The sequence below is a fragment of the Sebastes umbrosus genome, chromosome 9, assembly GCF_015220745.1.
Source record: "Sebastes umbrosus isolate fSebUmb1 chromosome 9, fSebUmb1.pri, whole genome shotgun sequence".
NCBI classification, from domain to species: domain Eukaryota; kingdom Metazoa; phylum Chordata; class Actinopteri; order Perciformes; family Sebastidae; genus Sebastes; species Sebastes umbrosus.
In genome coordinates, this window is record NC_051277.1 from 21059755 (window position 1) to 21318096 (window position 258342).

Genomic DNA, 258342 nt, shown 5'->3' on the forward strand with positions numbered 1-258342 from the left:
AACAGGAGGATTAAATGCCGTCAAGCACGGTAAATGCATAAGGGGTTATTTTCTCAGACATGATGAAGCCCCTCCAGAAGATACTATGCAACTGTTTTCACAGGCTGAGCTGTGCTCCCTGTGACGATTAAATTAACTTTGCCTTTCTAAAGTGCCCCTGTGAAGTGCCCCTTTAAATGAAACCTTCAGGTCTGCCTGCACTTAACCTTTCCAAAGGGACCAGATGTGTTGATGTGACACCTTTCAGCCAGTCATGTGTGCAGGGAAATGTGAAAACAGCTATTTAGTTTATAGTCACTGTGGGTCCTATTGCATCCATAGAATCAGATAATAAGTCTGTGAGACAAATACCTGCTTTGGGCCTGTTATAGTATATGCGGGCATTATGCAGACAGGTTCCAGACACTAAGTTTCTGCCTTTGCCTGCTTCTCATTTACTCAAAGCCAATATGACTATTTATGTGGGGTGCTGGGAAATGATAAATGATGGTATGCTGCCTAATAAATATGAAATCCCTGGATCATTAGCTGGATTAGATTGGAGGGAAAAGTGCATAATCAGCCCGTGGATGCACTGTAGTCAGGGAGCCATCGATATCATTGCATCAGCTCACCCTCAGAGAGACAGAGATAGTTAGAGAGACAGAGGGAGAGACAGTTAGAGGCAGGGGCAATAAGAGAGAGAAAGAGAGAAATGATTAATTCAGTAATGGACAGCGAGCAGGCCGAAGCAATTACAGAATATGACTGTCTACTTAGTATTCAAATGGGGCCACTATTGCCAAGGATAGTGAGGTTGTTTAGTCTAGGAGCTTGGAGAAGGCTGCAGGATGTGAAGCCGGAGGGGAAAAAAACAGATGAAAGTTTCCTGTCAGTAGAACTGTACAAAGGCCAGGAGAGGGAAAACAGAGGAGATGAAGACACGCTTTCTCGTGTTGTCAAATTTATCGTGCTGACATCATCCAGCGTTGCCTTCGACCTTTTAGCCTGCAGCTAAAGCTCAGAGATGGTGGAGGAGCGTTGCCACGGAGTGCTGCAGTGGGCCATCCCTCCAGCTCCGCTGACAGACCAGTCGATGTGTTTAATCAACCAAAGACGCGCTATAGGGAAACGGGCTCTGCATCAAAGAAGTGCTGATACATTGATTCGCCTCACCTCCAGCCGTAACAGCCTATCTGCTCCGCCTGAACCGGGGGCGGCCGCGAGCACACATACAGTCGTCATGACAGAGAGAGAGAGAGAGATAACCTGAGAGAGGATGCTAGAAGATCAATATGGTGTTCAAGCATTGCTGTGTTCTAACATCGAAACAGCATAGAATTGATCTGGACTCATTTCAAAGGCCAATTGTGTCCTGTCACTGTCATCATGAAATACACATTAATATAAAAAGTGACATTAAAAACTTTCACAGCCAGCAACGCTGACAGTAAATCTCCCCTCATCTGCTAATGCCCATCTAGATTTGGAAGCTGTTCACCAAATCATAAAAATGGGGTATTATTTCTTCAGTACTAGGGCTCTGTCACTCTTCCACTGTGTCCTTGTGGGACCTTAAAAATGAGCAACAGAAGACGTCATTGTCTTTCATGGGACACTAACTTTTCCCAAGCAGCTTTCTCAGAGCAATAAAGTATTGAAATCTCTAAAGTATGAGGATACACGAGGGCTTACGGGGACGAGATGAAACAATCCAACTACACAATGCCATTGTCCCACACACACATTCACATGTCCATCATATCAACATCATGCTTTCACGATACGCCATCGAGCTAATGGTCTCTGAAGAGGTTTATTTCTGGTGCAGATTACAGTGCCAGTGTGGGAAACGGGTTTTCTGTAATTTATTCTCTTATCCTCTGACATGAGCCTTTCTTTTTATATGAATACTCCATAGGAGATAAACCCCTACTAATTTTTCCTCTCATATACTCAAAGAGAATAACAGCAGAAAAATAGATTTCTTTGAGGATATGGCTTGTAAGATTACATTTCCTTTTACATCATCCTTTCCCATCTGCTCTGAGTCCTCCCACCCCCAGAAAAAGGGGCTGATGGAGGCACTGCTGCAACCCTCTAGGTTTCCTTATTCGTCCCACTGCCCCTCGCCCCAGCCCGGCATCGTTAGCTCACCGCAGGCCTAATTGGGCTGTGTCTAATAACCGCGGTCCCCAGGGTGTGCTCTAATGAATAGAGAATATAATTAATGCCACGGTGACGGATATTGGCTCACAGCCCTTAGGCAGGAGCTGCTCAGCATTCGGCTTCTCCACCAACTTATCTCCCTCTGTCTCTACATCCACTCCGCTGAGCGACCACAACATTATTGGTATTATCTATTCCAACACATTCTCATACCAACTCATCACATAATGACGCTAGATTTGTCGGAACCCTTTGGCATCACTTTCTAATGCACTGGGTAGCCCAGTGAGTCAAACTATGATGCTTAGGTTAAGCCAGTGTTTCTCAACCAGGGGTCCGGGTACCCCCAGGGGTTCTTGAGGGAGTTCCAGCTGGTTTATTTTCACTATTTAATTCACTACAGAAGTGAGCCCTATGTGAGTAAGAGTGACTATTCCGATCATGGGTTTCACTTCCTCCATGGTTATCTCCTCAACTGTAGTTGACAACTATAATTCTGGTCATAATCATATCTAACAAGCATGATCTTTTCAGATGGAAATCCCTGAAGCGAAATCTATCAATTCAGGGGTCCTCAGACCTGGAATCCATCAGTTATCGGTCCGACGACAGAAATGATTCTGGGGGTAAGGGGCTATATTTATAGAGTTCCGGTGTAGCGGATATCCGGACCAAGACTTCCTCTTTTGTGCGCTGCTCATTGTTTACAGTCCGATTAGCAACTTAACAAATGACACTGGAGTTGAGAGACGACGTGTATGACCGGATTGTTTCACAAGCAGCCATTTACTGGCTAATTTAAAACCAATAAAAAGCTAAATCATCGTCAGACAATAGCTGGTGAGTTCCGAGACTACATGTGGGCCAATGCCTTCCGCCTCTTTCGCGCTCCACACGGACTGTTCACCTACATTCCACCAAAGCCTGATCGAATGAGTACAGGTACACTTCTGGTACCAAAATCTTGTGCCGTTGCCTACATATTCTACATGTGAATTAGTTTATAGAGATAAAGGGATCATTCACACAAAAAAAGGTTGGGAATCACTAAGTTAGGCAGCAAAACCACTTCGGTAGGTTTAGGAAAAAAACATCATGGTTTGGCTTCAAATTACTACGTTTGTAGTTAAGTGAAACTTAACTTTGTGAACACGGGACACAAACAGCTGTTTGTAAAGATAAGATAATCCTTTATTAATCCCACAGCGGGGACATTTATGTGAAAGTGAAACTTAACTTTGTGAACGCAAAGACAAACACGTTGTCAGTTTCACACGTAACACAAACAGCTGTCTTCATGATGAAATCCTTGTGTTTGTTGGACTCCACCACCTCCCCTCCAACCCACCCTGTGTGTGTTTTTTCGCCTTTAAAACTACGTCAACACACGCCCCAACCACTTCCTCTGAGCTTTAAATACTGGCACGGCTGTATTTACATTGTAGTTACTTGAAAGCCCGGGGCTTTTTCATACAGGTGCTAAAGGGTGCCTTGTGCGTTCGTATCACACGCTGAGGGGCGTGACAAACCATCAGTATTTGACGCCCTGGGAATGATAAAGAGCTGTCAATTCACCCAAGTTTCACAATTGGGCTGTTCTCCAGAGTGATTGCTGTTCTGATGAAGCTACAGATGCGTAAACTTCCATTTGAGAAAGCTGATCGAGTGAAGCTCTGAAATTGCCTGCCATTATATTGATATTAATCCTATTGTAAACAATGCTGTGGCTGTCTGCCCCACAGCTCTGTGCTCTCGCCTTCTTTTTCTATTTGGAGGACTTGCTGTGAATTTTAAGCATGTTTGTGTGTGCGTGACCGGCTGTGGGTGGATGCGTGAGTGTGTGGTACCAGTGCTGTGTCAGCATATGTGTCAATGGGGCATCCAGGTGAATCCAACAAAAGACGGAGGAGTGAATAGCCAGCTGCTCTGCCCCTCACTGAGCACACCTACAGGCATCCATCTAGCTGTCCGGCGCTCTGTCACGCCTCACAGGAAGACGCTGATGGATTCACCCTCGATCCTGCCCTTTCTCCTCTCTCTCTCTCTACGTCTCTCCTCTCTGCCCTCCCGCCTCCATCTGTCTGCCATCTGCTCCATCCTTCTAACTTCCTCGCTCCCATGCTACCTCAAGTACAGTTTGATTTCACTCCTCTCCCGCTGCCTCTTAACTGTTAGGATCTGCGAGACAGCACAGGAAAATATGCTTTTCAGGAAAGGCGATTCTTACTTATTAATTCAGTCAGTCCATCTGCTGCTGAAACATGAGGGTTCAACTTATTTTGTGGACACTTCATTTTTGTGGAGAGCTTAATAGGTTTGGATGGACAAATACTTTGTGGCACACTATCGACCCCCGGTGGTAGCTCGCGGCCACTACACCTCACAGGTAAAGATTTCTTCCAGTTTGACTGGCAGGGTCTCTGGACCAGGCATGAGTCCAGGGTAAGCTCTTAATGAGCATCCAGTAGGGAGAGAGGAGAGGAGTAGAGGATAAGAAGAGCCGGAGAGGAGAGAGAAACAAAGTTGGCAAGATAGAGCAGCAGTAAGTGGAGGTTAAAAAAAAAGAAGATGTTATAACGAGGTGTTGCTCCGTTGCCTCAGTTGGCTAGATGTTAAGCAAGGCTGGTACGTAAAGCTTTGGCAGGATTAGGGAGTGAAATCTGCACAACGAGATGTACGCTAATGACCATGCTAGAAATGGACGGACAAATGACTGTACAGATGCCCTTGTTTGCCTTTGTGTCTGCATGTATGAGTGTCTCTGCGTGGGTGTTTGCAGGCCCTTGCATGTGTGTGTTTAGGCCATGTTCATGCATGAGCGTAAAGGCCCGTGGTTGCTGCCGTGCCACGTCTCCTTGACTAACAGGTTATATTAATGAACATGGAATCCTACATATTTATCAGGCTGGCAGAGGGAGGCCAAACCATTATGATAAAACCATTAGCAGGAGGCTGAATTCATGACATGCATGGCTTCCATGCCAGTTGACTGAAATAGCTATAAAAGGATTAAATTAAGTATGCAAGCATCCTGACTGACATAAAAAGAAATGCTGCATTACATTTGTAATTTCACGGAAGGTTTTGGCTCCTGCAGTATATAATTCTGTAGGGTGAAAATAAGGTCTTTGTTTGAATAAAATGAAGACTTCCTTTCACTTTTGTGTGCATTGTGTGTGTGTGTGTGTGTGTGTATGCACGACAGAACAGTGATGCCATAAGAGCTTCTATTCAACATCTTAACATTACAACAGACTACACTCCACTGCACTGACCTTGGCTGTAATTGCAGCAGGACCTTTTCTTTTATGCATTGGTCACCGGGATTGAGAAATTAAATGTCAACCGAGCCTGAGGGGGAAGAAGAAGCAAAGGTATTGCACTATATCGGATTGGAAGCTATCCAAAATGTCCGACATTCAGTCCCACTGCTCCCTCTGCTCCTCATGAGAGAGCCACGGTCTCACCATCTACACACACACACACACACACACACACACCAACAAGTACTTGGAAAGATGTCAGAATCAGTAAAACCCTCCACTGAAATAGATACTAATATAACTCTGTGGGTGTCTATTTAATTGCAGAGGAAAATAGAGAAAACAGTGACTACACACACACATTCATTCATGCAGCCAGGAGCAGTATACACATACTGTATGCACACGCACACACAAACACTTGTCACTAAGCGGTACAGAAGACAGAGGGATTGAGAGTATTCACATTTGGAGGGGAAATAGAGCATGTGGTGACAGCGGAGTGGTGGGAGCGTCCAGAGGGAGTCGGTGATGTGCAGCAGAGAGGAACAGCTTTGAGTCAAGGTTTCACAAGAGTCAAAGGGTAAAGGAAAACAACAGCAGGCTTTCTAAAAGGGTTTCCTCATTCAAAAAGTGTCTCAGATATTTGTTTTTGGCTGTGCACGACGATCACACCGATACATTCGAGTGTTGAATGTTCAGGCACTTGAAATTGATTCTAGATTCAAATTTGGTTGTTTCTATGGAGCAAAGTACATTTTTATTCTGCCAGGGCTTGTGTCACTGGTGGTGACATGAAATACCAAGTGATACATTACATTTATATTAAATAAAAAATGTGTTTTTCTTATTTTTATGTCCCCTAAAATGTCTGATCTTGACTATACTGACTATGTAAGGTTTGTCACTAGAGACGTGTTTTCACATTCCTCTACTGAAGGGGGGGAGATTTCTGTGCACTTCCCTAAAATCTGATAATCAAACAAACCCCGGGCAAACTAGATTTGGTACGCCACAAATTCAAAAGCCAATCGCTGTCAAATACGCAAATGCTGACACATATCGACACAACACCGTCAAAAAGACCTGAAACCTGCAGTGCAGAGCGGACTTGTGAGAACAGAGAGCGAGAGTTTGCATTAGTACTGTGAAAGTTTTGACAGCAAACATGGTAGAGTGTGCAGTTTATGGATGTAAACTGTACCCCGGAGCTTCCTTACACTATCTACCAAAAATTCCAACTTGACATTATTGGTTTGAAAACCACTAATGATGTGTCAGTTACAAGCTAACAAACAACATAAAAGATGCTTACTACTCTTATCATTCTGATACGTCTGCAAGTTGCAGATTTTGGCGCTAAACAGACTCCTCATCTGAGTCAAACATGTACGGCTTAATCTCTCTGATGTTTCCTCTAACGGAGAAAATAAAACAGAGGCCGAAACTATCGCTGCAGATCGCGAGCTGGTCGCTGATCTTGATGCGCACTGCTCAACCTAGTGTGAGCAGCGGCGGCGGACTGGACGAGGCCAGATCCAGGATTTCTGTGTCCTAGGTGATCCAATCATAAGTGGACAGCTCTAAGTAAAGGTGTGAATGCACCAAAGAAGCATTGAGATCCGATCGCTCAGACCACATTTGAAGATTGCCGCAAATTGCCATATCCTTTTAGCAGTATGAATTTGAATGTGTCCTGGGCCACATTGAAGGACCGCCTACTCAACTGACGTGTGTGTGTGTGTGTGTGTGTGTGTGTGTGTGTGCGTGTGTGTGTGTGTGTGTGTGTGAGTCACTCACTGAGAAAGGTGATTCACAACAGCTTGTGTAGCCATGGGTTAGATACCGCATATACTTTATGAAGGTAATAAAATAACGGTACTTTATTACTCCCAGATTGTCAACAGCAGCGCATAACAGCTTCGCTTCTTCCGTTCCGACCTTTCACAATAAGAGCCCAAGACATATACAATGCATCAAGAGGCAACTCAACAAAATAACTTAATATGTAGTTATAATAGCTTAATAGCTTGTCTGAGATGTGTTAGTGTTTTTGTTCCAATACTCTGTCCTGATCTGCCCGCTCGCTCACTCTCATCCCCGGCTCTCTGAAGCTTTGTGCGACGGTGTTGGCGGTACGGAGGGTCCTTCCGTTAGACAATAACCTTATATTTTTCTGTTCGAAAATGTACCCAAATTCACAAATATGTAGGTCATTACTACTGCTGTCTCCCGCCGGTTAAAAACAACTTATTTGGTCTTTGCAAACGGAAATGATACGTGTTTATTTGCATATAGAGCGGGGAAGTGAGATCCGATCACAAGCGATCACTCAAGACGCGTGGAGACACATTTTAATGCAAGGCGTGAACTGGCGGTTTTTAGAGCTGTCCTCTTGTGATCGGATCAGATGCATGTTAATGCCAGGTCCGACCAAGGCCTCGATGAGGGAGAGGGAGAAAGAGAAGAGGTCCAGCCCATTTTCAGATTTTTTTTTTTTACTTTTTATGCAGGTAAACCATGTTAAACAAAACATTAATCATAGCGGTGTATTTTTACATATTTCAAAATGAAGGGGAACTTTAAAGTTTACCTTTCATACAGGCTGATCAGGAGAGACTTTTACATTACCAGTTGTCAGGTTCACAGCACAAAACAGACATTTGATATTACCATCCTGTCTGTTGCTATTCGCCATGTGACACACAGGAATAGTGTTGCTCTTTCATGTGGTTAATATGTCGTGGCAGATTTTTATGCTTTCCTTCATTTTTTCATCATCAGTGGAGCAGCAAGACTAAAAAGCCTCAGCAACTTTCTTAAAAAAAACAACCTTTTCCCCATGGATTTTGGTATCTTTGAAAATTGCAGCGTTGAAGTCTCAGATCAACTAAACTGATCTCAGTCAAGCTTCAAAGAGCAAGGCAACTTTTAATCATATACTGTGCTTACTGTGATGTATGATCTTGTTTGTCCATCAGTGACCACTGTAGTTTCTCAACCCTAAGACACTAAAACCAAAAAGGACTTATCACCTACAAGTATTTGGCCTTGTCATCTCTGTAATTTATTTTCTGCAGGTCTCACCACTAACTTAACCTGTCTCAACGGCATTTAGTGGATTCATTGCCAGTATTTTCTTCTTCAGTCGGGGCTTTCCCTTGCAAGGTGGATTTAAGGAAACCTCCTGCTAAGTTTTTTATTTCTTCCAGGACTAGTGATCGTTTAGAATCCAGCAGCTGTATTGAAGAAATCATTGGTTTCTCAAAGACATCCCCAGGAGGTCTGAGATGAATTTGCCTCTAATCATGAGCGCATTAAGCCCACCATTTTCATACATCTCACACAGGGGAAGAAAAATACAAAGTCTTTGGAGCAAATTCCTTCAACCTTGTGGAGAGCTCACCTAATACTTCTAATACATCACGGCAGTCAGCAGCACACATTAGAAGTGAGAGGGCAATTTTCTCTACTACTTTTCCAGAGTGTCTGCAAAGCTGGACATAATGAGATGGTCCTCTGCACCGGGACAAAGATCTCAGAAAATAATGTTCTTTTACTTCATCCAGCTAGAGATGATTTATAAATGGGGTTCTCTGGTTAGGGAGGCAAATCTCAGTATTACATGATGAGCCATCTTCCAAATCTGATGTTGGAAACTGAATTTGGAGTTATTTTCCCACAAGACTTAAGCAGAAACTGAAATATATTTAGACTTTAACTGAAATTGATTCAGTTGAAAACAGATAGTATCGCATACTATTCTACATTTCCAACATGCAAAAGGTTTCAGAAGGGACACACACAAAAGATATCAGTCTATCAAACAGTGTGTAAACTTGTAATTATGGATATGAAAGCTTCAAAGGGATTTCTTTTAATAATGGGTGAATGCAAGCACCCTTTTAGTCCCCTTCAATCACCAGCCCAGCCCTCCAACTCCTCGAAATTAAACAAATAAAAACAGTATTTTGTGATTCATCTTGAACAGAAGCTGGCAGTTACACTGTGAACAAGCTGTACTTATCACACTTTGAGTGACACCTTGTTCTGTTGGTGAGCCGGTTATGCTTTTTTATGAGCTGCCATTACTGCGCTGTGTGAACATTCCTGGGGACAGACTGTAGTATTGCAGTATTTTCTGTGTGTGTGTGTGTGTATATATGTGTGTTCTTCTTCTAAGCTGAAGTTTCTTCCAGAAATCCAATCACAGAGAAACTCAGCTGAGTTTGTCACACCTCGATGACCCCTACCTGTAATCACATCATATTCTGGAAATGTTTTAAACGTCCAAAGGTGTATACGGGCAGGAAATATTATTCAACAAAAACTGTATATATAACCTTTAGCAGGAGACACTCTGTGTTTTACTACTCTGGAAAGAAAATTAAAGTTGTATGCACAAATACTTAAATACAGTGTGTCTAAGCTTCAGCTGAGAATGGTTTGCAATATGTTTTTTAAAGACATCTGTGCAGCCGTAATCCATTTCTTTCATGTGACTGATCAAATGTTTTCCAAAATAATATCAGATCTGGCTCCCAATTCTGTTCTTGTATAGTCTCTAAAGGGATGAGCAAAGGCTTTGAAGCTACTTTAAAAACAATTTCATTTCAGAGTAAATTTTGCCTTTGGTTTTGATTCATTTTTTTTGTCTTTGAAAACAGATTCAAAAGTATGATTGTCCCATGGTTCATTGAGGAAAGCTATGTTTAATCTTCTGAATAAAGAATTTTAATTGTTAAATATCTCTAGATTGCTGTCGGATCATTCTCAGTTAAATACACATATACATACATAGACACATACATACTGAATACAACTCTATGCCTTGTGCATAATATATGGACTGCCTTTCCATTTTATGAAACATTCATATTTGCATATCAAAAGCATTCATATCATATGTGTTGCTGTTCAAGATCAATGAAATTCCATGTAGGTGTAATAATAAAAGTGTAGATGGTTGGAGTTTATCTGTGAGCTTTTGGTGTTTGCAGTTTTCAGCACTCTCTGTAATATCATATTAACATAAAAAAATCTGTTTAACATGACCACAGCTCAAGATAAGTGAGGTGAACATGTCCTAACATCAATTACAAATTGGGGGTATAATATATATAATGTGTCCTGGTGCCAATGTTACAGTCAACAATATAAATATCGATCAATATTTTTGCTATTAACACTGAATCAAATGAAACCCTGTAATGTGAAATGGTTATTAGTAGGGCTGTCAATCAATTAAAATATTTAATCACTATTAATCCCCTGATTGTCCATAGTTAATTGCGATTAATTGAAAATGTATTTTGTATCTATTCAAAATGTTCCTTAAAGGGAGTTTTGTCAACTATTTAATCCTCTTATAAACATGGGAGTGAGCAAATATGCTTGCTTTATGCAAATGTATTTATATATTTATTATTGGAAATCAGTTAACAACACAAAACAATGACAAACATTGTCCAGAAACCCTCACAACCCTGCATTTAGCATAAAACAATATGCTCCAATCATAACATGGCAAACTGCAGCCAAACAGGCAACAATAGCTGTCAGTGTGTCAGTGTGCTGACTTGACTATGACCTGCCCCAAACTGCATGTGATTATCATAAAGTGGGCATGTCTGTAAAGAGGAGACTCGTGGGTACCCATAGAACCCATTTTCATTCACATATCTTGAGGTCAGAGGTCAAGGGAACCCTTTGAAAATGGCCATGCCAGTTTTTCCGCCAAAATTTTGCCTCCTTCCCAAACTAGTATGACATGGTTGGTACTAATGGATTCCTTAAGTTTTTAGTTTCATATGATGCCAGAATATTCACTCTAGCTTCAAAACTGAGCCCGCTACAACCTCCGAAATCACAAGTTGCGTTAATGCGTTAAATAAATTTGTTCAGTTAAAACGTGTTATTAACTTTGACAGCCCTATTTATTGGTACTGCCAAACTCACTGAGAATCAACACTCTACAGCTCTGTACAACTTCCTGCTCTTTTTAGCTCATTGTTTTGGATCACCAATTCGTGTGGTTAAGTCCTAATGGCTCTCACCAACAAATAGATGAGATTGTAGTTTTAAACTGTCAAGGACACATAAAACCACAGGGTAGAAGACACATTGGCATCATATCATAAAGGCATATTAATGGACATTTTATACTTTTAGAAATAGCACAGCATGCTGGAAAACAATTTTTCAAGGACATTCATCCATATACTATTGTGTCATATTTTTATGACAAGCCACATGCTGACAACAAATCACATTATCTGAGCCAAAGGCTAGGTGGCACAAATTAGTAGCACACATGAAATTCTGCCATTTGCCAGCAAAACACCAGATACAGAATGACAGCGGACACGTGGTGTCTAATTTAATGAATGCGATACAATACGTCATAATGAAAAAACTCATTCCTGCAATTGAATAAGGCAAAGCTTCACTCATATGGAACTGTGTCAATACAGGATTTAATATGTAAAATTATTAATCAGCTGCAGGGGAACACAAAAATAGACTCTGAGCACAAGTGTGAATCACAAACTACCTTACATCTGTTTGTGATAATGTTCTCTCTGAAAAAACCCCCCCACAATAAAGTGATGTATTTTCTATGCAAAACCACCAGTCTATCACCACGATCAACCCTGATATACGAGCCATCACCAAATTGCACACTGACATTTAAGTTTAAGTAGCCCAACAAACACTTGAATTTGTATTGATCAGCAAAGCCCCGATCATAAAGCCTGACAAACTATTGCACTTCACATTAAACCAGCCATAAACATGCTGTGTTTACGGCTGGTTTAATGTTATTAAGCCAGTTTGGGGGCTTAATGACACAGCAGATTACTTCAGATATATTCTATACTCTCAGCTGAGAGGGAAGTTTGCCTCTTGGGATACTGAACATTTTCCAACCATCATATTGGTGGCGCTTGTATACCATTTCAAAATAATATATGCAAAAATGTAATTTAATTTACATAAAATTGAATAAAACACTGGCATGGTCTTTTAATTATGCTGTGAAAAGATGACACTTGTGTTTTTCGAGGTGAAAAGGAGCTGACCGTGAATGCAACAACACACTAACTGAACACATGATTATATTCAGCAGCATTTGCATACTGCTAGATTTGATTTTGTCTCCTGCAACACTGACAACTAATCATACTGTATGTAACGGCCAACTGTGGATTATAAATAATAAGCGGTTCCTTTACAGATGTGCGTGGAGCTCATGGGAACAAAACAACTTTTCATAAATCTCAATAACCTCTGAAAAAAAATGGCAGAAAAATGTGTTGCTTTAATGTAAATAAAATTAGTATTCCACATGTTTCTGCCGCTGTGCAGATTTTGATCGCGAGTATAATTACACTGATTTCATCAGACTGCAGAGGTTACTCTGCTTGACTTCAAATTTTGCCCTTAAATTGCATCATAACAACATTCAGGAAAACATATATAGATTGTGAGGGTGAGGGTCGATCAACCTCATAGATATTTATATCAACACAATGAGGCTAGCATCATAACACAATAACTATACCTTCTGGAGTTTGCATTGAACGCGAGGCTCTGCGATACCAGAGGAAGTGACAGACAGGTGAGCGGAGACACAGGTGAAAGAGGAGGATTTTTGGAAGGAAGTGGGAGAGTGGTGAGGAGATACCACCGACCGAGGGAGATACGGCTGCACAAATCAGCTCTGAGTCGATGCCGTGACTCTGAAGAACTAGACTTCAGAATGAGAATTAACACATAATTTGCACATATTATCATAATCTTTTCCTTTCTTCAATTCCTTATGATGTCTGTCTGTCTGCGGCCTCTCTCGTTTCTCATTTAGTCTCCTTATTACTCCAATCCGGTGTCATTGGGAGTCTTTGCTTCCACAGTGAACTATAGCTAAAAAGGCAACAACTCCAAATCCTCTCAATTGGTTTTTGCTGCGCAGCCCGATAACAGCTATATGGCATTAGTGATCTGAGAGATAAAAAACTGTATGTAATATATATACACAAAAGAGAGGAGAGGAGTTGGGGGATTATAGAAGTTGTTGCTCTGCTCTGCGGTGAGTCTCAGGCACTTATTGAGTAACTGACAGTCCCAATACAGTTATAAATTGCACTGATAAATACTGAATACCTGAAACAAGATTGGATTACTGATGAGGAGAGGGGGGTCGTGTAAGGCCATGTGTATCCTGCAATATTGTCTATATATTTAGGCTGGGTATACCTTTAACATTTTCAATAATACCTTTAAACAACGCTTGTGGCATGCTCTAAGGATGTTCATGTTGGTCAGTCGGTTGGTCGCTCCAACACTTTGGTCCTGATTGCAATAACTCAAGGACTGTCAGGGGAATGGCCATGAAATTTTATACAAAAATGTATGGTTCCCAGAGGATGAATCTTACTCACTTTGATGATTCCCTGACTCGTCCCCTAGCACCACTGTGAGGTTGACATTTGTGATTTTGAGGGAAATGCGTTTACAACTATTGGAGACATTGCCATAAAATTTGGTACAGACATTCATGTCCACCTCAGGATGAATTGTAATAACTCTGGTGATCCCTTAGCTTTTCCTCTAGTGCCATAATCATGTCAAACTTGAATTAAATGTCTGCAAAACTAGTAACATTCTCATTAGTTGCAGCTTTGTCTTTATTATTAATTAGCATAATGATAGCATGTTAACATGCTAAACTAAGATGATGAATAATGTATGATAAACAATGTGACGCTCAAAGTACTGAGCTATGTTAGTAGCTTAACATGGTGTGTAGACTCTTGATTCAACACACAAGCACATAAGCAGTTGGACAAGAACTTAAAACTGGCAAACTTTGGATAGAAATAAAGAATTAACCGATTAAAGAATGATATCACAAATATTCAATGCCAGCTTTTGGGATGTGACAGTCGACAAAAACTTGGTGCAACAGACAGAAAAGTAGCCGGGAGATACTGAGGTCAAATATAAATATTGATGAATAATTAAATAAATAAATAGATAAAATAAAATGAAAATATTTAAAATAATTAAACAAATAATTAAAAATTATATAAAAATAAATAAATATACATAAAAAAGGTCCAATAGATAGATAGATAGATAGATGTTTATTTTTGTTTCTTTGTTTTTCTACATGATGGTCTAATTGACGGGCCGCTATGAATGATAAATACCCATTTCAAAACTTTTTGCAGACTGCCTAGAATAATCAGAAAATACATTTTCTATATTCGGATATGTTAATTCTGAAATCAGCTCCTGCTATGCATTTCTAAAATCCCCAAATTTCCACACAAAACAGAGATGACATGACCTCAGTGTCCTCAATAGGAGCAACTTCCCTGGCTACGGACACATTTAATTTATTACGAAAAAAGTATTAGATCTCCTTACCCAGCCCTACATTTAAGAATAATACTACCTTATATTCAATATGTCCTTAAATAAGAGTAGTGCATTACTTGCTGTGTCTCTCCACTACTCTCTCACTTACTCTCTCCACCCTGAAATCGATATCCATTTCTAGAAATGGAATGCAGGGGGGATTGAAGTGCTCATTAAAAGCAATGATGTCAGACTCTGGGGCAGATTTGCAGAGAGATCCTCCGTCTAAGCCTCAACATTTAGAAATAAAGGCACACACTCGCACAGGCAGAGACATAAAGACTTATATATGTGTTTCGAGGTCCTTCATTAGGTCCTGCTGTCCTCTGGCAAAGACCAAAAGACCTATTCTCTATCTATCACACCTTCTCCCTCCATCCCGCCCCTCCCAGCTACTGCTGGCGGGTACCGACGTCATGCTCCTGCTGCCTGGCAACGCCTCTTCACTGGAGGATGAAAAGTGCTTCATTGTTTTTCTGCCATTCAGAGCAGCTGTCTCAAGGTCCCTGCCTCTATAAGGGAGAAGAGGACACCTTTCTTTTTTTCTTTTTTCTTTCTGTGTGTTTGTGCGAACCTGTGTGTGCATGTGCCACAAGGCGGCATGTACTGACTGAAACAAATGGTGGACCCTTGGGCGCAGGAGGGAGGCAGCGTACCCAAGGTCTCCAATAAAGCACACAATGGTTCCCCGGCTCACTTTTGTCTCTTAAACTGTGATTTTGAGACATTTCTTTAAATCACTGCGAAAGAGTAAGACAGGAAAGAGAAAGCCAGACAGATACATTGAGGAGGAGATGAAGACCCAGTGGGAAAAATCCAATCACTGTCACAATTTAAGTGTCCAATCACGTAATGATACCTCGCTCATGTCCTGCTTAGCTCCAACTTGGCTGCGGATCAATAAAATGTCACCTATCACCAGAAGCATGGTCTCTCATACTAACCCTGAAGACAGGGCTAGCTCAACCGCCAGACGTATTTATCACACCCGCACTCTCTCAACTTTCCTTCCCCCGGAGGTATTAGCGGTTTCAAAGCAATGTTCTCATCCTCCTTCTACTCTTTACACTTCAGTGCCTTCGCCGAGGAAAGACTCCCAGTTGACCCGGTATTCTTACAGTAATGACTGCCCTATCAAATTAGAGGAAGGGCTATTCCGCCTTATAAACAACACACAAACAGCTTAGTAATTCATATGCTCTTATTGCGCGCACACACACACTCACACACACACACACACAATCTGACAAAAGCAAAGCAGTGGAGTGAGGGCAGAGACACTTTTGTACTTGGAAGCAATTGCACCGTCGGGATCAGAGCAGATAAAACGAGGTCCAGGGAAGAGAAATAAAAAACGCCACTCCATTTTTAAACCTTTAATATAAGAGCCACAGCCTCCCTTTGATTCTCAAGGCCTGCAAATTGGAGAGATGGTGAGAATGCACCTTATCTTTTCTCGGCACCCTGTCACTCTTTTGTGCTCCTTTTAGTTGGCAACAGAAAGAAACTGGTGTCTCTGATAATGGTGCCCAGTGTCTGACACTTCACCTGCATTTAAAGGAGCATTAAATACTCATTCATATGGGTTGGAAGGACAGAGAGCAGCGCATGTGTTGCATAGAGTTACCACACTGTGTCGTATTTAAGGCAATGTTTGATCGAAATACTGCAAAAACATAGATTAACATGTTCATGATGAATTTGGGGTCAATAAAGCAATTGTGCAAAGTCTGGAAGACATCTTTTATAAACTAGTTGTAAAAATATCTTCTTAAAGGAATACTTAATTCACAAAATGACCATTTGTTTGTATTTCAATTACTCACCCCGTGTTACCTTGAATTCTTGAAGAAAACGTTGTTTTTCTCGTATGTTTCCACGGTGAACGAAGAGTCTAAAAGCGGAGAAAAGGCTAGATGGATTGAAGATTCAAATTTCATTCATCCAGTCGTATGCCTAATACTTCCCAAACACATGCATTTCCGCTAAAACCTTACTATTTAAAACACTTCTGCATAAAGTTTCACACTAGCGTGAGTGTTTTAAATAGTAAAGCTTTAGTGTAAATGCAAGTTTTTGGGAAGTAGTGAGCATACGACTGGATAAATGAGACTTGGATTATACTGCAAGAGTTGTGTTAGTTTGTAAACTGATGTTTTGATATAATTTAGCTGTTGTTAAACCCGGCCTCCATTTACTTCAATTTATCAAGACTTTTCCCTGTTTTTTGATTTTTTCCGTTCGCCATGGAGGCATACGAGAAAAACAAAGTTTTCCTCAAGAATTCAAAGTAACACAGGGTGAGTAATTACAGATGGTCATTTTAGGGGTGAAGTATTTCTTTAAAGGTGCTAAATTCGAAATTGACTCAGTTGGGCGCTATACTTAAGCCAGTCTGTCTTTATACTCGACCCAGTTGGTCGCTTTACTCAAGCCAATTGGCCTTTAGACTACTTGACCCAGTATCAATCTCAAAGTCCCAGGATGAATTTCACTCCCACTCTGTCCATGTTGCAAATAGAGGGACGACATAATTGTTTTTCACCTACAGCGGCAGAAGTGCATGCTACGGGCCTGCTTCCACTTATACATGCATGTCAACCTCCTCATCAATGAATGTGATGTATGAGAGGAATCGACTGCTGTAAAAAACCTTGAGAACTGCCTGTGGATTAAAGTGACGTCCATATCACCAGATATCCAAAGAAATTGTGACCGATGGGAGATGCCAGTTTTCACATTAAGTGAGTACTAAGCCTGTTGTTATTGTATTTAATTTGTATTATAAAATTGTAAAAAAAAAAAAAAAAATGAGAACATTCTTTTCTTTTATTTTGTAGGCAATAAAGAGGAAGTGACACTGGGGGTAGTTGTTGCTGCCATGACGGAGATCTATTTCAGCATTCAGCATTTGATTGAGGGGCCCGACAGGCTCCATTGTTTCCTCAGAGTTGTTTTGTAGCATGTCACCGGAGAAAAAACTAAATTGATGATATGAACATATGCTTGAATACAAAAAGCACCATCACCTGTCAAAAATGCCATGTTTGAAGCTCATTTTGTAAACACTTGGCTGATTTATGGTGGTGTGTTACCAGAGTACGAGAGGAAAACCAAAGAGAAGTGCAGCCATGTGTAAAAATCATGGAAAATTTATGTTTTCATGCCTTCTGTTATGGTGTACATAAGATGTTTTGACTGTTAGCAGACTTGCTCGAGCATCTCAAATTTGCTCTTTATGGGAAATAATTAATTACGACAACCCTACTCTGATAAAATGGCAGGATTTTTACTAAACCATGCAAACAAAAACAGCAACCTTAAACACCAAAACAGACTTTCTGTATTACAAACATAACCGCAGGACCTTTAGATAGTTACGCCACATTGTGCAATGATTAGAGGTCATTGTTTTCACTCTTACAATCGGGAGTTAATTGACTGAAGCTTTCCACCAGAATAGTTTAATTTGTGCTCAGAGAGCTAATTACAAAACTGAAAAAAGAAAAACAAAAGCTTTAGCCCTAAAAGTGATTAATACGATTTATAATAGCTTTTTCTACCAAAAAATCTGATACTGTTTTGTGTAAAATTAAAGCCCTATAGTGACTATTTGCTTCATTTCACTAAACTATAAGGCAGAACTAAAGCATGCTGTAAGGGATTGCTAGATCTACAATATCAGTGAAGTTGAGGAGTAATTTTAGCATTAATGGACTGGTGGGCTTGGATGATTAAGGGTTTAAGCAAATGATTGATGGTGCGTTCCACTGCCTTTGATATCTGAGAAAAGAGGCACTTTTACAGGAAACTCTCCGTGGAAGAACTGGATGGTGAACACACTGTTTTGTACCCAGGGAGATAAAGATCAAAGCAAAATGAAAAGCCTGACAGAGAGTCAGAGGGCACCATTAAAACCTCCAGTAAAGTTCAAGCTCTTATAATGAACTAAACATTTGTTTTGGACTGTTTTACAGGCCGGATTTTATATTTGGGCTCAAGGCAGAAATTAGTGAGTGAAGCTAAACCCTAAAGGACTGATTTAGAAGAGATCTGACCACAGTGGGATGTCTGTTACAGTGATATAATACTATATACAGAGAGGGAATTATTGGTCTTCTGTTCTCACTAAGTGACTGTAGCAGCTTGTTTGCTTGTAGGCAGGCGGGGTGAACTTAAATGAACCCCATACAAAAATGCAATAAATGTTTGAACTCCAGAAAACATACTGACCAAACGCAAAGGAATTATTTAAAAGTTCAATATTTTCATTAGCCCCACTTAACATTAAAGCACTTTGCTCGCTTTAATAAAAGACCATTTAAATATTCCTTTTTTAGGTGTACAGAGACCAGACAACAAACCTGAACTCAGTGAAAAGACGGATAATGCCTCCATCCCATAATGAAACGTAAAAGCTTTTCGTTGATTTATGGCAGCAGTTAGAGGCAAAAGCTACTTTTTAGGCCGCCATCAGAAAGTAATGTTCTGAATAATGATATGTGATGCTGACGTTAAGCATACGTTCTGCTACGTCCGAATCAGATAAATTGAGAATGAAATTACACAAATCAAGGCAATCAAAGAGCTGACTTGTGCCTCGGGTCTGTAAGTGAATTACCCCGACAGTTTATCAAACACCATGTTGTTGTGAGGGTCACTAGTGCAGCCAAAAGTCATACTGTACGTTAGGTGGGTTCACAGAAAATAAGCCTGTTCAAAACTTGTGCTTGAATGATTAGTCAATTAATCAAGTAGTTGATCATCAGAAATTAACCATCAACAATTTTAATAATCTCATAATTAATTGTGTGAGAGAGAGAGACGGGTTCATCCAGAATCAAACCAGGGATGTTACAGTTATTTGGTCTTGTTTGTTTGATTTTTAAGGAAAAACTTTCACATTTTCTGCCTCTCAAATGTAATGATTATCTATTTGTCTTTGTTTTCTATTATTGTAAATTGAATATCTGTTGGTTTGGGACTGTTGTTTGGACAAAACAAGACATTTCAAATCATCAACTTGATCTGCGGAAACATTTTGATGGGTGGTTTTCACTTTTTAACATTTTTTTTTACATTTTATATGTTGAATTACATATTTTTTTTTATAAATAATTGACTAAGAGTATAGTTGCTGTAAAAATAAACAACAGATTGATCAGTAATGAAAATAACACATGGTTGTAGCCCTGTCGTCCAATAGCTTCTGAATGCTATCTCAGCCAAAATTAGGGCATTATTAGTAAAGCCTGACAAGCATGCACGCACACATGCACACACGCACGCAAGCACGCACGCACGCACGCACGCAAGCATGCACGCACACACACTGCTACAAGACACAAAAGCAACAGCATTAAATCCTAATTAAAGATAGGCAAGAACCAAAGGACAAGCAGTTAAAACTAAATCAATGGGTCTACTAGACCCAAAAGCCTGGCACAGCGTCAAAACACACACACACACACACACACACACACACACACACACACACACCTGGCAGACACAGAAACATCTATCCTTCCATGTTTATACCTGCCTATCCTTTCAGGGTCACAGAAATAGCGTCATAAAATCCCATGGCACCCATTAAGTCTCCATTAAAAAATATGCCCAATAAACAATAATGGGCAATAAGGGGATAAAGAATGAAAACAGCTTTCCTTTGATGATTACAGAATACTGACGTTATTTCTTTATAGTCCAATGGATCGATGTCAACTAAATACGAACAGTGTTCAGCGTCTGTGTCTCTGTGCTGACGGCCTGATGAGTAAGTGGTAAGTTTATATACGACTGTCAGCTGAGAAGAGTCGTTCCACGGCACAGCTTGTCACAGGTGGGGTGATGAGGGCCTAAGGTGACCATTCATCTTGGCAACTATCTCATCGGGGCAAGTGTCGAGTGATTTAACAAGTGTGATGGAAAGTCCCTCCTCTTTGTGACCTTTCTCTTAAACGGCTGTACAAACACTGTTCATTATGTCCTCCACAGTGATGTCAAAGTGTGCTGGCGGGCGATGTTGGTGCTAAATTAGCAGCTGAGGGGGAAACAGTGCAGAAGCATGCTGGCCGAACTTCAACTCTCTCTCTCTCACATTGTTGTTTTGTGACAAACGTATGCAATGTGCTTTATTTCTTCATTAGATAACCTAAAGCTTCTTTATATTACTGCAAAAAAACAATGTGCCTTCATTAAAAATATGGTAATTCATTTTGGTTGATATCTTGATATGTATATATATTGATATCTTGATAAGTTGATTGATCACAGAGCTGTTAAACACTGACAATATAATTTTGGAGGCTGAAGCTGCCGTTATTGTTGTTACATTGGAGTATACTGTAAGGTTTTCCTGCCATTGTGTCAGAGACTGAGCACAAAGAATGGACTTTTCATCATACCGACAATTTTACAGTTGCAAAAATGCTTTAAAACTCAATATGTTTTTGCTTTATAATTGATTTAAAAATATAAATCTAAGTGGTTGTGTTCACACTCACAAATAGTCATTTTGATACTGAACAGCCACTAAGCTGCTTTGATACTAGAGAAACGACAAACAAGGTTGAACATCTACATTACTGCATCAAGACTTCCATCAATTTTGTTGTGCAGCATTATAATGCTGTATGTTCTTTCCACACCTACCGAATAGTCCGTTTCTTAAAAGCCACTTATCACTGGATGTAGTTGCAGTATTAAATTTGAAAAGTACAGTTAGGGGTGAATGTGAGTGTGTGTGTGTGTGTGTGTGTGTGTGTGTGTGTGTGTGTGTGTGTGTGTGCATATATTGTACCCTGTCCTCCAGGAAACGTTCGGGGCTCCGGGCAAAAAGATGACAGATGCTAAGAGTGGGGGTGTGGAGACTATCTCTGGGTGTCTCCAGTGTTGAAATAAGACAAGAGTTTGAATGTCTTCTTTTTTCTGTCACTGACTCACTACCCGTGTGGGAGATTTGGTCCCTGTGTTGGAGCTGTCTGAAAAAACTTTGCCCGACCAAAGACACCAGACAGAAGTGTGACAGAAGTGCAGTTCTCCTGCATGGATTCTCTTATGGTACTCCCCTTACATGGTAATGCAGTTTGACTTCCACTCATCAGCTGGCTGGTTCACCACGTAGCACAAACAGCCTAAAGCCGTGTTCAGACTGACATCAGCTCGGTGTCAAAAAAAATCCTCATTCATTTCGATGAGGCCACTGCTTCGGCACAGCAAGGGATTAAGAGTTGAGCGAAGCCAACTTTTACCATTGGCTCAACTTGATGCTACATCATCTGACAAAGCACTACGTTTGCAAATCATACATGAGAAAAATCAATATCAAATACAAGCTCCCTCTCACATTTCTGGTAGATTATTTAGACTGATTCTAGACTACCTACATTTTCATTTCATTCAGTGATTCAAACAGGCCTGGTGAAAGGGCTGTTTTACCCAAGTTGGGAGAAACAATTGACCAATCAGAGCATAGTAGGTGTTATTAAGAATAGGGACGTCATCCTGCTTCATAGCTAGCTAGCTACATAGATACATTCAAGAAAAGTAGTGACAAAAACAGCATGGATGAGATTGACGCAGCTGTACAAGTTGTTGTCAGTCAACTTACAGAAATATCTTAACTTATAGAAACTCTTCAGTTGATATATTTCTTTGATTAATGTGAAAAATGTTAAATCGGCTACAATCGATATTTTCAAAAAAACAATGAATCAAATGGCAATGTGAAAACAATGTGGTTGTTTGTAGTGATAAATCTACGGAGAATCATCACCTGAATCAGTCGCTCCCCTTCAACTTTATGGAGTTTCAGCTCATTGTTCAGCTGTCTGACCCGCAACTTTACTGGTTTGGTTCACTCTCATCGCTCTCATAGTGCCATTTTGCCACAGCAGGCAGCTGTTTTGAATGGAAAAGCTCTAAAAACCTACGGGACACCACTAGCTGGTCAAAATAGTGAATAATTAGCAGCTAAAGAGCCAAATATTTCCCTCAGGAGTTGGTAGAGACCAAACACAGAGCTAAAAGATAGTGCATATTGGACTTACATTCTCCAGGTGGCCAGAAACACGACTCCAAATGAGTGATAACGTAGCTCTGAAAAAAAGAAGAAATAAAAAGAAATCAGTTACAACAGATTTAACCGCTAACACAGTTTACATGTCAACTCAAAATACGTCACTGATTGAACAGGGCAAAACGAAACAAAATAACCCCCGACATGGCAATTCAGTCTGATTATCAGGAAATTAAATGATGTGCTTAGAATAGTACATAAAACAGCTGCTACTCTGCAGAGTTATACAATCCTGCATCAGATAAGCCTGTAAACTCATGGATGTATGATTCAAACTGGACCTCCTGGATCGTGTATTTGTTTTCTTGACACAATGCTATTTTCGCTGTGAACACAGCCCAAAGGTAGGTGAACTAAAGTCACAGCTAGGTAAGACTTTGGAGTTCATGCATTATTATTATTGGTTGAACAGTGTGCTTCTAGTTTTTATGCTTGTGTGTGTCTTGACAGCCTGACCTGCCGGTCCTCAGTATCACTTCTAAATTATTGATTTGATCATAACAAATCCTGACCCAATCCATGGAACCCATGGCTTATTTCTAGTCGGTTACATAGAGCTAGAGAGCTTCTGGCTTCCTCTTTCCTCTATCAATTAAGTCTATCAGCCATTTTTCCGTCCTTCAGTCCTACGTGACCGATAATAAGGCTAATTCCTCTGCGGCCCCGTTCATCTGTGAGGATCGTATATTCGTCTGGTGTTTAATTAAATACTGTGGCCCTGATGCCATGGCTGCAGGGCTGTCAATCATCATACTGCATTGCATAAGGCATGACCAGACTATTAACGTTCTGGTTAAGTGGGAACACACCACGTGCCTCGGTGTGTTCCGGACTCAATCAGCTCAAGCAGGTACATCTCTGTGGCCCCACTATGCCTGTTTACATCCATCTGAGATTGGTTCTGCCCAATCTGAAATCTGTTACCTCCCTGCCCCTCCACACATACGGCTCCTGCATATAAACACGGACGTCTGGGAGCCATGTCTGCATTCAGAATGAGGTGGAACACAAGAGAGCATGGTTTTTGGTCACAGTTTGTCTTATTGATTTATCGTCTCTTTCTCTCTGTGCGTCCGTGTCATCTGTCTGACTCCCTCTCCTCTGTCTCTGTGAGCCTCTGCCTCCTCATTCTCTGCCAACTCCAGCTGTAATGAAACATTGTATTTCATGTGATTTCACTCTCTGTACTGGTGCTTTGCACTCAGTGTCAGTCTGTTCTTTTTTTCGCTCCACATTCTGTATCACTGGAGGAAACTGCTTAAATAAGCTCCATTTAATAGGCATATCATGTGTAGACTTCGGGCTTACATGCACAAAATGTAACTGGAGAACAAAGGAAATATTCCTGATGGATACAGAAACTGTCTTCTTCAAAGGCGACCGACAATTTCTTGCCGAGAACTAAATATGCAAAATGTTTATCCACCCACAGAGCTCATTTCACTGTAACCTGACGTGCAGCAAGTGGTCTGTGGCATTTTCCTGCTGACTCGGAAAGACAGGGGGGCAAGTTGAAGTGCACTATTAAAGCTTCTGGGAGAAATGTCCAACATTTGGAATGAAAATGAATTGCATTAAAATGTCAGCGAGAGAGAAAGAGGTTGTTTAGCACTTCCCACTCACTGGCTGAGAGAAAAAAACATAAATTCTCTCCATCCAATTAAGAAGGACTTTAAATCCATCAGCACACTTGAATCTGCCAGGGTGCTTCTGAACACTGAACATGCCACACACACATTTACACATAATTGTTCCATTTAGGCGCCAGAGGAAATCCAATCATAGAGAAGTACACATAAGGTTACAGCATATGCACATAGACTGTATATGAAGTGGACATAGTCATCGTGACATCACCCATTGGTTTGTGGACTACCGTTTTAAAGTCTTGAGTTTGGCATTTTTTGCCATTTTGGTATTTGGCCGTCGCCATCATGGATGTATAAATAGAACAGGATACAGCGGTGTAGGCGGGCTCCTGTTCATTCCTATGACAGTTGCTCAGTGCCACATGATGCCAAAATGGCTTGACTGCCGAGAGATAAAGTACCCGCATTATGAGATAAAGTCGTTTTGGGCCCAATGGCATCACGTGACCGACGTAACCAGTAGAGTTGCCCCCTGTTGGCTATTAGAAAGAATGCAGGTTTAAGGCACTTCCACATTGGCTTCACTTCTCAGACCCGGAGGTTGCCCACTGCATATGCTCAATGTACAACTATCACATGATCAATGCACTGCAATCTAAGCTCCTCTATGTTGCAAACACAAAACACGTACCACTGTGACGGCGTCTGTATTCTGCAAAGCTTCCTCAACGACATTTTACAAGAGATCCACTTTTATGGAGTTTATCTAGGCGTACCAAATACCAAGAGTCAGCATGTTTGCATAATGAATTACTCTGCATTTCAAATTCCATTTTGTAAAGTAAATATTTCATTTAGACAAGACACCCTGAGGCTATTGATCATAAAATATTACAGAAGCAAATCGTGCATATTACAATATGTCTGTCTCCTGATTTCAAGGTCTTTTAACACAGCACAACGTTGCAAAACAATAATAAAAAAAGCAGTACCGTTTTGCTACAACTATCACCAGCTGTGAACATACAATATTAATCCACAGTGCTTCAACTATATGAAAGTTTTTTTTGTTTTTTTTTACAATATTGTGCTGGGAGTTTGGCCTGAGCTACGCTAAGTGGAGAGTTCCCTTTGTTGCCCCCGATTATTCAAAAGGCACGTCTGGGCACATACACTATTTCCTCCATGAGTGCTGTCAAAGGAATATGGTGTAAATTACACCTCTGCATGGTAATGTAATGCAGTTAGTCTGCCAGAGTGCCTGACCACCCTTGGGAGCGATAAACCAGGACACGCTGCTTTGTCTGCCCGCCTGCTTGGTTAAATATTGATGCCCACAGTGCTGTCTCAGACCATTGTTTTGGCTGACTGTAGCGTTGCTATAGTCAGGTTACACTGCTGCTTTGTAAACAGGCTGTCCCTTGTGTGCCGGCTAACCTATGTTGCGCTGTCAGTCAGTCTAATCAGATACCGCAGCCTTTTTTGTTCTCCATCCTGCTGAGCCAACAGCTGATGGAGTCTGTTGTTTGATTGCTGAGGGTTTAATGCACTTGCCAGTCACACAGCCTGTAGGTGCGCTCAAGTGAAAGTCAAGCTGTCTAGTTTACTCTGTTGAAATTCATCAGCCTTTAACCTGTGTATAGAGAGATATTTGTCATATTTCCTGGCACTTCACAATTCCCTGGATACCACAACTAAGGTTAGAATCCACTCTATCATGTGATTGATCGTGCCATTGGTTCACGGAGACCAATTGCCTCAAAAGAGCCGTCTATCCGGTAAACTATCCAGGGAACTGTCTGCAGTCAGTCAGGATGTCATTCGTTGGAAATGCCACAAATGGAGGCTTACACAAAGGTTGCCATTTATAAATCCTAATTTCCCAGTTTGATTTTTCCCATCAACACTTTTTTTTTGTCTGGAGGGAGTTTTTCCCAAAGTGGTCATTTTCTTAAATTTCCTTAAACATCTTTTCTACTCCATCATTCCAGCTGAGGCAGTCTGAAAAGAAACAGATTGTATAACTGCGTAGTGAACTTCTTCAACTCCCCCACTCAATAGCACTCGAGAAGTAGCAGCGAGTGGTCGATGATTTCCTGTGGGTCGTCGTAAAAAACATGCTCAGCCCCCTCCCCACGCCCCCAGTCTGGCCTTTTGTTCCGTGAATCTGGAGGGGAGTGAATAAAGCTTGTTCTCTTTGAATGATGAGGTCATTAGCAGAGATAATAGGACTTTGCTGTAACGATCTTCAAACTGGGATAACACATCACATTTTAAAAAGCTGATCTGTACAACCATAAGTCACAGGCCTCATTTTCCTGGTCAGATCTCCCCACATCACCGCTGTAATTTTAATACAGGGACTAAATTTAACACTTGGATCGCAACACCCATCTGAGCTCCACAGTCTGTGACAGGGTGAATAATCTCTGCTCCCTGACGAAACATCTGACACTCAAATTATTCCTGAGTTTGAGATAATGGCAAGGTTGGTCATGCATTCTGCAAGTAGTGTCAATGGGAATGAGGTTCTACTCTCTCTCTCTTCATTGTGTGTGTGTGTGTGTTGGGCGTTGGAAAAAGTCCTTTTGTGTGCAAATGCGAAAGGTGTGATCATCATGAAATGAGACATGTAAAAGCAACAAGGTCACTCTGAGAGAGACACGACTTAACTGAATAAATAAATAGCAAGGAGAGCTGTGCTGTTCAGTCTTATGTAAAGGTGTGTAGACAAGCTGTGTATCTTCATACTGTAGGTGTGCACACATGTAGCAAAGATCAGGAAACTGTGGCTCACGTATGTTATACGGTTCCTCACTTCTTAATGTTACTTAAAAGTGTTTTTTCATACACAGCTTATGTATGTCATAGATAGTCATGTAGATTTATTTGCCCAAGTTTTGATATATGTGGAATTTTGTTTGTGGTGCTCACAGCATCACTGCTGGTTGCCTGGTAACCTCACTGTGATGACAAGGCTCCAGTGGCATAAAACGCCTTAGAAAACAATCTGATTTGCATAAAATCACCATAAGGATTTCCTTAGGATGTTGTAAGGGAAAACATTTGATCTCTCAGTGTTTGCTCTTATTAAGTATTCCCTTATGTGTTGCTAGAAAGTTCTTTGTAACCAGTTTCCTCAGTATTTTTTAAGGGAGCCATACCAGTCTCTTAAAAGTGAACTCATTTGTGGAATATAAAACAATGACTGAATTTATGGTGATTGATGAGTTGGAGGAGATACCAAGATGCATTTTCCCACTGGACACTATGAGCAATGCACAACTTGATTTAAATATTATACATATGGTAATGTTTGAGAACAACATTCTCAACTTCTGTCCAGTTCAGCTTTTTTTTTCTTTTTGTATTGTCTCTGTTGTCCTGTAACTGTACGTGCACATGTACTGTATTATGACAGTAACTACCGTGAAAGCCTTAGTCTAAACACTTGGACAAGGAGACAACTTAAGAGGTTTTATGCAACGCTTTTAAATGAACCACTGAGCTAAGGGAAATAGTTTGCATAAGGGACAAACTTAAGCACAGGAGGTCACTGTACCTGGCTGTTGTTACAGCACATAGCTCCCCTTAAAACCACACATTTTTATACATGTTTATGTAGAGATTAAACAAAATAGATACAACATGTTACTTAGTGAGCTTTAGAGATGATTGTGGTAGGGTTTTTTTTTTTTACCTTTGGAAAGAGCGAGACAAACTGATTCCAGTCTTATTCTAAACTAAGCTAATTACTTCCCGGCTACAGCTCCTAACAATGCACAGTCATGACAGTTATTGATCTTATCATCTAACTCTCAGAAAGTAAACAAATACATCACAAAAATTTACAAAATGCTGAGTCATATAATAAGATGTGTAACTAATTGGGGGCTGTAAAATTTAGTTTGAGTGTGTTTTTAAAAAGATTTACTCATATGGTACACTACTTTATATACAGTTTAATACATTGTACAGTGGGGTAGCAGTCACAGGCACTGTTGTTAACACCCACTATTGTCAAGCAAAAAATTTCAAAGGTGCATTTGAAAAAAGAGAGAAAAATAAAAACGTTTTCGGATCCGACATCACTATGGTTATGGTTTGGTTTAGGTATAAAAATGACTTGGGTAGGATTAGGGAAATATTGTGGTTTGGGTTAGAATAACTACTTAGTTGAAGTTAGGGAAACATCATGGTTTGGGTTAAAATAACTATTTGGTTATGGTACGGTAATGACTGGGATCATGGTTAAAAAAAAACAACTCGTCCCCCATGTCAAAGTCAAATGTTTCATTGATCCATTCATTTACCCAAACCTCCTCCAGAGTTTGTGGCAAATATGTCACACTATTTGCCCCCGCTAGAGGTCTTTATCACGTAAATGTAAACATGTGTCATTATTGGGCATTGGTTCTAATGAGGGTAATGTCAGTTGGTCAGTCCGCCGGTCCAGAGTGAAATATCTCAATAACTGTAGGATAGATCATCATTCAATTTGGTACCAACATTCATGATACGCAGAGGATAAATCCTTATGACATCTTAGTCGCCTTACTTTTCACTTTTCAAACACTTAAATTCATGCCAGTAAATCTCTAAACTTAATTCCTGTCAACCTCAGCTGCACAGTAGGATTAATGCTAACACAGTATGCTAACATGTAATGGACATGTTAAGTGTTTGCAAAATACAGGACTGTTGAGAAAAGGTATTGTCATTTTATGATTTATTTTTTATTCTTCTTTTTTCCATAAAAGCTACAAGAATACTGGTAAACTAGTGGTAAAGTAGTGAAATATTCATAATATGAAAAATGATAATGACTGAATGTTCACACTTTTGTTCCTATGGGTCACCTCAGGTCATCTCCCACAACAGTTCAAAAGGGAGTAATACATGAAGTCAAGTTCCTCACACATGCACATGAATCTCCAGAGGTGAGGGCAATGAAAAACTCACTATGATTATCTTTTTAATGCTTCGATCGATCCCCATGAGTAGAGAAATATATGAGACAGTGAACACACCTCCACCCCTCACTCTCTCTTTCTTTGCCTGGCAAAGCTCAATGACACCAAGGGCTGGTGCTCTGAAGTGTAAATGGAGGAGATGTTATTTTTATGCTGAGCCCAGACCCATGCTATCGTAGATGAGAGGTGAGATTTCAGACTGCCAATTACTTCAGACTGTCGGGAGGTCAAGCATGGCGGCCAGGATCTGCCAGCTCAGACAGCTCTGCGAAGATGACCCCTGGGAGCATCAGCGGACTTAGCTGAACCTCAAACCCAAGTAGAGCTGCTCTGAATAGCTGGACTATGGCCTTGTTTACACTGGACCACAATCACGGGGGCATCATGTGAATGCTGAATCTGGACCTGAAATTCTTTCACAGCTTTTATTAATAATTTTCACTGTAGCCTTCATTTTTTTGATGATCTCTGTTTGGTGAAATACATTCAATGGATTTTTTACTTTTGCCGTTTTTAAAGTCAGCAGGTTCACGCATGGTTAAGATCACCAATTATCAAAAATCACACAGGGACTCCAGGTAATACTAGCCCAGTGCAAAAGACTATGTGAAGGCATTTCTCTAAGCAGTGGGATAACGATGATGATCAATGCACCTCTGAACAGGGAATTCTTCCACACATAATATAACATACAGGCCTCTTCTATACAGATAACGATCGTGTGATTTATGAGACATAAAGGTAAGGTTCATCATGCAGTGCATTGCTCATGAATGTGATAGGAGATCAGTTAGAGGTGACTGACTTTTCACCCTACAATCAAAGAAAGGGTGTGACTCTGCTCTATTGACTAGCGAGAAGGTCAGCCCACCACTGGAGACCCGGAGGGAGAAGAGTCCTGGTGATGACCAGTCTGGACCTCTGAAGGTGAGAGCCAAGTGCCCCGTTGGGGCAAAAAAAGCAAAGCACAGCCTCTCAGAAAGGGCAGGACATGCCCTTGAGGTATATGGACTCAGTTCCAGATGTAATGTGTTGGCTCTCTGATTACACTGTGCTTCCTTGTAGTGCCCTGAGGGCGTATTCACACCGGCCACGTCTGCAGCAGTTGAGGCGCACACTGTAGAGAATTTATTTCTCTAGTTCATGTTGACAGGTGAGAACAATGCCATTTGAACTTGGGCACAGAACAAATAACCACCGCCTGAAAATATGACACTTGATCTTCGTTCAAGCAAAGGAGTGAAAACTGAACAGGATGTTTTGTTTTTGTTTTCAGTATTAATGGATAGAAGTTGACCTCGGCTCATCCATTTCTTTGTTCTTAGAAGACATGACAAAATACACTATGAATGCACCCGATTCAACTGTTATGAGGCCATTAAATAGGCATTGCCAGTCGCTATAAGCATCATAGATGTGGGTGTTTAGGGGCCTACTTTGCCTACTACGTTGTGAAAGTGAAAGCGAAACTTAAAAGCAACACGTTTTAACACATATAACTGAAAGAAACGTTACGTTTTGAACACAAACAAAAAGGCTTCTTTAGGTTTAGTCAACAAAACTACAACTTCTTTGGGTTTAGGCAACAAAAACCCTTCTTAGGTTTAGAGAAAAACATAATGTTTTGTTTGAAAAGTGAAACAGATAGGCAACAAAATTACAACTTCTTTGGGTTTGGCAACAAAAACACTTGGTTAGGTTTAGGGAAAAACATTGTGTTTAGTTTGAAAAGTTAGACTTAACACTTGTGAACACAAAGATAACTACATGCTGTTGGTTTCACACAGGATGCGAACCCCAGTCTACTGGGTGAAAGCCCTGTGTTTGGTCGCTAGAATTCGCTGTCATGTTCTTTTACACCTTCTTTCGGTGATCTACCATGTGAATTGCTGATAACACCTAATATTGTGTGTAGTAGGACCCTAATGACCCACATCTATGGTGCTTAGTGGCAGATAACGCCTATTGAATGGCCTGATAACAGTCTAATCGGCTGATGGATAGCACAACAAATGATTTCTTTGAGCTACAGTGACAGGAGTCAGGGTCCACAAAACAGGACCCATTCTTTGGGTTATGGAGCCACGTGTTGATTTGTAGCTACAGTTGTGCAGTAATCAGCGTCCAGCCGGAGAGGTGTAACTAATAACAAAAAGGTCAACAGTGCTAGCTAGCTCAGTAACAGTCCAGCCAACCCGGTTTATCAGGCCCATTCATCTTGTCACTGCTAGTGGTCAACCTGGGCTGTATGATAGATGATGTGACAGACACACAACAGGACTTACATCCTACCATTAATCACCAGGCTGGTATTTACACACCAGGAGAGCTGGTAACAGAGAGAAGGGAGGGGGAGGCTGGGTTAAGTAACAAAAGCATTTCGGAGCACTACAGTATTCTGCTTCAAAATGTGGCTTTCATATGTACAATATGTTAATATGTAATTATTGAATATTGCAGAGGGTACGGAGAGGCACACCTGCTCTATTCTGCTTTAAACATGTAACCATGCTCTCACACACATATACACACACACCATCTGGCTCTGACACTTGTGAAATCCCACAAACAGACCACAGGGCCATAGGGGGAATAGATCTGAAAGACTGAAAAGTCTTGCTATCTGCTCTAAACAGAGCATCAACATGAACCGCTATGAACTCATAAAGATGTCACGTCACTGTCAAGCACATCTCTCAATAACTAAGATTTCCTTTGCCACAGATGGCATGTCAATTACTGGACATCTGTTATGGTTTATTATGTTTTGTAGAACGTGGCAGAAATATAAGCTACATGAATCTCCTTCATATTGTCAGAGCTGTTTGACAATTTTACTTTTGTAAGTAAATGACAGCTGCCATTTGGGGTTTTCTGTATGGATCCAGATATTCCCAGAGACCCCGAGGCCAAATTTATTTAAATGTCACTGAATAAATGTCATTGTGTGTGCGCCTCTGTCTGTCTGAGTGTGTGTGCCTGAAAGTTTGGGGATAATATAGGCATATGTTTAACTTTGCACAACACGCAGCGCATGCATGTGCAGTATTTACTGTGCACACTATGTCATCTAGATTGTATGTGTGTTTCGTCCTTGAGGGGTTAAAAGCTTGTAGCGTGGGTGGGGATGCTTCTAAACACAGTCAGTGAAAACATCTTAATGTCTGGTTTAAATTAATCAAACCTTACAAACAAATGTTGTGTTTACATTCAGTGTTCTTGTGCGTATTCTCTGTTTGCTACCAAACAGCCTTTTTCTTTTTCACTGCCTCTGTGGGCGTATAGTGCTACGTTTGGCAGTGGCAGATGTGTGTATCGCATCACCCACATGTGCATCATCATGCACAATAGAAACAAAATGGGGACCCATTTAGAAAAACATACCACCACAGCGCTTATAGCGGTCAAAAACTGCACAGGATACTTAAGGATTAAGCTACTTGTGGCTACTTTAGTATACAACAGATGAAGTGAGGATTAAGGAGAATCTATATTTGAAGGATTGTTAGGTCCTTTGTATCCACGATGGTAGCCTGCTGTCTCAAAGGCCAATCAGTGTGATTGACTGATCAATCGTCACCCAGTGTGACTGGCTGATGACCAATTATACTGTTAGTATAATCAAATGACTTCTCATCACTCTTTGTTCAGCCAGCATGGAGGTGGAAGAAGCGATCAACATGGCTGATGTGCAGTTATGAGGCTTTAAAGTGGCAATCCTTAAGATTTAAGTCATGGTTGATTTCAAATTTCTATTTGAGTGTGAAAATAATGGACTTGTGCTCAGAGTTTAGTCTGGAGTCTTTCTGTTGATACATGCATAGTTCCATTATTTGTGTGTATACAAGGGAGAAAAACTGCGGCTTCGTCCGAAATCGCATACTACGCACTACATCCCCAAGATGTGTACTATCGTTCAACATACTTTTGTGTGAGTAAACAATAGTATGTATCTTTTCAGACGTACTGAGCAGTAATTTACGTCATCACTTCCTGAGAGCCTCCTTGCCAGTTGGAGACATGTAACCATGGTAACCCATGCCAACTTCAAAAGACGGTTTGTGAGAATCAAAGTCTGAATTAACTTAAAACATATATTAGGCCAAGCAAAGTGAAATCTTATACTTACACTTAAATTGAAGCGTTATTGATGTTACAGAGCTGTCCCTCAACGTATGTTATGAACGCTGTCATCACTATCGCATTGCATTGTGGGACATTTATGTGTCGCCGTAGTGTCCAGTGTTGCATACTGTAATATTTCACTGGAATTAGTGTGCAATTTGCGCACTATGGGTTTCATACTGAGTTCTCGGACAAAAATCTCACATACTGTTTTAGCATAATAAATAGCATGTTAGTATGGAACGGACACAACTACATTTTTTTCCCGGGAATATCACCACAGACACCCAGTTCGTAATAATGCAAATATATAAATATTGCAATATTTTTTTTATCAGTGGTCTCAATCACCATTATTTGACCTCCTTTGGCAATAAATAGTGACTTAAGAGACATTTACTTAAATTAAAATCTTCAAGATTGCCACTTTAACTACATTAAATGTTTGCAGTAATCTAACAGTTGTTTTTTTATATGCCTCTGTTCAGTTATAGTACAACCAGCTATCTTAGCAAAGCATGCAGCCAGCTCTGGCATCTTGGTAAAATAAAATATAACAATGAAAACTTAGAGGGCTCTCCATCTGTAGTCTCACGATCCAGTCAAGTCTCTTGAGTTAATCACACTGTGAAAAACATCTGGTCTCCCTCCTGGACAGCAGGATAGAAGGCAAGTCTGGCCACAGAATAGATTGCTGATTCCCAACCTGGGGGCTAATTAAAGGAGGTGACATTCAACCAACAATAGAGGGGATGGAGTGTGGCAGCCGTGTTGATGACTATCGTCTCTTAATCAAAGGTGTTAATGCCTTGAGTTAGGAACTCATAATAGCCGCACTGAGGATAAAATACATCCAATACAGAAAAAAAAGGGAATCCAAAATGACACCATTATATCTCCATTAGTTGCTCTCTTGGTGAACAGGGTGAACAGCTGAAAGTTAATTGTGACAGTTATTCTGTTGCACAGTTTCAATGTTTTCATAGTTTCATTACATTTAGGAGAACTCTGAATACACATGTTGGGAAGTCTCCAACCATCTGCCACCTGGCTGTCCTTGACTGAATGATAAATATCACCATCACTCTCTGCTGTAAAGCACCATTTGGCACCCTTAAAAGTATGCCGAATTAGCAATTAGCAGTCCCTGTTTCTAATATACCCACGGATGTAGAAACAACTATCACTGGATCACTTTGATACTGAAGAGAACTTAAAAACGTGATGAAGTTCTGGAGTTATAAAGAGTGTGTTTTTTCTATGATTTCTAAGTGGCTTTATGGATGTTTATTTGCATCCATCACAAATGTGAGTCACACTGAATCTAAAAATATGTGTCATCAGAGTTGACTGAGTTATAACTCCAAGAATGAGTGCTATTACTAAAAATTGCAGCAATTGTGCGTTACTTGCCACCATGAGCTGCGCGACACAGCCTCTGCTGCCTGCAACTGCAGACCATGTTAGTCAGTGGGCCAAATCACCTTGTCAAAGGGTTTGTTTCACAGAACCATCTGAAAAGCCATCAGTGGAAACTGTTTGGAAAATGGAAGGCCCTTTCAAAAAGTACTTGGCAGGTGATTGGATGAACCAAAAACTAACAAAAGCGAAACCAACTGAAGGCTCTTTCAGTGAAAAAATACTCTCCAGTTCTGATGTAATGGATGCTATTGCAACATCTACACAAAACTTTTCAAGAGCCGCCATTGTTGTTTCGAAAGAACAGTCGCCTCTCGCTATGGTCTCAGGTCTCACACACCTAAACCAAGCCCGTAGCTGCAGTAGCTCCTCACAGGTCGCTGATTGGTCCGTGTTCTGGCTTGCCGGACACAAACGCATTACTTGAAGCCTGACAAGATGGATTTTCGTGTGACAATTGATCCCGCGATTCATGCGTGATCTCGTGACATTGTGAGAATCCAGCTGCCGTGCAAGGTTACAAATCAGTGGGCCAAACTATAATAACCAACTTCCTGATGTTTTTAGAACAACATGCACCGGTCTGTTTTGCCTCACGATGTATCTTTGCCTCAAGTCTCTCTCTCTCTCTCTCTCACCTGCTTATTAAGACAACCTGAATGGTATTGATGTGGATGATGTCAGGTCATACAACTTACTGTCATGTTAATCTCATCAGCACACTTGACTGTGTTGCAATTTACAGTCAGATTTCAGTCTCTAAACTGTCATTCAAGGAATTTCTTATATATATCCCTGGGATATGAAATCAGATCTCTATATCTGTATATTTAATAGCTATGGCTTTAAATCAATACATGACATCATGTTATGTTGGAAATTGAGTTCCAGATCACCACTAAAAAGAATCAATTGTTCCTTGGCCCGAGGCCTACCTGTCTACAATATTTTATAAAAATCCTTTTATAATTTAATAGGGGTAAAAACATAACCTTTTTGGCAGAGTTGATGAAATGATTTCCACCAAACATTTTAAAAAGTCTTCTGGGAGATGGTGGGAATAACCCCCCCCCCCCCCCCACACACACACACACACCTCTACCCGCTACTCCTGCAGTATATCTTATTTTAGGTTAAATTCCTCTCTCTGACAGAGTGGATTCTGTACATGGTGTGACTTCGATCCCTATGATTCAAGAGGAGACGTGTCAATCTTTGAGCACTCTGAATCCTGACCCATTCTTCTGTTGTTGAGTTCACTGAATGGCTTTGCCTTGAAAGCGGCTTTCCCCACTCCGCTCTTGTCTTCTTCACACATCCGTCACTGCCACAGCAGACAGGACAGTCGACATCAAAGATAAAGGGTCACATCGGAGACGGTGCTCTCCCGAGGCCAAGACTCGCTGCATGAACTGCACTGCATTCCTCAAACTTCTGCCACTGCATTTAAGAACAGTTCTGAAAAAAGTTTGGCGTGTTTGTTCGCATCAAATTTTGCAATTACCGATGAGAGACGACGACTTTATTGTTGCTGTCTGTTTCTGTCCCTTTTTCTCTTCATCTTCCACCATCTCTCTACCTTTCTCTCTCTCCCTCTCCGTCTTTCTCTCTCTTTTACTCAGTCTTTCCTTCAAAAATCAATAATTTCGAATAGATTCAGGACATGATTGAGTACAGGCGTCAGATTTCCACAGGCTGGAAGAGAAGCGTATTAATCACTGAAAATGTCTTTTTATTATTTCGCACCACAGAGCCCTGTAGTGCGCCTCCGGCACATGCTAACTGAAGCAAGTGTGTGTTTGTGGGTATGTTGATGAGTCTTAATACAAAATCATGTCATGAGCTCCATCACTGAATTATCAAAGACATTATCATAGTAAATGCACATTTTTATTTGTGCAACTACAACTGCACTTCAGTCTGAACATTTTTTTTTTTTTGTATGACAGATCGATACTATATACAGTAAGAAAGTCTTGTATTTTAAACACTGCTTCAAGCTTACTGTGGACTGTGGCTTTTTTCACTAAGAGGACAATTTGTCTGGCGGTTCTTTGACTCCATGTGTCGCCTGTGCCACCTCTGTCTCACTCAGGCCGACACTTTGTAGTAAACATGGACCTGAAATCCGATAGCTTTCTGGCTTACATTTAACCTCAACAGTGTGATGTCTGTGCAGGGTATTCACTGGGGAATCTTTGTGCTCTCAGTCTCTCTGATATTTTCCTATAAGCCATGTTTACCAGAGCACAGCCAGCTCATATTTCTGTTGAATCCATGAAGGTATTGTATTATAGGGATGGCCAGTTTGGCAATCAAAACAATGTTCAATGCAATAAACTCTGTTCCACTGTTACATTCAATATCACATTTTATTAGCATAAAATGATTAACTTGGACAGCTGAATGTTGTAAAACAACAAGAATTGGGAATTGCTGCTGTTTTTGCTCATTCTGTATTTTCAAATGTTTCTTTGAACGTTATCCTCAGTGTTATTTCACATACTGTAGAAATGCAGGACTCTTAATGTAAAGATCATATATGGCCTTTGCACACAAAGTCCGTATTTTTCGTCTAAAATTGTCGCATGTTTAAAAATAAATCCAACGTCACGTCATGTCAATCATGTTTGCACGCCAATTCCGAAACTTTCGTCCGTCATTAAAGTTTTCACAACAGGTTTGATGTTTTGTGTTTTTTCACATTCTTCAAAAGGCAAAAGAGGGCTGTTTGACCACTCAGAGCCACCGCCTGTGCAAACGTCATCATCCATAATGGCATGGATAATCATTCACTTGGAATCGGGGATGGTTGCAAAACAAAGGATGTACGACAGATTAGACAGTAGTGATTGTGCTCCAGGCAGCTAAACAATAGCTTCTTGCTAATGTCATTCATTCATAGCGTTATCCATTTCACCCACGTAATTAATTCAGTTTTGTCTTGTATTGCATATTTTCTCAATGATTAGAATAATAAAATGCATTGGACTCAGTGTGCAAGGTGTCTGTGCCTAACGTTTTTTATCAGATGATGGATTGAAAAAAATGCATACAAAAAATACTTGGTGTGCAAAGACCTTTAGACAATTAGTCGACTAATCGGTCGATTTGGTTGTAGTCTGCTAAGATTTCTTCTGTCAATTTGTTTTTTTTAATGCTTTTTCAAGCTGAATTATTTAATTTCCAAGAAACTTGTAAGTGTTACGACCCCGAGGTCGTACGAACATTTATTGTATTCTGTGTTCTATGTATTTTATGTATTCTGTGTATGTGTTGTAATGTGCTCTGTGCTGGATCCTTTTGATCTCTCTCTCTGTGATGTGTGTGTGTGTGATGAGCTGCAGGTACAGCACATCTTTGGTAAACACAAGATTTAAAGTGGTGCTTTTGTGTGCATCTTTGCTGAAAAACTCGGTTTCACAGATCTGTTGATTAAATCAACTAATTAATTAGTCGACAAAATTGTATGAGTGTTAGTCGATTAAGAATTTCTCTGGTCGAGGACAACCCTATCAATTTCAACTTTGTTTCTGAGAAACCTTAAACCTAAATATTACAATACTCATGAGTGTCGACCGGCATTGCTACGAAGAAGAAGCCAGTCAGAGGTGCAAAGCAGAGGTTCATTGTTGAATTTGTGAACAAAACACAGCGCCATAGTTGAACAACAGATTGTGTTGTCAGTCAACACCGTAATTCTTAGCTTTCACCCGCCGTTAGTGGAGATGCATGTCACAGAATTTTAAGCTCAATGACTGAATGTTTTTTTGCTGAAATGCAATGTGGAAGTCATAGTTAACTTTATCCAGAACAGCGTTCTTCATCTGTTGTATTAATGATTTAACCAGGAGAGTTTCTTGCTGATCCAAGCAGTAGACGTGCTCAAACTGTGGGTCATAACATTGTCTGTGGGACAACTGAACAGGGCCGAAATAGCTCTGCCTACTTTGCAACTCTATAATCACTATGAAACCTGAAACCCTAATATTGAGTTATTGGCGAGCCTTATTATATTGTTATGTTATATAAATCCCCCCCATGCTTCTACTGTGCCTCCCTCAGCCAGACTTTAATGCACAAGACATTTCACTCTCAAGACAGATGTTCCTGCCCTTTAAGTAACCCACAGCACACAACAAGAGCAGAAGTTGTCATTTCGAAGGGAGATTTTGTCAACAGGGATCTCATTTTCAAACCAGTCAGCTTGAGAAGCCAAAAATTCTGCCAGAGACATTCCCCTCGGGGATTAGGGATTCAGTGTCTCACTCAAGGAACCGACAGCAGCTTGAGTCTGGGCCCTTTGATTAAACAACAGTGTCTCGCTGCTCCTGCTGCCACCCTGCTGCTTCTCTGAAAGGTACAATGTGATCCTGTAAAAACTGAAACTGAGGTAAAGCAACCCAGATCGAGCGAACACATGCATGTCGACTTGCAATGTGTTAAAATAAGAAATGTAGAAGTGTGAAATAAATCAGAAGTCTGAAGGCGCATCAGCCCGCCTCTTCAGAAATTGGCATCACGCTTGGCCAGACCACATGGCAGATGCGAAGTCAGAGGATACTAACTGGCTCCTGCCAACAGTGCCCATTATCTGCTGGGCATGCACGCAGGGCACAAGGTTAAACTAACAGGCCTGCTTGTCCCAGATCAAGCCTAGCTGACTAAACACACACACAAACACATGGCACAACACAGCTGACATACTGTTTATGTACATGTTCATGCAGAAAGCTTGATTTTGATTCATTTCGGCGTGCGGGGAGGTTGCACTGGTGACAATCTGCATCACAGTCAAGACGGAGAAGCATGCAAATGGTATGCGTGTATGCTGTAAAGAAAGAGGGAGGGAGGTGCTGCCTGCATGCAAACAACTCTATTAGCGAGCTGTCATCGGGTGATCGAGATACCGAGCCACGGCCTCGGTGTCTTTCTCCGGTATCCTGTCTAACCACATTCCCCTTTTCTTCCACTCCTTATTCAGGTGGCACACGATGGCACATAATGGAATACTTAACAGACTGTGAGCACATTTATTGTTTTCCCTGTCACCTCTCATGCATCCACAACCAGTCACCGCACAGTGCCAGGCAAGACTTCTAGCTCTGATTAAGTGCTGCTTGCCTTCTGTTCACATGTCCATTTGACATTTCGCATTTCCCTTCCGTTATTACAATATTCAATCCCCCGGACCCCCACCTCATAATCCCATTACTGTCAAAAGCCCTGCTTTGTGGCCCTCACTGTCTCATGTTCTCATTTTTCTTCTTTGACAATGAGCCGGCACAGAAATGAGACTCATTCAGAGCTCAGGAGGGAAGGGCGAAGATGAAGAGTAGCAGGGAGACGAGAAGAGGGACATCGGACAAAAGAAGAAAGAGGAGTGGGGCAGAGCAGTAGAAGAAAGGAGAACTGAAAGATGGTTTTGAAAGGAAGGGTGAGGAAAATAGAAGCAACTTGAGAGATACAATTTAGAGGAAAATAGACGAACAAGAAGAGAGAGAGGCAGAAGAGGTTCAGGTATTTCCAGATAAATATGTGTCTGTGCTCGTTCATTATCTGCTTTTCTCATTTATCTTCAGCAAAGTGCAAAGGTTTATACAGCCTCTTTTGTGCCAGAGCTGCACAGCGCTCAAAGCAGATCGTCGGCTCCGAGCTCCACCTTCAGGCACTCTGCAGTCTATTAGTTCACGTAAGACCTCTTCTAATCTCTTACTACCCTGCAGCTTGCACATGTTCAGCGCTACTTCATCAGCATCCGAAGGACTGCACAGAAGAAAGGCCAATAGCGTTGGAAATCTTCTCCCCTCATCAGCATACTGTAACTGTGGTGGGGAATGCGTTTAACCTTGGAGCTGTCTTTGTTACCATATTGCACCATTAGTGTACGTCCTCACACTGCAGCACAATAAAAAGACAGATGCTAGGACGTAGTGTGTGCGTGAATATTTACATGTTATGTGTGATAAGGATTTTTAAACCCTTCATACCTCAGACTGTAATGCCTCTATCTGCTATCAGCTTGTTTGCAGCGGGTAAAAAAACATTTAACGGAGGAAATCTCTTACGCATACACCAGCTGAAATGGTATTATCTTTAGCATCTTCGCCCCTGAGACGTCGCCTATTACCGTACATCCAACCAACATAAAGAGAGCGCGTCCATATACACACACACACACAGCTGTTCAAATGCACAGCCTATGGCAGAGGCAGGGAAACAGACAGAAGCATGCTCTCCTGAGAAACGAGCTATGTTATCCCTGTTATCTTCCTCCCCAGCTGGGCCCGGCAAGACACAATAACGTTGTCGCAACGATCGATGCATTTCCACAATTCACAGAGCTGATGGAGTGGGTGTCAGACTCTGTAACTTACTTTCTTTTTTTTACATCCCTCTCCCCAATGCACGCACACATACACCTACCTACACATTCCCAGGGCTATTCAATCAAAAGCCATTGTCTGAGTTATGGGGAAGGTCAAAAACATCAAAGGTCAAAGAAGCTAGTGGATGTGTTGGGAGGAAACTTTATTATGTCATTATGCCGCTTGGCAGCTTTTATTTGCCATTGATGAAGCTTGTGTTGTGTCAGAGGAACACAGCTCACCCAGGGAGGAAGAGTGATGGCTTTAAAGAGGTGTGTATTGCATACTAAGTGTCTCATAAACTTTACTCCAGATTTCTAAAAGTCTCTGTGTGGAGCTGAGTGAATGGTTGATTAGTTGATTGACAGAAAGCTGTTTCAATAATCAATTAAGAGTCATTCTTCAAGCAAAAATACAAAACATGCTTGAATTTCAGCTTTTCAGTTGTGCAGATTTGCTGCTTTTCTTTGTTTTATATGAGATTAAATTGGATATCTATGTATTTTTGATTGTTGGTCAGACAAAACGAGCTACTTGATGACATTACCTGCAAACCACATACTATAAAACATTTTTGCAATGAAAAACAATAGAATAGAAACACAATATAGATTTTGCCTACATTTGGCATATTGTGGAATAGATAGATAGATTATCAATTCAAGAATTAATGTGGCTTACCAGTAGCAGCATATGGACTTTTTTTTTTTTTCAATGAATCCTCATACAGTGGTTTGTGATATCTTACGAAAAAGTTATTCCTAATTTTTTGTGCATTTTCCTACGAATGTCCATCAACATGGAGGAACGTCCAGCAAAATTTCCGCTTTTTACATGCTGAAGTCTTTTCAAAATAAACTTAAAAGAATTGTGTGGGAAAAGCAAGGAAATGGCACTATGCCATTAAACAAAACAAACTAAATGAAGCATTTAGGCATCAGATTTGAGTCAGCATCATTGCTTTTGTGTTGATTCTCTGATGTATAAAGTGTTTATTTGCTGAACATTCAGAAATGTGAATCAAGGCTGCATTTAGGCGCAACTGTGTTTTAGCAGAAGAGGAGAAAGTGCTCTAATGAGCTCCTATATCAACGTATCCTCATACAACGGTTCGTATGAAAACTACTTAGTTAGGTTTAGAAAAATATTGTGTTTTGGGTGAAATTAACTACGGAAGTGGCGTTACTTAAGTACGGAAGTTACTTGACAAATAAATCAATGTTGACTTCTGGTTTCACACGGGGTACGAACACCGGTCTCCTGGGTGAAAGTCTGGTAGACCAACCCATCCACCCTGACCTCCACTCTATACGCGCCGTTTGTCACTGTTTATATTTCCTGGTTCATGATTATGTGAATTACATACTAATTGATTTTGTGGTATATCTACGAATTATAGTGCATTACTTTTCGTTGGTATGGCTACGAATGGTGCATGAGAACGACTTGTTTTTTTTCTCTCCAGACTGTTTCCTGTGTGATTTTACCTGTTACACCTCAGCAAAGACAAACAGGGTCTTGTAATGAAAAAGAGAAAAACCTCAGGGATTCTCTTTGACAGGTGATGTCAGGTTTGGTTTGCAGGTTTCACTGTGCACAGTCTGCACATGCCTGTGTGTGTGTGTGTGTGTGTGTGTGTGTGTGTGTGGTCTTTTATGCCATCACCATGTGTCTGTGTTTGTAGATGTGTGCTTTGGATCCTAACAGAATGGTGGAGAACGATGGGACTTTGCTGTTTCCTGCTCCTTATGAGTTTTGTGATTAAAGGCCCGTGGCAGTGAAGACTCTTTTAATCTCTGTCTCTGTCTGTTTGTCTCTGAGTGGTTTTCTCTAGAGCTTCCTCTCTCCCTCGTCCAACATGGGTCTGAACAAAAGCCTCTTTCAACCAGCCAAACACGCGATCCTGCTCCATCCCAACAGACAGCCATCCCATTTTCAAGACAAACACTATGGGAAATATAATATTATGAAATAGTGAAATCATATTTATATAGTACAATATAAGGATTTAACCCTCGAACACAGACAGTGGAAAATGCCTTAGTGCAGAGGGGCGAGAAATAAATTGAATCCCGGCCAGGCACATGTGTAGTTAAAGAACGGTATCTTCCACTTAGATAATTGAATTTCCCAGAAACTCTCTCAATCCCAAGTGGAGAATAAAAGAGAAACCTGTGATTAAGTTGAAGGTGAGTGTGGAGGAATGGAAAATAAACTCCGTAATTAGCCAGCGCATTAGATTTAATTTGAATGGTGTTGAGCAGTATTCCCATGTTTCCTACCGCGGAGCTCTGGGTTAATTGAGACAAACACCTGTAATCATTGCCATCGAAGCATCTGGCTTCTCTTAAAATAAAGGACGCAACCTATAATGAGTAACATCTTGTATCTTTTCATCAATTCAATAACACCGTAAATGGTAAATACAAATAAAGAACGCACTATTGAAAAGAATGTAGAGTCTTGGCGCTGCAGGCAAAATGCTCTGAAACAATAGCGAGAGTGATCTATTAGCTGATGCTTTATAGGTTTTACACTGCCTTAAAGAAAACATCTGACAGAAAGCCCATTTTAATCTGCTGTTCAGAGCACTGACAGTTGTTTGGGAAAAAAGTATTAATCAATTGAAGATGAAGAGATATAAATAACATTATCCTGTGGTAAACTGTGATACTAAATAGCATGGCTGTGCCATATCAACAGGATGACGTCAATTGTCAGTGCTGTTGCAAATGACCATTACAAAAAAATTGCAAGATATAGCCGCAATCCCGAGGTTCAAGCCAACACAGACATTTTTTGTGTTTTTTTTTCATTAATTTATGACCAAATCTGTTGCATTTGTAGCGCCCACTAGTGGTCGGATTGCATGAAACTTTCATGGTATGTTCCAGGTAGTTATGTGCACATGTCCTGCAAGTTTTGTGATGATTGGTCCAACGGTTGGGGAGTTAGGTCTATTGATGTGCTGAGTCTCTTCAAAACACAACGACATATCAACAAGCTTTTGGTAACTTTCGTTAAACTTAGTCTAATAATGATCCACAGAAAATTTGGTACAAATTTGTTTGTTTTTTTTAATTCAAAATGGCAGAAAATCTATTCTGCAGGCCTTAATGGTCCAAGAGGCTTTTTTGTAGAGTGAACGGAGATGGATGTCTGCAGTTAGTTTTGTGTAAATCGGACCTACGGCGTGGGAGTTATGACTTTTTAAAGTTCAAAATTTTGACCTTTAGTTAAAGTGCCCTCATTACGCCTTCTAATCATTGGTGGAAATTTTCTTAAGTCTACGTCCGCGATGTACTATCTCACAAGAATTTGCACATGAACATCCTGTTGCAATATTTCTGAAGAAAAAAGAAAATCTGAAAAAAAAAAACAGAGTTTCGTTCCCCTTCAGGACTTCAACCCCTAATAACAACTTTCTGATCCGAGCAACTAAAAGTACTTGTTCACCAACCAGAGTTTCCTGTAGCATTTTATAGTGGAGGCGCCTCGCCTTGAGAGAGAAATAAAGAGCCCCCAAATAATTACATTTTTAGGAAAACAAGCAGAAGTAATACATCACACAGCAAATGCTACACATTTAATGAGTGAGGCAAAACACTCATCTAGTAGCTATACCGATGATCTGTCAGAATGATCTCATCATACATTCGCTTTACAGCAATCAACCCCAGGTACAACCAGTAGAACTTGCATTAAGTTAAAGTTAGTTGTTTTTCCGATATGGACCAAGTCCTTGATAGTTGAGTAAATATGGAAGTAGATTGTTTTTTATTTGAGTCAGAAAGTTCCGTGTTATTTGTCTTTCTTCAAGTCAGAGACAACAGGTAAGGAGCTGCCTGCTCTGTCTGTTCCCGCCTGCACATTTCTAAACCCTCTATGGACTTTTCTGTCTTTGATTAAGCTGCCAAGACGTTGAAAGCAAAGCTATTGGGTATACTGCCTGCAGGGAGGACAGAACAGAGATACGGTGATAGCTCTTGGTCTCTGTTTTTTTATTCTGAATTCTATGTCTCAGAAATGCATAAAAGTATTTCTCTCGTCACTTCATTACCATATGGCAGCTTTTTGGATCCCAGCCTGCTGCTAGGGATGGTAAACCAGACATAAGCTTGTGTTTTTATATATCTAGCAGAATTTTGTTGGATATATGTCACGTATTTGTATACACTGCTAATGAGCAAAGTGTGATCCAATTATCGGCGCAGCGATGTAAACAGCTCTGTTGGCAGGAAGAAAACAGCACTCACAAAGCCTCGCTCTGTCTATAACACACACACACAAACACACACGCTGAGGCAGGCAGACGCACGACACACACACAAACAAACACCATACAGCATGGAAGCATTGCAATGCTACAAGAATCTGTATCTTATTTACCCCTGTATTAAATCTTAGTGAGTTTTGACACCTGCTGTTTGTGTACTTTGTTCCAAATTAGCAGCTTTACTGTATCGCTACAGTGCTGAACCTTCCCCTCGGTTAACTGTCTGTGCACACTGCCGTTTCTCTAAGCAAAATGCATTTTGTACACATTCGCCTTGTACAATTAAGTTCTCAGTTGTCAGAATTTGCAGGACTTGATGATTTACCATAATAAAGGAATTATGTCAGAAAACCAAGGAAATGGTACTGTGGCATTAAACAAAACAAACTAAATGAAGCATATAGGCGTCAGATTTGAGTCTGCATCATTGCTTTTGTGTTGATTCTCTGATTTATAAACCAGTGTTTATTTGCTGAACATTCAGAAATGTGAATCAAACCAGCATCTAGGTTCAATTGTGTTTTAGCAGAAGAGGAGAAGATGTGCTCTAATGAGCGCCTACAGCAAAGCAGTGACATATGAAGTGTGGGACCAAAACAATAAGCTGAAAATCTCAGTGGGATAAGAGTTACCCTCACACATAACTGACAGTATTTAATTCAATACTCATATTAAAAAAAATCACACACTGAGGTTTAAGTCAGAGTTGATCCGATTACATTCCCACCTGTTTGCTTGAAAGTGTGCCAACATCATTATCAGAATCCTTTTTGGCTGGACCGCAGAGGGCCAGCCCTACAAACGCAAAAGTCTGTCACTGAGTGACTGAGTGAGTGAGTGAGTGAGTGAGTGATGAAGTTAAATGAGTGGTCGGCCGAGTGTTGGAGTTTCCTCATTGGCCGTTGCTCTTTCAAAATGAAAAGGCGTGGAACAGTCCTTTATGCAAATGAGCCCGTCCAGCGTGATGTGTCCGGCTCACGAAACTTGGACCAAGCTGTCAAACTAGGTGATCTAGTTATAAAATGAAACAAGATTCAGCAGTAGCATGGCCTGTTTCTCGATTACAATGTTTTCTGAAGTAGATTTTGATGGATTGTTGGAATAATAGAATAAAAAAAAAAGATATACTCGGTTTTGACTGAGTCTTGTTTTCCATCATCAGCGTCCTTTTAAAACAAAATTTCTAGGGCTGCAACGTTTATTTTCATTGATGATACTCTGATGAATACTATCTTGATTAAATGTTTGGTCCACTCCAAACCCTTATATATATTTAGTTTGCTATCATATATGACAAAGAAAAACAGCAAATCCTCACACTGAAGAAGCTGCAACCAGAGAAGGTTTGGTATTCTTGCTTAAGAACTGACTGAAACAATTACCTGATGGATCAATCGACTAATCGTTGCAGCTCTACTGATTTCCAAATCTCCTTTCAGTATTACATGCATTGATCACATATTTTGTGTTGATAATTTTACATCGACAAATGGATTCTATGCTGTATAATAGTGTTTTAAGCAGAGAATAAAAATGATTAGCAAGTGTGAATCTGTTAATATGGCTGAATTGCTCCGCTTTCCATGTGCACAAGTGGTCTGAACACCATTTCTCCCACAGCTCAAGGGTTGGGTGAGGCGCTTAGACATAGCAGACCTGTTTTTGTTTTTTTATCTTACTGTAATGTCATTCATTAATGTCAATAATGTTCAGGCATACCCAAGCTACTAACAAGTATTGAAGTGTGTTTAATTCAAACTAAAAGTACCCACTGCCATTAGACGTTCTTTGGATAGTGGGCACCAAACTCGTCTCTAGAGGAAAGGAAATTGACACTGAAATGTAGATGGTTTAAATTGATATTACAGCTGGGCAGTTGTGGGCAGGAAATGGGCAGCTTGGCTTGTTTCTTTAAAAACTGATAAACTCTAAAACTGCATTGTTGGCATAAAAAATGCTTCCTGGCAGCCAGAAAATGTTTCTCTAATTTGACAGAAGCCATTTAAACAAGGATAGACAGATGACTATTTTCACAGATGAACCAATTCATCGTCATTTTGTTTTTTCTCTGCTCCGTTCACATAAGTGAGCTGTCAGCTGGCAGCTCTGCAGGCTGCCGGGGATGCGTATATAGGTATTTGCTGGATTACAATTCTTTGTCTGAATCGAGTATATTGCTTTACAACAGTGCTGACTCTGCAAACTAAAGTATATTGCCACCACACATGCCCGGCATAATCTAATACCCTTTATCCCCATTCAACACACCAGTTATTTCCTATTATAAGCATTTTTTTCTTTTTTACTTCCTGAGAGCCAAACTGCCGGGAGTATGAATCACTCCAACGGAAAAATTGGATTAACAACAGCTAGTGAAATATTAAAGTGAAACACTGGCCAAAAAAGCGACATCAACCAACTGTGAGTTATCCAGCACAATGAGACTCCTATTTGTATTGTTTAAAGCACATTGGTATCATATAAAAGTGATGGCTTTTCTAGAAAACGTTGGTTTAATGAAGAAATGGGGAGTGATAAGGTAAGAGAGATGTCTGGTTCGAAGTAGAAAAATGAAGATATATAATATGGAATCAAAAAACATATGTAGAGAACAATGCCCGCTTTATAATTTGCATGCACTCAGACCAAAGCATTTGTTGCGGTGCCACGGAGGGATGCTGCTGAGGAGCATCAGTGAGGAAAGATTCATAAATGAATAAATACAACACTTTGACACTTTTCACTTATTCATGCTGAGCTTTCAGTCGCTGAAATATACTCTGGGTTTTCACATGCCACTGAGAATCCTTGAAAGCCAAATGTACAAATCAAATATCTCCATGAAAAATGAATCCCTGTCTCCTTCACCCTCTCTAAGAATAACACTGAGTGCAAGTCTGTTGTGTGATCAAAGAACATACACATTACACCCAACCTTCAAAATTACCGTCTTCTTTCATTTCTCTTTCAAAGTGAGAGTAGGTCATTGAACTACGTTTTTGGCAAACCTCAAACGTATTTCATTTAAACGATAATTATGTATTCTAATGTTCCAAGACCTATTTTAGACTTAATATGCTCCTGCTACACGCACAGGCAATGTTTAAAGCATTATGTGTTCCACGTGGGTGATTCCTATCAAATAAAGACAGGCCCATTACGGTTAGTCTGCATGGGGAAAAGCATCATGCTTAATCACAGTTGCACACGCAAAGATAAGAATAAGAACAAGGAGATGTTCCCACGGAAATCTTGTTCGGGAAAAAAGGCAAAAATTGGCTCAGTTGTTGACTGACAGTTGCCATTTGTTTTGTGTATTTTCTTCTTCTAACAATAGCTGTATTGGATCAGATTGAGACAATATTCCTTGTTGGTTTGTGCTTCTTTTTCTAAGCAAAGTAACCGGCTTTCTGCTAAAGCAATGATCTCTTTTTACCACGTAGTCTCAACAGTCTTAAACTGTAGCTTGGTTTCAGTCAGTTAGGAGGTCAGTCGTGAAATTCAAGGCGAGGGGAAACAAAATTTGACAACATAAAAACACATTAACAGCTGCTGTTTCACCAGAGGCAAGAAGGGAGGAAGAGTGAAAGCCACAAAGGATGATGGTGCTATGAAATATAAAAGGAGTTGGAGAAGCAACCTGAGCTGTTGCTCCCACTCAAAACAAACAGACAAGCAGAATCATGAAAGAAACATAAACTGGGAGAACTCAACATGAACTAAATTCCCATCTAAAAAAAGCCCCAAAGAAAAAATGTCCATTACACACAACAGGGAGTTCACGCCAAAGGAAATGAGTGTTTAAAGAAAAACTTCTGCTTCCAATGGTTTCATTTTTAACTGCTGGGTCGTTTAAATAGTTAGACTCTTGCAATCAGAGGGAGATGATGAATAGGATGTCATGTTTCATTAGGGAGAAGCACCTTTAGGTCCCATCTGGCGGGAATGAGAAGATTTTGTCTGCAGCAATTTGTAAGCACAGGATTACTTGTTTTTAAGTAAAACAGTGAACATTACAATCATGTTTCAGCAGTGCAAATGCATGTACTAATGTTTTCACTGCCACTGTTGATACAGAGATTGAATTATAGCAACATGATGATGGTAACTTGCAGCTTTGGCTATATGTTTAATATGAAACTCAATATTATCATCAAAATTATCCAAGGAATTTAGGAATTGGGGGAAGCTATTTGATTTAAAGACGGACTGACTGATGGTCATAGATAGATAGATAGATAGATAGATAGATAGATAGATAGATAGATAAATGAATAAACTACTTTAAACTAGATAAAAGAAATACAAAATACAATAAAATTGAATTAAAGATATGTCTCTTCTGTGCAAATTGAAGTAGATCGTACCTTGTGCATTGCCTCTTTACAAAGAGTAAAGTTTAGTGTACGGAAGCCATAAATCCTGTAAAATGCACAGAAACTGGCTGTATATGAACATTCATACCTACTGTAAGTAATCAGAAGTTATATTGTTGTACAGAAAAGAATTTGACTTTTCTAAAAAAAAGTACGTACTGTGATGATGGAAGAAATCTTCATATATCAGGCACGTCAACTGCATGGCTGTCCCCTAAACGTCGGTTTCTGTAACATAGCTATAACTCTTGCAACTATTTTGGCAAGAGGAGAGATTAATAAATGCTGTTTATAGTTGTGAAGGACTAAGACCATGTCCCCCGGGGAGTCCTATGGGTATACTGAGGGAATATGGGGTGCAGGGGTCATTGCTATGACATAGCCAGTCGTTGTATAACCAAAGTGAGAGCTGTGTCCGTATACTCAGCACAAAGTCAAACACATTTCCGGTGAGTGTTGGCCTCCGTCAGGGTTGTCCCTTGTTGCCATTTCTTCGTTAGAGATAGGATGAGGAGCTCAGACATCCAGAGGGATCTCCGAGTATCGTTCTGGGCACGTCCAACTGTTAAGAGGCCCCGAGGTAGACCCAGAACACACTGGAGAGATTATATATCTCGTCTGGCCTGGGAACGCCTCGGGGTCCCCAAGGAAGAGCTGGAGAACGTTGCTGGGGAGAGGGACGTCTGCTGCCCCCATGACCTGGCCCCGGGTAAGCGGAAGAGAATGAAATGATGGATGGATGCAGGACTTGGATGGTTCTGTATTAGTATTCTGATCTCATCTCTAAAAAGTTTACTAAAAATGTTGGAGTGCCAATATGAGACAGCAGTGAGACCACAGCTCCTCTTCCCATGCAAAAGCTCTGTAGAGCACATGAAAAAAGAAAACCATTGCAAACAACTGGCCCTTCAATTTGCCATCAGCAAGAACTCAAACTACAGCATGAGTCCCAAGAGTCCCTGCCACAGTCAACAGATATTCTGTACACCTCAAGGACCCTCATAATGCAGACTGAAGAAGAAAGCACCCCATTTTGCCAACACAGAGCACTAGTTAAAGAAAGCACATCATAAAAAAAGTCCAGCAGTCAGCGTATTCTGATGATCAGAGGGGTGCGTTGCAACTAATGTGAATGTTAAAAGAAAGCCTCACAAAGCTTCCGCATGCGTGCGGAACAGTAGGAGTTTAAGTTGGTCGAGGGAAGGATAATTAATAGGAGAGCAAACAGGAGCAGCTCAGTGCTGGCCCTCTCGTTCTGCTCCATTAGAGGGAGAGAGCATCATTGGCCTAATGTGCCCAGAACCAGCTGTAGAAGAAGAAAGAGCTGTCTGGAGTCCAAGTGGAAACACTAATGAGCTGCTTTTAAAGACACAACCCTGCAACTGGCCAACAGGCTGAGGCTCGAGGGACTAACACACACGTAAACAGATATACACACACACAAATATGAGCACATACACACAAAATGGTCAACTTGTTATCCTAAACTAAGGCTGTCTCCTCGGCTAATGAGAGGAGAAGTGGGAACAGGATGTGAGGAGACTGGAGGATAATTGCGTGAGTGGAGTGAAAATACTTTGAGATACAAAAGGCAGGGGAAGTAAAAGGAGAGTATGGCTGCTGGATTGGAACAGATGACATACACTTCCTCCCTCCTACCTCAACCCCCCCTCAGAAAAATATAACAACATAATGGCACAGCAGACATCATGCACATTTGTCTCACCCTCCACTGAGACTTACATTATACTGCCGAGAGCTGATGATGATGATGACGATGATGGGAGAATGAGACCATTCAAAAATCAAGGACACTCACACATAAACAAACACTCAAATATGCACTGGCATACATATACACACACACACACACACTCAAGGGCAAAGTGATCCATTGCAAATGACATTGCTTTATAAGCCAAGACCTCCGCGGTCTCGACAATCCCTTTAAGCTGCTCTCTCAGTGGAAAACACAAATTTTTGACAGAGTTACAGCAGGGTCATTTGCCATTTGTGCTCCTCTCCAACAAACTTTTCTGTATTGCTTCAAAACCAATACACATTTTAGACATAACTGTTCATCCATCAGTTGTGCTAGTGATATTATACAAATTAACTGGCTAAGATTTTGTCATAGAGAAGCAAAGTCCCTCTCCTTCCTCTGGACTCCATGGGACCTTATTTTGGGAAAAAATATGAACGGTAGTCAACGGCTGGAGACAAATATTTTTTTGATCCCGTTTGAATTGCACCATGAATCACACATATGTTTGTCAATTTAAAACATAATTTTGCAAGTCAGGAAAGTCACAGTTTGTCGTAGTATACTTGAACCGCTCATTGAACTACATCTCTCGTCTCACACAATATTTGTCACCAACTCTAGCTAGCTAGCTAAATTAACTATGTTTCACGCACAAATGAGACGTTTTTTATCCAGCGAGTCCTGGTCTTTTTATCAGCCGGGAAGCGAAAGAACGAGTGAGACCCTTTGCTGGTTTGAGTACGTCCCAGTACGAAACACACAGGCATCGTAGCTTCAGCAAGAGAGACATCACTACGCGACTTTTGAGTGTGTAGTCTTTCTAATTACGTATTTTCACAGTCTTATACTTAAGCCGTTTTACAACAAACTGTGACTTTATTGACTTGCAACATTATATAATAAATTGACAAACATCATATGTGTGATTCATGGCGCAATTCAAATGGGATCAAAAAGTTATTTGTCTCTCGCCGTTGACTTCCGTTCATATTTTTTCCGAAATAGGGTCCCATGGTGGTCCCCCGGAAACGGCGGGACTTTGCCTCTCTATACTGTTTATACCATGGCAGCTATTACTTTAATATTACTGCGTGTATTAGGCCATTGTGGGCACGGTTACAAATCAATGATCAGGAGTGTTTTATGGCAATATTTGATTATTATATCATTTTGCATTAATGTAATGGAGTATTTTGATTTATCAGCTATTCAATTCACCAGATTACCAAAAACAGTCTGATTATTTCATAAACACTTTCTTCAATGATTTTACAATATATTTACTAAATCACTTGAATTAAATATTAATACCATGATATAAATTGACATATACAGTATATCATGTGATTATATCCCACCCATAATACTGTGAGGTCTTTAATTTCCTTTTATTTGCAGCTAACAAAAACAATATGGTAACGTTACAATGCTGCATTTTATATATATATTCATATATATATATAAAAACAAAGCTTCGCTCATAAGCACCTGTATGTTTCACTACAGGATAAGATCAATAAAATGAAATCAGCCTGCAGGGGGAACATCAAAGGAGACAACTTGCTATATTGATCCCAGCCAATCACACACCATACATCTGCTATTGACTTATATGATGAGCAAAGCATTGATCATGCAACCCAACAATCTGTTGTTGCACCAGAACATCTTTGCCTGGGGCAAAACCAATGTTTAAATCCTGTATTTCCACAAACTGTGCCCAGCCTTTCCGAAAAAGAACTACAAACATGAGCCCACTGTTCCCTTCTTCGCTGTACAAGCTGTCCACTGCCTATTGGAAGCGCCCAAAACACCAGTACTTTTCCTACTATGACAAGTCCAAATGTCCGCTGTGAAAAAGGCCTATAAAGCAAAGAAAAATAAGTAACGTGCCCTTTGTGCTTTTTCTTTTCTGCCAATATTGATGTTTTTGTAAATTAAAGACTGTAAAAACCATTAAACACTTCAAATAAAATTGATTGATTGATCTATTTAATTTTGTTATCTATTTAGGTGTCTTACATCCATATCCCAAAAGAGTTTACAGTACAAGGCACCAGACAACAACAAACACTAACCATGAGTTACAGATACTCTAATCATGATGTCATCAGATTAAAAAATAAATAAATAAAAATCCAATTTACATGACACAAATGTCCTGTTATAAAGGATAGAAGAAGCGACCATGCTCTTTACTGTCAAAGCAAAACTATTCTCATTAAAAAGCTACCTCGGGCGCCTGGGTTAGCTCAGTTGGTAGAGCGGGCGTCCATGTATTAAGGCTTGGTCCTGACCGCGGCGGCCCGGGTTCGAATCCGGCCCCTTTCCGCATCCACTCTCTCTCTCCCCCCTTTCAAGACTCTATCCACTGTCCTGTCAATAAAAATGGAAAATGCTCCCAAAAAAATAACTTTAAAAAAAAAAAAAAAGCTACCTCAACATTACACCTTCAGACAACCAAAACAAATTAGGAGACTATAACAGATAACAGACTCCCTAGGTTGCTGCACAGGAGCAAAGAGATATAAAATGAAATGGTTCCTCAACAACAAGATCGCAAAAACACATAAACACTGCTACCTTCATATCTGCCTCAGTTGACAGTGATGGTAGTTCTTAACTGTGCACACGAGAACTCTTGTCCTCTCTGTACATAATATGAATAACTTCAGCTTCTTCGCATTCATCCTCTACTGAGAGTCACTTTGATTACTGTAGGGATGGATGGAAGCTCATGCTGATGTTTTCTTTTGTTACATTTTGAATAATAGAATCCAAAACATTTTCACATCTACCACTTGAAAAAAGTACATTTCTTCTTGAGAACCAGCAAGGGTACGTTAAATTTTTCCAATTGAAAAACCCAGCCCAGTGTTGCCATCTGTTTTCCAATGAAAGTAGCTGGCAGCACTAGCTCCAAATGTCACTAACTATGCATTCCAATACCCATTATTTAGTATGCCAGAAAAATATTTAGTATCTCCTAGTACATAGTATGTCAAATGCAGTATACCAAATATACCAAGATGTCCTATTTCATCAGATTGCATTTTGCAGTATGCAAGCCAGAATGCTTTTCAGCCTATTCTGACCCACAATCCTCCGTGCAGCAGATATATGAGCTAGAGGGTCAAAGTTCAAGGTGCAATATTATAACGAAGTACTATGTCCCAATTGTATGCATACTGCATGCAACAGGGCAGCTGCAGTATGTACTAAAAGTAAAAAGAAAAAGTATGTGATTTGGAACACAGCCTAAATTTAGCAGTCCGTTCTGGCCTCCCTCCAAAGCCACACCGCCAAAATTATCATAATCAATATAAATATATCATAATAAACATAAACAATGAACATTGCTATTGTTTTTGAAGATGATTACCAACCCTACTTTAAGTCTCAGCTGTAGCAAATCCACTTCTCAGTCATTTCACAGCACTTCTACGCTACTTTCACATTAACTTGTTTCTAACTATTGTTGTGTCAGGCTGCCCTTAGTCTTGTCACAGCAATTTATTCTAGATGACTAGGTTCGTACCTCCGGGACGGTTCAATGACCTCGGATTTATGTTGTCATAGCTAGTGCAACATTGGCCTGAGGGGAAATTCCACAAGAGCACTAACTAATTCAAGGATTGAAACAGAGTAATAAAGGTCGAGTGACATCACTGTCTTGATGTGAGAGGAACAAAGAGCAGAGCCCTGAGGTAAACAGTGATGGTCCCAGTAGCTGGCCCAGACAGATGGCTCCAGTCAGAGGGGTTTAGATCGACTGAGGGTGTTGGAGGCGGACAGACTGGAACAGGGCCGCGAGTCTGCCTGTTGGTGTTGTACCACAACAGTTTAGGTCGTTATTCAAACTTGAATACCGCTGACAAACATGAACATATGGAATTTAGTGGAAACTGTGGTAATGGGAACAATGGGACCACAGTGCCAGAGATAACAGACGACTTGATGGCACAGGAGAAATCTCTCAGAGAAGTTTACACAACATTTAAAGACTGCGTTTTATAGCACTAAAAGTATTCAGCAGCCAATAGGCTCAAAGGAAACAGACCTTGGCGATCTGCTAGTTGACTCAGTGTCTCCCACTCTTTGCTTTGTGTGCTGATTATTTGGTAATTTACCCTCGGCCCTTCAAATAATATCTAATTACAGAATAGATAAACACTGATCAGCGCATTATTTACAACAGAAAATATAAGCATTGACCAGTTACAATAGCAGGCTGCAAAGTAATGACAGTTTTATAAAATTGCTGTCTTTTGAGATAAAGTCGGCTGTGCACTAAGAAAAATATTACTCACAAACAAAACAATGATTCAACAAGCCATAAAACTCTCTAAGAGTCTCTTGTGCACCTCTTATAATATTCTGTTAGACAGAAGGACGCCAACTGCTGTCTTTGTTTATTTTACCCCTGTTATCTTGACATCGCAACTTAAAGGCACCCTGTGGAGTCTCCATTTGTTTCTCATAATTGCAAACTACATTGTGTGTATCCTTGGCTTGAGACCAAACAAAGGTGTTGAAAATATTTCCTATCTCTGCTGCTATTTGAAATGTTTGGAAACATGCATTTCTTTCCTTGGCTTGTGGTATTCTTATTCTCCTCTTTTAATGGCTCATTAAAAGTATGTATGCATTACTACCCTCTGCAGTCAATTAGAAATTGTATCACAGTACTTGTGTGTTTATGGAGCAGAACATTGCTCTACAGCAACAGTAGTGGTCAAAATTCACAAGTGACCCTTCAGTATTTTGAAAGATCAAATGTGTATTCTGGTAGTCACAATTGAAAACCTTGTTACCTTAACAATGTACTAAAATGTCTTTCTTGAGATCATGACTTAATTGGTAACTAATTGCAGTTGCAATATCAGTGTCAAATGTTGATTAATGTAAAATCTAATGTGGCGATCAGTCGTGATCTCTCTGTTCTACTTTAATCTGTCTACAGTGTGAGTCCACTATGAGGTCTGCTGCAATTGCCTTTCATGAAGGTAACGGCAAATTAGACTGAAGTTGTGACCTTGGAAAACCATTAATTTTGTATCTTGAGATAACAAGATAATTAAGTCAGGATCTTGAGATTAGAGGAGTTAAAAAGCACGTGGAACAATGGCGGCGCACAGGACTGCTGAGGTCACAGATATCTGGCTGAAACGAGACTCGACTGTCAGCTAACTGCGAGTTTAACCACCAACTTTTCACAATTTGTGATATCACCAAAGATCATTTACATAAGTTAAGCCACGGTCTGGAGAAAATCTATTTATTATCTTCTCATAATGACATACCGAAATTGTGATGTGTAAATAAAGTTTTGCAATAAATCTTGATTAACAAGATCATATTTTGATGATAATACATAGTAGAGTTTAACTAGAATTACCACCATGTGGTTGTATGTTTCCCCAACCAGTCAAGTTGCAGTTTACATCCATGTCTGTCCAAAATGTCATCACTTCATCATTTTATCCTATTAGGCATTTGTGTTAAATTGTCATATTTAGCATATTAATTCTTATAGTTATGGTCAAAAACGTGTTTTATGAGGTCACAGTGACAATAGCCTTTGACCACTAAATTATCAGTTTATCCTTGAGTTTAAGTGGACGCTTGTGCCAAATTTGAAGAAATTCCTTCCAGGCGTTCCTGAGATATCGCTTTCAAGAGAATGGGACAGCGGTCGCTGGCGCAGAGACATTAAAAAAAAAAGTTGAGCAACCATGGCTGCTTTGAGCTCAAAGAGAAATATAGGAAACATAAAAAATATTAGAAGGTATTGTAAATCCTCAACCTGTCAGTTTGGGACCTATTCCCTATGTAGTATCTCAGGCTGTGCTGTTACACAGGCCTCTGTAGGGATTTTACACTCCTAAAGCTGATTCATCTTCTGACAGGAAGTTTAGCCAGCATTTGTCAGGCTACAGTGTGCCGAGCGTGAATTCAGCTCTGCTAGACTGCCAATTGTAATCAGTAATAACCAGACCTCCTGTTGTTCTCACAAAAGGGAGGGGGTGCAAGATTGTTTAGTGTAGGTTCAAACGGACCCTAAAATTGATCCAGGACACAGGAGCCCAGGAGCCCAGGAGCCCAGGAGCCCAGGAGCCCAGCGTTCTGTACTAACATGCCTGCTTTGTGTCAGTCTGTCTAATGTGCTGCTCTTTGACTGGTTGGAGTCCCAACAGCTATTTTTAGACTCATTTCCATGATAATGACAGCTAAGTCCTTGATATGTCTGGGCAGAGAAGACTTATGGGAAGAGATATCTTTTATTGTCTGTTAATGTGGACAGTATGGATCGACTCTTTTTTTTTTCTAAGGACAGAGCCCTCAGCCATATGCTTTTATCGCTTTAGTGCAGCACAATTGGTTTAACCTAAAGCACACACACACACGCACGCACACAACACTGCATGATTGTTCTTTCTGACTTGCTGGGATTTGGTGGAGAACATAGAGGACGCGGACAAAACCCAGCAGGAAATACCGTGCTTCTGCACAACACAAATTACGATTTTCTTTTTCTTTGTGCCCTCACTATAAACAACCGAGGCTGCCTGGGGAGCCTGGTAGAAATACCCTGTGAGATTACAGGTGTTGCACAGATGAAATCTCATAGATGCATGTGACGACAAAGGCCAATAACATTTACAGCCTTCCAGCTTGGCCCCTGCGGCTGTCGAATTAAACTGTACAGATAACATATGTCCGAAAGGCCGGCTGTATGTTGTGGTAAAGACTAGTGTTACATGTTTTGTTATCATTTTAATGTGTGTTGTTGTTATTGTAAATTCTGCCCGCAAACCCAATTTCACTCTTACAGAATAATGAGCCAATTTGAATTTAACTGAACAGGAGTGATTTGAACCTGACTCATTTGAATTTCATTTGATTGACTAATTGACTAATTAATTAAATTCTGAATTGATTTGAACACAGCTGCTCTGGAAAAAAACAGACAACAAATGAGGCAGCGCTATTGTCAGAAAATGAAATAGAAACACATGACCATGGTTAATGAGAGGAGAACTATATACATACTGTTGAGAAATAATGTGCACACGTGTCAGTCAGACATCTATATAAAACACTCATACGTGCATCAAAACCTGGATATTTTGTCATCATGACCACCTGGTTATTAAGTTGCTGTCTTTTTTAGCATTAAAGTGATAGTTTGGGTGTTTTAAAGTGGGATTGTGTGAGGTTCTTATCCATAGTAGGTGCTCATAGTAGGTAGCGCATACAACCATACTTCAAAACATCCAAACTATCACTTTAAGGACATTAACCAAATATCTATGCACATTTGATCCACGAGAGAATTAAATTGATCAATTAATCAAAATCAAATTGAATATGCCACTTTAATGTATTGGACCTTTTGCAGCAAAAATGCCAACATCACAGTAATTAATAATGAACAGGGCTGTTATTACAGGTGCTAACAACTCCTGATGGCAGTGTCCATCACATATTTAGCAACATAAAAGTCCTGGAGTACGAGAGCTCCAGTTTGCCATTTAATAATGTAAGTGCAAAATTTCCTTCGGAAATGAGAGGAAAATAAATGAGCTTTTTGAAGCGCGGAATCACATTATATGAAAAGAGCTAGAAATCAGCAAGCCCTTCATGCTTAGAATTCCTTTCGCAGATGCCGTCCTTTCCATCTAGAGTGGAAAAAGAGATGAATGTGTTGTTTTTTCTTTGTCTTTCCTTTGTGGTATGTTTTCAATTCAGGCTTTGTCTTCGCATAATCATAACAGCCAGTCAATATGCCATTAGGCAGTACGGCCGGGTGTCATGTCAGTTCAGCCAAGGGTCAATGTGGATATTAACTCTCTTATTTCTCAATTATGTTTTCATTGCTCAGCCACTCATGAAATCCAATAGACGCACTGAACCGCCGACGCCAGACTGCGTAACACCTGACCCCTGAAAATGAGAAGGAGGACGAAGAAGATCGACATGTGTGAACATAAATCTGCAGCGCAAATTTGACCAATGAAAGAGATGATGGAGCCATTATCTTTCAGTGGGGCGTCTGTGTGTGTGCAGTTTGTACTGTAGGCTGTATACGGGGCTATACAGCGTTGTGGGATCAGACAAGATCAAAGGGTTAATTGACTGTTAAGCCGCCATGCTGTAGAGATCAAACACTTTCAAGTCTTACGATCACAATCAGCACCTTCTCCATGCGAGCCGCGGCTAGATCCTCTCTGTCAAGGTCACCGCTGACACAACTTTGGATTTGGTGAGGATTTCTTGTGTTCATCTGTGTGGACCTGCGTGTCTCAGATCAGAGTTAGTGTGTGTGAAACATCCCTTGAGTGTGATGCAATGAATCCTCAGTTGTCATGGTGAAGCCTTGTGCAAATTTCAGTTTGATTTATTGGATGAAAATTAAACATTCAAAATGTTTGTGTTCATCATTTGCATGCTTGCTTATGTGCTGCTGCTCTGTAAGTGTAAGGCAGGCTGATGCTGTAGATTACAGCCCACACATTACAGTGTAAATACACTGTGCTATCTGCTGTATGAATGAAATACTATAAATATTACTGTTGGGTAACCTGGTAGATACAAGGGAAGAAATACAGTATATACTGTGAGCAGGAAACACGTTTATGAAGGACCTAGAAATAAATTAGACTGCAAGTACTTTTTTAAATAATGCATACATATTAAAGGGGCTATATGTAAGAATTAGTAATTGCTTGTTAACAGTGACACCTGTGGCTGTTAAGTCAACTACTCGCACTCGTGCTCACACTACGTAGATGCGAGCGAGCATCGGTCAAACAGCTCGGGGTCCGTTTTGATACCCAAAACCAAACGAAGGTCCCTCCATGAATTGAATTGCAATTCTGTTTTTTTGTACTTCCGTGGAGTTTGTGTTGGAGTGTGAGTTGTGGTGGGGACTGTTCGTTTGTTGCCGTTTGCGGACTCCATTTCAAACCGAACATTAGCTATGGTTGCACACTGTTAGCTCTGTTGCGGAGCTGAAGAGAGTAAAGGCATGTCATCACACCTGTTGAATTTTCCCGGAAAAACATCTCGCATTCTTCATGTTAAAAGTAGTCTACAGGCTGGTAGAGGAAACCCAGAATGTCTCAGGATAGGATACAACTTGTTCACAAATTGGCAATAAAAAAACGATTAAAAAATGTTTATACAAAAACATACAAAATACAGTCCCTTTAAATAATTAAGTACGCACAGGGCACCAGGCTTAAGGCCTTTACACACCGACGGCGTGTTTTGTGAGTGATTAATTCGCACATCAACATATTTTTTCACACTGTTGTTTTTGTCATGAGTACTTTTACACAGAACGTGAATATTAAAGGTGAAAAAGCAACGTAATTTTGTTTCCGGAGCGAGGTCGATTTTTCTGAGGTTTCGCACCGCAAATAAATGCAACAACTAACACATTGTGCGCAATGAGCAAAAAAAAAATACTTTATTATATTATCGTAAAATATGAAATATTGACTTTCACTGTGCTAACAGCTGAAAGGAGTAAAACTGGCAGAAGTACTCTATTAAGCTCCTCTCCGTTCTTCTCTGACATCAACGTTGATCGTCAGATGGATCTTGTACCACAAAACTACATTCATGTTCCCAAGTATTTCATTATAATTTTAAAACCATACTATTTTATAGCTATAAAGGTCCACCTTTCTCCCAGGCTTAGTCTAGTGTTTTGTTCCCCTGCTACAATAACAATGTGCACTACTGTATATCAACATTTAATACTACGCCATAATTAAAAACATTTGACACTGTCATTTACCAGTCATTTTAATATCATAATTTTAAAAATAAATGACACCATAGGTAATGTTATTGCAATACCAATACTGTTAACATAATTTCCCCCATTTTCCTGTCCAGCTAGTAAAAATATTACTCTACCCTGCATTTATTAAAAAGCCTAGAGTGTAATTTATTTTAATGTGCCTATTAAACACCATTTTGTTATCCCTTTATTCCTTAAACTCTTCTTCTTCTTCTTCCATTGTACCTGCATATTTGTCTCAGTATGTTTTTCTTTATGCCACATATGACTTTAAAATGATGCTGGACTTTGCAGGCTGTCACAGATCCGAAATATCTCTTCCTTTTTTCCATCAGGTTTGTTTGTATGACTGTTCCAACACACTTAACTGCACAAGCTTATTTCAATTTGATGAATGCCACCTGTACATGTGCAGGTGTGCGTTTGTGTGACATTCGATTATTAGCATGATCAAGCCCTCAAATTGCTATATACGGCCGCCCGTCGTGCTCCATTTGTGAGCCAGTTTCATTTAGAAAAATGAAGAAAAGTCTAGAGTAAAAAGAATAACTTCACAGTGGGAAGCTTGTCCTGCTGTTGGAAATCTGCAGATGAAAACAGAACACATTGAGCAGTGTCAGTACCCAGTAGTGGTATTAGTGGACATGAAAATATTACTACAGCTGTCAACACCTTGTCATCACAGACACATACTGTGACAGAAAAAAAGGATAGATTTGACAGGAAGTAAAAAAATAAAAATAAGCAACAAAAAAAGGTCTCTCTGAAGCAGAGCGGTCCATGACTAAAATGGATGGCGGTCAAATCGATCCGATGTCGCAGAGATGGACGACAGAATGCAATCTATTACAGGTGATGTCACACCTGCACAAAGAGCATGTGTCAACATTTACAACAAGTGCTTAACTGTACAGATTACCATGTCAATATACTCCTGACGATATATCATTTTACATTAAGTTTTATTTTATTCTTTTTACTTTTGAATGCAACAAGACGAAGCCCCGGTCCATTTACCAAATGTATACAGTAAACGTATACTCTGTACTCAAACTATCTGTCCTCACACCCAAAATGTATTACAAAACAGCCTTTATCTCATGTCATATAAGACCCTCACCCATACTACCAATATTTCCTCAGCGCCAACTACAACTGTATCTTGGCCTGAAATATTTTAACATTTCTCACCACATAATAAAGGCAGTTACTGGCAAAAATTACTGAAAACATAGGTTTGTCAAATGGCTGGCATGCTTTTGTGGTATGACCCCCACCCACCTCTAGTCTCCATCCCCCAAAAAGTTGAGAACCCACATCTATCTGCTTTGTTCCACTGCAACGTACCCTAATACAACGTTTGTATGATATCTTACAAAAAGTTATTCCTCATTTTTTGCACGTTTTCCTACGAATGTCCAGCAACATGTGTCAATTTACGCTCATTACGTGCATACAGTCTTTTCAAAATAAACTTCACAGGAAAAAACTTGGTTAGGTTTATGCAACAAAACTACCTGGTTAGGTTTATGAAAAGATTGTGTTTTGGGTTAAAATAACTACGGAAGGGTGTTACTTAAATTTATTAGACAGCTGTGTTGAATACTGGATTCTGATTGGTTAATCACAGCGTTCTGCGGTCTGTAATTTCTTTATAACAGACCGTTGCTATGTATAGCAGACCGTTGCTATGACCGCAGCTCTGATGTCGGACTCTGGCAGACCATTTTTGTGTCAAAATATTGATTTCTTTAGTAAGTAGCCGTGTAATAAGCAGGATAATGTACAGCTAGCGTGTCATTGTTGTGCAAGAAACCCCTTCAGGGCGATAGCGTCAGGGTTTCTTTCACAACAATGACCGGCTTCCTGTATGTACGTTATGTGACAAATAAATCAACGTTGACTTCTGGTTTCACACACGGTACGCAAACCGGTCTCCTGGACCAAAGTTTGATGTTTTTTGTCCCACCCATCCAACCCGACCTCCTCCATACACGCCGTTTCTCGCTCTTTATACTTCCTGGTTCACGATTACATGAATTAAATACGAATTGATTTCGTGGGATATATATACGAATTACAGTGCATTACTTTTCGTAGATATAGCTACGAACGGTGTGCGAGAACAGCCTGTCCACTGTTACAGAGACCTTCACTGGCAGTATCTTTAATGTTAATGAATGGAAGCCTGTTAGTGAAAGTGTGTGTGAAGGTGTGTATCTGTGTGTTATCAGGATCAGAGAACGACAGCTTTACTTTGTTCCAATCTGATTTTCTCGAGTTCCTCCTTCACAGTGGGTCGAACAGGTAGTGACCATGCTGAGTATTCACCTTTATAAAACCCTATTCTCCATAATCCAGACTGCATGGGTCCCTTCCTGTGGATGGACTCTGCTAACCCACCCAGTGCCCAGCATGTCTCCAACCTCTACATCCAAGCGATGGGTCCCTGATTGAAAGCCCTCAGAGACCAAGACACAGAAGTAATCTTTAATCATCTCTGGGTTTTCAGGAAGCTGTCATCGCTCCCCACATCTCACACTGCTCAGATGTTCAAACATGATGAGATGTAGACTGGCGGTGTTTGGATCCAGAATCACAGGAGGCCATCTTCTTCATCTTGTCCCAGAGAGTGGCTCTGGATCATCCTGCAGGGGGCGCTGCTGGACTCTTTCCACTGCAGCCTTGTAGATGTGCAGGAATGAGATGTGATCAGCTCCTCCTCTGTGGCTCTGACCATGTCTAGAAGAGTCTCAATCTTCTCCTTCTGACACTTCTGCTCCTCTTCCTCCCTCAGGGCAGCCATCCTGACCTCCTCTTTGTCTTCTGAAAACTGGTGGTGAAGCTTCATGAACTGCTCATGAATCAGCCTCTCTGTGTGTCGGGCCTGGACCTTAATGTGTTCTGCTGTTTGATTGAACATCAACCAACTTTATTAACAAGCTCCAGTTTGTCCTGTAAGAGCTTCAGGGATCTCTGGAGCTCCTCTCTGTGATCCAGTGCAGTTTCATCAATGGGTCGGTATGTGTCTTTTGGATCTCTGCAGATGTGACACGCTGGCTGCTGACGGTCCAGACAGAAGAGTCATCGCTGTCCGGTAAGAACGCCTCCCACAGATTCTTTAATGTCAAGTTTAAAGGTGGGTCGTCCTTTGAAAATCGTCTCTTACAAAGTGGACACTCGCGTCACATGTTATTTCTCCCTCCACCAGCTCTCCAGACAGTCTTTACAGAAGCTGTGGCTATGACAGAAGAACGGGACACTCAACGATTTCACAGCAGACAAGACTGCAGAGATTCTCCTCTGACAGGGAAGCCATTTTCTCTCTGTGTGAAGCTGAAAACACCGCAGACACAAAGTACAGTCAATCATGGCACCACTCCCTCTTCTTGGAATATCACTGCAATGTACTTCACTTTCAGTGTGTGGTAGGTCAGCAGGTTGAAGTAGCAGGGTTTTCTGGTTTTCTCTCCCGTCACTCTGAGGACGTTGTGAATTTGGTGTGAAGGTGAATCTTTTTTTGTCTGTGTCTCTCTTTACCGTGGAAAAATAACTAACTGTTTCATAGTTTGTCTTGAGAGCTATGGGACACATGAGCGGACACGTGTAACTGGATCCGCGATGTTGGAGGTTACAGCAGACGGCACTAGAAATAAAGGGATGGTGTCCACTCAGGTGCTCTTTAGGCCTGATAGAACTTTTACAGTTTCGAATGGCTGGCAGCCGATATACATATCTTTATTTGTCGTATAAAATATATTCCGATCCAAGGCGCGACTGCAGACGCCTCAGTGAAATGAATCAAACTTCCCCATGTTCTAAGATCGTGCGGCAGCTATTGAGCCTTTAAAGTGAGGTGGAGCTTTGTCAGACCTGTAACTTAGGTGTATTTCAATCTAAAGTATTTATCTGTTATTGATCACAGGGAAATGTCAATTGATAGTGCACAAAGCTATTAAACTCACCCTTTATTTTTTGCTTATTTATATATACACACACACATATTTACATACAACATATTTCAAATGAAGTATTCCTTGTTTCCTTAAATTACCAAATATTTAAATATCTGTATTCTCCCATGCGTCTAATGGTTAAACTTTTCAAAATTAAACTTGTCTGTAGTTGGGTTAACAAATGCAGAACCCACATTCTGTAACATCACTTTATAGTCGCGAGGGGACTGAAGGTTTCTGTATTTTAAACAACTCCAACAGAGTGATACGTCTTCTCTCTAGTGGAACGTGCCACATCAGTTTCAGGGGTCACATTCTCCCAGTTAAACTTAATTCATCACATATCAATAAGTTAAGCTAATAAACTTAACTAAAAGATGTTTTTAACCAGGACCTCCTGTATTTGGATCAAGTAGCTTGTGAAAAATAAGGTGTTTCAGATTTAGTAGTCTACAGCTGTTATTTCAATGTTCTTGGAGACGCCAACGGCAAAGTGACCAGTAGCAGTCATTTAAGAGCCTCATTTAGGAGAATTATTTAGCTAGTTTAGTTGCTTAATGAAATGTTCATAACTTTATGAAAATTGGTAACTGCAGAACTGATGCTTTATAAGAAAGTTAAGCACATTACCATTATAAAAAAAATGACTTACTGACATTTTTAACTGCAAACTTGCCGTATTTTAGAAAGTGAGAATCCAATGGGGATTTCTCAAAACCTTATTAATGAATTGGCCATTTAAGTTGGCCTAATTAAATTGGCCAACTTATATCCAAAGCGTTAGTAAATGGCCTTATTATAAAATTTAAAAAAGAGCAATTTTGAGAGCTTAAACGAGTCTCTATCTGGCATGATGCTGCTTGCTGGATTTTCCAGTTCTTCTTCCAGTTGGAGCAGCACTGTAGCATTAGCCCAAAATGCGCATTGCAACTGGAATTCTGACTACTGTGGCACATCTGTATGTGTGAGAGGAGGAGATATGCGTTTGTGAATGTAGGTACCAGTATATTTGTAATCCAGAGGTCTGCCAGAAGTGCAGGAGCGAGAGGGAATTACCATCTGCTAGTCCTCTGCCAACATCCAAGGCAGCACTAACCGTCTTCCTCATGCATAATTACCCCCACACACACTCCACGAGATTGCCTCAGTCGCTGCCTCGGCTCACTCCTAAAGCCTGATTTAGCAGCAGATTACAGAGTTAGATTAACACAGCCGAGCGTCAGGAATTGCTTTCAAAAGCAGACCCCAGGTCAGCGCAGAGCCCTGTTTCCCCTAAAGGATCAGGTCACAGTAAGGCTACTCTGAGCTCTGCTGTGCGATGAATTATAATGGGCACAATGTGACTGAATTTTAAACTGGTGTTAATCAGTTGTTTCACATCCATGACTTCCTTTACATGTTTTAGGTCCTTTCCATAATTTGGATTTGCTATAGCAGGTAAAAAATCACTCTTTTTGGTTGTGATTGGTCATGCACTCATATCTGGGAGAATCAGTGTTTCTGGAACGCAGGAGGCTGTTGGTTATCAGGTAAGGATGTTCCTTAAGTTGGTGCTATGTAGCAGAGTTAAAAAACTCTTCTGACTGTCCTGTCAGCTGCAGGCATGAATGTCTGCAGGCTTGAACATCCTGCAAGTAAAAAGACTTTTGGCTGTTTAAAACAAGTATGTGTATCGGTCTAGACATTCTCAGTCTGCAGATATGCTGACAGATTGTCGATAGCCCTCTCCGTCAGGTTGACATGGGTAACCGCTGCTGTTTCAACATGAATCCTGGTTTCAAGCTGAATGGATTCTTCTGAAGACAAAGACTTAACTAAATAGGATGCAAAGACGAGGAAAGACTTATCTAAGAAAGAAAAAAAGAAAAAAATGATGAAGAGGTTGTTTAGTATGCTCCTCTTGTGCTTTGTAAATGTCCCTGGTCTTTTATCAGATTCAAAAATGTCTTATTGCATGCATTTCTCTCTCTCTCTCTCTCTCTCTGTGTATTTCTTTCTCTGTCAATTTCAAAGCCTTTCTTCCTATCTTCAGATCTTCATTCTCCTCCAATCTGTCCCTCTCTACCCTGTCTCTTTAATTCTCAAGGCAGTCAAAGCAGAACAGACAGCATGCTCAGAGAACAAAACACAGCGCACTGTCAGTGAAACTGAGCCTCCACATTTCACCTCTTGTCTTTCTCATTTTCTTTCCTTCCCCTTCCTGTTTCTCGCTCTAATCAAATTGCCCACCTGCCTTTTGGGTTTGTTTTGGAGGAGTGTCTCTCCTCTCCTCTCCTCTCCTCTCCTCTCCTCTCCTCTCCTCTCCTCTCCTCTCCAGTGTCAAGGTGTGATATATCATTCCCCTGGGCATTGAGGGAGGCAGGTATCTTGTTCAGGCTATAGGTGCTCAGGGGTGTTGATACACTGATAGCCTGAGGACATCCGAGGTGTTTCTCTCTTCTGTGTGTTTGGCTGTGTGTGCATTGAAGCTGTGTGCACATGATGTGTGTGTACACAGCAGGCTATACATTTCTCAGCCAGCATTTTAAAAACATGCTCATTAGCATTCAAATGGCTTACAAGACTGTATTTGCACACAGTACACGTGCAAGCTATGCAAAGCACAAATAGGTAACATGCACACTCTGCTCATTTACATCTTTGCTGCTCTCTTTTTGCATGTCACACACTTAGAGAAATGCGTATAGGTATGGATGACTCATTAACTCAGCCATGGTCATGCATTCCTCATTGAATTGATACCGATAGATGGAGCAGGAGGGAAAACAACCTTTCCCTTGCCATTCTTCCTCCCCCGCTCCCACACACCTCTCTCTCTCTCTCTCTCTCTCTCTCTCTCTCTCTCTCTCTCTCTCCCTGTCCCTTCCTTCCTCTCTCACACTGCCTCAGCATCTCGGAGCCACCGGCAGCATTAACAGTTAGGGGAAGAGACTCTGTTTTCACACACAGAGTGGAGCCAGCAAACACACACACACACACACACACACTCACACACATGCACAAACGGGAGGTGGACAGAGGCTCCAGCTGTAGCATGTCCACCGGCTGCAGTCAGACATGTAGGAGGAGGAGGAGGAGGTGCTCTGCTCGCCGTTCCATGTCCGCTTCAGTCCTCTAAGCACCTCCCATCCCCCCCACCACCACCACCACCCCCCCCGAACGCTCGCTCCCTGGCTCTGCGGTTGCTGAGGGGCTGGCTGGAATGACCCGGGAGAGCGGGAGACACAAGGAGATGCGCTAGACGAGTCTGCCGGCTGGGAGGACTCTCTGATCCTTGATCCCCTCCTCTTCACCGGGCTGACAGATAACAAGGTAGACCTCTGATCTGCCCCACAGATGCATGCCCATATAGGAGGGCATGGCTGTGTAGACCGAGGGTCTTCATCAAGCACAGCCACAGAGAGGACGACCACCACAGAGACACGCAGGTAAGAGGCAGTACAGCTGGGGCTTTTTCTGACGGATTTCCATCTGAATTGATCTGCGCAGATGTGTCGTCTGATATATAGATTACTTCTCTCCTTTGATTCCAATGGTTTGATTATTCTCAAAGGTTTTGCCGTGTGTGTCTGGTGTGTTCATGCCTGCTGTGCTGCATGCTCATTGATTAGAAGGGAGATGGGTCTGTGAGAGGAGCGCTGTGGCAGCATGATAATGGAATATGTCTCCTGGAGGACATGGTCCGATATCCATCAGACGTCTGGGGAATGTCAGCGGGAATGAAGAGGGTACAACAGGGAGGTGGCAGGAGAGAGGAAACAAGAAAAATTGAGACAGACAGACAGAGAGAAAGAGAGAGAGAGAGAGAGAGAGAGGGTGAAAGTCCATGGCATTTCAGATAATTTATGTGAGTGCCATATCCTGTGGGCTTCTGCTGTTTTGGGGGTCGACCATTTGGCTTTGCTTTTCCTCAGTTGTGATTCATATATTCATATCACATTCCACATTTTGACAGTTTTTCAATTAAAGTCTTAAGGCTGTATTTCTTGGGGTGTCAGTGTAGCTGAGGGTGCTCATGTTGAAAAAAGGATGCTTACTGTAGCCAGAGAGCACGGAGACCCCATGAGTGTGGTGTTAACACCAAGCAGGGTGGAAGTTGGGGTAAAAGCCTGCAGACAGAAAAGGGAACTGTGCTTTGCTGCATAATTAGTTGCATGCTGAGAAAACACATGTTGGCGCTACTAGAGGTTCATGGAAATGAACATTAAGAATCATATTACTAAATGTTGCTGTTGCAGCCTTGAGACTTTCCTGTGTGGCTTCCCCTGCAGAAAAGGGAAAAGGTCAGTTCACGACCTCTTCCAACAGGAGATTTCTCCCCTCAAACTCCCACTAATACTCTCAAGCCTCATTAGATGACTCTGAAATGGTTATAGAGCTTTTCTTCTTCGGATGTCAATGACAGCAGCCCCAAAGTGCATTTCAGAGATTGGCCCAGGGTGGATGTGCTTATTCAGAGCTGCTGTGGCCCAGAGAGATGAGCTGTCCAGTGGCGTTGCATGGAGCATACATCACTGGACGCAGGGGCCGCGGACCCAGGAGGAATAAACAGAAGGAAAGCCATTACTTAGATGACCAGGCTTCTCTGATCTCATCATGTGACTGGGCAAGTTATGGAGACACTGGACGGGGGCAAATGGAGGGAATGAGACTGGTGGAGCGCCGAGGCAGGCCGGCGGTCAGACGAAGAGAAAGCACTCTCTTCAATGCCATGATTAATTCTAGAGGCGGCACATTCAGCATATGCCAAAAAATATCAATATTTTCCATTATACGGTGCGTTTCAGAGTGGATGGTGGCTGATTTAGAGGTTGATTTTAAAAGCCATTCTGCGACATCTATCTAGATGCCACTCAGCCCGACACTGGTTAGGCCGGCGTCTGATGGAGTGGACGTCTGAGGTTGATTGGGTGTTCTTTTGCAGAAAATGTGGAGGTTGATTGTGGGAGTAAATATACACACTGGCACTATTAGACTACAGAGGAAAAGTTATCAAATAACTTTTGCTTCAGTAATTACATTTAATTATTGATATTCAGAGTTTTCTAAATGTATTAAATATGATCAAATCACATTACAGCCCCGAAATCATTTCTGTGATCTCGCTGTACATTGTTCTCTCACACGCAGCTGCTATTTTATCTTCTCTGTCAACTTCTGCTTAGTCATTAGAGAGAGCAGAACAGCCCCAAGGTTGTATGGGTAGAACAAATGAATACGACTCGTGGTGCAGCCTTTGCCCAAGTGCACAAACAGATAGCAAACTCTTGTAATGTGGCTCATTGAAACATCCTGAATAACAGGACTATACCACAGAGAAATACCAAGGCTGGACATGCTTTCAGAATCCAATCAGTATCAAAGTAGTGAGGTCTGATGCACATGTTAGGAGAGGCAGTTGGCACATGCAGGCTGGCAGCTCTGCAGAGGCACACAGAAGCACATTATGAAAACAGACATGGCACTCGATAAAACCTACAGATCACACCGACTACAGTGGAGGGCAATTAAATGAGTGGAAACAACACGCATTATTTCAGTCTCGCAAACACTTTACACTGGTAATTAAGTACAAGTGGATGGCTCTGTTGCAAGACACGTGAACACTCTCAGAGATGTGCATGAATGCACACACTCACACCAACTGCTTTACCCTGCTGGAGTTGATTTTAAATCTGAGCACTGCTCTTCATCTTCAGTCTTGTTTGGCTAAATAATGTCTGTCCAACTATTAAAGCTCTGCAGGATCTAAAACATTTGATGTAGAGTTTAAGTATGAGGCTTTTTTTTCAGATTTTATATTTTAATTATTATCTACACATCTCATGAAAAGACCAAAACCACCAATGGATCGATCCTGCAAACGAGTACTCTCTGTGCAACCCATAGACTGAATATATAGATGGATGATGTGTCACCTCTTCCTCCATCTGTACAAAAATGAAGCCAAAATATCCCAGATACGGGAGCTGCCGTCTTGAGATTTTGACGTCATTTGGAGCCAGAGTCTGCTCAGTAGTGATCGGGCGGCTGCAGCCACGATATCGAGCTGTTTAGCTATAAAGACACAATAACTAACCATAATATCTCTATAACTATATTTATGATCATATTGACACATGTTCTATTACGCAGACTCCTGATGGTTATGGAAAGTTAAAGTTACATCTCCTCTCTCGTACAATTCTTGAGCCTGCGGCTCCACGACTACTTCAGTCAAACCAATTGTTAATCACAGCTTTCAATCAAGACGTCTCACCCCCTTTTATGGCATCAAATAACTAATTTATGCCAAACATTTCAGAAAAATTAACACTTGTACAAACATCAGCGTGATAAGAACTACCTAAACTCTGGGAAAAATTACTTTGGCGTGTATTTTGACTTTTTAGTTTGGCACATGTCCCATCTGCTAACACAGAGGGGGCGGGATTTATGACCTTTACTGCAGCAGCCACCAGGGGAGCGATTGAGATGTTTTGGCTTCACATTTAGGGGAGCTGTCATGTCGTCCATCTTTATATACAGTTTATGGTGCAACCACAGTCTGATTTATGCCTCTCTACCATTGATCTCCATTGTTGCATTTGGGTGACACGTCTACGAGCATATAGGCACTGTTGTTTATTTCTTTCAGCAGTGTGAAATGGACCAACATCCCTGTGCAGGCTAAATGACGTCTGCCCAGAGAGCTGTGCTTCAGAGATAAAAACAAAAGCCGTGGAGTCATGTCAGGATAAACTACACTGCCTATGTTCATCCTAATGAAGGATTGTGTCAATCAATGCTAGTATCCATCTCTCTTGATGGAGCTCAGTGGCATGCAGATACAGGCTGAGGCTACACAGACAATACCTGCAAGTAGAATTTACTTCTTAGTAAATAAAAAGTATCAGTTTGGTCTCTTCTGGGTATTTGTTGATGATACTGAAAAGACATCCTTTATTTATAAGGTTTCCTTCTAAAACAATATGAGAGATTTTTGTATACTGTTTGTTCCCTAATGTTCTAGTTATCCTTTTAATATCTCTGGTCGTATTGTATTAAGCCAGCCTCTAGTAAAACCCTGGTAGTATAATATTTTCAAAATGTTGTACAGTTGAATAGGACTAAGAATGGTCTGAATCATTTTCAAAATATGTTGCTGAAATGTGATAACAGAGATGACCACTTTCTGTCAACTCTGACATCCAAAGACTGAATCCTAACACTGATCCGACAATTTAGTTCCCATGGAAACCATTTGTATTTCTAAAGAAAGGACAAAAGCAAATCAGTCATTAGCTATAAAGATAGAGAGGCCTGCACATACCATGAGCAAAAGAGTAGCCACTCAACAAATCTCTCTTTCTCTCCAACTTGCTCGCTCGCTCTTGTGGTCACCCCTGACAACCAGCTGTTTCTGCTGCTGTAGCCGAGGACCAATCAGGCCAAGCTGGAGGCCTGGCCTCACACGCACATGAGAAACAGAAAACAAAAACACAACCACAGTAATAAACTGGCAGTGTTACTGGGGCGGTAAATATCTGAGTAACAACATGCATATTAATTGGTCTTTTGTGCCAGTGCCTATCTGAGAATCACGCTAGTGCTCCGCAGAGGAGCAATGCAGTGTGAAGTCATTACTTAACTTGGCCAGGATCCCAAACTATCAACTGGGGGAAGGAAAAAACACTTGCAGCAAATGCAGAAATATAACCACGCTTTGAAGACTGGATTGTAAGATAGGAATATGTGGGTGCTATGGACCAGCTTTCTGCCTTAATGAGAGAGAGAGAAAAAAAGAGAGAGAGAGAGTGAGTATCCAGAATCTGTTCCAGACATGAGTGAACACGTTTTAGCCATACTATTCGGATGGTAATGTTGGTCAGTTTGTAGGTCAGTCCAACAACTAATGGACAGATTGCCATGAACATTTGGCACACACATTCATGTCCTCCTTAAGATGAATTGTAATAACTTGATCATCTAGCGCATTGGTTTACAAAGTGGGGTCCGGGGACCTCCAGGGGTCCTTGAGGGTGTTCCAGGGGATCCCAAGCAAAAAGAGGAATAATTTATTTTCACTATAATTCCATCCATAAGTAACACAATGACAGAATGAATGACTATTTTGGTCATGGGTTTCATACACTTTCTGTAATCTAAAAGCAAAAAGCCTATCAGATGGGGGACCCTGGGACAAAATCTTATCAAATGGGGGTCAGTGGTCTAACATGCGTCAGTTTAGGGGTCCTTGACATGACAGAGTTTGGGAACCACTTTAGCGCCATCTTGAGTTCAAAATGTTTATTTTGTCTAATACTTTGGTTTATGAACTCATACCTGCAAACTATAGTGAGCCTCAGCTGTACTTTGTGTTTAGTGCTAATAGGCTAATGTTAGCATTGCTGACACGCTAAATTAAGATGGCAAACACGGTTGCCTCAACATGATACCTGCTAAATATTAGTATGTTAGCATTGTCATTGTGAGCAAAGCAATGCTGTGCCTAAGTACAGCCTCACACAGCTTCTAGCATGGCTGCAGACTCCTCATAGACTTCTACACAATTTGACTTATTTTTGCAACCAGAGGAGTCGCCCCCTGCTGGCTGTTAGAAAGAATGCAAGTTTATGGCACTTCCGCATTGGCTTCACTTTTCAGAATCGGAGGTTGTCGCCTGCTCAAAATGAATGAGGGAGCTTTAGTTCTTCACCAACGCCTAAAGTTGAACTGAACACCGCCTGAATCTTGTTCCACACCGTGTACCTTTCCCTGATGTTGTGTTCATTTTGAGCTTTACATATTGCAGCATTCTGCATTAACTCACAGAGAGGGAAATGGTTGAATGAATTAACATAAACACCCATGGAACAAAATCTCTCTCCAACTTTAAAAAAGCTCCCAGGCCAAAAATGGATACTTCAAGTCCATAGTTGAAAATGCTCGGGGTCATGCAGCATTTGGGAGATGTGTGCAGTTTTTGGGGAGAATATTTGCATACTCTCACACATAATTATAATTTTGCACATTTGCATATAAATATGTATGCTTCACACACAAAGACACACATGCTCAAAGTAAAAGCACAAGCATCACTGCTAAGTTCATGTTTGCTGACTTTTTTTTTGTTTCACACGGTACAAACAAAGCCAAGGGCCGTGAAGATAATTACATTATTAACTGTGGTTCCATGTTCCCCTTTCTGTCGCGGTAGCACTACAAAAGGCTGCTTCAAAATATAGCATTTCATGGTTGGGCATCACAAAACTCCCACCTAGTCCACCTGAGAGTGTGTGTATCTGTACAAGTCCTTCTGCAGCCAAGTAGAAAACAGATGACTGCAGTGCTTTCTGCAGGTTCAGCCAGCACCCCTACACTCTTTCTTCTGAGAATATTATCCTATTAGGTTTGCTTTTCAGCACTTTTCATTTGTCAACAGCAAAAAACAAGGATTTTAAATGTGCTATAGATTTGTGTGTCGTACCATAAAACTCCATTTTGCAGGTGAGGACAGTTTTAGAAAAATAGCCAGGGGGGGAAGCTGTACACAGAGGGAGGAGTGGTGGGCAGAGATGGTGCTACTGCAGGAGATCAGTGAGGTAGACTAAACTGAAGAGCCATCAGGAGTCTCTCTCGTAGTCCACACGTGTGGAAATCAAGAATGAACTAAATCTTTCAGTACAGTAGGTCTTTCACCAGAGGAAGGGGATTTGAAAACAGATAGAAATATTTACTTAATATTTCAAAAGAATTTAATGGATTTCTCTTACTCTCTCTCTCTTTCACTCTCCATCACCCCGATCCCCCACCTCTCTCCATCTCTCGTCCTGTTGAGTTGTCCTCTTGAAATCTGGTTCACATCACGTTCATACAATGTTGAAATATAAATATAGCTCATAGCACAGCAATATTAAACCTAGCAGCTTAAATGGTTACACTGTTTTATTTTTTTATTAAATGGAGCTAATCTACACAAGTCAAGTGTTGGGCTTTCAGTGTAAAATGTTTGTTTGTTTATATCACTGACCATGTTTGCATGCACACTCATATTCCAGTATTATTCCCAATATGACAATATTTCAAATTTGAAACGGGTCATGTAAAGAGCCTATTCCGCTTGGATATTGTGAATTAGGCCTTACTCCGAATGCAGCATTTTTTTCGATTAAGACATGTGGGATATATACGTCTCAACTGGGGTTTAGAAGAAGGAGAACCACACCTACTTTTAAACACTATGAAGGACTTGAATATCAACAGGATTTTGGATATGAGCAAATATTGCAACGCCGACCTTTTCAAGAATGTGGTTGAAGGAATGAAGGAGGGAGGCTGTGTTTGCACGATACAACAAGTCCGCCACCGGTGGAAAACTTGGAAAAAAAAACCCAACATATTTTTGACGCATGGAAGCAAAATGGCACAAGCAGCTCTTCCATTCCCCATTTCTATATTATGACATTTCATATCATGGGGACGTTTTATGTTAATCGGAATATGCACGGCTGCATGTAAATGGCACAGCCGAGAACTTATCTAAGCCTCAAGGCTAACTACAAAAAGTGTAATCTTTTCCCACTTCTATCTTTGCTACCTTCAACATCTTCTCCATTATCCAATGTCCATTACATATCCAGTACCAATTTGGACAAAGAAGCAAAACCATCTGTCCTCAGATAATATGCAGAAAATGAAAAAGAGTCTGATCAAGATAAAAAAAGGAAGCAATATATTCCTCGAGTCTGATGCAAGAAGCAGACGGAGACAAGAAAAGAGATGCACATAAGGATGTGGAGTTGATTGAATGCAGGAATAGCTTTTCACTGTCGTGCATAAGACACACAGACAACAACAATCTTGCCTCACATGGCTCAAGATTTAAGAAGCGTCTTCTGATGATATTTTAATCATCTCACACAGGTGGCAGCTCTGAGGACACAATCGCTAATAATGATCAGCAGTGAATGTGGGGCATTTGCTAACAAGCTGTCAGAAGCTGAATTGCTTCGCTCTTAAACCAGATATAGCTCCGTGAAGTGGAACCACCACATCAGCAGCAGCAGCAGAGAGTGCAGCTCTTTCAGCTTTCTCTACATCACAGCCTTTCAGTGGCCCCTCGGTTGACTCACTACGCATCACTTTTAATACATTTTTATAAAGTCTGGAATAAAACAAACGATTTTCTGTCTGGTTTTGTTGCTCAAGACTGCACGTCTCCCATAAGATAGAGATATGTGCTGCTCAGAAGATCAAACAGATACAGCGTCTGTTATATAAACAGCAACAAGCAGGAAGACGAGCAGACGAGTTTCATCAGATAGTTTTCTAAATTTAAGAAGACAACCCGTTGCTTATACACTAAATTGAACCATTTATGTAGAGAAAGACCTGATATTGTATACAACAACAACAGCTCAATCTTATTTTTCACACAATTTTTCATCGTATAATAACATTTCATTGATTTTAGTGCAGAATAATTGTATCACGCCCGGCTATTCTCCAAACTATAACCAATAACAAACTCAATATAACTGTGGTGTCACAAAATGGATGGCACAGTAACCATGTAGACTTGTGAACAGAGGACCTGCACTGCTTACAGTTTCCTCTGCTATGCAGAAATGATTAAAGCCATATCTTTTACACAGTGATGCACATTTTCCATCATGACTACCATACAAATGTGTGGCAATCAGTCAAGTCAAGAGGCAGAGAGAAAAGCAAGAGAAGGAAACAAAACCTTCCCACTCATGCGTTCAGTATTCAAGTGCCAACAGGGGGAAATGAAAAAAAATAAATGAATTAAATGAGCAAAAATCAATTTTCTAAATAGCTTAAACGGAAGTTGGGACATGATTTTGCATTATATTGCAAAGCCACGCTTGATTAATGGGAGTTTAAGCTGACTGCATTACTGTTCCAAGAATGATTATTATTCAACAACACAGTTTTACAGTAATTGTTCAGCTGATTAAATAGATGTTATCGGTCGCTATAAGCACCATAGATGTGGGTCAATAGGGGCCTTCTACACCCAATATTATTCATCATCTATTCGCATGGTAGATCACCGAAAGAAGGCATAAAAGAACACAACAGCGACCTTTGGAAGTCACGTGCTGTAGTATAGACAGCGTGAAACTCCATATGGGGTGGTAAGGGGGAATTGATGGGACTCAAAACACGTGAAACCAACAATGTGTGGTTGTCTTTGTGTTCACAAGCATTAAGTTTCACTTTTGAAATGTAGTTATTTTAAGCTAAAACATGATGATTTTCTCTAAACTTAAGTGTTTTTGTTGCCTAAACCTTAAGAAGCCGTTTTGTTTGTGTTCAAAATGTAACGTTCATTCAGTTTTACGTGTTCGAATATGTTGCTTTTAAGTTTTGCTTTCACCCCTACAATGTAGTAGGCGTAGTAGGCCCCCACTGACCCACATCTATGGTGCTTATAGTGACCGATAACTCCTATTCAATGGCCTGATAACAGTCGAATCGGATGCATTGTTTTACACTGAAAACCACTAAATGTTTGATCCCAACAACACCTCCAGTGAAGCCACTTCTCTATTTTGTGCTCTTATAACACAAACTAGACTAGGTTTCTCTGCCTGTTCGTTGTACAGAAATGAACTGATAAGCAACATTATGGTGTGCATTACAGCAAGCCTGGATTTAACAACAGGTGGGTGATGTAATAGAAAAACGGCAACATTGAGATCCTGATCTAGATTACATGCTGAAATGTTTCACTCAACTGTACCCACTTTGACTTTGCCACTTTGATAAATGTCATCGAAAATACAAACAAATTACAGCAGCATCTAGAATAATTAGATTTACTCTATCTCTGTAATTAGTTTAGAGTGAAATAATTAAAATCGGATTAATTCAATACCTGGCTCACTGTGTTGTGTTCTGTCTACATTTGTGTTAACCGACGAAACAATTATACTCATTGTAAGAGCCATACAATGAGACGAGCAAGAACCATTTAAATGTGTGACTACAGTATTTTTAGTGCATTACTGACTAAATATTAATTCTAAACTTGAATAAATAAAACATAAAACCAAAAATGATCAGAGTAAACTGAACACTACTCCGAAAAATTCTGTCTGCTACTGAGAGAGAACTTTGTTGTCTCAAAAGAAAGCAGCTAATGAGAGGGAAAACTGAGGAAATCTCTCCTGGTACATGTGATTTGTTGAAATAAATAAGTCTGCGGATTCATCTCAATCGTTTGTCTTTCTGTGGAGATTTGGGACGGGATCTGATGTTCTTTGATGTGCGTGCTGCTCCCTCCCTGAAGCGGTGCAAACCAAAGATAAAACCTTCCTTTATAAGGCAGGGCTTCACTTCAAAGGTGTAAGAAGAATCGAACACTTTGACATTTTGTCAGTGTTTACAGGCGTGTGTGTGTTTGGAATATTTTTGACTTTGCCTTTAACCAGTTATTTAAAAATGTTACTTAAGAAAACGACACACAAATTGGGGTAAAGCTGTGAAAATGGTGTGAGGTTCGGTCTTAACCATAGCACCAGAGAACTGGCAAAGTTCTGGTCGTAAAGCTATTACAGCATCACAAAGCAAATGGACATGTAAGAGCAAAAAAGTATATAAAGTACACTGTACAGATGATCCCCATTACCACCTAATATTATACATCATTTACAGTTTTAAAGTTAGCGATCCTGTGTTGGGTCATACAAATCACATCCACACATATGCACACATGTGTGTTTGTGCTAAAAGTCATATACTGTATGTCCCTATGTGTGCTATGCCAAAATCATATTTTTATGAGAAAGGGTGTATATAGGTGATGTATATGCCCCACCAAATGCTCCACCTGCCCCACCAATGCCAACTATCCTCCCTTCACGCCAAATAAAAAAAAAAAAAAGTATTGGTTACACTTTTTACAGGTCCGCATGGACATCTTCATTAAAAGGGCTACTTCGGAAAACACCGGTGGCAGCAACTTGACGACTGCACAGTAAGCTGCATTAAAAAGTCAGCTCAAAGCGCTTCATTTTCCATTTACACCACACAAACGTTTATAGGCTCAATAAATGAACAAATGAATCAATTCTATTTATTTACATTGTGCATCTAACAGCAGAGCCACCTCTGAGACGCATTGCAAACACACTAAAACAGGCAATGTTGTCAAAGTAACAGGCCTATGTCATATGAAGAAAATGAAGTCGCTATGCCTCACACTGTCATTTTACAGTTTAAAATGCCCCAGAACACTTTTCTTTTGCCATTGATTAATTATGCAAACTAATATCAGATGCCCCAAATCATGTTTTAAGCATTTCCTGTAGTAATATATATGATTAAGTATATATGTTTTTCCACATCATAGATTTTATCCATGGTTTACATTTTTTTGTAATCCTATCATTGAATCGGTTTCTCCTGCTTTGTGTGTAACAAAATGTTTATTCTTAACTCATACCCACCCACTGCCAATAGGTATGGAGTATATCAATATAGAAGAAAGGGAGTGAAGGTGTCAATAAATAAATAATAAATAATGTCTGAATGATTCTTAATTATAAAAGTTCTGGTTGTGGTTTTACATATGAAAAGCTATTTACAGACTATTTGGGCTAAAACACACAATAACATAATTCTCCTTTACAATAATTCACTACATGTTTACAGTCAGGCAGGAAACTCATTAAATAACGCAATAATTAAAGAGGAACTACACCCATTATCAAAATTAATACATGTTATTCCTATGGTTTAAGACAGTCCAAAATGTTTTAGTAAACATGAACAACTCTCTCCCAAATCCAAAAACTAGAGCGCTAAACTCAAATTTGTGATGTCATAGGGTATAAAGCGTGGAGCTGCTCCATAGACAATGAATGGGGAGAGATGTTCTAGATGACCGTGAGAGCACCTAGAGGAATGATCTGAGTATATGGGAACATTTTCTGTTTCACAAATGAGAACTCTACAATAGAGTAAAGTTCATTTGGGTATATATATAAAAAAAAATTCTGTGGGTCCATAAAATCCATCTCTTATTCATCGTCTATGGAGCAGCTCCAGACTTTATACCCTATGACATCACAAGTTTGAGACTTACTTCTCTGGTTTCTGGCTTTGACAAAGAGCAGCTCATGTTCATTAATGTTGATTGAACTTTACTAGGCCATGGAAAAAAAACATATTGTAATTCTTCATTTAGGTGTTGTTCCCCTTTAAGATCAGTGCATATGATGGAATAGCGTCATTGGAAAGTGCCAGAGGAACCAAATTTGGTCTTTTACGACAACATTTTTCTCTGGGGGTGCATGCCACCGGACCCCCCTATCTGGCTACTTTTCTTCCATAACCTTGTGGATACAGCCTGCCTGTACTCATTGGGAAATAGCTTTAGATAAAAACATAAAACAGTGCACATTATAGCTTACAGCCCAAAATAACACATATTAACATTAGTTGTTGGTGACCAACCAACATCTCTTACTGAGGAGGAGAAATAGATCTGCAGAACAACTGAGGCACTGAGTCAGTTTAAAGGCCCTGAACAGTTTTGGTTCTTTCACAGGATATATTTCTGTATTTGGGCATAATCTTGTTATTCTATTGTCAATATATTTTCACAACTGGCAAGTAATGCACAGCATATACAGTCATTTAACAGCTTATAGTATATCCTGTGAGCCCAGCAGTCTAAAAGACATTTCATGTTATTGCAAAGTCCCCTATTTGTTTCCGTCAGGTAATTTTATCACGTCATTGTCAGCTCTTTCCATATTTTTTTGTATTTGTGTCTGTCAGCTGTTGAATAAGAAATGCAAAATGCAATTCGCTTCCAAATGTTATTATCTGGCTACTTTGCCAAATGCATCCAGCTCTGTCCATTCATATACAGTAATAGGTTAACAGATGAGAATGTGGATTCAATAGTCAAGACAGACGGTGTGATTCCCCTGCAGATGAAGATGTTTTCTTTCATAACACCCTGCTAGATTCTGCTGTCAACACAACATATCTATGTACAAACACGAGCTAAGACTTCGACAAAAAGCTCAGATTTGCAGCTGAACGCAACGACTCACATTCTGTTGGAATCAGACTGATTGCTTGTGTAACTGAATTGTTTTGAAAACCACACAGACAGGGTTTATATCCATCCGCAGGCTTGTTCGAGGGGTTGTAGCTTTCAGCCCACGGGTCTGTTGGCATGCACGCTACATGCTGTGCGTGTGTGCGAGTGTGTGCACTCATGCATGAGTATGCACAGCTAGAGCAGCCGACGAGGAGTTATTACTGTAAGACAGAGACATACACGTACACACGCAGACCTCCACACAAATTGATTGTGTGACGGTACGTTCATTCTCTTCAGAGAAGCCTAATTTAAATTTTTAATGGATTCAGACTCTTTGAGGAAAATAGAGAAGTGGCTTCACTGAGTGCTTATAACCCTCCACCCCTCCCACCTCTAAGTTTCAACCCTGAGGGAAGGATGCAGCCCAATATGAACATTTAATGTAATTGGACACACGCTAAATGTGGTATTATGCAGAACATGGCCTCACGTAAATGGCACTCTGCCATGCATGAATGACTGATTTAGATTTAAACCCCAGTGTTCGCTTCATTTCTTCTCTCAAAACTTTGAGCACGCCATCATTTACAGTAGCAGATAATGTAACATAAGTGTGTGCATCTATAACATAATAATACTCAGTTGATGTGTGCAGAAAAGATTTTGATTTGATGTCAACTAATGATTTTATTACACAAAATCACTACTTATTGTATCGGCATACGCCATTGATCGCTGTAGGCTCCCTCAGGTACTTTATAAAAAACAATCTGATACAGCTAGATTCCCATAAACAGATTAATCACTGCTCACTTATTGGTTTGATTATAGGGATTACTACATTTCAGTGGGAAGCTGGAGAAAAAATCAATATGAATCAGAACCAAGAGAACAAATTCAACAATTTCATTTTTGTGTGCGATGCAACATTAATGCAGAGTGATATAACCTGGCGGGAGAAGCTTAATGTCAAGAGTAGTATCTATATAGAGTCACGGGGATTTACTGTGTATGGGGAACAACTCGATTAACAATGAAAATCACTGTTTTTGTTCAATTTGAAATGTAATACTTTAGGAGGGTGAAAAAAACGTCTCCAATATGTGAGCATACCGCATGAATGAACAACCAATGCAGTTCCCCGAAATCTAATTTCACATAGGCCAATAAGGTTTCTGAGTATTTTACTGAAAAACTTATAGTTGCCCTTTTTTTTCTTCCATATTTATGAGGACTGAAAAATGTATTTCAAATACAGTTTCCCTCATTTCCCTTTTGAATAATGTTAACACCTTCATTGTTAAAGGATAAGTTCATATTCTGTCAAGTCTTACAACAGCAGTCAGGTGCCTATATGAGTGTTGAAACAGTTTTTCTTGATAGAATATGAATTTATCCTTCCTAGATCCCTTCCTAACATGCTTAACTTAAGTTGCTCTTTAACAGATAAACTTTGGTAGATATGTTTGCACAGTATGAGGACTGTCGATTTTGTTCCCCATCACTTATATTGGAAGCACATTAGGAAAGGATCTCTTAACGGGTGGCTATTGTTTCAACACAGACTTGAACAATTTTGAGCTTATCCTTTAAAGGTGCAGTGTGTAGGATCTGGCGGCATCTAGCAGTGAAGTTGCAGATTGCAACCAACTGAAGCGTCTCCCGTGTGCCAAGAGTGTACTATGGTGGCCGACGCAAAATCGTGAAAACGCGAATGGCCCTATCTAGAGCCAGTGTTTGGTTTGTCGGTTCTTGGCTACAGTGGAAACATGACGGCCGGCTGCGTGACGAGGACCCGCTCCCTATGTAGATATAAACGGCTCATTCTAAGGTAACAAAAACACAATGATTCTTATTTTCAGGTGATTATACACTAAAGAAAACATACTTATTAATAGACTCTCACCCTTGCCCTTTCTGGCGCACTGCTCCATAGCGCTACTAGTGGTCAAATACTTTTAATCTAATGTTACCTAGTGTTAATACTACACATAATTTATGGTAATGTGTAACCCCATCTGTAATCCCAGCCCTAGACCTAACCACAAGCCCAGAAATAACCTACCTGAGTGAAGGCGTTTAACAAAACTATCCTCACTTTGTAGCTTTTTCATTATTTTACAATTGCTGAGAGAGCATTTGGCCTCATACACTACAGTAAATGGACCTGCAACACACACACATTTTGAGACACACAGAATGAGTCATGCAGGAATTAGGGCCATCCTCCTTTGATATCTTCTCCCTCCTGACATTAGCTGATGGTAACTGCCTAGCTGGATATCTTTTAGGTTGATATATAAAAACAGAATCACCATTGATCTTGTCCAGAATTTTTACGGCCTCTAACTGATCGCAGTTTGCAGAGCGGAGGGCCACTGCTGAGACGGAGCTCTTGTCTGGTTAATTAATGGTCTGCAGGTAATGTGGGCGACCCGGTCTCAAGCAGCAGTGGAGCACATCCTCTGGAGAAGGATCGGCCCGTAATGAAGGGCACTCAGACCACCTGCCAGGAGACCGCAGCCATGATTAAAAGTCACCGCGAGTTTCCTCCGACTGAAAACGGACTGCATCACAAATGTGCTGCTGTGAACCCAATAGGTCTGAATCTGTATTCAAACGGAGCGCAAACAGAAGAAACGGCAGAAATGTTTGCTTACCATCTCGGTCTTGATGATGAAGTATCTTTCTGTGAGGAGCAACAGTGATAAATTGTGCTTTGCCCAGCATATTCTCATTCAGCGACTGTCTCTGAGGTGAAAAGTTTGGATTCAGACAAATCCTTTGTTAATGGCCTGTCATTCCTCTTGGGAACACAGTAAACACTGGCTCTGTAAATTATATTTCAGAGACAAATATGCTGACAACACATAGCACAACAAATATAGCACATGAATAATGCACTTACTAATGAAAGGGAAAAGTCAAAACAAGACAATATTCATGCAAAAAGCCTGTTGGGATATGTGCATATGAGGCCTTGATTTGAATGAGTAAACTGTAATCAGTTTTCAAAGTTTGCTGCTGCAGCAACACGGAGCATCCGTCTAATTTTGGCTAAAGCGATTTCATCCAGCAGTGGTGTACTATCACAGCTGCTGATCTGCAGGTTTTTTGTCTGTTTTCCAGGAAACACAATGGGATTAATTATAAATTATGCCAGGGAATGAAGCCAAAAAAAGTCTATGTGAACGTCAGAAGCATACTTTGTTGCTATAGAGCCCTTTTTTAAAAGGATAACAAATGGAAATTATTCATGAATGCGCCTTCAATCCAGACTACTGAAGGTGAAAAAAGGCCTTTGTAACTGTAAGCTTCTACACGCTGAACATGCTGCAGTCTGATATAGTAAAGCTTGCTGACATATAAAGTGTTAGCTTTAGTTTGTCATCTTTGTCACAGTTCAGTTAACATCTGATTATATTGTTTATATATGCTCGGAAGGAGAATATGTTAAGTGAGATGTTTTAACCATTGATGACTGGGCTTTTGCTGTAATTGATTTGATTTTTACATAGTTTTATGTAGGGATGCATTGATTTTTTCAGTCCTCATACCGATAGCGATACCTGGGCTTTGGGTATCGGCCAATACCAAGTACCGATCCGATACCAGTGTTTAATTAATAAGCTGTATGCCTCACTGTGTGGAAGTGACTAGGATCATCCTGTTATGTGTAAGGAACATCAGGCTTGACTTAAACATTGCTTTTCTAACTTTGTTAAACAAAATGTAACAAATAAATACATAGATATAAATTTACTGAATTATTTATTATCAAAATAATAAATCGTATAAAATGGTCAAAATTAACAGGAATTACAATTCAAGTGTAAACCTTTTTAGTAACAAATTGGTCAAAACTCAAACAGGAATTCAAATTCCAGTATGTAATGTATATAGTATATAAACATAGAATTGAATTGAATAGATTGGACCCATTGTCACGATACCTGATCCAGCTATTTGAGTCAGTATCGGCCCGATATCCAATCCAGTATTGGTATCGGTACACCCCTAGTTTTATGTTCAAGCCTGTGTATGTTATTTCTTTTGGCTACATATAAAATTTCTACTTAGGGACAATAAGGTTAAAGTTGAAGATGATTCACGGTTCAACGTATCCTCATACAACAGTTCATATGATATCTTACGAAAAGTTATTCCTCATCTTTCCTGTGTTTTCCTAAGAATGTCTAAAAACATCATTATCCGCTCCGGGTCTTTTCAAAATAAACTTCTGTCTTCACAGGACACAACTTGGTTAGGTTTAGGCAAAAAAACTACTTAGTTAGGTTTAGGAAAAGATCATGGTTTGGGTTAAAATAACACCGAAAGTGGCGTTACTTAAGTACGGAATTTACATGAAAAATACATCAATGTTGACTTGTGGTTTCACACGGGGTACGAACAACGGTCTCCTGGGGGAAAGTTCGGTGTTCATAGACCCACACGTCCACGCCGACCTCCTCCTTACGCGTCGTTTGTCGCACTTTATACTCCCTCGTTCACAATTATGTGGATTACATACAAACTGATTTCGTGGGATATATATATATATATTTTGTAGGTATAGCTACGAACGGTGTAGGAGAACAGCCTGCACTGGTTGGTCAGTGGTGTTCGGGGAGAATTGGAATCGGAAACATAATTTCTAATTTAGAGAAAAACATCCTCACAATTCTCTCAAAACTTGGTGTAATGTTGAGAGGGTAGCTCTTTAAATGGAAACAGGCTAAATATAGCTCTGATTGCCCATCTGCTGTTGTGATATTATGCATAGTTATTTAAAATAGCTTGGACTTAAACAGGCACATTTCATCATGTCTCAGTTGAGAAGCAGTCATGAAATAAATGAACATGTGAAACAAGCTGATAATGATGAAGCGCGACAGAATATATTCATTTCTGCAATCTCCAACATGTGGATGTGGCTTAATTGCATTATGTTGGCAGTTTTTGTATGCAATCTACTGAATGCCAGCCATTATGCTGCATTTCTATCATTCACTACATGTATTCACATTATGCTTTCAGAATACGATGTAAAAACACGCCTCTCTATCCAGACTGGCTGGCGGCGGCTGATGACTTCATATATCTTCCTGGCAATTTGAGGCTCCAACAGAACATGTGGCCAGTCTCTCTTTTTTGCCAAACGTCTCACTGGGCAAAGGTGCTGCTCCCAGCTAAGGGCTGTAATCTCTCTCGCACCTGGCTGGTGCGGCCGAGGCCAATAACAGCCTGCCTCTCAGGCTCATCAGTCTGGCAGACAGACAGTAAATCAGCCCGAGCCCCTGCAGGAGCCCTGGAGCTGAGCTGCACGTCACAGACAGCACTCTACACCCGATACCTTCCTGCAGGCTCGCCCCTCTGTCGCAGATTAGCTTGCTTTGTGAACACAAGTATGCGGATGAAGACTTGGGTATATTCTGAAAAATACTTTTTTTTTTTTTTTTCCACTGCTGCTTGCAAAAAAGTCCAAAACGTCATTTTGATCATTTATGATGCAGGAGCAGATAACAAGCGCACCTTCCATCCAGAGGGAACGCTTTGAGCTTTTCTGAAAAGGCTGCGTGATTACTTTGAATGCAGCTCCTCTGGTAGTCTTTTGTCAGAGCATCAGGGAGAAACTGACATACATTCCTTGTGTTTCTGCTGTGTGTGTGTGTTTGTTAAGTGCTTTCTGAGCCGGATGCAGGAGCCTGGCATGACAAAAGCATACGGCTTCAGACAGACAGATGTTCCTCTTCAGATATCGATCTCAGCACAGAACATGGCTGCGAGAACAAAGCCGTCTCCTGTGATTATGCTCCCTCTACAGCCCGAACCTGGGGAATACTTTGTGCGCGGTACAGTCGGGACCCAGCTGATTGGAGTCACACAGAGATAAATGATTAATGCATTTATGACAGTTTCTATTTTTATATCTACCACAGTGGCGGTTTGAAGTTGGTGAGAGAAAAAAGAAAATCCGAGCCGACTAACCAAGTTATTTGCCTTGTTTTTGCTGCTGTGAGTTCCAAAGCCCGCCGAGATAAGAGAGCGGGGGATATGGCAGCTGGCAGAGTAAAGGCTGTTTTTGAAAAGCAGAAACTTCAGAGCCACCTTCTTACCTAAATCATCCCAAACAGCTGGGAGAGGAGGACCTGAGCAGGTGATTACCAAAAGGCTAGGGCAAGGATGTGACTGCATCCCACTAAAGAGACGAGGCCCAGTCGTCCTAAAATCTACCTGAAATGACACCAGCTTCAAAAGAGTAAACACATTTACACACACACACACACACACACACACACACACACACACACACAGCATTCAGCCTCCATTGACTGACAGCTTCAGGGCTTCTGTGAGTGAGAGCTCCTTCTCTGATAACTTGAGGGCGAAAAGGTGAGGCTTCAACATTTTGCTCAGGCTCCAGCTGACGAGCCGGCTGCCATGAACACGGTGATGAATGGAGGAGTTGGCCTTAATGTGACTGAGCGCCCAAGGATTTGGCTCTCGGAGGAGGCCGCGAGGCTAAACTGTGATGGAAATGCAGCGAGAACATAAAATCTCATTGTGGGGAGAAAACCTAATTACTTGAAAATGTACTGTATACCCCAAAACTAATCCATTCTCCCAAAGAAAATACACTGTACAATGCAGTGCTCTATGTCATACAGTAATGCTGGGCAAGATTTAAAAAAAATAAATGGAAATGTTAATATCTGAAGACAAATTAAAAATGGAGATTAGTTTACAAGCTAATACTCACATCTTTAAATGCAGAATGTAAAAATGCAAGTGCTGAACTGTATCATATGAGACGGTGTTTTTTTTTTATGGAAATTAAAACAATTCTGGAAATTTAATTTACCATACGCAGCCCTGTCTGGGAAACATAGATAAGAGATTGCACTATCAAGAGTTAGTTTTTTTTGGCAAAAAGACAATACTGCACTTCCAAAATTTGAGCTGTCAGTACTGCTGTTTGTTAGGAGAACAGGAAGAGATCCATTTTTTTTAATGTTTATTTTTGTATATGATACATTTTGTATTTTTTTATGTAGTTTTTTTAGTTTCTTATTTACTGAAGTACTGCAGTTAAGAGGAATTTTTAAGTACTTGTACTCTACTTCAGTCATTTTCTGCGACTTTATACTTCTACTATTTCAGAGGTTTTCATATTGTACAATTTGTATTTATTTATCTATATCTATCTATCTATATTTATATATAAATATCTGTGTGTGTGTGTGTGTGTGAACTTCACCGATGGTTTCATTTCAATTAGTGTTCAAAGATTAGAGAAAACCCTAAAAAAATGAAAACATCTCTTTCTTCTTTCCTCTCTCATTAATCATCTCACGACCCCTCAGATTTATTTTGTGACCTTATGGTAGGGGCCCAACCCCCCCTTTGGAAACTCTGGACTAATCTAGCTAACTAACTGGCTACTTAAAGGTAGCTCCCCTTGGCCAGCAACAGTAAAATGCTGCTTATACACTGATGCATAGTGTGTTGTAGTACATCAGTCACAGTGAATGAGCACTTAGTTTAATACTTTATTTACATTTTGCTGACAATACTGTACTTTTACATGAAGTTTCAGTAGGCAACAGTTTTTTGGCATCATTGGGCAAAAGTTCCATAATAACCTTTCAGCATATTGTATTCAAGTGTTCTAAGAGAAAACTAGACTCCTGCACCTCCTCATGGCTCTGTTTTCAGGCTTTAAAAAATCTAGACGGTGATGGGAGACTTTGACCAATCACAGGTCATTTCAGAGAGAGAGAGCGTTCCTATTGGCTATGCTCTGGTTGGTGGGCGGTGCTTGGTATTTCCTCAACTGATCTCAACATGGCTGCCGGGTCACAAACTTTCTCATTTTACAGCTAAACAGTACACTACAAGATGTTTCTGAAAACATTTGAGACTAGAAATAGGCATTACAGTAACAGAATATTGATTAATATCTGATCAGCGCTGCCTAGTTTGACCGTTTGATCTGTTTTCTTCCGGTCTGTGAAATCTTGCAGATGTCATTAGGAGCACCGGAGGACACTGAGGCACATCATTTTTTTCAGATTACCTGTCTGATGGACTACTGTGAGGATATAGTGACCGTTTTATAAAGATAACTTTTTTAATCATATTTGCTCCAATTCTACCCACTGCAGCTTTAAGTAAAATGCAGGACTTTTACTCTTAAAGGTACACTGTGTAGGATTTTGTGGCATCTAGTGGTGTGGGTGCAGATTGCAACCAACTGAGTACCCCTCCACTCACTCCTCCCTTTCCAAGACTGCGGTAACGTGACCCGCTGAGTAAAACACGTGGTAATGCTGTTTAGCCTCGCTCAGACGCCATCCTTACCATAATAACACTACTTTAGGAGCAACGGAAGTCAGACGGCAGCTGGCGGTACCACGGTTTTACACTCTGTGGCTCACATCACTGCAGTTTCACAAGCGTGTCGAAAACATGAAAGTCTCTCTCTAGAGCCAGTGCATGGTTTGTCCGTTCTGGGCTACTGTAGAAACATGGTGGAGCAACATGACGGACTCCATAAAGAGGACCCGCTCCATGTGTAGATATGAAGGGCTCATTCTAAGCTCACGAAAACACAACAATAACTATACACTATTCTATGACCACATAGGACAACACAGTAATTGCTGCATGTTTACATTATTTCATGTCTGATTTTAGTAATCCTGTTGTGTATGTTTCACAGTAGCATGATGCAACATCACATAATTATGTGACACATCACACAATCTAGTTTTCCCATACATGAAAGGCATGTACATCAGGAGACTTGATGGTGTCTATATTTGAGCTAGGGGTCCCATATACATGTATATAAAGTCAGGACATCATACAGCTTTGACAGCCAGGGATCTCACAACTGGGACTGTACAGAGGAAAAGGGCAACTTTGACGTTTTGATGCAGAGTGGGGGCATGACCTGTTCTGCTGTCACTAATCAATGTTCACCTCAACCTTCAACATTTCCTGCAGAGAGGAATCCCTTGTGTGCCAGTGCAATATGACTGCTTTTCCACTCTCACCGTTGGAAATTTGTGACTGAGCTCCCTTCTGTTCAAACAAGAGGTGAGCTTTAGTGGGCCAATGCAGGGGCTTTTTAATGATCTTGGTTTTATGGTGCAACGTAAAGCATGACGTTCGAGATGTGTGACAAGAATGCTGAGGAGGCGAAAGGATATGGTGCACAGCCACCTCATCCCCTAATCGCAACCCTTACGAGCTCCTCCCAGTTCCTCACTGCAAAATTTATGATCTCTGCTGAATGCAGGCTGAGCTGTTTTGCATATTACCCATCAACCCCTGGGGACAGCGCCATAGATCATAGATATGTTCAATGGTTTGTAACTGGATGAACTATACAGGTAAAAACAAGAGAAGGCAGAGCAGATCCAAGCTTTATTTTATCGGGAAACTAATAGAGAAGTGTATATAGATTTCAAATTAAACTTCACATATTATAAAGGATTAAATTTGGGGTTCCTTAATATTACAAAACCTGAGCTAAATATATTTTTTACCATATTTATGACTAGTATATAAGTGTTCCTCCACTGATCTGCTGTTCACTTATGAATACTAAATCCAGCGTTTCAACTTAATATTTTCTGTATTCAAGGGCATACAGACATTGTGCATCACCACCTGATGAGGACAAACTTGTGCCTCATTAAACAAAAACAAACAGAGTCTAATCTTCTAATTAAACCGCCGTTACATTGCCTGACTCTTAACCTACGCCGCTGCCACCGCCGCAGACAAAGATAGCCACAGCAAAGCGAGGATTAAAAGTTATCCTATAGCTTTAGTGAGGTGCTTTCTTTCTTCACTCATCCTAATTGTGAGGCTCTCTCAGTGCAGACCGATTCATTTCAGATGGAGAGCAGCACTCTTTGAGTCATTAAGTCCTCTCAGTGCGTCAGCATGTGAAGATCTCTTCAGAGTTATCAGCGAGGATACATCATCTCGTTGAATTGAGAACAATTTCCTGAAATGGAAAGCGAAGGCTTCTCATTCTCATTACAGTGTGGTCCTTGTATCATACCTCATTTACATAACTCTCTACATCTACTTACTGTACTCCATTTCATTTTATGTGCCTCAAAATAAAGATGACCAGGAATTTGTCAATGTTATAGAGAGACAGTGACACCGCCATGTTACCTTTTTGCAGGGATTTTTTACTCCCACTCTGCTTCCAAGTCTGCTCATCGAGGCCTGATGCTGTTTTGTGGCATATTATCTACGTTAGGAAAGAAAAATATGATGGTAAAAAACTGCCTTTATTCTCAGCAGATTTAAGTGACTAAAGAGATCATATTTTAATAGATGAAAATATATTTTGTGATAACTTTTGGTTAAAAGATAAAAGAACAAAAAGGTTAGCTGATTCTGGGGGCATTAGGGACTGTATCAAACGCATAGGGGTTGAGAACGTGGCTGCATCTTATATTTCATATATCCTCTGCATATGGCAAAGCACAACTTTATGACCCACTGCCAAAAATAAAGCCATTAAAACCATCACAACAATTAATCTCTGCGGTGAGAAAAAAATAAAAGATCCTCCACTGCAAACCTCCATTTAGCAAAAAGAAAACATACAAATCCTTCCCAATTTTATGACGCTCCTCTCCCCCCCTGAATCATTTTTGTACAATCCCTTATGATAATGACATCAAGAATAGTGCACTCTTACACAGTGCCTCAGTGAATCATGTTAGAAAGAATACATGTAGATTGACCAAGTATTTGCTCCCTTGTAAACAATACACTGTATGTGCAGACAGCAGCACACAGACAGTGTTTCAATTGATATGCTCAATAAAAAGACATGTCTCTTAAAAAAACCCGGTTGTTACAAACTCAGAACAAGGGCTGCGACTAATGAATATTTTCATTGTCGATTAATCTGTTTTCTCGGTGTAATGGAAAATTACATTGTATGTAATGATGTCTCTTTATGCAAAGTTACTATCTGTGTGCTCTTCGTCTAATGTAGTGGGAAAGTACTGAGTGTTGACTTTTACTGGGACACTGTCTGAGTGAAACAACTCCTTATCTGTGCAAAACAACTCCTTTTCTCACAGTCCCTGTTGTAGATTTCTATATAGTCACATTGTAATAATCTCCTGCAGAGCACTCTTCTGCAGACTTTGTGCGACTCTGTATAACCAGTGCCTCTTCTTGCAAGAATAAAATACAACAAAGACATTTCATCTGTTTGGGATCTTGATTTCAACGTTCATTAGGACTCATCTTGGAATACTGAAAGAATTTCCATTACATCGGTTAATCAAATAGTCTGTTTGGTCTATAAAATGTCAGAAAATGGTGAAAAAATGTTGATCAGTGTTTCCCAAAGCCCGAGATGACGTCCTCAAATGTCTTGTTTTGTCCACAACTCAAAGATATTTAGTTTACTGTCAAGAAACCAGCAAATATCCACATTTAAGAAGCTGAAGCTCGACTTTTTAAAAAAATATTCAAACCGATTAATTGATTATCAAAATAGTCGCCGATTAATTTAATAGTTGACAACTAACCGATTAATCGCTGCAGCTCTACTCAGAACAGGCTCCAGCTCAGCACCGTTTCTAAATGTTGTTCCTTGGTTTATAATATAAACTCTATTCAACTAGAATTCCTTCCTTTCTGTAGATGTTCAGTGCGCTCACCATTTAAAAAGGTCATGAGACTGTGTTTCTGTGACCCTCTCTGCGTAATAGCTTTCTCTGGATGACTAGTAGGCTAGATGGCCTCGAGCTCTTCATCGGGCCAAACCTGTTATGATGCAATGCTTTTACCACTTTCCCTTGAGACTTGACTTTTAAAGAGTTCACGGCAGTGCCCTTTGAAGTATAAAGTATTAAGTTCTAGTTTATGTTACAGAACTGCTCAAGTTTACACCGTAGTGCTGTACAGTATGTCAGTGGACTCATGTTCCCTCAGTGGGCCGAGGGCCACCTGAAGGTTTCTAGATTTCAAATACATAATTCATGAATAGACGGGAGTGCATTCAGGTACAGTAGATGGTTAGACTTACATGGGTTGGTTAACCATCAAAGGAGAATTCAGAAGGACAATGAACGGCCTCTACCTGATCCATGACAGAGAATAATAAGAATAAGACACAGAGCTCTCACTCCTGTTTTTATTAGAGATGATCCGATACTATTTTTTCCATCCAGTTACCTGAACTTGTGGTATCAGACAATATCGAGTACCGATCCGATACCAGCATGATAAAAAAACAAAATAGTTATTATTATTATTATTATTATTAAACAGCTGTTTACTACTCACCATGTAAGGATGTGATATGATTACTATCTTTGTTGTGTGGCCTGGCTCAGGTTAAACTCTTAGTAAAACATGAATAAATGCATACCGAGAATGAAGGCAATAGAACTTTCTTTTATTATTTAGTATAGGCTAGGAATAAATAAAAATTCTGTATTCTCTTAGCTGTCTCCTCAGTGGACAGCCTGTGTGCTAATTTGTCCTGCAGGGTGCAATATTCACACAAACTACTGCCACCCCTACAAACAGAAGCCTTATATACTACATATTGCCGTTTTACTTGTTGGATTTTCCACTGTGAAATATTGCCAAATGGCTGATATTGTTCTCGTTCTGACTACCGTTACCGTTACACTCTCCACTAGCACAGCACTGTTGTTTGCTATCGTCATGTGACAAACTATAAATATCAGTTCTTCTTCACTGCTCTAAAACAGTAGTTGTCAGTGATACATCCAGGGTGACAGCACAGTGAAACTAACTACTGTTTTGGAGCGGCGAAGAAGAATTGATTTCAGATTAAACAAGTTTTTTTTTTCTAGGTTAATAAATGATGGTATCGGATCGGTGCACAGACTGGCGTACTCGCCGATACCGAATTTTGTCAGTATCGGTCACATTTCCGATGCTGGTATCGGAACAACTGTTGTTTTAATGTTGCTGGCCTATTTTGCAATTGACTTTTCGGCACCCATGTAGCATCAGGACATCAAATCTTTAACATACTTACTTGGATATGTGTGGGTGAAAAGTGAAGCTTACCAAACTCACGATGAGCTCTTGCTTATTCAGCCAACCTGTTGTGGATGCAGGACTCATCATGTTTCCACTATGTTTTACAAGTATTACATATTCTACTGCAAAGACATTATTTGAAAGGGCTGCTGGAGCATTTACAAGCAAAATGTTCTATTTCCATGAGGTAAATGTAAGGAAAAGACGTTATTTCTAACATATGTCTTGTTAAATCTATATACCAATTAGAAAGGACAGTAAAGAGAAGCAAAAGAGTTACTAAGGATGTTTAAGTTGTGTGATAACTGATATGTGTGCTAATAGTCTGCAGCTCAATATCAGTCAAACTAAACTTTGTTGTTGGCAACATTAAATGTAAGCAAATGAGTGAGTAACTCTGTTTTGAAAATCATGCAAAGGTTAAGCCGATTATTTGTAATCAAAAGAGTTTTTTTCATCTCTCCAAATTATGATTGCAAATCACCAGCAGCCGTTTCTGTCTTCTACACTGCGGTGCTTTGTTGTAGGCCACAGCAAAGTACGGCATGAATAATAGTCATTTTTCCAGCACAGAGTATCCATGTGGTGGTGCGGGGGTGTATTTTGGGCACTGTTTGACATTATAAGAGAAAAAGGGGAGAGTGCAGTGAAAGACATGATTAGTCACAGGTGTTCTGGCTGCTGACGTGAACTCCTCATGCTGGTCACGGGGTACGTTCATGTAATAACGGACAAATTCCAGAGCTGAGATGAGTGGGCTGTAAAAGATACTATGATGTATGCACTTTACAAAACATTACCAGTTATATTCAGATTGAATATTTCATAGAGAGTGCCTTTGAACTTTTCATTGGTGTTCATAAACATGGAGAATGACTCTCTCTCTCCTTTATACTATTGAAGTGTGTGCTCTCTGTGTGAAACATCATTACAGATTAATGTAACAGAACTCTGCCAGCTGGACATAAACACCAAAACAAAGCCAGAGTCTCTTGTTTCTAAAAAATCAATAAAAGCAATACCCTCACAATTGTTTTTATTGGACCATGATTGATAATACACTACTCTAAAAATAAAACTATTTGATAATGTTGGCTTTCCTAAATGCACTGAACAATTAAGTATAACACTCTCTCACTGTGAAGAAGTAATGAGAAACAATACAGCACACAGTGTATATTAATATTCTGCAAGCCATAATGTTTTAGAAAAGGGATTCATTTGTTCACAGTTTTGCTTTGTCAAGAGAGTGGGTAGCATTGTCGTAGTTTACTGTAATTATGTGTCTGATTTATTGGTTTAATGGTTTCTTTGTTGGATCATCTTGTAAAATGGCAATTTAAGTGTGCTCTATTTGATGTCGTTATAAGCTTAGAGATTTCCATTTTGTCGAGTATTTCCCCGATGAACGTTAAAAGACCAAAAGCTTGGCTTTCTCATTAAATAAATGCATGGACCTTAGCATGCAGAGTCTTTCTTTTGTCAAGATTTAAAGGGGTACTCAAGCAATCTAGTATATCCCTTCAATAAAAGGTGGAGGACTCACAAGAGACAGATTAAAAAAGAATGGTCACAATCGAAGCAGCTGAGGCTGAGATGTCCTGACTTTTAGCGCCTAGTATGGGTCAAGCTCCAAATACACTTGATCCTACAATTCTCAAGTCTCAAGCCTGAGCTGAGATAACCCTAAAGACATCAGGGTTGTTTTTTCAGACTTTAGAAAGCTCCTCCAGAGCCACAAAAGGCATTACACAGGCTACAGGCTGAGTAGTACTCCTCATGATGCTTAAACTGAACTCTTCTGTTCTGGTCTTCTCACACCTTAACATTGTGGTCTAAATAGATGGTGATCGTTCACAGTGGTAGGAAGAAGGTACTGTATCATATAGAGTGATGATATGGTATAAATGATATAACAAACATCAGGTGGTTTAACATTTATTTCAGATGGATTATGCCCCTGTGTACATGGTGGAAGAACTATTCAGAGCCTTTACGCCCGTTTAAGGAACAGTGTGTAACACAAGCACACACTCAAAGCACTCTACTCTTTCAACAACTGGCTCTAGATATGACCATTCGCCGTTTTGCATCGGCCATCGTAGCTCTCCAACACGCTTGGCACACGGGAGAGGCTTCAGTTGGTTGCAATCTGCAACCGCACCACTAGATACTACCAGATCCTACACACTGCACCTTTAAGTAACTGTTATGCTGTTATACTACTACATATTATATCAATGGATTATTATTGATGCATCAGTGTGTAAGAAGCACTTTATTGTTGTAGTCGAGATGGAGCCAATTTCAACTACTTTATATACTGTACCATTTAATCTATAATGTATCATATTTCAGAAGCTGCTCTTATTTTTTGCATGTAAAATCTTAATTTGTAAAGTAGAAAGTAACTGTATCTGTCAAACAAATGAAAATACTCAAAGAGTATAAAATATGTACTTAAGTACAGTGCTTGAGTAAATGTACTCTGCACACTGGTTATTTGTTTTGGATTAAAATCCAAAGAGGTTGAAATGGATTAAGACTACAGTCTCACACACTTGTTTTGTTTGCAATTTAAAATATCTCCCAGGATACTAAAAGTGAGTCTGATATTTTCTTCTCGATCTACATCGTGAATAGCGAGAGCTCAAACCTTAAGCTTGTTTTTGCTGTTTTATGTTGAGACACAAGCAAGCAGAAGAACAGCTCTGAATCCCAAGGCCTGCAGGGGACATCACCAAATAAATTATTAATTCATCCTCACATCCTTACTCAAGCCTTACTTGTAATTCTTAAAAGTCAAATAAACAGGCTGCTGTTGGCCGTTTGATTTTATGTGTACGGAGAACATCCTGCTGATTAGCCAGTAGAACAACAAGCAGATTTATAGCACACCTTCCTGTGCAAACAGGTTTATTTGGATCCCCATACATTGTTAGCTTGACAACAACAACTGACTTCATGTTATTATGAAGGTAGGTACACTGACGGCTCAGCCCGAGCTAAAAATTATCTCAGTAATTTGGATGATTCCAAAGACAAGAAACATCAGGTGTCCCGAGACTGCAGCCAATTTTACCTTATCTCTGAGATGTGCAAGGAATTAGAAATTGGTAATCATCCAACAACCCCCCATCAGCACCAGCACAGACTCTCTCTCACACACAAGACTGGATCCTTATTCTGAGAAAAGACTACATTAATTAGCTGCACACCTTTCTATTCATTGTCCTCCTTTAGGCCCTCCTTTCCCTCAGTATTCATTAGGTAATCATGTATGATTGTCCTGAGGCGTAAACATCAAGATGCAAGTAAATCATCATAATGAGTCGAATAAGGTCGGTGCAACATCTGGCCCTCAAGGGTAAAGAACCCGTATAGCTTCTGTAGGTTACCGGTGAGGGTTATTTTAAGTTATTCTTAAGTATGAGGTATTTAAAAGGCTAACGGAGCACATGGTATGAGGAGATAATTCTTATGTTGCTGTAATTGTCAGCTTATAAAAGAAGGTGCTGTGAGCATCATCTGATTTGTGCTGGTGGAGAAAAAAGTACATAAAATACTGTCATACCAACTTTGGCAGCTGAGGGGATTTCTGACATTTCCTTTCCACCAGTAAATGGGATTTACGTCCAGAGAAAGTGGGCGTCGCTTTAACCGTTTCTGACGTTGTTTTGACATTGTGAGGCTTGTGTGTAGAGCACTGGTGGTCCCCAAGGAGTAACACAAGCACCGCATGTAGCCGCGGGAGGGAGGAGGACGCCAAGGACATCATGTTTGCGACCTTATCTTGCTTGTCAGTTAGTTAGCAGGATATCCAAAAAACACTTTAACATATTGCAATGAAGGAACAAGTGCATAACAATAGCAGTAGCGCCACCATTTATCTATTTATAAACCTCTTTATGTTTTTGCTCATAACTCCTGAAGTGTAAGGCATATAATCCTGGATTAGACAAATCTATCAATATTTCCAAAGACACTAATATAGAGATATTTTTGCAGAACAGTTTCATGGCCAAGCTTCCTACAAATATTGTTGAATTTTAAAAATTAGGTCAATAATTTAGATGAGACTGCGAAAAAAAACCTATTCACTTGTTTTTTGATACGGCAGACCATTTTACTACAAGTAGTTGCCAAATGTGTGTATATGTGGCCTGTTTTACATAAATACATAAACAGGATGGGCAACTACAACCCAAATTTAGATGACATGTACACATGTCAACTGTAAGTAATCCTGCACAATTTAATGGCATTCTTCCTATAGGTGGTGCAAAATGATACATTTGAACTGCCATGACCACTCGGGTAATGAGCATAGACTGTATATAGGAAGTGGACATAGTCAGCGTGACGTCACCCATTGGTTTGTGGACTGCCGTTTTGAATCCTCGAGTTCGGCATTTTGGTCGTCGCCATGTTGTTTTTTTGCAACCAGAAGTGACACAAGAGGGTGAATGCTGAACATGAAATTTTTAGCCGACCAAAATGTTACAATTAACATTCTTGAACTGAAAACACACTGTGAAAGGGTTAAAGTTGTAAGACAAAAACTCTGACAACTCCCAGACCGGACAACGCCGTGGTAGCAACCTGTCAATCACAAGGTAGCCACGCGCTAAAGCATACCCTGCGTTATGGTCTATGTGACTCGAAATGGGACCATAATTTACTAAATGAACATCATGCTGTATTGAAGAAGACTTGAAACTAGCGATTGAGACTATAATATAAACTCATGTTTACAATGTTTACTGAGGTAATAAATCAAGTGAGAAGTAGGGTCATTTTCTCATAAACTTCTAGGAGTCGCCCCCTGCTGGTTATTAGAAAGAATGCAAGTTTAAGGCACTTCCACATTGGCTTCACTTTTCAGAACCAGAGGTTGCCCCCACTGGTCATAAGTCAGTCTCATTAAAGCAGTATTTTTTTTCAGCAAACAGTTGCTTATTTACACATCCAGCACATCCAGAGCAACATTCATTTGTAGCCAGTCAGATGCTTCACTGTTTTCAGCACCTGGTTGCTAACTTTGTCTGTTTGTGGTTTGGTGCTGGGCGCGTAGTGTAGAGCGGGTTTATCAGAGCTTGTTTGCTAAAAAAAAAAAAAGCTCCTTGCTGCTGGAAATGATTTGATGAGAATGGTGAGAGTGAATTAAAAGTTGCGAATCATAAAACCCAAACAGTGAGCTTAAAGATGCTGAAATGTTCTGTAAAACTGAGACGGATTGCAAAGTCACATAATAATTCTCTGCAGTTGATAACATAAAAATAAATGATTCAGTGAAGCTGTAAGTTTTATACAATTTGTAAATGTACAAATCCCTAATATTCTTTGAAAAAAAACTTTGATATTCTTTCAAAACTCATGCCCACCATCTACAAATCAGCATATTTGTCTAACACAGTGCATAATGTGATGCAAATTTAAATCAAGAAGCAGATTAAACCTTTCAAAATATTATGTATTACTGAAATAACAGATTTAGAGGATTGTAGGATTGAAGCATGCGCTCCTTGAGTTCTAATTTGTTTGAAAGTTTTGTATGCACGACCATGTCTTTGTTAAAATGTGCTTGATGGTAATTAGCAAATGTAATTGGCATCACATGCCACTGATATAAAGATGCTTTATAATATAAAAAATTTGAAACAACTAAATCTTTTTTATGCAATGCAGTGCAGACTCAAATAATAGAGTGCTGTATTTTCTCAGGAGCAGCAACAACACTGTCACGTTGAAATAACAAAATAAATTTCAGTGATATGAGCTGCTTTATGTTCTCCTCATTATTTTACAGCATATTTCACACTCCCAACGCAGTTTCCACTGGCTCCTCTGTAGAGTGCTGCATGCAAATTCACAAATGAAGTCCACTCTCTCTCTCTCGCATCCTTCAATTTCCATAGACACTTGTGGTGTCTGCAGACCCGTCAACCTCTCATTCCCACAGTGAGCGGAAACTGGCTGCAGAGAGCAACCCCTGGGGACTAACTATCTTAATTAGCAAGTATTCCTTTTTCCAAAGTGAAGCATGCCACAGCAGAGGGCACAGTGAGAAAAGGCCAACCCGCGGCTTTCCATTAAAAAGCTTAAGCGGGTTAGGAGCTAGCAGGAACATCTAACAGCGGGGTGATCAAAGACATTACACACAAATCAATGTGTACTGTACATGTATAAGCACACACACACACATCCTGTACAAATGTGTGTCCGCACAGCACAAACTCACAGGCTAGTATTAAATTGAAACCATTTACGCTTGAAAAGCAGCTGGACCACTGAGATATCACTGTGTCTGGACACTTCAGCAGGTTTTATTATGGATATCCAAATTCAAATGCTTTCACTTTTTTTCCGTTCACATGCATCCAACAGTTCCATCGGCCAGAGCCATGTGTTATCTAAAAAAAAAAAAGCACCTGCTCTTATAAGCACATAGCCTTTGAAGGCATTAGGATGCATATTGACAATACAGGACCCTGGGCAATTACAGGCCTTATCTCCCTGCCTGACAAACAGTCCGCTTCATTATGAGCTTTTAGCTGACACCTTACCGCAGCCTTCCCCCCCATTGAATCATCACTGCTAATGTAGAAAATGAAATGGCTAAAAGGTTTGTTAAATATATCTGAATTGTTTAACCATAATTTTCCTCCTTGATAGTCCTTTTAAAGCTTCCATTAGTGAGTGGATGCAGTGAATGACAATTGAAGAAAGGACATTGGGGGATGCGGAGGAGGAGGAGGAATATGTAATGCACTGAACTTCTGGAGGAAAGCAGAGGATGGTGGTTTGAAATTATTTCATAAATATGACAATTACTAGGAATAAAGTGGACTCTCTTTCCAGCCTGACTGTGTGAAAAGAATTCAATAATGAAGATGCAAGTTTTGGTTATTCGTTGATTGATTGATTGATTGATTGATTTATCCCTTTGTTCCCATATTTTGAAACTTGCATGTAGAGGGCTTGTTCCTGTAGCACGGAGCCCTCCCATCTGGGATTTCTTAAAGATAAACGTATAGTATAACTCTCCGGATGGCTTCCATTGAAATATATTCAGTGGTGAGGTGCAGACATGGTTCAGACATACCCATGACAGTTGCTGTCCATGGTGCTGAAACATCTCCACCAGTCTGTTGCTGTCCATGGTGCTGAAACATCTCCACCAGGCTGTTGCTGTCCATGGTGCTGAAACATCTCCACAAGGCTGTTGCTGTCCATGGTGCTGAAACATCTCCACCAGGCTGTTGCTGTCCATGGTGCTGAAACATCTGAACCAGACAGTTTGCTGTCCATGGTGCTGAAACAACTCGGGCGGCTGTGGCTCAGAGCAGGTCGTGTACCAATCGGAGGGTCGGTGGTTCAATCCCCGGCTCCTCCGGTCACATGTCGATGTGTCCTTGAGCAAGACACTTAACCCCAAACTGCTCCCGAAGCCATCGGTGTGTGAACGAGTATTTAGATTAGATCCTGATAGGCAAAGTTGGCACCTTGTATGGCAGCCTCTGCCATCAACGTATGAATGTTCGTGTGAATGAGTGAATGCTGAAATGTAGTGTAAAGCGCTTTGAGTGGTCGGAAGACTATAAAAGCGCTATATAAACGCAAGTCCATTTACCATTTAACCCCACCAGACAGTATGCTGTCCATGGTGCTGAAACATCTGAACCAGACAGTTTGCTGCCCATGGTGCTGAAACATCTGAAACAGACAGTTTGCTGTCCATGGTGCTGAAACATCTGAACCGGACAGTTTGCTGTCCATGGTGCTGAAATATCTGAACCAGACAGTTTACTGTCCATGGTGCTGAAACATCTGAAGCAGACAGTTTGCTGTCCACGTTGCTGAAACATCTGAAGCAGACAGTTTGCTGTCCATGGTGCTGAAACATCTGAAGCAGACAGTTTGCTGTCAATGGGGCTGAAAAGTCTCCCCAGTGGGGCAATTGGTTGTGCAGCAGTGGGATGCACACATTTAGCACACATAAAACATAAATACAACACTAATGCCAAAAAGAATAAAGAAAAAAAACAACCTTTTCCTCCTAGAGTTTAGGAGGGAGATGATGGAGGCTATAAAGGAGGGTTTGGATTTATTGGTTTTAGTTGGTGGAAGTCTGAGGAGGATTCCAGGTGGCAGAAACTGAAACTGTTGATGTAAAGAATGGGAACAATCAGACGGGATGGATTTTGCTTTCCTATATAACTGTAAGGGTCGTGCAGAGTTTTCTGTGCAGTGCTGGTTATTTTTCTGCAGACATTCACCACCTTATTGAGAACATTTTTGTGTTTGACCTTGAGAGATTGATACCAGCAGGTTCATGGTGCTGAAAACATCTCAAGGATCCAATATCCTGAAATGATAAACTAGGGACTGCTGACTACGATGTCCAGCTTCTCACTGCCTTTGGTGCGGCTGTCATAATGTGCATCGTCTGACAGTGACATGTTGGGTTTTGTTTGTATGCGCCTCCACTGCATCCACTGTGTCTGTCTAATGACATCCAATGAAAAAACATTCTGGTCTGGTCCTAACAATCCATCTAAGCACAATGTTTTTTCTTTATTTTCCTCTTTTTGGTGAAAAATTGAGGTTCAGGTCCTTGAGCTAATGAGCTCTAATTACTGATGATGGCTAATTCTATCTGCCGTGAGACATCTCATGATGTTACCATAGTAACACAGCGGGTACCAACCTTGTGGGTGTAGTGTTGATATATGGATGTTGTGTACAATATGCTACCCATTAATTATGACAAATGACAATGACAAAGCTGCAAATGCTCAAAGGTAACAGTATAGTAGTATGTCTTTGGGTTTTTTCCATTTTGCCCACACCCTTGTTGACCTTGTTTGAGTGTAAAGGTGAAAATGGACAGCAGTGTATTTCTGTAGATAAGGTAAGCATCAGGTGTGTATGATACGATCAGACTTCTAAGAGAGAACAGAGAAAAGGCTGCGTTTGCTTCGACCACAGAAATAACCTCAGTGGAGAGGTGTGAAGGAGAAGGAGGCAGAGAAAAGAAGGTGCAGACAGACGCTGTATGCACAGGACAAATAAGAAGCGTTACAATGTGTGTCCAGGGAGAGGGGGGAGCTGAGAGGGTAAAGAATGCAGAGAGGGTGCTGCAAGAGAATAGTCTGGATGAAATGGACAAAGAGTCAGGCTCTGTTTACTGAATATACAAGTCAGATGGTGGCTGGATGGCAGAAGGAGATGAGGTTTAAAATAAGAGGGAGATGAGCGAGTTGAAATAAAAGAGGGGAAATAAGCATCATTTACTTGAGAGGAAGAGGGATGGGATGAAGGGGTAGAAAGGTGGGCAGCCTTCTAAACATTAGGATATTGATTAATTCATGGAACCAGGCAGTGAAAGGGTCGGACTATCTGACATTTCCAGAATTTACCAGAGCAAAGCACCAGCTAGCTAAACCTGGCAAGACATTCAACGATCAGTTAGCTGAACCTGAAAGTAATTGCGGTTCACTTCACCAAAGCAGATGACTTCTCAGAAGACAGAAACATCGCATCAATTAAGAGATCTGCCAGGGCCCCTGAAGGACCAAAACAATAGAAATTAAACATCTGCTTCATCAGCTTCTTCAAGCTGAATTCTTACAATGTGATACAGTCAGATGGTGCCACTCCCTTCATAGCTTTACACACATCTGGCTTTGCAATTGCTTTAAAAAAAAAAAAAGGATTTCTTCCAAGAACAAACAAACATATTGGGTAGAAAAGTCACGACTGTCTATGCAGGAGATCAACTTCCTAATCCTCACTGAGACCTGGTAGGAAAAGAGTTTCTTACTAAGACATTTTATTGGACTAATAAAATCTATGCACTGACTTCCCTCCAGTCAGATAGATACATGTGTTATCATGGATCACACTGTAGCTGTCAGCAGAGACAGATATCTGTTCCAGATGTTTACCCAAAATGTATAAGTTGCCCAAAACCATTTCTACTGATATGGTTAAACGTCTTGTTGACACATGTACTGTATATTTGCACATATGCCGCAACCCACAGCAAACAGGATTCTTTTAGTAATTACTTGTCAATAAAAGTCGGTAGCTTTATGCTTGAGCGATGGAGGGGTAGTCTGTATTTCAATAATGAACATGTGTTCTATTCAACTATAGCCTTCGGCAAATACAGTTTTATAGACTTTTCTAGACAACAACAGTGATGTTTTTATGATGCAATTGGAATGACTCATGTGCGTGAGACAGGAGGTAAAAAAACCCCACAACAATGATATTATAATGAGGATTGACAACCTAACATAAAGAAACTAACAAAAAGAAATGGACAGTCGTCTGTACTGAACCCTAAAATATGTCAGAATTTCCATATGATGCAATCAATCCTCACACATTCCAGCTCAGTGTTGCAGCTTTGAAAGTTACACTTCAGTAGTCAGAAATGTTCAGTGTATCAGAATTTCTGACTTTTTCCTTTCCAATTATGGTGCCATAAAAATAAATAAATAAAAATGCAACCTTCTTTACCTATCCCATACTTTTTAAGACTTTAAAACTATTTTAAAATGCAAATTGAAATAATTGTTTCATATTATTACATAATAATAAATATACTTTTACTTTTGATATTTTTCTCTATCTGCCATTCTTCTGCTTGAATCAGTATTTGTGGATTATGTGACTCCGTGGAAAAACATGAACATTTTCCACAAATCAATAAATTGTTACCCCCCTTGTGTACAGCCTTTCCACACACCCTTTCTTTTGTCTAGCTCTGCGTTGTGTAAGTGCTCTTTTGACACATGCAGCTAAAAAAAGCCTCAGTGTCTCTGGACAAACAGATCCACTTTGGTGTCCATAGCGGTTACAGAGTCTAATTTATTACTATGGTCCCTGCTATGTGCAAGCTAATGAAACATTTACCCCTACTATTACAAGAAGCACCACCGGGCCTTGTTGGTGCTAATTAATATCCTCCTACTTTTAAGTCAGATCTGATTCTTATCTTGGATTCCATGTTCGACGTGTAAAACAATCCTCCTGGGTCACTTGTAAGAAGCAGTGGGAGACGGTTACGTACGTGTTCTCCAGGTTCTAGCGAGTCAACATCTCGCTCTGCCTCCTGCTATCAAAGCTGCGGGCAGTCTCTGTTTGAAACGTACCATTTGTGCAATTATAGAATGAATGTGGATGTTTTCCAGCCCATTATAACTGGAACATTGTGCTCGACAGGAGCGGAGTATTTCAGTCTGCCTGTGTTTAGAAAGTGTGATGAGATATTAAATGAGGGCATGTTTCAATGATTAGAGTGTCATTAGTTTGCTCAATATCATATAATGAGACCTACACTTTATATCAGTTCATTGAGTATGAAATAATATAAATAATAAAAGACATCATAGAGAGGGAAAATACAGACATACAGTATACACAATGAAATATCTGGATCTGGACAGATATTTATCAGTCGTCTCCAACATGTTCATCATTACTGTCATAGCAGGATTACTACCAGTGCAGGGACATAATGGTTCAGTCACTATGGACGCCCAGCTATCACCTTAGGCATAAAGAAACAACAAGTTTCAACCTCTGTTACTGCCCAGCTGAGAGGAGATAGGAAAAAGGCCCACACACTGCAGACTAACTTATTAGCTTACTCCTACTCGCACAATCAGACATGCAGCAACATGAATGAACAGGGTCACACAGACCACAAAAACAGGATACCAAAACTAAAATTGCATTGGCAAGAACCTAAGCCTGTGAAATAATGATAACACAGGAGTTAAACATTACTATATGAACAGAATGAGTCACTACCAGTAACTGAACAAAGCTTAAAGGAAGGCTAGTAGCAGTTTGCAGCAATGTTTTCATGAGTGGGCTGCGGTTCTGTTGCTCTTTTGCACGCACAGGTCACAAGCGCACAGTTGACACGACACACATTCCTGCAAGTGCTTTTATATTATTCAAATAAGATCCAAAATACTCTCAAAATCTGCTTTGCAAATGTTTTTTGAGGGAGGAAATGTATTACACATATTTGTTAAGGTTACACACAATATTATATGCAGCACAGTATGGCAATATTTTGCATGGCAATATTGTATCAATACATGGACGTCAAGTATCAATCTTTTATTATATAAACTATTAACCTCTTAATAACCCGCTAGTCTGTCTTTCGGAGGTTGTAACGGGCTCAGTCTTAAAGCTAGAGTGAAGATAATGGTATCATATGAAACTAAAAAACATAAGGAATCCATTGGTACCATGTCATGTTATCTTGTCAGGATGAACAATAAATAATAGTTTAGTTAGTTACACTAAATTTTGGTGAGGAAAAACTGGCATGGCCATTTTCAAAAGGGGTCCCTTGACCTCTGACCTCCAGATATGTGAATGAAAACTCTGAGATGAACAGAGTGAAAACTGTATCTTATTAGATAAAACACACGTTGTTGAAAAAAGGTAATAAATCACAATAAATCTTATCGCAATACTCAGCATATCTCAAAATGTTTAAAATCACGATAAGATTGTATCGTGTGGCCTCTGGTGATTCCCACCCCTAGTGAGTAACGTAATCTTAATGTAAACAGAAACTTTGTTTTTTTACAAGAAAACTCGTCAGGGCACCTTTAAGGTTGTCCAAATAATTGTAAATGTTTTAACCCTAGCGTTTTGCTACCTTTTACAGTGCATTCCACCACCAATTGTTGATGTGCTTTACCTGTACGTGGAAAAGTGCGTCACCCCATGGACAATAAAGTGATCAAGTGTTAATGCAACAAATGTGTGCGTTAACATTGGATTGCTGGAATGAATGCACAATGTTTGACAGCAGATACAAGTTGGGCCAGTGTTTTGCTTTTAATAGGCTGCCTTCAAGATGGGTTATTGAGGTTGTTAATTCAGTTGACTGGGTATATTCTGTTGAGTCAAAGTCATCTGTGCAAGAGTGTAAATAGGTGACAGATTTTAAAGAAAGGTGGCATGCTTCAGTTGATGAGGTCAAAGAGTGTAGTTTCAGTTGTATTAAAAATGTTATGGTGGACAGATCACTCTGTGCAACAGTGAATGGAACATCGATAATGTTATGCATTGATGTCCTGACACCAATCTGTGCCCCGAGTGTAAAAATCTTTGTGAACATTTAATGTGTCAAGCACCCCAGGTTTATGTTTTTTCATGTCCTGTTGTAATAACGTAAAAGAGTGTTTGAGAAAATTACTTTGCAATCATTTTTTAATGGAGCAATTTTATATGTTAAAAAACATAGTCATTATTAGAGAGGGTAGAGCCATCATTAAAGACGACTCACAGTGCACATATATAATTTGTTTATTAGTTTATTATCACTCTATGCAAAATAGACTTCATGCCTAGTCATTTGCAATCTAGTTTTAATAAACAATAAACTACAGCACTGGCTGTTTTATGTTATTAGCAATCAAATTAAAAGAGTGTGAAACAAGGTGGTATTTAAAATGCTGATATTACATTATCAAGGGCACCGCAGTATGAACAGAAGCAGCACGAACACCAACCTGTGAATCTGAATTTAAACAACAAGGAATAGGTAACAATAAGGCATTAAATAAAATAGGGGGGAAAAAAGAAGTTATGACCGAAAAGGTGTAGGCTGAAGCTTAAGCTTATTATACCTACCCTTTTTACCTAGCATATTCTAATATGCAACTCATTTACTACTTAGTTTAGGCTATACAAAAACAAACCAAAACAATAACAGTATCATGTTCAGCTCTAAAGTACGTGGATGCAATGAATAATGATACCAATGAAAACTGAACTTCTGTAGCTGACGGATTAAAACATTTGTCTTATGAATTAATGAATATCTAAGCCAAATAACACCTATGTGCCCATTTCACTCACCCACACACTACTATTGTTAACAGTATTTAAATATGTCTTATGGTATTTAAATCTATTATTCATCTATTATTACATTTTTTTATTGGTCACACAGGCCATTTTATGTACCAACACTGAGGCTGAGCATCAGTGGGTTATTCAGCTTCTATACTGTGAACAGCATTCAAATCGTTTGTGCTTTTGTGCCTCTCAACAGGGCTCTCAACCCCTGCTTAAGAAAAGGCCCTCCTGTCCACCAGTCAGCGTTCAGAGATCGTAAGTACACATTTCACCTTCCCCTTTCTCCAAGGTTTTTATGAGCCAAAGCTGCGGTCCCTGAAGGATCCCTGTGTTAATATCACGCTGTGAGATCATTTATATAGTAGAAACCCAATTCAAAGAACATGAATCATGCAGAAAGATTTCAAACTCCTTCCGTTTCCGTTTGATCAAACAAAAGGCTATAAAACGTAATCTTACAAAGGATTAAATGCTAAATCCTTTATCAATGTGAGCCTATAAGCAAAAGCTATAGAGTTAAATTGAGCTTAAATGTATAGCCTCTTTTCCGTCTCGCTGACTGATCATTCTGTTTTAATAGACCATTCAAAATAAGTCACGCATAATTATTCCCAGTGCTTTACCCTCTAACCCTCTCTGTCTTTCTCACGAAACATAAGTTACATCCTGTTGGAGGTTAGGAACTCTGTCTTGGTGGGAAGCCTCTGTTGTCATGATATTGCAGTGAAGGTGTGATCACACACACACGGCGGCGATTTGAGCGTGTGTGTGTGTGTGTCCTCTGCAGCTTTTGCTCACATCTGCAATTCTGCATTGATTCGATGCCAGTGAGCAGAAAGCTGATGCAGAGTTGTGGGTTCGCTCTTATAGCTAGGTACATCAGCCAATGACTACGGCCATTACAGGATGTGTGTGAGGGAGTTTAATAATGCAGCAGAGTAAATGACTGCAGTCAATACAGTAATCAAATTTGCTGCAGTCATGAGTAATTGCGTGGAAATGTACTTTTATATACAATAAATATGCTATCATAATTATCACAACAAGGTTTTTCAATTTTAGAATTAGATATGTTTGTTTCTTCATTATTATTATTATTAATGCAGCACAGTGTACTAAACGCTGTATTTTGCGAAAAGGAAACACTCGTCAACATTTGGAAGCTGTCCTTAATTAGCATATGAAAGACAATGATCACAAACATCAAAAACATGTTGTTTATCCCTAAAGCACTTTGGGATTATAATCAATCACAGGCGCACTTATTGTCTCAGAGAGGTGGCCACTTATACTTGTTAGGACCCCCTCTATGCTGAATCACTGACGTGTACTTCATCACCTTGCGTTTCAACAAATGAATGTGTGTCAGTATCAAGGAAAACTGAAATGAAAAAAAGCCTGCTGTGCATCTTCTATTTCAGCTTAGAGTGGGCAGCATGCTGAGCAACAACATTTTTGGGGAGATGTTAAGATTGCCAACTTCCCATCAGGACCTGTCACAAAAAAAATAACATTCACACTCACAGTGTAACATGGCTGGATATATGTGTAAAGATGTCATTTTATCTCTGCAGCAGAATAATTTATACTCCCCACATAGACTGTAGTTTTCAAAAGCATGCTCTATATATCATGTGGAGCTAGCACAGCAAGCTAACGTCTGCAATTATCCCAAAACAAGACTACGGGCCCAATCTTACACCCGGCGCAAAGCAGGCAATGCAGCGCACAGTGCACAATGCAATGCAACTGTAAATGCTAGATTCAGACCAACACAGTTCTCATTTTCACGCCCACGTTGTGTATGTAGCAAATGTACTTGCACCCATCTGTGTGCCCATGGTGTGGTCAGGCGCATTGCTATCTTGAGGCAGCAGAAAGTGATTGCGCCATTGACCAGCAAAAACCTGGTCATCCTGATGACCTGCTCTACCTCTGAGCCACAGCCACCCTTGAGAGCCCCCCTTCTAACAAAATGTGTCACGATGAATCCACGATAGGTAGGCAGAGAGTGCAGACGTAGGCTACTTCAAAGTTTTGTAGGCCCTCTCTCCCTAAACGGCGGCGATTTGAGGCTGATGTCTCCGCATATTAGTTGGAAGCTTCAAAGCTTCATTCATAACGTTAACATTCAAATTCTAAATCAACATTTGAATGCTGCATGTCTATTCGTTCTGTTTAAGCCCGGTATTTCTGCACAGTTGCAGATAAAGGTCAGGCTACACTAATATTATTAGTGTTGTACCATTTGTAGGATTAGATTCCAGTGGTGGCGGCATAGGATTATTTCCGAATTGTATGATCCAAACATTTCCAATAACTCCAGAGCGTTGTAAAGTCCAAAAGTCAAAATGTATGAAAAAAAGATAGATGTTGTCATTTCCAAAATTCACAACATGTTTTTATCTAACGAAATAATCTGCTTCAATCCACATTTGTTGGTGTTTAGCCTTTCAAAAACAACATTTTCACTGCAGAAAACAGCTCATTTAAATAGCAAAGCACCAGGTGCAGGTGCACCTGGCTTGGGAATGGGAATGGGAGATGACACTATGATTGGTTTGATTCCTGTTTCATCCAAAACACACCTATGGTTAATTAAGAGACTAAATATAACCCCTTTGCTCCTTGCGCATTACTTTGCACCCAGATTATGCACCGTTTAACTAACAACAGTTAGTTAAATTGGACGTCCCAAAATGCACTAGTGCCATGCACTTTAGACCATGCACTACAGATCGTTTGAATCAATCAATAGTGAGTCTACAGAATATGCAGCTCTGTGAGGCTGTACTTAGGCACAGCAGTGCTTTAAACTAAATGCTAACTTTGGCATGTTTGCATGCCCACATGACAATGCTAAGATGATGATGTTTAGCAGATATGATGTTTTGTATGTTCACCATCCAAGTTTAACTTGCTAATTTGCACTAAACCCAAAAAACAGCTGAGGCTGATGGGAATTAATTCTGCAGGTAAACCAAATCATTGGACAAAAAGAAAGGGCAAGTCCTAAATATCTCAGTGCCGCTGGAGGAGAGAGGGCAGCGCTCTTCACCATTTCACAGAGATCTAAGCAAACTGTGCTGAGTGGAGGAGGCCACAGAGGACATGGTGTACCGGTGATAGACAACATAGATACAGCAAAAAAAAAAAAAAAAAAACTCTGTGATCCGTCAGGGGGAATATAAACAGCTACTCAAGCATATAGATGGTGTTGCTATCGCAGGCAGGGAGAGGGCTGTTTGTTTTTCACCCGCGCCTCTGTGTGTGTGGTATGCATATGATGCGTATGCTGGAAGATTCCTATGTGATCTGTTGCCCGGGCTTTAATGATCTCTGAATGCATGTCAACGCATGTTGAATAGCTCAGACTTACAGAGCTACCGTTACATCATCAGAGACACTTCACAGACACCTAATAATATGCAAATGTGGTTAAGCTGGAATTTATCGGACTTTTACCTTACATTTTCTTATTATTTGCCTAAATGATGCATAAGCTGATACTGATTCTGGGATAAATGTGGGATTTACCTGCAGAAAAGACTTGATGAGCAACATGAGCAGCTAACAGCCACTAACCAGGACCCCATTGAACCATGTGAACCAGCCAGAGGCAGGTTCAAATAGTTTTCATCTAAGATAGATGTAATTTAATACAGTGAAGCTGCCGTTTAACATTGAGTCACCATCTCAAACCGCAATCTTCTCTGGCTAAGAGGTTTCTTTTACTCTTTTGCGCCGGTACTGATGTGGGAGCTGACCCGATTCAACGGTTGTATTGATCAAATTGATTGAATAATAGTCTGCCGTTCGACTTTATACTGAGGAGACTTCTCTATCAGACGAGCTGAGCTCTGTTTCAGGACCACGATGATTCCCTGTTGTAGCAAATACAGACACCCTGTTCAAAGCCGACATCAGTCAGACAAACCCATCAAAGGCCAGGCTGGATATCCTAGTGGGGAGCATTTACCAGTTAAAAACCAGCAGATTGATCCTCAACCTCTGATAGATTCCTCTTATCTAGACACCATGACCCTCGTCTCGCTTCATCCCTGACCTCTCTGTGCAATCTCCCACACTCGACATTTACTCAGGCTTTCTTCGACTACTCCACCTCTACTTCTCCCTCCCTCCTGTACACAGTGGATACAACTTGTTTTCTTCTACCTGCTCCTTGTAGTTAAATGCTCTGTGATGGTGAGCTCACAGCAGCCATCAAACGTGGTGAATTGTTTTTTATCTCTGGCCCCTTGAGCGGAGAGGCTCTGAGGTCTTTCTTCGCCTGTTCAGATAGAGAGATGCCAGCTTGTTTGGGGGTGCTTACACAGCTGGGCTCGTGCCAACATGTTGACATCAAGAGCTGTGGTAAATATTGAAGCTGTTGCTAATCACCACTGGCAAAACAGTCAATCACAGGTAGATTGTCCCTTTTTTTAGAAAAAGCTGACTGATTTTAGGCCAGGTCTAATTCTGAAATCCCTTTCTGGGCTCTCCATGCTTGGTGATGCTGCTTACTAATATGTGTGTGTGTCTTACAAGTGTACATCAGTGTGTGTGATCATCTCCAGACTCATCAACATGGCGCTCCTCTCCTGTCACAACACTGTCTGGCGATGAGCGGCTCTGTCACACTGGGTGACACAGCACTCCAATTAATCACAGAGAAGGACCACTAATGAAGTCATTATGTATTCTGAGAGTTTCATCTTGACAACCACTTTTTCCCACTAAAGAAATGACCGATACAGAAATACACGGAAAAAGCTTAAAGGCAATCGTGGTAATGGATTAGCAGAAATGGAGTTTGACAAGTGAAATATAACTCTGAACAGGACGTGGCTGATGCAAAGTGTTGCTCCGTCTCTGCAAGTGTTTAATTCCACTCCTTTTGCTTGTTAATTTTGGTCTCACCTCTAAAAAGTAAATTGAGATTTGCCTGCCTTTTATTTTAATGGGTCCAAGAAGTGCTGGAGCAAACTAGGTCAGAGTAGTTGGATTTGTATCCAACTTTCCTCTTTCCTTGCTCCTCAGACTACTGATGCAATATATATCCACATCAGATAGTCTGTAGTTTCAATAGTCTGTTCACATCAATAATGCAACTCATGAAACTCTACACCTACAATATCGTCAGATATTAATGTTGAATTAAGTTTTGGCAGTAGAAAAAGTCTTCTAACTCCTAACCGGTCCCCTAACCTTAAAGTGGGAGTAGGCAGAATGTTTTTGGCATCATTGAGCAAAAAGTCCGTAATAACCTTTCAGCATATTGTAATTCAAATGTTCTGAGAGAAAACTAGACTTCTGCACCTCCTCATGGCTCTGTTTCAGGCTTTAAAAAATCTGGCCAGTCACAGGTCATTTCAGAGAGCGAGCGTTACTATTGGCTGTTCATTCAACGGAGGCAGCTGTCAATCACTCGCTAACGCCAATCAAACGATCAAACTAGGCAGCGCTGATCAAAAAGAGAGTTTGCTCCAGCTGGGTATTTCCTCAAATGATCTGGTCACAAACGTTCTCATTTTACAGCTTAAAAGTACACTGCAGGATGTTTCTGAAAACATTTGAGGTGAGAAAAAGACATTACAGTAACCGAATATTGATTCATATTTGATCAGCGCTGCCTAGTTTGACCGCTTGATCAGAGTTTGTGAGTGATTGACAGCTGCTCAGAGACAACAGGCTCCAGCTCGGCTCTGATTGGTTGTTCTCCTCCGGTCTGTGAAATCTTGCAGATGCCATTAGGAGCACCGGAGGACACGGAGGCACATGATTTTTTTTTTAATTTTTATAAAAATAACTTCTTTTAATCTTATTTGCTCCTTTTCTACCCACTACAGCTTTAATCTCTGATTTAATTAGAGATTGGACTGGACTTAACTGATCCTTAAAGGAGGGATTACATATAATTTGATGATACAGTATATGAAAAACTGAATGCATATTATACAGTGGTACTGAGATTAAGACGCAACAGAAATATCTGTGTATACAAAATGGAGAAATAGTATTCCCAACTGAAGACCAGTGATACAATTATATTTAATCGCTATAAATGATCTCTGTGGTGTGATAATAGTCAGAGATTTTTGTTTGTTTGTTTTCCGTCTGATGTTTATGAGCTAAAAATATCGTATTCCCAATGCAGGCACTTCTTAAGTTGGTCCAATTGGATGCTGGTTTCCAAGACTTAAATGAACAGAAGATGCTCTAATGCAGAGCACAGAGTAATGCATGAACACTACAAAATGAAATGCAGTTCTGTTTTTACAAACTTCTCTAAGACCGTTGATCCAATAATCTCTGAATTTGGCATGTAGCCTCTTTGGAAACTCAAAGACTTAAAGTTATTAAAAGACTGTTGGCACTCCTAATCGTTTAGCTGCCCTGGGCGAAACAAAATGAGCCTGAACTTGTGGAAGCAAAGTTCAATCATCAAACTAGAATTGTATTCCTCCGCCAACCAGTCAAGTTACAGTTTACAACCACGTCTGTCTGAAATGTCATAATTTCGTCACAGTCACAGTGTCACAGTGACTTTGACCACCAAATTCTAATCAGCTCATCCTTGAGTCTAAGTGGACGCTTGTGCCAAATTTGAAGAAATTCCCTCAAAGCGTTCCTGAGATATCACATTCTCAAGAATGCGACAGAAATGAGGTCACCGTGAACTTGACCTTTAACCTTTAACCACCAATATTGAAGCAGCTCATCCTTGAGTCCAAGTGGTAGTTTGTACCAAATTTGAAGACATTCAAAGAGAAATTGTCGCCAGCGTGGAGACATAAATACTTGACACGACAGGTCATTTTGCCACTTTGCTAATCAAATACTCTTCGCTCTATAATACTTAATTCAATTTCATTTTTCAGCTTAGTACAAATCAAAATGCAGCAACACTCGGCAAATATAAAGCACTACACCGCTGAGTTGATCCACAGTTCCCACGGCGCTCGGACCTGCCAAATGCTATTTGCAGATACCTTTTTTTCTGAAATCAGCAGCTTGACAGCAGGCAGGGACGCCCACACAAACATAAACACATGCATATGCATGTTCGTGCACATTAACACAGAGACGGCAAGAGAAAAAGAGAGAGAGAGAGAGAGAAAAAGAGAGAGAGAGAGAGAGACAGAGAGAGAGAGAGAGAGAGAGAGAGAAAGTGGAGAGGAGAAACAAACAAAAAATGAATCCCAGACAGACGTTTGTAGTAAAATACAAATATGATAAGAATTAAGGATGGAGCTGCATGCATGCTGAGATGCCAAACTGACTGAAACACACACACACACACACACACACACACACACACACAGTGATATCTCCTTTCTTCTAAATCAATCCTATTATTTCTTAAGTGATACCATGTGACATGTTCTTTGATAAGACAAGTAGAGCAATATGTGCACGCTATGTGCATCATGCCGTTTTATACATCACTATGCATACATGTTCACACAAGTATGTTCGTATACGTGTGCTGACAACAGCTGAATAAATAAACCAAGCTTTGTACAAATTACATTAGCATTTCTATGTTAAACAGTATGGCTATGGCATGTGCAGTTAGAGAGAGAGAGAGAGAGAGAGAGAGAGAGAGAGAGAGAGAGAGAGAGAGAGAGAGGCTTTGTTACAGACCAGCAAGAGTAAGAAATGCTGTTGGTGTAGAGCAACATGTAGATGTAGTCTCGGGGGTTCGTACAGTGCATCGTCTTACTCATAACCTCTCTTCGCTCCTCAGCCCTCAGGCTTACAGCCGCTACACCGTAGAGACGCTACTTTGCTCCTTGCTCCACAGGTTGCTATGGTGATCACTGACCTGTGAAATATATGTAAATCATAACCTACCACAGAGTCCACAGGTATTTTATTATGTTTTGTGAAATAATGATGGAATGGATCAGATAAACTTTTTACATAATTGGAAGAGTTTAAATGATTAGTCAATTAATTGATTAAGAAACATGAATTTTGAGAGATGACATTAAGAAAATGCATCGGCAACAATTCTAATGAGTGATAAGTGATTGTCATTTTTTAAACCAAAAAACAATACAAAAAAATCACTGTTTGCAGCTTCCCAAATAATATTTGCTATTTTTATCGTAATAAGGGCTGAACAATCTTGAAAAAAATATCTAATTGTGATTATTTTGACTGATATTACAATTGCGTTATGATTTTAATATTAGAGGATCAATGATCATTTTTACATCATTATTTTCATTTTCATTGAAAAACATATTAAAATGATTATACTGTGGTTTTTGTGGGGATCTGTATCAAACAAAGATGTTTTCTTAAGTCTTAAGTTTCTTAAGTGCCTTTTACAAATATTTCTCCTCCTGCGATTTGAATATGACACTAGGACATATTGAGATTTTGGTCAAATTTAATTTAATTGTGCAGCCCTAATATTAATCTATGACCTGAACTAAGGCTGCAACTAGTGACTATGTTCATTGTCGATTAATCTGTTGATTATTTTCTTGATTAACCGATTAATTGTTTGGTCTATAAAATGTCAGAAAATGTTGAAAGATGACGATCAGTGTTTCCTAAAGCCCAAGATGACGTCCTCAAATGTCTTGTTTTGTCCACAACTCAAAGATATTCAGTTTACTGTCATAGAGGAGTAAAGAAACCAGGAAATATTCACATTTAAGAAGCTGGGACCAGAGACTTTTGACTTTTTTGTTTTTAAAAAATTACTCAAAGCGATTAATTGACTATCAAAATATACTGGAAAAACAAAGTTCGGAAACTTGTGTTTGGTGGATTATTTCTCTGTTGTTACAATGCTAATTGGCATTGTATTTTACATCGTTGGAAAGCCTGTTTATTTACCTTTGCAATGATGTCCAACTTGTAAGGATCATGCATTTGTGGGATGAGCAGCACAGCTGATTATGTGGGGAGCGCCCAAGAAAAGTTTGCCAAAATACTCTGCCAATGGTAAAAAGTGTATTCTCATAAGGCTACCCTGAAGCCTGCAATGACTGCACTTCACCGTCAGGCCCGTTTGCGCTGGTGTCGACGACACAGACAATGGAACCTGAACATGTGGGGGAATGTCATGTTCAGTGATGAGTCCAGGTTCTGTCTGCGAAAGTTAGCATTATTTTAGCATTGTAACAACAATGAAATAATCGACCAAACACAAGTTTCCGAACTTTGTTTTTCCAGTTTAGTTGGTTATTAATTTAATAGTTGACAACTAATCAATTAGCAACATCCTGAGCATGCCTACCAGCATAACAGGGCTTAATGTATCTGCACACACTACTGTTCAAGTATAGGACAGAAACACATTTTGGGCTTGTATGTACTTGCTCAAAGACTTTCTGTTGTTATTCTGTTTGTCTGTGTGCTTCTCGCACATAGACACACACCCACACATGCTTGTGCACGTGTGTGATGTAAAGACTTTCTGGAGCATGAAATAAGTTTTCCTAGGGAACATTGAAGACTACAGGGGCTCATGTCCCCTCGCTATTTCTTAATTTAGTACACACAACGCTCATCTTAAAATCGTAAATGTCACCTCAGAGCTGCTGGCTACCGTTCTGGTCCTCCCTCTTTGTTGCGGCTCTTAAGTAAAATGCTGGCGCAGTCTGAGTAATGCAGCACTTGGCCACACTCTTAATAAGATACTCCGGGTGAAGGGCTCTGTAGCTACAGCGGGTCATTCATTATTTTCTAATCCCGAAGATAAACTCGAGAATGAAATTTTGTTTCGTAATGTCAGAGTGAAAAAAAAAAGCTCATGCTGTGTATGAACTGTCAAAACACTGAACATTTTCCAAGAGTTTCAGGGAAATAGATTCTCTTTTCTCCCCGCTCTACTCCTTCTGCCTCTATATCACACCCGAGGATGTGTGATGTAGTTGTGAGTAATGTGTGTTTGTGTGCACGTGCGTGATGTGCTGTGGACTGTGATGAGCCGAGAGGAGGCAGCTCAATGATAAGAAACATATCGGTGTTCAGCACCTGCCTTCCTTCCTGCCTGCCTCCTGACTGACTGACTGCACAAGCAGGTTGCATGTGGAGCCCCCTCTCACTGTCGCAGCGAAAAATCCCCAAAACTATAATGACGAAATTGAGTGCGAGTGTGCAGATTTTAAGGCTTTGGTTTTGCCAATGAATGCATTTTCTCCCTGCGTGCCGTGGAAATTAACCATCAAACAAATTTTAAATAGAATTTTCATCATTCGTTGTTCTGACTTCATACGTGTGATCAATCCTGAGGAAAGTTGTGTCTTTGAAGACGAAGCAACCCCTATAGCCTCAAAAACAAACAATTTTGTCTGAACCCTACAAGCCCTCAGTGCATTTGTCACTGTGTAACAAAAAGCAGCAACTTTGCTGACAGGTAACAGCTTCTATGCTCCTTCCAGCTTGTTTTACCTGTGCTGTAATGGCCCTGCCAAGTTCTCAGTACATACAGCTCCTATTATAGGGACACAGTAAATATCTCGTGTCTTTTCTGCTGCACCTGACCTATTACCTTGAATGGTTCGTAAGCACATAATTCGTCTTTCTAGCCACCGCTTGTGCTCCATTTGGTTTGTGACTGCAGCTCAGTGGAGCGGCAGAGAGAAGGCTATAAATGCCATTTAGTGCACAGTATCACAAGGCACAGCTGTTAATTATCTTAATGCAATCAGACATTTGTTTGTCCTTGGTTCGGCGTAAAAGGCATGAGCATACGCTTGTATGCCTGCAGGCATCTCTCGCTCCTGACGTTGCTTCCAAAGCAACCACGAACACCAACCACGGTGCCTAATTCTATTAATTGTAAACTGTATTCCATGCATGTTTTTCCCTCCCACACAAACCATGGTAATGTAATTTACCCGCCCGATCCCTGACTTCCCTGCCGCTCCTTCCTTTCTTTTCCCCCCACATCCAAACACGTAACACTGTATAACCTCTCAGCGCCCCTGTCAGAACCACCACCACTTTGCAATCAACTTTGCCTTCTCAAACTTCACACACACGGCAGAGCCCACGCTATCGCACAGTGCTGAAGAGTAGTAGGAGACGAGCCGCGACAGAGCCGGGGCCTCGAGGAGAGAGGCATGGAGCAGCCAGGGAACACCTCTAAGCCACTCACCGCCTCAAGGACATTCACAAGTCCTCTGCACGTCCTTTACTATAAGAGAACCATTATTAAGACGTGAAATTAAAGATTAAACGTTAGATGAGTCATAAGCGGCATCTTCCATCATTTTATGACAAGCCTTTGCACCTAATTATGAAAAGATGAATACAGTTTAGTGTGTCACCGAAGAGGTAGAAAAGGAAAAATAATATTCCTGAGTCAAAGAAGTGACAAGCTTACACAAAAGAGACCCACGCTTATTATCTGTGACTCAATTAGACTCATATTTATCCTATTCTCGCCTTCACCATCATGACACAGATGTTCCCCAGTGCACCAACCTTTATACAATGCAGACGATTTTACCGATTGAACCCATTCGAATGGCAAAAGGATTGATTGTGACAGGCCACCCGGAGCTTTACCTGCAATCTTGTTGATTATCTCCACATTCACATCGATTATCATGTGGTTCCCCCCCCCCCCCCCCCCTCATACTCAGTTATCACTCTGTGGTTGCTGATACGGAGCTATGGTATTGATCGCAGCCCATTAACGGGGATAAAAAGTGCACAGTCGCAGCCTGATTCATCACGACTCATAGCGGAGCCATCACTCAGTGGGCCAGCTACACTTGAAGTGTGACAGGGGGTATATATGTGTTGTCAAAAACAAAACAACAAAAAGTAAAAGAGGAAATGATATGAGATGCTATCTTCTGAAAATCTGTATATTCGGCTCTATTTATTGTGCTGGTTGGACGCCTGTAGAATTAATAACAAAAGCAAAATCTCACGGGGCTCTGTGCTGTGCCATTTTGCATCCCCAGCTGAAACAAACAAACAAACATTTGGTGATGAAATGGTCGATATATCATCACGGCTGCGGAGGGACAGTGTCACCGATTGAAAGCAGTGGCTTAGCACTAAGAAAGATTCATTGAGCGTATGTATTTACTCTTTGTAAGATATCAAGGAACCGTTTCTTTCCAATATTGAACACCCCGACTAATGCTAGCGAACAAATTTACACCTGACAATGACGGCCGCAACCAGAGTTGCAAGCAGTCAGCGGTTCTGCTTCAATGTGGCAGTCAAGCTCTTTTAGATATGTGCACCACTGCAGGCTACATATTCCTCTCCTCTCCTTTGCCCAGGGTGCATTAAATGGATTAAAAGCACTGAGAGCAGCCAAGCATATATTCATTTCCTCCACACTGAGAGTGAGAGCAGCAGACAGCATATTATGGAGTGTCACAAAGTCCCTGGACCATCTCGCCAGATCAAAGACGGAAGATTAAAATCTTCACAGTAGATACAATCTTCATTAAGCAGCTTTGATGCAGCACTGTTTGTTTGCTTTTTGCTCAACATAAGCAGGAGATACCACACTCAGGGAGAAAAGATACGAGTAACAATGTATCCAAATATAATGGTCAATAAACTGTGCTAAAAGCAAAAAAGATATGTTTCTCTAGAGAGAATTTGCTTATAAACAGTTAGAAACAAAGAGTAGGTCTATGTTGTGTAGAGTATGTCGGCTGAGTATTTTTTTCGCACAATTGATCACATTCAATTTGCAAAACTGAGCATGTCTGTATTGACAATACAGGGATTGTAATCATAGACTATATATAAGAAGTGGACTACTGTTTTGAAGCACAAGCAACCGCCGAACAAGACATTTTTAATGTTACAATTAACGTTCATGAATTGAAAACACACTATGAAAGGTTTAAAGTTCTAAATCGAAAACACGGACAACTCCCAGACCGGACAACGCCGTAGTAGCGACCTGTCAATCACAAGGTAGCCGCGCCCTAAAGTATACCCTGCTTTATGGTCTATTTTACTCCAAAGTGGACCATAATTTACTAAATGAACATCATGCTGTATTGAAGAAGACTTGAAAGCAGCGATTGGGCGCACCGCTGCAAAGGGATGCGCTGGATTTATAAGACGGTTTATGACGATTATCTTGTTTTCATAGTAGTTGGAAGCTAGATTGGTAATTGAAATTGAAATTCGATAAATTGACCAGCCCTACATTTGACCTCCAAAATCGTATCAATTCATCCTTGAGTCCTAGTGGACATTTGCGCCAAATTTGAAGAAATTTCCTCCATGTGTTCCTGAGATATTGCGTTCACGAGAATGGGATGCACAACCCAAAAACATAACAGCTCAGTCTACGGCTGTCACCGGCACGGAGGAATAAAAATTGACATTTGAATTTGTCACTTTGTTTAAGAAAGATGTAGTTTTTTTTAACAGACCGTGGCAACACATCAGAGAACCTCAAAGGGAACAAAAGCTACACAGTTGCTGCACAGTGGTGGACTTTGGATCCAAGCTGAGGCAGGAGAAGAGAGTGGCCCGGCTGAACCCAAGCAGGCAGGCAACAGGGGCATGGCAGCTCAGCAAGCCAGATAATTACACACCGTGATGGAGCGGCCACTTGGTATTCTCTGCACACCCACTAAAACATACCAGCACTAGATAAGTCAGCGGTAAGAGAGTGAGACAGAGGGAAAGAAAGGGAGAGAGAGCTGCTACAGAAGCTAGCAGACGGCAGGGAGGCTGGCTTACAAATCAACCGCTTGGTCTGAACCGGAGCCGTTCTCACGGACAAAATCAACACGCTATCTTACATTTATTACGTATAATCTTCACAAAGAGTGGAATCACCTCATGTCAATAAACACAAGCACTCTCCTGGCCAGAAAGCTGTTTAGCAAAGCGTATTAATGTTCTCTCTTTTGCTCCTTACGTTGCTGCGATATATACAAAAGGAGGAAAATAGGACCCGGGAACACCACTTTCTGTGCACAATGCATGAATTAATATTACAGAGAGGGAGTTTGTGGAAATATGTCTGAGTCAGAATATTTGTTTACACTGTGTGAGATGCACAGCTGAATGCTAGTCAGAAGCACAAATATAGAAAGTGGGGAGGGCGTGTGAAGTGAGCTGCACACTGCGGGAGAAGAGCAATTTATTGGTAGTCACAAAAGGGCGGAGTTGGGAGTGGCGTGCGGGTGATATCTCATGGGGTGGCAGCAATAGGAGGCAGCGGAGGGGGAGGCAGCCATGCTGTATTCGGTAGAGAATGAGTGTCACTCTGTGTCGTTGCGCTGTCAGGCGAGCTGCTGAGAGCTGTGTGCTCCACTGAAGGGTGACAGCGGAGAGACAGAGCCGCACTGCTGCTGTCACGGACACTCTCTGTTTTCAGCTGTGGGCAGCTGGCTGGTGCAACCGGCTGCTGGACCTCAGTGGCTAATCATGTCATTTTCACTACGTAAGAGAAAGCTTTGGCCAACTGTTAGCTAATGGTCTCATTTATACAACCCTTTGCACAAAAACTATGGAGGAGGCTGGAATTAATTTAGCAAAGGTCAGATGTATTAGCCTCTGGCGGTAGCTCGGCCACACTGCCAACACTTAAAACTTCCGTCTTATTTACAGTGCTTATGCAACTTGAAAGGTCAGGTCAGGTAAATAACAAGATAAATAGATTGGGGATGAAAGTTGACGTAGGCACACGGTCTGTACAGTGCAGAGTCCCGTCAGAGCACGGGCTGGTTGGGAGACTTTGGAGGAGAGAATAACGCTACGCAGACCTGACTCCCTCCTTTCAGCTCCTGACTGATGAATCAAATGTAGTCAAGTGGAACCTCCCCAGCCTGAACATAGATTCAAAATAACCAGCCTGGGAAACTGCATCTCCTTGCCATCTGAGGAGGATTATTCAACTATGACAGCTGATTTTTTTTTTTTCCGCTCTGCTATTTCACTTATGAAATATTCCTCATCGCTTATTTCTCTGCCCCATATTTCATTTTATATATTTGTGTTTTACTGCCCTGTGGCTTAAACTAATTCTCTATTGCTGCTCTTTTTTTTTCTCACCACCACCGCGCTATCATTTAAAAGTAAGCAAAAACACATTCAACTATATGCACACAGAAGTGTCGGTGTTAAGATATATAACAGATAAAAGGTTAATACGTGTACGCATATAATTTAATTAGCTTCTATTCAATAATTCAGCATTATTTGATAGATTTTTTTTCATTTCATTTTAATTCATGTTTATTGGGCTAACAAGTAAACATCCGACTCAGCATATTCCACAGGGAGATTAGGTTGGTTCTCCGTGTCTGCCTCTCATTTATACTGTATGTATATTTTCAATTCAGCAGACCAACGAGTCTCATGGATGAGTAAAGTGGACCCAAATGGACGGTTTAGAAGATTGCCCCTGTGGTATTCGCCAAACCCCAGTGCTATGGAGATGTATAGCTCTACACTTGGCTGCTTCCTCCTCCCTTTAAGTTTAAAAGCCTACGGTATTCTCCCTGCTGGAATTTAGATGCAGCTCACAGTGGACGGGGATTACAGCATTATGTAATGCATCACAGGTATGCAAAACATTCTTGATTTTATGCCAAATTGTGGGAAAAACCTGCAAGAGTGCAAAGTCTCTATTTCACAGCATCAGATCATTTTATAGTAGCGTTGTATTCAGGAGCTGGGAAGGTGACTCTGACTATTGTATAGTTATGAGGGCAATGCAGAGGAATAAAAAAAAGACAGCGTTTTGGCTTTCTTCAGACAGCACCGTCATGTTTGCCTTAATATTTATGACCTCTACAGGGGTGCCGCTGTCTCTGGACGGCATTAAAGTCTGCCCCTTGGCCTCTATAAATACTTTCTTTATGGCCTGGGGGATGTGAGGGAAAGTCGTAACAAGCTATTACATGGATGAGTTGCATTTCTTAACCTCATCCTCAGCCTTTTATCAACCAAGATCCTGCCCAGTGACCTGCAGAGACCGTCGGAACCGAACATCTGTTTGGTTAACCTCCTCCACCCGTCTTTCCTCAGTGACACCGTGCTGATCCGTCACAGATCGCTGTCCCTCCTCTCCATATGTGTCTGTCTGTTCGGCCGTACGCCGGAGAGAAGGCCGGGTTATTGATCTCAACTCAATGAAGCAGGCTCAAGGTCTTTACAGCAAAGCTATGTTTTAACTGACACTGCCTGAAGGAGAAAGCGGCTGTCAGACAAAGTTTTGTCACAGTGCGACAAGGTCTGAGCTGAGCTGTGGGGGCCCACTCTCAATGTTAATGGTGCAGCTTGGTAGAACTGAATTATGTTGTGAATGTAAATTGAATGTAAATCATATCACTGGGGTTGGCGCAGGACTGCACACTCCCAATGACTATGCTCAGGGACTCTGCCTATGATCAACAACAGCTGGTTGTATTGTATTACCATAGGGACTGATAGTGTCCCTGTGAGCTTGTGGGAGTCAACAGTTTACAAGGCTGCAATTATTTTCATTATTAATTCATCTGCCAATTAGTTTCTTGAGTAACTGATTAATCATTTGGTCATTAATACAGTATGTAGATATAAACGGCTCATTCAAAGGTAACAAAAACACAACAATTCGTATTTTCAGGTGATTCTTCTCCTGAAAGAAAACATACTTTAATGTGCTTGGTGATTATAGATCAATCAGAAAACTGAATATTTTATCTCCTAAATGTCAGAAAATGGTGTAAAAAATTCTGGGAGCCCAGGTGACCTCTTCTAATTACTTGTTTTAGCCAAACATCAGTCCAAAAAAACACAAATTAGGACTGTAAAAGTTAACGCGATAACGATTTAACGCAAATTCGTTTAAACGCCACTATTTCTTTTAATACATTAACACAATCAATCTTTCGGAGGATATAACAGGCTCAGTTTTAAAGCTAAGTGAAGACTATTACTATACTATATGACTGGCATTATGTAAAACTAAAAAAACCTAAGGAATACATTGGTACCAACCATGTCATACTAGCTTGTCGGGAACGAGGTTAAATAACGCTTCAAACTTGCGCTAAATTTTGGCTAGGAAAAACTGTCATGGCCATTTTCAAAGGGGCCCCTTGACCTCTGACCTCAAGATATGTGAATGAAAATGGGATCTCTGGGTACCCACGAGTCTCCCCTTTACAGACATGCCCACTTTATGATAATCACATGCAGTTTGGGGCAAGCATAGTTAAGTCAGCACACTGACACACCGACAGCTGTTGTTGCCTGTTGGGCTTCAGTTTGCCATGTTATGATTTTAGCATATTTTTATTCTAAATGCAGTACCTGTGAGGGTTTCTGGACAATATCTGTCATTGTTTTGTGTTGTTAATTGATTTCCGATAATAAATATATACATACATTTGCATAAAGCAGCATATTTTTCCACTCCCATGTCGATAAGAGCATTAAATACTTGACAAATCTCCCTTTAAGGTACATTTTGAACAGATAGAAAAAAATTTTGATTAATTTGCGATCAATCGCTACGGACAATCAAGCGATTAAATAGTTTAATTGATTGACAGCCCTATCACAAATATATTCACCTTACTATCATACAAGAAAAGCATCACATCCTCACATTGTTGAAATTGTAATCTGAGAATGTTTGGTATGCTAGCTTGAAAAAGAACTGAAACAATTAAAGGATTATTAAAACAGTTACCAATTAATTTATATTGATTAATCGACTATTAGTTTCAGCCCTATAAGACCAACAACACTACAAAGTATGCCACTTCAGAACAAGTGTAGGCACACAGCAGGTAAAAGGTAAGAGACTCAGACAGGAGACTGACATACAGAGCAGGGTGCTGGTGCTCCTACCTTTAGTCTGGCCTGGCACCAGCACATGGCTACTCTTTAGCAGAGAGGTTGTGGGGTTAAGCTGGTCTTCAGAATGCGCACTCCTAATTTCCATGCTGTGGTGAAGGTCATGTGGTGTGATGATCACATAAATAATGTAGAAGTGAGTCAAGAGGAGCAGCTAAGCTCAAGACCAACAGGTCAGCCAAGTTTGATCAAAGTGGAACCAGGGAAGTCTTCGAACATGTGGCCAAGCAAATGTTGCTTTTTCATCATATCAGGATGCGCCTGATGGAGACCTTTTTCCCCCAGTGAGAATAACAAGGTGGGTCTGATCATGTTTTTAGGCTCATCCAGTGCTTGCAGATCTAACTGTACTCAAACAGAAAAAGAATTCAAACATGTACCCCTTTGGATGAAAAATAAAACAACAGAAATAGCCTTTGTCACAATAAAGGAATATAGATTGATTAAAGCACTCTCTAGTGGTATGTGAATAAATCATTGATGTGGAACAATCGTAGACACATATATTTACAGGCTGTCCGCCATCATTCATCTTCATTTGTGTCGGTCGAGATGCTAACAAAAACAGCGGCTCATCGAAGGGGGAGAGAGAGAGATGTGGAGGGAGTTTAGTTTAGTGTGTTAACAAAGCTACAGTTTCCACTGAAATCCACTTCTGGAGAAGGGTTTATTTTCCAAGTTTGCATTTGTTGCTTAATGGAATTTGGAGAGGAAAGCGAAATTACAGGCTGTATCCTCCTCAAGGTCGTGAACTCCATCGTGAAGAAGTCACATCCACTCCACAACCCCATTCGCTTTTTCAGATCCCTCTTAACCTTTCACCGTCTCCACCTCCAAGACAATAACAAAGCACATGTGAGGACAAGCCCATATCTCACTTTTGTGATTGCATTTTCTCTTTCCTAAGTTTGCTCTCATCCAAAACCTTTCTCAAGATGTTCATCGTCTTTTGCTTGCGTACTTGCTTACAGAGAGTCTTGATTGAGGTTTCAGCCCAGGTGGGTGTGTATAGACTGCTTTGGTCATTTCAACACTTGGTAATTAGTGATTGAGCAGGAGTTCTGAGGAACCCAACCGAGAAAATTGTGCTGAGGCAGCAGTGTCTTGTTGCCAGTTTATAATTTCAAACCTCTCAGATCCTATAGAGCAATGGCTCACAAACTTTTTTGTTTGATGTACCTTCACTGCCCTTTCAGATGAGCTCAAATATCCCTTTATCAACACCACCTGTCATGTTCAAATATGTTGATTTAAAAATGGTTTAACACTATTCATAAATAACAGCAAATGTTGTAGAAGATTTTTTTCATACAAAACACTGATGCTGGAATTGTAGCTGCCAACAACACTAAAACAGTATGTGAGATTCTTTTAGTACGTCTGAAACCTTAGTATGAAACCAATAGTACACAAACTGCATACTATTTCCAGTAAAATATTACAGTATGCAAACGCTGGACACTACGGCGGCATATATATCCCACAATGCAATGCGGTAGTGATGACAGCGTTCATAACAGAAGTTGACGAACAGCTCTGTAACGTCAATAACGCTTCAATTTAAGTGTAGGTATAAGATTTCACTTTGCTAGATGTTTTTGAATTAGTTCCAAATTTTGTATTCTCACAAATCATCATTAGGTCACATGACCTAATTGGCACGGGTTACCATGGTTACACGTCTCTGACCACCAAAGACGCTCTCAGGAAGCGACGATGTAAATTACCACTCAGTGCGTCTGAGAAGATACATACTACTGTTTATCCACACAAAAGTATGATGAGCGATAGTACACATGTTGGGTATGTAGTGCATATATGCGATTTCAGAAGCAGCCTATGTGAATGACAGGAAGTAAACATGGACCCAAGACGTTGCCTAGCAATGCAGTTCCATTGAAACGGTCCATCGACCAAGTTTGCATTTGTATTACCACTTGGAGTGTCAGAGGCTGGACCTTTTAACCATTTATCCAATTTAAGTTCTATTGACTTTTTTGTTCTCTTGCTAATGAGTTTTCATGCACTCTGTGTTTTTAAGGTGTTACAACTGACTCAGAGACATCTTATCGTAGCTGGTGGTTCATTGGCCATTGTGACAATAAACATATTGTTACACTAAATACAATGAGATCACCCGTACACCAATTTGTGTGTGATCATTTTCCTTCTTAAACAATAAATATGTAATTTTTTTAAAATCATAATTTCTGTTTTTTTCAAATAAGCTGAACTACTATATTGCTATATAACACTCATTCATCAGTTCAGATACACTCAGATATTCACTGTGCACCTATCCAGCACACACTGTAAGAAGGCATGGCCTTGCACACACACCTACGAGGCAATAAACACACTTTGTCGTGAGACTAAACAACATCAGGTACACATCTGACACACCATAACCCAACCCTTTAGGCTTGTTGGCCCAACATTGGACAGTGCAAATAAAGAAAGTGGCTAATTGTTTGACGAGGCAAGAAAGGTAAAGAGTTCAACAACCCAAATGTCAACTGTCTGTACACATTCAGTGGAGATTTTCCACACAAATTACAGCCCAAAGAGCCAGTGCTCTCCATCTCTCACCTTGCTGCATCAATCACCACTCAAGCTGTTGTTTTTACCAACGGCCACAATCCATTTTCAAATAGGCAGTCAGCTTTGGCTGTTAGAGGAGAGAGACTAGGTGGTGACAGACGGATGGGCAGACAGTGACAGAGAGGGGGGGGGACAGGGAGATTAACAGAGAGAAAACAAAGAAACAGTATAGGTGGGCAACAAGCTCAGAAAGTGAAAATGAGAAACCAGTCAGCACTGCAGCGCTCGCTAAATGGATGCCATCTGGCCCTAGCAGGGAGGTCATTTGTGTAAAGAGAGGAAAGGATGCAGCCATGTTGGCAGGCAGGCCAGCGGGTGAACACAGCCAGAGACAGACAGAGGGGTGGGTCTTTTTGCCCCCATCTGTATTTCCTATGACAGAAATGGCAATTGTGTGGAGCAAGCAGGCAGGCAGCATGTCAAGTGAGGCTTACAGAGAGTTTTTATTGTTTACCTGTTAGCAGGGATGAGATGGGCTGGCTGGAGAATCTACCTGCAAGAGTGAGAAAAATTGGGGAAAGCAAATTAGATGTGAGAAAAAGAGGGATTGTCAATGTGAATTAAAACTGTGTGTGTATGCATGGGTGTCACAGGGTTCAGACTGAATAATACTGCATAATAATGGTGAAGGACGGAGGAGGAAGGATTTGCAAAAAAAAAAAGAGATGGAAAAAAAACAATGAGAGCTACTTCCAATTTTAGGACTATAAAGGCCTAATTTCTAAATGATCCAATCCCGTAGATAACATACCCATAATGAGAAGTTTATCAGTGAGGAAGTTCAGGACTGACCTTCATATATCAGCCTTCACTTTCACCACAGAATGAACTGGTGGTGTTGTCCTGCAGGATTCCTGCGGGAGTGTCCGGGGCAGCCTGCAGTGACAGAGAGGATTAGGCTCAGTGTCGATGGCTTCGTTTGATTGGCTCTCTCAGTGAGAGGGCCTGTCTGTCATCACGAGTCACAAACCCACAAATCCTTTCAAAAAACAGCACAAATATTTAGGTTTTACCACAGCCAGCAATTGAAAACAGATTGAAGACAGTGGCAGCTTCCTAGAGGCCAGACATGTGACAGGCAGAGTATCTTTGTCCAGGAAGGCTCATTTCACAGTACACACTGGGGAGATTATTGTGTCGCCGCTTTCATAATCCTAACAGGATTTTTGCAGATTCAAGGATTTGCTACGTTTGATATGAAATGTTGGCAGCCTGTGCTCCAGGCTGACTGAGGATTTCTCAGTGATTGAATGGGAAGTATGAGTGTGCAACATGACTTATATACGTATGTATGTAAAATTAGATATAGCAGTAATTGAAACTGAAAGATCTACCATCTTTATGCTGCATTATCTTTTCCAGTGTTTGAGTTCCAAAATATCTTCAGCAATGGTTAGGATTGCATCTCGTCACGGAGCAGATTAAAGCATTAAGAAGTTGCTTACATTGCAGTTTTCTCCCACAACCTCCTCCCCCTCGGCAAGAAAGTAAATCTGTCTTGGACTCATGCAACCACTGACTGATACACATCAGCTATTCAACAATGCTATTAGCTTAATCATCTTCTTTTGTGTATTTGTTTTATTTGTCAGTATATGTGGCGTGTAGTCTATGGGAAAAGAGTATTGTTTGTTATAGACAATTGTGGTGTCTGTGCATTGTGATAATAAGAATTTTAAATATACATATAGATATACAATTTGCCTACTGTCCTCTTTTACTGTCTGGCTATCCTCCAGACTAGGTAATTCATCACTAAGCCCTTGACCCTGCACAAGCATCAAATAAAATATCATTGCTCTCATTGATTGCAGTTCCTAATTACACTTTAAAAAAAAAGGATGTCAGACAAGTCTTAAGAGTCTACAGCCATGTTAGCAGCTCTGTGAGGCTGTACTTGGGAAAGCAGTGCTTTAAACTAAAAGCTAACATTAGCATGCGAACATGCTGATGTTTTTTGCATGCATAGACTCCAGCAGGGATGTCACGATACCAGAAATCTAGTAGTCGATACCAATACCAGTGAATTTCCACGATTCTCGATACCCAATTCGATACCACGGTAAAACAAAAAAAAAAAAAAAAATGTATTATTCCTCCGGTATAGCTCAATGACTGTAAGAAAACAGCAGAGGCTGTAAACACACACACGCACTCCAGAAGAGTCCAGAGTTCAATGAATAAAACACCACTTTTTCAGAGATTTAGTAATAAGCAACAAAAGATAGAAATTCAGTTTGTTCAGTTCAGTTCAGTTCAGTTCAGTTTTTCCCCCCACAAGTGAATCCTCTTCTCGAAAACAAACCCAACATCTCCAACACTGTTGCATGGCGCTGTTGTGTGTGTGTGTGTCAAACTCCGACACAGAGAGAGCAAAGGACAGAAGCAGTGCGCACGTAATGTTAAATGACACCAAAACATGGTAGAGACTCTCAGTGTAACAAAGCATAGTTTTTATAACGTGACTAACGTGATTTTGAGCCTTTTGACCATAACCGGCCTATAAAGACTACTGCCATCACTGCTGCCATACATAGCTTCAGCTTACATGATCAAAAGTAATAAAAGGCAACTCAGGGCAGTTTTCTAATATGGTACCACCACAAACTGAGCAACAGAGCAGTATACAACTATGGTAGCCCAAACTCCTCACAAGGGAAACCAATATTAGAATGAATTGACAAAATGCCAGTGCTAATGCCAATGCATTCTTACGTTCATGAATTATTCAGCCAGCTAGAGGACATAAGCTCGGCCTGTTCATCTGTCAGTCCGTCATAAATAATCACTTAGATAGTGCTCACCTATTGTCTGGCTTCTCAAGGCAGTGATCCAATAACATACGGTCACTTATGACTATCCTCAGTTTCCAATTAGTGCTGCACAACTCCCAAGTTTCTGCCGTTGATTCCATCTCTGATTCAAATTACAATTCAGGCATTTACCAGACGCAGTTAATCGGAGTGATTAACAATTAGTGCAACAGTAAAATAAGTGAAAATTCCTCAAGCATCAACACGGTAAGTAGCCAGATAATTCAGAGTGCTGTGTGGAAGTGCTATGCTAATTGTCACTGGAATGGACTCTTTAATTCCTATTAAACCATAATTAAGAATCTACATTTGAGACGCAGCATCCAAAAGGCTAAGCCACAACTCCTGCATGTGGGAATAGGCTAAACTAATTAAGTCTGAATAATGTTGCACAAGTAGAAATAATGTTGCATTCATTTACCCTAAATGCAAAAATCAAGGTCCTCCGTATGAATATGCCTGTTGACAAGTTAGCTGTTCCATTAAATGGGCTATTTATACTATTCATCATATGTTCCTACAATATTCCCAATTAAATGCATTTAAATCAAATTTATAATGGTTAATTCACCAAGCAACACATTTACGGTTTTGTTTTTTTGTGTGTCTGTGGTGTGAAAAGTGAGATATAATTAAGGACTAACAATGTTAACCAACTCTACCCTCTTTAGGAATGTATCTTCAAGGTCTCAGCAAGATTCTTTTGTATAAAGGATTTATATATAATTTTGAATAGATCATATTTTCTGTGGTTGATATGGTCTGAGACAGATGCACAATGAAATAAGACGTTCTTTAGCACCCACAGCATCCTCTATTAGCCAAGGATCACGCTAATTATTTCAACAAGGAGTAGAAAATCCCACAGAACAATTTAAGTGCAGTTCAGATAATGAACTGAAATGGAGATTAAGCTAAACTAAAAGTAAAAAAACAGCTGAGTAAACTGAGTAAAATGCGTTGGCTGGCAGCAGGGAGAGTAAAACGTAGGACAGCTACAGGAGAGGCAACTTATTTACCCTCTGCCTAAGGGTTCCCAGCGGTATGTCTAATTTTCCTGAACAGGACTGCAGCTTTCAGGCTTTACTATTTGTATTCACAATGGCTAAGATGTCCTTCATCTGGGCTCTCAGACTACACTCATTTGCAGTCTTTCACGGCAAATTTCCTGCAGAGCCCATCCAGTTTCCACAGTAGCTATACAGCAGCTATGGGCTGTTACGCTCTTCACAAAAATGCAATTCAATCCCAGAGAAACATTTAACACATTTTTGAATGGGTTTCACTTGTGAAATTATATGTAACAAAGACCATTAGTCATTTTCTTTCTTTTTTAGCAATGAGGAATCTGGGTTTCATTTTAGACTTAATGCTCAAGTGAATGTGACAATCCGCCCATCCTCTTGTAACGCCCTCCTTTTTGATTGGAAGATATTTTTATTGGTTTATAAAACATGAAATATTTCTGACCCCAAGCGCATGTCTGATATGTACCAGGTCATCTGATAGATGTTTCCTGACTGTAGCACAGGCACTTCCAAAATCAAAAATAAAGAAATAAATGAATAAATCACTCGATAAATAAATTAATATGCCATTAAATGTACCACAAATATTAAAAATAATTATAGGCATTACTTAATTGATAAAATGTGACATTAGATGGTTTCTTTATTTATTTACCTTTGTATTAATTCCCCTATTTATCAACTCTTTTACTTAATTTCCACTTTTATTTATTTATTTTTTGTATTAACTTAAATTATTTTTTTTATTTTTGCATTCATTTGTTTTTTCATTATTAAATCTATTTATTTTTTTATTTTTTATTTTTTTTATTTTTATTTATTTTTATTTATTTATTTATTCATCTATTTATTTATCTATTTGTCCATCTATTTATTAATTTATGTATGCATTATTTCCCATTGCAATTTCCCCCCTATTTATTTCTCCAAATGTATTTTTCTGTGTTCTTTTCTTTATACATTTCTTTTTACATTTCTTTATGCATTTCGGCCTCATTTTGCAAATGTGTTGTAATTCAACATGTGTCGTGGGGTCAACTTAAGTTTGGTACATGTTTAGCTGATGTATTTTAATTATTACCTAATGTAAATGCATCTTTTTTTCTGTTCTTATCTGCTTTTGTCTTAAACAGCAAAAACACCTTGCTGGCAATAGACATTTATACTAATAATGCACATGCATGTTATATCATACACTGAGCTGCCAGTTTATTAGGTATACCTTTTAGCTACATTTATTGAAAAGTCTTTATGAAGCTTATCCTAGTTACTTCTCAGTATTTTTTTAAATATTAGAATTACTTTATAAACACAAACTACAGTCTCCAGCATGACCATAGAGTGGTTGAGTGATTTAACGATGGATCAACCTGCATCTGTCACTTCTGAGCACCTGATCACACTGGAACACAAACTATTCAGCAATGCTGCTGTATGAAATGCAGCGTCCCTCCAAGCCAATAACAAACCCTGTTAGAATGCTGGCGCCGGCCTGGGAGGATAATATGTAAAAGGTCATTCCTCCCAGACCCTGAGGCCTGGTGGGCTGCTGCAGACTGGGACGCTGTAGCATAGCAGGTATGTGATGCTCTGACCTCTGGTGCCCGAGGAAATGTTGGCATCTGGCCACAGTGGCTGCAGGGTGATCGAAGAGCATCTGGCTAGTCCTCTCTCTCTCTCTCTCCCTCGTAGCGTCCACATCACTATTCTCATCCACCCACTATCCCTCCGTCCACCCGAGCTTCGACGAGCTACCGAGAGCCGTAGTCATAGCAACGGGCAGGCCTGTCGATGCCCTTGGGGATCATTTCTTGACAGAATTCCTCGGTGTCCTCTCTCAGTAAAAGGTCTGCCCCTCTGCTGAATGGTTGTTTATCTTTGCAGACATGTAAGCTTCAGTGTCCCCCCGGCTACCTTCATCGCTCTCCCTTCTGCTCAGTTCTTCTTCACCACTTATTTTGAATGCCAAAACTCATCTCTAAATTAAGTGAAGAATTTAAAGCTGTAAATCCTCACAAAGCCACAGGACAAAAACAGACAGAGGAGGGCATATTCTTCTGTTTCAGTTAAGTATGCTTGTATAAGGATGATGTTGGTGGCACCGCACAATTTTCAGCTGTATTTTCCTATTTGATTTTGACATGCACAAAAAGACTCCGGGATCAGAATGCAACGAAGGCTCTATGAATATAGGGCATGGTGTAAGTGCAGGTAATTCACAACAAGGATATTTGCTGAGGTCAAATATTGATTCCTCTGCACTCGAGAAGAGGTGCTGAGGAGTTACTGACATTCATTGTGACACACACACACCTGATGAACAGCTAGTCACTGGCACCTCCTTGAAGATCCAGCAGAATGGGTGTCCTTCCAGCAACTAGAGAGAGAGACAGATGGCAGAAAGACGAAGACATTAGAGGGACAGACAGGAGGAGAATAAATGGGGAGAGAAGTGCACTGTCAGAATCCATCAGGAGAATCAAAGGGGAAAATAATCAATCTCAATCAAAAACATTTAATCCTTTTTAGAGGGAGAACCAGGCGTCGTTTGTCACCGCTGTGCACCTTTGGTACAGGAAGATGATCCTTTGTAAGTCAGCTGAATATTGAATACAGAATATTTTTATTCAAATCTAATCTTTTTAAATGATTAGCATAATTGAAATTCAAAGCACACGTAATATAATGGATTTTTAGTCATGGACTGAGCTCAATATGAAGCCTATCTGCGATGCATCAACCCTCATCTGATACCATGATACAAGGTAGAGAGATCAGTAATGCATCACTGGAATTGTAAATGAGCCATGCTTCCCACCATAAGCCACTGTTATCAGAAACAACAAGTGACAAGAATATGAATCTGAACTACTGACTAATGTGACTCAGCCTCCTGTTGCTGGCAGTTTGTTCTCTGCCTGTGGCTCTCAGAAAGGTATTTGCTCTCCACAGTGTATCCCTGCATAATAATCAACAGAGCCGTCGTGCTCTTTATCCTCGTCTCTTTCTGTTTGAGCCCATCAGCACCATTAACATCACAATCAGTGTCTCGTCTTTAGCCAGCAATCATCGGAGTCCCAGATCACAGATATGAGCATAAATATCAGGCTTTCTTTCCCCTCACACAGTCATTTCCATCCAACTTTTCTGCCACAAACAGAAACCCACGTGCCACATGCACTAACTCACACACACAGACTTTTAGTAATCTTGCTTTCACTGCCTCCCACACAGGCATCTGTAAAAGAGCATGTTTGGTTCACAGCAGTAGCTTGGTCCACACTGGGAGAGGCTGGCACATTCAGAGACCTTAATGTTTTACATACTCTATGTGCATAATGTTACAGGTCCTTGATAATTGCAGTTTTTCTAAAAGCAGTCCTCAAATGTCAGATGCTTTTAGCGTCGCAAATACTTGCATTTTTACATCCTTCTTGTGCATTTTTCACTACAATTTGGAAACCTGCGAGGCGCAAATGCCACTTGTTGACATTGGAAGACGTCTGAGATTGTGATTTTGAACGTTTTTCACCTTCACATCTATCTTTTTATTTTTCTGTGCGGCGGCGTTCCGAGATGTGGTTAGACAAGCTGTGGTTTCAACACAGAAAATGCAACAAAAGAGTATTTTAGCATATGGTGGAGAAAGCAGGGTATCTTATTTCTTTGATTGCTTCCCTTGTCTCCTCCTTCCTGTTGTTCAGGTGAATGATTGCGAAACAGAGAGCGGCCTTTGCAGTGCGACCCCGTCCCATGTTGCTCCCTCCTCTCAGGGGATGGCCAAGGTCCAGGATGGACACACGAATGCATGTGACAGGTACACTGTGCTACATGTGACCTTGACACTTTCATAGCAATTTCTCTGAGAATAAATAAAGTTTTTATCTTTTATCTAGGGCTGTTAAAGTTAACGCAATAATAATGCGTTAACGCAAATTTGTTTAACGCCACTAATTTCACAATTAACACAATTGATCTTTCAGAGGCTCAGTTTTCAAGCTAGAGTGAAGATTCTGGTATCATATGGAACTAGAGAAACCTAAAGAATCTATTGGTACCCTGTCCTACTAGCTTGTCGCAGAGGAGGTTAAATAACTCTCCAAATGTGCACTATATTTTGGCTAGGAAAAACTGTCATGGCCATTTTCAAAGAAGTCCCTTAACCTCTGACCTAAAATTATGTGAATGAAAATGGGTTCTATGGGTACCCACGACTCTCCCCTTTACAGACATGCCCACTTTATGATAATCACATGCAGTTTGGGGCAAGTCGTAGTCAAGTCAGCACACTGACAGCTGTTGTTGCCTGTTGGGCTTCAGTTTGCCGTGTTATGATTTGAGCATATGTTTTATGCTAAATGCAGTACCTGTGAGGGTTTCTGGACAATTGTCATTGTTTAGTGTTGTTAATTGATTTACGATAATAAATATATACATACATTTACATAAGGCAAGCATATTTGCCCACTCCCATGTTGATAAGAGTATTAAATACTTGACAAATCTCCCTTTAAGGTACATTTTGAACAGATAGAAAAATGTGTGATTAATTTGCGATTAATCGTGATTAAATAAAGATAATCATGTGATTAACTGCAATTAAATACTTTAATCGATTGACAGCCCCTACTTTTATCTTATTCCTCGTTTTAAAAATGCATGTGTATATTTATTTGTCTTTTTATTTATGAATGTGTGTGTGTGTGTGTGTGTGTGTGTGTGTGTGTACACTGCAGCTCTGCAATGTTAGAGGAGAGCCAAGATGGTATGGACAGTGGTACCCTAAGTCCTGCCTCAGCTCGACAGGTCACCATCCAGCGGCACCCGACTCAAGGCTTCGGCTTCATTGCAGGCAGCCAGAGGCCTGTCATTGTACGCTCCGTCTCTGCCGGTTAGTGTGCGTGTGTGTATGTGAGAAAGAGATCCTATGATGACTCGAATTAAAACCTTCATTTTACTGTATGTGTATGACTTTGTATGCTGGCTGCGTGTCCCCATTTTATCTGCAGACGGCCCCTCCTTTGGCAAGCTTCTACCTGGAGACCAGATCTTGGCCATTAACGAGGAGACGGTGAGCGACGCGCCCCGAGAGAGAGTCATAGACCTTGTAAGGTAACATCCTTTACTGTCCCAGGAGGGAGGGAGGGGCAGGGGGAGGGCACGGGCCAGGGGACCGGCAACACGGGCGAGTGGAAGTAAAGAGGACATGGGTGAAGAGGGTGGTATCAAAAGGAACAAACTGTTTCTTATTGCTGGTGATGTGTTACATCAACACAAACCTGTAGATGAGACGGCCCTTTCGCAGCTAAAGGGCAGCGAGGATCTGTCGGATATAAACCGGAGAAGCTCTCCAAACACTGTGCTGTCCTTGGCGTTTGTTATCTAACCCACTCCACTCTCTGTTGTCTTTCCATAGACGCTGCAAAGACACTATAGTTCTCACTGTGCTGCAGCCCCATCAGGTAGTATAATGGGACACTCACTCTCTTTCATGTTCCTCTCCCTCAGGATTTCTCTTGCTCTTCATCAGTCTTAACACTTTCCCCGTCAATCCGAATCATACAGAAACACTGTACGGTATTCTGTCCCAACAGTGCACACTAATGCAGTGCATACATACATTAGTATTCATGGCCATGACTGCACGTAGAGTAACCCCTTTAAAAACAGCTCTGTGCAGGCACATAAACACATACACGAGACCTTATTAAATACAAATTGTGTGTGCATCCATCCATATATAGAGGAAATAGAGACACAGCATTTATTCAGCCGACTAACTGAATTGGATATTTTTAGAAGATGAAATATATGAAAATGCAAAATATAAATATTATAAAAATTTAGGAGTCCTATCTTCATACGAGTTATGCAGCAGTTCTGTAGGGATATGTTTGTTTGTTATGTGTTGGCTCGAACATCTTTATTGTGCTCAGACCAACAAGCACAACAATTTGAAAAACTTTTAGCAGGCGAGTTTCACGTTGAAAGCAGGTTTGCAGCTGTCGCATTGCAGCAGCATTAGCCAGCTCTCCAACACACGTCTCTTTGGCACTGGCAGTCACAGGGGCTTTTCTTTCATTTACGTCTCTTCGTTCAAGCTGATTCAAGAGTTTCTCTCCCTCTCTCTCGCTCTTCTTATCCTCAGTCACCCAAGTCTGCCTTCATAAGTGCAGCCAAAAAGGCCCGCCTGCGAACCAACCCGCCTAAAGTGCGCTTTTCAGAGCAAGTGTCCATCAGCGACCCAGACTCAGTAAGTTCAACTAGTCGTGTCTCTCTGTGACATGTGCGTGCAAACACATGCTGTTACCCTGACCCTCCCTCTCTCTCTCCCCGCTGTGCATTTCTTTTGTTTGATCAGCAATCGCAAAAGCCTCAAGTATCCTCCTCTCTCCGTCCTCTTATTTCAAGCTGAGCTTCTCTACTGTGTGTGTGTGTGAGCCTTTGGTCCAGTGGTTTGGCCTTGAATAAATTGCTTTTCCTGACTGATTTGAATTCTCCCAGGAACAACCTGAACCTCTTTTCAAAGGCATTCACACATTTGGAAGACAGCTACAATGTCTCTGGGAAATGTTGAAATGTTTGTGGTTGTTTGACCTCACCTGGTTTTTCATGGCAGAGCTATCATGATCCCAATTTTCTTACCTGGCTTATCAACATCTACCAGCTACAGATACTGTATCTCTTAAGTGGTTTTGGGTTACACTGTGTCACATTGTTCAATTAAGACCTGCTCCGTGGCATATGTATGAGGTAAGAGACCGTACACAAATTAATTACTAGGGGGCGAGGGAGGTCAGAGAAAGGAAAAGCTATTGTGATTACATTTTTTTTGCTAAAGGGATGCTCGTTCATCTTTTTCTTACCCCATATTCCTTTTTTCTTTTCTTTTTTAAAATTGGAACAACGTTGCAAGGCATATTAATCGCAGAGCAAATGAGTAATCTTCTGTTTTTTCATCCATTTTTCCATCCCACCCCCAACAGTAAGAAAAATAAAGGAAATAACCAATATAAAGCAGCAGTGACATCAAAATTAGTGAAACACTATGCACATGAAATAATAGAACACATACAATAAACACATAAACACACAAAATAAAAAAATAAAATAAAAATAAAAATAAAAATAAAAATAAATAAATACAAAAATTGAAATTAACAAACAACAACACCAATCCAACAAAATAAATAAGGAGGCTTAGTTGTCACAAGCAGGCAAAGAGGTCAGAGATTCAATATGGTTTAGGAGAGGTTTCCAAGCCTTTTCAAAAGAATTAAGGGAAACCTTAAGGGAAAATCTAACTTTCTCCAAACCAATGAACAGTAATGTATCTTTCACCCACCTACTGTGAGTCAGAGGTAGAACATGTTTCCATTTAAAAAGAATAAGTCGCCTTGCCAACAAGGTGATAAAGGCGAGAACATGTTGCATGACTGCATGTTGCACTCCGAATAAAGCCAAGAGAGGTCCGGGATAATAGCAGTATTATATGCTACATTAAGTGTGTTGAAGATCTCAGACCAAAATGTATTGAGCGTGATTTTTTTTTTTTTTTAATTATATTTAAAAGAAAAGATCAAATAGTTACCTCAAAAAGGAGTTGTGTTGGAGACGCGTTTTGCCATATGCAGAGGATATGGGGTGGGATGAAAATACTGCGGCGCACAAGCCCTTCAGCACAGAGCTATCACCTGTTCCCGGTTCACTCATTTGGTGGCTAAAATAAAAGTTTATTGAGCAGCTCTTTATTTAAAATTAGAGAATGGCTGTAAAATTGCGTTATGTTTGCCATAAATATTTAATTTTGAGACATTTGGGAGAGAGGGTAATGTAGTCTTTTTTCCCTATGTGAAGGAGAAGGTCCAAAGAAAAAATTAATTACACTGGGTCTTGCTTTTTTATACACAAAATCATTTTCGTACAGTTCCTAATTCCTGGTGGTCAGTCAAGGATCTATTGGGGGGGCGGGGAGGGGTTACACTGTAAATAAAGTGGGAGCGTGAAACTGGCAAGTATCGAACAATCAATAAATAATCAGAAGTTGGAGGGCAGGGTATTTCATCATTCTATTTTCTATTCACCTGAATTTAATGGAGGAAGGTGGAGAGCAGGATTGCTCATCACATGGACCACCAGGTCTCAGATAACCTTTGGATAAAGCTAACTGCAGAGTGTTTTTCATTACAGCTGATTTCACCATCCACTCTAGCCTGGCAGCACCGGTAGTCAACGTCATAAGAACCCAGAGATTTCTTTTACGAGACCTAAATTCTTTAGTTCAAGTGAGAGGTATTCCCACAAACCAGCAAAGGCCATCAGCTCCATTAATGGCTAGAGCAATACTGTGGGAGAGCTGGGTCCTTTCTCTTACTCAACTAATCTCCCTCCCTGTTTCTCTCTTAGAATTATAAATCCAATTGATCATAGCTCAAGAGACAGAACACGTGGCACTGTTTTTGCAGAGATAGGAGGGAGCTGCTATGATTGGCAAAGATCAGATGTTTCAGCAACCACCCCCCCCCAATGCATGGCTAGACTTTTCTAATCAGGAGCCACAGGCTGCTATTGATCATCTGAAGACATATCAGTGTTGGCCACCTAGCCTGGTGATTATTGAAAAAAAGGAAAGGGGGAAAGAGACGAGGCCATGGCGTCGAGCTGTGATCCTCCACTCCTAACACTTTCCCTGCATGTGACAAATCGGCTCCAGCTCCCCCTCACTAACAAGAGCAAAGGTAGAGTTTTGTCATGGGAGGTGATAGACCTGTTTGTGGCGTCTCTTCACTGGTATACCCTCGCTTTAATGCTGCAGCACGGAGAAAGATCTGTTCACTCCTAACTCAGACTTTAGTCGCTTCCAATCTGCACAGAGGAACAGCTTGTGGGGCCTTCTGAATACTTAAGTTCTCCAAAAACAGACTGCCGGGCATCTGCTGTGGACACAGCTCTTCATCTCAGCTAAATGCTGAGATATATTGTTGCAGTAAATCCACATCCCTTAACTGTCATGAGTAATGTCTGCCTACTGTTCTGACAAATCCCACTATCAGATAAACAAGCGCAAATTCGCATTAGCTGCGACCACGTACATGCATGCATCACACACAAACACAACCTCACTTGACCTCCATGGTAAAATGAAACAGAAACTCTCTGCTGAGTGCAACGATGCCTCCCACAAGAGTCTACGACAAACAGTTCATGTGTTTGGCCATGGTACGTGAATCTGTTATGCGCCTTTTTGTAATCTCACCCACACACTTGACCTCCACGCCAATTGGTTTTGTTTTGTTTCGGCCCAAGATTTCATCTGGGTTGCATCCTTGCTACATGTCACATTAAAACCCTTTGGTCTATCTTATCACATTAAGACACCTCCCTTCCCTCTGATCACAGCTGTGGTTCTTTGAAACTACATAATGGGAACTGAGTCATTTTCTTAAAAAGCCCTTAGCAAGATTTAAAAAAAAAAAAAAAGAAGTGAGAGAGTGCCCGTCACATCACATCCCAGCAAGAATGAACTGAACTGCATATCATAACGAATGCTTTGAGTAACCTTGAATCGGGCCTCTCCCCTCTTATACCTCCACTCTCAAAACTCTGTCGGGAAAGCTTTCAATCCCATCGTCCAATTTACTTTGCATGGCTTACATATTGAATGGATAGACTGGAGAAATTGAATAAGCCCTTCTTTGATCCTGATACAATGCACGGAGTGGGCATCCTAAGGCAGAGTTTTGCACCTTCAAGTATCTCCCTTCACATAAGACATCTTTGTTTCCTAACACTCCTCCTACAGGACCTTCTCCTTTTTCACTACTTGTTTTGCCTCAAAGCACAGACCTACAATTACAGCCGATTGTGTTTGTAATATACAAATAATTCACTAAACCAAATCTGTTTTCTCCCTCTATCTCTTTCAGACAATGCTCAAGGACGACTCCTTGCTACTCATACCAAATGTGTTGAAGGTGTTCTTGGAGAATGGACAGATCAAGTCCTTTACATTTGATAGCCGTACCACTGTTCGGGTATGTATTCAATGCAGCTGTGTGCACATGGGAAAGGCAGCTGATTTTCAACATTATTCAGATTCAGATTCAGATTACATAAAGCATCTATAATCCATTTTCATATTAACAATGAATCAAATGATGGTCGCCCGTAGTGATGAACCCAGAGGTAGTTACCACCACCAAACTCTGTAGTTCTCGTCAGTTCTATAGAGGGTTTTAGTTCCAACTTTCCTGTTTTAGTTCACTCTCACTGCTCTCATTAGTGGCATTTTTCAGCAAAAAAAAAATAAAACTCTAAAGACTAAGTACAGCACCTGCCCAGCACCAACTGGCAGACAGAAAAAGTTAGCGAATAGTTGGTGAACATAGTGGAGCATTTAACAGCTAAAGAGCTATTTCTCAGGAGCTGGTAAAGACCAAAACAGAGCTAGATAGAGAGTGACTCCAAATGACTGATCCTAGTGTGATGTTTGCTAACACACAACTTAATAAGGTGATAATATGTCAAGGTTGTGTTTACAGTTTGATGCACTGCCCCAAGTTGGCCACAAAACATCAATTAGGCCTACTGGAGGTTTAACATGTGATAGTCTAATCTCACTATAAAGCAAGGGATCTTTGTCTGTATTTGGGTATATCCGTCCCATATCTCGACAACCATTCATCCGATCTACTTCACACTTGGCGGATGTATTGATGGGGACCCAAGGGAGTGCTTTGTCAAATTTGGTGCAATTTGGACATGCAAGTTCAATATTAATAAACTTTGAATAAACAAGCAAACACCGTTCTGTTCAGCAGCAGTGGCGGGGCTTCAGGGCTCTGCAGACACAAGCATGTCGCCTGCAGCGGGCCGTTCACTTTTTGTTGCTGGATGCTAAATAGACTAACATTACAATCGGACTTCTTCACTCCCCTGAAGTCACCACGAACGGACAGCCAACTGGAAACAGAATCGACCCAGAGTGTATTTCACCGGTCACTTTAATGGTCCATTAATTGCGACGACTAACATCTTTTGTTCCCTCATGACTGGGTTGTACAGCTCTGGATCGCCGGTTACGTGATTGGCCACCGCAGCCTGACGTCTGGCTGCATTTCTCCAAAAGTCGATTCTGTTTCTACTTTTCCGCCGCAGGCTACCCTTACTACCCCCTACGCCCGCCGCAATCGCATCCCTAACGCACTACCCCCATTAAAAATGAATGGAAAAACGTTTTCGCCGCACCGCCTGCAGCTGTAGAGAGGGTGAAAAATAAAGCAAGACAATATTTGCCTGGGGCCCCCAAATCACTAATTCCGCCCCTGAAAAACACACAGGTTGTGGTTACTCACGGTCAGAAACATCAGTGAAATACACTTAGTGGAGGTAATTTCCAAATAGGCGGTTATAAAGTAGAGCATAGATTTAATTAGAAGAGGTATTTTACTGGCGGTAACGTTATTAGTGTTATAAGTTAGTATCAAGTCTGACACTGGGGAAATGGAGGCTTACTCATGGGGGAAGAACATACCCAAGTTGTGGCTTACTCACAGTCATGTTTTGAACGGGCACTGCTGTATTGTAAATACACGAAACATGAGCATATTATGGTCTGACTCTGTACACATTAACACTAACCATAAATCAAGTCAAGTGTCCTCACTTTCAAGTTTATCTTTAATAAGTAATTGTTTTGAGGAAATAAATAGAAAAAATCAGCTTTAATTTTGTGAAACTTGACCGTATCAGTTTTTGGAACATAGAATCTCAGTGATGTGATTAAGGCCATAAATCAACAAATGAATTCAGTCAGACAGAGGTCATTTCTGTCTCTATGTCAGCCTGTAAGATGAGTCTGACATCTCCAGGCAGACTCATTAAACAGACTCTATTAGATTTCACAAATCTCTCCCCTGCTCATGGAGGGAGAGTAAGGGAGGGGAAAGGAGAAACACAGCAGCACTTAAAAGGAGAGATGGAGGAGGCTACTCCTGTCAGCCTAATTAAATGGAATTTCAGCATAATAAGAAGGCCAAGATCAATAAAACAATGCCACAGATTAAATCAATGGCACAATAGGATGCCCATCTGTATGCCCATTAGACTGTCTGTCAACTACAGAAACTTTCCTGCAGTATTTTAGGCTACAATCTATAGCATTCTGAGGCCTACCCAGGCATAATTTAATGCAAAACACACAGGTCAATACTGTTAAAACTGCAGAGGCAGCTGTTGCTTAGGTTACATCAACAACGAACGTCAATTAAATTGTTTATGGAGAGCAAACCATTAGTGTTCATATTTTACAGCTCTTAATGAGCCTCACACTGAGACTTACAAAACCACAGCTACATATCACTACACTGGAATCCCTTTTAATGTCCATGCCTCTGATGTATTATGAGGGCAAAGAAATAATGAAACCTTATCCTCAGGCGTAGCCCACGGTAAGATGTGATAAACTGTGAATTTCCCCTCAGACAGTGTACATTTTAGAAAGAGATGAGAAAAGCTCTACATCATTCATAGATACTGATCTGCACAAGAGCAGACGTTTGCCCTGCACACCCACAAGGATATCAATTTGACAAACTATCCTATACAAACAAGGAGATAATTCAGGGTAAAAATAGGCTACATACACCAAATATATAGTTTTTGTTGAAGTACAATGTGTTCTTACTGTGGAGATGCATTTCAATCTCTTATCAGTTTCCATGTCTCTTCTTCCAGGATGTGATCTCCTCCCTGCAGGACCGCCTCTCACTGCGCTACATTGAGCACTTTGCCCTGGTGCTGGAGGCAGGCGGTCTGGACCAGAACCAGAGGTTGCATCTGCTGCAGGAGAACCAGCCTCTGACACATGTAAGAAACACAAAAAAGAAAAATGAGAATAAGATAAAACACAGTTTCAATTGATGGATGTGTTCACAGGATTAACGGTATGATAGCCTTAACAGCAACTCAAAGATGTGGCACTACTACCCCTCTATTGATCAGATAAGCTGGCACTAAACAGAGAGATACTGATACTATGGGCATCCAATTGACACCACTACCTAAAAGTTGAAATTATAATTATTTCTATGAGATGTCAGATGATTCTTCTGATCACCGAAACTGTGCTTATGGATGCAAATCACATTTCACATCCATTTCAGCTCCGTCTTAGGTTGTATTTCTATTTTGATATTCAGAATGCAGTCAACCCTGTTCACCTACGGAAAATTGTACTGTGATATGTGTGACTAATGCCAAAGATGTAGTTGATTATCTATTTGATATTGTCATATTCCCTCAGGTGGTGCACAGAACCTATTTCCAAGGGATGAAGTGTCTGTTCCGCATTTGCTTCTTCCCCAAGGACCCTGCAGACCTACTGAGAAGGGACCCCGCTGCATTTGAGTACCTCTATATACAGGTAAAGCAGTGGATTAAAGGGGGATTTACAAGGATGTCATTCAATCTTATGACACTGTTGGAGAGCTGTCTCCTCGAAGAACGAGGGCTTTGCCTACTTTGACTGATTTAACGGTTAGAAAGGTTGCATACGCCAGAGTCAGGCTTTAGACACAATGGCCCTGTTGCAAGCTTTCCAAAAAGGCTTTCACATTAACTTCAGATATCCAACAGCCTTACTTGGAAGCTGTCCCTGACAATTTAACTAATGATACGACTTACAGAAGTCTTTAACAGTGTTGTTTGCAATCAGCTGTGTAAAAAAACACTATTTCAACATGTCCTAGAGTCGCAATGACGTCATCAAGGAACGCTTTGGCATGGACTGGAAATCTGACATCACGTTACGATTGGCTGCGCTCCATATCTACATCACTGTGTCCTCCGCGCGGCCCAATCAGAAGATCTCTCTCAAGCATGTCGAGTAAGTCCACAAACTAAATTAGCCTTCAAGTGAATTTATGAGAAATTACAGACAAAACGTGATGTATTGCATTTTTTTACCCCATTAATAATGCTGTGTACCATATCAGAGTCCCACAGTGAAGTTTGTTCATTCAATAATGTCTAAATGAGTAATAATTAATCCCAATAGTATTAAAAACTCAAATTACTCAAGTATCATTTTCCCTAGGTCGTTATGAGACAAAGAAATCCATTGCTTTGTGAAATTACATCCCTCCCTCAATTTGCTCATTTATTCTTCAAAACCTCAACCTAGCAAGTAATTAGCTTTTGCCATCACAACCACAGAAGCAGAACAGATCCACTGTAATAGACTTAGGGTGGCCATGTCGAGCTAGGAGTCGAGGAGGATGTAAGCTTGGCTCACTGTGTGTCTTCCCGTGGGACGGAAAAAAAAACCTTTGTCTTCTCAGTTACGACATCTTCCCCGAACTCTGATTAACCACTCCGCTGTTGTTTTTCTCTTGTGTGTATACTCTTCCATCTTCCCCCTTGCTATTGATCACAGAAAAGAGTGGGGACTCGAGCCTTTTCTTCCCCTCACTTTGCTTCCAACAGTCAAGGAGAAGAATGTGTGCAAGAGCCTGTCTCAGTTGCTGAAGACCTACCAGCATCCGCCACCATCGGGCAACAAGGTTTCTCCATCTAAAACATTTCAACACCAACCATTTCCATGACTGAAATATCTAAGCAATTTTTTGTGGAGGATTTGCCATTAAAACATTTATGAGCATTGCAAATACAAAGAGACCCTCTTACAACATTTCCATAATCTTGATTACTATTAACATTTAAATATCAACACTTTGTTGCATCTTTACAGGAGGTTTTAATTTATAGTATTCTATAATGATGTATGCTGGATAACTAGTCTTTTTTTATTAGTCCTTCATCTCTGTAGATGTAACTGTTGCATAAGACTTTATGATCCACATTTGTGGCTCAACAGTGCCCCCAGGAGGATGTGGGAAGTGTTGCTGGAGGAGTATTCCTCCTTCAAACATGAGCGTTTCTTCTTTATCATTCTGTTGATAGGTCCCTCCTCTCCAAGGAAAGCTGCAGTACATGCGTGTTCTCAACGACCTCCCGCCTTTTGGTGGAATACTGTTCCACACTGTTGGACTGGTAATACATGTTTGAATCTTTGTGTACAGGAATACACATGCATCTCTTTTACTTAAGGCTTTGCTCCATTCATTTTCCTTTATGTGTCTTTGAAGCTGTACATGTACTCGCATAAGGAACATGGATTTTGAAAGGTATTATGTGATGTTCCAATATACTGCAGTATGTAAAGGCAAATAATTGTAAACCTCTTGTGTTCTTCTATAGGATGAGAAACAATCAGCTACAACACTACTGGTGGGTCCTCGACATGGCATTAGTCATGTGATTGACCTGAAAAACAACCTCACAACAGTTCTGGCAGAGTTCAGTAGGGTTGCCAAGATCCAGCTCTACCGAGAGAGCCAGGGAGTGGCTCGTGTGGAGGTGACAATCCATGAGGCCAAGGTATTACAACGCAGTCTCTAAATATGCACACTATAATTACATCTGATAATGGGAGGGCACACCATTATGCAGCGGGGAAAATATTTTGCATGCCATCTCTTTAGAGGTGCAGTTTCCATTTTAACTTTGTAAATGATACAATTATTGAGTACAAAACCGTTCAACCGTTTTATACATTTTATTTCATCAGGTCATTACAAAATGTGCAGGCAATGCTCATTGCCTGTCCCCTAAATAGTCTCCTAATTCCCCTCCCTACCACCCCCTGCAGCCCTTGGTCCTACTCATGGAGTGGCCTGATGCCAGTAACTTTGCATGCCTCATCTCTGGCTACTACAAGCTGTTTGTAGACCCTAAACGGACCATCTACTTCCGGACCCCTGGTCAGTCTCAGCTGACCAAGGCAGGTATGTTAGAAGGCTTTTTGACTTGTAGGGGTTCATGTTGTACACGTGCTCTGATTAGGCAATATACATCAAATGTGAAAGAATTTAAAGGAAACACTATTGTTTACTTAAAAGCTTAAGATGAAACATTCATATCACCCATTTAGCGTTGTATAAGTGTCTTTCTTTCAGCATCATATTAGACATTGCATGTCTGATATTTGGTAATCTTCATGTATGTTCAGTCTACATGGACATTGATCTGCTTTTTCATTGGCTGAAATCATTACCTGTAGTAACCACGTTATCCTGGAACTACCATCCCATGGCGCCCTCTGCTGTCTCTCTTCTCATCCCAATCCCGACTCATTGGAATGGGATACTCCATATTTCTTTTTCCCTAGATAGATTAACATTATGGAATTTTACAGTTAGTTTTTTTGTATCTACAATCATGAATATATTATTGTTCAAACATGAACAGATCCTCTGCCATCTGCTGTCTCAACCTGTAGTCCACATAAAAGAAGGATCATCATACCATCACATTCCACCAGAATCTAACCCTCCAACCTTCAAACAAACTTCAACTCTCAACATCCATCTCTGAAATAACAAATAATCCCCATGTGACCACCAGCTGTCGCCTCTGCTTTCCCATCTGGATCTTCTCTATCCCCACTAGTTTTTAACGCCTCAAACTTTCCACTGCTTTGACAATTCTATCCTCAGATTACAGAAGCTCCCACCATGCTCACCCACGCTCTGGGGCAACCAGCTTGCCAAGTGGAGGGCGGCGAGCGGACGAGAGGGAAAGCTCACACAGGGAGTCAGGGTCTTCAAGGGCCCTAGTTCCGGCAGAGCCTCAGCATCTGGGCCTGTGTCATGTCCACCTTCGAGAACAACAACAATTTCAAGAGCTCCAAACACATGCCGAAGCTGAACTCGACATCAATGAAAACTTTATTTCCCATGAGCCCCCTGGGCGGCCACGCACTAAGTCAGACCCCACCCAGCAGAGTACAGAGGAAATAGCTGGGGTTTTAGAGAGCCCAGCAGTGGAGAACGCAGGATTCAGAATCCGATCCCAAACAATGGGTCAATCCCAGAAAACCTCACGATACTTCTGTGACTCCTGCAAAGCCAGACATAGGGCAGAGGGTCTGTCCACAGCATTGAACAGTGGGAGCTCGGGGAAACACTGCTCCAGTGCTTGTGCCTCCCGAGATGGAGGCGCTGTTGACCTCATGGCTCTACCGCCCCCAGGGAATGAAGAGGAGGACGACCCAGATGGTGGTGTAGAAAAACTGCAACCACCACCACCTGCTATTGCTGCCCCACCACCTGGCTTCAGGGACAACAGTTCAGATGAGGATGACTCAAAGAGAGGGAGGAAGGCTCGAGCCAGTGCCAGCCAAGGGGTCGCCTCTGGGAAGCTGGCTCAAGCCAAGGAAGATGTGCCTGTGACACTAATTGATAATGTGGCCACGAGAACAGTCCGAGATCATGCCCAGGAGCTTGATGATGCTCTAGTGTCCACCTTACAGGCACTAGAGGCTTTGGCAGCCTCCGAGGACTACCCCCATCACCCTCAACAGCCAACACAGACTGCAGGTCAACAGCCTCAGTCATGCCACGGCCAACATCTCACACACAGAATTAACAGTAATACTGATTCAATAGTTCTCCAAAGTGTTACTTTTTTATCAATTAATATTAAACAGTGCATTTGCCGTACATCATCTTTTTATTATCTTGTGAAATGGCAAGATAATCTCTTAATTTTGTGGTAGCAATGCATGTATAATAACTGCAAATACAACACAGAATTAAGGTAGAATTGTAAAGACAACCTCCTACATGATGCTGAGCAAACTGAACAATAACCTAAACTAGAATAAGTCAAGCTGAAAATGCTATGGATCAGTGAAGCAACAACAATAGCTGATAATTACGCAATGTTGTGTGTCTTAAAAACAAAACAAGCCCCTGTTATCAAAAACAAACCTTTTTGTAAATGATGAATTGCCAACTTAATTTTTTAGATTTGATGAACATAGGGTAGAAAATTTGCTAGTCTTTGCATATTTCTCAAGCACACACATGCATCTGCATGGAAAAGCTGCAGTTCTTTCAGGTTGGGTGAGGCAAGCCCACTCATAGATCAGCCTGGAAGGGGGTTATAAATCTGACCCCCAAGAAATGATTTTGGGAACAAATTCAAACCACGATAATTTTGCTGTCTTGTGATCAGGATGAATCCACTCAACTGAAAATGGTTTGATAACTGACTTACTTCAGTAAAACACTAATATAACATTTTAATATTTCTTTGTTATTAATATTTGTTGTTTCTTGATTATCCTAACAGTTTGCTGTGTTGCCTTCCTCCTTAGGGCTGATTGTCTTGGCTGCCATTACACCTGAGTCGTCATTGGACTCAGGCCACGAGACCAACTCCTCTGAATTGACAGATGTTTCTGAGATGGTGTCGGCTATGAAGCAGAACCAGAACCAGGCCTACCTGCTGGCTCACCATATCAACAAAGAACGTATCCTCTGCCGCCGTGACTTTCCCCTGGCTATCCCTGGCTGCACTGCAAAGACCATAGGAACCGGGGCCTTCTCTGTGGGTCAGATTCGTGCTGGCTGTCCACCTAAGCAAGTAATCCTCAGCAAGACGGTTCCCTTTAAAGTCAGTCCAAGTCAAGACTCTGGAGTACTCAGTGTTGTGATGGAGCAGGGGGGCAATCAAGAGACTCAGACGGAACAGAAAGCAGAAATGAAAACACACTCTGAGTCCACCAAAACAAAGACCTCTGATCGCCCTTCTAAGTCACCTGAAAAACTTAAGGCATCTGGTGCTTCACTGACAGCTCAAGTCAGTAGAGATCAGAAGTTATCGAATTCTTCTGGGGAGAAACTGAGCCCAAATCTTTCTGAGGTTATAAAGGGGAAGACAACAGCACCTCTTAATACAGACCCTAGCAACAAAGCCTTACCTATCCTCTTACCTGTGGACAGAACTGCCTCTGCCAAGATTTCTCCCACTAATATGTGCCAAGATGCCAAGACTGCCTCTATTGAGACCATGAAGCCTTCAAGCTCTACAGAACTTTTGCCAGTTGACGACCTTTTCTGCACATGCCCAGTGCAACAGGAGCATGGGCATCAACTAAGACTAAAAGACCCACAGGTTCAAAAGATAGTGGTGTTTCAATCCTCCTCCCCCACAGATGATGAGCGTCTTCGGGCCAAAGGCCTCCAGCTTGCTAACAGCAAAGAGAATGCAGTGAGAGTAGGAGCAGATTCTAGTTTGGCAAAACCCAGCCCTCAAATACAAACCAAGTACTCCCCTCGTTTGCCTGTAAAAGCAGAGAGAAAAGAGGCAGTTGAAAACAAGCCTGAGGGTGCCCAGGGCAAATCCCAACCTGAGTCACAGAAATGCCCCATGAAATCCTTACCTATTTTAGATGATCTAACAATACCTAGCCCCTCTGTAGATAAGGTCTCCACTCTTCCAACCAGAGACTCAAAGAAGCAAGGCAGTGGTAAGGGGAAGTCCCAGCGCAGTGTCCCTTTCTTGAGCTTTAGAAACCTTCTTTCAGCTACGTTCCCAGCAAGAATGCGAAGAGAAACAGATGAGCGAAGGGCTCAGTTGCAGAAAGTCCGCCAGTATGAACTAGAATTCTTAGAGGAGCTGCTGAAACCCAAGTCATCCCAGGGAGAGTTTTTGCCCCAGGGATCCTCACCTGTGCCCTCCGGCACTCCTTGTGCCTGCCAGCTCCGCACCAGCCCTGTCCTAAAGGCACCAGGTATCTCTAGGGAGCAGCGACGCAGCTGTGACTGTAAGCGAATGTGTAGGGGCATGCGACTACCTGACACACCAGTTGGATCCACAACAGAGACGCAACACAGAGGCAGAGAGAGACCTATCTCGAAAACCCCTCCAGCAGTCTCCAAAGCACCTCACACCCAAGGTGCTTCAAGGAGACCACAGACCTTAGAGATCAAGACCACACGAATACGCTCCACCAGCCTGGAGTCAAGAGAGCCAAGGGGAGAGCAGGGTTCCTGCTTGCCCACCTGTACTTCTCAAACAGATTGCATGGGAGCTCCACAATACAAGAAGTTGCAGAGGCGGTACAGCATTGGAGAGCTGGATAACAGCCCTAGCACACCTGTGTATGCTGAAGTGAGGCCCAAAGCCAAGAGTCTAGAGAAGGAGATGGAGAGAGTGAGGGCCACTGGGCTGAGGCTCCCCACCCCAGTTGAACCAGTCCACACTCAGTCTCACCAGGCAGAGGGGAAGGGGAAAAAGGGGGTGTTTTTCATTCAGGGAGAAGAGCTACTGCGTGAAAGTAAAGAAGGGACCAGCGAGGTGCTGCTGACCCTGCCCAGTGAGGACAGTGATGACAAGGATAAATGCTGCTCATTCTGTTTCTGCTACAGGAAGTGTGAGGCAGCAGATGAAAGCAGTGAGAAGGATGAGCTCTCATACTCCATACCCCTTCAGGTCCTTCCAGGAATGGAGCTGGACTCGCATACCTTTCCTGTAGTGAGCAAAACGCTCCAGGTTCTTAATGCAGAGGACTGCAGCGGGGAGGAAGAGGAGGAGGAAGAGGAGGAGCCACAGACACAGGAGATTGACCTGAGAGCCTGTGGTACACTGGAGGCGAGCCTGGCACGGGTACAGGCTCTACAGGGGAAATGTTTCAGCTTGCCTGACGGTTTCCTAAATGCCCAGTTGGATGCTAATGAGTTGCTAGCTATTTTGCGTCAGTGTGCTAACAGCCCACAGGCTGAGGGCGAGTCTCGTCTTCAGCCCTCACAGATTGCAGAGTACAAACAGGAGCTGGCGGTGCGTTTTAAAGAATTCAGAGCATCTTGTCGACGCGTGGCAAGTGTTGAAAAAAGCCCGACACGTATGCTTGCTGTTGTCACAGCCAGCTTTCAAGTGTTGTGTGAACTAACTCAGACCTTCATCAAATTGGTCAGAGGGGTTCGTTCAGAAACCCAAAGGCTGCAGCTGTTGAGGAAAGTTGAGGAAGTAGCTATCAACTACACTTTGCTTCTGCGTGCGGCAGAGGAATCAATGGGACACTCAAGCAGCTTGCCGACAAAGACAGTGAGCCCTCCTGTTTCCTCCAACACCAATAACATGAGTTCACTCACTCGACCCATCAAAACTCTGCCTGCCCAGTAGGAATACATCTGGCAGGGATGTAATCAAAACAGTCCAGAATGTGGGTGGCTACTCTACTCCAAATTCATTATTTGTTTATTGTTTACATTTTTTACAAGACATGCAATGACTCATCCTCAGTAAAAATTGCAATGCAGCTGTTCCATCCCATGTTTACAGGCCCTGAGGTAGCCTCGTGGATCTTGTTTTGAAATATAAAGATACACCAAACTAATGCACAATGGAATAAGAACCCTATAACAGACTGGGTGATACAGGGCTAATCACCTCACATCAATATTCACAATATACATAAGTCATTATATTGTAATATTTTATATGTAATGTATATTTGGGTTGTGTCTACTTAGCAAATAATATAAAGTTTTGTGCAGAAAAAAGTGAAGAATATATTTGAAATGTATTGATTTAAGAGAACTATAAAGATTCTAATAAATCATCAGAAATAAATGTATGCTCTGGACAAAAATACTTCGGAGATCTCGTCAAGTAGCGACTTCTGTAAATTGCGTAGTCCAAAGCGTTGGTTGGTTAGATGGTGATGTGTGTGTTTGTTGAACTTTCTAACTGTTGTGATGCAAAATGGAGATCTTTGTTGGCTATGTTGACAATGTCCGGCGTAGTGATACAAGAGTCCAAATGTAAGTGACAGTGTTGGAAAATGAAAAACCGCTGAAAGACGAGTATGACATTTTAAACTATATTGACTGACAAGAGGCCCGTTCTCTCACTATAACAGTGCAGGTATGAAACACACCTGTTCTGTGCAGACAATGTAGCAGAGACCCAAGTCACAGTCTTATCCACTGTACAGTAATGAGTGTCGTTACCTCACTCAGCTGTAGAGAAGGAATACCCACACTGTACTTATACGCACAGAGTGTATTTTACACCATCACTGATTCGTCGCTCACTTGCATCTCACTTGTCCTGAATCATAGTTTTAAATATAGCCATCCACTTGCAAGTGGGTAAGCTTATCACTAGAATTTTGCACAACCTCTGAAATTAGCTCTGAAGTTGAAATGTATCTTTTAATGTTTAAGTGTTTTTTATTCACTCTGCTGCTGAAAACCTCACTTGAGTCCACACCACCAGTTTTGCATAATTCATCACCTCAAAGCTAAAGCTTACCCGTTTCAAAAGGATCCTTTGTTTTTAATTCAGGTTTTCAGATGAAGTATAAACAAATTTGCTTTCTATGTGCTGTTATACATTGTGCAATCTAGCAAATATATAAGAAACACACAAAGTAGTTTTCTATGTATTTTAATAAAACTAACACATCTGTTTCCTGTCTGAAATCTTCTTTGTGTCTCATCCTCTTGTTATTCCTGGAAATTAATCGGAGAGGCTTTATAGATGTACCGGCCTAATATGTATACCGGACATACTGTTAAAAGAAAGTGCTGTGAAACCAAATTAATAGTGACAACTGGCCTGCCACAATACTTAAGATAAGAAACACAATATTGCTGTTTTTTTTGCACAAAATGTATTGGTCAGTCCTTTGGGGTATAACGTGGTTGTTCAATGAACCTCAAACTGAACTTCAAAGGTTTATAAAATACTGTATATGAAGTAAACATCCAGCCTCAAGGTATTTAACTGTTTGGTGGTAAGAAACTAATTTTAGGATACTTGGTGCCATACACTGCATACTTGCAAATGTTCCGTATTTGACAAACACTATAAATCAATGGTGGGGGGTGAGGCTCTTTTAAATGCAACATATATTTTCTATGGCTTAGTACTGCTGTAAATTTGAGCCATTTACATCTTTTTGTTAACATTTTCAGCTTTGATGATTATTTATTAATGTGTCTGTGTGTGACAATGTGATTAGCCCCTCTCCCCACCCCCCCGCCATAACACTTTTCATTTTACACTGAAAGTCTGACCTTCAATATCAGCTTTGTTGTCCTTCTTTTCTTGGTTTCAGAACACATTTGTTGTGTTTACAAGCACTCTCTTTTAGTGGTTTGTCCTTCGCTGTTGATGTGGCATTTTCCATAACCATATACAGTGTTTTCTCTTTCACTGTACTGCATGTTTTCCTTTTAAGACTTTCAGGGGCAGATACTTTGACAATTGAAGGTGATGCTGTTTGTACAGATAATTTTCCAGTTCTAAAGTGGAAAAAACAGGCAAAAATGAAAGGCCGCGGTGGCAATATGTTAATGTTTTGCAAATGATATTCAGTATGGAAATGTATTATTCTACACTGTAAATGTAAATAGTAAGATAACATATTTGAGAGAATATGAAACACTTTTAAAACATTACCTGTAACATTAAGATTTATCCAAACTCTTCACTCTTTTGTAAAAAGGAAAAGATAAAACATGTCTGTAAGGTAATTATTTATAGTAGTAATGTAACATAGAGACTAATAGCAAAACATATATTTTAATGAGTATATAAACGAGTATAAAGCATGGGACATGTTTATTTTTATAAACAAAATATCAGACAATGTTCTCTCATCAGCACTTGAACATTTTGACATTCTGATGAACATTTTCTGTGGTTGTCATTGTTCAGTTGCTTTGCTAAACTGTGTGGGTTTGTCCGTGTTTCATTCACACGATGAGCCCGCCATGGCTTAATCCATTGTTTCTTTATGTGCACCTATTCATTCCTGTCTTTATTTACTGTCAATGATCTTGTCGTCACTGTGGTCTTCTGTCTGTGTACAAAGTTAACTCATGTTTTACGAGCAATAAAGTATATTATATAAACTCTTTCAGAGGATTTGGAAATGACATTGCATGCAGTGAACCTGCCGTAGTGGCAGGGTGTCCATTAGAATGACGTCATGTGAAAGATAAATTGTCTGGAAACGTCTCTCTCTGTCTGCTTACTGCTGCAGTTGCGTCATTCATTTGCCTCTGGCAAAAAATTATGTTGACTCAACAGTGCACACCTTGACAAAACACCAACCACTGACAGTAAAATGGTTTTTGTGTTTGTTTTTAGATAGGTTTACTTAAAATGTTTTGTTTTCTGTGTCATTTGTATTATTGCTAAGCATTTGAAAAGCGGATTAAAGCTAAGCCAACCACTAGACATGGGAGCCTCTTTGCCAAAGACATTGCAATAAAGTTATGATCATTTAGGAAACTGGAAATAATCCACAGAACAATACAACTGTCTGTGGTTGTTAGAGATCTCACACTCTCATAAATGTACACATCAGTAAAACCTAAACATACTGTAATATGGCACTGTAATAGTTAATAGGCTGTGTTGACAGTAGACATTATGACATGTCACAAAAGGAAAAACACAGGTGTGAGTAATAAAAATGAATGAGGGTCTTGGTATTGTGCATGCTGGCTCACTGTCAGACTGTTGTGGCTTAGGCCTACTGGGACACATGAATAGATCACACACATTAAATATTATTCGTAGCACTCGTGCTTTTCCTACTATGACAAGTCAAAATGTCTGCTGTGAAAAGGTGTATAGGCTACTTACCACTTCTGCATTTTAGTGAAGCACATTCTGTTACAGTCCCAAAGTTCGCCATGTTGTCTCTGAGGTCCTGAAAGGAGTGCCAGCAGGCACACGCCAGGGGTCTCTGCCAATATGACAAAGTTTAACTTTAATGACAACACAAGGGGAATGTGCAGTTGTGTTAGGTCTGAATCTAGAGTATGAACAGGCTACTTTGTATAAATCATATCCAACATCAAATATCTTAGATAGACCTGATATGGACTGTGTCTTGACCTACATGTTCACTGCAATGCCCTCAGTCCACATTTCCAACAGACCCACCTTTTACATGGCAGACATTTTGACATGTCATAGCAGGAAAAGCACAGGTGAAATTGCTGACATTAACGATGGCTCAGTTCCATTAAGTGTCCCAGTAATGTATTCCAGTGAGCCAGCATGCACAATACCAGGACGTCCCCTAAGTGGAATTCAGCCAAATGCTATTAAATACACCTGTGCTTTCTTTTTTCTAACATGTCAAAATGTTTGCTGTAAGGAAGAGGACACACTTCCACGGTTTACAAACACTAACGTTGCCTTAAACGCCAATATCCGTGTTTTTTATGAAGCAATTCAGAAAATATACAACTTAATTGATGCAATAACGAGTACAACTCCAAGATAAGTGGCAGTTACAACTCGGTTTATCTGTACAACTATGTAGTTATTTATGGAAGTTATTATTGGACTTTATTAGTTGTAACCCACAGAAGACATTCCTCAAATGTGTACCATGATCTGCAAATATTTCACTATCCACAAACATGTATTTTTGTTTTTGTGTTGTGTAAAGTCACATTTACAAAAATACAGGGCGATTTGCAAATACGCATAACTTACTCTGTAAATGCGTATTTTAAGGTTTACATGTAAAGTGATAAACACGCATTTGTGCATCTATTTTATACACGTGGAATGATATTTGCAGATCGCTTCCTGTGCATTTGTGGGCCATCTAGGTTACAACTAATAAAGTCCAATAAAACTTCCATAGTTATTAGGAGTTAACTCACTTTAAGCTTATAAATAATTTGCATTAGCATGTGCAGGTAAACTCACATTAGTAGATTGTGCATGGATGTCACGCTCGCTCACTGACGTAACCCCCCTCGGAATGACGTCATCGCGTCGGAACGTAAAGTGAAAACGTGCGCGCCGCCGCCCCCGGGAAGGAAGGAACCCGCGTACGCGTGATGTGTGGGACATAATGGTGGATAGGTAGTGAAGGCTTCACAGCTCGATACGAGTTGCTCATCACGCTGTTCACATAATCCCCGTTGACTCGTCGACTCCTCTGACGCTGACAGCTCAGCCCTGCTCGGACTGAAGACTGGACGACGACCTGGACCGCAACAAGATGCCGAACATCAAGATATTCAGCGGTAGCTCGCATCCGGACCTGTCTCAGAAGATAGCAGACCGCCTGGGTCTGGAGCTGGGGAAGGTCGTCACCAAGAAATTCAGCAACCAAGAGACATGGTGAGTTGTTGTTTATTGTTTAGTTCTACTTAAAAGACGTGTATAATCAGAGGTGTGTAATGGTGTAGCCTGGCGCCATGTAACGTTATTTAATTAGAAACGTGGTGTCATGGTGATGTTGGCGCGCGGTGTTGTTTGGAACTTGTAGTCCACACATGGCTGAGAGAACTCATGCTCACTAACTAAACCTGTCTGGTGAACCACCAGACAGGTTTAGTGACACAAAGACACATTATAGTTGACTAAATACACTGGAATTATAATTAGGGCTGTCAGTCGATTAAAATCAATCAATCAACATGTATTTGTGTAGCCCTTTACATTAACCAAAAGGTACCCAAAGTGCTTTACATTAACATCAAGAAATTACAGGAATAAAAACATATATCATAAAAGGGTACATAAAAAATGTAAAATATTTAATCGTGATTAATTGCATGATTATCCATGATTAATGGCACATTTTTTTATATGTTCAAAATGTACCTTAAAGGGAGATGTGTCAGGTATTTAATGCTCTTATCAACATGGGAGTGGGCAAATATGCTGCTTTATGCAAATGTATGTATATATTTATTATTGGAAATCAATTAACAACATAAAACAATGACAAATAATGTCCAGAAACCCTCACAGGTACTGCATTTAGCATAAAACTCACATATGCTCACATCATAACATGGCAAACTGCAGCCCAACAGACAACAACAGCTGTCAGTGTGTCAGTGTGCTGACTTCAGTATGACTTGCTCCAAACTGCATGTGATTATCATAAAGTGGGCATGTCTGTAAAGGGAGACTCATGGGCAGGGAATGAAATTAGCACCTGCCACCTGCCAAATACCAAATACAGGGTAAATTTTGGATGTCGCAGCTTAAAATTTCAGGTCACCTGCCACTATGGCAGATAGCTTTTCCTTATATTAAGAATTATTTTATCAAAAATATTCGAGCCGAATAAAACTATTGGATGGGCTTACGGTCCTGCGACAGCTACAGATACCAGATTCTTTTATTTTTTTTGTCAGAGCATTTGATTTATTGATTGCTGTTGGGGTGTAATGATAATTTCAACGAATTTAACAAAAAATGTTTCTGAAGATTACCAACTCTAGCTTTAAGTTTACATGACACAGTCCATATTCCTACTGTCTAAACACATCTAAAGTGTTCTACATAGATTTCAAAATTGAGTGCCCGGTAGAAATTTTCAGTGACCTGCCACAGTAGCAGGTGAGGAAAAAACTTAATTTCAGACTCGTGGGTACCCATAGTACCCATTGTCATTCACATATCCTGAGGTCAGAGGTCAAGAGACCCCTATGAAAATGGCCATGACAGTTTTTCCTCTCCAAAATTTAACGCACGTTTGGAGCGTTATTATTATACGACAAGCTAGTATGACATGGTTCCTTAGATTTTCTAGTTTCATATGCTGCCAGTATCTTCACTCTAGCTTTAAAACTGAGCCCGCTACAACCTTCAAATGCGTTAATTCTTTAAAGAAATTAGTGGCGTCAAAATGAATTTGCGTCAACGCGTTATTCTTGCGTTAACTTTGACAGCCCTAATTATAATGCAATATCACATATCATGTTGAGACTGTTATTTTCTGAGCCGACATGCTTCTCATTTCCCCAGTTCAGCTCATGTTCAGATCACGTGCCATTGTTTACTCTGTCCCGTCATCTGCTGCCTGCCACGGTGTGTTAACTCCATGACGCCACTAAGTGCTGTTTGTCTTGTCACCTCTTCTCTCCTGGCAGCGTGGAGATTGGGGAGAGTGTACGTGGGGAAGATGTCTACATCGTGCAGAGTGGCTGTGGAGAGATCAATGATAATTTGATGGAGCTGCTGATCATGATCAATGCCTGCAAGATTGCCTCTGCCTCCAGGGTCACTGCTGTTATCCCCTGCTTCCCCTATGCCCGGCAAGACAAGAAGGACAAGGTGGGGGTGAGGGATATCTGTATAATTACTTCTGTCATGCCATTTGCCATCCAGCATCATGACAAGAAGCCTGCAGCCATGTTCATTCGTAACCAGTTGACAATGCATATTTGCTTTCTTTTTGTTTGTTTTCCTTTCCCTTGCTCTGTGTGTTTTACATAACTGCACTTCCCATTGCTTTTGTTCTTAACTAGTAGCTATTTGCATGTTATTTACCCTCATTCCAACATTTGAATGACATTGCATGAATGGAATGCTTCACGCTTTTAACTAAATGTATATTAATTATTGTGATGCAAGACTAGATATCATCCAGGATTTTGTCATAAGTGTGTTATATAAGAATAAGTGTATTTTTTCCCATATTAAAAGTCATATTGGAGTTGGGCTGACTGTTTTAACTGAGCAAAATGAAAACAGAATGCCTCTGTGTTTAGCCATCCTATGTACACACTGGTGGTTTTTGCATATCACCCATTGCAGTATATTGTAAATATTGAAAGCATCAATTGTAAAAATATTTTTATACTACCATTGTTGAGGTCTAGAGACTAAAAGATTGTAATATATAAATGGTTACTGAACGGCTAAGCTCTCAGTTGAGTGTTATTTTTAGAAACATGCCATGCTTGCCAGTTCACTTATTCCATGTGACTGATGCAATCTATTTTCATTGCAGAGCCGTGCTCCCATCTCTGCCAAGTTGGTCGCCAACATGTTATCCGTGTCCGGCGCTGACCATATCATCACTATGGACTTGCACGCCTCACAGATACAGGTGAGCAGACTTAAACAGAAGTGCATCTGATTCAGTAGCCTGCCATGAATCTGTCCTTTGGGTAATTTTTTTTACCTGCATTAGAAAAACCTGGCTTCCATAGCCTTATGTTTATATTAGGGCTGTCAATCTATTAAAATATTTAATCGCGATTAATCACACATTTATTATCTGTTCAAAATGTACCTTAAAGGGACATTCATCAAGTATTTAATACTCTTATCGACATGGGAGTGGATCAAATATACTTGCTTTATGCAAATGTATATATTTATTATTGGAAATAAATTAACAACACAAAACAATGTGAAATATTGTCCAGAAACCCTCACAGGTACTGCATTTAGCATAAAAAATATGCTCAAATCATAACATGGCAAACTCAAGCCCAACAGGCAACAACAGCTGTCAGTGTGTCAGTGTGCTGACTTGACTATGACTTGCCCCAAACTGCATGTGATTATCATAAAGTGGGCATGTCTTTTCATTCACATATCTTGAGGTCAGAGGTCAAGGGATCCCTTTCAAAATGACCATGCCAGTTTTTCCTCGCCAAAATTTAGCGTAAGTTTGGAGCATTATTTAGCCTTCTTCCCGACAAGCTAGTGTGACATGGTTGGTACCAATGGATTCCTTAGGTAGTTCTTCCTTCTAGTTTCATATGATGCCAGGGTCTTCACTCTAGCTTTAAAACTGAGTCCACTACAACCCAAAAATCACAAGTTGCGTTAATGTGTTAAAGAAATTGTTGGCTTTATCGCGTTAACTTTTGACAGCCCTAGTTTATATAAAGGTTAACAAAGGACAAAGGGAGATGTGAGTCTTCCAGTGCTCCTTCCAGCAGGTAGTTCATGTTCAGCTCCTGTGACCCCAGTCCAAACACTTCCATTATCTTTTTACAGGGATTCTTTGATATCCCCGTTGATAACCTGTACGCAGAGCCAGCTGTGCTGAAATGGATCAAAGAGAACATCCCTGAATGGAAAAACTGTACCATTGTCTCACCTGACGCAGGAGGAGCAAAGAGGTAGGCCAGTAGCACTCTCCTTACTGCTGTAGGTGTTCTACCCTTGAGCATCTCCTCCAGAGTTTACTTAAGATTACACTTTTGTTGATTTTTCCTTATCTCTGACGAGGCTTTAATTTGACTTGTGCATTTACAGCGTTGTACACTTGGGCATGCACATTAGCTCAATCTCATGACCATTATGCTTTCCCCTTTGCAGGGTCACCTCTATAGCAGACAGGTTGAATGTGGACTTTGCCCTTATTCACAAGGAGAGGAAAAAGGCGAACGAGGTGGACCGCATGGTTCTCGTCGGAGATGTGACCGATCGGGTCGCCATTCTAGTGGATGACATGGCTGACACGTGTGGTACAATCTGTCACGCTGCTGACAAGTAAGTCCCTTTTGTGCTAAATGAAGTTGGAACTTTTACAGCATAACAGAAGACATGACCACCGGCAACTACTGTGGTTTCTATGATCCCGATGTCAAACTAACTTGGAAAGAGATCATTACTGAATTCTGTTCATGATCTATCCAGTCATGTGGATCATTATACTGTTTCTCTCCCTTAGACTAATTTCCGCTGGGGCCACCAAGGTGTACGCCATCCTAACCCATGGCATCTTCTCTGGCCCAGCTATCTCACGCATCAACAATGCATGCTTTGAAGCTGTGGTGGTCACCAATACAATCCCTCAGGAGGAGAAGATGAAGCATTGTCCCAAAATACAGGTGAGGATACAGCATTTATCATTTTGATTATCATTTATTTTCCCCCAGAGCCAAAGTGAGTAGCGAAACACATAGTGATATAACAAGTAGCTGCATTTAAAGTAATATGAAATGGTTTGAGAAGCTAGATTTTTTTTTTGAAGTTGGTATTTTTACTTGATAAATTACTTACAAAGTCATACATTTTCTGACAATAAACAAATCACCCAGTCTTGTTATATTCACAACATCCCGTCCTCTCTCCCTCCAGGTTATTGACATCTCCATGATCCTTGCAGAGGCCATCCGTAGAACTCACAACGGCGAGTCTGTGTCGTACCTGTTCAGCCACGTCCCCTTGTAACAAATGGTGTCTCCCAGCTACTGTGTGCTGTTACACCAAATATGAGAAGAGGGAATTCCCCCGACCCCAAACACTACCATTAGCAACAATGTTCTGCTAACTAACCGTGAAGTAAAAACGAATGTCATGTTAGTACTAATGCTGACCCCCCCGCCCCCTCCTCACTTGAGTCCCTTCTCCCCCCTTGAGCAGTGTCCCTTCATGTCTGGGTACCAAAGCAATCGCAAGCTACCAATTTAGGCCAGCGTATTTATTGTACTTGGATAAATAACTGTTTATCCACTGTGAACTTTGTCCCCCCTTTCATAACATTTAGGTACAGAGTTTCTCCTGACCATGTCACCTCTCCAGAGGGGCTGTACTACGAAGCGAGTATTCCCTCGGCTGAGAATCTGTATAGCTCGCTAGATTGACTATTGACGACAGAGTGACGCTATTTGTTGAAAGGCCTTTTTTTAATAGCCAATTTCAAGCCAAAGCTCTGAACAAAAACTGGTCCAGACCAGAAGCTTGTATTACAAAGCGAGTTCAACGTAACCATGGTATCTATACGTTATCTGGCTTAGCTAACTCACAATCACGCTAAGCAGTCCTACGACAGAGGTTATCAACTCTGTAAGTCAAGCCAGGGTTTCTCAATCTGGCTATGAGCACGTTCACATAAATCGGGCGGTGTTTCCAGCATATGACCAATCACAGACATGGACACGTCTGTTGTCAGCAGAATGGCATATTTTTACAAACGGAGAGCAAATTATAATATTAGACAAATAAGCGCATAATCCAGGCTAAAAGCAACACAGTTGCAGCTGCCAAATGCAGATATGACAGCTGGCAAAACAATTGCTGTGTAAATTAACTTATTATAATATTACTGCTCCATCTAGAGAACGAGTAGATCTGACTATGTGTTGCTTAAATATATTCTTATAGAACGGAATAGAAGATACTTTATTCATCCCGTGGGGAAATTGTAAAAAAAAAAAAAAAAAAAGCCTACTTACCGCTTTGAAACATGTTTTTATATTTATTTTTTATTTACTCCCAAGTCAGTTTCACACTGCTGGGGTTGCAGCTGAAAGAATAAGGCAAAAATATTAAAAAATATACACGCCATAAGAATACATCTGAGCAAATTTTACGGAATACACACACGAAGCCTAATTCTAGTCAGATTGTGCTCTAGATGGGGCAGTGATATTATAAGCCTATTAATTTACACATTCGGTAATTTATTTTCATTTATTTTTTGCCAGCTGTCCTTTCTGCAGTTGTCAGGTTAAACTGTGTTACTTTTAGCCTGGATTATGACTTTAACTTCTTCACATTTGTGTGATATTATCTTAAGATCCGAGCTCTGATTGGTCAGTAAGGGGTGCTTTTTAGACGAGTCGATCTCTTATCTCGAACATAATCTGCTCCAATGGCGATCAAGCCAGGTTTAAAAGAGAGCCACCTGCGTAACAAGGAAAAGTCTGGCTTTAGGCTCCAAATAACTTGCTAACCCACTAATCTGGCTTCGTAGTACAGCCCTCAGGAGTTATTTCAATATGTTGTCAAAGAGCTTATATAAATATTCCCTGGCAGGTCCCAGTGGTCAGGAGAAGCATCTACCATATAAAGCTGTTACAGTGCTTTTTGTTACAATGAGCGAGTGTCGTTTTTTCATGTTGCTCCTGTGTCCTCTGCTGTTTGAGAGATTATAATTAATGAAGTGAATGTGTATTGAACTAGTTTACAGTGCCACTGAAGCTCCACTCAACCCAAGAGTGCCTCAACAGTCTGAAACAGAATTACTTTTTTTTTCCTCCAGTCTTCTCCTCCCCCCCTCCTATTTAGCTGTGTTTATTTTCTCACTGGATGAAGAACTTTCACGTGTCTTATCGGACTGTAAAAGATGTTCTGACATGTTTCTTTTGACTCTTGAGGTGCTCTCTATTGAGTGGGGTTTGCCCAGTGTCCAGGGTTTACCCTTTGAGGTTCTGCGTTGACGGTCTTTCTATATAGAGAAGCTCTCGGGTTTTTAGTTTGGGGTCTCTGCAGGCTGGAGCTTCCTTCAGAAATGTTCACCTGCTATTTTTTTTTTTTTTTTTTTTGATCCTTTTGTATGTTCGGAAGAAGGATTTGTCATTAATGTGCATTTGTGTTTACTTTTTCAGTAGGGTGAATGCGTCAGTTATCTGAGGATGCGTTCTTAATAAAATTAAATATGCGTAAAATCTTAAACCTGCCACTTGTTTTGTTTCTGGTATTAATGCATTACACCTGTAGACATATAACTATTTATAATTGCCTATAAGCTCAATATTATGAAGTTGCACACAACCAGGGTCAATGCAAAATATACTGTATTTATTGCAGTTTATTCCTGAGATAGTTTACATTCTACAGTTAAAAGCCCTTGGTCTATATTTTATAGGCTTATTCCACATTCAGTATTTCCCCACCAGTATTTACGGTTCAAAGTCTTTTTATTGGTATTCTGTACAAAATCCAATAAATCACAGAAATTATTGTATAAACAAATGATACCCCCCATCCCTATAACAATATCACTGCACCATTAAATAAGCAGAATTAATTTCATAAACAATTACATTTATACATATAAAAGAGTTAAATCCGATAGAAACATATGCAAAAAAAAAAGAAAGGAAAGGACCAAAAACACAAAAAGATAAGTAAATTAAAAATAATAATAAATAAATAAAAACATAAAAAACTAAGTAAAAGTTGTGAATTATATGTAATATGAGGTCAACAGTTTAAAACTTCAATGTCAGTGGTATCCATTTTTTCTATATAGATTAAAAAGGGTCTCTATATAGCATAACATTTCTGAGCACACCCTCTTGTAGTATAGCGAATCTTCTCCAATACCAAATGATGTATGAGATCTTTATGAGATCTCCCCACCAGTATTTAATTCCTGATAGTGTGGAGAATGCTTCGAGACAGCATTTAAACAAATATCATTAAATATAGATTGATATAATTGAATAGTTTATATTTTATTTATTAGATTTATTTAGTTATTAGACTCGTGGCGTCAGTATTTCTAAAAAAGGTGAATAAAGTAAAAAGAAATCATTGCAGTAGTATATATATATATATATATATAGCCTATTTACTGTAAGTGGTGTGTTACTTGGTGGTGTGTCACTTGGAACACACCCTTGTGCTAAAGAAAGAAAACACTTTGATTGACAGGCAAAATAGCCAATCGCAGACCACATGACGTAGACAGTCTTGACCAATCGTTATTCTCTAGGAGGCGGGCCAATCACAGAAACCGGCTTTGCTCAGTGCGCCTGTCATTTTAATACTGTTACAGGCATATATGTCTATGGTTACACGTTGTCGGACGAGATTTTACTATTTATTTGTCCGTATTCGGGTAGAAACGAGTAGGAAACAGACCAATAACCATAAATTAGCTCTCTCCACGTGCTGTCTATAGGAGGACAAATAGACGCCTGTGCTGCCTTCAACTTCCAACGATGAACGGAGGAAAATTAAAGTGACAAAACGCCTTGTATATATATATTTTGTTTTATTTGGTTTTTTTTCTACTGACAGCTGACTGGGTAAGAAAATTTAATCTCTGATTTGTCTTTAATGTTTCTGATCACTGAGTTTAATTAATGTTCATATATTATAAATATGAATATGTTATTTAAGTGTAATTTATTTTGCTGTGGTTCTCTACACTGTGGTTTCAGTTTCATTTCTTGGTTGTGAGGAGGCTTTTTTAGTATGGCTGTGCTGTAAGGCGACACTGGAATGATTTGTGGTTTCATTTTTATTCAGCTCAAGGATGGCAGGAGGTTCTGACCGTAAAAAAGATGAAGAGGGCCACAGGGACACAATGATTGGTTTCCTGCATGGAGGGATCTCAAGCTTGCTATCCACCCTCCCCACCCTCATTGTTTTCCCTGTTTACAAAACCATTTTCCGTCAACAAATCCACAACAGCCCAGTTCACCAGGCAGTGGGACAGCTCTACAAGGAGGGCCCCATGAAGCTCTACAGGGGCGTGGCCCCACCGTTACTGATGAGGACCCTGAATGGCACGCTGCTCTTTGGCCTCCAGGGCACCCTCCTCAAACAGCTCTCACTGTCATCCCAAAATGTCATCCCTGCCTCTGCCCTGCCTGCTCTGGCTGGGTTTGGTGCAGGCATGGTAGAAGCCGTGGTATTCACCCCCTTTGAGCGCGTCCAGAACGTGTTGCAAAATGGCCAAAACGACCGCCATCTACCCACCCTGAAGAGTGTTCTTGTCAGGCTGAGGGCACAGAGGCCGGCCTTAGGGTTCTACAGAGCCTTGCTGCCCATCACGACCCGCAACGCTCTTGGCAGCTCCCTCTACTTTGGCCTGAAGGGGCCGGTGCGTGCTTTTTTGGAGGAACAGGGGCTCTCTCAGGGGGTTTCCTCCTTCATCGCAGGGATGCTGACCTCCATGGCAACCAGCTTGACTCTCTACCCGCTGTCTGTGCTGGTGGCAAACATGCAGGCACAGGTGGAAGGGGAGGTGGCAGGGGTCACGGCTTCTTGGAGGAATCTGTGGGAAACTCGCCAGCGGAGTGTGGCTCTGCTGTACAGAGGGGGTTCTCTGGTTATTTTGAGATCATGCATTACGTGGGGAATCGCCACTGCTATCTATGACAGGCAGCAGAAACGCTCAAGTTGAAGAGGCACCGTTGAAAATAGTTAGTTTTACCGTTTGTATTGTTTATAATCCAGAAAACTGTGCAACTATTTTACAAAGATTTTTTTAAATTTATATTCTGAAAATTGTATTTTTGTTTGTCTTTTTACCTCTTGTGTTGTATTCCTTATCACCGCTAAGTGTTAAATATTATATATAGTTAAATATAATAATATAAAAATGGTGCTGGTGAATCTCAGGTGCCTTTAATTTGTACTGTCTTAAAGGGGAATTTTACCATTTCAACTCATCAAAGTCAGTTTCCTCATCATGGGAAGTACTACTCACTCAGGCTATGAAAGCAGTTGTATAATGTCCTCTGTGGCCCTGGAGGAACATTGATTATTTGCTTTTTGCTTAGTTTTGCTTTTATTAAATGGCCAGTGAGTAACATCTGGCGGCATCTAGCGGTGACGTTGCAGATTGCGGGTGCCGAGTGAGTAGAAAATGCAATGTGAAAACGTGAATGGCCTTAGCTAGAGCTGTTGTAAGAGTAGCAAAGGTCATTTGGAGAATAGCAGAGCCATTGTGTAGAATGTGTGTGTACCTGGGTAGTTAGTGGAGCAAGAGAGAGAGTTAGTTTAACTTTGAGAATGTCAAGTGATCAATGCAAGTTGCAGTTTAGGCAGAAGTAAATGCTGCAGCTCCTCAAGATCAACAGATGTTTCCTGTGTCTTGTTTCCCAGCAGCTGAGTGGGGTGACGGGGATCAACTCTGGAGCGAGTAACGTTATCGACTCCGGCACAAGCAGGAAAAGTTAACAGGTTTGTCCGTTGTGGGCTACTGTAGAAACATGGCGGCCGGCTCTGTGGAGAGGACCCACTCCCTATTTAGATATAAACGTCTCATTCTAAGGTAACAAAAACACAACAATTCTTATTTTTAGGTGATTATACACTAAAGAAAACATACTTATTAATATTATATTCCATTTCTACCAATAGATCCCCCTAAATGTTACACACTGGTCCTTTAATATGTAGAAAGAAGAAATGACAGGAAAGAAATGGGGAATGAATGACATCCAACAGAGGTCACCAGCTGGACTCGAACCGGGGAAGTTGGGTAGCGTGATCAACTTGGATCCCTCCAGGATGCCCATGGAGTGATCTAAACTCTGATAATCTGTTAGGGTTATCTCGGCTTGAAGACTACAATTTATAGCAGAAACCCTGCATTGCAAATTGGGGCTTGGATTTTCTAAAAGATGGTTATTTACCAGCTAGGCCGGATCGAACAAAATTGGTTTATATATGGAAAAAATGGATCCATAATTTTTTGGTCTGAACCCATAAAAGGGAGTAAAGGTCAGGATATCTACCTCTGCTGCCTTGTTTTTGACCATCTGTGTATGTTTATGGTGTATTGTCAAGACATTATTACATTTTCTGTACGATATAGATATTACATGTGAATCAAATGCCTTGAAACAAATAAGATACGACTCAGCAGTCACCACTGTTGCCTCACAGCAAGAAGGTCCTGGGCAAGAATCTCTCGGCCAGCTGGGGCCTTTCTGTGTAGAGTTTGCATGCTTTCCCCATGTCTGCATGGGTGTCCATAGGCATGCCGGTTACGTCAATTGGAATTTAAGTTGCTATGTAGCGCTGTAATACGCTGTCGATCCATTCAGGGTGCCTCCTGCACTCAAGAGTAAGCCAATGGATGGAATAAATAAGTGTGTTATTCACAATGTAGCCCATTAAATAAAATTGTATCTGTTTGACTGTGAAAGAAAAATGTCTGAATCTTTGACGTATACCTGTGAAATGAACACAGAATAACATTATAGTAATAATTATTGCAGAATACAGACTTTTTTTTCCTCAAACTGCATTAACCCTCTGAGATCCCGACCGACTTCACTGTCTTTCAGAGACTATAGCAGATTTTAGAGCTAGAAGATAGATATATCATATGAAACTAGAAAACCTAAAAAAAAAAAAAAAAAAAAAAAGGAATCCATTGGTTTCACACATAACTTGCATGGCCATTTTCAAAGGCGTCCCTTTAAAGTGGCAGTAGGCAGTATATTTTTGGCATCATTGGGCAAAAATTCCATAATAACCTTTCAGCATATTGTAATTCAAGTGTTCTGAGAGATAACTAGACTTCTGCAACTCCTCATGGCTAGTTGGACTGCTTGGTCGGAGTTCGCGAGTGATTGACAGCCGGCTCTCATAAACGGCAGCTGGACAGCATACCTCAGATCAGCTCTTACTGCTTGTTTTCCTCCCGGTCTGTGAAATCTTGCAGATGCTGTTAGGAGCACTGGAGGACACAGAGGCAAATGATTTTCTTCCAGGTTACCTGTTTCATGCACTACTGTCACGATATAGTGACCGTTTTATAAAAATAACTTTTTTTAATCATATTTGCTCCAATCTCGCCTACTTTAGCTTTAACTCTGACCTCAAGATATGTGAATAAAAATGGGTTCTATACCCACGAGTCTCCCCTTTACAGACATGCCCATGATAATCACATGCAGTTTTTTGAATGCAGTATATATTTGTTATTTTCGCCTATTCTAAAAATAATGTGTTTGAATATTTCTGCATACTGGGGTCCCTAAACAGTCTTGAATTACATAAATTGGGTATCACTGTAAAGCAGAGACTCTTGTGGATCCAATGAGCCCAACTGTATTCATGTGTGATGATGTTAGTCCCCATAGTAGCCATTTCATTGTAGTGAGAACATTTTCTTAAACTTGACCTCACTTTATAAAATGACCTGTGGTGACCTCTAGGATAATCAAAACCTCATGAAACTTACAACCACAAACTAGAGACTTAGGGCATTCAGAGGATGGATGGCTTTCCTAAGTAGATTGACAATAAGGGGGCTTCTGAGCAGTTTCCACAACAGAAGGCCTCGCCATCCAATCACCGAAAAATGAAATTCTTGCAGAAATCACAAAATTTCAAAAGTTTTTGACACCAAATCCCAGCATGGCTTTTTCTATGGTGATCCTCAAGGTCTTGGTGTCTCAATGTGGTATTTTGGAGGGATTATTGATTATTTTTATCAATTCTCAAGTGGTAAAAAATTGTTAAATTGAGCACGAAATCTGTGTTACGAATGGTATCAACCCAAAATTTGCTACAACAACTTATGAGACATAAAAGAGCATGGGGATGGCCATCATCATATACTTCTATCATAATGTTCTAAACCCTTGTACACTTTCACAATTTATTTTAATTCATGTTTATTTCTGATTTATGACTAGAACAACATGACACACAGTGCATCTCAAATTAACGGGGCCCACTGTTGGGCCTCGGAGAGCCACCCAGTGGGCCGCGAAGGTGCTGCCTAATGTTTAGATTAACCACTATTCTGTATTTCAGAGGTTGTAGCGGGCTCACTTTTAAAGCTAGAGTGAAGATACTGGCATCATATGAAACTAGAAAAACCTAATGAATCCATTTTTATCAACCATATCATACTAGCTTGCCGGGAAGGAGGCTAAATAACGCTCCAAAATTATGCTAAATTTTGGTGAGGAAAAACTGCCATGGCCATTTTCAAATGGGTCCCTTGACCTCTGACCTCAAGATATGTGAATGAAAATAGGTTCTATGGGTACCCACGAGTTTCCCCTTTACAGGCATATATGTCACAGATGCAGTGACACAAAATTGAGCAATTTTTGAAACCATTAAAAGTGTGTGGTGAGGAAATATGACCCTGAATACTTTGGAATCATAATGGCAGGCAGTGATGGGTGAGGGTAAGCTGAATATCTATGTGGGTCATTACACCTGACAGTGGCATAACACATATTTACAGGCCAGTTTGTTATTTATTTGGGAAGGTGGTCCTCGGAAATGTTTTAACAATCGGAAGTGGGCCTCGAGTTAAGACCCTAAAGACCCCCCCTTTAAAAAACAGACCAAAACATGTCTATTGTGGGTCTCAGAGGGTTAATAAATTAATCTTATCGGTCATGCATTTAAGTGGTTTCTAATTTTTTTTGTCAAATCATGTTATGTTATACACATAGTCCACTAGATGGCGTGTGTGTGTTAAAAATAGAAACGTGATCCTCTTATAATCAGTCAGTGTTTCTGGTTGGCAGCACAATGGCCGTGCTGTCCTGTACGCAGGTACGGAGAGGAACACCTGATAACACATTCCATGGCAAGAACGGGCAGCTACCTGGTATGTCCAGGCACCAAGCAGGGCCAATCAAAATCTTCCCCTGAGCTGTGCCAGCCAATGAGAACCAGAGCTGCTCTTTTCATGACTGCGTACATTAGGGCGTGTTGTCTTCTCTTAAACCGTTGAACAGATTACACAGGCTCATTTTTACCTGCGAAGGACACACTGCACACCTCTGCACCAGGTAAAGTTCTTACTATGAATTGTCTCTGTCGGTTCGTACACTCAAAAAGATTGTAGTGCAATGCAAACATCATCCTTAAAGTTAAGTCATTGTTTTTTATGTTTCAAAGTAGGTGTTGTGGGTTTTTATTCAACATGTTTTGCCACTACAGCTGCTGGTTACTGTTGTGTTAATGACTCTGTTACACGGTGGGGTGTGGTCTACCTATCTTCCTCTGCACGCAAGCTGTTTCACTCTTAATGTCTGTTCATTGTGAGCAGGTAAAGTACATGTTGTGGTTGTGACTGGCTTACATAACTCCAGGGTTTATCCCAGGACAGTCTTTTTTTAACTGAAGTGGGGCTTTATTTGTGTACCTGTATGGGACTGTATAGACAACATTTTGAGTGATGAAATGATTATGGGATCAATGTGTTCATGCTTAAATAGTCGAAATCTGTGTTTTGATTTGAATCCTGATTTTTGCTCTCCTTCTTTTCCCCATTAGAAATCTTCCAAAATGAGCAGCGCATGTAAAAGCAAAGGCAAGGGGGATGCGGAGAAGTTAAATAAGGACGTGGAGACGTTCGGAAAGGACAAACTCAAGACGGTGGAAACCGTAGAAAAAAATCCTCTTCCAACGAAGGATGGTAGGTAGAGAAAAGAAGTGTGCTCTCATTAAAAATAATTTGTCGCCCGCCCTTGTTTCACCTTTTCCTCAGCTCCTTGCTAGTCATGGTTCAGCTCCTCCCTGCCTCTCATTGTGAAAGGCAAACATTGCTTTACTGATTAACTACAGATACACACCCACTACCAGAGAGCTCATTCTGCTTAAAGGAACAGTGTATAATAGTTCGGGGGATCTGTTAACAGAAATGGAATATAATATTTATAACTATGTTTTCATTTTCATTATTATATACTTGAGCCCTTCATTGGGAGTGGAAAGTCTTGGAAAGGGAGGAGTGAGTGGAGGGGGTACTTGCTTGGTTGCAATCTGCGACCAGACCACTAGATGCCGCTAAATATACACGCTGTAACCTTTAATGACAACCTTTTTAGAGGAAAAACCCCTGGATATCCCCACCGCATTCTGTTTATTGTAAGATCTCTGTCTCGTTAAATATAGAGGCTTTGTGGAGCTAAATGGATGCTTCATGCTGTCCAGCACTTTGGGGTGAAAAAGCAAATTGAAGTCACTTAGACAATGAACTAGAGGCCCAGATGATGTACTGTACAGTAGAAAAGCCTAATTTCTGATCCGGTGTGACATGAAGCAGCAGGAAGAGGAGAGCTTAAAGTTAAAGTGTTGCAAAGTGCTCATCTTTTGCTGTATGACTCCGGCTCTTTCTAAATCTGACTACAGTCACCCTCAGTATCAGCATGAGTCCTTATCTTCGTTCTTATCTTTCTCAGGAGAGCTATGATATGTTGCAGTGAAAGGAGGAACCTATGTTGAACATTACTTAATCACAATGTGGGTCTTTTATTGTCCAGTTTTACCTGAATTTTAAGCATTAAAGTGAGAGTATGTAACTTTAGATAGTTATTGCTGTAAAACAGACATTTCTGAGTCAGTTCACTGACTTCATGACTCTTTACTACTTGAGCTACAGTTACGTTTCAAGAATTATCCTTATCCTGTAAATGTCACCATTCAGCAAAAGTTACATTGGCTTGTTTTAAGTGATGTGATTAATAAATTGTAATTAATTTACGTTGCTGCTGAAATCATAGTCAGACGTTACATTAAAGGGGCACTCAATGGATTTTACACATGAAGTTAAGTTGATTTGTCATGAGGAGTACTATACAGCCTGTGAAAACAATTGTATAATGTCTTCCGCGTCTCTGAAGGGAGCTGTCCTAATCTGATGATGTCATAGGGAAATGGAGGATCCAGTGTTATGGACCTTGCTGCACAATGAACACTAAAATTTAAGATATCTCTGCCTCTGTAGCTTTGATTTTGACAGTTTTCTCTGCCAAGGTTCCCAACTTAGTGGAAGTGCAATACTAAATTGCTAGAGTACCTCTTTAATTATTTACATTCCAATGAGTACACACCTGATAATTTAGAAAGAGACAGAGAAAGGGGAATACATGACCATTGTGTTGGCATCTTATTAGTAACCGAGCCAAACTCATGAGGGGAAACATCTGTCACACCAGCTGCTGCATAGTCAAAACCTCACCCACCATCTAGAACATTTGACACTGATGCTTTAGATTATAATGGTTCTGTGTTGTGAACATTAGGGTAGATTTTTTTTTTAATTGATTACTATGTGATGATAATGTTTGAACACCATGCCATATCAGTGTGTTTTCTTGAGAACAATTTAGGACTACTCTTTGATGAATGTTGATGAATCTTTTATGGCTCAGTTATAGATTGGTCACCTCATCTCTGTCTCTGTCTGTCTCTCTTGTGATCACACAGATATTAAGGACGAAAAGATTGTAAGTACCAGAAACATACCTGCCATTATTCCTTTCATTCAGTCCTGCCCTGTTACCTGCTCTTCCTTCAATCAGGAATCCTGTTGACCATGCATGAATGCAGATCAATGTTCATGTACAACACTCTAATCCATGTACGCACACTTGTGGAACTGAATACCTTTAAATAACAGTACAAAGTAACATGACACTACATTAGAGCTGTTTGGTCATTATGAGCAGGTAGGTTCTAAAGTAGGTACATGTTGTTTCTTGTGACTGGCTCACATCCATCAGCCCAGTACAGTCTTTATTAAGTGAGGCGGGGCTTGATTTGTATACGCAGACAACATCTTGAGTGATGAAATGATAATGGTATTATGTGTTCATGCGTTCACCTGCATTCTTCTAACATTTTCACATGCACTGTTCATAGTCAAAATCTGTGTTTTGATTTGAATAATCATTTTTGCTCTCTCTCTCTCTCTCTCTCTCTCTCCTACTTTTCTTCATTAGCAATGTGGGAAAGACGAAGTCACTGATGAGGTGAAATGCTTTGAGTCATGCAAACTCAAGAAGACTGAAACGAAAGAAAAAAACACCCAACCAACTGCAGAGGGTAGGTGTTTAAGAGAAAAGAAGTGTGCTGTCACCAAAAATCTAGCTCAATCGCCTTTGATCCAGGTTTCACCTTTTCCTCAGCTCCTTGTTCTGCATAGTTCATCTCCTCCCTGCCTATCACTATTAACCATAAGATAAGCCTTCATTGATCCCTAGAGGGGGAATTCAGGTGTTGCAGTGGCACAAAGGGACCCCCCTTCCAGGATGGACAGATGTGCAATAGATGTGTGTACAGAGTAACAACATAATGAAAATACAACATAGACAATCCATATGACAAAAAGGAATACATACACTGTTGGCTCTGTCAGCACTGTTGCTGTTGTTTGCATTGTTAGCTCTGTTAGCACCGCTAGCTCTGAGCCGCCGCCATGTTGCGAGCCGTTGAGAGGCAATAGATATGCCCTCAATTTCACGTTTAGCACCTTCATACACAGTATTATATCAGTTTGTTTTCTTGTCCTGACAACAATTTAGGGCCAATGTTTGATGAATGTTGATGAATCTTTTATGGCTCAGTTATAGATTGGTCACCTCATCTCTGTCTCTGTCTGTCTCTCTTGTGATCACACAGATATTAAGGACGAAAAGATTGTAAGTACCAGAAACATGCCTGCCATTATTCCTTTCATTTAGTCCTGCCCTGTAACCTGCTCTTCCTTCAATCAGGAATCCTGTTGACCATGCATGAATGCAGATCAATGTTCATGTACAACACTCTAATCCATGTACGCACACTTGTGGAACTGAATACCTGTAAATAACAGTACAATGTAACATGACACCACATTAGAGCTGTTTGGTCATTATGAGCAGGTAGGTTATAAAGTAGGTACATGTTGTTTCTTGTGACTGGCTCACATCCATCAGCCCAGTACAGTCTTTATTAAGTGAGGCGGGGCTTGATTTGTATACGCAGACAACATCTTGAGTGATGAAATGATAATGGTATTATGTGTTCATGCGTTCACCTGCATTCTTCTAACATTTTCACATGCACTGTTCATAGTCAAAATCTGTGTTTTGATTTGAATAATCATTTTTGCTCTCTCTCTCTCTCTCCTACTTTTCTTCATTAGCACTGTGCGAAAGACGAAGTCACTGATGAGGTGAAATGCTTTGAGTCATGCAAACTCAAGAAGACTGAAACGACAGAAAAAAACACCCAACCAACTGCAGAGGGTAGGTGTTTAAGAGAAAAGAAGTGTGCTGTCACCAAAAATCTAGCTCAATCGCCTTTGATCCAGGTTTCACCTTTTCCTCAGCTCCTTGTTCTGCATAGTTCATCTCCTCCCTGCCTATCACTATAAACCCATTTTCATTCACATATCTTGAGGTCAGAGGTCAAGGGACCACTTTGAAAATGGCCCCGCCAGTTTTTCCTCACCAAAATTTAGCCTAATTTTGGAGCGTTATTTAGCCTCTTGACCGACAAGCTAGCATGACATGGTTGGTACCAATGGATTTCTGAACCTGCTACAGCCTCTGAAAGACAGTAAAGTCGGTAGGGATCACCCGTGATCCCGCGAGTTAAACCCTCTGAGACCCGCAGGATTTCAGTGGCTGTAGCTGGCTCACTCTTAAAGCCAGAAGACACTGGTATCATATGAAACTAGAAAACCTAAGGAATCCATTGGTACCATCACGTCACCTTATCCTTATCCAGGAGCAGGCTAAATAATGCTCCAAAGATAGTCTAAATTTTGACGAGGGAAAAAACGGCTTTGCCATTTTCACAGGGGTCCAGCACTGTTGCCGTTGTTTGCACTGTTAGCTGCGAGCGCCTGGCTCAGCTGTCGCCATGTTGAGAGGCAATAGAAATGCTCTTGATTTTGTGTTTAGCACCTTTAAACACAGTGCTATGTCAGTTTGTTTTCTTGTCCTGACAACAGTTTACGACTAATCTTTGATGAATGTTGATGAATCTTTTATGGCTCAGTTGTAGATTGGTCACCTCATCTCTGTCTCTGTCTGTCTCTCTTGTGATCACACAGTAATTGAGGAAGAGAAGAAAGCCATCGAAGAGGTAAGTACCTGAAACAGACCTGCCATGATTCCTTTCATTCAGTCCTGCCCTATTACCTGCTCTGCCTTCAATCAGGAATCCTGTCCATCATCTCCGCCTCTCAATCTGTTTTCTGTGAATGTCTCTAACACTATAGTGCTACCAGCAGAAACTGTGCAGAAAACATGGTCGTCTTGCATTAGTCTTATATCCTCTGCAAAAATATTATGTCCTCATAAAGCTTTTTTTCCCCACACAGACACACTTTCCCCGCAAAACTGAAGCATTTAATTTTCCAGCTATGCTCTTACTTCTCTGCGGTTCGCTTGATTTGTATACCTGTATGGGATTGTACTGCAGACAACATCTTGAGTGATGAAAGAATGATCATGTTTTCATGCTTTCACCTGTGTTCTTTTGACATTTGCACTGTTATAATCTGAATAATAATTTTTGCTCTCTCCTACTTTTCTACATTAGAAATGTATGATAGACAAAGTCAGTGGCGAGGTGAAGGACTTTAGTAGACGCAGTCTCAAGAAGTGTGAGACGAAGGTGTGTGACACCAAACCAACTGCAAAGGGTAGGTGTTTAAGAGAAAAGAAGTGGCTCTCAGCAAAAATCTTTCTCATCCACCCTTAATCCAGGTTTCTTCAGTTCCTTGTTCGGATACACACCCAACTACCTGAGAGCTCGTCCTTTTTTCTGCTTCATGCCAACCTGTCATGAAGCAGCAGGAAGAGGAGAGTTTAAGTTAAAATGTGGCAAAATGCTCATCTTTTCCCTCCAAGAGGCTTAGAGACTTCCTGCTGTCTGACTGAAGCAGGTGTGCACTGCTGGTGAAAATGATCTTTGTTTCTTTCAAAGTTGATTTTCACTCCTGTGCCACGCCATGACACATTCTACATTTAGTTTCATGGCTTCATGTTGTATGTAGCTGCCAAAGTCACAGTCAGACGTTACATTAAAGGGGCGCTCCATAAATTTTACATATGAAGTTAAGTAAACTTCTCACGAGGGGTACTATACAGCCTGTGAAAACAATTGTATAATGTCTTCTGTGGCTCTGAAGGTAGCTGTCTTAATCTGACATCATCAGGGATAGCGGGTTAGACTTGAAGATTACAGATTTATCACAGAAAGCCCCTGTCACAAACTGGGAATGTAGACTTTAAAATATGTGGGCATTTATTTAATACATCAGACCAGCAATACGTCATCCAGAGTAAGCTCACATGACCACGCCCCCTTTTTGGAGAAAACAATCCTGTGTCCCTCATAGACGGCAACAGCGTAAACAGAAGAAGTTGAAAGTTGCATTATGGGAAATGTAGAATCCAGTGTTTTAGAAACTAGCCCCATACTGGACACTAAAATTGAAGATATCTCAGCCTCTGTAGCTTTGATTTTTTAGGGTTTTGTTTTTTTTAATGTGTCTCTTCTAGGGTTCCCACCTTTTTAGAAGTTCTGTACTACATTGCTAGAGTACCTCTTTAATTATTTGCACTCCAGTCGGTGATAATCTCACCCACCATCTAGATATTTGACATTGATGCTTTAGATTATGATTGTTCTGTGTTGTGTATAAATCAGAGTTGGAGTTTTTAATTGATTACTACATGATGATAATGTTTAAACACCATGCCATATCGGTGTGTTTACTTGTCCTGACAACAATTTAAGACTAATCTTTGATGAATGTTGATGAATCTTTTATGGCTCAGTTATAGATTGGTCACCTCATCTCTGTCTCTCTTGTGATCACACAGATATTGAACAAGAGAAGAAAGACATGAAAAAGGGGAAGTAACTGAAACACACCTGCCATGGTTCCTCTCTTTCAGTCATGTCCTGTTACCTGCTCTTCCTCTAATTCGGAATCCTGCCCAGCATCTCCGCATTTGTCTGTTTTCTGTGCTGCTGTGTTTGACTAGAAATGGTGTTTGGGCTGATGCTAAAGGGAAAAATCTGTCTGTAATCCCATATCAATTAATGCAATGATTGTGCTTTTTCCATGCCATTTAGAAAGGGCTGAACGGGGCAAGTTAATGATATGAGAGGGTCTAGTTTTCTTTTTAAATGGAGAATAATCATGAATTATTATATTAATGGAAAGCCATAAAGGATATTGAATATGTTATACCATAAGTATGCCTGTAAATGTTGCTATTCAGGAAATGATCTGAAAATTGAATAAGAGGATTTTTTTTTCTTAATAAAAATGGATGTCAAAAATGATTGCGTTGCATTTGTGTATATTTTGTCAAACTGTCTTGCTAAACCATCTTGGGTTATTTTTATGATTTTATCAGGACAATATTGTTTCTACTGTAAAGTGCTGGACATGGTCTAAGTAATTGTCAAGTGGCAACGGAAATTAAAAAAATGTATATTTAAAATTCAGGTACACTTTCAAGCTCAGTTAAGTAAGGGATAATGTACAGTGAGCCGGTCATTGTTGTGAAATAAACCCCGACATCAGCCTGAAGGGGTTTATTTTCACAAAAATGAGCTAGGTGTACTTTATCCCGCTTATTACACAGCTACTTACTTAAGGAATCAATAATTTGACACAAAAACGCTCCGCCAGAGTCCGACATCAGAACTGCGCCCATAGCAATGGTCTGTTATACTAAGCAATGGTCTGTTATACATAGCAACGGTCTGCTATTCAATAAAGCAGCCACTTACAAATAAGTAGCCGTGTAATAAACCCCTTCAGGGCGATGTCAGGGTTTATTTCACAACAATGACCGACTCGCTGTACATTATCCCTTACATGTTTCCTGTTTGTCCTCCCCAGACCTCAGGCCAGGAGTAACATTGTTCCTTAAAGAAGTATTTCACCAGAAAGATGGTCTTTTCGTAAAACTGGGCTCTCTATGCAGTAGAAAGGCGCAAATATTTTTGATGGTACTTGACCCTCGACTGTGGCGGCCTCTTCCTCCTACGCATGCCACAATTCCTCCGTACTGTATGCTGCATACAAAAAAATGTGGAGGTACAATCTGTAGTTCAAACAACAGCCCTAGAGCCGGCAAAAATCGTGTAATTCGGCGGACTTTTGCTGGCAAATGAGTGGGGAGCTCTGGGTGCTATTGATTCATATTTGATCAGCGCTGCCTAGTTTGACCATTTCATCGGAGTTACCATTTGATTGACAGCTGCCTCCGTTGAATGAACAACCAATAAGAACGCTCTCTCTCTCTGAAATGACCTGTGATTGGCCAAAGTCTCCCATCGCGGTCTAGATTTTTTGAAGCCTGCAAACAGCCATGAGGAGGCGTAGAAGTCTAGTTTTCTCTCAGAACACTTGAATTACAATATGCTGCAAAGGTTATTATGGAATTTTTGCCGAATGATGCCAAAAATATTCTACCCACTGCAGGTTTAAAGGTAGACTTGTCATTCTCTTCATATAGGCCTATAGTAGGCTACTTGGTACACAGGGGAACAAAATTGTGTTCAATGTGCACAATGAGGAACAAAAGAAATAGGTATGAAAGACAATAAAATACAGTAGGTAGTTGTAGACCCATTTTATGTGTTTTACTGCCACAAGCAAAAGTCAGTTTATTGTCAACAATGACCAAAGCCTGTTGCAATGTCCAAGTTTTGTTTTTGAATAATAAAACTGTGATCCTTGTTTGTGAGCATGCATATTAAGTTTGCCTTGGCTGCGCATTAGCTACACATTGACTTCAGTTTTAAATGGTTGAGTGAATCTTTCTCACCCAGTCTAAACGTCCTCCATCTAGAGTTACAACATGTCCCAGCCTGCTGAAGAAAAGGGAGTGGATCCTTTGTAGGTGTTATGCAATCCTCATTGCCAACATGAAATATGGTTTATGTTAGAAAAGTGGGTTTTAATTTAGTTTCCATAAGCAGGGGTGTCACATTTATACCTTAGCAAAATGTTCTCATAAATCTTGTATCTTTGCAGTGTGACTGTCCTTTGGGAAGCCCATGAGAAAGGAGAAAGGCATCACATGAATCGGTGGTTGAGTTTTTATTTTTTTTTTTTTCCATACTATGTGTGTGGATGGCTTCAGATAGTGGAGGCTGTGTCAACAACAGATCTGTTGAAACATGCTCATACAACAGCAAGCAGGTACTTGAGAGTGAAGACATAAGCCCACTTTATACCATCTAATTGTCTTTGGTTAGAATTAAGTTACCAACATTACGAAGATTTATGCAGATTTACAATATCCCTTCTGTTATAAGGAAGCCTGTCAGAGCTCATGAAAATTACTTTTCAAGGAAATGATAGCTTTCATGAATCAAGCAAAAAGTGATGGTATGCATGTTGTTTACCAGTGATCTTTCAGGATCAGGCATGTCTGTGCACTATGACAGCAGCCAAGACAGTGCCGCACAGGAGGAGAAAGAACACACGAGGACAGAACTAAATAATAGGAGGTAGACAGACTTATGATCTTATTCAGTGACCTTAAAAATAAACAAACTTTATCATGTGATCTATGCTGTAGCATTGCATTGTCACAGGGATACTGCTTGTTTACTGCCCCACCTGTATTTCCATTGCCTGCTGTGTTCAATTATCCCTGAATAAACATTGTGACAAGTGCACATGATTGTCGTCTCTTGCAAAACAAGTTATACAGGTACTTTTAGTAGTATCACTACTTACTTAAGTTACCTTTGTCCAACAAAAACAGACAATTGGTTGAGTAAACAACCATTGCAAAATGACCCGTATATTAGCGTGAAATAACTTTACATCATTTGTCAATTTTTTTTAACATCATTAACACTTTTTCTGCATTCATACCACAACTTAGTAGTTTCTTTCCTTCAAGGAGTTATTTGTAAGTAAGCCTATAGTCAAGCTGTGAACTTCATCCTACATCCCAGCTTGATAGCTGATTGAACATAAATGCCCAGAAACACAGTGAGGATTGTTAGTTTTCTGGTGTCATAACCAAGATGTTACATTTTGTAATTTCCTTTCATTTTCTTTACCTTTGTGGGAGTTAAAGGGGTTCGTTCAAACATAAAAAACATTTTCTCAGTTAACTCAAGTGGATCTATTATCAATTTTATTTTTATTTTTATTTTTACTAAGTTTCATTAATGAAAGACCTAGAAGCAGAGTCAATCGTGAGCTGTCTTTGTTTCTGAATATTTTCACTTTAACGCTGGCTTCAAACACTTGATTTTAATGTGTTTTGTATGATATTATGCTATGTATTTAGTTTGCATTTGTTTTATGTTGTGGAGTCTGAAACTTTAATGTATGTTTAAATGCTGCTGTCTTGGCCTGGTCTCTTTTGCAAAAGAGATTCTTAATCTCAATGAGTACTACCTGGTTACATAAAGGTTAAATAAATAAAATAAAAATAAATATGGTAATATCTTGAGAGACTTGCTGTTACTCCAGTATAATGGGGTGAATCAAATATCAATAGTACTAATAATACTGAAAGCATGGAAAAAATACATTTAAAAAACAATGCATTTTTTTTAAGAAACTGTGTCCCAGGCTCTCCTTCTTTCTCATTCTTCACCGTCTTGTATACTCCCTATACCCCACCAAGGGCACTCAGGTCTTCCGACCAGTCACTTCTGGTCGTCCCTCGGGCTCGGCGGAAGCTCAGGGGCGACCGCGCCTTCTCAGTTGCGGGCCCTAGTCTGTGGAACAAACTGCCTCTCCACATCAGATCTGCTCCCTCTACAGAGTCTTTCAAAGCACAGCTCAAGGCCCACCTCTTTTCTTTGGCTTTTGAATGTACTTGAATTGTGATTACTAATTGGCCTTTTATAAATGCTCATTATAACAGTCTTTTACTCATGGATTTTATCTTGGTCTCTGTCTGTGGATGTGTGAGATTTTGTTGTCTGCACTGTTGACCTGTTTTTATTCCCCACTATGTCTGTAAAGCACTTTGGTCTGAAAATGTCCTATATGCAGGGAAAGAGACCTCTGCTATGGGATTAGCAAGGTGTTCAAAAACTTTATAGCTAAACCACTCTATTTCTCAACAAACCACTATTTTTTTTCAATGGCTTTATTTTAGTTGTTCGTACAAACCACAAGCATTTAGTTGATTAAATCCTATTATCAATTTGAGTCAGAAAATTTGTAGAATAACTTTAATTAAACTTGTCTTGTATCAGATATTTTTCCTCTAACAGTCTTTTACTCATGGATTTTATCTTGGTCTCTATCTGTGGATATGTGTGATTTTGTTGTCTGCTCTGTTGACCTGTTTTTATTCTGCACTATGTCTGTAAAGCACTTTGGTCAGCTCATGTTGTTTTAAATGTGCTATAGAAATAAATTTGACTTGACTTAACTTGTATGTAAACAGCGACACCCAGTGGCCACAACATATATTACATAAAGATACAGCTGCAGTACCGCATCTCTCCCATAGTGGGCGCCAAATAACAGATAAACCCTTAGGGGGGAGGGGCGACAGAGAGCTGCTGCAGGTCTCTCTGGTCTGTTCACTGAGCTAACTAAAGTCCATCAACGAGCTAGTTAGCAGACATGATGAACGCTCTCTAGCAACAAGAAAACATGGACTAAGCTAACTAGAGATTTACTCCTGTGTGTTGACAATCACTCTCCATCTGAGGAGCATCTCAGCTGGTTGTAGTCTGCTGCTTCATTCATGCGGTCGAGAGGAGTTTGAGCTCCGAGTGGCGGGCAAAGCTCAGTCATCAGCTCGCTGGATCAACTGGGACAACACGGCTCACTCACCGGTACGGATGTTGTTGCTGTTAGCATGCTAGACGAGCTCACATTAAAACCAGAGTGATATAATATATACAGTTGCATGACTAGATGTGTATATAGCAGTATAGCTGCTGCAGGTTCACAGCATCTAGTAGATATATGAGGGTGTGCATCACTCTCTTGTAGCTTAGCTGCTTGCACGACGAGGGAGAACAAGTGATCATGTAAATACTGCTGGTTGTTAGCTGAAATGGGCCAGTTCATGTGCAAGTGGTGCATTGATAACAGAGCTACTTCACTACCACAAAAGAAAGGCTTTGCATGTGAATATAGATAGATAGATAGATAGAGAGTGCATGTCACAGCCTAAGAGACAACCACAGCAACAACACATAATAGATGTAACTCACTGCCTTTTATTTACTCCTCTACTTCATGGTTTGTTTGTTTTTACATTTATCCTTTGATATTGCAATATATTGTTATTAATGTTTTTTATTTGTTTGTTTGTTTTATTAACACAACAAACATTAATTACTTCTTTATTGTTTTCTTCCATTTTTCATGCATGTTCTTTTTAAAATATCTATATATTGTAATTTGCTTAATGAATTGTATATATGTATATATATGTTTTTGTTTTTATTTTGTTCTTTTTTTATTTTTATTTATTATTGAATTGACGCTTTGGCAATATTGTTCACCTGACGGTCATGCCAATAAAGCAAATTTAATTGAATTGCATTGAATTGAGAGAGAGGGAGAGAGATATGTACTTTATTGATCCCAAATTGGGAAATTATCGTGTATACAGCAGCAGGTTATCCAGGCAATGTACAGGAACAGTAAATATACATATCAACACTAGAGATAATATCTATAGTATACAAAATATATTAGAATACACTATATGCCACATGAAAGGATGAGTGCAGTCCTTAGGGGTGTTGAGGGCTCATTTATTAAGATCTGGAACCCTGTCCTGGACTATATACCATCAGAGCTCAAACACACTCTGTTGAAAGGCCAATACCCTTCAGGGTGGAAGCAAATTATGCCTAGTGCCACGTAAAACATAAAATATATTTCTAGGATCACCGTTTACCATTCATGAGAGTCTGAGGACAATATACTTTACTCTATGAGATACTATCTGCTATTTTTGTCTTCTTTTTTTTCTTTTTTTTTTTATGTATTTATTTTTATGTATGGGTATGTAGGTATATGTGTATGTATATGTAGGTATGTATGTGTATATATATATATATTTATTTTTACGGTCAGTTTAACCACTGTTATTTTATGTAAAATGTCCCTTTTCACCCATTTTTATAATTCATTTATTTTTATTTATTGGTTTTGGGGGAGGGTGGGGTGGTCTGACTGTATAGAATAACTGTTGAACATAACATTGCTGTGAGCCTTCTGTTCTGAAAATAATAAAAATATGTTGGAAAAGAATACACTATAAATATACCAGACTACTACAACTAGCTTAGAAAATATGAACATAGAATAACAATAACATACTGTATACAAATAGCAAAGTGTGCAATGACATACTATATATTAGAAAAGTGTGCACAATGTGTTTACAATTTTTCTTTAAAATAAAATGAGGTAGTAAACAAAATGTGCAATTTACACATGTGCAAGATTATTACAGGAAGCTGTTTACTGCTAACATGTTTGTTTTGTTGTAGTTACCATGTGTTGAGTTTCTATAAGATTCCCACACTAATGAATAGAATAGAATAGAATATATCTTTATTGTCATTGTACAATTACAACGAAATTTAAATGCAAACCTTAAAAAGTGCAAGAAACATAAAAAATAACATGCCTCTAAAACTATACAAAAAAATAATAATAATAAAAACACATATATCACACACAAGACATTCACATTCTGCAGGTATTGCACGTGGTGTAGTCAGCAGCATAACCTGAGCTTGTATGTACTACGATCGAGGGCTAATGTGTTAATATGTAGACCCGCTGTGTGTCATCATGTAAATTCCAATGTTGCTCTTCCTCCCACTAGAGTAAGAGCATGGTGGTCCCGGACAGTGCCAGCGTGGTCCCCCAGGCTGACAATGGCAGTCCCGCTAGCCTCATGGAGAGCTCCAAGCCTGGGTGCGAGGAGGAAGAAGAGGGTCAGGACCTAGCAGGGGTGGAGCTGGAGGAGGTCCGAAAGCTGCAGGAGCTTGTCCGTAGGTTGGAGGTCCAGAATGAGACCCTGCGCAACAGAGGGAGCAAGACCATCATTCACAGAGGAGCCGGCGGCAACAGCAACCTCACAGCCGCTGTCAATATCAATGAGAGGCTGGCTTGTGAAGAGGTGACCAACTCTCATCTCAGGTTGGAGCACGGTGGCGAGCTGGTGGGCAGCTCGGACTTTGAGCTGTCGCCCGCTCAGGACAGCAGCAGTGGCGAAGACATGTCCCCTCTGCCCGTGGCCAACAGGCTGGATGAAGAGGAGGACCAGGGTCCATGCGGGGGCTTTCTCACCCTGACCTGCAGCAACGGAGCAGGACAGTTGCAGACGCCAGAGAGCCCCTCTCAGGGAAGTTATGAGTCAGAGACACTTGCAGAGAGCGACTCAGGGGTGGACCAAACTGCACTGGATGAGGTGGATGTCCTAGATTTGGAGGATGAGTGTGCAGAAGTAGAGGACGAGGACAGCTGGTATGTTTTATTATCTGCGTTGGTCTCTAGTTATGCTTTGATAGCCTACCTTTATCCCACTAGTTTGGGTTATCCAAGATAAACTACTTCTAGATCTAATTTACTGGACAGACCAGTGTGCTGCATCTAAACATTTGCAGATGTGAGAGACATAGTAAGTAATATCCATAATATGAAGCAGTGCATATGAGTTACCTTCAGGGGAAGTTGATTTCTGGCAAAACAGGCCACAGCGATGCCATTTTTTCTAAAGTTTGCATGCCACGTTGGCTTGTGTATAGGTAGAGGAGCCCCTGAAGCCAGATGAGTCACTTGTGCTTTTTCATTTTAACCTCTGATTTTAAAGTGTGTTACTCCCCCACAGGAAGTGACTCTGTGCTGTGCTGTAGCAGCAGTAGGCTATTTGGATTTAAAATTAGAGTTAATTCTCAGCCAAGACAGAAACTGCATTTTTTTTTCCCCTCGTCCGCAGAATCAAGGAGAGACTTTTCTTGTACTTTCAAAGCTTTGCTTAACCGTGGCAAACATTTTGACCACTGTTTCTGAATATTTACTGTAATTAGGAGGATATGATGAGGTGTTTGTTAGTGATGGAGGAAAGAGAGAAGAAAGACACTTGAGTGACAAGGAGGCGGAAAAAGAAAGGGCAGCCAGTCGGAGTGAATAAGTCCAGAAGCAGACAGTTGACGTGAATACAAAAGTGAGACGCTGTCTGTTGTACCTGACTCTGACTCTGAGCTCTCTGACCTAGGTAAACAACAGGTGTGACCTATCTGCGACCTGTTTGGCAGGTTATGATGAACACAAAGCTTTTTTATCAGCCTCGACAGCGACGCTGGTATTGTTTACACCCTGGTTGTCTGTCTGTGTGTCTGTGTGTGTGGCAAAATGTGGTCCAGGAGACACACACTCTAGTGGGAACTATCACAGAGGTTTGGAGTGCTGTGCAAGGTGTCTGTCTCTGAACAGACTTTGTCACTGTGATAGCGTCACAACCATGAAAGATGCAGTCACAAAACTTTACAGGTGTGTAGTTGAGATCAAAATGAAGACCGAGTTTGAAGATGGGTATGATTGGAGCAATAGCGTTGGAAGTAGGGTGTTAGGAATTGCCCCCCCACATACTTTACGCCCCTGGCCCGATTTGGCATCTCGATGCCATCGCAAGACGGTCTCTAGTTTTATTCGCACCTGTCTACACCAAGCATGAATGGAAACGCTATAGGCACTGGAAGTGTTCTAACAGGCTGTTTCAACGATAGATCTACAATCACTAAGCCTTGTTACACAACATACCAAAGATCAACTGAGCTATATCTGCATTAGTTCATTCCCGAACGCAGGTCAGGTTGAAGCTTATAAAAGAGACGAACTTTGCTCATTTCCTCCAATTTAATTGGCAGAATATAATGACCCAAAAGGAGCAGTAATTAATACAAGGTTAATTCCTAATAATCCACGTTAAATTCACGCCAAAGTTCAGTCTAGACGTGTTTGTTTATGCTGTGCGCGCTGCATTGCTTGAAACAAGTACCATATTGTGTTCCGTTACTTTAGGAGCTTAACAGCCAGACCATTCACGACTTATTTTCTGTTTCACATCATTAGCCATACCATATGTGCCGTGTGAGGGTTATCATAGCCAAAACATCCAGTAATCCTAACGACGACATAATCTGATCTGCTCTGGGCTGGAAGCTGCCGCATGGCTAAACTGCTTTGGGTGGGATTGCACAGCATGTGATCTGAGGGGCCCCCCCTGTGTGACCAGACCGCAACACGGACAGAAACACCGGAGCTGAGAGTAACTGCAGGACCTCCCGTTGTGGGTTTTTGATTCATAGTCTAAAATATGTACAAGAGAGAAAATATATTGCCAGTGGCACAGTATCTGCACTACATAATAGTTCCAAGACTTGATTAGACTAGACAGGCAATGTTTCAACCCCACTGGGTCAATTCAAAATTACCATGAATGTCCATCTTGTTCTTTAATCATAGTTATTTTATTATAGAATTATTGTAAAAGTATAGATATACAGTACACACATTAGGGCTGTCAATCGATTCAAATATTTAATTGCGATTGATCGCATGATTGTCCATAGTCAATTGCGTTTAATTAAAAATGAATCGCACATTTTTTTTATCTGTTCAAAATGTTCCTTAAAGGCAGATTTGTCAAGTATTTATTACTCTTATCAACGTCGGAGTGGGCAAATATGCTTGCTTTATGCAAATGTTTATATATATTTATTATTGGAAATCAAATAACAACACAAAAAAAATTAAAATATTGTCCAGAAACCCTCACAGGTACTGCATTTAGCTTAAAAATATGCTCAAATCATAACATGGCAAACTCAAGCCCAACAGGCCACAATAGTGTGTCAGTGTGCTGACTTGAATATGACTTGCCCCAAACTGCATGTGATCGCGTTAACTTTGACAGCCCTAATACAGATGTTGACTTCATCCACAAGTGCTGCTCTCTTTATCTCTTTAATATTATTGTAGAGGTAGGTTGCACCGATTCTGGTCTGGTATATGTTTTTAGGTTTAGCAGTTTTGCTAATTTGCAGACCCGTGTCTTGCGTGAATGGCAACAACCGGGTGTAAACCTTTGACAAACACTCAGGATCAAACGCAGCATCAGAACGTGCATCATTGTTCCACATCAAACACAAGGATTGTGTGTGAAAGAAGTAGCTTCTGCTCCCCACACACACACACACACACACACACACACACACAGAGAGAAGCTGTGGACTCTAGCAGGATGTGTGACCTGAATATTGCTCTCTGTATTGTTGCTCAATCCAGTGGGAAATGGGTCCTTTTGTGTTTTCCCAATGGGAAGATGATTTGTAGTTGATTGGTCCAGAACCAGTCGGTTCGGGCCTTTTGTATATCCAACTCAAAGGATCAGCCCATGTGACCGCCAGTTCAAAGCTTGTGGTGAACTAATGGCTGCTTGCTCGCACCAGGGGCAACACTGGACACATCTCAAGTCAAGTGTTGATTTCAGATGCATGAAAACCACCATGGCTGGTCGAATATAACACTACATTTTATGTTTTTTAAGATATGTCCACCTCGCTGTGGCCCGTCATCACAGGATAACCGTGATATGTTAGGCAGATGTAGATGAGGCAAAGGTGTATTTATCCCAGCAGTCGTGTTTGAGAAGCAGGTTGAGGCTGCGAGGATGTTCAAACTCCCTGTTTGATCTGATTACATCATTCCGATTAAACAAAACAGCTAGGTTGTTTGATGTGAGATCTTTGCTGCTTCAGTGTCCTATTCAGTGGTTGGGCGTTAAACCGGCCTGTGGTCAGTCACGCCTATGTTGTACTTTGTGGAAAACATTCTTACTGTGCATGCACATGGCATGCTCAATACCTTACAGACCCAATAGTTCACACTAATCTCCAGCTTGTTTTAATTCAAACCTTTTGCTCGGTAGTTACTGGCACCTTTGACGTGCATGTTTAATAAAAAGTAGATTAGGCTTACTTGTTTGGCCCTGAACTGCCTTTTCCCTCTCACTACTCTCTTAATCCCCTCTACTTCTTGTCATTGCTCCCATTTCCCTTGGTAACAGTTTGTTTTCTCCTCGTCTGCCTCTTCTCTTTCAGGTTGTATGTGTCTCCGAAAAAACAAGTAGCAGATCAAGGCCCGGAGTCTCCGTTGAAGTGGTGTCGGCAGGCTCTTGACCATCGCAGCCCAGAGACAGAAATAGCTTGTCGGACCCTGATCAGCCGCTTGGACCAGTGTATGTAAACACACGGATATGTTTTTGCGTTAAACTTTGTATTTAGTAATTATTTTATTCAGTCCCGTAAACCCTAAGATTAACAATCTTTCAGTCCAACACAGATGCTAAGCAACAACAGCTTTCAAAATAAGAAACCCATTTTTGTATCTGAATGTCTTTGGGTCACATGCTGCTGCCTTAGAGGTGGTCGGCCTGAATCAAGAGTATGACACCTAATTGAGTACAGGGAGACAGTCTTACCTCCCCCTGCTTTCTTATTTACTGCTCACCTCCATTGTGCATGTGCAGCAGTCACAGTGAATGTGTACATGGTGCGTACGTCTCTACGTCTGGACAAAAGTTTGTGTCTGATCCAACAGGGCCCATGTATTATTTACCCCGCTCGCGGCTCTTACTTCCTGCACACCGCAGAACCTGAACAACAGAGCTATTCACACCAGGGCTGAATGACTACATGAAGTCATGGGTTGGATTACCTCCTCCCCCCGGGTCGGCTCTCCTTTTAAAACGGCGGCACCGGGCCATGAAACTGACTGTTGGTGTAGAAACTACAGGGTTAGCAGTAACAGTAAATTAAAAAAGAAAAAAAAAAAAGAAAGATGTTGTCTAACTGAACCCTACAGTATGTACGCAAATATTGCAGCGTTTTGTTGTCAGCTCAGCAGAGCTCTACACCTGCTGTTACTGAACATCAAACTGTCTACATGTTGTGTATTACTGTGGTTAAAGCAGGAACACAGGTAAATCTGTCTAACCTTTTATTACTTACAGTATCTGTTGTCCACATCTCATTTATAGCGTTTAAAAAGCTTCTCCTTCAGTTTATTAAATCCCCGCTGAAGGCAGCAGGACACATATGTTGATAACTCGGTCTTCTGTCCGTTTAAGCGGGAGACATCGGATTACTGGAGCTCATTAATTCTCTGCGTCACAGCAGTTTTGTATTTTAGAAATGCTGCTGTCACATTTTGATATGATGTAATCATTTGCATGAAATAAAGTACAATTTATGAGTTGGGATTGGTGCAGTCGTATAAACTCCTTCACCAAACAATATTTTTTTAATATTACAGTTTTTGTTTCTATCTAATAAACTGTTAAAAGTGTGCTGGGTGTTCGAATCGTGTCGCTCTGCACCATCCAGACAACAACATGAGTTCCAATTCTTCATTTATTGTTGTCGTCATCTGTCTGTTGTTGGCTCAGATGAGAGTGTATTTATTAAATCACCACCACACCCTCCCATCTCTATTCACCTTCACCCCACCCTTCTGCACATTGCGCTGCTGCACCTACAAGATGCAAGATAGCAGGTGCAGTTGGGAGATGCGCCCAAGACCTACTGCTTTCCACTTAAAATGGGGCCCTTCATATAATTTACATTGATCCCAACTATACTTTTATTATATATACTCCTCATGTCATCTCTTTAAAGTGTGTATGTTCTTCTCGGTGATATCTAATCTGTCCTCTCCTGTCCCCTGCAGCGTCTCGGTGGAGGAACATGTACAGTAGCCCATCAGCAGAGGCAGGCTCGGCAGGCTCAGGCCTGATCTCTCCTGGGTACCACAAATCAACTAACAAATCCCTACTAACCTGTGGCAGCTCAGGTATGGCATGACATTAACGCACCGTGCTCCTCATTTTCTGCTCAACACAACAGTGGGATTGACGTCAGTTATTGTACGGATGTAGGTCAGTTGATCTGTGTGTGCACTAATGCATAACAATGTGTCCCCTCGGGATCTGAATGGTAATTTTCAAAGACTGTTCTGGCATTTTTTTGCATGTTTTACCCAGTTTACTGTGTGTCGCATATACCGCACATTACTTTTTTCATTACCATTTTTCAAAACATACCTCGAGTTTTCTAGATTGATTTTCTTCTTTTACCAGGCAGCCATTGTTTACCATTCATTTTATTACTGTACTTAATTCAACAAAGACTTTAAACTTGCTTGAGAAAGATAATCCATCACAGTATCGCAATATTTTACGTGGTAATATTGTATTGATACACGGGCGTCAGTTGAAAAAAGGTAAATCACAATATATCGTAATATATATCTTATCACGACTTAAGTATCGTGATAATACTGTATCGTGGGTCTCTGGTGATTCTCACCCTTAGTGGACATCATGTAAGGTTTTTGTGGAAAGGTCTGATATCACAGACTAAATTGTTGTCTGTTGAACAGCTGTGAATTCAGGACTACCTCGTCCAAAAAAAAGAAAAGTGAATACAGACGTCACGAAAAGGCAGATGTGTATTTGGTAGTCTCTGACCCAAATTCCGGCCAACACATGAATGCATCACAAACACAGATCTTGACCATTCCTCCAAGCTTTCATTACGTCACTGCACAACAAGCACATTATTATTATTTTTAGAATAATGTAAATAATAAAATAATATTTATTTTAATAATATAATATTTATTTAAAATAATATTTGTTTTTACAACAGACATAATATTCTCTGTGATTAATCATCTACAGTATATCAAGCATGTTCGCTTCTCTCTTGAGACGTGTATTGAAATGAATGGGAAACAGTGTGCACCCGGCAGACAGAAAAACACATCTGTAACACGAGTATACTTTGGAAGATGGTCAGTGATTATGTAACGTATATATGGTTTGTACTTCAGGGGATAAAAACACAGGTATATAGAGGGTGTTAGTGCTAACCTATGTGAAATGTACAACGCTGGTGATCTTGACTCTGTGGTGATTGTTACAGTTACTTTCCTGACATTGTCTCGCAGTACCAGAGACCAACAATGCTGATGTCGTTATAAATACCCTGTAAATAACACATCTCTGCATGAACTTGCAAATGCTTGGCTTGTGGGTGGTGACCTTATCTAATACCAGACTATTTTACATAACCAAATGCCCCTGGATGATGTTGTCACTTCCTGTTTGTCTCAGTCTGAGTGTTAGGCCTGTGTCACAGACAGGCTTGCCTGGCAGGGGAACTTTGCAGACAGCTTCCCTGGACAGTTTTTTAGACCAACGCTGCTGGACAAGTGAAGTCAGGGTGGAGAGACGTGTTAATTTAAACATACCAAATTGTCCAACAAAGATTTGTCTACATCCACACCTTAAATTCTTGAATATTGGCCGGGTCAGTCTGATACTTTAAGCTTGAATCTAAATTTGTCCTGTTACAGGCAGCGCTACACATGTACACGTCTACACGTGTTCTCCAATATTTCCCAACTTAAAAAAACTTTTCATCAACACTGTGATGTGCTACTCTACTTGATTAACTTGAGGCGATAATACAATCCCTCAATTGGCATCTAATCTTTGATTAGTGATGGTCTAACATTTGTCATACTCATTTTATAGTGTGAAAGGGGGCCCATTAATCAAGACAGTGCCATACTTAGGCCTCACATCAAAAATATTTTTGGGGGGAGCTGACGTCCTTTTTCTGATAGACAATCTTGGATTGAAAGCTAGTTATCATCCTGTGATATGATTGTCCTGTGGCTGTGCAGTCATGTGCAGGTTGTAACCTGGCACCATTGTTACGCACAATGGAGGCAAAAGCTGTCACTGTGTTTATTCGTAGGGAATATCCATGCAGAAGGTTTATTTTTTATATTTTAAATATGTACTATAGTCTGATAAGTGTTTAGCCATTATAATACAGGTCCTGGTAATTCCCTCTCCTGCCCCAATGTGTTCCCCTGGCTTTATTAGTTCAAACAGGACCACATGGCCATTATTTCAAGTACCAACTTTTATTTGAGAATTTAAGGTTAATTCTCCCCAAAGTAGAAACAAGTGTGATTTAATATTGTTACTATTTATTTGTAAGATGCAGCTTGTTGTAACAGGTATCTCTCTCTGTTGTTGTTTTTACAGGTGTCACAACAATGCACTCAGCCCTGAGCTCGCAATCCTCCATAGACAGTGAGCTCAGCACATCGGATGACTCCATCTCTATGGGCTACAAGCTGCAGGATCTCACCGATGTCCAGATCATGGCTCGCCTACAGGAAGAGAGTGAGTAGAGGTGTTGTGCACATGGTGTGCCGGACATTACACGCACATACTGTTTATGACGGCTGATGAGGAAAAAGACTAGCGAAGTTAGCCTTAGTGCAAACCTTTTCTTACACCTCTGTAGATATTTTGACTCTCTTTTGAAGCTTTTCTGTGAATTTATATAAATCCGTATGTGTATTTGCTTGGCTTCCTGTTAATGCCGTTTCCTTTTTGAACTATTTTTGGTGTCAGGTCTGAGGCAGGATTACGCCTCCAGTTCGGCATCCGCATCACGCCGTAACTCCACCGCCTCTCTACAGTCCCTGCGGCGGGGCGGCAACTACAGTGATCAGGAGTTTGACAGTTACAGCCTGGAGGACGAAGAGGATGAGTTCTGCTGCATGCCCCAGCGACGACATCGCTTCACCCCCTCGCCTTTAGGCTCACCCCGGTGCCTGTCCCCCTCCACCTCCAACCACGGTCAAGAATACAGCAGCCGACTCGGGGCCCCACGCACAAGAGCACCCAGACGATCCCTCCAGGGCCCCAGTCCAGAGCTGCTTAAATTCGCCAAGAGCGAGGGTAGGCTATAGCCAGTAATGATTCAGCATTTATACCTTAGGTGAAGAGAGTCAGTGTGGCCATCACAGAGATTCTTGTTGTACCAAAGCTGTGATGATACACATACTGTTGATGTTAAATGTGTTATGTATGTGTGGTTCCAGAAGAGTTGCGGCACAGCATGCCTAATCTTGCCCCCCGCACCAGCCTACGTTCCCTGGAGGCAGTCAGAAACAGCCGCAGCATGGAGGCTAACCTCCAGAGCTCTGGCAACCGCATGTCCCACCTGACTCACTCCCCCTCCACAGGTAACCCTTCCCTCTTCACCTGGTCCGCACCTCTTCTCCAATGCCTGCCTTTGCCTTTTTTGTAATGTCACTTCTATCCTACCACCTTAACTTCCTCAAACCTCTGCATGACCACATGTAAGGTTTGATGGATATTCGGGACGATCCTTCTTAAAGGCAGACTGTGGAATGTTTGACCACTACTAGCGCTATGGAGCAGTTTTCTTTATGAGGAGGTCCCCATTTTGCTCATATCCTGCACTACATGGGGTGACGCGATACATATTCTTGGCAACGGTTTCACATCAGATGGCAGTAATGCGCCAAGAAACGCAGCAGAGCACCAACAACGGTAGTGAAGTAGAAGACCGCTAGCAAACAAACGGATGCAAGGCAACGCTACGTTCCAAATCACATGCTTTTTGCTTTTAGTACATACTGCAGCTGCTTTTACAAAGTACGTACTGTTGCATGCAGTATGCATACAATTGGGACATACTACTTCCTCATAACATCGCACCTTTAACTTTGACCCTCTTGCTCATATATTTTGAATAGTCATAAAAGCATGCTGGCTTGCATACTGCAAAATGGGACCAGATGTTGTAGGACATCCTGGTATTTTTTGGCATGATGCATTTGACAAACTATTTATTGGGACATAGTAAATCTATTTCTGGCATACTAAATAGTTTGGTAGTGTGGTTATTTGGACGCACAGAAAATTTCAAAATTTTCAAAAAAATTGGCTGATGAGTTACACTGACTGTAAACAGAAAGATTACAAGAAAACTGAAAAATATAATAAATGTACAGAAAAAAAACAAAATAAAAGTGCTCTGAATGCTACTGTCAACAAAAAACTGTTATGTATTCCAACAGATGGCATGTGCATTTACTACTTTTTCCACAATCAAATCTCATCCAGTAACAAACAAAAGAAAAACATTCAAATATAGCAACATTGTTAAATATATATAGAAACAAAAAATCACTTGCTCAGCTCATGTTTTTAACATGCAAATAAATTCATAAACATTCATAAATGTTGACTCAACTTTTGAAGGACATTGACACTGATATTATCCCCAGAAAAGTCAACTATCTGTGATGTATCGCTCTAACCTCGACTCTAACAGGTCAATTCATTTATAACAAACTCATACTATACATGCGTTACTCACAGTTACTTAGGAGCTCCTCAAACCATCCCAAATTGTGCCCTACTCCGTCTCTGACATACCCCAAGTGATGTACAGTTAACCCCCCTTTCACTCACCTGCTACATTATTCCTCCAAACTTCCCCTTGATAATCCAGCTCTGCTCCTCCCAGGCTGTCCTACAACTCCTGTATACAGAGAATGGGGTTGTGGATTTCAATTACAGCACATTTATGTTTTGTATATATTATTATTAACAACATTTATTTGATTTCCCAACATGTCTGAAAGAAATAGCTGTTTGAGATTCTTTTGTACAACTGTGCCTCTCTACCACTCAAGGTATGGCTTGTAGTCGGATGCGTAGCAGCGGCCAGTCGCCTCTCTCCATGCGGACTCCAGTTAAAGCCGTCAATCCTGTGGGCTCCATGGCAGCTGGTCGTCAGTCTTCAAGAGGTCTGCCTGTTGTCCAAGCGCCGCCTGCAGGAGGGGGACGCAGGGTCCAGTCTCCGGGCTCTGCCAATGGCGGAGCCTACGGACCCGGGAGAGTGTCCACTGGGGCAGGGAGGGCCGCCGTGGGCAGAGGACAGGCATCTACCAGAAGTAAACTCTCACAGCCCGCCAGGAGGTGAGCGCTTCAATGAAAAACTATTGAGGAAACTGTCCTTTTGATAATGGTCTTGTGTTAATGAAGACTAACTTTAACTTTTCTATTTTATTGCCAGGTCTTTCGGCATGACTAAAATGTCAGATGAATCCTGGAAAGACGGCTGCTACTGAGCCTGGCTGGGGATGAAGGATGTTCACTGCTGCAACCCCTCACCTGACCTCTCCCCATTACCTCCCATAGTACAAAGAACACAGCCACCGCGTCCACAAATGTGTCGTACAACCTTTGGGTCCCCCATTTCAGAACGGAGCGCTGGGCTGCACTGGATTCGTAGTGAAGACTCATCTCTTTCCCTCGCATGAAAACATTGTCAACCCACACAGCGAGGCTGTGTAGGCACACATGCACACTCCACTTGTGATACGGACCAACTCTGAGCTTCCACAAGATTTGTTTGTGTTAATTCTACTTATTTTTCTATGGTAATTGTGAGAAACTGCTGGAATATTATGGGTTGTATTACATGTTCTGTTGATGTAATTGATATGAAGACAATTTATATGAAGATATTGGTGGTTTGTTCATTTTATGTGTGAATTCCTACTAGATGAAGGTGCCGAGTGTTGCATGCTTGGTTTTGTTGGGTTTTTTCCCCTTATCATCATGTAACTGCAATATGATCCGTGTGAATTTATGAATGTTTGATTGGTTCATTGTGGATCTTTAGATTTGTGTTGTATTTGTGTTTTTGCTTACACAAGAAATGCAACTCCTGTAAATCACACTGCCCTTATAAATAATACAAAAATGGAAAAACATATGGTTTTTGTGCCAAGGTGCATTTCAAGCTGCAACACTCTTTTTAATTCCAGAAGAATCTCTCCAGTTATTAAAGGTACTGTTACGGTACTGCATTTTGCAGGTGTTTTTACTGCATATCAAGGTGGTTTTGAGTGAACACCACTGTAATGAAGAAAATGTTTATGCACGAAAGGGCCTTGTGCCTTATAGACAGCTATGCACCCTCATGCAGAGTGCCTCTGACAATTAGGAGCTGTAATGAACATTAATAAAGTCTACCGTGAAACCTATAATTTAAATGCATTTTCTGTTTATTTATTTTTATTTTTATTATACAATGCTAATTAGTCACACTGCAATCCAATCTGCAGCACAAGCAGCATCTATTTCCTGGGTGCATGACCAAGGTGCATTTCAGCTGCAACACTCTTTAATTCCAGAAGAATTCATTGAAGGTACTGTTACGGTACTGCATTTTGCAGGCGTTTTTACTGCATATCAAGGTGGTTTTGAGTGGATAATACTGTAATGAAGAACATGTTTATGCACGAAAGGGCCTTGTTGCCTTATAGACAGCTATGCACCATCATGCAGAGTGCCTCTGACAATTAGGAGCTGTAATGAAACTTAATAATAAAGTCTACCGTGAAACCTTTAATTTAAATGCATTTTCTGTTTATTTATTTTTATTTTTATTATACGATGCTAATTAGTCACACTGCAATCCAATCTGCAGCACAAGAGTATTATTTATTTATTTATATTATATATTTATTATTATCTATTTAGAATAGAAAGCTTTATTGTCATTGTATTAAATACAACGAGATTCACAGTTGCCACTTTAAAACAAATACTTGACAAGAGTAAACGAGGCAGATAAAACATATAACAGGTAAAACACACACACAGTTATAAAGCAAATAAAACAGGTAAAGTAGATGTAATAAATAAATATAAACAGAAGTGTTACACTAGGAGTATAAAATATAAAAATAGATGTAATGTAAACAGTAATGAGAATTAATAATAAAGTACAGTGAAACTATAATTTAAATGCATTTTCTGTTTATATTTTTATTATACAATGCCAAATCTGTTTGTATCACAGGCTAATTATTCACACTGCAATCCATCTATTTCCTGGGTGCATGACCAAAACGCATCACAAATGAGAGCTACCCACACCCCTTGTGTCCCCCTATTAACTATAGGATATCCGTGTTAAATAGTAACTCTGCTCTTGTCATGCAGAGTGATTCTGACAATTAGGAGCTGTAATGAAAATTAATAATAAAGTCTACCGTGAAACCTATAATTTAAATTCATTTTCTGTTTATTTATTTTTATTTTTATTATACAATGCTAATTAGTCCCACTGCAATCCAATCTGCAGCACAAGCAGCATCTATTTCCTGGGTGCTCTAATGAAAATGAATAATAATAATAATAATAAAGACATAAGCACTGTATAATTGTATTGACAATACTGTGAGTTACTGGAAAATGTCTTGATAAGAAAATAAACCTGTATACTGCATCATCAATTGTAAACTGAACCCCTCGCTGCACTGTTGCAAGTTTCGTTGTTATATTTGTGTTTTATTTGTGTATGCATAAAAGCAATAAAGACTATAGTGACAAAAAAGAAAATTAATAATAAAGTCTACCGTGAAACCTATAATTTAAATGCATTTTCTGTTTATTTATTTTTATTTTTATTAAACAATGGCTAATTAGTCCCACTGCAATCCAATCTGCAGCACAAGAGTATTATTATTTATTTATATTATATATTTATTTATTATTATCTATTTAGAATAGAATACAAAGCTTTATTGTCATTGTAATAAATACAACGAGATTCACAGTTGCCACTTTAAAACAAATACTTGACAAGAGTAAACGAGACACACAGTTATAAAGCAAATAAAACAGGTAAAGTAGATGTAATAAATAAATATAAACAGAAGTGTTACACTAGGAGTATGAAATATAAAAATAGATGTAATGTAAACAGTAATGAGAATTAATAATAAAGTACAGTGAAACTATAATTTAAATGCATTTTCTGTTTATTTATTTTTATTTTATTAAACAATGGCTAGATTAGTCACACTGCAATCCAATCTGCAGCACAAAAGTATTATTATATATTTATTTATTCTGATCTATTTAGAATAGAATACAAAGCTTTATTGTCATTGTAATAAATACTACGAGATTCACAGTTGCAGTTATTAATATCTATTTCCCGGGTGCATGACCAAAACGCATCACAGATGAGTATTATTATTTATTTATTTTACATATTTATTTATTATTATCTATATCCTGAGTGCATGACCAAAACGCATCACAGATGAGTATTATTATTTATTTATTTTATATATTTATTTATTATTATCTATTTCCTGAGTGCATGACCAAAACGCATCACAGATGAGAGCTAAACCCCACACCCCTTGTGACACAAAATAGCCCACAGGCCTCATCTGCAAGCATCCAAAGTCTGAGCTCTGCAGTCTGCAAGCACAATAACAAAAAAAAATGTGTAATGTGAGAACATTTGTTTCTTTATGCCTCACAACCCTGCAGAGATATGTCTGTGTTAAACAGTAACTCTGCTCTGTTATGCATGACGCAAATAGGGAAGGGATCATCGGTATAAACGAGGCCACGCATTGTCTCTGTGTCTCTCTGTCTCTGTCTGTCTCTGTGTCTCTGTCTCCCTCTGTCTCTCTGCTCCTCACCCCCTCTCCCCCGCCCTCCCTGCCGCATGCTCGTCAGGAAGCACGCTGATTGGCCGAGGCCTAGCAAAGAGGTGCCCGGGGATCCTAAACCAGCAGGCCGCACTTAGCTTTCCCCTCCAAAATAAACCAAAACAATAACAGACAAAACTGAGAAGTGGGGGGAGAAACACCGATAGAGTCAGGAGACGACGCTATCAGGTAAAAAGTATTTTGAATCTACCAGGAGGGCGCAGGGAAGCAGACTCCCGGGCCCAGTCGGCCGTAGCGGGCCTCGTCGAGAAACAACATGGAAGAGACTGCGGCTCCATCGTAGCTCAGCTTAGCTTAGCATGCTAGCTCGCCATTATCGCGCAGATTAGAGCAAACATACTCAAATATAATCATATAAAGGTGTAGTAGTGTGTTCCTTGTGCTTGTGGCTTCATGCATAGCGTGATGTTTGTGTGAAAGTCAGGTTTAAATGGGGAGATAAGAGCGGTTGTTAAGATACTTGAGTTAGCAGTGATGCTAAGCAAAATGGCGTTTTTTTGGAGGCACAGCCCTTAGCTTGCTGGGCTAGGTAGTTAGCTCTGGTGGTGGTAGGGTGGAGGTGGAGGTGGAGGTGGTGGAGGAGGAAGGAGGGTGTAGCCGAGCTAGTATGCATTGCATAACGTCTGCGGTACTTTTCATTGGCGGACATAAAAGTCAGAGCATGTTGTAGTTTTTGTCCATTACTGTTTACAAACTGTCCCAAAACCAGATATATCCGAGGAAATGCAGGGAGTCCATAAACGTCACTACACAGATTGATGCAGACATTGCATATTTGGCTTGTTTTGCATTTCTTCTCACTTAAAAACAAATCTTTTTAAGGAGCAACCTGCTTTCTGCCTGTGAGCTCGTCCTCCTGGCTGCACACTGAGCAGGACAGCCCTTTGTCTCAGCTGGGTTTGTAGCCATCAGGCTCAACCAGCTCCAGGTGTATAGCTGGCTTTATTATGTCCTCAGGTTGAAGTCTGCCTGTAGTACTCTCCATAAGCAATGGATGGAGCCAGTGGTCAACAACACAGCTTGCCCTCCTCCTTTAGTGGCTGCAAAACATTAGTTTTTCTGCTAAGTTTTTCATACATAAGTCATTATTTGTGGTGGCACCAGTGTCCTTATTATAAAACTGAGCCCATGTAGAAATGTTGTGTTGTCTTTACAACACTTAGACTATGCTTAACTAACTCCTTACCTTTTTTCTGTTGTCTTCTAAGATCAGGATCAGAATCAGAATCAGAATCAGAATTAGAATCAGAATCAGAATTAGAATCAGAATCAGAATCGTGTTTATTGCCGGGTGTAAGAGGTATACACTAGTTATTTGCTTTGGTTTTATTGGTGCAAATAAGCAGTATAATAACAAAATAATAGATAAAAACGTTACAATAAAATAAGAATTTAAAAAAATGGAAATTCTATCAATATACAATAAACAATATCAGCGCTTTGCCGATAATTAAAGTCCTTAGTGGCTGCAAATCATAGTTTTTCTGCCTTGTGTTTTAACATTTCTCATACATAAGAAAATTATTTGTAGTGGCACCAGTGCCCTTATTATAAAACTGAGCCCATGTAGAAATGTTGTAATGTCTTTTTACAACACTTTGACTATGCTTAACTAACTCGTTACCTCTTTTTCTGTTGTGTCTTCTATGATCAACGCTATTCCAATAATGAAAGTCCTTAGTGGCTGCAAAACATAGTTTTTCTGCCTTGTGTTTTAACATTTCTCATACATAAGAAATTATTTGTAGTGGCACCAGTGCCCTTATTATAAAACTGAGCCCATGTTGTGTGTTGTAATGTCTTTACAACACTTAGACCAGGGGTGCACACACTTTTTCAGCATGCGAGCTACTTATAAAATGATCAAGTCAAAATGATCTACCTACTATAAAAATGCAAAACATATTTATTTATAAATATATTGAGTATTCTTTATATGTACAATATATGTTGGTGTACCTTGCATAACTGCATGAACCCATATTGTACAATATAACTCTGTACATTTTTTGTCATTACCTTACTCTGATGACTTGCACTGAATGGAATCAGCCAGGGATGCATAGTCCGGACAGTAGCTGCTGATAGCCAGCCTCAAGCACACTTCCAAATGATCATCAGTCAAGGTGAAACGGTATTTGGACTTAATAATCTTCATGTGGGAAAAGGCTGACTCGCATAAATAAGTGGAGCCGAATAATGCAGTCAAGGAGGTAGCACATTTCCTCATGTTGAGGTACTTTTCCTCTGTGAGTAAGTTCCAGAACTGTCCATGAGCCCTGGACTGAAGCTGAATGTCAGCTTGTAGTGTCAAAATCTCATCCTCCACTCCAGATGAGTTCAGGTGAAACAGTGTTGCAATTTTTGATGCGAGTGAATCAGCCTCAGCATCTTCCCGAAAAGGGTAGCACATGAATGTAGCGACTGGCTCCAGTAAAACAAAGTCTTGAAAGCGTCTGTCAAACTCTGACAGACAGTTCTCAATCTGCTCTGATAAGCTGACGTCTATATTTTAATTTTTTTTTTTTTTTAATGCCATGCGATCTACCCACACTACCTTTGCGATCGATCGGTAGATCGCGATCGACGTATTGGGCACCCCTGACTTAGACTATGCTTAACTAACTCGTTACCTCTTTTTCTTTTGTCGTGTTTATTGCCAGGTGTAAGATAGATAGATAGATAGATAGATAGTAACTTTATTGATCCCGAGGGAAATTCAAGTTTCCGGCATCACAGGTCCATAGTGCAAAACATGTTAGTATAAGGCAGTAAAAAAGTTAGTAGTGCAAAGTACAAAGTACAAAAAAAATATACCAGATATAAAAATACAAGGAGGTATATACTGGAATTTGCTTTGGTTTTGTTGGTGCAAATAAGCAGTATAATAACAAAAGAATAGATAAAAACGTTAGAATAAAATAAAAATTAAAAAAAATTGAAATTCTACCAATATACAATAAACAATATCAGCGCTACGCCAATAATTAAAGTGAGAGGCATTCCACTCTAACAAATGTACGAAACAGGAACGCAGCACATAGGAAAAGAGTGTCATTTAGGTTGTAGAACTTCAAGAGGCCATCATATAGTCCATATTCCTATTGATAGTGTCTACAGCGTGCTCCACAATGCATCGGACCATCCTGTCAGATATTCTACTCACTTAATTCTCCATGTAGAGGAGGAAACCAGCAAGCTCGTGATGATGAACAAAACTGCCGACACACTAAGTACAGCAATGTTCTTCAGACTGCAAACACCAAGACATACAATTGGTAACCTTATTTTTACCAATTGCCATTGTTTGTTTTGTCTTTGTCACAGAGGGATTGATCACCTTGATGGAAGGAAGCACGTCACACATCCATTTGGTTGTATTCTAAGGAGTTTTGTCATCAAATGTAAAGGTATGTATTAAATGTATAATAGCCAGTATGGCATTGTTAGTTGTTGCATTCACTTACATATTTTTTAGTAATGCACACTTACAAAGTGTGAGAATACAGCTAACGCGGTGTACACTATAATTTTCAGTCTTTCTTCCGAGTGAAGACATGGATCAAGGAGGTGGGGTCTTGGAGCTTCACACTCAGGAGCTGAAGATGCCCCACGCTATGATCATGCAAGACTTTGGTAGGTGACAACCAATTATTTCAGCATGCAACATGTAATCCAAGACTCCCCACAAGGGAAAATAAAGCTAAAGCCTAAAGGTCTTAAAGATGAAAGCTGGAATTTCTTAAAATCACGTAATTACTGTTTCCCATGACAAGAGACCCTCTCCATACACTTTCTAATTAGGTTTATTGTATCACACTTGTCAAGTTGACAGTGCAAATGCCATCTAGCTTCATCGCCTACCTAAATGATTTAGTCACAGTAACATTACATGGTCAATCTGACATTTTCACAGCATACCAAGAAGTTGATACGCCTTCACAAACATTTGACAAGCTGCTCTGATATCTTCGCAGTTGCTAGAAAACACTGTTGTAGCTTTAAATGCCATTTTGTTGTTTGAAACCCTTCGTAATGCACCCCTCTCTGTGTCTTGTGTTTGCAGTTGCAGGCATGGGGGGTCTGGCTCACATTGACGGCGAGCACATTGTGGTGTCTGTGCCTGAGGGTATGCTTCTTTCTGATGTGATGACGGACGAGGGCATCCTCCTGGAGCACGAGCTGGAGGTGGAAGGCTTAGAGACTGAGGTGGTTCATGGCCTGGAGACTGAGGTGGTTGAGGAACTGGAGACAGAAGTGGTGGAGAGCTTACATGCAGATGTTGACGGCCTGGAGGCAGAAGTGGTTGACGGGCTACAGACACACGTGGTAGAGCTGGAGGCTCATGTCATCGAGGACCTAGATGGGAGGTGGAAGTGGAGGGTCTGGAGGCGCACGTGGTGGAGGGCCTGGAAACCGAGGTAGATGTTGAGGACCTGGAAGCTCACGTTGTTGAGGGCCTCGAGGAAGAGGTGGAAGTGGATTTAGAAGCGGAGGTTGTTGAAGGCCTGGAGGTAGATGTGGAAAGTCTGCAGTCTCAAGGGGTAGAAGCCCACGAAATTACCACTGAAGACATGGTGACCTCAGAACACAGCGTGATCATGCCAGACAATATTCTGGGCACAGAGGTCGCAATAGAGGAAGATCTGGACGACCATCATCATCATCATGTCCTAACCTCAGGCCTCATCCAGGACTCAAACCACCACCACGACGACATGCCAGACCAGGTGTTTGTGGCAGAGCTGCTGTCTGAGCACCCGGACAACACGCTGGACGACCAGCTTGTGTCAGAAGGCTTGATGGTGACGGAGGCCAACTCGGAGACCATAATCCACGAACAGCTGCCAGCTGAGGCCGTTCCCCTGCAGACAGACGAGGACGATGATGCAAGAAGCAGCTCTGAGGATTACCTCATGATCTCCTGTAAGACGGCTTGCCATATGATAACTTATATTAATAAATGTTCTTATGCAATGCCATGTTTTATTGCTAATTTTTGATAACTATTTGTGTGTAGTGGATGAGGTGGGGGAGAAGCTGGACATAGGGGACACTCCCCTAGAGATCAGCACCGAGGTGATGGAAGACAAGGACTCTAAAGAGGAGGATGACTCTGAGGTCATCAAAGTCTACATTTTCAAAGCTGAAGCAGATGACGATTTAGGCAAGTGACTTTAAGAATAATCAAACTCATCTCAACACTACAAGTAGATTCTTCTCTGTTAAACTGAATGTAGAAAGTAATTGTGGATTTTTTTTTTCTCTCTCTTTCCAGGCGGAACAGAGGTAATAACGGAGGATGACTACCAGAATGGCCACCCTGACCTGGAAGCTGCATCATCCGGCAGACTGGGAGTTGGCCGTGACAAGATGGTCTACATGGCAGTCAAGAACCATCCAAAAGAAGAGGAGGATGATGAAGATGACACTGATGAGGATGAGGATGATGATATCAGTATGTTTCCTTTGTGAAAGAGCTTTTAGTCCATCTTGTCAGACAGCTTGTGTGGTTGTAAATAAGTAGAAGGTGTCAAACCTACGTCATTATTCTTTTTAGAAGACCAACTCGATAACAAAATGTTTTTGCCTTTGTCTGAGCAGTTTATACAGCAAATATCACAGCTTGGATATATATATCATGTTTATAACATGACAGTGCCACAGAGCATCTCTTTGTCTTCTACCCTGTTGGTAATGAAATCTAAACTGTCTGTGCAGGTAATACCATTGAACGGGTGAAGAATGGAGCAGCTACACCATTTTTGCAAATCAGAGAGGGACTGGCCGCCAACCGTGTCCTCAAACCCAAAGCGAAGAAAAAGAAGAAAGGAGAGATACGACAGTGTCAGACTGGTATGAACAGCATAAAATCCTTGGATGATGAAATATGTATGATTTGATGATAAGAATTTAACCATTTTCAACCATCTCTTCCAGCTGTCATCATCGGACCAGATGGCATGCCGTTGACTGTCTACCCTGCCACCTATGTGGAAAGAAGTTTCGCTCAAGAGGCTTCCTCAAATGCCACATGAAGAACCACCCGAACCACCTGATTAAGAAGAAGTACCAGTGTACAGACTGTGACTTCACCACCAACAAGAAGATCAGTTTCCACAACCACTTGGAGAGTCACAAGCTGCTGAATCACAACGAGCGCTCGCCAGAATACAGCGAGTACGCACGGCGCTACCACGAATCCAGCCCCTTGGGCTCCGACAAGCTCATCGTCAAGGACCGGGAGCCCAAACTGCATCACTGCAAGTACTGCGACTATGAGACGGCCGAGCAGGGCCTGCTCAAACCGTCACCTGCTGGCTGTGCACAGTAAGAACTTTGCACACGTGTGCGTCGAGTGCGCCAAAGGCTTCCGCCACCCGTCGGAGCTGAAGAAACACATGCGGACCCACACAGGCGAGAAGCCCTACCACTGCCCGCATTGCGAGTTCCGCTGCGCAGATCAGTCCAACCTAAAGACTCACATCAAGAGCAAGCATGGCGCGGATCTGCCCTTCAAGTGCAGCCACTGTCCCCAAGCCTACGCCGACGCACGGGAACTCCAGCGTCACATAGAGATGGTGCAAGCCACAAGACCCACCAGTGCCCACACTGTGAGCACAAGAGCACCAACTCCAGTGACCTGAAACGGCACATTATCTCCGTTCACACCAAGGACTTCCCCCACCAGTGTGACGTGTGCGAGAAAGGCTTTCACCGGCCCTCGGAGCTGAAGAAACACGCAGAGACGCACAAGGGCAACAGGTGCACCAGTGCCGGCATTGTAACTTCAACGCTCCTGACACCTTCACTTTGAGTCGCCATATCCTGTCCTTGCACACGAAGGACCTCCCCTTTAAGTGCAAGCGGTGTCGGCGAGGCTTCCGGCAGCCCGCCGAGCTGAAGAAGCACATGAAGACACACAGTGGTAGAAAGGGTTTATCAGTGCCAGTATTGTGAGTATAACAGTACGGACGCTTCTGGCTTCAAACGCCATGTCATCTCCATTCACACCAAGGACTACCCCCACCGCTGCGACTACTGCACCAAGGGCTTTAGGAGGCCCTCGGAGAAGAGCCAGCACATAGCCAGGCATCACAAAGACATGTTGATGTAATGCCATCACACACACAAACACACTCCCCTTTCTCCGAGTAAATCTGTGTCACACACCCAGAGGTAATTTTAGTGTATTAACAAAGAAATGACGGATGTATGCTGTTGATGAAGACGACAACAATATAATTGCCGTTCTGTGTTCTGTGTTGTAATGGGTGTAAACCCTCTCCCCCAGGGGTTAATGCAAGAACACATTTTAGATGGGGGGTGAAGTCTAAAAAAAGACAGTGTGCACACTGAGTGGGACAGCTGTAAATTGTTGTTTTGTTTTGTTGCAGAAAAATCACATATGAACATATATTCAGGGTCTCAAATGTCTATATTTTTATACCCACTCAGCTGAAATGCTGCAAGATGATGACTGTGTCCTGTAAAACAGAAAGTGGTGCTTTGTGAACGTCATGCCAGTTCTTCAGATGATGTGGAACGAGTACCGGAGAAGTTTACCTCCATGGTACCAACTAGTATCTCTTGTCCTTATTAACCAGCTTTTATCCAGACATTTTGTTTTTCAACGCCATCTGGTCTTTAAGGGGGGGGGGCAGGGCCATTCATGAGTTCATAAATGGTTTTGAGTGATGTTGACACATTACGCACCTTTAAAAAGATATTTCATTAAAACTAACCGTTGAACTTCCATCATTTTTGGATTTTCCTCCCAAGTCTGAACACTTGGAGTTCCATTAAATTAATCATGTATACTATAGGCTGTATTCTGTTAAATATGTCTTAAAACGTTGAATCAGAAACAGTTTGTGGTCTGATCAGCAGTGTCTAACAAGGAGGAGAAACGGCGCAGGTAGAAGAATATCCCTTTAGTGTACACAACACATTTCTGACACAGAAATTCTATCTGCTACGATAGTTCACAGGTGTATTATGAACTTGACAGATGGTTGGCGTCACGTTTGACAACCCCTGAATTGGTTACATCTGACTCTATGACACAGATGTGCTCTCTCAGCTAACCATTTGATCGCAATCATGCCTTACATCTGTTGGTCTTTATCCCTTACGCACTGAGGAACACAGCTAATCAGAAAACAAGTGATTTTTAACTCTCAAACATACTGCATCAATACCGTTCTCTCAGAGATTGTGTGTTTGAGTCAGTAGAAAGCACTTTAATAACTTTATTGTATTTTAATTACGTGTGTGTACCTATATATAGATATATACATATATCTATATATATATATATATATATACACCCTAGATGATAAACAACTACGGAGCTTTGTGAGTTGGTCATGGTAAAGATTGTTTTGAGTGTTATCTCTAGCAAATGGGCACGATCCATTACTACATCCAAACTGAATTTTGTCATTGAAAGTGGTGGGTGAAACCATTTATTGTTTTGTTCTATGGATAAGTGATTTGGTTTTGTGTTTTGTTTGTGCTCACTAACAAGTTTCCCCAGACCCTCGTCCTGCAGTCCTAAATAATCCAACCCGATCCCAAACATGGGATTATTCCCTTGAAGTCAGTGGTCATCATTTTGGCATTAGTCTTTAAAGTATGCACATAATGCTGTCTCCATCAAATTAATTGTGGTATATATTAAAAATCCCCGCATTTCGTGTACCTTAGTCTATATTTTCTTTCAGTCTGATTGTGGATAAACTACTGGTGGGGAAGAACCAAAATAAACAATTATCTTTTACGCTTTTTGTCCTTTCTGTCCCGCAAACAGAAATCCTCTTTACATGACATCATAAAGACCCACCATTTAACATGGCTATATGCATGGACATACGGTCTAAAATTAAGATGTTTGGTTATAGCAAATCTGTATTTTCCCTAGTAAGGACCACGCCGTCAACAAGGGTGCGATTTAACAAATTTATTGAAGGATAACACAGATGATCCTTGTGGTTTGTCCACTTAGTCAGATGCGGTTTGGGATGCTTCGATCGAGGATCCGCTGAAGCACCCGGGCAGGACGAAGAGGAGACGAAGAGATTAGGAGAGAGAATGAGGTGGGAGGGAGGGGTGCAGAATACGAGAGTGGAACAGGAGCACTGGGTTAGACAGGTATTTATAGGTAATACGGGAAGTGGCACGGTTGAGGCGCGGCCCTGCTCCCGAAATTCTGCTATTTAGCTTCAATTGTTGAGGCGTTATCAACTGTGGTTTTACATTTGTAAATTTACTCTAGAGGAACGGACAGAATACAGATTAAACTGATCCATACATTCCTTATTTCATTATCTATAGGCCTGATTCAAGGAGGACATCATGCAGGATTTTAGTTTGACATATATCTACCCTGAGTGATTTCCATGCTCCTTACCGCCTCAGTTATCAGATGTAAAAGAAGCACCCATCACTCTCTATCATCCTGTTCTGGTGCTTTAATCCACAACCTGCTTCAGCAAGTCTGTTTATTTTTGTAAAACCTCTAATGAGTGTCTGTGTTTGTGATTGTAACAACTTAAGTCAACCATTGAGAAGTGATGAAATATGTCGTAAGCCTACAGCCAATCATTGGTTAGTGAAAGGGAATTCTGCAGCTCAGACACACCTGTGCACAGATGTAGGATGTAGTGTACGAGGAGGCCGATGTTGATACTCTCCCAGTAGACAGTGTAGTCGTCCACTTCAGTTGGCCAGAGATAAATCGATACAATAATTTAAAGCTCAGCTTCCCAAAGTTTTACACTTAAATTTTTTGTTTTTATTTTTCTAATTGCAGTGATGCAATCACCGCAGCATTAAGAGCATCTCCCACTCAACAAGTAGATTCAATACATACTGTACTGTACAAAGCTGAATCTTTCAAGTGCTTCAAAGGAGATCAGAGACTCAATGGCTTAACAAAAAAACAACAATCCGTCCTTAATCTTCTAACAGAGAATCAGCTGACAACCGTTCTCAAGGCTGCTGCACGGGATCTTACAGACACAAGTGAGTTTCAAATCTTCATACTAGTTCTATATAGCGGGTTCTATGTTGTGGGGTCGCAATACAAACGTTTTTTGTCCATTTAATTAGAAAAAAGTGATTGGTTGAAAGGAAGTTGATTATATCTGCACCTGACTGCTATTGTTAAGTGGCTAGAGGGAGGGTAACAGTAAGACAAGCACAGGTGTTACTAATAACAGTAATGATGGGTCTGTTGCTATTCGAGTGTCTCAGTAAGTCCATGATAGTGACCCAGGTGATACCAATACAAGGACCAAGACCCTGAAACTGAAGCTGCTAAATGTAATTCAGCCATCATTCATTCATTTTCCATAGTATGAATGTCATAATGTCTTCTGTGAGAAATAAACCTATTGTACACACATCACATGTAGAATGCAGGGGTATTGGAAAACAGCGATGATGAAAAGAGTAACGCCCGCATACTGACCTCCAAACCACCCATTTATTTAAACAGACAACATATTGACCCCTGATGGGAGATCTGATTGGGATCACAATGTTGTCCATTTAAAATAAATAAATGTATGGTTTTTGTGATGTGACTGTACTTAACTTCAAATTCAGACAACTAACTCCAGAATTGGTAGTATGGCAAGAATGGAAAGATCATTCGAAGGGGAGATGGTGATGGATGTGGAACCACATCTGTCAAAGTTATAGTTTATAGGGAGGATATGATGGTTTGGATGTGGCCTTGGAGAGAGGAAGGAAACAAAGAGATTGATGAAATGTTTTGGGTGTAACCATAGGAAGAGAGGACGGAGTCAGAAGAAAGTGGAGTCAAGTGATCTGATTAAAAAGTTGCGGTAGTGATAGGGAATGCGCGGGGGCTGCCGAGGCGAGCTTGAATGTCCACTTTAATTTCATTAATGTGTTGTTTCATCTGTCAGATTGGCTGCCGTCAACTCTGACTTAGTCTCATTATTAAATAAACAACTGCAGCTTTTTCCTCCACGCTGAGACTCACTGGGGATTTGACTCTCTCAACACACTAAAAACCGCGAGCTGAGATATGTTTGTGCGCTTCATGTCGCCCCGTCTTGAAAGATGTATGACGCCTCGTGCTGAGGGAAATGAGGCTTTGCAGATGGGTTCACATGGCCACCGCAAACACCTGATAGATGCAAAAGCCTGTTCATCTTTTTTTGTTGATCCCACAGAATATCCCATAAATCACTTACTGGTGCAGCTGTCAGCAGAAACCGCTGAGAACCGCAGAGATCAATATGCAGACAAACCATATCCATAAAAATCCGTCCTAAGTAACTCCTCTTTCTCACCGCATTATCCGAGGATTGAGCATGAGGGTTGTTTTCCTCAGAATACACGCGATTAAGCAACAGCAGTGGCAGTGAGTACATTTTCCCATTTCCTGTCTGAGTATGCTGACTCTCTCCCAAAGCCTCTTCTCTGCCTATTTTGAATCAGCAGAGCATCAAACACACACATACACACACACAGCTAACAGCCTTTGAAGGCCATCACTGTGATGAGAATTGACAAACGTACACAGATAATCCAGCCGTTGCAGAAGGTCAAACTCATCTATTTGATGTAGTCATTTTGTCCATTTTTCTGAGGATCAATGAGCTGTTGTCTGGATGTGATTAGAATGATGAAACTGCGAGTAAAAAACCCAGGGTCACATGCCGACGTGCAGGGATTTTAGAGTCACGATTCATACACAAATTTCAGTAATTTAATCATTTTCAATCACTGGCATTGGTTCATTGTTGACAATAATCCAAAATATTTAAATAGGGTTTTTGCGCCAGATCATATTTGGATATTTTCGTACATATTGCTCTTGCATGTTTCAGTGAAGGGAACGCTGACTGTGTCATCAACTCATTGGCAGACGTCGCTGCCATATTACCTACCAGATCCTGCGGTGGCCCACATACCCAGAGCGGCCCGGGCCAGATTGTCGACGACAAGGCTGTAAGTGCTGCGAGCCAGCTGAGACTGCTGGGCCTTCAGGAAATCAGTGCCAGAATGCTTGGAGACGGGCAAAATTGGCCTGCTGATTAGTCAGAGGAAGGACTGTGAGGTGGACTACACATGACAAGAGAGAGAGAGAAAAGAGAGAAAAGAGAGAGACATACTGGAGCATAAATGGCAGGCAGCCTGTTGACCATGCAGGTCCTCTCTGACTGACTCACCAATGCTCTCTGTTGCTGTGTTTACACTTTGACTACAGGATGTGTCATCCGATGGACCTCAATCGGAAAAAATAATTTCCAAAAGCCAGCGAGTTGACCTTGAGTTTGGTTTGTCAAACTGCTATTTTAACGCTCAAGAATAAACTTTCATACTTAAAGCCTCATTAGGCAGAACGTTTTTTGGCATCATTGTGCGACAATTCCATAACAACCTTTCAGCATATTGTATTCAAGTGTTCTGAGGGGAACTAGATTTTTGCACCTCCTCATGGCTCTGTTTTAGGCTTTAAAAAAATCTAGTCTGTGACGGGAGACTATGACCAATCACAGGAGAGAGAGCGTTCCTATTGAGCGTTCCTGTTGGCTGTGCTATGCCTGGTCGGCGGTGCCTGTATTTCCTCAACTGATCTCAACATGTCTGCTGGGGTCATAAACTTTCTCATTTACAGCTAAACAGTACACTACAAGACGTTTCTGAAACATTTGAGGCGAGAAATAGGCATAACAGTAACAGAATATTGATTCATATTTGATCATCGCTGCCTAGTTTGACTAGTTTGACTAGTTTTGATCGAAGTTCCGAGTGATTGACAGCTTGCTCAGAGACAGGAGGCTCCAGATCAACTCTGATTGGTTGTTTTCCTTCAATCTGAAATCTTGCAGATGTCATTAGGAGCACCGGAGGACACAGAGGCACATGATTTTTTTCAGATTACCTGTCTCATGCACTACTGTCAGGATACAGTGACCCGTTTTATAAAAATAACTCTTCTAATCATATTTGCTCCAATCTCTACCCACTGCAGCTTTAAATCAAAAAAAGTGCTGTGGATGAACAGCTCGTGAGTTAGCATGTCAACAGGAGGACCATCTCATGACAACTGAGCCAAAATCATCCACTCATGAAGACTGCGTGACATGGTCGAAAAGCGAAGGAAAATCCTGGTAAGTGGACCTTGAGTTGGGATTGTTTTGTAATTTGTTCAGTTAGACCAATGCGCGGGTCAATTAAAGGTCAATTCTGTAAACTCAAGGACTTGTTGAAGATGTTCTCAGTGGTGCCGTAAAAAAAAGTGGTTAACACATTAGCTACCTTGAAAAATCCAAACTTTCTGTATATGCAAATACAGTATTTCAAAAGTTACAAAACTGCAGAACAAAAGATGTCTTCTGCTTTCACATTTCACATCACACTAGTCTCGGTTGAATATATAGGCCCTTTTCACAGCAGCCATTTTGACGTCATAGCAGGGTGAACACCGGTGTAATTAATAACTTAGATTAATAATTAATTATGGTTCCATTTAGGTGGACCAGGGCTCTGGTATTGTGCATGCTGGCTCACAGGAAAAGCTGTGACACACCAAATACAACAGGACCATAATTAATTTTATAAGTTACACCGGTGTTTACACACAGGTCAAATGGCTACTGTTGGAAAGGGCCTGTCACAAATCATGCTCTTAAATACACGTGTTAAACTCAGATTTAAAGGTGAGCACTGAGAAACTTTCCCTCTTCAGCGGGTGAGTGTGAAAACAGCCTTCTAGCGTCCAACTCTGCACGTACATCACTCTGCACAGTGAAGGTCAAACATCCAAGGATGATGAAAAAAAATGGAACGGCTATTTTATTTGAATGGATACTTTTGTTTCTCAAGCTTGGAAAAAACCGTCAGGATGGTTTATTTTTTTAGTACTATTTGTAATTTATATTGCTACTCTGGTTTCTGTCTTTTCTTTATTTCTAAATAATGGTGTCTTGTATAGCCTGTTTGGGCTGGGCATATTATTCATGCATGACACAATGATAATAAAATCAAATCCAAGTGCAACGAGCAAATCCCCATTTCGAGTGGACGGGGTGCTTTAACAGGAATAACAACTAGTGTAGAATACAAACAAACTCTCTCTATATATCTGATCACAATCATAGTTATTAATGTTCTGGAGAGAGAAAAACATTTTCCTCTTGAGTATTCACTAGAGGTCACTGTTATCCCATCCTTCTTCTATAAGAGACACTGATTACTGAGAGTGTTGCCAAAAATAAATGCATCAAAAATGAAATGCATTTCTAAGTCAGTGGCCATGGAGGCTGGGTTTTAATGAGACTACAGCAAAAGAAGGATTGGACGGTATAACTATTTTTTTTACTTAGTTTATTTATAGTCCAAGAAATAAGTGAGTACATTGACACACAAAAAAATAATGCACAAATGGATATAGGGACCACATGTTTGGTTACTGTTCTACTGATACTGATCCAATTTATGGCTGGCTTATTTATGGAATATAGGAATGAATAATTATAGGGAAAAACTTCAAAAAATGAGGCTCCTTTAAAATGGATTATGTGGGCTTATGTATTATGTATTGTACTACTTCTCAGTAACTGAGAAAGACAGGAGATTCTGACCCGATCACAGCAGCAGAGGGCGCGTCACCGTCTCTGACAATCTTCCTGAAAGTTAATTGAAATAATGTCTCCAAATGAATACATAAAGCCACATAATCCAATTTATGGCTGGCTTATTTATGGAATATATGAATGAATACATTATAGGGAAAAACTCCAAAAAAAAAATGAGGCTCCTTAAATGGATTAAGTGGCTTTATGTATTCATTGGAGACATTATTTCAATTTTCAGGAAGATTGTCAGACTTTATTACTACCAACCCTTTAAGCAGAATACACACTGTTAAGACTTTCCCAGTAAAATAACAGTAAAGAACTGGCAGCAGGGTTGCCTTTATGTTACTGTAAAATTAACATTATTATGCTGTCGATGAATTTACAGCTTTGTACTGTTATGAAAAATACAGTTTGAAGTTTATTAATTTCACAGTATTTTACAGTTAATTTACTGTTTCAAGATACATTATATAGCTGTTTTCACCTTTCTTTTATCATTATCTTACTGATTTGTTTTAATGCACTATTTAGGGTTGTATTTTTTACATACATTTTAATAAAACATTGTTTTTGCCTAAATGATAGACTTAGCAGGTTACAGACATAGGAATAGTCACACTAAATATAATTAAAGGCACTTGTTAGGAAAAAAGGCTTAATAGACTTGTTGAACGCGTTTCCCATAAATGTCTGTCTCTAGCTGCTACAAGCACAGAATGCAAACCATAACAACATGTGAGTGAAGAACATAAAGCTAATTCACTGATTTTACAATCATGTACAAAATGTACAAGCCTCACATGTGGCAGATCAGGGTCCCAGAATAAAAACTGTTACTGATGATACTTTAGACAGTTGATCAGCGTAAAGTGATGTTTTTAAGAATGCATTATAGTTCAGTTAAAAAACGCCTATGAGCGTAAATTTACAGGTTTTCTTTTGTATTAACAGTAAAGCACTGTTTTTAGCATAACAGGTTAAATAACCTGTTGAAATCCTGCTGTAAATTAACAGCAATTGTTTACAGTGGCAGCTAGAGACATACATTTTTGGGAAAAGTGTCAACAAGGCTATTATAGCCTTTTTCCTAACAAGTGCCTTTAATTGTATTTAGCGTGACTATTCCTATGTCTGTAACCTGCTAAGTCTATTCATCTAGGCAAAAAAATAATGTTTATTAAAATGTATGTACAATCTAAATAGTGCATTAAAACAAATCAGTAAGATAATGTAAAGAAAGGTGGAAAAACAGCTATACAATGTATCTTTAAACAGTAAATTAACTGTAAAATACTGTGAAATTAATAAACTTCAAACTGTATTTTTCATTACAGTACAAAGCTGTAAATTTCAGCGACAGTATAATAATGTTAATTTTACAGTAACATAAAGGCAACCCTGCTGCCAGTTCTTTACTGTTATTTTACTGGGTACAGTGTATGAATGAATAAATTATAGGAAAAACTCCCAAAAAAAATGAGGCTCCTTTAAATGGATTAAGTGGCTTTACGTATTATTTGGAGACATTATTTCAATTTTCGGGAAGATAGTCAGACTTTATTACTGCCACCCTTTTAAGCAGATATACAGTAACTCCTCTCCACACTGAGGATGAACAGGAGATTCTGACCCGGATCACAGCAGCAGAGAGAGGCGCGTCACCGAGCAGTAGGCGTGTCTAACCGCAGAGACTACGGCTGGATCCTCCGGTACGTTGCAGCACAGTTTACCGTCTGAGACCACAGAGAGAGAGAAGAGAGGAGCCAGCAGCTGACGGAGCGCACAGTATTGGAAGCGCCAAGTGATGGAAAGCTCTGAGATCTTTCTATACTTCTTCCTCTCCTCTCACTACTTCGGGCACCATCCTCCTCATCTCGTGGATTTACTCGTACGGTGTACCCACGAGCTCTCCAACTATGGATTGTGTTAGTGAAGTTGGGCCACCTGATCCGGTTTGCGCCAGGAGGAAAGACCGAACAACATTAGAAGTCGTTATGGACAGTTGTGCAAAAAAAAATCGCGCATTTCCTGCTCAGAGGACTACTAGTGTCCAAAAGCAGCATTTCCATCTCTGGATATCTATTTGCGCGTAAAGGAACGGGACGATACCAGCTCCTGCTGATCTCCTCTATCTGCGCTATGTTTTAGTCACAATGGGAGCATGCTGTAGTTAGGATAGAGGGCTGTGCTTGTTAGACTGCTTTGCTTTGCTCTGATGTGAGAGTAGCTGCCAGCTTTTATTGCGCGCATACCAATTTGTGCGCTGCAGCAGCAGGACCTGCCAATCTGACAACAGGCAACAGGCCTCATCGACCACTGTGGAAATCATTTTTTTTCTTGTCATTTGAAACTTTCACTACTAGAGTTTTTTTTTTTAAAGGTGCCCTGTGAGTCAAAGAAGTCATGGCTTTACCAGATAGTGGCATATCCGGTGAGGAGGTCCCCTTCCCAGAGATCATAGAGCTCAATGTTGGTGGCCAGGTGTACATCACGCGCTACTCACCCCTCACTAGTGTGCCAGAGTCACTGCTGGTGGGAGATGTTCAGTCCGGGAAGTCCCTAAAGGTTGGGCCAGGGACACTAAAGGTCGCTTCTTTGTGGACCGCGAGTGGCTTCCTGTTCCCGGTAGCATCTTGGACTACATGCGGGACCAGCAGCTCGTCCTACCAGATCACTTCCCGGAGCGAGGGGCGTCTACAGAGGGGAGGCCGAGTTCTTCAACCTACCGGAGCTCGTCAAGCTCTGGCGCCCAAAAATGAGCAAGCAGAACTCCCTCGGCGACGAGGGGGTGTCAAAGCGACCCGGAGGACTCCTCGCCCTGATCGAAGCGGCCCGTAACCTCGGATCCCTGGCCGCCGCGGCCGCCCGCCTGCGCCAGCCTGGTGCCCGGCACCATGGATGGCAAACGGTCCGGGTTTCATCACCATCGGCTACCGAGGTTCGTACACCTTGGGCCGCGACAGCCACACCGATGCCAAATTCCGCCGGGTGGCGCGGATCCATGGTGTGCGGGAAGACCTCCCTGGCCAAAGAGGTGTTCGGGGAGACGCTGAACGAGAGCCGTGACCCCGACCGACCCCCCGAGCGCTACACGTCCCGCTACTAGCTCAAGTTCACCTTCCTGGAGCAGGCCTTCGACAAGCTGGCCGACGCGGGCTTCCACATGGTGGCCTGTAACTCCACGGGAACCTGCGCCTTTGCCCATGAGCAGACGGACGACAAGGATCTGGACCAGCTACACTGAATATGTGTTCTAACCGTGAGTGAGACTTTGTTCCCCCCCGGTCCCCCACAACCCTGTCTCCAAGTGCCCCCCCTTCCAGCCATGTCCTCCTCTCATATGATGGCTCCTGCACCAGTAGATGTACCGTAGATGGTTGTGCACCCTCCATCTCTCTCTGCAGCCTCCAGCTTGTATCCTATGAACAGCTGCTGCTCCGACTCTTCATACCTTCTCTGCAGATACCCCAGATCCTTTTCCCCCTCATCCTCAGGTCCAGCTTTTTTGCCCCTCGCTTAAAACCTCCATCTAGTCGTAGTCCTCAACCACAGCAAACCTCCCACAGCCTTCCCTGCCGAGACTGATACCTTCTATGTACTATTTCCCTTTTGTACTCTATATATTGCATCTGCCTTAGGTGAAGCACAATACTGTATCCAAGAGCTAATTTTGTTAAACAAGCTGCCCTGGTGTGTCTGTATGACTATTAAAGCAGTCATAGGGCATAAAGGGAAAGGGCTTCGTGATGTACAGTGCTGTACTACTTCGAGCAGATCGGACTCTCCTCCTGCTCCTCTGAACGAAAAAATTACCAAATAATTGGACGTCTTATCAGCCTTGAGGTGACGTGAGCAGCCCAAGCCAAGAAAAAGAAGTGTAACACAAAAAAAAAAAATCCTTCTTCTTAAATGTGTCCAGTACCATGTGGTTGGGAACGTGCCATATACAGTATCTGTTCAGTTGTTGCTATGAATGAATGGATAATAAGTAGATTGTAGGTGTGTGGAGCTTCAAGCTGCAGGGCTTTGATACAACCAGGATGAAGCTCAAGTATCTCAAGAGATCTCGTAGACAGAAAGAAAGGTTGCCACATGAGGTGTGTGTATTGATTGTGCTATATGGAGCTTTCAGTATTTTAATCACCCACGCTGGGAGAGGAGATGGAAGGTGTTACATCACTCACGGGCAACCATTGCTCCTTTTTTTTGTGCTTCTTTGACATTTCTTTGCTCAAATACATATTTAAGAGCATTTTTAAAGTGACTTCGTGGGACAGGCCATGACTTCATGTTTTATCTCCTCCCAAAAAAGAAAAAAAAATGTGGTAGTCACCTTGAGCGGATCACGTTTTGAGTGTTCTGTAAACAATAATGTTATTCTTAATACTCAGTTCGGTATTAGTTTTAAGCTGTTGCATATTTGATGATCGCTCTCACTTGCTGTAAAGCGAACACGCCGCAAGAAAGGAGGGGGATTACGCTGCAGACAGCCAAAGCCAATGTTTTTCTCACCATTGTAGCAAGGGCCTGTGATGGCAGTTATAAAGAAGTTATAGAGAAAGAGGGTCCGTTTTCAGATACAGCCTCAGGACAGGTCTGCACATCATATACCTCAGACTAAAACAGAAAATTGAAGGCATGAAGTTTGACGTGAAAATGCAGACAAAGTTAGGAAAAATGTCTCAAAACGAGATTATGAATAAGAGGGTTGAATATAAGGTGGAGTTGAGGAAACAGCCATCGAGGCAGTTGCAGTGCAGGATTTCTCTCCTGAGGTGTCAAGGCTGTAGTTTTGGCAGAGCGTCTGACAGTGACAATAAATGTACTCTGAAATGTCTAGAAACCGCAATGTTGTGTTTCAGTGTGGATAAGTGCTGTTGACACCTGAGTCAATATGTTAGACCCTCTGCAGTGTGTCGCTGCAGGGCTTATACACAACACTGAAATTAAAAGTGTTCAGCAAAAAAAGCAAACTGATTGTGAAATAAAAGATGTTTTTCTTTCTATCCGGGGTTGTATTTTCCATTCATTCCTCGCTGAATGACGAACCACGAGCAAAGTGGTACATGCCCTCACATTAGCGTAGTTTAAATTTTTTATTTGCTGCCACAATGCAACTCAATCACAAGATAATTAATTCAAATTTTCATCTCGGCATTTCCCCATTCAAGGAAATGTCCTTGGACATACTTGTATTAAATGTTCAACACTGTAACCCTCAGGCCCATCTCTCCCTCATCCTTCCATCTGCTTCTCCACTTTTTTTCCCTCTTTTTTCTCAAGCAGTTGACCAGAAAACAGAGCCAGGATAGAAATGAGGACACCATAACAGCCTCTTTTAAAAGCACCTTACAAAAACCTTATGTTGTTACCAATAATTGACCCAATTACTACATAAAAAATCTTGATCAGACCTAAAATCCAGACTGTGAAAGCTGTATAGGCTTCACAAGATTAGAGCTGGTTAGAGTGGCATAATGTACACTGGAAACACAACCAGGGTTGTGTTTATGTAGGTGAGGCGGTGTATATAACTTCACCAAGAGATTATCACGACGCTAATTAGCTTAGTATGAGACCTCTAAACCTGATCTCGGTCTGGCCTAGATAAAAAGCATGGCTGATGAGCTTCACAAAAAACTGCTGAAAAATTTATGTGGCTGCCTTCCTGAAAAACAGATTTTTTCTTTCTGTTGTTGCGGTCTGGAACGCATGACGAATCCCTCAGAGGCATACCGCGCCTGCAGTGTCTCTTCAGCCCCCCAAAAAACACCGTCACAGGCAGCATTCCTCACGTCTCTGTGCGCCTGCAAGCCTCCCATGCAGATCGGGAAGGTCGTCATTAGCACAAGCATGGAGAGAACGCGCCTCATGTGGTGAAATTTCAAGCCATCGGTGTCCTAAACACTCGCTCTTTACCTCCACGAGTCGCCTGGAGACGCAACATTCAACACAGATGTGTGAGGTCCAACAGGCCAGGCTGTGATGAATGCTGCTGGTTATTTTCTTCTTCTTTTTATTTTTAAAAGTTCTGTTGTGAAAATTGTAGGCACGCCTGTCTCGTGTGCCAAACAAGAAGAAGCAGTTGTGTCACCGGTGGTATCCCTGTTCTATCCAGCAGAGTGCTACAATAAGATATTTTACCATGAAATTTTGCTTCTCTGTCTTTGGAAAACAAATCCAAATAGCAGATTGCATTATTTGCTCACCACACAGCAACAATCAAATCTAAAGAAATCCTTTTATTCTTGTGTTCCTACCACGAGGTTTGAAGTTTAATGCAATTTCTCAGCGAACTTCATTGCAATTCATTATTAAACTCAAAGTGCAAGGCAAAAATGAAAAACGCCCTGAGAGCACAAGACTGTTCTCTCTACCTCGAGGCAGTGATTTGACCCGTGTTGTTGCGGTCGCTATTGTCACCGTAGGCGCTCTACATGGCAACACGCCTCGGCTCAGTCTGCTTTCATCCCCTTGTCCTCGTAGCCAGCTGGGTCATCGCTTCCCCCTATTTAGGAAAAAGAAAGGAAGGGAGCAGAGGAGAGCAGGAACGGAAGCACGTCAAAGGGGATAAGGGAAAATGGGGGCAAGGAAGCAGAGAAGACAGACAGTCAGGATAACCTGGTGGAAAGCTGGATGAGAGTGGGAGAGTGTTTAAACTGGTGTTCTCATCTTATCTCTCTTCCTGAACAGCATGAAATGTCCTGTTATTCAGAGAGGTGCTGGACCATCCTGACCAAACAAAGCCCTCACTGGACCATGCTGTAATGTGTTCCTCTGTGGCCTGTCTGTGCTCCATCAACAATCACAGAGAGATTCAGTTACAACCAGACAGATATAGAATCCACAGGATTACTCAGTATGGTTGGGATTAAAGGGGACCTATTATGCTTTTGTGCTTTTTCCCCTTTCATTGAGTGTGTTATATAGTTTTTTGAACACACAAATACTGCTCCTGAAACTGACTGAAATGCCCCGCTTGAAGTCACGCCTTTCTTCTGTAACGTGGTGATGTCACCAAGTAACACATTTGCATAATACCTGCGTATAGCGGCTAGTTGGTGTGACCTCAAACAAGTTAGTTAGAGCGGATTTACAGCCGGTATGAGAAAAGTAAAGCGTTTTTGAACATTAAAGCATGCAAACATGTTCTAGTCGAAATAAGGGCTGTCAATCGATTCAAATATTTAATCGCGGATCCATTAATCGCAAATTAATCACACATTTTTAATCTGTTCAAAATGTTCCCCTTAAGAGAGATTTGTTAAGTATTTAATATTCTTATCAACATGGGAGTGGGCAAATATGCTTGCTTTATGCAAATGTATGTATATATTTATTATTGTAAATCAATTAACAACACAAACAATGACAGATATTGTCCAGAAACCCTCACAGGTACTGGCGTTTAGCGTAAAAAATATGCTCAAATCATAAACATGGCAAACTGCAGCCCAACAGGCAACAACAGCTGTCAGTGTGTCAGTGTGCTGACTTCACTATGACTTGCCCCAAACTGCATGTGATTATCATAAAGTGTTCATGTCTGTAAAGGGGAGACTCGTGGGTACTGATAGAACCCATTTTCATTCACATATCTTGAGGTCAGAGGTCAAGGGACCCCTTTGAAAATGGTCATGTGAGTTTTTCCTCGCCAAAATTTACCGCAAGTTTGGAGCCTTATTTAACCTCCTTCACGACAAGCTAGTATGACATGGTTGGTACTAATGGATTCCTTCGGTTTTGTAGTTTCATTTGATACCAGTATCATCACACTAGCTTTATTTTTTTTATTTGAGGTTACTTTGACAGCCATGATAAACCCAACATACAAGTATGCACCTGAAAATCATCATTATACACAAATTCAGGCATAATAAGTCCTCTTTAAGTATTGATTCGTGGTGTGATTATATCAAAGAAATGGGGAAAATTTATATTTTCCAACAGAAACAAAAATAACATTTTCTTTCTCATAAGCTGTGCTTTAAAATTGACTATGACCTGCCAGGTTTCCCAGACTGCATCCTCTTTTATGAGTAGGACATACACCGTATGAGTTGGAGTGACAACACACAGCGCCACAATGAGTCATTTTAATCAACATCTTACACTGAGGTACTATCAGATGCTGCTGTTTCTGCTCATTCAGCTGCAACCATCTGTGGCTCTGCGCTTGTTTATGTCTTCTCTGCTCCGACGCCCTTGTCTACTCTTGATCTGTGTGCCAGTATATTTTTTGGCTTGTTTTGATTTTGTGCTTATGTGGATATTTGGCACATCATGAGTGTTTGGGCTTCTGCGTTGGGTTGGTATGGGAGGCCACGCGGGGGCAATGAACTAGGTGCACTCCCCTGTCTCACCAATATGCTGAGCAGGCAGTTTGGCCTCTCTAAACACATACAAACACACATGCACAGAGGGAGGGAAGTTGCTAGGAGAAGAAGCGCAACAACTCCTCTCCTGTGCGAGAGGCTAATGACTCGGAGCTGTGAGGTTTCAGATCTAATTGGCTGCCTTCTTTTCACTCTTCTTTGCGATCAGTTAAAAAGGCCTTAGCAGGCAAACAAGCCATTTGCCTCCCTCACGCTCTCTTGACGGCGATAAAACAGGAGAAGTCCACGCTCAGTATCGCAAAGCATTGTTGCTGCTAATTACCTGGGAGTAGCAGTTGGCCAATAAGATCATGTAATGGGGAACTGGAGAGAGCGCGCACCAGCCTGAGGCCTACTGTTTTCTCCATCAATATGTGACGTGTGTGTGCATGTTGTTTGTTCATTTGCGCATGTACATGTACGTGAGCTTGAGCCCTGCTGTGTTTTGTCCTTGACGCCAACACGGTTCACCCATGCTGCCATGGAGCCGAGCCAATATGTAACAGAGTACAGTATAGTGCTGGCTCCTGGTATCTTTAGCTCATTGTGTGTTGGGTTATTTATAGTGGAGCCCGGCATGGATCAGATGTTGTACCGTCACTGCGCTGTTCTCTCCTCCAGCATGGGTACACATGCTCCAACTACCCCTCCTCCTCCTCCTCTTCACGTCTCCTGCAGAGAAAAGCTATCGCGAAAACATATTGGCACCGAACTCCATCAAGGGAGGTCAGGGGGTAGCCATACCCAAAGGGGGAGTTAACAGGGGACGCGTTCTAGAAGCTGAAAAGGAGCAGATTAGGTCACGAGTGGTGTACAGTATTGTATCTCTGTAACTGTAACTCTCTCGATCTCTGTCTCTTAATTATTCTCCTTGACTTCACAATCTTTTCTTTTCTCTTTAAAGCTCCAAGACACAGAAAGAATAACTGCAGAGGAGAGTACGAGGGATGTGTGGAAATACAAAGCAGCAGCAGGATGGGGAATGAGGGAGCATGAAATTAGTTGAAGGGAGCGAGTCGGAGTTTCAAGTTGTAGGATTAAAAAGGAAAGCGGCAGAGAGGAGAACTCAAGTGGCAAAAGTTCCTCATAGACTGGTACGAAAGAGACTGTAAAATAATGTGAAGATGAGAGTGGGGCAGGAGCTGTTCGAAAGGAAAACGAGGTCAAGAGGAGAGAGAAAACGGGAAATAGCAGATTGGGCAAAGTGAGGTGGAAGATGAGGCAATAACTGACTAAGGAAACAGTTGGAAGACAGTTTGAACTTCCTATAGACTCAGTTGCTTGCTGGCATTTGAAATATGTAGGCCTAAACTGTTTCATTACAAATAACATATTCATTTTGCAACTAAAATAATAATGGATGGATTAAAGGGCTTCCAAACACTGGTCCAGGAGTCCAACATATTGAAAGGGATGTACTAATGACGTTTTCTTGGCTCGTGATTCCTATTAGGTCCCTGCTCATACAGAGTCTAATGCATATATATTTTTTGTATGTTTTGTTTACTTTATTCCTAAACAACACAGTTGCACGGTACAGCAAACAAACATAAAATGTCTTCATTAAAAACTCCACAAAGTGATGACAATATGGGTTCATTGTAAGGAGGATTGTAAATTATTAATTGATATACAAGGGTGTTTTTATGCTCTTGTTTGAAGGGCTATTAGAAGGGATTTATTGTTGTTTTTATCTATGGTTTTATTTTAGTGGTATATATATATCCTATGTTTTAGGTAATCAGCGTTGGTTCACTAGGATTGGTACCCTGTTTCATGTTTGAACTTTAGACCTTGGTGCTTTTATGTATTTGTGCCCAGAGGCCCATTGTCTCATAATCTGTTTATAGTTTATCTCTTTGCAAATGAATGTCTCAAGATGGCAAATTACTGCAGTCTGATGAGCTTTAATTGCATGCCATCAATCACTGACGGAGGGAAAAAGTCATACTTATTATGTGTCATATTTATTGAGTGTCTATTTGCACCCGGCTGAGAATAGTCACAAGGCACCTATGGGGTGATTAAAACCCGGTAAAAGTAGTAGTAATATAATGAGTGATAAAGTACATGCAAGGAGTAGGTTATGAATGGGTCAAAACTTTCATCCTACAGACTGGGGTTTTAGTCTATTTTTCACTAGTTTACTTGTTATTTTCTGTTTTTTAAAATGATTATTTTCAGTTTTCAGTCACATTTTGGTTAGATCTAGGCATAAAACTACGTGGTTAGGTTTAGGAAAAATAAACATTCAGTACATATACACATAAAGTATCTAATCTGTGCCCGGGTTGGGTGCAAATAGCACTGTTGGCTACGGACAGCTGGGTGCTTATCTCTGCCATGCTTTATACACCTAGGTGTAAATAGCCACATTGGCTATTAAGCCCCTTGTGCAAATAGCATTGTTGGCTACTGACACCTGGGTGCTAATACCATCTGCCTCTATTATGCTGAAGAGTTTTTTAAATACATTTTTGGAATGACAAGTTTAGCATCTACTAGTTATAACAAAGCATTCCATGTCATGTATTTAATTATATAGTTACTTATAATAATCTCATAACAGATACACAGTACATCAGTGTGGTGAAAACAGTGTGAAAGGGCCGTGAGCAAGATACATCCGATCAGCAGTCACTATGTTTTCTGCTGATCGGATGTATCTTGCTTTAAGCAGCGAGTTGTAAATTGTGTCTGTTGTTGCGACGGGATTCACCTCAGCCATCTGGAGATTTGGGTTCTAATCTGCCCCTCTAATTATCAGTAATCTGCACAGGCAGGCAGGCTTGTCCTTGGTGCTGCAGTCCTGAGGCAGGGTTGCACCGTGGCTGAAAACCAGGAAAGGAGTGGAGAAGCAGGTGGCAGGGGAGCCTGCGGGCCTCTGGCAGGGGGATGAGGGGTGCCAGGACGGGCTTTAGGGTGCTTAGGCAGGCTGGTTACAGGCTGTGGTAGCCAGGCAGCAGCTCATGGGAAGATAAAGAGGCGGCACGTGGAGCAGGCGAATCAGCATTTGGATCAAACGCAGCAAGTTTGTGCAAGTCTGCAAAAATAAAATTCATACAATAGACTGTTTCACACGCCCAAAAGAATTGAAAAACTTTATATGCCAGTTAATTATTGATGACTTGGTTTCTCCCGCCTCTGTCCTCTAACCTCTACTCCCTTTTTTAGCTTTTCTTACTTGGCAGCAGCTCCCAGGTCTCCAGCTGTTTGTGTCACGCATTTCCTCCACATTATGTAGATTGACAGATATGTAATTGCTCAGAGACTTGTGAGTACACTCCAGTGATTTTTGATATGGGCGACTGTGCTCACGCCGTCAGTCAGTAGAATACGGTGTTACCATGTCTGATTACGCCCCCGTTTGCTCTGAATCAGAGAGGAAAGACAATGAATGAGAAGACAGTAGGTGGCGAGGCCCGCTCCGTCATTAGGCGCCATTTCACAAAGCAGATGTTGGATATTTGAGCTGAATACGAGGTCATTAGATATAAAACATGCTGTAATTGCCAAAACTATGTAGCGTGAGCTCCCTCTAGAACAGCAGGATGTAGCCATATGTACAACTACACACTCCTCGCAGTCTGAGAGACATTACTATGCATTTGCATAGCTGTGGCTCTTGCACATCATTGTGGTGTTACCATGGTGATGATGCTGTCCTCTTGTTTGCCCATCTCCCCATCCCCAGGTCGCGACACCTGTCAGTGGCCACAGTGAATTTTAAAAAGTACCCACAGGCTGAACGACCTGGTCATATTCAAGGTGGCAGCTGATGTATTAATTTTTAAACCACTTTATCGTACATTCATACATTGTTATGGATTAAAGTTTACTGAGATTACACTATTCAAGTAAGGAAATATAAACTACAATGATACTGCAGTTATTTTAGAACAAAAAGGTAAACAAACCAAAGCAAACACCAAGGATACTGTATATATTTATTTTTATTTCAGTTTGACCTCAATATGAAAGCAATTCCTGAATGTTTACTTAAGGTTTGGATGATAATACTATCTGAATTTTCAACAGATAATGCAGTGTGTATTTCAAAACCTTGTCATGCTTTCATTTAGTCATGCTGTAAGAATACACAGTGTGCTATGATTGGAGTAAAATATAAAGATTCGGTTGGGGGGAAAAGACAACATTAGACACCGTAGATGAGACATTTTGTGGCGGAGAGGTGCTAAACCCTGGCAACAGTGACACATTAGAGTTGCTAATAGCAGTAATGATGGCAACGGAGCAATGTGTCACACTGAACAGATGGGAGAGACTGAGAGAGAGAGGCAGTGGAGAGAGAGAAGAGGATGTGTGAGAAAGTGCTTTGGCTTTTTGCATACATCCCTGGAGAAGTGGCCCGGGGAAACGGGTTGAGTGCTCTCTTTCGCTGTTCTCCTCCACAAGGCTTAGTGGTGGTGGAGGAAAAGCATGGAGCCCATCCCCCAGTGGATTATTCCTTCGACACTGCTAAGCCCCCATACTCCCACGTCCAGGCGGCCCTCAAACACATGTATTCATTATGAGAGACATTGAATGCACTCAATACACAAACACACACACAGTGGTGAACATGTACCCGCCAAACCCCTCCCTACCCTACATCTTTCTTTTCTTTCTCAATGTCTTTATCTGTCCTTCTTTCAAATGCCAGTACATGCCCAGAATATAACGACAGACACACACACACACATCTGCCTGCATACACACACACATACAAAACATCCACACCTACACATACAGTACGCATGCACGAGATTATGCATGCATGCACAAACACACAGGAGACTTGCTCTCACACACACAGGCTAGTGCACTTTCTGTCGCACGTTCTCATACACACACACACACACACACACTTGTATTCAGGTATTGAGAAAGCCAAGGCAGTGGGAGAATATTCTGTGCCGCCTCCGTTTGACACAAGCAGCTTTTCCTGTTATATAAGACGAGTTACCGTGACGATGAGCCCCGTTGCAGGAAAGAGTGCAGGGCCTTGTGCGTCTTCGTGTGTCGTATTGCATATTGTACCTGTATATGTCTGCATGAGAGGCTGCGAGACAGAATAGCGGTTCATATGTATTTCCATATAGCATGTACTGCATGCAGCTGCCTCATAGTGAGAGTGCAGCATGTGTGACTATATGCCGTGCATGAGCAGTATACACACGCAGGACTGCCATTGATTTGGTGTAAGATCAAACTCATGTGGATGAATTTAAAAAATGTTTTTGTCTTTGAGTTTTTTTCTGTCCCGATTATTTTTCTGAAAGTTCGGCGCCCACATTGAAATACCACAACGAAATACCACAACAATCATCTCAGATCTCTTGTTTTCTCTTTGCATTATTTCCTCCAGAGGCTTTTTGAAATGCTGTTTATTGTTCACAGATCATGAAGACCACAGGAAGTCAAAAAGAGAGCATGAGAATGCGTTACAATCACACATTACTGTATGATTTTGGATGTTTTCCCAATACTACAACACAAAAAGGGGCAATTTTGAACTATGGTGTGTTCTCCGTGGTCAAAAACCCAGGATTAGTATGAAAAGGAAGGCCAAAAAGAAAGACAAAAGATGCATTTTGAAGTGTATCCGCTTTAGTGTGGACATGGGCTACGTTTTCTGTGACTTATTCAGACAATCTGAGGCTGAGTACCGTCATGTAGACAGTAAAACTCAAAGGAAAGAGAAAAAAATAGGCTGTTTTTAAGGAGAGAGGCGACAATTCAAAATGGTTGATGGGTTTTCAAATATCAAGAGGTGCAGAATGTGCATGTGCCACTCCAACTATTCGGAGAAGTCACACCACAGCAACCTCCTCTCTGTCCTCACACAGAGATGAGATGGAAAATCAACATACCGTGAAAAAAGGCTTGTGGAGCTTCAGTCAGGAGGTCTCACGCCATCCGTTCAGTCACAGTGTTCTTACATCCAAGCGAAGGTAAAAGGGAAGGCTGAAATTAAATGAAACTGTCCTCCACTCTCCTTATCTCTCATTTCCTTTCCTCTCCTGCTGAGCTCCTTTCTCTGCTAATTTCTGTTTCCATAATGCTCCCACACGCTCTTGTGCCAGCGTGTGTTTACTTTTGTACTCTTGGAGACAATAACTGTAAAGCTCAAATCTGAGGTGCTTGTTCCTGTGCCAGCCGCACACTACTGACACACTTTGATAAGGCAAACAAAAAGAAAGCTAAATGTAATCAAAATGCTGTGTGAAGCCACACAGAATATTTTAAAGGTAGGCTAATGAATTAAGGTCTTAAATATTAGTTAAGACCTTTAAAGGAATAATTTAACATTTTGGGAAATGCGTATTGGCTATCACGCCGAGAGTTTGTTGAGAAGATTGATACCACTCTCGAATGTCTGTATGGTAAATATAAAGCAGTATAGCTAGCAGCGGGTTATCTTAGCTTAGCACAAGTTAGAAATATGCCTACCAGCACATGTAAAGCTCACCGATTAACACATTATATCTTAATCTCTACACAATCAATACAAGAAAACATGTGGTTTTAAGGGGAGTTGCATGCTGGACCAGTTTAACCATCTGCCTAACACTAAGCTAAGCTAAACGCCGGCTGGCTCTAGCTTCATATTTGCTGTACAGAGTGGTATTGATCTTCCCATTTAAATGTCATCAAGAAAAATAATATGCATATTTCCCAAAACGACGAACTACTCCTTTAAGTAATTGTGAATAAAATGCAAATTTCCCAGACTTTAATCTGTTATTCTTTCTTCTTGCTGCAGGTGGCTCATCTGTGATTTCCAAGACAACGACCTTTGACCCCCCAGCTCTCATTGAAGTGGTGACCTCTTACCCTGACCCTGCTCATACTGGATCAGCCACAGCGGAGCTCAGCAGCACCAGCCGAACCCAAAGCCTTCCAGAAAGCAGCTGCACCCCAACACTGGACATACGAAACCCGATGTCCCTGGACTCTCCTCCTCCTCCTCCTCTAACACCTCCTCTTCCTCCTCCACCTCCTCCCGCTGCAGACAGCCTCGACCTCCCGCCTCTGTCGCCTCCACCTCTGCCATTACCCAAACCTTTTTCTACCTGCAGTCCCTCGACGCCGCCTCCTGCCGAGAGCCCCCAGCGCCCGACCACCCTCAACCTAAAGACGCTGCCGCGGCCATCCATCAGGGAGAATGGCGGTCCTCCGCCGGCGTTGGATGAGGAAGAGGAGGAGAAGAAGATGCTGGAGGAGGATCTGAAAAAATGCATTGAGGACTTCAAAAAGATCCGCTTGCCCAGAGAGTTTCCAGATCGCAAGAGGCACTGGCAAAGTGACTTGCTCAAGAAGTACAACGCGTAGAACGCTTTCCTGTGGACAAACTTGACGTAGATTTTATAACGCGGTGGAGTCCTGATTTACATTCACATTGCTCTGAGTCAGAAAGTTTACTTAAACCTCTAATGTAGTAGCTTTTGCATGTCAACAGAACTAAATTGTTTAATTGTAGTGCTTAGCAATCACACACACACACCATTAAAACACTGAGATTTGTCTTTTCCCATCATAAAAACAACATCCCTTTAGAGATTGTTAGTGACACTTCTTTTTTCCAAACAGCTATTTGGAGACATTAAAAAATTATTTTCACTCAGTCAAAGGATAATATGTAATGTCGGTAATTAGAGATTTCTGCCCTGCTCTCTGTTCTGTATCCACTGATCAAGCAACTGGAAAATGTTAGCTAAGTGTGAACATTTTAGGCATTTGACCTTGCTGATGCAAAATAAAAGAAAGAAGTGAAATCTCTGGTGCTAATCATCTAAAATATCTCACCTCATCAATATTAACCGTGCGACTTCAAAGCCTTTCTTCTCCTCTCCGCCTGCGATTCAAAAGCTCTGCAGTTTGGTTCATTTTGTGATTACATTATCTCCAAGCCAGCAATGGAAAGAATTCAGAGGGAGACTGTGGCGTACCGGGAAGCAAAGCGTAATTACAGACGGCCAGCATGTGGAATAATAATGACAATAATGACTACACGAACCAGCTGCACAGTGCCATTTGTTCCTCTATCTGCACTGCATAAAATGTTCATCCATGCAGCTTCACTAATGAATTACCAGGTGTGTGTATGTGTACCTGGTTCTAGTCCTTATTATGGGATAAGTCACAATAAAATGAAAAATGACTTGTCATTTATCTTTTCAGTCACCTTGTGAACTAATTCTCAACATCATATTCACCCACTTCAAGCATTAGTTTAACATTGTGGGAAATATGCTTACTCTTTTTCTTACCAAGAGTTAAAAGCAAAGATCGCCGTCGCACTCACGTCTCTGCGTTAAAGCCTCCGAACACCCACACTGGTGATTTCAGTTAATCTGATTGATTAGACCTCATCTCAGGACTGTGCTGGTATGTAGGCGATGTTGATTGACATCTCCCTGAGTCTCCTGTTAGCTCTGTTGCACCTGTTAAGGCAGGACAAATTACGCATTTATCATTCTTATTGGTAAATAAAGATTTGTGAGCTAATAGATTCCCTTCAACCTTCAACCTGAGCAGAGGTCTAATCAGCCAGAATAACTGAAAACACCTGTGTGGGTGTTCAGAGGCTTTAAGTACGGAGCTGGACCCAGGAGGAGGTTAGCTTAACCTAGCATAAAAACTGGAAACAGGCTAATGGCTAGCCTCGCTCTGTCCAAAGTTTTTTTTTTTTTTAAAAGATGCCTACCAGCACCTCTGAAGCTTACTAGTTACATGTAATATCTAATAACCCAAACCCAAACAACTACTATTTGTGGTGGCAGTTATGTTCTGTAACTGTTTCTTGGAGAACAATGGCCGGCCGCAGTGACTTGTAACCATAGACTGTATATAAGAAATGGACGTAGTCACTGTGATGTCATCCATTGGTTTGTGAACTGCCATTTCGAAGCCTCGAGTTCGGCATTTCGGCCATCGCCATCTTGGTTTCTGGCCATTGCCATGCTGTTTTTTTTTTTGTTTTTTTGCAAATACAACCAAAGGCTTTCCTGAACTGAAACACACTGTGAAAGGATTAAAGTTCGAAGACGAAAACACGGACAATTCCCAGACCGGACAACGCTCTGGCAGCGACCTGTCAATCACAAAGTAACCACGCACAAAAGCATACCCTGCTTTATGGTCTATTTGACTCTAAATGGGACCATAATTTACTAAATGAACATCATGCTGTATTGAAGAAGACTTGAAACTAGCGATTGAGACCATAAATTCATGTTTACAATGTAAAAGTGAGAAGTTGGCTCATTTTCTCATAGACTTCTATACAATCAGACTTCTTTTTGCAACCAGAGGAGTCGCCCCCTGCTGGCTATTAGAAAGAATGCAAGTTTAAGGCACTTCCGCATTGGCTTCACTTTTCAGACCCGGAGGTTGCCCACTACTTGTAACACCCTCAAAAACCACAAGTTGTTGTTTCTGTTAGTGTTTGCTAAGCTAATTGTCTCCTGGCTCTAGCGCCATAATGGATAGACATGATAGTTCGATCAATTTTATCATGCAACTCTCCCCAAGAAAGTATATTCAATTAATTTTTTAGTCCTTTCTTCTACATAGGTTTCCAGGACAAAACATTGTGTCAAACAAACCTGTACCCACCTTAACCTCAAAAGATCATTTTTGATCATCTAACCTTTGTGTTTCCACCAGCCACTAGAAATAATAACTGAAGCAAGAGACCATCAAATTGCTGTTTCTTTGTGATTTGCACAAACATCCATGTGTAATTTTGTCTCCATTAAGTTTCCAGAGCAACAACTATGGCCCAGACCCTCAACCACACTCGTAGATGAATAGAGTGCTGACTTATTGAATGCAGCCTTAGAGATGTTTTGTTTTCTCATTGTGTGTGTTTTGGTCATTTTATTTTCTCCATCTGTCTCATTTGAACTGAGCACAACCAAAGTCCAACCTGCCGCTCTGCCAATTTGATCGTAATGACCCCGGTGGCCGTCCACAGCATCTCGGGTTAGAAGTCCTAATGATGTTGTCTTATCCAGAGCTTTCTATCAGCACCGTGCCTCCAGCCTGATGCAGTTCAGCTCTCCGTCGCCCTGGGTTAATATTGAGGTTAAGACATTAATCCCCAAGTGTTGGCTGAGAGGCAAGTTTTATCTTGTTAAACATCAGACAAATAGAATAGTTTTATCAGGCACGCTGGTAACCACTGAGGAGAAACAGAGATATCCTCTTGCTCTGAGAAGAGGATTAGCAACAGATTAGGGTTTGTCACAAAGCATCTCTAAACAGCAGGCTATTCCTCTCACAAACTACACGACAGCGACAATTTATACCATCCAGTCAGTCTTCGCTGAGACATCTCACACCGTCATCAACACCGTCTCCAACTGGCTGCCGATTGCTGAGAAATCCATATAAGAGATTCGACTTTGCAGCTCATTAGAGAGTATTGCCTCATCAGCTCCTTTTCTCGTACTTCTCATCTTTCAGCATTGGCTTGGACGGCGACAGTTCGCTGGCCAGGCTCCCGGGCTCGCGGGAGTGTCGTCAGAGCGCGCCTGAGTCAGGATGCATGCAGGGGATTGAAACAACAAGTCTTCCCCGACTTAAAATTCCTGTTTACTGTAGCAGAAGCTGCACAGTCTGCTGTGTTGGAGTCCTGTTAGACAAAACACACATCCCTGTCCAAAACCAGTCCTTGATTTGCATTTGGGCCTCTCCATAGGAATCCATTCGATTCTCAATTCTCTTTCACCTTTTGTCTTTTTATTTTTTTTTATTTAAATAACCCTCTGAAGCTGGCCTTTTGACTTATTATGGATGCACTATGAGGATTTGAGCTCTGAAGTCGATAGGCTCAGCCGTTCAACAAAGGGAATGCTTCTGCTTTGAAATGAAGAGGTAAAGCAGTCTAGTGGGAACGCAACTGACAGAGAAACATTCTTTGACAGAATATTTAAGCACGAGAGATCAACCCTACGAATTGTAGCGGCGGAGATTATCACTGGACAGAGGTGGAGTTAACCACGAGGTTTGTCTTTAAAGTCACTTTCAATAAAGTTTCCACTGGATTGGCTCCCAGGGCACAGACGACAAGATCTAAATGAAGCACTTCCCCTTATGAACGACAGTGCTGGATCCAAGGCCAAGACTGTGACTAAATAGTTTCTGTGTCACCCATTAAAATTGCAGATTCAATACATAGGTAATAGGTAATGCCCTATTGACCAGAGTATAGCCGTCAGCAAGAACAGGCTGTCAAAGGAAACCTGCCAAAAGACATCCCGGACACAGTCCTCCATCTTTCTTCCCCCAAATGTATCCGTTTTGCCTTTTGCTGACACACAGGGCGCCTCGCATTTGCATGAAAGAGCACCTTGCAGATTTATTTCGAATGGCCAGCAATACATTAGCATCTCATTTCTTCGGGGCACGAGTTATCTTCAGCACCGTCGGCCTCCTGACAATTAAAGCTCAGCTGCAAGTGATCCTCGTAAAATACGGCACCGCAGCGAGGGGTCATGGGATATTTTAGTTGTTCGGCAGTCAGGAAGAGTTTCACACTTAAAGATAAACTTTGTATGCAAGCAGTACGTATGTGCTAATGGAACGTGGCTTTGGGAAAGATAAGAGAACTGAGGCCTAATTATCACGCCTGAAATGGGAGAGCAGAGCAGGCAGTCAAGCTGTCTGACACACTCACAGGTTCATAGTGGTGTAAAAATTTAGCAGCCTGCAGTTTTCTCATTATACGAGGTCTGGTGTGACCAACTGCTTTGTTATAATTATTCTTAGAGGTGATTCACTACTAAGCTGTTATGAGTAGAACGTATGGGGAGTAAAGATAAAAACGTTCATTTACATCCATTCTTCTTTTTTTTTTTACAACTGAGTAATGCAATACTTCAGTTACTGCAAAGTCAAATTTTAACACTTTATTCAAGTTAAAGCCAATCTGAATTTGATTAGTGTTTCAGGATGCACAGTCTGATTTGATCTTGTGGATGCTCCTCAAAGGTGCAGCAATGCATAACCTTTCTTTTTTATTTAAATGCAAAGTGTGTAGTATTTGGCGGCATCTAGTGGTGTGGTTGCAGATTGCAACCAACTGAGTACTCCTCCGCTTACTCCTCCCTTTCCAAGACTGCTGTAACGTAAGCCGCCGAGTGCAAAACCGTGGTAACACCGTTCACCTCGCTCAGAGGCCATCCTTACCATAATAACACTACTTTAGGGGAAATGGTCAGACGGCGGCTGGCGTGTCGGAGAACTACAGTGGCCTCCAGGTAACGTAAAAACATGAAAGTCTCTCTCTAGAGCCAGTGTTTGGTTTGTCTGTTCTGGGCTACTGTAGAAACATGGCAGAGCAACATGGTGAAACCCGCTCCCTATGTAGATATGAAGGACTCATTCTTAGCTAACGAAAACACAACAATTCTTAGTCTCAGGTTAAGAATATTATATTCCATTTCTGCTAATAGATCCCTGAAATGTTACACACTGTTCCTTTAAAAAAGTAGCATGGCTAGAGTCGCTGGGAAAATAGATCGGCTGACAGCAAAACAGTTTTCTCTTTACAGCAGGCCACATACAGTAAATCATGTTAAGGGGATGTAAATTCATAAAAATAAAAGCATCAACAACCACACATCCTTCCAGGCGTTAAACTGATTATGTACACTCAGGTTATTGTGGACCTCTGATTACTTTAAATCGTGTACGTGCGTTAAGCAAACTGTTACCTTAATCCTGTTATTTACATTATGTTATGCCTTTGAATGCAAATGTGAAATGTCCGAGTGTGTGTGTGTATGGCCTCAAATGTGTGCATGTGAAAGTGCACGAACAAAAGCTGTGAAAATGCAACTTGCCCGTGCAAAATGTGCAAACCCGTCCACACATTAATCGTCAACCAGAGTGGCTCGTTGCTGTGGGAAACATGTGCTTGCACATAAATGTTCTTTAAACAATTGCATGCTATTTAATGGAGAGCAGCGCTGGCTCTCCCCGGAGGCCGTCCGTGCAATCAGCAGGAGACACACGCTCTGGAGAGAGAGAGAGGCAGTGAGGAGGAGAGGAGGGCCTGAGAGAATGTGTCAGACTCTGTTCACAGCTTTTCCATTTCCATCATTAAAACCTGGGGCCTAATCCTGCAGCTACTTTAATCTCCTAATTCTGCACCCCTTTCTCTCTACATGCACACTCCTCTTCCATTCTCTCTCTCTCTCTCTCTCCCTCGCTGATTTAAAATCACGCCTTTCCATAGATTCAGAAAGCTTTCAGAGCCCCTCCACCACACATACACACTTCCAGTATTCCAATAGGGTCACTTTACTTGCTTTTAAATCCTTTACATGAATTTGCCTCCGTTTGATAAGTGAGCATGGAGAGGTTTTCATTTCTGCCGTCTCGGCGATCCTTGTCAGCCCCCTGAATGTGATTAATGGTATGTAAGAGGATAGACAGTGGCATCATGGGTAGTGCTGTATAATGGCGGGGGGGAAGCAGGCATGTGGAGATGAGCGGTAGCGTGAAGTAAATGGAAACATTAGATGACTTGATTAGCAAGCATCACATGAAAGAGTGAGTATGTGGGATGGTGCGGCAGATGGCCCGATAGTCCGATCTGCGAGCCAAGTGCCTGGCCCGCTACTTTTCTCTGTGGAAAATATGACATGGCCTGTCTGAACGCGAGCAGGCACAGTGCCTTGTTGCTGTTTTGCAGAGCGTGATTGGAACGGCCTCTATTTGGGAATTATAACATCCCAAATATAGACACAAATGTCAAACAAGCTAAGCCTTCTGCGGGAGAATATTTATAAGAACTTGTAATAATGTTATAACCACCCGGCACATCATTTGAATTGATTAAGATTCAGCCACGTCATTTTAACAGTCGACCCGAGCTGCAAATCACTGCACTGTGTTCCACGTTATTCTCTCTGCCTTTTGCAGATAGCTGCATTTTTATTCACAGCAACAGGTGTCCTGCTGACACGTTACCCTGCAGGCCATCTGCTGTCAACGCGGAGAGGAGAGGAGCGGGGCGGTGAATGCAGCTTGGCGTGTGAGTTTAATCTACAGCATCAGAGCCGTCTGGTTGGTGATGTCCTCTGACTGGTCCCGTCTCTCTCTCTCTCTCTCTCTGAGGTCTATGAACTACAGGGATGGTAATTCAGTGGAATCGTGCTGGTGAGCTGTAGAGATATCACTGCGCCGTGTACCGCGCACCAATGAGGCGAGGCATCCTGCTACTGGAGCTGCTTCTTGATGTTTTCGTTGAGGTGAATTTTAAGCAGTATTAAAAATATACGGTATGTTTGATGGCAGGAGACAGAGGCGTGCCTCGCTGATGTTGTTTTGAGCAGCAGGAATTCTGCTGATGATAATGATGTCAATGACGTACAAAGACATCTGTGGAAAAACATCTGTACAAACAAGATGCACAATATTCCTGTATTCGCCAAAGTGTATTTTATTATAAACAAACATTATAATGATGACCCTTTGACACAAAGGCTTGACCACTTGAAGTTGTGCTTAAAAAACCTCCATAGCACACAGTACTAGCAAGGGAAAAGACTCCGGAGAGAAAGCTGCCTTTTAAACACCAATTAGCCCTTAATCCTACTTGACATGACGTCACCTTTAATGGCATTTTTAAGAGCGTTAAACCTCACCTGCAGGTCCCTCGTTAACTGCGGTCTTATCTGTCATCCAGCGACAACACAAACAATCCTCAGTGCATAATGAGCAGATAAGTAAGTAAGTAAGTAAGTAGGCCTACACGACAAAATGCGTAACACTAACTTGAGGAGAAAGGAAGATTCTGGGAAAATAATTTTTAATGAGTTTGTTGAAAACTAAATTATCATCAGAAGATTTCTTTGCCAGCATTAAACCGAATTTGCATGACAAGTGTTTCTTTCTGATCTTAGCCAACAAGTTCCATCTGTAACAAACATCAAACTCCGTGCCGTCATCTGTAAGTACACTGTAGCATCCCACACAAATCCATAATCATTCTTTTCTTCATTAACTACTCATATATTCCTATGCTGGGAAATGTTTCTTGCTCATAAAACAAAAGAAAGCAGCATTAAAATATGGAAATACTGTACATTTCAATTGTTATTGTTTTTTAAAAAGCAGAATTCATGCATTGTTTATGTGGCCTTGGACAGGTCGGCCCACATATTTTGGAAACAAACAATAGAAAAAGCAAGAGATAGAAAAAGTAGTCTCAGTGGATGCTGACCTTATTGTCTGTAAATCCCCAGTGTGCAACGCTGACATTATTAAAACCATTATTGAAAGATTTCCCATCGAAATGTCAGAGGCTTTGAAGCTCTTGCACTACAGGGACCGGTGTAGCTGTCATTACCTGATGTCTTTATTTTATTTTTTCATAGGAAGGGAGGGGAAATTTGAGTCACTTATTATTTATTGAATCATTATTTTACCGGGAAGTACTGCAGGACCAAATGCGCTTTTTGACTCATTTAGCACAGAGAGGAAAAATGAAGATTATTCGCCTCTTCGGGGAACGAGGAGGAGATAAAATAAAAAACTCAGAATTGCAAATGATTCAGGGACTCAGGCAGCAAACAGACAACATTAAACAACAAACAACATTACCATTAACAATGGGGCCAGGGAGGCTTTGAATACTGGGCTTGGAAAAAAGCTGCAAAGCAGCACTGTTTCTGGCTGAGGAGGAGTTGTGGTGCACTGGGAGCAGATAGTAGTTTCCTTGGCCCTACGCTCCCGCTGTGTCAGCCTGAGTCACTGTGCTCTCCTGGCATTGTGTACTGCTGAGGAAGCTCCTCAACGCACCGAGGCTGTACATCATCATCAGTCCCTACGTATACTGTGTGTGTATGTGTGTCTTGTCTGCGGATCTCTCTCGAGACCCGACAAACTCCTGAGCAACAAACAAACACACTGCAGCAACAACAGAGTCCCCCCGCTGCTCACAAATAAACCAGGAACATCGTTGGCTTCGTTCCTCTTTGCATTCAAAATGCACTCGCACTCGCTGGCAAACTGCCAGTCACACACTACACCACACCACAAGTTCACACCTCAAAAAACTACTCACAAAATATACTTTACTTAGTGCTTTGTTAAAATGTTATAGTGGCTATAATTCATATATTAATATCAACAAAGGATGAAATTACATCTTATTTGAAAGGGGTCACTCATATGCCGAATTTCCCCTGCATGGTACGACTCGTCTCGACTCGACTCGCTTTTGATGCCAGGTACTTTGCTCGATTTTGTTTTCCACTGCAGATAGTACACCCTCAATATAGGCAGGATTCTTAGCTGATCATAGTGATACTGCATGAAACTGCCGTGATCCTCTTTATCTTCAACGCGACACAAACACAGTGTGTTCTCGCTGGATCCTTTCATCAGCGACCAAACAGAGGAACGGCTGTATACTTCATCTATTGACGTTTGGTTTTGCAGGTTGCCATTTTTTTAAATATGGGTCGAGTGAATACAAAAATTGTGGTCGTTATTGATCGTAACTTAGCTATTTAAAAATAGCAGGTTTGCGCAGGATGTTTCGTGTGGCGCAAATGGCAATTTTAGTACCGATTCTCTTTGTGGTCTGCAGTTTTTTAACTCTACCTTTTAGTATCGGCTCAGCTCGCTTGGAATCTTGACCGAGGTGGTACCGAAAAAGTACCAGATATTATCCACAACTTTTGCCAATGAAAAACCAAAAAAGAACGGTTCCAAGTGAGTCGAGTCAAGCTGTGCCGTCTCATGCAGTGGAAATGAGGCACAAACCCCCAGAGAATTATCACCCAACTCTGCAGTTCCCCTCACCTCTAGAAGCATTTCAGCATCTTTTAGCAAATTGTTTTGTTTTTTCTGGCACGACTTTACTGTTATGGTTCACTCACAATGCTCTCATCAACGTTTTTTTCCATTTTCAGCTAAAAAGATGAGATAAATCCATTATATGCTACTTGCACAGCAGCAAAGGGCAGACAGGCAACATTAGCGGCAAGCTGGTGAATATAGTTTAGCATTAGCAGCCAACAAACCAGATAGCTCCCTCAGAAGATGGGGGAGACCAAAACCAGAGCTAAAAGGAGAGTAGATATTGGACTTACCACGACTCTAAATGAATGCTAATGTTTCTCTGTTTCTGCTTGTGCAAATGTGTAAATAGACGAAGAACAAATTTTAACGTAAAGCCTGTGTTAGGGACCAAAAGTCAAGATATCTTGAGCTGTGCTGCATCGATTCTAACAATTTTTTTAAGTCTCTTTTGAGCCCCCCCACTTATTAAGTCGTTGGGATACCCCTTTTAGTAACTGTAGATTTCCTTTGAGAGTTCTGCCAAATATGTTGATGTGCATGGTTAGAGTGCAGGCACAAAGAGATTAAGATTGACAGTGTTGCAGAGCACGTGACAGTGACTGGCATGTGATCATAGTTTTGCTTGCGAATGTCTTTTCTAATTCCAGCAGTAGCAGCAGCAGCCTCTCTCTAAGGTGGCCTCTCATCTTATTAAGGTGCCTAAGGAATAATTACCTCTAAATTAATTGCCAGGGAAGAACAATGCACTTCAGAGCGGACTGCTCTTGTGTCATCCATTATGTATAGGCCCTCTGACGGCTTTGAAGTGATCATCATCACTGCTGTATTCTTCTCCCAGAGTTTTGTGAAGTCTCTATTATGGCCCGTGGCTGTGTCTCTGTCTCCAACAAATCAAGGTGAGCAGAGAGAGCGCTCTCCCCTGCAGCCACGGCTAATACAATGTACAGACAGAATTCAATTAAAAAACGCCACTAACAGAACACGTCGGAGTTATTGAGATTTAATCAGTCTGTCGCACTGAAACACTCTAGCTGAATGCAACCAATTAATGGGAGGCAGAATTAATGGATTAATGGAGAGCTGAAAGAGCAAAATGCTAATTCCTGCCGGTTACCCCCCAACATATTCTCAGGACTGCATTTAGAGCTTTTGTATTGTTGTAAACCTCCAAATGGGAATGCATTTGAGATTTAGCTTGTCAGCTTTTTTAGCCCGCATTCAAGCACACACTTTAACGCACAAATCCTGAGTTTACTCGAGATAATGAACACAACAAACGATCCACATTTGAGGGTTCATACCAGGTTACGGTAAAAAATGAACTACCTGGTTGTTGTTGTTGTACAAAAACTGCAAGCGTATTTTTGTACACCTCTGCAAAGCAGGCAACTGCCCCAGGCCCCAGACTCCAGGGGGCCCCAAAGACTCCACTGATCCCGCCATGATTACAAGTCATTTCTGCTGTATGTTGATTCACTGCAGTTAAGGACTCAGGCTGTCTGAGGGGCAGGGGCGAAAAAAAATAAAAACAACACCAGCTGCATGTGGTGGGGCACAAGCGTAGAAAGTTTTTCTAGGGCAGCCTATATGGCACTGCATCATGTATTCTCCATTTTAAGACCAACCTAGAGGGCACTTTATCATGTTTTCTCCACAGGAAGGCCATCCAAGAGGGCACTTTATCTTGTTTTCCCTTCTGAAAGAGCACCGTATAGGGCCCTTTATCATGTGTTCTCCACTGGAAGGACACTCTAGATGGCTCTTTATCTTGTTTTCTACACAGGAAGGCCATCCAAGAGGACCCTTTATCTTATTTTCTCCACTGGAAGGACACTCTAGAGGGCACTTTATCTTGTCTTCTCTACTGGATGAGCACCGTATAGGGCCCTTTATCATGTTTTCTCCACTGGAAGGACACTCTAGATGGCTCTTTATCTTGTTTTCTCCACAGGAAGGCCATCCAAGAGGGCCCTTTATCATGTTTTCTCCACTGGAAAGACACTCTAGATGGCACTTTATCTTGTTTTCTCCACTTTATCATGTTTTATCTAGCATAGGGGCATCCAAGAGGGCAGTTTTGCTGCGTCCACCAGTGCCAGGGGGCCCCAAAAACTCCAGGTTCACTATGTGTCACTTGTTTTTTGGTTATTTATTTAATGTTTTTTGGTTATCATAGGGCCCGTGGAGCTCCCTAATCCAGTCATGATTAAGTCATTTCTGCTGTATGTTGGTTCACACTCTAGATTCAGCATGGCTGATGGAACCAGCATGAAACAAATAGGCAAAGAGCTAAATATTGAAAGAAAGCACAGAGAGTTTTAGTTATTTTATGATGTCTTTTTACTTTATTCATCAGTCCTTTGTCCCGGTTGTTGTACTCCTGTTGACAGTCATGCCCCCAATATGCTCAGTCAAACTGTGATGCTGGAATATTACAATTTCAAGTTAAAAAAAACTTTTTCAAGAAAAAAAAAGTTGTTTTAAAATGCCTGACGTTTTTGTTGCTGAGTAGGCAAAATAGTTGCACATTCAGTGTTTCTTATGCAGATGCATCAGATACAAGATATTGAGCTGTTGCCTGAGCCATCACACCCCTGTCCAATGCCATTTCACCAGCTTTGATCAGCTCCTCTCTACAGCATCTATTTTACATCGCATTGTAGGGAAATAGTGTCTGTCAAAACTACACTAAAAAACAGAGCAATTTAATTATGCATGCTTGCATTTTTAATCATTTTTTTCATTTTGTCCTCCCAGTGTCAACACAACTCAAAAACAAATGTTTAAAATTACATTCAGGTTCAGTGCATGCAACACTGCCGCAACGCCGAATGTCTCAGCTCAGTGAGTCGCAGCATGTTTCAGGCTTTTCATATATTTCCCAGGACAAAGTCTTCTACAGAGGACACAACAAGCCTTCCTGAACCCGTTCATTATCTCAGTGAACGCGACCTTGATCTGTTGATCCTTATCTCGAGTCATTCAAAATCTCAAAAGGGCCATTGAATCACGTCAGTCATTTCAATATCATGGTTCTCCTGTGGTTTCAGTTGAGTTTTGGGGCGAGCCCAGATAATTGGATTTTCTAACCTGACTGTTGGCACTGTCAGAGAGGTTTGGGGAAATTAAAATCTTCCCTGTGCAGTGAATCAATATAAAAACAATCCCCCCTTCACTCTTAAAATGTGCTAGACATGCAGAGAAAAGCAATTAACCCACTGCAGGAATTGATTTGGTCCACTTCAGCTTATCTCTTTTTGGCGTGGCCAGGCTTTTACATACCCGCTGGGAAGATCAAAAGTTTTTCCGTGTTTCAAAACCTGACAACATCCTAGGATTAGCACTGATTTTATCTTCACCACTAAGCAATTACCTGCTATGGTAATCAATGCAGGGCTGCTGTCTTTAATAGTCTGTGGTATCGTCTCGGCTGCAGGCTGCGCAAATTACAGTGATTCATCACCGCGCTGCACTGCCAGCTATATATGCTCAACCTATTCACACATACTGTACACGCACAGACTTCACATTGCTGCTTCTACGGTGGCTGCTAACTAGCTCTCTGTTATCCTGGTGGAGGGGTTGAGATAGTCTTTAAAAAGGAAGCATTTCATCAAGACTGTTTTAAACAGGAATTAACACATAAGCAGCGAGAATGGAGGCATTCACAAGCTTTCTATCTCACACCAGCAAATCCACAGACAGACCCACAAACACAAGCTGCCAACAGTAGGAAAGCATCTTGGTGAAGCGGCTGTCCAAGTTTGCAACAATCAAATTTACAATCCCAGAGAGTGTGTTGTCTGACATATTTTGGCACCGTATATTCAGTGTCTAAATAGTTGCAAACAAATGTCAGCTAAATTCTACTAGAATCATAAATGTGGGTTTAAAATAGGGTGAACAGGTGTCCCGCTTTACGAGGGGCTGCACATCATTTATATCTATTGTCAAGCGTCCCACATACTGAGACAATGTCCCACATTTTCATTGGCTCTAGTTTTCAAAAGTTAAACCACCGCAGGACTGAGATTTTTTTTTTTTTAATCTGGCTTTTATGAAATGTGTCATGTTCTGGCTGTGTCAGCCTCTTATTATTTACTTTTGTGATTTTGGTTTTGGTTTATTTTGGTATTATTCCGGTGTTTCCTGTTTTATTTTGGTAGTTCACTCCTCCTGTGTCTTGTCTGGTTTTACTTCCCTCCTTTGTTTGTTTTCCCGCCTTTTGTTGATTGTCTGCCCCGCCCTGATTTGTTTCACCTGTGTGTAATCTTGTCTGGTATTTAAGCCTGTGTGTTTCCCCTCTGTCCTTGTCGGTTCGTCTTGTCTTCCCAGCCCCGTCTACCTTGTCCTCCGTGTCTCTTGTTTCCTCCGGTTCTGGTCCTAGTGTTCCTAGTCTCTTCTGGTTTGTAGTTTCTTGTTGTTCTCAGTTTGGTTTTTTTGGTGTGTTTCATTTGTACTTTGTGGTTTCTTTGTATTTTTGTTCTCCTCCCTGTTTTTGTGGTTTTTGGATCTGTTTTCAGCTTAATTAAAGCTCGCTTTTATTTAATACATACCTGTCCTGCCAGTTACTCTGCATTTGGGTTCAATGTTAAATTCATCCTAAACGTGACAGAAATGGCTGTGAAGAAAGCAGGGAGGGCTGTCACCACGGGGCTGTGTTTGCTGTCAAACTGCGCACGTGGGTCAAGTGCAGATTAACATTTCACCGTCTTTGCTATGCTACGCCCAACGGAGAAAATTGCGAGTTACCGCAAAGTCACTAGCTATGCAGATTTAGGCGGAATACTCTGTAAACTTCCACAAAGAAAAGGAAAAGCAGCTACAACAAAGACTGTGAAACTACGTATAGGTATTTATAACCTGATGGAAGGTGATTCTCAGAGTTTTTTGTGAAATTTGCCAGTTATTTTTCAATTTTCCCACGGGGAATACGACATGAACCGAGTTCATGTGAGTCAAGAAACGTGCAACTCAAAAAGAGATGTACCGATGGATGCATTTGGACATAGTTTATTATTTAAGTTAGATAGACATTATATAAAAATTGCAGACTACCTCTCAGCCTTGGTAACGTGTCCCACATTATCCCACCCAAACATACTCTTCGTCCCACATGTGGTTTGTTGGGATCTGATCACTATAGTTCAAAAAGATGAGAAAACGTTGGTTTTAATAGTGGCTAATAGTTTAGCCACTGCAGAGCAAAAATGGCCCAAAATTCAAACAACAAAAGTGTTCATGAGTTGGAGAGAATTAAAGAGGTTGGATGGAGTTGGAGGTTTGAGCCACCGCCTCAGAGAAACCGATGAACTCCAGCATGAGAGCTTCTGCTCCAATGAGCTGCAATGAACACATCTGGCCATTCTGCCTTTTCGCTCTCTCTCCCCCTGAAATCTTTTATGCACGTGCACCGACTCATGGAAAAAAGTCAATAGCCATCCCACCTGTTTCTATCTCCCGGCGACACCTGCCAACTCCCTCAAATGTAACAACTCACGTGCAGACGTTTTAGACAAACACACAGCCATTGAGCAGTACTCAACAGGAAGGAGCGGAGACATAAAAAAGTCAAAACAGGAAAAGATGTGTGGGCTGACAGGCTGGGGACAAGAAGAGGGGGGTGCAGGGAACAGTGCTGTTTTGGGAAACGTGGGTGGGAACCGGACACTTCCTCTTCTGGTGTCACATTATCTGAACTGGGTTGTTCATGAACTAGTGATTGCAAAAAAAAATACATTATTTATTCAGAGTAGTGTGACATAATGAATTATATTTTTGAAAAATACCATAAAGCTTTGACACTTTATGGCACTGACTGTGTTTCAGAACAGCGGAGAGTCTGCACTGCTCTGCAGAAGAGCAGTGTGGAGGTTTAGGTTTACATTTTCTTGCCTGCTGAATGAGCCTCAGACTTTTATGTGATTATAAGAAACATTGTTTTATAACTCGAATCTGGGGGGGGGGGAAATGAATATGATCCTTAGAGCTCTGTTAACAACGGAAATGTGAACAACAGCTATAATCTGTGAAAAATCCCGTCATTAAATGTGTGATTACGTCTGACACTAATTACTATGCTGTACACTATGTATTTATACTGCAGAGCAGTAACAGTGGGTCATTATTAGACACATGTGCTATGTCTTCTCTTATAAGTCTATTCCCTTAAGAATAAAGCCAGAGAAATACTTCATTATCATATCACATAACATGTCTATCATTCCAGTCACACTTAGTTGAACTATAAGAAGTGCATCTCTCCTTCTTCACCAACGCATCGCAGAGATTGGACATGAATTTTTGATGTTGGCAATTGAATTAAAAAAGCTGGCACTGCTTGAATTCAGTTCTTCAATTTATAAATACCCACTCTTAATTTAGGTATAAAAAAAATACCAAATTGTGTAAAATTGTTGCATCAGAGCAGGGATGTCAAACTCATTTTAGTTCCTGGGCCACATACGGTCCAATTTAATGTCAAGTGGGCCAGACCTGTAAAACCATTGCTTATAGTAACCAATAAATAACAACACCTCCAAATTTTCCCTTTCTGTTAGTGTAAAGAAGTACAAGTACATACTGAAAACGTTCACAATTAATGAAACATCCATTTACAAAAGAGATGATGAACCGGCTGAGATGTCTCGTTGATCTCTCGGCTACGACTAAAAACAGACTGCTGTTTCCTCAAACCTTCCATCAATTCATTTATCTTCTCTGTTCTCACTTTTCCTGACAAGTTCTTGTATTTTCCGCCATGATGAGTCTGATAGTGCCGCCGAATATTATATTCTTTGAGCACTGAAAGGTTTTGTAAACTCGCCAAGCATACTGGCTTCCCATTTAACTCTGTGAAGAAATAGGAACTGGTCCCTGACACTGTTTCCACTTTTCTCCTTTTTGACAAAGACAAGAAAAGACATTTTCCACAGTAGCTTGACAGTTTTGTGTCATGTAGCCTGTACGTAAGCACATGGAATCTATAATAGTGCATCCCGTATGGGCCTGCTACTCTTATCAGGACAGCACGACCCCCAAATAAGAATAGCAGTGCATTTTATTGAAAAATTTGAATTAATGACTTTTAATGACCCAAATCCAGTGGGCCAGATTGGACCCTTTGGCGGGCCGGTTCTGGCCCCCGGGCCATATGTTTGACACCCCTGCATTAGAGGGATAATTTTGTTGAGCAACCAAAAGAATTACATATTTCTTTCTTCAGTATGATTATATAAATAAGCTTTCTTCTCATTTGTATGCTGTGATACTTTGCAAAATTGTTGTTTTCGGGTGATTTCTCCAGTAAATTCAGAAAATTGTATATAACCTAAAATCCCTTTCAGATGCCCACATTTGATTTCAATGTCACATCATTTAAATTCAACTGCCAGGTGGTATAAATCACATTTGATAACTACCGTGCCCTCAGACGGCGATGACTCCATGATGAGGCTGTCTCCTCGCTGCTTCTTGTGTGGGTGGATTAGGCTACATCTGGATCCCTGTCCTCCTCGGTATGACTGACATGGGCTGAGCATGCAGACAGACACGTCTTATTCTGAGCTCTGTTCTACACAACAGGGAGCCGTATCTGAACAATATCCTCTGTGCTATTCGGTAATCCAAACAGATTGGCGGATAAACACTACCCAGACTAAATCCACGGCTCACGATTGCAACATTTTCTTTGGTTCAAGCCCCAAGGGTGAGGGATCAGCTGTGCGTGCATCAGCAGCCCAATTTGGTTCTTTATGAGGCAGATGCTGCTGATAAGAGGCACTTAAGATGCCCACAGGTTATATGATGTCTCAGTATCACAGTCTCACAGTATCACATGTACGCTGGGAAATTAATAGAAGCGCCGGTTTGTTACAAATGAGGGACTTTTTAGTGTCGAAACACCTTTAACTCTTATGTTTGGACATAAAACGACACTCTCGGCTGCGATTATTATGATTAAGTGCGTCTGCATGAGCAGAATGTACCTTCAGTTAAGATCAGATTAATCAGATTAATGGTGCAGCAACATCAACCCCCAGATGGATTTAATGACTAAATAGACGGAAGAAGAAGCTTTCAGATCTTTTACTTAAGTAAAAGTAACAATATCACAATGTCCTGCATTCAAAATGTGCTGTAGTAAAAGTACAGATTATCAGCAAAATATACTTAGTAAATGTACTCATTACACTATATTTAGTAGCTGACATATCATATCACATGGTCTTCATCTTGAGGTTGAGATTGCCCGGTTGATTTGGAACTTCTCATCCATGTCGATAACTGGACAAACTAATAAACCTTGTGAGGAAACTGTTTTCTTAGCTGCTGTTTAGTTGTATAATGAACTTTGAACCTTAATATACAGCATGTTTATCTTATGATATCAACCCCGTCTCACAGGAAGGCGAGTAAATAGCAAAACATCACAAGGGACATTCCGCGTGTAATGAGGACGCATTTTAGGCTTTTCGTGTTTCATTTGTACACCATGCAACAAAACTATGGTAACGTCCACACTTAAGCAACAAAACCACTTAGTTAGGTTTAGTAAAAACATCATGGTTAGGCTTAAAATAAGTACTTAAACTAAGTAAAATACATACAGAAACAACATAACAAAAAACATGTGACACACAGGGCCAGCTCTAGCCCTTTTGGTGCCCTAGGCCCCCACCAGGGGTGCCGCTGTAGGGTTAGGTTTCAACCCCCCAGAACCCTAACCCTAGCCCTGTAAACTGCAACATACATCAGACATCACAATGGTTTTACTTTCATAAATAATTGTATTTATGATAATATAAATAAACAATTGGTCCCTGATATTGATGGCATTAAAGTGTTTAGTCAGTTTCACTACAACGAGAGTTACAGGGGTGAAAAGTGTATTTCTTTTCTGTCTTTATTTATTTGTTCATTTGTTACCTCCATGCAGAAAATGAGGAAGGGTGCCCACTGACATTTTAATTTTTTAATTTTTACATTTTTTAAATTTATTTATTTATTTTATTCAGAGAAGCACCCTCCAGGAAGGCGACCGCCTATATGACCTATGCCTTAAGCCCTGGTGACAAACTTCACTAACGTAACTTCCAAAACAAAACACCAGTCTCGAACACCTGACTCCTGGTTAAAAGTCGGGTGTTTATTGGACCTTCCCACCATAAGCGTTTTTTCTTGCTTTTTGTTCAACATCACTAACTCTGAGCATATAGCATCTTTACACAGATGCTTTTACATTGCACATCAGTGCAGACTACATGGCATACAAATGACACACCAAAAGCAAGAAAGGCGTTCCTATTGTATGCTAAATGTCTTGTGCATTATCGTGGCATTCATATGCCTTTTCGTGCGAACGAGCTGATGATATTCATATTACATTATTATTATTCGTTAATCCTGATGCAGTATTGAAAAGCAGTGTTTTTGTTGCTACTGGTTGAGCCGACTAAACCCGATTACACTACATACTGTTGGGTAGTTTAATCTATAACTGTGTATCATATTGTATGTGATTTCTTTAGATAGGATAATGGAAATATTCACGTACGTTACAAGTACCCTTTAAAATTGTTAAGCCCAGGAAGTGGAGTAAATGTACTAGATAGTGTGTGTTGTAGATAATCTGCAGCCTATAGAGGACACTCACAGGAATACTAATATGTATGCATAGACATGCATATTTATTATATGGGGATACACGGCAGAGTGTCCAAGGGTAAATCCCTCAGAGCCCATGTTCAACCCTTCTTAACTCCATATTGAGGATTAGAGAGTCTGTTGTGAGGTCACAGTGTCACGACGCTGTAAAAAGTGGACAAATTCTTGTTTTACTTACAGGCTGGAAGAGTTTACGCTGCCTGTCGACCAGGAGACAAACAGAAGGTGACAGCAGCTCTCAAATCCAACCACAGGCGGAAGCACCTATCCACTGTTTACAGAGACTCAGAAGGCCTTTTCACTGTTTAACTGAGGATTTCCACTTGGGAGCTCTCTTCCGTAGGAACACACATGCCAGCCCATTTTCTACAATGATAACATTTACTCTGCTGCAGGTGGGGTATTAGCAAAACACTATGTGATGTGAACACACCGCAAAGACGGAAAACTAGAAAACTCTGCCCTGAGTCGAGAATTCTCGCTGCGTCTACGCCAGAGAAGACGAGAGTTAATGGAAACAATTTGTAATCACATCACATCACATCCAATCCATGACAGGTGGCTTTGTGGGACTTTTCTGCAGTTCTATCTTTGCTCACAAACACCAGCATGTTTTGGGGCTTTTTTTTTTTTTTTTGCATGCCTGTGGGGATGTGTTGAGTGCTCAGATAGGAACTGAGAATATGTCAGATCCTGTGCTGGATCAAAGCAGCCATCACTCTCGCTCTGTCAGGGAAGACAAAATGCAGACTGTCACATCTGGCTCGCTGGCTGCTGCTGCTGCTGCTTCTGTAAAAGCTCAAACCGACATCTTTGTTATCTCAGTCATCACACATTATTTCCTTTATGTGCTTCCCTGCTAGCACCTGTACAGTATGTCTCTTTCTTTCTGTCTCTTACCACGAGCTGCAGGGTGAACCTTGAATCAGAGATCAGAGAACATTTATGCTCATAAGCCCCCACAGGGAGAGAGAAGGTGAGCCGAAAACAGGATGTCAGTGACTCGTGCTTGCGAGTGTTTACATATTCAGGGATGTGAATATATACTGAAATTGCCTCTGCCTTGCCAAATTAAATAAGGCCAGAGGTCGCCTGCGACAGAAAAGAATTGCTTTGGACGGAGAAAAAGCTTCTATATGTAAACACAAGTGCTCTGTTTATTGAATTAAAAGAAAGACAGCGTCCTAGCGGCACTGAGATGTGTGTGTGTGTGTGCGGGGAGTTTGTGGCGTGTAATACTAATGGGATCTGATTGATCTCACTGAGGTGGCAAAGTTTCTCCCTTCAAGCCAATGTTTTCTTTGTTCAGTAGATAGTGCATGTGGATGAACAGCTGACAACTGTCTTTCCCTTTTTCTCTCCTAGGGCCACACTCGATGACTCCAAGGGAGCAGTTTTTTTCCGGGGCTGTGGAAACATATAACAGCACTTTGGCAGCGACGTGCATTCCTCCACTTCTCAGTTTCTGCATAAAATGTTTATACAGACCACAGGAAAAAAAAGTGAGCACGGCTTATTTCCTGGCTAAAACATGTCCAAAAATACTTTAAAAAAATGTTAGATAATAGGAAGTTGACATGAGGACTGACCACATCTGTCTCCTGTCTGGATGGGCGAATGAAAAGTGTACACAAGTGATTAAAAATACATTAGTGAGAGCAGCCGTCTCCTGACTTCATACTCTGCCAGTCCCAGGGGCTCCGGCGGCTGATGCATGAAACAAGCCGGTATTTGTTTTTGTTCGACGCAGGTAGCTTTCAGTTCCCACGGGAGGTTGGCCGTTAATGACTTAGCCGAGACAGTGCGTAGGTGTTGGGGTGGGTTGGGATTAAAGGAGAAGGGAATAAAAGCACGAGCAGGAGCTAATCACCAAAGGCTAATTAGTCTTTCAAATTTATGCAAAAGGGGTTCAGGTTCGTAGTCTAGAGAGATTTCATGCAATCTGTGTGATTTCAAGGTAACTCAAGCAATGACGTGTTGTTTATTACTGTCAAATTATTGTTGCATGTGACTTCTCGGGACCAGATGATGAATTTTAAAATGGTGCCTGAGGCTTCGATTTAATTAATTAAAGGAATTTGGGGAAATTAACTCATTTGATTTTCTTGTCGAGAGTTTGATGAAAAGTTCGATACCACTCTCATATCTGTAAGATAAATACTGTATGAAGCTGGAGGCTAGCAGCAGGTTGGCTTAGCTTAGCATTAAGACTGGAAACAGGGTGAAAGTGCTCTTTCTTAGGGGCAACAAAATCCACCTATCATCACCTTTAAAGTTGATTGATTAACATGTTATTGCTCGTTTGTTTAATACAAAGACTGAAGAGTAGCCTAAAAACGTCAATTCACCGTTTTACGTGGGGTTATGTGCCAGACTGTTTCTTGACTTGGACTAGTAATGGTGCCTTCAAATGGGGTCGTGTTTACCTTGATCACGAGAAGAGTCCATATGAACGTCCTCCTTTTGTCGTATTCACAACCTCGTAAGTTTCTGAAAGATCAGAGTTTACGAATTGTGACGTGTTTGTTGGCGTTGTCAGAAATGGCGGCGGCCATGGAAGTTAATTTTTCGGTGCATAATAAGTTAATAAATTGTAATTTTAGTCATATATAGTTCCATCCATCCATCTTCGGGTCGCGGGGGCAACAGCTCCAGCAGGGGACCCCAAACTTCCCTTTCCTGGGCCACATTATCCAGCTCTGACTGGGGGATCCCGAGGCGTTCCCAGGCCAGAGTAGAGATATAATCTCTCCACCTAGTCCTGGGTCTTCCCCGTGGTCTCCTCCCAGCTGGTCGTGCCTGGAACACCTCCCAAGGGAGGCGCCCAGGGGGCATCCATACTAGATGCCCGAACCACCTCAACTGGCTCCTTTCGACGCAAAGGAGCAGCGGCTCTACTCCGAGTCCCTCACGGATGACTGAGCGTCTCACCGTATCTCTAAGGGAGACGCCAGCCACCCTCCTGAGGAAACCCATTTCGGCCGCTTACCCGCGATCTCGTTCTTTGGGTCATGACCCAGACCTCATGACCATAGGTGAGAGTAGGAACGAAGATTGACCGGTAGATCGAGAGCTTTGCCTTCCGGCTCAGCTCTCTTTTCGTCACAACGGTGCGGTAAAGCGAATGCAATACCGCCCCCGCTGCTCCGATTCTCCGACCAATCTCACGCTCCATAGTCCCCTCACTCGCGAACAAGACCCCGAGGTACTTGAACTCCTTCACTTGGGGTCATATATAGTTTTTCTTTGTAATTTCATTATATGTCTGAGAAAAATGTAGATATTCCCAACGGCCTCATCTTTTTCCTCCGTCATTATGCCTTTGCATTTCCTGCATCATGTTACCCACTTGCTAGCTTTCTAAATTGTTAGCCTATATGGCTTCTAGATGCCGACAGTAACGTTAATATTGCCGTTGCTTTGCAGCGTGTTCTCACGACTTAACCACTTGAACGCCAAGCATATTGTGTACACGACTTCCCATGTTGTAAACACAAGCTCACAAGTTTCATTTGAAGGCACCATAACTTCCTGGAATCTCCACTAAGAAATAGTCTGGCAGATAGTCTTTTCCTCTAACATCAACATCCATCATGTGCTATGTATTGATTTGTTATATGTTTGCAACTTAAAACACCACGTGTCCAGCCCCTGTTCTCTGTGACTTCACCGTTGATATTTAAGATCCAGGCCTTGTATTGCTTCTGGAGTCTTTCCGTGAATCGTTCTCAAACCTTAAGCCTTAAACACGGCCTGTTTCCCCCCAGATTGAATCCCTGCCCCGCTAGTCACCTTGCCCGCCAGCCATTCGTGCCCTACTCAATCCTCAGCAGCTTTATGTGTGTCAGGGCTGGGATGGAGTGTGCCTGCTCGCAGACAGCTAGCCCAGTGGGACAGCAGCGTCCACCCAGCTCCGGGCTTTATTACCTCCATCTGTTTCCTGCGAGCGAACTCCAGCTGTGGCAAAATAACAGCAGTGCATTTGGGAAAAGCAGCAGCCTGATTTAGGAGTCGCGGCACTCCCTCCACCGTCCCCCCTTTCCACTCTCCGTCCTGCTGAGGCTCCCTGTGCTGCATTTCATGCAGACACAGTCCTAAATGTTTTGCCTCTTTTTCCTTATTTTTACTTGTTTCTTCCTCTGTTTGTATCTCATGTCCTGCCTCCATCTAGGGTGCATGTTTCATCCTCTGACCTCATCATAATGCTCCTTTGGCTCTCCTCCGACTCCATCCTCTTCTCTCCCATCACCTTTAACCCACTCTCAGGAATGCATGTCATTTAGGATGCTGCTCTTCCTGTAGGCCCGAGAGACGCCCCGCCCGCCCGCCCTTGCTGTTGTAGTCTCCTCTAACCCTCCCTTTATAGATTGTTAAACTTCCTGTGAGCTCATTTGCTTGCACACATGCAAACCCACACACACACATGCACACATGCAATGGAGAACTCCCCAGTTTTCTCCTGCTTCTCCTCTCGGTCTTATCAATAATTCAAGCCTCACTCATGGCGGCCCAGGCAGGGATGAGCCGGTGGAGGCAGCTCGGGGCTTTGAACAGAAGGTCAGGCCTCACCAGGGCCTCTGGGATGGCATTAATTAGATACTTCCTGGTGCCCCCCAAACAAACATCTCCACGCTGGAACTGTTCTCATTACCCTTCTCTTCGCAGCGGGTCCTGAAGACTCTGACATATCCACACAATAACACCAAACGCTTTCGCCCTTAACTGCTCACCTGTCCCTGCCTCAACTGTTGCCTCCCCCCCACCCCCCCTTGTGTTAACCACACACAGATGCACACTCACATAACCTGACCTCGATCTGTTACCAAGCCCCCCTGTAGCAGCTATTTCTGTCTCCCACTAATACCACAGTGTTTATGCTCTTCCTCGTCCCATCACACCTCTCCGTCCTGACCTCCAGGTTGACCTCTGGCTGATCCTCCCCCCTCCCCCTCCTCTCCTCCTACTTACTACCCGCTCACCCTAGTTTGTGTCCCGACACCTCATTACAAGAGTGATGGCTCACTCACGCTCCCCGTCAGGCTGTCCGAGGCAGCCGCCTCCATCCTGATCTGTGGCCATCCATCCCTCTGGCAAAAGCTAGAGGAAGGAGGAGGACAATAAAGTAAAAAGTGGGTGTTAAGGCAGACAGATATATAGAAGGAGAGCTAAAGCGTTGGCTGTAAAACTATACAAAGTCTTGTTAAGTCAGTCTTGTTGAATGGATGGCAGAAATAGCTATGCTTCTTTTTCCTGTAACAAACTATTTATATTTCCCTTTGGGGTACTGAAACACCAAAAAATTCCACTAAAAATGTAATGCCTGCAAGCTGCAAGATTAAAGTCTGTGTTGCAACATTTCTGCTCTGCCTACATTAGGTCTTTGCTTTGGAATATGCATCATTAAAATGTCTGCATCTACATGCTGGTTAAACAAGACTAATAGTCTACAGCCGTGCTAGCGGCTCTGCGAGGTTATACTTAAGCACAGCGGTGCTTTGGGCTAAATGCCAATGTCTGCATGCTAACATGCTCGCAATGACAATGCTTACATGCTGATGTTAGGCAGGTGTAATGTTTACCATGTGCACCCATTTTCAATTCTAGCTGTCAGTGCTACATATTGCTCCTTTAAAGGGACTGTTTGTAACTTCTTACACGTATAAATCAATCCGGGTCGGTGTCCCATGCGTGCTCGCGTGTGGCTACGCTGTTCAGACTCAGACTCCAACACAAACTACACGGAAGCACCAAAAACGCAAAGTTCTATCTAGGGAAGCCCGTCTTGCAAAACAGTGTTGGCCGCGGTCGGGAGACGCGGGAGAGACCGTAGCTTTAGTCTCCAGGGCCGGAGTCTCTGCTGTACTCTGCTCCTCTGCTCCTCTGCCTTCATTCACACAGCACGCTCGTTACTCGCTCAGCTTGCTCAACCTCTACACGTGCATGCGTGCACACTACACACTGCAGAAGAGTTAGTTTAGCTCTGAGAACATCTAGTGAATGTACAGTGGACGTTTGTGCAGAATTAAATGCTGCAGCTCCTCCAGACCAACAGAGGTTTTCTGTGTCTTGTGAAGTGACGGGGCTCCGCAGCGAGTAACGTTATCGTCTCCGTCCAAAACTACGGGGTCTTCCCTGTTCCTTCTGACCGCGGTCGGGAGGCTGAGGCAGGAAAAGCCAACACTAGGATCAGCAGTGATTCATGGAGAGACCTTCGTCTGGTCAGCTAACATTACTGCCAAGCAGGTGAAATATAGAGTGATATTGTGGTTTTAGCTGATGTGTGTCGCCTCACTGTTTTGAGCGATGCTCGTTCATGTCTATGTAGAGCGAGCACAAGCGCGAACCCGACGCTGACTTTCGTTGACTTAACGGCAACAAGCATTTCTGATTCGTACAAACAGTCCCTTTAAACAGCCCTCATTTAAGTGTTTGAGTTATTTTCCTCGGCATAATAAATATGCATCAGACACGCACGACTGCACCGCCCTGCACGCTCCTATGACCAGAAGCTTCCTGCTAGCTGTATGGGGCAGTAATAATGGATATTGGCTGTAATTCATTACTTTTTTTTATCTGAAGACACCCATGGGCTGTATGATTTAAGCCTGTACCGTGGTGGATGTTCCCAAACAACCAGCTATCGGCCAGTAGCTAGTAGTGCTAGTAGTATGATATAAACTGAATCTAACGTAGTTGAGGGCTATTACACGTAGGGCAAACATACAGGGCACAACCTCTTATACATCCATGGACTGTGGTCTATTGTACATCTATTTTGAAGGTCCTTGACATGAAAAAGTTTGAGATTGTTCTCAAAATCTTCATGCTGGATTTTTCTAACTTCCATTTATGTCCATCACTCACTTTATGCTTCTCTGGGAAGTGGAAACGTTTAATAAATAAATAAGTATGTAAGTAAATAGTTATAATAGTATACATATTTATAATATAGAGTCTAAACTCCCGTTTACTTAGATACTATGCATAATCTTTAGAGTGACAGCTGCAGGGGGTTACAGATCCATACTTTGACCTCAGCTAGTTGGCTGCATGGTCACTGTTCCCGAACGCGTTTAGCGATTACGCTCTGTTGTCGTTTTTGAGTGTTTATTCCCCTTGTGGTGTAGCTAGACTTGATGGGAGTCAGGCATTATGTGCAACCTTGCCATGGGCCTGCTACGATACACATTTTTGATTCATTTTCTTCAAGAAGCATGACAGTGCTCCCATTAATGAAGTTACACATCAACAACTGTCCAACTGTCAGAGGACCCTCGAGGTCAAACCACCTGGTTTATCGGCAAGACTGCAACAGCCATAACCTGTCCTATCTCGCCGTCCTTCACCCTCAAACCAGTCTATCTAGACATCTAACCACAGTGACCAAATATACCGACACACTCATAACTCCACTGCAGGCTACAAAGACAGTTTATTGCTGAGGCAGCCAGGCAGGAGAGCACACAGTTTGCCTTGAGGCATTCCTTGGGCTTGTCTTTCCAACAAGATAAAGGATGAAGGGGTTGTCTTCCTTCCCTGCATAGTAAGTCTGATTTAAAGGGGAAACAGAGAGAGGCCAAGATACCTCTCCCTCCCCTGCTGCTTCTGCTATTGATTGGAGACTAGCAGGGGGAATGAATCGGCTAGCTATCCACTGGTG

At 41.0% G+C, this 258342-nt stretch overlaps 7 protein-coding genes and 2 long non-coding RNA genes across 19 annotated transcripts; 7 read left to right on the plus strand and 2 right to left on the minus strand.

The window, feature by feature from the left end:
- The first annotated feature begins 68448 nt into the window (after nt 1–68448).
- On the plus strand, nt 68449–156655 carry frmpd3 (FERM and PDZ domain containing 3). 8 transcript variants are annotated; one of them, XM_037779774.1, is made up of 17 exons: nt 68449–69003; nt 108817–108875; nt 136584–136696; nt 137616–137770; nt 137889–137991; nt 138296–138341; nt 139028–139132; nt 142806–142913; nt 145615–145746; nt 146183–146302; nt 146628–146764; nt 147314–147440; nt 147841–147930; nt 148138–148317; nt 148556–148724; nt 149436–150368; nt 151100–156655. In XM_037779774.1, exons 3-17 carry the CDS (start codon nt 136656–136658, stop codon nt 153907–153909), a joined length of 5256 nt encoding a protein of 1751 aa, XP_037635702.1. In that variant the 5' UTR covers nt 68449–69003; nt 108817–108875; nt 136584–136655; the 3' UTR covers nt 153910–156655. The 8 variants fall into 8 exon arrangements, with proteins under 8 accessions (XP_037635702.1, XP_037635704.1, XP_037635703.1 ...); XM_037779776.1 differs by having other exon boundaries at nt 149436–150317; XM_037779775.1 differs by having other exon boundaries at nt 148589–148724.
- On the minus strand, nt 109366–158590 carry LOC119494147. The gene is made up of 7 exons (XR_005208135.1): nt 158473–158590; nt 157390–157492; nt 145565–145737; nt 135193–135256; nt 129831–129914; nt 129493–129531; nt 109366–110113 (listed from the first exon to the last, which is right to left on the minus strand). It is a non-coding gene; the product is annotated as an uncharacterized LOC119494147 (long non-coding RNA).
- Nucleotides 158586–163864, plus strand: prps1b (phosphoribosyl pyrophosphate synthetase 1B). Of its 2 annotated transcripts, none has more exons than XM_037779782.1 (7): nt 158586–158892; nt 160659–160848; nt 161522–161620; nt 162523–162647; nt 162847–163020; nt 163202–163361; nt 163612–163864. In XM_037779782.1, the coding sequence occupies exons 1-7, from the start codon at nt 158771–158773 to the stop codon at nt 163702–163704; spliced, it is 963 nt and encodes a 320-aa protein (XP_037635710.1). In that variant the 5' UTR covers nt 158586–158770; the 3' UTR covers nt 163705–163864. The 2 variants fall into 2 exon arrangements, with proteins under 2 accessions (XP_037635710.1, XP_037635712.1); XM_037779784.1 differs by having other exon boundaries at nt 160659–160842.
- Nucleotides 163865–167010: 3146 nt separating this feature from the next.
- On the plus strand, nt 167011–169066 carry LOC119493942 (solute carrier family 25 member 53-like). The gene is made up of 2 exons (XM_037779465.1): nt 167011–167291; nt 167515–169066. The coding sequence occupies exon 2, from the start codon at nt 167522–167524 to the stop codon at nt 168392–168394; it is 873 nt and encodes a 290-aa protein (XP_037635393.1). The 5' UTR covers nt 167011–167291; nt 167515–167521; the 3' UTR covers nt 168395–169066.
- Nucleotides 169067–172503: 3437 nt separating this feature from the next.
- Nucleotides 172504–180051, plus strand: LOC119494724 (thymosin beta-like). Of its 3 annotated transcripts, XM_037780831.1 has the most exons (10): nt 172505–172764; nt 172978–172987; nt 173252–173395; nt 175189–175208; nt 175704–175806; nt 176383–176402; nt 176888–176990; nt 177803–177834; nt 178294–178396; nt 179583–180051. In XM_037780831.1, the coding sequence occupies exons 3-10, from the start codon at nt 173266–173268 to the stop codon at nt 179621–179623; spliced, it is 552 nt and encodes a 183-aa protein (XP_037636759.1). In that variant the 5' UTR covers nt 172505–172764; nt 172978–172987; nt 173252–173265; the 3' UTR covers nt 179624–180051. The 3 variants fall into 3 exon arrangements, with proteins under 3 accessions (XP_037636760.1, XP_037636759.1, XP_037636758.1); XM_037780830.1 differs by lacking the exon at nt 172978–172987 and having other exon boundaries at nt 172507–172766; nt 173254–173395; XM_037780832.1 differs by lacking the exons at nt 172978–172987; nt 175704–175806; nt 176383–176402 and having other exon boundaries at nt 172504–172766; nt 173254–173395.
- Nucleotides 180052–184230: 4179 nt separating this feature from the next.
- Nucleotides 184231–198697, plus strand: zgc:66447 (SLAIN motif-containing protein-like). Its single transcript, XM_037780782.1, has 9 exons — nt 184231–184545; nt 186564–187207; nt 190846–190982; nt 192473–192595; nt 194865–195005; nt 195240–195569; nt 195713–195856; nt 197339–197624; nt 197722–198697. Exons 2-9 carry the CDS (start codon nt 186573–186575, stop codon nt 197774–197776), a joined length of 1851 nt encoding a protein of 616 aa, XP_037636710.1. The 5' UTR covers nt 184231–184545; nt 186564–186572; the 3' UTR covers nt 197777–198697.
- A 5356-nt stretch (nt 198698–204053) lies between these two features.
- znf711 (zinc finger protein 711) lies at nt 204054–208948 on the plus strand. Its single transcript, XM_037779952.1, is given in 14 exon segments — nt 204054–204423; nt 204518–204600; nt 204728–204826; nt 205257–205556; nt 205559–206116; nt 206211–206357; nt 206469–206648; nt 206912–207046; nt 207131–207166; nt 207169–207494; nt 207496–207775; nt 207778–207951; nt 207954–208126; nt 208128–208948. Coding segments are annotated over 12 exon segments (2568 nt in total). The 5' UTR covers nt 204054–204423; nt 204518–204600; nt 204728–204747; the 3' UTR covers nt 208308–208948.
- Nucleotides 208949–210101: 1153 nt separating this feature from the next.
- On the minus strand, nt 210102–214340 carry LOC119494225. Its single transcript, XR_005208151.1, has 3 exons — nt 214116–214340; nt 213118–213292; nt 210102–210233 (listed from the first exon to the last, which is right to left on the minus strand). It is a non-coding gene; the product is annotated as an uncharacterized LOC119494225 (long non-coding RNA).
- Nucleotides 214341–217265: 2925 nt separating this feature from the next.
- kctd12b (potassium channel tetramerisation domain containing 12b) lies at nt 217266–231967 on the plus strand. The gene is given in 11 exon segments (XM_037781151.1): nt 217266–218346; nt 218348–218371; nt 218373–218507; nt 218510–218599; nt 218601–218726; nt 218728–218814; nt 218816–219037; nt 219039–219064; nt 219219–219308; nt 221489–221649; nt 230956–231967. Coding segments are annotated over 11 exon segments (1659 nt in total). The 5' UTR covers nt 217266–218217; the 3' UTR covers nt 231525–231967.
- Nucleotides 231968–258342: the final 26375 nt, after the last annotated feature.

Coding starts and splice junctions, on each gene's coding strand:
- frmpd3 (XM_037779774.1), top strand. CDS start 136,656: ATGGCCAAGGTCCAGGATGGACACACGAATGCATGTGACAG. Junction 138,342..139,027: donor CTGTGCTGCAGCCCCATCAG/GTAGTATAATGG, acceptor TCTTATCCTCAG/TCACCCAAGTCTGCCTTCAT. Junction 146,303..146,627: donor TTGAGTACCTCTATATACAG/GTAAAGCAGTGG, acceptor AACATGTCCTAG/AGTCGCAATGACGTCATCAA.
- prps1b (XM_037779782.1), top strand. CDS start 158,771: ATGCCGAACATCAAGATATTCAGCGGTAGCTCGCATCCGGACCTGTCT. Junction 163,021..163,201: donor ATCTGTCACGCTGCTGACAA/GTAAGTCCCTTT, acceptor TCTCTCCCTTAG/ACTAATTTCCGCTGGGGCCA. Junction 163,362..163,611: donor AGCATTGTCCCAAAATACAG/GTGAGGATACAG, acceptor CTCTCCCTCCAG/GTTATTGACATCTCCATGAT.
- LOC119493942 (XM_037779465.1), top strand. CDS start 167,522: ATGGCAGGAGGTTCTGACCGTAAAAAAGATGAAGAGGGCCACAGGGAC.
- LOC119494724 (XM_037780831.1), top strand. CDS start 173,266: ATGAGCAGCGCATGTAAAAGCAAAGGCAAGGGGGATGCGGAGAAGTTA. Junction 175,807..176,382: donor CACCCAACCAACTGCAGAGG/GTAGGTGTTTAA, acceptor GTGATCACACAG/ATATTAAGGACGAAAAGATT. Junction 176,403..176,887: donor ATATTAAGGACGAAAAGATT/GTAAGTACCAGA, acceptor TTTCTTCATTAG/CACTGTGCGAAAGACGAAGT.
- zgc:66447 (XM_037780782.1), top strand. CDS start 186,573: ATGGTGGTCCCGGACAGTGCCAGCGTGGTCCCCCAGGCTGACAATGGC. Junction 195,006..195,239: donor GGCTCGCCTACAGGAAGAGA/GTGAGTAGAGGT, acceptor TTTTGGTGTCAG/GTCTGAGGCAGGATTACGCC. Junction 195,857..197,338: donor GACTCACTCCCCCTCCACAG/GTAACCCTTCCC, acceptor CTACCACTCAAG/GTATGGCTTGTAGTCGGATG.